At 44.7% G+C, this 225,817-nt stretch overlaps 1 protein-coding gene, 1 long non-coding RNA gene and 1 pseudogene across 3 annotated transcripts; 1 reads left to right on the top strand and 2 right to left on the bottom strand.

Moving 5' to 3' along the window:
- Nucleotides 1-22,861: 22,861 nt before the first annotated feature.
- On the bottom strand, nt 22,862-62,016 carry LOC147108713 (uncharacterized). The gene is made up of 4 exons (XR_015080634.1): nt 61,927-62,016; nt 61,017-61,129; nt 26,024-26,176; nt 22,862-25,678 (listed from the first exon to the last, which is right to left on the bottom strand). It is a non-coding gene; the product is annotated as an uncharacterized LOC147108713 (long non-coding RNA).
- LOC147108714 (uncharacterized) lies at nt 57,478-60,831 on the bottom strand (annotated as a pseudogene).
- A 276-nt stretch (nt 62,017-62,292) lies between the features above and the next one.
- LOC147108715 (zinc finger protein 704-like) lies at nt 62,293-191,205 on the top strand. Of its 2 annotated transcripts, none has more exons than XM_086005461.1 (9): nt 62,293-62,389; nt 63,862-64,103; nt 156,508-156,617; nt 163,926-164,164; nt 168,895-168,995; nt 175,192-175,453; nt 178,425-178,529; nt 186,462-186,577; nt 188,611-191,205. In XM_086005461.1, the coding sequence occupies exons 2-9, from the start codon at nt 63,862-63,864 to the stop codon at nt 188,720-188,722; spliced, it is 1,287 nt and encodes a 428-aa protein (XP_085861587.1). In that variant the 5' UTR covers nt 62,293-62,389; the 3' UTR covers nt 188,723-191,205. The 2 variants fall into 2 exon arrangements, with proteins under 2 accessions (XP_085861587.1, XP_085861586.1); XM_086005460.1 differs by lacking the exon at nt 62,293-62,389 and adding an exon at nt 63,052-63,291.
- The last annotated feature ends 34,612 nt before the right edge of the window (nt 191,206-225,817 follow it).

Here is a 225,817-nt window from a genome sequence, read left to right on the forward strand (position 1 = left end):
CATTTCCAAGACTGTCACTGACCTCATCTCCTCTGGAGATCTTCCATCCACGGCCGCCAACCTCATAGTTTCCCAACCCTCCACAGCCCGCTTCTAACTCCTTCCCAAGATCCACAAACAGGACTGCCCTGGTAGACCCATCGTTTCAGCCTGTTCTTGCCCCATGGAATTTATCTCTTCTTATCCCAACTCCATTTTTTCTCCCCTTGTCCAGTCTCTTCCCACCTACATCGCGAATCTTCCGACGCCCTCTGCCACTTTAACAGTTTCCAGTTTCCTGGCCCCAACCGTCTCCTTTTCACTATGGACATCCAATCCCTCTACACCTCCATCCCCCACCAGGATGGCCTGAGGGCACTCCGCTTCTTCCTTGAACAGAGGCCCAACCAGTCCCCATCCACCACCACCCTCCTCCGCCTGGCTGAACTTGTTCTCACATTGAACAGCTTCTCCTTTGACTCCACTCACTTCCTCCAAATTAAAGGTGTTGCTATGGGAACCCGCATGGGCTCTAGCTATGCCTGCCTTTTCGTGGGATATGTGGAACATTCTTTGTTCCAGTCCTACTCCGGTCCCCTCCCTCACCTCTTTATCCGGTACATTGATGACTGTATCGGTGCCGTTTCCTGCTCTCGCCCTGAACTAGAAAATTTCATTCACTTTGCTTCCAATTTCCACCCTTCCCTCACCTTCATATAGTCCATCTCCGATTCTTCCATTCCCTTCCTCGAATTCTCTGTCTCCATCTCTGGGGATAGGCTATTGACAAACATTCACTACAAGCCCACTGACTCCCACAGCTACCTGGACTACACTTCCTCCCACCCCGCTTCCTGTAAGGATTCTATTCCATTCTCCCAGTTTCTCCATCTCCGCCGCATCTGCTCCGACGATGCCACCTTCCATACTAGTGCTTCCGACATGTCTTCCTTTTTCATCAACCAAGGATTCCCCTCTGCTGTGATTGACACGGCCCTTGATCATGTCCGTTCTATTTCCCGCACTTCTGCTCTCACCCCTTCCCCTCCCTCCCAGAACCACGATAGGGTTCCCCTTGTCCTCACCTTTCACCCCACCAGCCTCCACATTCAACAGGTCATCCTCTGCCATTTCCGCTACCTCCAGTGTGATCCCACCACCAAACACATCTTCCCCTCACCTCCCCTTTCAGCATTCCGAAGGGACCGCTCCCTCCACGACACCCTGGACCGCTCCCTCCACGACACCCTGGTCCACTCCTCTATCACCCACAACACCCCTTCCCCTTCGCCCGGCACCTTCACGTGCAAGCGCAGGAGATGCAACACATGCCCTTTTACCTCCTCCCTTCCCACTGTCCAGGGCCCCAAACACTCCTTCCAGGTGAAACAGCGATTTACTTGTACTTCTTGCAATTTAGTATACTGTATTCGCTGCTCACGATGCGGTCTCCTCTACATTGGGGAGACCAAACGCAGATTGGATGACTGCTTTGCGGAACACCTCCATTCAGTCCATAAGGGTGACCCTGAGCTTCCAGTCGCCTGTCACTTTAATTCTCTGCTCCACTCCCACTGTGACCTCTCCGTCCTCGGCCTATTACACTGTTCCAATAAAGCTCAACGTAAGCTCGAGGAACAGCACCTCCTCTTTCAATTAGCCACTTTACAGCCTTCTGGACTCAACATCGAGTTCAACAATTTCAGACCATAATCTCTGCCCCTATCTTTTTTTTCCATTTTTTTTCTCTCTCACACATGGCAGCTGTCGATCATTCAGCCAGTGCCATTTACATTTCATCTAGAGTCATCTTTTGTTTCTTAACTTGTCCCATTACCATCTCCTTTGGCCTTGCACCATCATCTCTTTTGTCTCTTAATCTCTCCTGCCTTCCATCCTGTCACAGACCTTCGCTTTTGTCCTTTCCTCCCCTCCCCTCCCCCCCCTTTCCCTGCCCCTGCACTTGCTTAAAAACTTGTTACATCTCCAGCTTTTTCCAGTTCTGACGAAGGGTCATCGACCTGAAACTTTAACTCTGTTTCTCTCTCCACAGATGCTGCCTGACCTGCTGAGTATTTCCAGCATTTTCTGTTTTTATTTCAGGTTTCCAGCTTCCGCAGTATTTTGCTTTTGTAATACAGAGATTATGCTGTGTTCTGGTCATAGCACAATGCTGTACATTGTACAATTGCATATCTGCAACAAAATGAAAGCCCTTTTAATGAATGTCAGCCTTAGGTCAGTGGTAGGACTCTTGTCTCTGAGTCAGAAGGTAATGGGTTTAAACCCCACTCTAGAGACTTGAGTACATAATCCAGGCTGACACTTCAGTGCACTAGTGAGGGAGTGCTGCACTGTTGGAGGTGCTGTTTTTCGGATGAGACTTTAAACCGAGGCCCTGTATTCCCCCTCAGGTGGATGTTAAAGATCCCATAGCACTATTTGAAGAAGAGCAGGGGAGTTCTCCTGGTTTCTGGCCAATATTTATCCCTCAACCATCATCACTAAAATACAGATTATCTGGTCATTTATCTCATTGATATTTGTGGGGCCTTGTTGAGCATATATTAGCTGTTTCTTCTTCCTACATTACAACAGTAACTACACTTCAAAAGTACTTAATTGGCTGTAAAGCGCTCTGGGGCGTCCTGAGGTCATGAAAGGTGCTATATAAATGCACAAAACTGGGTGGGCGTGTCACAAAGCTGGGTGGGCGTGTGTGCTGTGAGGAGGATGCCGAGAAACTCCAGTATGATTTGGACAGGTTGAGTGATTGGGCAGATGCATGGCAGATGCAGTATAATGTGGATAAATGCGAGGTTATCCATTTTGGTGGCAAAAACAGGAAGGCAGATTATTATCTGAACGGCAATAGATTGGGAGAAGGGGAAGTGCAACGAGACCTGAGTGTCCTTGTGCAGCAGTCGCTGAAGGTAAGTATCCAAGTGCAGCAGGCGGTTAAGAAGGCAAATGGTATGTTGGCCTTCATAGCGAGAGGATTCGAGTACAGGAGCAAGGATGTCTTGCTGCAGTTGTACAGGGCCTTGGTGAGACCACACCTTGAGTACTGTGTGCAGTTTTGGTCACCTTATTTGAGGAAGGATGTTCTTGCCATGGAGGGATTGCAGCGAAGATTCACCAGACTAATACAGGAAACTCTCTTTTAACCGGCACATGAATAACCGGAAACCTCTGTTAACCGGCAAAATTCAGGAGTAGGTTCAGGTAAGTTTTACTTTATATTAGTGGCAGTTCCTGGACCTGTGGCTGTGTAACTGGGGTTCGTGCACTTGTTGCTATGCAACAGGGACGCTTGGTCTGTGGTCGGAGTTCCTGCACATGTTGCTAAGCAACAGGGAAGCCTGGATTTGTTGCTGTGTACGGAGCTCTTGTACCTTTTAAACTATACCTCTCTGTAATCCGGACTTTTTGATAAACCGGCACCATGGCGGTCCCATTGGTGCCGGATAATAAAGAGTTTCCTGTACCTGGGATGGCAGGAATGACATATGAGGAGAGATTGGGTTGATTGGGCTTATATTCGCTGGAGTTTAGAAGAATGAGAGGGGATCTCATTGAAACTTATAAAATTCTAACAGGACTAGACAGACTAGATGCAGGAAGGATGTTCCCAATGGCGGGGGAGTCCAGAACCAGGGGTCACAGTCTAAAGATAAGGGGTAAGCCACTTAGGACAGAGATGAGGAGGAATTTCTTCACCCAGAGAGTGGTGAACCTGTGGAAATCTCTACCACAGAGGGTGGTGGAGGCCAATTCATTAAATATATTCAAGAAGGAGCTAGATATATTTCTTAAGGCTAAAGGGATCAAGGGATATGGGGAGAAAGCAGGGACAGGTTACTGAATTTGGATGATCAGCCATGATCTCATTAAATGGCGGAGCAGGCTCGAGGGGCCGAATGGCCTACTCCTGCTCCTATCTTCTATGTTTCTATGTAAGTTCTTTCTTTATCAGTGTGTACAATGAAATAGGCACCAGTCCATAAGTTTGTTACTGTTGGAAAATCCTTTATGTAACACATACAACGACTGTACTTAAGGTAATTCATTGTGAGTGCTTAGAGACATTTCTGAGAGAATAAATGCAACTTCTTATAATGCTTCAAATAAATAAAACATAGCACACAGCGTTATGTGGCAGTCAATTTCCCAAGTTATGGTTAAGCATTTTATTTGACAGTAATTATTTAAAAAGCGATGTCATAAAAATATCATCACAATTTTGAAAGTGAACGAGTGCCATATTGCTAAGCTACCACAACTGTGCAATATACAAAGATGGGGGATAAAAACTACAATTCACCCATAATCGTACTAAGCCCTGAAAGTATCCATGGGATACTAGCGTGACGATTCTGAACATAATCGTATGAAATACTTCTCTCCGTTATTTTAGGAGAGGCGGTATTTTAAACAGGAATGCGGATTTTCAGATCACTGCATTAAACCTTTGTACTCTAATATCCCACGGCATAATTTCTGGGCCTGAGTAAATTACTGAATTCATGCAAAGAATTCTAATTAATCTAGAGAGCTTTTATTTTTGGTTTTAAAAATCCTATATGGGCACAGAAAACTGCGAGAAACAAAAGTCAATAAAAGCAATTTAGCATTCACCTCCTCAGGAGTGCATTCTCATTTATTATTGCTTTTATGCTGTGCTGTTAAATATTAAACCATGTGCAATGAGGAAATCAGATTTAACTTTATCATTAACATGTTGACATTTTCAAAGTTCAGTTTAACAATTAATTTTGTGGCTTTCAATTATTTAATGAAACTGTAAACTATAATCAGAATGTTTAAACGTAGCAAAAATATACCAGTACATCAATGCCATTTGTATTTAAAATATATACATTTTATGATTGTATAATAAATATATATACTTTCCATTGGCTATCTACATGGTGCCATGCTGCCTCCTTCAACAAGAATGGCAATGTGGCATTTAAACCTTTTTCATGGTCACTGTCAGTGCTGCTGTATAATAAACAGACAGGAATTGTACTCTGTAGGAAATAACTATTCCTGCTCATTGTATGGTTTTTAAAAACTCCAGGAGAAGCAATGATGCATTACATCGGAGCCCAGGTGGTATTCAATTAGGAACTGATGAATTTAACTAAAAGAGGGCAACCATGTTTCAATGCCACTCAAGGCTGGGGTCTGATGTCCTGCTATTAGGATGAGAGCTTAATGCTGTGCCTTCAAAGGTGCCAGTATGACTGCAATTTAAAATACTGCTGGCTAGGTTATTAAAATTTCATTTTCAGGTGTTTCAATGTTCTTATCTATTTTAGTTTGTCCAGACATCAATGATCTTAATACCTGAAGACCAGAGGATGCTTTCTCACTTAGCTTGTGACTGTAAAATGTTAAGGTTGAGAGTAGCAAGTGCCAAACTTTGCCAATCACATTAACTATGCGTGAGTAAGTCCCCAATTTCATGGGTGCTAATAGGGCTTTTACTGTGCCCAGGACAACTATTGATCTCTGTTTCTAGACAGGTGCCAGTAACATTGGCTGCAACCACTTTCTAAATACATTTAACTCTTTTAAGTGTTATTTTAATGTTTAATTATTGATAATGAAAGGCCATCACAAAAGACCATTTAAATTATTTAAGATTTAGATCACTAGAAACATCCAAAGTAACTTCAAGGAACGATGACACATGTTGTCAACTAATATCACAGGGTCGCATTGACATACCCCCTGGGTTAACGTCTAGACAGTGGGTAGTGAAAGTAAACTTCTGATCATGAGGGAAGCAGGTTGGCTTAAGAGAGAGATCAGTGACACTAACGCAAGAGAATATCTAAGGCAGACCTGAAATTTGTAATAGTGCTCCACGCCAGCAGAATGTATAGAGTTAGGTCAGGGATCTTTTTCTATTCATTCCTGAGTTGTGGGCGTCGCTGGCAAGGCCAGCGTTTATTGCCCATCCATAATTGCCCTTGAGAAGGTGGTGGTGAGCAGCCTTCTTGAACCATTGCAGTCCGTGTGGTGAAGGTACTGCCACAGTGCTGTTAGGGAGGGAGTTCCAGGATTTTGACCCATCGACGATGAAGGAATGGCGATATATTTCCAAGTCAGGATGGTGTGTGACTTGGAGGGGAACTTGCAGGTGATAGCGTTCCCATGCCCTTGTCCTTCTAGGTGGTAGAGGTTGTTGGTTTAGGAGGTGCTGTTGTAGAAGGCGTGGCGAGTTTCTGCAATGCATCTTATAGATGGTACACACTGCAAACTCGGTACGCCAGTGGTGGAGGGAGTGAATGTTTAAGATGGTAGATGGGGTGCCAATCAAGTAGGCTGCTTTGTCCTAAATGGTGTCAAGCTTCTTGAGTGTTGTTGGACAGGCAGGTGGAGAGTATTCCATCACACTCCTTACTTGTGCCTTGTAGATGGTGGAAAGGCTTTGGGGAGTCAGGAGGTGAGTCGCTCGCTGCAGAATACCCAGCTTCTGACTTGCTCTTGTAGCCACAGTATTTATGTGGCTGGTCCAGTTGAGTTTCTGGTCAATGGTGACCCAGGATGTTGATGGTGAGGGATTTAATGATGGTAATGCCATTGAATGTCAAGGGGAGCTGATTAGACTTTCTCATGTTGGGGATGATCATTGCCTGACACTTGTGTGGCGCAAATGTTACTTGCCACTTATCAGCCCAGGCCTGAATGTTGTCCAGATTTTGTTGCATGTGGGCATGGACTGCTTCATTATCTGAGGAGTTGTGAATAGAACTGAACATTGTGCAATCATCAGTGCACATTCCCACTTCTGACTCCTTAACATCCCCACTTCTGACCTCATGATGGAGGGAAGGTCATTGATGAAGCAACTGAAGTTGGTTTGGCCTAGGACACTGCCCTGAGGAACTCCTGCAGAGATGTCCTGGGGATGAGATGACTGACCTCCAACAACCACAACCATCTTTGTGCTTGGTATGGCTCCAGCTAGAGAAGAGTTTTCCCCCACTTCCCATTCACTTCAATTTTACTAGCACTCCTTGATGCCACACTCGGTCAAGTGCTGCCTTGATGTCAAGGGCAGTCACTCTCACCTCACCTCTGGAATTCAGCTCTTTTGTCCATGTTTGGACCAAGGTTGTAATGAGGTCTGGAGCCAAGTGGTCCTGGCGGAACCAAAACTGATTGTGAGAAACGCACAGCACAAATGATGAGGAACAAGTGAGCATGGTAACAGAAGAGCAGAAAAAAATGTTGACCGATAGCCAATGCCTCCAGAGAAGTCCATTACCTATATCTGTAAAATGATCTTTGACCACTTTATAGACTTGCAATGCACCCAGGAGTCTATGATACCTCTAGAGGATCTGCAGGGGTGACCCTTCCCCTTAACTAATCCTGGCTACTCTCAGGAGTGCTATAACTGATGCTGTAGAGACCTTGTGCTCCGATATCTGTCATTTGATTCTGTCTGGGCTGACCATGCTGAGGAATTATATAGACAGGATCCTGATGCAAGTTTCACTGAAACCTTGTGGGCCTGCCCCAACACAGATGGTGGGAAATGCTGAGGGTGTGCAGAGCAGCAGGGGCATTGCAGGAATTGGCACAGATGAGGGAACTTGATCTTGAAACAACTCTCCATCCATGCCACCCAGATAACCCACTGAAATGATCCTTGCAGAACCAGAAAGACTCGGTGATCACCACAGTAGCAGAGATGGCACCTGCAGTGACAGGGAATCTTATAATCCTACAGAAGGAGATAATGAGCCACCCACATCCCAAAAAGTTTTCAGAGATGTCCAGCATCCAGCCATTTTACTTCCTTCTGACACTAGGGTAGAATCTAGAAGGAGCTTTAGAGTAAGAGGAACTCATCATACATCGGGGTAGATTTTGACTTTGTGCGATAATGTAAAGCAGGAGATAATGAATCGGCAGTCCGTTTTCATCTCTCCCGATTTTTATTTCCATTCCTAAATGCATCTATACGACGAGAATGCACACTAGTTGATCCACACACGGGGAGTCAAAACCAAGTATAGTCTTCTGGTGAAGTGGGGTTAGATGAGATAATTGGACCAGGGCATGCAGACATAAAGTCATATATTTGGTCCTTATTATTTTAAATTTTCCCTTCTAAACTCCTATGTCAACATTCATACTAGAAACTGGCTAATGTAAAGTTGTCACGATGCAATTACACCCTCTGTCAATGGTGGCATTACAGATATAAGAATTTATCATGGAAATGTGACAGAAAATGTGTATAGACGCAAGGTATTTAATATATTATTTGATCCCTCATGGCATTGTGTAAGTCAGAGAATATGATCTCTAACATTTTTGAGTTTCTGCTTCTTTCTCTTTCTCTCCTCTTCTGCTTCTGTTTCTTTTCTTCTACCTCTCACCCTTTTACATAATTTTTGTCTGCATTCCTTTCAGGTAGGAGGTGGTGGGTGGTAGAGCAGGGAGAAAAGCCACTAACAGCTACAGGTTGTATTTGGGGTGGGGATTGTGGGAAAAATGTGAATAGCTCCCTTTCCATCTCCACCCCAATCATTTGTATCTCCCCCATCCCCTAACTCCCATTGTGTCCCCTATCCTTTCACCTTCCTACTACTCCTTCCCTTTCCTACCATTCACTCATTACCTCTTCCCTTTTGAGCTATCCCATCAACCCTGAATACTCCGCTCCCCCTTGCTCCATTGTCACCCACCTACCTTTAACTTGATATCCACTCCAACCCACTTGCACTCACCCCAATGGCAGGTGACAAAATTATAGAATCCCCCTCACCCGCAACTAGTTTTTCTCCACTCCTCCCTACCAATCTGTTTTCCTCAGTGGCTTTGTTTGCTTTCAAAATTCAACTTGATTTTTAAAAAATCAAATTAGAATGAGGAAAGAAACTGGCTGTCTTTCTATTTACATGTCTCTATCTCTCTGAACTAAATCTCTCTTTTTGTAATAAAAACACTCAGCAGGTCAGGCAGCATCTTTGGAGAAAGAAACAGAGTTAACATTTCAGGTAAATCACCTTTCATCAGAGCCTCTTTTTTTGTTCTTGATGATGGCAAAGTTTCATTTATTGCCCATCCCTAGCTGCTCTGAGAAAGAAAGACCTTTATATAGCATCTTTCATGACCTGAAATCTCTGGTACATGTCATCAGCACTATGGCCTGAATGTTGTCAGGGCCATAATCTTTGCTCTGCACTATGCACTCAGCTGCTTCCTAATGTCACATGGAGTGAATTGAATTGGCTGGACACTGGCATCTATGATCGTGGGACCTTGGGAGAAGGTCGAGTAGTATCGTCCACTCAGCAGTTTTTGCTGAAGATGCTGCGAACACTTCAGCCTTGTCTCTTGGGCTCACATGTTGGGTCCACCATGGTTGGGGAATAAGGATGTTTATGGAGTCTCCTTCTCCTGTTGCCTGGTTGTCCACCACCATACTCAGCCGTATGTAATAGTGTATAGCGCTTTGCTTTCATCTGTTGTTTGTGGGGCCACTTAGCTCTGTCTATAGCTAGCTGTAAATGCATTTATATAGCACTTCTAACATAGTAACACGTTCCGAGGCGCTTCACAGGAGTGTTATCAAACAAAATTTGACACTGAGTCACATAAGGAGATATTAGGACAGATGACCAAAAGTTTGGTCAAAGAGGTAGGTTTTGAGGAACATCTTAAAGGAGGAAAGAGAGGTATAGAGGCTGAGAGGTTTAGGGAGGGAATTCCAGCGCTTAGGGCCTCAGCAGCTGAAGGCATGGCCGCCAATGGTAGAGCGATTAAAAGAGGCCAGAATTGGATGAGCGAAGATATCTTGGAGGGTTATATGGCTGGAGGAGGTTGCAGAGAGAGGGAGGGGGCGAGGCCGTGGTGGGATTTGAAAACAAGGATGAGAATTTTAAAATCAAGGCGTTGCTTAACCGGGAGCCAATGTAGGTCAGTGAGCACAGGGGTGATGGGTGAACGGGACTTAGTGCGAGTTAGGATCTAGGCAGCAGAGTTTTGGATGAGCTTAAGTTTATGGAGGGTGGAAGATGGGAGGCCGGCAGCAGTGAGTTGGAATAGTCAAGTCTAGAGGTAACTAAGGTATGGATGAGCGTTTCAGCAACGGATGAGCTGAGGCAAGGGCAGAGTTAGGCGATGTTACGGAGGTGGACATAGGTTGCTTGCTCATTTTGGTTCCCTCACCATCTAATGCAGGCCCAGTCCAGCAGCTATGTTCTTCAGGACTCAGCCAGTGGTGGTATGATTGAGTGACACTTGGTGGTGGACATTGAACTCTCCTAACCAGAGTACATTCTGTGCCCTTGTTTCCTTCAGAGCTTCCTCCAAGAGATGTTCAACATGGAGGAGTACTGATTTGTCAGTTGGAGAAAGGGGGAGGGAGCCAGACAGCAGGTGCTGATCAGCAGGCGGATTCTTTGACATTGATTGACCTGCAACCATGAAGTCGAGAGTGGGTGTTGAGGACTCCTGGGGCTACTCCCAACCAACTGCATACCACTGTCACCGGCTGCTAGTGGGCAGGACATACCCAGGGATGGTGATGGAGGAGTCTGGGATGTTGGCTGATGCATGATTCTGTGAGTACAACTATATCAGGCTGTTGCTTGGCTAATCTGTGGGAAAGCTCTCTCGACTTGGCCACCAGTTCCCAGGTGGTAGTGAGGAGGTCTTTGCAGGGCTGAGATTGCTTAAATCTTATCCTGATATGATGCCTTGGGCATTGCCAATAGGTCCATCCAATTTTTTCCTTATTTTGAGATTGGTAGTAATTGCTTACAAATGAGCGGTTTGCTAGGCCACTTCAGAGGGCATTAAGGGTCAGCCATGTAGTGTAGAACTGGAGTCACATATAGACCAGGTCGAGCAGGGGTGGCAGGCCTCCTTTCCTGAAAGACATTAGTGAACCAGGTGGGGTTCATGACAAATTAATGGTAAGAAATTCCAGCTGGTTCCTTTACAGGTATGCGTGCCAGCCCACTCGATTTTCTGATCTTCACTGCACCTAGGAGAGCCAGTGCACCTGGATACAGACCCAGGATAATCAGCCCTTGAATGCAGACATGGGAATTTATAATGGGATAAAGTTGACACTAAAAGCACTAGCTAACGCTTCTTTGGCAGCACCTCCCAAACCTGCAACCTCCGCCACCTAGAAGCACAATGGCAGCAGGTGCTTGGGAACACCATCACCTCCAAGTTCCCTTCCAAGTCACACACCATCCTGATTTGGACATATATCACCATTCCTTCATCGTCGCTGGGTGAAAATCTTCCCTAACAGCATTGTGGGAGTACCTTCACTACATGGACTCCAGCGGTTCAAGAAGAAGGCCCACCACCACCTTCTCAGGGAAACTAGGGATAGGCCATAAATGCGGCCTTGCCAGCGAAGCTAACAACCCCCCCACCCCCAGAAAAAATTTAAAACCAGAAGTAAAGGGGTGCATGAATTTGCTAGTAAACTGAATTTGCACAAAAGGCAAGGGAAGGTTGGACAACACCATATGAGGCATTTTTATGCTTTATTTCATAATCCAATTACAATGGTGTTAATAATAAGCCACAAAATATCTGATAGGATTATGTAAAAGGTTGATTACTCCTCTGTGAGGCACCTTTTGATGTCTTCTACGCTAAAAGTAATATCTTGTTTTTCTTCTACAACAACCTGCCTTAGCCATCATGCAGAATGATTTTAAACAACTCAAAATGATATCCACACTCAGTGTTTGACTTCCAGCCCTGGCTCATAATGAAAGCCATTGAACATAAGTTTAAATAAATTATTAACTGCTGTGAGATTCCCTGACTGGGGTTTTATCACTAACATTGGGAATTAGAACAGATAAGTCACTACACAGTCTGGCCATAGCCCAAAATCATGTAAACAAAATCAAAATCTCAACCTACCTAACTGAACAATGTAATGAGAACAAACCAAAGATAACTTTACTCTTAAAGGTTTGGTTTGGATTCTGTAACAAAATTGCACCAAATTTTTATTTAAAACATGAACATTTTGTACAATTCAAGATGACAGTAATGTTACTAAAATAGTACTTCCAGAAGCAAAATATTGAATTTGTATATAGTTTGAGCATCTGGAGCTTTAACGTTGTACAATACATTGGCAATGTTTTAGAAAATGATTGCCAGGATTTACTATCCATGACAAGTAAGACAACTGAAGGAGCCCAACTCTGATTCATAACCACAATGATCTTTAATCATTTTTTCCCAACAATCTTTAATCACAGCAATTAGCTATGATTATTACAATTAGAGCTGATGTGACATACGTTGGAGCATTAATAAATTATTAGTAAGCTAACTGAAAATACTGTATATTGTTTGAAACATTGGAAACTGCAAATTGATAAACAGATGAATGCAAGAATTTTCATAACCTTATAATCTACAAGAGGGAAGACTGAGGAAATATTACATTTTATGCCATCAAATAAGCAAATATGGATATAAAAATCAGAAAGAAGCGAACTATACACCATTTGTCTAACACTGCATATGGTGGGGGAGGGGGAGACTGACCAATAAAAGGCTATTCAGGAAAATTAAGTATTTTATTTATATAGCACTATGTCTTTCAGAGATGGCTCAAGGTGCTTCACATTCAATGATTTTGATGTGCAATGACTGTTGTTACGTACATAACTTTGACAGCTGCTTTGCACACAATAAAATATAAACAGCAATGGTATGAATGACCAGTTTGCCAGCTTTTTTTAACGGTGTTGGTGAAGGGAGGAATTATTGGCCAAGATACTAAAAAAAACTTCTAAAAGACTGAAAGGCAAGAAAGCTACCGAATGACAATCTAACCAAATCTAGCTACAAATGCATAGCCTATTGATTGGAAATAATGACAACCATTTTTTGGAAAGGTATTCAAGATCTCGAAAGTTTACCAGAGACTAAGAAACAAGACTAAAAAAGAGTGAACACACGAAAGGCTACTGGACCGGATAGCATCCCTGGATGGGTACTCAAGGAATGTGCTGATCAGCTGGCTGATGTCTTCACCGCCATCTTCAACCTGTCATTGGCCCAGGCAGTAGTCCCTACATGCTTCAAGACCGCCACCATCATTCCTGTGCCTAAACAAGCGGCTGTGACGTGTCTGAACGACTATCGACCTGTCGCACTCACACCCATCATAATGAAGTGTTTCGAGAGACTGGTCTTAGCCCACATCAAAGCCAGTGTTCCTGCCTCCCTTGACCAACACCAGTTTGCCTATCGGGCAAACAGATCAACGGAGGATGCAATCACAACTGCTCTACACTCGGCACTGAATCACCTAGATGGTAAGGAGACCTACATCAGAATGTTGTTTATAGACTACAGCTCAGCATTCAACACTATCGTCCCCAACAAGCTGGCCACCAAACTCCAAACTCTTGGCCTGAACACTTCCCTCTGCAACTAGACTCTGGACTTCCTAACAGACCCCAGTCTGTCAAATTAGGTAACCACACCTCCCCCCCCCCCCGACCCTGAACACGGGGGCCCCACAAGGATGTGTGCTGAGCCCCCTCCTCTACTCCCTCTTCACCCACGACTGTGTGGCTGTTAATGGTTCCAACACCATCATCAAGTTTGCAGATGACACCACGGTAGTAGGCCAGATCACCAACAACGATGAGTCAGCCTACAGGGAGGAGGTCCAGCATCTCGTGAAGTGGTGCGCCGACAACAACCTGGCCCTTAACACCAAGAAAACAAAGGAAATAATCGTGGACTTCAGGAAGTCCAAAGGCGGAAGTCACACCCCCATCCACATCAATGGGGCGGAGGTGGAAAGGGTGGCCAGCTTTAAGTTCCTCGGAGTCCACATCACGGAAGACCTCTCCTGGTCCCTCAACACCTCCTCTCTGGTGAAGAAGGCCCAGCAGCGCCTATATTTCTTGAGGAGGCTGAAGGGATGTAATCTGTCACCCCCGATCCTCTCTAACTTCTACCGCTGCACTATAGAGAGCATCCTGACAAACTGTATCACGGTATGGTACGGCAGCTGTAGCTCCCATGACCGGAAAGCCCTGCAGCGGGTAGTCAAAACTGCCCAACGCATTACCGGCACCCGGCTACCGACCATAGAACATATATATCAGAAACGCTGCCTACGGAGGGCACGGTCCATCATCAAAGACCCTACCCACCCCAGCCACAGTCTGTTCGCCCTCCTACCATCTGGAAGACGCTACAGATGCATTCGCACCCGTACGACCAGATTTAGGAACAGCTTCTTTCCCAGGGCTGTCATCCTACTGAACTCCACAAATAAACACTAAAGCCTGCACATCTGCCGATGCACTTTATTATGGTCATATTTATGCTAATATATATGTACAAATGTATGTTGAAATGTTTAAGTGTCCTAATCCAAATTGTACACTCTCGGGAGCCGCAAGCCTACATTTCGTTGTACTGCACTTGTGCACTAACAATGACAATAAAAGTTGATTTGATTTGATTTGATTTGATTTGATCTGTCTGAGGGCCTAAAAAAAGGATACTTTCAACCACAGGGGAAAAAGAGTGAAAATGGAAACACTGGCCAAGTGAGGTGAGAAAATGTAAGGTGTGCTAAGGAAATTGTTATTATGATGATACATGCAAAATACCTGGCTTTAATAAGCTACTGGCAAGCGTATTGGGAAAAAGTAAATTTATTAGTGCTCTTCAAATGTTGAAGTTTCTGCTGTGTAAAAAGCAATGCCACTAAACTAAGATAGGATGTTAAGAGCACTAATGGCTAAAGTGTTCATTGAAATTATAGCTTTCAAAGTTCTAACATGCAGCTCACATCATGCTACAATTCCTACATCAATCACTACTACAACCATCCAACAAATGGATTGAGACATAATTCAGAACACAGGGGTAACTACCGAGGGGGGAATTTTCCTAGCCCTGGGGAGGCGGGACTGCTGGGAAAATGGCAGAATCTGGGAGCGGGTACCCATCCCGCCTCTGTGCCATCTTCCCAGGAGGCGGGTCCCCAACTTGCACAGGGACCCGTCTCCTTGAGGCGGGAAAGGGATTAGTGTCAATTAACTGCCTGTTAACAGGTAGTTAACAGACAGTTTTTTGGCTTTTCCCTATTTTGAGCCCTAAAGTGTGGGCTTCCCGACGGCTCCGAACCTCGTCAGGGTCAGCGAGGCGAGCAGTGGGTCTGCGGGGCCGAAATGTCCGCTGTGGAGGTGAGTGATGGGTGCAAGTGTGGAGAGGTAAGTGTGTGAGGTGAGTGTAAAGTGTGCTAAGAAGTTTACTTACCTTTGCTTCTTCCTCTAGGCTTCAACCCTTTAGTCTGCGGAGCTGCCTCATCTCAACGGCAGAGAATGCAGAATGGCCGCTGCATTTTCAGATGCAGCAGCCTTCTGCTTTCTGCTCAGGAGAGATTTCTAAGTGAGCCTGTGCCCAAGGTCTCACCTTAGAAGACGAATTGTCAGTGTTTGCTTCACAGAGCTGTCAAAAGCTGTCAAAAAATCTCGACAGATGAAACATCATTCGCCGACATCATCTGTCACCGGCTTTCCATTAATTGGCCGGCTAAGCACGCAGGGCAAGCTTAACAAGGCCAATCAATGGAAAATAGCATGAAAATAGCTGGAGGTGGGACTAAAACCCAGCAAGCAGCAGTCCCGCCTCCAACACGTCTCCATTCATAAAATCCAGCCTAGAGTTTCAGTACAAATTACATCAATTAGTTGAAAATATGATGATGTAGTCTCCAATGAGTCTCAGTTGTGAGTATGCTGATGGGGAAAGAGTCTAATCCTGAATGAACATATATATATGAGGGCACATAACGCATTGGAAGCCAGGTGAAGCAAGCAGATGAGTTGCGTTGTGTGCTTGGTGCTTGGCAGCCAGATCTTGCAATCTCAAATTTATTCAAACTGGCCTGGCAGACATGACGCCATCGTGGTCTGTCAGTGGCTGTGTCTTCAAAGGTGCAGGGATTAATATTGCAAGATATTAAGATGGCCTTTAGTTTGTCTTTGAACGTTTCATCTACCCACCTCTGTTGCGGCATCCGGACTGCAGCTTGCTTTAAAAGACAGCTTTGGAAATTCTATTACAGAAGCAAAATCTGGCAGATGCTGGAAAACTGAAATAAAAACAGAAAATGCTGGAAATATTCAGCAAGTTAGGCAGCATCTGTGGAGAGAGAAACAGAGTTAACGTTTCAGGTCAATACCTAAAGGTCATCGACCTGTAACATTGGCCTAGAAATTCGTATTCGCCACAAAATCTGCTGGTTGCCACCCCGGCCAAATGTTAACGGCCGCTGAAAATAGTGGCTCTGGCATGGCTGATAAATTGGCGCTGGGGACTAATTATCATTAGCCCAGTGCGTAACTCACCGTGGAATGCTGCCTTGGTGGCGTTGGTCCTGGCAGCAGGCCCCAATGCAGTGTGGCCGAAGCGTCAGTACAGCTAGAACAGCCTTCTGAAAGTGAGGCTGTGAATTCAGAAAGCATTGTCATTTTCTTAAAGGGGCGATGCCTTCTGAAATGATAAAAATTAAAATGATGTACAAATATGCCCTTACAGCTCAACTGCCTTCTGAAAAAAAATTAACATTAAAAAGAATTCCCAAATGGGAGTCTTCAGCTCTTAAAGCTGAATTCCCTTCTGCACCTAAAAAAATGGAAAAACTCCTTCAGCACTAACACAAAAGACTCAGCAAGCCGGGGAAGGGGCACCCAGCATCTCACACGCTGCACTCCAGCTTTGCACAGGGAGTCAACACTGCAAGAGAGGTCCTCTACTCACAGGGGCCAGGAGGCTCTCCAGAAAGAACAATGTGGGTCCACATCACCGAGGCCATCACTGCCAGCAGTGCCGCCCTCACGACCTGGCTCCAGTTCCCAAAGAAGCTTCATGACCTCAGACCAGTGGTCAAGGTCAGTGAATGCATCTTCAAAAGCCGTCTCCTACCAAATGCACTACCCTCACATACTTCTCAATGTACGACTCACCCACAATCACTCACCTACCAACAATGTGTACCAAACAGGAGGCACACCTCCCATTCCTAGCTTCACCTCACCCCGTTGGATCCCCTCACCACAACTCCTCCCTTGTGTCTTCTTCATTTCGCACACCCAAGAAATGCAGCCTGCCTAGCCAGTGGGGTGGGGGGAGAAGGAGGGAGAGAAAGAGAGGGGGAGGGGGAGGAAGAGAAGGAGAAGGACCACCGTCATTTTATTTCACACTCCCAGCCACCAGCTCCTCAAGGTAGACCAGCAAAGCCATTTGCAGTGCCTCCCACTGAAAGTCAGCAGCCTTCCACCAGCCATGCTGCAGCCACTGGGGTAGCACTGCGTGACATCAGTAGGATAGGCAAAGGCACACACAAAGACAGTCACTAAGGGAATTCAGAAGGGTGATAAGTTGATTTCTGGATGTCATATTAGATGGGTAGATGTATAAAGTTGGATTGGAAAGTTTGCTTTGTGGTGGCTTTTATTTCAGCATTGTGGCTAAGAGGATGCTGTGATGGTCAGTGAAAAGGTATAGGACAAATGTTTAAAGGGGAATTGGGGTTGTGGTCACAGGCTGCAGACAGATAATTCCATCCCGGATATCCTGGCCAGAAAGGGGCTGTGTAGGTTGCATCCTTCCTTCTGCTTCTTCCTCTTCTGCGTCTTTCTCTTCTGCATCCTCTCCTTCCCTCTGCGAGCGGATGCTGTAATTCTGAAATGAAAGCATAAAATGCTGGAAATACTCAGCAGGTCAGGTAGCATCTCGACCTGAGATGTGAACTCTGTTTCTCTCTCCACGGATGTTGCCTGACACGCTGAGTATTTTCAGCATTTTCCATCTTCTCAGATGTCTTCCTTTACCATCCAAGGCCTTGCAAGCACCCAGCAGCACTCCCTACACACTTAAGAAACTTTTAACATGTATTGCACCAAGCCAAAACATCAATAAAATAAAAAGTCCAAAAGCTTAAATGCAAATTTACCTGAAAGATGTGTGCATCCCTTTAAGAGGGGCTGACAGCACCTCTATCAGTCTGCTGAATGCTGGGTTTTCATGGCAAGGTTAGGGCCCAGCGCTAAGTGCTAAGGTCCAAGTTCGCTGAGGTGGTAAGTTGGCTGATGTCACCCTCTCTTAATTTACATTTTCACGGCCAACGCTGCTATGGGCAGCGCTAAGCCCCTCACCAAAATGGCGGCCGCTGAGTCCCGTGCCAGAGAAGGGCGCTAGAGTGGCAGCTGCCATTTTTCAATCTGATCTTGGCAGTAACTCGTGATGGCAAGTGGTCCAATTTCTAGGCCATTAACTCTGTTTCTCTCTCCACAAATGATGCCTGACCTGCTGAGTATTTCGAGCATTTTTTGTTTTTATTTGGGAATTCTATAATCAGGCATGCAAACAACATCTCCAGACTAACGCGACTGGACCTTTTTGATCATTGGCTCAATTCCAGTTATATTGCAGCACTTTAGGGCCTAATTTAGGCACCCTATCCTGCCACTTGATGCCAACATTATGTCGTAGACAGCGTAAGTGGACATACGAACATACGAATTGGAGCAGGAGTAGGCCACTCGGCCCCTTGAGCCTGCTCTGCCATTCAATAAGATCATGGCTGATCTGATTACTCCACATTCCTGCCTACCCTGACATGGTCAAATCACTTGATGTGAAGTTGGTAGCAGATCGATGACTCTCATCCATATAGTAGGATGGTGAGGCCAGCAGCTTGGTATGTAGCAACTTTTGTTAGCAGACTATCCTCTCGTTCCTGTCAGAGTCTTCACTCCAGTTTGTCAAAGGCAGAGCTGGCCCTATCAATCTGGTGAGTGACGTCGTTCTCAATTATGGCAGTCTGCAAGAGAACACTACCGAGGTAGCAGAATGTAACAGCTCTTTCAATAGCCAACATCAACCTGATGCTTTAGAACACATTGAGTAAAATAAACCTGGCACACAAATGGCAAGACTATGGGAAAGGTTTATTTATTTTCCCTGTCAAAATGAAAAGCAACAGGAATAGTTGCATAATGCAGTTGAATCAGTGCTTCAGGGTACAACGCAATGTCTGGTAACTGGATTTACAGCAAAAGTTCAAATGTTACAGACTACAAATATTGACAAAGTTATGGGGAAATGTTGGATTTATCTTTAAATACAGAATTCTTCAGGGCAATGGAGAGAATTGAAGTGAGTGAAGTTTATTATTTTAAATGCCCAAGTTGCTGCGGCAGCTTTAAAGCTTCCGGTTATGGAAAGGTTCGGTGTTTGAAACTTGGATATACATACACCTATTACCGCTGGGCAATGAGAATTAGAGAGTAATTGATAGGGGAGATAAAAGAGGGATAGAAGAGCATCAATAAACAAGAAAAAGGATTATCAAAAGAAGCAGAATAACATGAGAAAAAACAATTTTGGAAATTCAGAGAGAACAATGTAATTTTATGTTTTCTGTGGGTGTGAAAAGACATAACACTCAACATGACAATTAATGCACATAAGAAATAGGAGCAGGAGTAGGCCATTCGGCCCTTCAAGCCTGCTCCGCCATTCAATAAGATCATGGCTGATCTTTTACCTCAACTCCACTTTTCTGCACTGTCACCATATCCCTTGATTCCCTTAATATCCAAAAATCTATCGATCTCTGTCTTGAATATACTCAACGACTGAGCCTCCACAGCACTCTGGGTTAAAGAATTACAAAGATTCACCACCCTCTGAGTGAAAAAATTTCTCCTCATCTCAGTCCTAAATGGCCGACCCCTTATTCTGAGACTGTGACCCCCTGGTTCTAGACTCCCCAGACAGGGGAAACATCCTCCTTGCATCTACCCTGTCAAGCCCTGTAAGAATTTTGTATGTTTCAATGAGATCACCTCTCATTCTTCTAAACTCCAGAGAATATAGGCCTAATCTACTCAATCTCTCCTCATAGGACAATCCCCCCATCCCAGGAATCAGTCTGGTTGCACTCCCTCTATGGCAAGTATATTCTTCCTTAGGTAAGGAGACCAAAACTGTACACTGTACTCCAGATGTGGTCTCACCAAGGCCCTATATAATTGCAGTAAGACGTCTTTACTCTTATACTCAAATCCTTTTGTAATAAAGGCCCGCATACCATTTGCTTTCCTAATTGCTTGCTCTACCTGCATATTAACTTCCAGCGATTCGTGTACAAGGACACCCAGGTCCCTCTGAACACCAACATTTCCCAATCTCTCACCATTTAAAAAATACTCTGATTTTCTATTTTTCCTACCAAAGTGGATAACTTCACATTTCTCCACATTTATATTTCATTTGCCATGTTCTTGCCCACTCACTTAGCCTGTCTATATCCCCTTGAAGCCTCTTTGCATCTCCTCACAACTTACATTCCTACCTAGCTTTGTATCATCAGTAAACTTGGATATATTACATTTGTTTCCATTATCATTGATATAGATTGTAAATAGCTGAGGCCGAAGCGCTGATCCTTGTAGTACCCCACCAGTTACAGCCTGCCAACCCGAAAATGACCCGTTTATTCCTACTCTCTGTTTTCTGTCTGTTAACCAATCCTCAATCCATGTTAGTACATTAGCCCCAATCCCATGAGCCCTAATTTTGTTTAATAACCTGTTGTGTAGCACCTTATCGAATACCTTCTGAAAATCCAAATACACTACATCCACTGGTTCCCCCTTATCTATTCTGCTAGTTACAACCTCAAAAAACCGATTTGTCAAACACAATTTCCCTTTTATAAATCTGTGTTGACTCTGCCTAATCCTATTATTATTTTCTAAGTGCCCTGTTACCACATCCTTAATAATAGATTCTAGCATTTTCCCTACTACTGATGTCAGGCTAACTGGTCTATAGTTCCCCATTTTCGCTCTCCCTCCTTTCTTAAATAGTGGGGTTACATTTGCCGCCTTCCAATCCATGGGAACCGTTCCAGAATCTATGGAATTTTGGAAGATGACAACCAATGCAATCACTATGTCTATCGCCACCTCTTTTAAAACCCTAGGATGTAGGCCATTAGGTCCAGGGGATTTAGCGGCTTTCAGTCCCATTTATTTTTCCAGTACTATTTCCTTACTGATACTAATTTCTTTCAGTTCCTCATTCTCATTAGACCCTTGGTTCTCCACTATTTCCAGAATTTTTTTTGCGTCTTCATCTGTGAAGACAGACACAAAGGGGGTAATTTTTTCAGCCCTGGGGAGATGGGTATGGAGGCGGGACTGCCAGGAAAATGGCAGAAACTGGGAGCCGGTGCTGAACCCGCTCCCAACCTGCCTCTGTGCCATCTTCCAGTTAGTTAACAGGCAGTTTTGAGGCTTATCCCCATTTTACCCCTGCAAGTGCGGGCTTCCCAACGTCGGGGAAAACCCGCCAGGGTCAGCAAGGCGAGCAGTGGGTCTGCAGGGGTGAGAGGGATTGAAAAGTCCCCTGTGGAGGTGAGTGATGGGTGCAAGTGTGGAGAGGTAAGTATGAGAGGTGAGTGTAAAGTGTTAGAAAAAGTTTACTTACCTTTGCTTCTACCTGCAGGCTTCAACACTTGGGGATCCGGAGGTTCCTCATCTCAACAGCAAAGATGACAGAATGGCTGCTGCATTCTCAGATGCAGCAGCCATCTGATTTCTGCTGAGGAAATAGATTTTGGTGTGCCTTAAGTGCAAGGGTTTACTATAGAACAGAGATTGTCAGTGTTTGACAGCATCTCGAAGCTGTTAAACGCTGACAATTCACCTGTCAAAATGTTTTTGACAGATGAAACATCATACTCCGACGTCCTCTGTCACCAGCTTTCCTGACAATCAGTAGTCCCACCCCCAACGCACCCCCATTGACAAAATCCAGCCCAAAGGGACTGCTGGGAAAATCCCCCAAAATGGGAGCAGGTCCCAAACCCGCTCCCAACCCGCCTCCAACCAATCTTTCTGGGATTCGGCTCCCCAATTTGCACAGGGTCCCGACTCCTAGAGGCGGGAAGATGATTACAGCCACTTACCTGCCTGTTAACAGGTAGTTAACAGGCACTTAAGAGGCTTTTTCCAATTTTTCGACTGCTGCTGCGGGCTTCCCGACGTCGGGATCCCCGCCAGGGTAAGTGAGGCGTGATGTGGGTCTACTGTAATTTTTGTTTATAGATGACAGCTGCAGAGGTGGTTTAAAGGATTCAATGGGACACTGGTGAGTATCAGAGGTGAGAAAATGTTGTGAAAGTAATTTTTAATGTGGTTAGATGTTTCTGCAGGTGACAAGCTGTGAAGTGTTTGTGTAGCCTCATCTCATCGGGAAAAGTGACAGATGACTTCTGCAATCTCAGCTGCAGCTGCCATCTGTTTTATCCTAAGGAGAGAGTAATTGGAGAGCCTGAGTTCAAGGGCTCTCCTTTGGACAGTGATTTTCAATGTTTGACAGCCCCTCAATGCTGTCAAACAAGTGTGGTGCATATGCCTTTAAGAAAACCGGCAGAGGAAGCGTCATGACTGCAGGGCGGGCTTAACAAGGCCAATCAGGGGAAAATAGCGTCAGCTCATCAGACGTCGCTGGGGGCGGGACTGGAACCCGAAAACCAACAGTCCCACCTTGAACTCGGCCTTCCAGGTAAGATTCCGCCCACAGACCGCGATTTTGCCTGCGCCCAGAGAGGCGGGTCAGAGGTTAAAGTCCTATTGATTGACGGTGGGTCCCGAACCCGCCATCAACCCGCCTCCAAACAGCCTTCCCAAGTGTCGGGTCCCCAATTTGCGAATGGACCTGACACCTAGCAGCGGGAAATAGATTAAAGGCAATTACCTGCCTATTAACAGGCACTTAGAAAAACAGGCTGAACACTACTTACATTTTCCCACTTCTGGGTCGGGTTTCACGACGTCCAGACAACACGCCGGTTAAGTGTGGCGTGTTGTGAGTCTGGTCTGATGCTTGTGAAAAGATGACAGCTGCAGAAGTGGTGTGAAGGATGCAATGTTGCACATGGTGAGTTTCAGAGCAAAGAAAATGTTGGTTACTGCATTTTTAAAACATATACAGATTTCTTTAGCTTACAAGTTTTAAAATCCAACTATAAGTCCAGTGCCACCTCATTGGGACAACCTCTCTCACCAGTGGCAGATCGCTTCTGTCATCTCACCTGCAGTTGCCATCTATTCCAGCATAAGGAGGGAGTCATTGGAGAGCCTGGGTGTAAGAGTTCACCTTTGTGCAGTGATTGTCAGTGTTTTCAGCACCTCAATGCTGTCAAACACTGAAAAATCAACTGTCAAAATAAAATTGTGCATGGACCCTTTAAGGAAACTGGCAGATGACACGTCCTCAAATTATGTCATCAGACCCGCTTCCTGTTATTTGGCCGTTAACCAGGCCAATCAAGGGAAAATCACGTCTGTGGAGCGGAGGCAGCTGGGGGCGGGACCGGAACCCGGAATCCAGCTGACCCGCACCCATCCCGACACCGAATGCAAAATCGCAGCCAAAGTATTTGTTTAATTTCTCTGCCATTTCCTTATTCCCCATAATAATTTCTCCTGCCTCAGTCTGTAAAGGACCCACATTTACTTTTGCTAATCTTTTCCTTTTTACATAAAGCTTTACAGTCTGTTTTTATGTCTCTCGCTAGTTTACTCTCATTTTATTTTCCGTTTCTTTATCAATTTCTTGGTCCTCCTTTGCTGAATTCTAAAATACTCCCAATCCTCAGGCTTACTACTCTTTTTGGCAACATTACAGGCCTCTTCCTTTAATCTAATACTAACTTTAATTTCTCTTGTTAGCTACGGGTGGACCATTTTTCCCATGGTGTTTTTATTCCTTAAGGGAATGTATATTTGTTGCGAATCATTAATTATTTCTTAAAATGTTTGTCATTGCTTTTCTACTGTCATATCTTTTAATCTAGTTTCCCAATCTACTTTTGCCAACTCACCTCTCATACCTACGTAGTTTACTTTGTTCAGATTTAGGACCCCAGTTTCGTACTTAAATAAATCACTCTCAAACGCAACATAAAATTCTATCATATTATGATCACTGCTCCCCAGAGGCTCCTTAACTACGATTGGAAGGTAGCAAAGTAACCCCACTATTTAAGAAAGGAGGGAGAGAGAAAATGGGTAACTATAGACCAGTTAGCCTGACATCAGTATTAGGGAAAATGCAAGGTTATTAATTAACCCTGTGTCATTGCACAATACTAGATATAAAACAGCCAATTCCCTAGTAGGTTCCTTGACATACTGATATAGAAACCTATCTTGAATGCATTCCATGAACTCTTCCTCTGCACTATTACTGCAAATTTGGTTTGCCCAGTCTATATGAAAGTTAAAATCCCCTGTTACATGCATCTCTAATTTGCTGAGTTGTACTCTGCCTGGCACTACAACTACTGTTAGGGGGCCTATAAACTACTCCCACTAGTGTTTTCTGCCCCTTGTTGTTTCTTAGCTCCACCCAAATTGATTCTACATTTTGTTTTTCCAAGCCAAGATCCTTTCCCCCTATTGTCTTTATCCCCTCCTTTATTATAAGGGCTACCGCACCCCTCCCCCCTCCTTTTCCATACTGCCTGTCTCTTCTAAAAGTTAAATATCCTGGAATATTTAGTTCCCAATCTTGGTCATTCTGCCTAAACCTCTCCGCCTTTAAGACGCTCCTTAAGACCTACCTCTTTGACCAAGCTTTTGGTCACCTGCCCTAATTTCTCCTTATGTGGCTCAGTGTCAATTTTTTTGTCTTTTAATAGTCTTGTGAAGTGGCTTGGGACATTTTACTATGATAAAGGTGCTATATAAATACAAGTTGTTGTTACTGTTATAATGAGCTGACCTTGCATTATAACACCAGATCAATAGGATGCACCACATGCATATTACATCCAAATAACAGCTTTAAATGTTTTCCTTTCATAATTATTACCCATCACTGCAGGTAGATAAATAAGTATCTTCTTGGGCAGTCCCTCGGAACCGAGGATGACTTGCTTCCACATTAAAAATGAGTTCTCAGGTGGCTGATGAGTCCAATGCGGGACCTACAGTCTCTGTCACAGGTGGGGCAGACGGTGGTTGAAGGGGCGGGTGGGTGGGGTGCTTGGGTTGACGTGCGCTCCTTGCGCTTGGCTTCCGTTTACTCCCGGCGAAGAGACTCGAGGTGTTCGGCGCCTTCCCGGATGCTTCTCCTCCACTTTGTGCAGTCTTGGGCCAGAGATTCCCAGGTGTCGGTGGGGATGTTGCACTTTTTCAAGGAGGCTTTGAGGGTGTCCTTGAAGCGTGTCCTCTGCCCACCTGGGCTCTCTTGCCATGTCAGAGCTCCAAGTAGAGCGCTTGTTTTGGGAGTCTCGTATCGGGCATGCGGACGATGTGACCCGTCCATCGGAGCTGATCGAGCGTGGTCAAAGCTTCGATGCTGGGGATGTTGGCCTGAGCGAGAACACTGATGTTGGTGTGCCTATACTGCCAATGGATTTGCAGGATCTTGCGGAGGCAGCGATGGTGGTACCTCTCCAGTACTTTGAAGTGCCTGCTGTACATGGTCCATGTCTCTGAAGCATACAGGAGGGCAGGTATCACTACTGCTCTGTAGACCATGAGCTTGGTGCTGGGTTTGAGGTCCTGGTCTTCAAACACTCTCTTCCACAGGTGACCAAAGGCTGCACTTCTGTCACCTGAGGAAATAAGTATCACAGCTGTGTAAATAAACAAATTGATATGAACAATCATTTTTGAATACACAGTATGAAAAAAAGTCAAATGGAAGGATTCTATCCTGTTGCTCTCTAAATTTCTGCCAGGCTCTCTTTCTCTCCCTGAAGTAAAAATAAGCACTTCTAAATACTTTTCCCACCAGAATTTCTCAAAAAAAGTTCTAATGCTCTTGTTTTAGCTAGTTCAAAAGGCATTTGGATAGATGTGGAAACTTAATTACTGTTATAGCCTGAGAAACCATTGGCCTGTATTTTCCGATCGGAGGTTTCCAGTGTGCGGAGGCTGGAAAAAATCTATGGACTTACCTGAGGGCTCCCGAGGTGCGTATACTTCCGCTCCTGGGCCTCTCCAACTCAAAATGTGCGGTTCTCAAGTGTCCCTGGGATCATGTGGGCCATGGGGAGCCAATAGGAGAAGGGAATCTCCCTTCACAGCCTTGACAGATAGACCCCAAATCACTGTAAAACATTAAATAAATTATTTTTTTAAATCACATTTTTAAAATGATTTGAAATGACAATAAATAAATATTTTAAACAAAAACTTTAATTTTTTGGAAAAAAATTAAAGTTTTTTACCTTTTTTTTAAAAAGTATTTTTAAATGATAAATTAGTGAATTTTTTTTAAAAACTTTTTTTCAACTCTTATGCTGGTAAAAGCAGGCCTTACGTAAGATTTCTAAGGGTTTTCTGCAGGGGGAGGTTCTCCAGAAATCGGAACTATCCGCTCAGAGGTCCTTCTCCAGGGCAGGTGTCCGATCTTAACAGATCGGAGCATTCTTGACAGATTGGAAATGCCGGTTTTCAGCGCATGCGCTTGGCACAGCGCGTACCCACCCGTAGTGTTGCGTCGGTACCTTTCTACCTAGACACAATTTAGGACTCAGAACTCAGAGATTCAAACATGAAGTGCTTTATTGGAAGGAAAGGAAGTTCTGGCAAGTTCCGAACAAAGAGAGCTAAACTTAACCGAGAACACCCAACCATTTATCTCCTGTGACAGCGCCACCACAGGTGGGAGGAGAACACACAATAGAACACACAATACATAACATTTCCTCCCCTCTTAAATGGAAGGTCCACATTATTCCTCAATAGGTAAGTTACTTTCAATACACTCAACTAACCTAGGGTAGAGGTAGACTGCCTCAAACCCTGACTTTATCCTGGGGTTTATTCTGCCCCAGTCTTGTGGGTAAGTCACTGGCCTAGAAATTCAGTTTGGGCCCGCCAGCTGGCTAGCGCCCAAAAGTTAGCGCTGGGCGCGGAGCCAGTTGCGACCGTCAGAAATTCAGTTTTAGCGCCCCAAGTCGGAACCGGGCGCTATTCCAGGGTGTGCCCGCCCCCGCTTGGGGCGCTGAAACTGAATTTCAGCGCTCTAGCTGCCGCTGCGCCACCCGATGCGGTGCGGCAGGCTGCGGTACTGCAGGCCTCCTCCTTCTCTTAAGGAGGAGGTGCCTGCAACGGCCAGAGCCCCGATCGCGAGTGCCGGCAAAAGAGCCCGGCACAACGGAGAAGTGCCGGGCTCCACGGAAACCAGCCGGCAATGCCGTGGGGGGGGGAGTGGAGGAGGCCGGGGAAGGAGGTGCGGGCAGGCGGCCGCCGAAAAAGCGGCCGGCCGCACCTCCACCTTAAAGCGCCCCGCTAAGGCTGCAGTAAGGACCCGGTCTCCCGATGTTGTTAGCGGCCGCCACGGAAGAGGCGGCCGCTACTGAAGATGGGGGTCGGGGCGGAACCGGGGCACTGCGCACACCGATGACGTCATCGGTGCCGACGCAGCGCTACCGGCTACTGCCGCCATTACCGCGGCCCTCAAAATCAGCGCTACCACCCCTACTGGCGCAGAAGCCCTCTTTGAGCTGTAACTGGGCGCAAAGCCCACCGAATTTCTCGGCCACTAAGCCTACAGATCCAACCGTCTTGGAGGCCGCCGCTCTCTGACAGGATACCGGCGGTCATCGCTGGCTTCCACAGCAGTAGGCATTGACACAGGCCTGGATGGAGAAGGTGCCTGTGTCAGTTGAAAGTCAGGAGTTTGCACAGGTGGAACAGTCTCTTTGACTTCCTGTGTTGGAGAAGAGCACTGTGGCAAAGGATGCTGGTTTGCGGTATCATCCGGAAACAGTTCAGGCCAATCAGCCGTTGGAGCCTCTGTGGCTGTCTCTGCTCCTAGCAACAGTTGATCTGTGTGTCTTCTCCAGACGACGTCCTCAGCAGTCTCAACCGTGTAAGACACAGGGCCCGTCTGCGCGATCACCGTAGCAGGAACCCATTTCGGTCCAGTGTTGTAGTTTCGAGCTAGGACGTGCTCTCCCGGATGAAACCGTCTCTCCTTGGCTCTTTTCTCTCTCTTTTCAACTTGAGCTTGTTGTTGACGATGGACAACCTGCTCTGCCCTTGGAGGTTTGAGTAAGTCAAAACTTGTCCGCAACTGCCTCTTCATCATGAGCGAAGCGGGGGAAGTTTTGGTTGTGGCATGCGGCTCGTTCCTGTAGGACAACAGGAAGCTGTTCAGATGTTGGTGGACTGAGCCCTGACCTTGCGATGCCTTCAAGGCGTGCTTCAAAGTTTGCACGAACCTTTCTGCCTGGCCGTTAGTAGAGGGATGATAGGGCGCAGACCTGATGTGTTGGACACCATTCACATGCAGGAAGGTTGCAAACTCCTGTGATACAAATTGTGGACCGTTGTCACTTACGAGTTGTTCCGGTGAGCCATAACGGCTGAACATCTCACCAAGTTTCTCAATTATTTTCTCTGCCGTGGTAGACCTCATCACAGCGACCTCTGGCCACTTGCTACGAGCGTCCACAACCACCATAAACATCTTCCCTTCGAAAGGACCGGCGAAGTCCACATGTACTCGCTGCCACACTTCTGCAGGCCAATCCCAGGGGTGTAGGGTTGCCAGCTGTGGAACATTTGACATGGGGAACATGTTTTGGCTTTCTCCTCAATATTCCCATCGAGACCTGGCCACCAGAAGTAGCTTCTTGCCATTTCCTTCATCCGAACCATCCCACTGTGGCCTGTATGAAGTTTTTGCAGTATAGGTTCCCTCAGAGGTGGCGGAATGATGACACGGCGTCCCCAAAGAAGACAACCTGCCTGGACGGAGAGCTCATTTCTTTTTGAAACGTAATGTTTCAAACTAGGAGAATCTCCTATCGCTCTCCCTCGAATGACATCGTCCATTACCTCAGACAGGACTGGATCGTTGCGGGTGTACCTTCGCACCTGAACTGCAGTGACAGGTGCTCCCTCCACTTGTCTAAAGTAGAAGATGTCTATCTGACGAGGCTCTGGGGGAGTAACAGGCAAGGGTAGCCTCGAGAGACCGTCTGCGTTGCCGTGCAAGTCTGATTTACGATATTTGATGTCGTATGTGTGTCCTGACAACAGTAAAGCCCACCTTTGCATCCTGCTTGCAGCGAGAGACGGAATTCCGGTGTGGGGCCCGAAGATTGAAGTCAATGGACGGTGGTCTGTCAGGAGTGTGAACCTTCTCCCAAACAGGTACTGATGAAATTTTCGAATTCCAAAAATGATTCCCAAGGCCTCGCGCTCGATCTGCGCATAGTCACTCTCGGCCTTGTTCAAGGTGCGTGATGCGAAGGCGATAGGTTTCTCTTCAACCAAAGGCATGATGTGGAATATGACTGCTCCCACACCATATGGTGATGCATCACATGCTAGCTGCACGGGTAGCTTTGGGTCGAAGTGTGTCAGGACCTCCGAATTCAGCAATGCTTTCTTTGCTTGGGCGAAAGCTTCGTTGCACAGTTCAGTCCATTTCCATGTTTTGCCTTGACATAGCAACTGATGTAACGGCTTCAGCAATGTTGCTAAGTCTGGAATAAACTTCCCATAGTAGTTAAGTAGCCCCAGAAATGAACGTAACTGGCTCACATTCTGGGGTGCTGGGGCCTCCACGATCGCCTTGACCTTTGGCGGCGCCTTATGCAGGCCAGTAGCGTCAATCACATGCCCCAGGTACTCAACTGAAGACTGAAAGAATTCACATTTGTCTTTACAAACTCTGAGTCCGTACTCTTTCAGTCGTTGTAGTGTCGCATCCAAGTTCAGAAGATGATCCTCCTCATTTGTCCCAGTGACCAGGATGTCGTCCAGGTAGCACTGGACTCCTGGCAGTCCACTCAAAATCTGATCCATTGCCCTTTGGAATAGAGCAGGGGCCGACGTAATTCCAAACGGAAGGCGGCAGTACCTGTATAGCCCCTTGTGTGTCACAATTGTCAGCAGCTCCTTTGATTTGTCATCGACATGCATTTGTAGATAAGCCTGGCATAAGTCTATTTTGCTGAACTTTTGCCCTCCGGCCAGGCCTGTAAAAAGATCATCAATGAGGGGAAGAGGGTACTGTTCCACAGACAGCACCGGGTTACTAGTCACTTTAAAATCCCCGCAGATTCGAACAGATCCATCCTTTTTCAGGACAGGAACAATGGGTGTGGCCCATTTGCTCACGCTCACAGGCTCCAGGACTCCATTCTCGACTAAGGCCTCCAAGTTAGCCTCAACTTTTGGCCTAATTGCATAGGGTACAGGTCGGGCTTTGTGAAACTTTGGCTTGCTGTCAGGTTTAATGTCCAGTCTCACGCTGATCTTTTTCATGCTCCCAAGTTCCCCATTGAAGAGTTCTGCATGTTTGTTTAACACGGCAGTCAGACCTGACTCCCCTTTTGACATCATGCGGACTGCAGGCCAGTCCAGCGTGATTTTCTCTAGCCACGCACGTCCCAGTAGCGATGGGTAATTTCCCTTTACCACATATAGTGGCAGTTTTGCAGTCTGTCCGTTCAATTTAACTGTCACCTCAATGACGCCTCTCATGGCCACAGGTTCGCCGGTATACGTCTTTAGCACAATGTTTGTTGGCTGAAGGGTAAGATGCTTTAGCATTTTGTTGTAGACAGTGTCTGAAACAAGGGACACAGCCGCGCCTGTGTCCACCTCCATCCGCACTGATTGTCCCTCCAGCTGTGGTGACACCCAGTAGCCATTTGAACCACCTGCAACCATCAGTATATGCACCTCTTCCTCCTCAGAGGTGTCGCTCCCCTCTGTTTTGCTTGTTCCATCATACTGCACTGAATGGACACTTTTTTTCCTCTCTTGTCCAAATACAGACATTTTGCTTCCATGCATCCCAGCTCTGTCCTTTTTTTACCTCTACAGGCGCGTTCAATGTGACCCTTTTTGCCACAATTTCGGCATTCCAGCTCCGTACACCAGCAGTCATTAGCGTGATGGCCCGTTTTCCCACAACGGTAACATGTGCCGTTCCGCGCACCTTTAGGCTCAGACGACACCTTGTGAACTCTCCCTGTTGAACTCAACTGGTGAGCCTCCTTTTCCACCATCTCCATGGAGACACTAACTTCAATGGCCTTTTCAAGAGTAAGGTTGTCCTCAGTAAGAAGGCGCTTCAGTGTGGCTGCATTTTGCAGACCACACACAAGTCTGTCTCTAATGGTGCCATTCAGCACCTCCTTGAACTGGCAGTGTTCTGACAACCTTTTTAAAACAGCAATAAACATTGTCACTGATTCCCCCTCCTCTTGATTCCATTTGTGAAATCTAAATCTCTCAGCAATAACCAGGGGTTTTGGTGAAAAATGTGCTCCAAGAATTTCCACTAGTTGCTTATATGTTTTAGTTCCTGGCTTATCTGGCTGCACGAGGCTGCGAAGTAAATTGAAAGTCTTCGGCCCGATTACACTCAAAAAGGTAGGCACGACCTTTTCATTTGCCACTGCATTCGCCAATACAAAATAGTCAAAACGTTCCGTATATGCGCTCCATTGCTCCACATTTTCATCAAAATCACCGATGTTTCCTAATATAGTAGCCATCTCACGTTTCAAATTAAATTTTCTGTTTACTCACTGCACCCGTAACGTACGCAGATTCATCTGCTCCTCGTTGCCACTTGTTGTGTCGGTACCTTTCTACCTAGACACAATTTAGGACTCAGAACTCAGAGATTCAAACATGAAGTGCTTTATTGGAAGGAAAGGAAGTTCTGGCAAGTTCCGAACAAAGAGAGCTAAACTTAACCGAGAACACCCAACCATTTACCGCCTGTGACAGCGCCACCACAGGTGGGAGGAGAACACACAATAGAACACAATACATAACACGTAGGGATCAGAATATACGGCCCATTATGCTTGGAGTTCTGCACAATTACCTGAGAAAATCATACTGATGCATGCTGGGAATTAGAATAAAGTCTCTTCCAGCTGCAAAATTTAAAGTTGTGGAAAGAATATACTCAAATTCTATACTTTAAATAGGCTGAGGCCTTCAAGTAAAATTGTTAACGTACAAAAAACAACATTATAGGAAAGTTTAATCATATTGTGAAATATGCAATTTTTTATGTCTTCGTCATGTTACAAACTAGATACTTCTTACTGAGAAAACAAAGTTGCAGTCAAAAGGTGTTTCAAAACGTTTTCAGGGTGATTGGATTGGCTCCCTGTCTTTCTCTTATTGGTACATTTTGCTGACTGCTTGTATTGATACGTCCTTATTGGTAGTTTTTCCACTTGCTTTCCTTGCATTTACTTCATATGTTCCCTACCTCCTCAGCTTGAATAAGTTGCACACATGCTATTTCATTTTATTTAAAAAATGGATAGATTGAATCTTGTAATCATAGAATCAATAAGGTGCAGCAGGAGGTAACTGCATCGAGACAGAATCAACACTGGTGGTTTTCGACAGAACAGATAAATCTGGAGAAATGTTACTGGGTGTTACAGAGCAAGCCTGAACATGTGGCAACAATTCTGGTTCAGCAAGTAGATTTTTTTTCTCCCATAGAAGGCACAGAGATTTAGGCAGGAATACAATCTGGAAAAGAGTTCATGAGGTAAGAGAAACTTTGTACCTGATATTCCTTGTGGTCTTTCTGGATTGATACAAAATGTTGAAACATGTCTACTGCTCCTCATTGGCTCCTGGTATACATACCAGTTCTGGGGCTACAGCTAGCAATACAGAGCTACATAACTCAGTTGTGTTGAAAACTGATAGCTCAGACACATTTCTATGCTATTCTACAGGATGGAGTAGGCCAACCAACATGCCGTGTACTATCTTAAGGGACTTTACAGAAACAATGTCATTTCTTTTTGTCCACTGCCTGCCAAGCAGGGATATGATGTTTCAACACTAGGAAGACATACGTAACTCGATGAAGACATATATTTTGTAAAACATTGATGAGTAAGGCCAAGTTGTTCAAGGATTCAACTCATTTAGTTTTCTTCAGCCAACTTTGCCACCTGTTTTCCTCAATGTAGTTTAGACATGATTACCAAGGAGTTCAAGGTTTGTAATTGAAAAGAGTTTGGTAATTTTATAGAGGAGAAGTGGGTGGGCAATGTCACAGTCAATCACAGTCATGAGAGTATTGGCAAGGCCTTCTGAGTACTAAAAACAAACATGTCCAATGCACAATTCTAGCTGTAGGGTGTCAGTAGCTTCAAAATAGGATGGGTAGTTAATATGGCAGATGATGGGGTTAAGCTACAGAGGAACTTAGACTGTTTGGAAGGTGGGCTGACAATTATCAGAAGTAGTTTAATGCTGATAATGTAAATCATGTACATGGGGATTATAAAATAGATTATAAAGTAGCCAGTTAAAGGCAGAGACATGTGTCATTTAACTGTACAAGTTGTCTGAGATCAAGGAAGGTGAGAGTTAAGTAAGCCAGCTCAAATATCGGCACTTGTGCATGAGGTGAATACAGCCGGAACAAAGGATCTGAGTGGAACAGATAACCCCTCCACCGAAGAGGCTCATCAACTAGGAACATAGGAATAGGAGTAGGCCATTGAGCCCCTTGAGCCTGTTCCGCCATTCAATGAGATCATGGCCGATCTGCGACCTAACTCCATATATCCGTCCTTGGCCCAAATCCCTTAATACCTTTGGTTAACAAAAAGCTATCAATCTCAGATTTAAAATTAACAATTGATCTAACATCAATTGCCGTTTGCGGAAGAGAGTTCCAAACTTCTACCATCCTTTGGGCTGAATTTTGCCGGCGCTCAGAGTGCAGGTTTGGAGGCGGGTCTGCTGTCAAAATCACAAAGATTGACAGCGGGCCGGTATCCTGCTGTAAACCCGCCTCCTTGTCAGTTTCCCAAGTGTCAGGTCTGTCATCCCTGAACAGACCCGACACCAAGTGGCGGGTCAGCCAACTTAGATAGTTAAAAGCTTATTAAAAGGTAGTTAAGAACCATTTTCCCATGTACTTAACATTTTACCAGGTTTTCAATGAGGTTCCCGGAGAGCGACTATCACGTCAAGTAAATATGTCGGGTTCTCAATGACTGTGGATTGCAGTGAATAGGTGAAAGCTGCAAAAGTGGTCTAAAACCTACCATTTCACAGTTGTTCACTTCCCAATCTTGGAAGCTGGAGCATTAATGATTTGGAACCCACTTTTGAGCTTTATGCACTTTTGAAGTGTTTGTAGTAATCTCTCTATCCACTGTCACCTCCTTGGAACAACCTATCTCAACACTGACAGATTACTTCTGTCATCTCAACCTCACCTGCCATCTATTCCATCAGTATCGGTTCCCTTGAAGAAATCTTACCTTGGTCCTCAGAATCCCAACACGATCAGCCCCAACACCAGCATCACTGGGCACACCAGCAGCACCAACATCCACACCAACCTTCTCCGCAATCAACTGATGCTGCACTGGACACAGAGCAACATTACCCATCCACATTGCTGCCCAGCATGCCAGCGATGGACTCACCGGGCAGGATTTTCTTTAGGCTGTGGAGGTGGGACTGGAGGCGTGTGAGGGGTTAAAATCCCAAAATCGGGGGTCCCGAACCCATCCCGCCCCCAACTCGCCTCCATGCCAGTTTCAAAGGAGGCGGGTACCCGCCCCGCACTGGGACCCGCCTCCCCGAGGCGGGAAGGGGATTAGTGCCAATTAACTGCCTGTTAACAAGTAGTTAACAGGCAGTTTTTAGCCTAATCCCTGTTTTTAATGTTAAAGTGTGGGATTCCCGACGGCTCCAAACCATGCCAAGTTAGAGGAGGCGGGCCGTCGGGATGAAGGGCTTGGAGGGGTCGAGATGTCCGGTGTTCAGGTGAGTGATGGATGCATGAGTGCAAAGGTAAGTGTGTTTGGTGTGTATAAAGTGTTTAAAGAAGCTTAATTACCTTTACTTACCTTTACAGCCTTTTTTCCTTCAGGTCTCGGGAGTCCCTCATCTCACCGGCACAGAAAGCAGAATGGCTGCGAGCTGTCAAAAATTGCAGCATTCAGCTTTCTGTTCCGGGGAAATCTCTAAATCAGCCTGAGAGGAAGGAATTAACTTAGAATACAGATTGTCAGTGTTTGACAGCTTCAAACAGCAGTGAAACGCTGATATTTCATCTGTCAAAAGGTCTTGACATGAAATGTCAATCTGTGACATCACCTGTTGCCGAGTGGCCCCTAATTGGCCTGCTGAGCCCGCTGGGCGGGCTCAACAAGGTCAATCAAGTCAAAATCACGTGGGTTGGCTAGAGCTCGATGGAGGCGGGACTACAACCCCGAAAGTTGTAGTCCCGCCTCCTACCCGACTCCTCAATGAAAATCCCGCCCACCATGTCCAGATTTGCTTCACTTGATGCTGTACACCCTGGCTGCCACATGATGCACCAGGTTGGCACCACTCCACACCAGCACCATAAAGCATCCCTACAATGTCCAAGCCATTCCTTTCACACTCATCACCATTAGGGGTGGGGGGCAGTGGGGGGGACGTTATGTCTCACCATTCACTGGAACTCACTAACACACTTTCAAAGGTGCACACAAATCTGTCCAAGAAGGCAAAGTGGTGACAATAAGGATTTCAATGCTTGACAACACATTAACAGAAAGTTTACATGAACATTGGCTAAAACACCCAAGTGCCTACACTGTGTGTTGTTAGCTGGTATGATTGGACAAGAATGAGGGTGAGTGTGAGGAGTGGCTAGTGAGATGGGGAAGTGATAATATAGATAGAGAGGGATGGGTGGAGGTGCAAGGTAAGTTGGTGTGAGTAAGGATGTGCAGGAGTAGGGTAGGGAAGGCAGAGTGATGGGGATGTGATGAGTGACACAGCAGGATGAGGTTGAGTGTGGCTTTGCAGTAACGATTTGTGATCTACTGAGATCATTGAAAGGTTTGCACCACTGCAGCCTGGTCCTCCTGACAACATCTCTGCTTGTGTCCTCCTGTGCAATGTGCAACCAGGTTGCGTTGGTATCCTGGGGAGGTGTCTTCTGCCCATTGAAAGGGAAGGGAACCTCCCTGCGTGCTGTGACTCCCTCCATAAGCATATGGAGGGAGTCATGGGAGACCCTGGGTGCAGCTGTGTACCTTTGTGCAGTGCTTGTCGGTGTTTGCAGCAGAACTGTCAAAATCAATTTGCACATGGCCCCTTTAAGGAAACCAGCTAGTGTTGCGTCATCAAATTATGTCATCAGACCCACTTCCTATTAATTGGCCGGGAACCCCGCAGGGCGGGATTAAGAAGCCCAATTAACATAAAATCTTGTTTGAGGCTGGGATCGAGACAGATGTGAGGTCCCCACACACCACGGACATCGCCCGCCATGGACCCGCCGAGGTTGGAAAAATCCAGCCCTATGTGTGTAGAAGTGTTTCCTAATTTCATTCCTGAAAGGTCTGGCTCTAATTTTTAGACAATGCCCCCGAGTCCTAGAATCCCCAACCAGCAGAAATAGTTTCTCTCTATCTACCCTATCTGTTTTCCTTAATATCTTGAAAACTTCGCTCAGATCACCCCTTAACCTTCTAAATTCTAGGGAATACAACCCTAGTTTGTGTAATCTCTCCTCGTAACTTAACCGTTGGAGTCCGGGTATCATTCTGGTAAGCCTACGCTGCACTCCCTCCAAGGCCAATATATCCTTCCTAAGGTGTGGTGCCTAGAACTCAACGTCCCAGAAACTAACACCACCATCCTGGGGAGAAAGATCAATTCAACCATGCCGCTCATAAGGACATGATCGTGTAAGCTCTGCAAAGGGTTAATCCATTCACTCAGCAGCTTGTGGATATACTAATTGAGTGTTGGTAAGGTAAGCTCGAATTCAATCCAAACTGGGTGATGTAAGACCTTTTCAGCAAGCCAAACTTAGGCAGCAGTTACTTCTAGACCTAAGTTGGGTGGTAAACCCCAGACGGTTCCTTAGTGAGGAGCAAAGATGAGGGTTTAATGATTCCTTTGGTGTATTTTATACTTGTGACCATGAAGTAAACATAGAGGGACCTGTAAGCACAATCTAATGACTAACTCTGTGTTTAGAATTTTTTTAAATATTGGATAACACAGGGAGCCATAACTTGGTTGAGTGCTTCAGTTTATGTCATATAGGTCAGGTAAATGTAGATTTTTATATCATGGCATCAGTTTCCTGAGAAAATGCTTTTGTTCCCCAAGACTGTCCATTTGATAACATAACAGGCACTGTTGGTCTGCCCTCAATAAAAGGATATTTGTGGCTGAATAAGAGAAGTTGTTATAACCACGTCCAGCCTGAAAGTGAGAGAATCACCGTGTGCAACAACATAGCGTCAGAAGCACAATGCAGACCATGCACGTGGAAAGCAAAACACCTAGTTATGTAGCAAACAATGGAAATGTCCTCTCTTCCCATGCACAGATTTATTTATTATGTAAATGTGGTATACAAGGACAAATGTTTTTATCCATTTTCAGTAGTTATGTAAAATACTAGTTTATTTTTCCAGGAACCAATAAAAAACACTTAATTTGCTGTCTCAGAGCATATCTCTCACAAATTTATTTTCAAGCCCTTACAGTGGCTATCAGCACTCCGTCACCAATCCCACATGCTGGCAAACCTCACCCCACTCTGTAATGATCAGTAACATGTCATTCTAGAATGGTACACTAGGTGGAGCTGTATGTTTGGTAGTGGGGCTACCCACAAGGCAGTAGTCAAGATGGATGCCTGTACACTAGTCCACATGGCTGAATAAATGACTAGCTCAAGCTAGCTGTTCATAATGAAAACATCTATTTATTTATGAACATAACATGGTACCAGGATTGGTAATATCTGCTGAATATTGTGAAACGCGACATGGGGAATTTGAAGCCACCGGAGGGTTTGAAACTCACGGGGAATGTCAACTGCAATTGGCGGACTTTCAAACAACAATTCGAACTCTACATTGCTGCCATCGGGTTCGGTACGATGCCAGACGCAAGGAAAATAGCGTTACTGCTCATGGTTGCAGGCCTGCAGGCGATAGAGGTATTTAATATGTTTGTATTTGATCAAGAGGAGGACAGAGAAAAAATGGACAATGTGCTAAAGAAGTTTGATACACGTTCTCCAAAAAAGAACGAGACCTACGAGAGGTACGTGTTCCGTTCACGGACGCAGCAGCAAAATAAGACTTTTGATAGCTTTGTGACCGATCTGAAACTGAAAGCACAGACATGTAATTTCTCTGAACTGAAATCATCCATGATTCGTGACCAGATTGTGTTTGGTATTCATGATAAAAAAAGTCAGGGAACGTTTGTTGAGAGAAACCGAACTAACCTTGTAGGATGCTGTGAAAATATGCCATGCCAGTGAGCTAGCTCAACAGCACGCAAAGACTTTCAGTGAAATTAATAATAATGCGACTGTAGTGAATGACTGTGCTGCTGTCGGTGCTGTGTCCTACGAGGGGAAGAAACGTGGGCTGAACAGAAATGCAAAGCAATCGGAGGATGGAATTTTTAATTGTAACCGCTATGGTTACCAGCACCAGTCAAGACAATGCCCAGCGTTTGGAAAAATGTGCACAAAATGTAATGGAAAGAATCACTTTGCCAAACAATGCTTTTCAAAAGTAAAAACAAAGAAAGGGCAACAAGTCAATGTGATTGAGGACACTGATTTAAGTGAGGCATTTTTTGTAGGAATGGTGTCATGTGACAATATCGAAAAGGATACAGAAAATGTGCAGCCCTCAGGAATGGACAATGCTGAACATAAAGTTAATGCAGTAAAAGAGGACAAATGGATAATGCCACTGCAGGTAAATGGAGCATTAGTTACATTGAAACTAGACACTGGGGCAAAAGCAAACTTAATCAGTATGAGTGACATTAAAAATATGAAAGAAAAGCCCAAAATACAGAAAAAGTCAGTACTACTGAAGAACTATAATGGACAGAAAATAGATAGCTTAGGTGTATGCATACTTAAAGTGACAGTCAAAGACAAAGTGCATCATCTCATGTTTTCTGTTGTGGCTGAAGGACTTGATCCACTACTAGGTGACAAAGCTTGTGAGGACTTAGAACTGGTCAAGAGAGTCTACCGTATAAACTGTGCCATAAGCAGACCAGATGACTCGGTGGATTCTGTAGTGAGTAATTTCCAGGATGTGTTCAAAGGATTTGGAGTTCTACCATTCACTTACAAGATCCAGCTAAATGAGGATGCTCAGCCAGTGGTACATGCTCCACGGAGAGTTCCAGCACCCCTGCGTGACCGGCTCAAGAAAGAACTGGACAGAATGACCACACTAGGTGTTGTGTATGTACCTTTAAGGGAATAACTGGTCTCAGACTGCAGTACCGGCAGTGACCACCCCTGTATAAAAGGCCCTAGCAGGCTTCTGTAGTTTCAGTTTCCAGGTTGTCTCCATTCAGTAAAGACTTGTTATAATCAACTCCTGCAGTCCGTGTCTCAATTATACACGGACATAATACTGGCGACGAGTAAGAAACGAACTTACCTGCAACTCGGCAGCACCTCAGACGACGTTATTGAAGGTCGGAGCCAGAAGAAAGAAAAAAATAATAATCCAAAGAAACTCGAGAAACGGGTGTCGACCGTGGGCAACCGCCCTCCAAATCATCGAATTGAAAAGTTGCAGGAGAGACTGTCGAGAGCCAGGCTTGGTTCTCCAGTCTGTGGTTTCCCAGCTAATCGGGCTGGTGGCAGGTAGTGCACTGATCCTTCCTGGGCTGCGGCGGGCTAGAGCTCGATCGGGTGGCTCTGCAACGGGGCCGGGCAGCGAGTCGGGAAGCAAAGAGAGAGAGAGAGGGTGGAGCACACAAGGCGCGGCCGGTGCTTCGAAGCCGGGCAGCGTTCGGACCTAAGAAGAGGGAGGGAAGTGTCCCAGAGGGTCCGCTCCGCGACGGGAATGGTTCTTCAATTAACGGAGCAAATACTGAAGCATGATAGAAAAATAAAAATACCGCGGAGAGCGGCGTTGGCAGCAGCGATCGGGGAGACGCGAAGACCATAGGGCGTCGCCATTACAGGATAGTAAAATAAATATAATCGCCAGCAACAGCGTTGGCAGCAGCGGCGGGAAAGCGCGGGAGACGCCATCTTAACTCGGCGGGGAAGAAGGAAAAGCGCGGGAGGCGCCATCTTAGATTTTCAAGATGCCAAAGACTGGCGATATCACTGCCTTCGATAATGCAATAGAAGACTGGACCACGTATGTGGAAAGAGTCGAGGTATATTGCGAGGCAAACGAAATAGCCGATGAGAAAAAGGCATCGGTATTGCTAAATTTAATGGGCGCAAGAACGTACGGCCTATTGCGGGACCTGATTACTCCAGCCATACCGAAGGTGAAGAGTTTTAACGAAATTGTTGCTATCCTACAGGAACACCTAAATCCTACACCACTGCTGATAGCAGAAAGATTTAAATTCCACAGGAGAAATCAGCATAAAAATGAGAGCAATGCTGATTACCTTACGGAACTACGCAAGCTATCAAAGCACTGCCAGTTCGTAGCAGGACTGTCAGATACCTTACGGGACAAATTTGTCTGTGGACTCCTGAGTGAAGGAACCCAGAAGAGGTTACTCTCAGAGAAAGAGCTGACGCTAGATAAGGCTTTCAGCGTGGCAGTATCATACGAAGCAGCAGCAAGGGGAGCTGCGGAAATACAACAAAAGCCACAGGAATACGGCACCCATGAAATGACACTGGGATTTACAAAATGTTATCGCTGCGGCAGAACAAACCATGACCAGAAGGACTGCTGGTCCAAGGACAAAATATGCAGGCAATGCGGAAAGATGGGACACATTGCACGAGGTTGCAGGTCTGGGAAGAAGACCAACGACAACAAAAAGGCTACTAAGGAACCGTACAGGAAAGTACAAAAGATGACGGACAGTAGTTCCGAAGACCAGATGAGCGATAGTGAATCCGGGAACAAGAGACTAAGCTGTCTCAAACTTCACAACATAATCGCAAAAGAGGATCACCGAACCATTTGGGTCACCCTCACAATAGCAGGGTCCCAAGTCAAAATGGAATTGCATACAGGATCAGCTCTAACCATCATGAATCGACGAGACTACGAGCGGCTATTCTCACACATACACTTGAGAGAGACATCCATTGTCTTGAGGACGTATACGGGGCAAAAAGTATACCCCAGAGGAAAAATAAGGGTGCCTGTCGAATACAACGGCAAGAAAATACAGAAATTGTATTTCTACATTCTGCAAGATGGTAGACCACCGTTATTGGGACGTGAATGGATCAGAAAGATAAGTTTAGACTGGCACTCCATTCAGGCACTGACGGTGGCTGGTAAAAAGGATGACAACGTCACTCCTGGACTATTGTCAACAATCTTAGCTGACGCCAAAGAGGTATTTCAACAAGAACTGGGCACTCTTAAAGGCGTAACCGCCTCGATAAAAATAGAGGAGAATGCAATTCCCAAGTTTTTGAAAGCAAGACCGGTACCATATGCAATTCGCCCAGCCGTCGAGGCAGAGCTGGAGAATCTGGAGAATGCAGGCGTGTTATCTAAGGTAGACTGGAGCGAGTGGGCGACACCCATCGTTCCTGTCATGAAAAAAATGTTAAACAATAAGTCTGAGGAGCCAAGGAAGGTTCGCATCTGTGGGGACTTCAAGGTGACGGTGAACCCAGTCCTTCACACAGTACAATATCCTCTTCTAAGGATAGAAGATATCTTCGCCTCACTATCTGGAGGGAAGCGTTTTACAAAAATTGACCTAGCACAAGCATATTTGCAGATGGAGGTTGAAGAATCCTCCAGGAAGTATCTCACGATAAACACTCACAAAGGTCTTTACCAGTATACTCGACTGGTATTCGGAGTAGCTTCAGCTCCGGCGATATGGCAAAGAGCGATGGAACAAGTCCTGCAAGGGATTCCGGGGACTCAGTGTTACTTGGACGACATCCTAGTGACAGGTGAAGATGACAGTGAACACCTTGCCAACCTAGAGCAGGTGCTCACTAGACTACGTGAACATGGGCTACGAGCCAATCGCCCCAAGTGCGAGTTTTTTAAGAAACAGATATCGTATTGTGGCCACGTGATTGATGAAGAGGGGTTGCATAAGTCCCCTGACAAAATTGAAGTGGTAGTTAAGGCTCCAGCGCCTGAAAATGTGTCGCAACTGCGGTCATTCCTCGGATTGGTGAATTACTACCATAAGTTTTTGCCAAATTTGTCCACAATTCTGCATCCACTGAATGCCCTACTACGAACGGGAGTAGCATGGAAATGGAGCGATGAATGCAAGCGGGCCTTTCAGAAGAGTAAGGACCTAATTCACAGAAATCACAGAAACCCCACAGTGCAGATAGAGGCCATTTCGGCCCATCGAGCCTGCACCGACACATATCCCACCCGATCCCCGTAACCCCTACACCAACACATATCCCACCCTATCCCCGTAACCCCACGTATTTAATCCCCCTAACACTAAGGGTCAATTTATCATAGCCAATCAACCTAACCTGCACATCTTTGGACTGTGGGAGGAAACCGGAGCACCCGGAGGAAACCCACGCAAACACGGGGAGAATGTGCAAACTCCACACAGACAGTCACCCGAGGCCGGATTCGAACCCGGGTCCCTGGCGCTGTGAGGCAACAGTGCTAACCACTATGCCACCGTGCTGCCCTAATTACTTCAAGAGAAGTATTGGCTCACTACAACCCATCACTACCGATAAGACTGGCGTGTGATGCGTCTCCCTACGGCATTGGGGTGGTACTGTCACATAAATTCTTGATGGTTCTGAGAGGCCGATAGCTTTTGCGTCACGCTCGTTAACTTCAGCCGAGCGTAGCTACGCCCAGATTGACAGAGAGGCCCTCAGCCTGGTGTGGGGGGTGAAGAAGTTCAATCACTACCTGCACGGTCAGAAATTTACTCTACTAACTGATCATCAACCTCTCGTCTCCATTTTCAACCCTCAGAAGGGCGTACCGATAATGACGGCACAACGGCTACAGAGGTGGTCCCTTTTCCTAGGGGCTCACCAATATGACATCGAGTACAAAGGAACTAAACAGCATGGGAATGCTGATGGACTGTCGCGCCTACCGTTGCCGACGGTGGAAGAAGAACTGGCAGTGGATCCAGTGGAGTTATTCCACTCGACTATAGTCAAATGTCTCCCTGTGACGAATGCAAACATAGAAAAGGAAACACGAAATGACCCGACACACTCCTGGGTCTATGATTTAACGGTGAAGGGATGGCCAGCACATGGCGAACCACTGCTGCCAGCATTCTCGCCGAGAAGAGAACAGCTGTCAGTGTGCAGAGGAACCTTGATGTGTGGATGAACCTTGATGTGTGGATCCAGAGTAGTAATTCCACCCAAATTGAAGGATAGAGTGCTCAATGAGCTTCATGAGGGTCATCTGGGAGGGGTAAAAATGAAGAACTTAGCCAGAGCGTTTGTGTGGTGGCCGGGAATCGATAGAGAAATCGAAGAGATGACCAAGAGCTGTACAGGATGCCAGAAGGTCCAAAACGCCCCACCACAAGCCCCTCTACATCCATGGGAGTGGCCTTCATCTCCATGGCAAAGGGTGCACATTGATTTTGCTGGTCCCTTTATGGACTCGATGTTTTTAATTGCGGTGGATGCACATTCAAAGTGGCCAGAGGTAATAAAAATGTCCTCAACCACCACAGAAAAAACTATCACAGTCTTACGAACCATATTCGCCAGGAATGGACTGCCTGAACAGATTTGCTCTGACAATGGACCACAGTTTGTGTCTGAAGAGTTCCGGAGGTTCTTAAAGAACAATGGTGTTAAGCATTACACATCCGCCCCATATCGTCCAGCCACTAATGGATTGGCCGAGAGGTTTGTTCAAACATTCAAGAAGGCTATCAAGGCAATGTGTAATGAAGATATACCCCTACAACACAAGGTGGATAACTTCTTGTTTGCCTACCGGAATCCGACACATGCGGTTACCAACCAAATCCAGCCATGATGTTCTTCAATCGAAGACTACGATGCCGCTTGGATTTGGTTAAGCCAAACGTCAGAAGAGATGTGGAAAACAGACAGTTTCAGAATATGAATGAAAGGCCGACCAGGAGTTTTAAGATAGGTCAACCAGTTTTGGCCCGGGACTACCGCACAGAGAAATGGCAGCCAGGAACGATCTGTACACGGCAAGGTCCTCTAATGTATACCGTGGACGTTGGGGAGAGCATTGTAAGACGCCATGCTGACCAGATTCTAGAGTCACTGGAAAACGTCAACTCCCCACCACGATCTGATACACCTGACGATGAAACCGAAGTACCAATTGCATCTACCGCAGAATCGGTGATATTGGAAGCAGACGAACCAAACAACGACATTGATCCCGACTCAACCTTGCCAGAAGAACCTGATATCCCAAAGAGGCGTTATCCAGACAGAATCAGGAAGCCTCCTCAAAGACTGAACTTATAATTGCTTAACTTCAACCAATGTATCTAGCAACCATAATTGTAATTGTAATTAGTTATTATTTAGTTGTTAAATGAATGTTATGTACTGTTTATCAAAAAGGGGAGGAATTGTTGTGTATGTACCTTTAAGGGAATAACTGGTCTCAGACTGCAGTACCGGCAGTGACCACCCCTGTATAAAAGGCCCTAACAGGCTTCTGTAGTTTCAGTTTCCAGGTTGTCTCCATTCAGTAAAGACTTGTTATAATCAACTCCTGCAGTCCGTGTCTCAATTATACACAGACATAATACTAGGAGTCATCAGGAAAGTCAAAGAGCCAACAGACTGGGTTAACTCCATGGTATGTGTAAAGAAAAAGAACAATGATCTAAGAGTATGCATGGATCCAAAGGACTTAAATGCAAACATAAAACGTGAACACTACCAGATTCCCAAGCGAGAAGAAATCACCAGTGAAATGTCAGGTGCCAGATACTTCACACAGCTCGATGCCTCACAAGGATTTTGGCAACTAAAACTGGATGAAGAGAGCACCAAATACTGTACCTTCAACACACCATTTGGCAGGTATTGTTTCCTCAGAATGCCTTTCTGGATAATATCTGCATCTGAAATCTTTCGTAGAGTGATGGAACACATAATTGAAGGTCTGGAAGGAGTTCGGGTCTATGTTGATGACATCATCATCTGGGGCTCCACACTGAAAGAACACAATGAGAGACTGACTAAAGTGCTACAGAGCATACGCCGGAAAGGACTGAAGCTCAACAAAGCCAAGTGTCAGTTTGGCGTCCAGGAAGTCACTTTCCTAGGAGATAATCTATCTGGTAAAGGAATAGAGCCAGATATGGAAAAAGTAAACGCCATACTCAAAATGCCCCGACCCACTGACAAAAAAGGAGTGCTACGCATCATGGGGATGATCAACTTCATTGGAAAGTTCATTCCTAACTTGTCAGCCAAGACAGCCTGTCTGCGAGACCTGCTACATAAAACAAATGAGTTCGCATGGACAGAAAGACATGAACAAGAGTGGATGAACCTCAAAACAGTGCTGACAACCACACCTGTACTCACCTTCTTTGACCCAACAAAGAGAATCAAAGTGTCAACGGATGCATCAAAAGATGGCCTAGGCGCGGTCTTGCTACAAGCAGAGGGTGAAGATTGGAAGCCTGTTGCCTATGCCTCCAGGTCTATGACTGATTCTGAGTGTCGATACGCCCAGATTGAAAAGGAATGTCTAGGCTTGGTAGTTGGACTAGAAAAGTTCCATGGCTACATATATGGACTTCCCACCTTCACAGTTGAGACAGACCACTGCCCACTGGTTGCCATCATTAAAAAAAATCTGAATGAGATGTCTCCAAGGATTCAACGACTCATGATGAAGCTGCAAAGATATGACTTTGAACTGATCTACACACCAGGCAAACACATAGTGTTAGCAGATGCACTATCCCGAGCACCCACAATGAGTCATGTGAGCTCTACTGAGGAAGACGTGGATGTTCATGTGAGTATGTCACTGCTGCGCTGCCCGTGTCAGACACAAAATCAAAGCAAATAGCAGAAGAAACAGTAAAAGATACAGTGTTACAAACAGTAATAGAGAACATTCATCATGGTTGGCCAAAAGGTTCCTGTCCAAAGTACTATCACATCAGGTCAGAGTTAAGTGTCGCAAGTGGACTATTACTAAAACAGAACAGAATAGTCATTCCACAGGCTCTACGTCAAGACATGCTCAAAAGGATTCATGAGGGACACCTCGGAATTGAAAAATGCAAAAGGAGAGCAAGAGACACTGTTTATTGGCCTGGCATAAATAAGGACATTGAGAACATGATAGGCATATGTGAGACATGTCAGAAACACCAAAACAAACAAGCAAAGGAACCAATGATAGTAGCTGACTTACCAACAGCACCATGGCAAAAGGTTGGTATGGACCTTTTTCATTTGAATGGTAAAGACTATCTATTAGTGATTGACTACTATTCTAACTATCCTGAGATGGCGCTGCTCTCAAGCACATCAGCAAGCAGTGTCATAATGCATGTTAAATCCATCTTCGCCAGACATGGGATTCCCAGGATTGCCGTTAGCGACAATGGTCCGTGCTTCAACTGTAAGGAGTGGTAACAGTTTGCAGCACATTATGACTTTCAACACATCACATCCAGTCCTCTGTATGCTCAGTCGAATGGTAAGGCAGAGAAAGGTGTTCAAGTTCTCAAACAGCTACTGAAGAAAGCAACAGAAAGCAAGTCTGATCCTTATCTCGCTCTGCTGAGCTAACGAGCCTCCCCTTTAGGCTGTGGTTCTACACCTGCTGAACTCCTAATGGGTCGCAAGTTGCGCACCACGCTACCCTGCTGTGCAAAAGAAAAGCAGAGTAAGGAACTAAGACAGAGACTTCAACTGTTAAAGCTGAAACAGAAATCACACTATGACAAGTCATCCAAAACTCTGAAACCATTGACAAGGGATGATGTTGTCAGGATTGAGGATCCAAATGCATGGAACAGGAAAGCTACAGTTCTTGAGGAAATAGGACCAAGGTCATACACCGTTAGAACTGAGGAAGGACAGATTCTCAGGAGGAACCGCCGTTCCCTCCTGAAAACACAAGAAACTATCCAAGAGCAAATCGATGACAATGCCGCAACTGAATCTTGTGACTCACCACCAGAACAATCTAACACAAACACACATACAGGCTCTCATGAAAACACATCAGACTTACCTGTGCTGAGAAGATCCACACGTGAAGTAAAAAAGCCTGATAGATTTAATCTTTGAGTACAAAGAAAACTATAATAAAAGAATGAAAAGCTTAGAGTTCATAAAGTAAAGCTTTGAAAATGTGTTGGCTGTTGTGAAGATGATTATGTCGTTATGATTGATTGATACTGATTTTGTTTAACCTCTAAGGAAGGGGGATGTAATGATCAGTAACATGTCATTCTAGAATGGTACACTAGGTGGAGCTGTATGTTTGGTAGTAGGGCTACCCACAAGGCAGTAGTCAAGATGGATGCCTGTACACTAGTCCACATGGCTGAATAAATGACTAGCTCAAGCTAGCTGTTCATAATGAAAACGTCTATTTATTTATGAACATAACACACTCTTTCTGTGACAAAGTAACTTATGATTCATCACTAACAACACCATCTGCCAGTAGAATGGCCCAGATTTTGCTGCCAAAATAATGGTGAGTTTAATGGTGCTCGCCGTTATTAATGTGCAAATCATCCAGCAACTTGTGGTAAGGAAGAGATACCTTGTGAATTGCGAATCGCCGCAAGTTACTGAACAATTTGCACCGTTCCACGGTTAGCCTCGCAAAAACACAGCTCGCCCTCAACCTCCTCATGAGTTTCATGAAGTTGCTGTATTTGCGCATTAATCACCATTAAACTCGCCATAGAATGTTAGTGCTGCTACTTAACAGCCTAAGTAACTTTTTAATGAGGAGATTTATGTTCCTACAATGCCAATCAACCACTCCAGCCCAGAAAGAGAACAACTTAAACTGTGGAGTTTCATTTTGGGCACCACACTTTAGGAAGGATGTCAAGGCCTTGGAGAGGGGACAGAGGAGGTTTACCAGGATGATGTAAGGGATGAGGGACTTCAGTTACGTGGAGAGATTGGAGAAAGTGGGATTGTTCTCCTTAGAGCAGAGAAGGTTAATGGGAGACCTCATAGAGATATTCAGAATTATGAGGGATTTTGATAGAGCAAGTAGGGAGAAAGTATTTCCTCTGGCAAATGGGTCAGTAACCAGAGGTCAGAGATTTAAAATAATTGGCAAAAGAATTAGAGGGGAAATGAGGAGAAATTTTAGATCTGGAACGCACTACCTGAAAGGGTGGTGGAATCAGATTCGATAAGAGATTTTTAAAAGGCAATTGGACATGTATTTGAAGAGAACTTATTTGCAGGGTTATGGGGACAAAGCTGGCGTGTGAGACGAAATTGAAGAGCTCTTTTAAAAAGCCGGCACACGCATGGCAGGCCGAATGGCCCCCTTCTGTGCTGATGCCCTGCTCCAGAAAAATCTAGGCCGTTATAAACAAACACATTAACATTTTAAACAGTCTGAATCTTTAATATATAGGCAAGATTTTAGAGAACATAAAATGGATGATACACATTAGAGGCCAATCATTAATGAAGTACAACTTAAACTACATTGTGTTGGCAATAAAGGAAGTATCTCTTTTGCCCTGATCAAAAAGGTCTTACTTTAGGGCACTTGTATAATAAATGCAATAAAATTTGATTTAAAAAATGCAATAAAGTCTTTTTAAAAGTTCAACAGAGTAGGCACAATCCTTGAAATAGTACTGATAAAAGAGTGAGTACTGGGGAATCCATAACACTCCATTGGTAGTAATCTGCATAATGTCTTCAGCATACCAATGTGACAAAATCATGGGACCATCAGACCATGTAAAAGCACCCATTATACTTCAGGGGAAGTAGGACTTGCCCATCTATTTAGATAGAAAGTGAATTTTGCCCAAAATAAATGTGTCAATCTTTTTTTCCCCCAATGATTTTTGAATTATTATTGAGATAGAATGATTTTAAAATGCTTGAATTTCAGTTGCTCAAAAGCAGGAATTGCAGGATGCAAATTCACCAACTTAAAAGTCAATCTGGTTCCTGCTTAAAGAGCAACCCCCGTGGCAAATGTCTAGCTGCTACCCTCACAGCCAGACAAGGGAAAGAGTCAGCTAACTACCGTTGGACTACACACATCCAGTAGTCATGTTTAATTGGGCATCTCTGTGCATAAACTTCCCTAAAACTCAGCAGCACCTGAAAACACACAAACTGTTTTGAACCATTACCAGGTTATCAAGGGTACCAGCTGCTATTGTTTTCTTTCATTCACGTCTACAATGCTTTATGCACATAAACAGAAAAAGATTACAGTCTGTGAATATGCATGTAGAGTGGCTCCTTCATTCTGCCTCAACTGTTTCTACCCCAAACATTTGAGAAAGATAAAAAGACTAGAGCTGGCCAATGGTTATGACATCAAGACACGGCTAATGTCTTCCAAATATATATGTGAGAAATGAAATTCAGATTGTCGTAGATCTACCTTTGCACAACGAAGATGTAGATCTGACTTCTCAACAGGTCAGTGGGTGGTACTCTTTAGAATGCCTTTGAGAAAGCTGCAAAAATATTTGCAATATCAATGAAGGTGCTTAAAAAGTTGATACTTGAAAAGCAATGGTATTAAGGGATGTTAAAAGAGGTCAAGAAATTGATAAAAAGATGGAACTACCATGGTTAACAAAATGGTGAAGCAGGCTCAATAGGCTAAATGGTCTGCTTTCATTCCTATGGATATAGAATCATTTATTCCTACATTATCTATTCTACAACACTGTCAGTGTGAATTTTCCAGAAGGCAGACTGTACATAGATCATAGCTAGAGAGACTGAGTGACAGCCTAGTAATACAGGTCTAAGCCTATTACAGTCAGGTCAATTTAATCTAGGCATATTTATCCCAGCAATGAAAAAAGCATTGGTCAATTATTCCAGGTGCCCATGTGGCACCAGACCCTTCTGCAAATGCTTACCAGGCAATATTTACATTATGGTCTATTCAATTAACTGAACACACTAGTAGAACCACAGATATCCAGTACATTTGTAGAACTTTATTAACACAGATTTAAGATAATTGGCAAAAAAGCCAGAGGGGAGATGAGATTTTTTTTACACAGCAAATTATGATCTGGAATGCACTGCCTGAAAGGATGGTGGAAATAGATTCAATAGTAACTTTCAAAAGCAAATTGGATATATACTTGAGAAGGAAAAATTTGCAGGGCTATGGGGAAAGAGTGGGACTAATTGGATAGCTCTTTTAAAGAGCTGGCATAGGCACGATGGGCTGAATGGCCTGCTTCTGTGCTGTAAGATTCTATGGGAGAATTTTAACCCCCAAAAATGGGTGGTTTGGAGGCAGGTGGGAAGGTAAAAATGTCAAAATTCTCAAACCCAACTACAACCTGCCTCCAACACACCCACTTTCAGAAATAAAAACAGAAAATGCTGGAGAAACTCAGCAGGTCAGGCAGCATCTGTGAAGAGAGAAACAGAGTTAATGTTTCAGGTCGATGACCCTTCGTCAGAACTGGAAAAAAGCAGGGAATGGAACAGGTTTTTAAGCAAGCGTAGAGGCTGGGAAATGGGGGAGGGGATGAAAGAACAAAAGGGAAGGTCAGGGATAGGAAAGAAGGCGGGAAAGTTTAAGAGACATTGAGAGATATTCAAGGCAAAAGGAGATGGTAATGGGACAGGTTAAGAAACAAAGGATGGCTCTAGATGAAGTGTAAATTGCACTGGCAGAATGAAAGACAGCTGCCATGTGGGGGAGAAGGAAAAAAAGTGTGGATAAAAAAAAAATATATATATATGATAGGGGCCAAGGTTATGATCTGAAATTGCTGAAATCTATATTGAGTCCAGAAGGCTGTAAAGTGCCTGATCGAAAGATGAGGTGCTGTTCCTTCCGCTTCTGCTGAGCTTCAGTGGAACAATGCAAGAGGCCGAGGACGGTGAGGTCTGAGTGGGAGTGGAGCGGAGAATTAAAGTGACAGGCGACTGGAAGCTCGGGGTTCCCCTTACGGACTGAACGGAGGTGTTCCGCAAAGCAGTCATCCAATCTGCGTTTGGTCTCCCCACTTTCAGGTTTAACAAAGATGCGTTTGGGTACATGCGAGTAACTCGCTCGCTGGAGGCAAGTCGCTCATTATCATGCTAATAAGGCTCATTTGAAGAGATTTTACCAGGGATTTAAAATTAACGCCTCCAGGGGCTTGGGAAACTCGTCAGTGAAACAAAGGCAAGAATGAGCGGCGCTTCATCAGGAAGTTTAAACTTCTGATTCCCCGCTATGAATAAAGGCTCAGTTCCCTCTGGCAAACATTTTGCTGAGAGTTCTTGTGGTGATACACGTGTTGCAGAGGTGGATGCTTTTAAATGGACATCATCAGGAAGGTGGGGAGGGAGGCGCAATGGTTGCTTTCGATTTGAATTTGAACAAGGAAGATACTAAACATCAGCAGCAAAGTTGTGCTGTCGAAGAAGCCTTGGTGAGATGCTGCCGTGCATCATGTAAATGGTACACAATACAGCCATGGTGCGCTGGTGGTGGAGAGAGTGAATGTTTAAGGTGGTAGATGGAGTGCCAATCAAGTGAGCTGCTTTGTCCTGGATGTTGTTGAGCTTCTTGAGTGTTGTTGGATCTGCATTGTATGGTGGTTACTCCTGCCAATACTGTCATGGACAGATGCATTTGCGACAGGTAGACACGTTGGCTGAAAGGTGAGTATGACAATGCCAGGCTGTTGCTTGACTAGTCTGTGGAACAGCTCTTCCAATTTTGGAGGGTTACTGGGTGTGCCTTTGCCGTGTCCGAGTCCTGTGCCGAGGTCGATGCCGGGTGGTCCGTCCAGTTTTATTCTTATTGTTTGCTACAACTGAGTGGCTTGCTAGGCCATTTCCCCAAAGGATATTAGTGAACCAGATGGGTTTTTACAACAATCCGGTAGGTACATGGTCACCATTACTGATACTAGCTTTTTATTCCAGATTTATTTAACTGAATTTAAATTCCACAGCTGCCTTGGTGGGATTTGAACTCATGTCTCCGGATCATTAGTCCAGGCCTCTGGATTACTCGCCCAGTAACATAAACACTATGCTACCATTCCCAGTGCAACCATAAGAAAAAGTTCATGCAGGTGTGTGCCAGATTCCCTGGGCTCTTCCATGATGCATTAATACTGTGGCAGTCCAACATCCCAGGCCTTTTTGTACCAGGAAACAAAATTAAGGGCAGCTCATAGGAGACAAAAGATATCCCCCTTCAAACTTGGCTCACGACACCTGTGAGGAACTCCACCAATGAGGCACAAGAGTGCTACAACGAGAGCCACATGACCACCAGATATGTCATCGAGCAAGCCATCGGCATGCTAAAATGTGCTTCAGGTGCCTAGACAGGTCTGTAGGTGCCCTTCAGTACTGAATTATAGTTGTGCACAACATTGCACAGCAGCAAAGATTAGAGGTGGAGGATAACCAAGGCGCTCATCAATCGTCTTCTGATGACGAGACCATCTTCTGATGAGGAGGAGGAGGAGGAGGACAAAGAGCAATGTGAAGATGGGACACCCACCGGAAGACCAGTTGCGTATTTTACTGCTCGGAATGCCAGGGATGCCCTCATAGCCCAAAGGTTCGGTGTGGTGTATGTGCCTTTAAGAGCAATTATGGTGTATGTGCCTTTAAGAGCCCCAGGTGTGCGTAATGCCGGTAATTGCCACTTGGGCTATATAAGCTTGTGTATTGTGTATATCCTTTAGAAACCCCCCCCCAGACTTGCTTAGTAAATACCTATGAACCAACTCCTGTCTTCAGTGTCTTTATCTATACACGGACACTACAGTGGCGACGAGGATGGGATTCGGACTTACCTGCAATTCGGCAGCACCTCAAGGACATCGATTCCTCCAGCGTCCAGAAGACTCAAGGAAGTAAGAGAAACTGTGGTTTCACCAGCTGGCCAAGCTGGTGACAGGTACTGCGCTAATCTTTCCTGGGCGTCAGGCTGGAGCTCCAGCGGCGGGCTCTACAGCTGAGACAGGCAGCGAAATCGGAGGCAAGCAATAACGGACTGGGAGGGTGCACTCGAGAGACGGCCGGCGCGGCAAGCAGGTCAGCGTTTAGACCTCCGTCGGGAACAAGTCTCCAACAGTGAATAAACGGAAACCACAGTAAAACAGCGTTGTTATCGGTAGCAGCGGCGGGAAAGCGCGGGAAGCGCCATATCGTTGCTACAGAGAAAAAAAAAGCGCGGGAAGTGCCATATCTTTTCTGAAATGCCTAAATCTGGTAATATTGAGGCTTTTGATGGCGAAATAGAAGATTGGACCACATACGTGGAAAGAGTAGAGGTTTATTGCACTGCAAATGGAATAACAGATGAAAAAAAAGCTTCAGTACTTCTGAACTTAATGGGCACGAAGACATACGGGCTGTTACGAAATTTAATCACTCCAGCCAAACCAAAGGACAAGACTTTTAAAGAAATTGTTGATACCCTGCAGGAGCATTTAAACCCAACACCGCTGCTGATAGCGGAACGATTCAAGTTCTTCAAGAGAAATCAACACAAGAATGAAAGTAACGCTGATTACCTAACCGAATTAAGAAAGCTATCAAAGTACTGCCAATTCGGAGCAGGACTATCGGATTATCTTCGAGACAAATTTGTTTGCGGTCTCTTAAGTGAAGGAACACAAAAAAGACTGCTTTCTGAAAAAGATTTAACATTGGACAAAGCTTTCAGTATGGCTGTATCATACGAAGCAGCAGCAAAAGGAGCTGCAGAGATACAAGAGACACGGACTTCGGCACCCATAAAATGACACAGGAGTTCGGAAGATGTTATCGCTGCGGCAGATCCACCCATAACCAGAGGGACTGCTGGTTCAAGGGCAAAACATGCAGGCAATGTGGTAAGATTGGACACATTGCACGGGTATGCCAATCTGGACAAAATAAATCCACTGACAGAAAACAAAAAATCAATAAAGAAAAGTACAGGAAGGTACAAATGATGGCGGACAGTAGCTCCGAAGACCAGAATAGCGATAGCGACTCCGGAAACAAGAGACTAAGCTGTCTCAAATTACATAATGTACTTGCCAAAGAGGATTACCAAACCATTTGGGTTACCCTCACAATAGCAGGGTCCCCAGTTAAAATGGAGCTAGATACAGGATCAGCTCTAACCGTAATAAATCGACGAGATTACGAGAGGCTATTTTCGCATATACCTCTAAAAGACACATCCATTATCTTAAAAACATATACGGGGCAGAAAGTCTACCCCAAAGGAAAAATAAGGGTGCCTGTGGTATACAACGGCAAAGAAATACAAAAGTTGTATTTATACATTCTACAAGATGGTGGTCCACCGTTGTTGGGACGTGAATGGATAAGGAAGATACGTTTAGACTGGCACTCCATTCAGGCACTGACGGTGACCAGTAAGGAAAAAAACAATGATGACATCATACCTGAACAATTAAAAGGCATCTTGGCCAACGCCAAAGAAGTGTTTCAAGAGAAACTAGGAACCTTGAAAGGCATCACCGCCTCAATAAAAGTGGAAGATACAGCAATTCCAAAATTTTTTAAGGCAAGACCGGTGCCATACGCAATACGTCCGGCAGTCGAGGCAGAGCTGAAGAATTTGGAAAAGGCAGGCGTATTATCCAAAATAGATTGGAGCGAATGGGCAACACCCATCGTTCCAGTCATGAAAAAAACATTGAAAAATAACTCTGAGGAACAGAAAAATTTTTGCATCTGTGGGGACTTCAAGGTGACTGTAAACCCGGTCCTTCACATGGTACAGTATCCTCTTCCGAGGATAGAAGATATTTTCGCCTCACTATCCGGAGGGAAACGTTTCACAAAAATTGACTTGGCACAGGCATATCTACAGATGGAGGTTGAGGAGACCTCTAAAAAGTATCTCACAATAAACACACACAAAGGCCTGTACCAGTACAATCGACTGGTTTTTGGAATAGCATCAGCTCCAGCTATCTGGCAAAGAGCTATGGAGCAAGTCCTGCAAGGGATTCCGGGGACTCAATGCTACCTAGACGACATCCTTATAACAGGAGAAAACGACAACGAGCACCTTGCCAATTTGGAGCAGGTGCTCACTAGGCTGAAAGAACGGGGCCTACGAGCAAATCGCCCCAAGTGCAAATTTTTCCAAAATCAGATATCATATTGTGGCCACATAATTAATAAGGAAGGGTTGCATAAGTCACCTGAAAAAATTGAAGCAGTTATAAAAGCCCCAGCACCTGAAAATGTTTCACAATTAAGGTCATTCCTGGGATTAATAAATTACTATCATAAATTTTTACCAAACTTATCAACTATTCTACACCCTCTTAATGATCTTCTACAGACAGGAGTGATTTGGAAATGGAACGAAGACTGTAAACGTGCCTTCCATAAATGTAAAGACTTAATCACATCCGAGAAAATGTTGGCTCATTACAACCCATCACTACCAATCAGACTGGCGTGCGATGCATCCCCTTACGGCATAGGAGCGGTATTGTCCCATAGATTCCCTGATGGCTCGGAACGGCCGATAGCTTTTGCGTCACGCTCATTGAACTCAGCTGAGCGTAACTATGCCCAGATAGACAGGGAAGCACTCAGCCTGGTATGGGGAGTGAAGAAATTCAACCATTACCTACACGGACAAAAATTTACCTTGCTGACTGACCATCAACCCCTCATCTCCATATTCAACCCTAAAAAAGGTGTCCCCATTATGACGGCACAAAGACTACAGAGGTGGTCCCTTTTTCTAGGAGCACACCAATACAACATTGAATACAAAGGGTCAAAACAGCATGGGAATGCTGACGGTTTATCACGCCTACCATTGCCAACGATAGAAGAGGCACCTACAGTAGACCCAGTAGAGATATTCCACTCTACCATAGTGGAATGTCTACCGGTGACAAATTCTGCCATTGAAAGGGAGACAAGAAATGACCCTACTCTCTCACGGGTCTACGATTTAACAGTGAAGGGATGGCCAGCACATGGCGAACCACTGTTGCCAGCATTCTCGCAAAGAAGAGAACAGCTGTCAGTGTGCTGAGGAACCTTGATGTGTGGATCCAGAGTGGTGATTCCACCCAAACTCCAGGATAAAGTGCTAAAGGAGCTTCACGAGGGGCATCTGGGTGGAGTGAAAATGAAGAACCTAGCTAGGGCGTTTGTATGGTGGCCAGGTATCGATAGAGACATCGAAGACATGACCAAGAGCTGCCTAGGATGCCAGAAGGTCCAAAATGCTCCGCCACAGGCCCCTCTACATCCATGGGAGTGGCCCTCATCTCCCTGGCAAAGGGTGCACAGCGACTTTGCTGGTCCATTTATGGACTCAATGTTCTTAATCGCAGTTGATGCACACTCCAAGTGGCCGGAGGTAATAAAGATGTCCTCCACCACCACGGGAAAAACCATCACAGTATTAAGGACCATATTTGCCAGGAATGGGCTGCCGGAGCAGATATGTTCTGATAATGGACCGCAATTTGTGTCCGAAGAATTCAGAAAGTTCTTAAAGAACAATGGGGTAAAGCACTACACGTCCGCCCCATACCATCCCGCCACCAATGGATTGGCTGAAAGGTTTGTCCAGACCTTCAAGAAGGCCATCAAGGCCATGGGTAATGAAGACATAAAACTTCAGCACAAGGTGGATAACTTCTTATTTGCATATAGGAATGCAACGCATATGGTTACTAACCAAACTCCCGCCATGATGTTCTACAATAGAAACCTAAGATGCCGGCTGGATTTGGTCAAGCCCAACATCCAAAGGGACGTGGAGAACCGGCAGTTTCAGGGCATGAATGAAAGGCCAACTAGGGTCTTCCAGATAGGCCAACCGGTTTTGGCCCGGGACTACCGTACCGAGAAATGGCAGCCTGGAACTATCTGCACACGATTAGGGCCACTGATGTATACCGTGGACATCGGAGACAGCATAATAAGGCGCCATGCTGACCAAATCATCAAGTCATCCGAAAAGGGACAACCTACACCACCACTCTATACATCTAACGATGAAGTAGAGATACCCATATCTACCTCCGATCTGGTGATACTGGAGCCCGATGAACCCGACACTGGCCTTCAAGCCGAATCAGCTTTGCCAGAAGAACCTACTACACCACCAGAAACTACTACACCCCCGAGGCGTTATCCGGACCGAGTCAGGAAGCCTCCTGAGAGACTAACTTATAATTAATTAATACAGCAATGTATATTATTTTGCATATAACATGTAATTAATAATTACTTAAAATATGATGTACTAGTTAGCTAGAAGGGGAGGAATTGTGGTGTATGTGCCTTTAAGAGCAATTATGGTGTATGTGCCTTTAAGAGCCCCAGGTGTGCGTAATGCCGGTAATTGCCACTTGGGCTATATAAGCCTGTGTATTGTGTATATCCTTTAGAAACCCCCCCCCAGACTTGCTTAGTAAATACCTATGAACCAACTCCTGTCTTCAGTGTCTTTATCTATACACGGACACTACATTCGGTTAGTTAGTCATACTGGGAAAAAAATGAAATCCTCCGCCACCCTCCCCTCATTGCACAAAACAGCCCTTCAATCAAGCATACACCCATTGCACATCCCCCAATGGGCCTTGGCATGTACTGACATTCATCATGAAGCAAGTGAAAGGGCAAGGTGGCACTCGGGACGCAATAATGGGCAAGACGGGGAAATGTTGCAAATCATTACATTTTATGTACCGTTACAAAAAAAGGAAACTTCACACCATAGCATCTTGTCAAACACCCATGTGCATACCCTTGGTGAATTATAATTGCTTTCTCTTACACTTCCTACTGCTTCTACGTGGTGCATCCCCTGTGGTTTCAGCAGAGGTAATGGCAAGTTGTTCAGGTCCTTGCTCTGACTGCCGAGATGCTTTTGGCCTATGGCCCCGCCAAAGACTGCTCCACCTGCACAGGTGCAGAGCCAGAATCAACCATCGGGAGTCGAGGCAGCATGTCAGATACTGGCTGCGGGATGGCAATGGGTGAGAAGTGAGAGCGCTTTGAGTGGAGTTACCAGGTCCATATCCCCTTTCACCATCATCCCTCTCCTGGACCAGCGCCACATCACTCCTACCTCTCTGCTGGGGAGCAGCTTGGTGCAGATCAGTGACGCGTTGTAAGGCCACGGATAAGGTATCTGTCATCCTGTTTAAGGCGGGAGACATCTCCTGCATGGCCGTGGTCATGGTCTGCATAGCCTCATTTGAGAGCCTTGCTTGAAGCTCCATGGAGGCAGCCACTCTCTCCATGGCAGATATTCTTGCAAATACCTGTGACACCAATCCACTAATATTGGAGATGGTCTCCTCCATCCTCTCTGCTATTGTGGATAGTGTGCGTGGCACGTCTGTCAGTACCTCGTAAATTTGCTGCTGTCCCTCTAACATTCTCCTTTGCAACGATGGCCCCCAGGGTTCAACATCTGTGTCCAACTGAGCAGAGCTGTCCCTGTCACCAGTGTATTCTCGTGCTCACTTGTGATTTGTGAACCACTAGGTGAAAACCCAAATATCTGTCTAACTGGACCCACCAAAGTGCGAGTATTTGTGCCGGTGCCTGGCCGCATCTCCCGTGACGGTGCACCCTCAGAAGGAACGAGCTCCTCTGAGGAATCATCGTCAGGCATGTCCACAGACTCTATGCGTGAAGGCCCTGGAAGACAGAAGAAATGGATATGAATTAGGCCTGGCAAAGTAACAATCTTGCCACAGGCTTCTCATAGCTCAGTCATTTATAAAATAAAGTCAACACATGTGTCAGAGATATTTTTAATTCTGTCACCAGGCAACTGCGAGTTCCCAATCTCTCATCTTGGATTATCAGGCATGCAGAGGTGCCACTTATCTCCATGGCCTCCTCTTCTGCATCTGTCAGCTGCACAATTTCTGGCAGGCCAGCTCCAGTCCTAGCCCTCTCTCTTGCCTTTTGCGCTCCCTTCTCCTACAAGGGGCGAAAAAACAGACCTGTAAGTGAGTGAAGGTGAGGTATTCAGCCGATGGATGCAGTGCATTTGGTGAGGGTGAGTATGGGACAGATGTATTACATTGCATAAGGATTGGGGTGAGTGGCAGTGGTGGATGGATAAATGGGGAGGTGAGGAGTTACATAAAATGTGAACCCTATGTGCTCTTGAAACTTAAGTGGGTGTGAGGAGTGATGTGATGGAGTACGTGTGGCAAGACAGAGTGAGAGTGGGGTTGTCGTGCACCACAGGATGTATGTGACTCAGCAACTGTACTCACTTTTCCTGACCTGGTTAGGTCATTAAACCGCTTCCTACACTGTATCCGCGAATGGGATACAACGCTCCTGCTGCTCTCACCTCCTCAGCCACCTCCAACCATGCCTTCTAAGTGAGAGAAACAGGTTTCTTCCTCTCATTGCTGGGGAAAATTATGTCCCTCCTGCTTTCATCAGTAACTCAAGGGAAGCATTGTTAAATCGTGGAGCTGGCCTTTCTTGTCCTGAACCCATCTTGAATAATCAGCATGGACTGGTTGGGCTGAATGGCCTGTTTCTGTGCAGTATATTCTATGTAACTCTCACCGTCTCCTTCCAAAACCTCCTAGCTCCTCCAAATTCCATTTTTGCATTGACCCTTTCAATAGTGGCGTTTAGCTCGTGTCATGCGGGTGCACATCATGCCCACCATCGCAGCTTGGAGACACGAAACCAGGAAGTGCAATAAAAATAGCCAGCCATGTTTAAATCGGAGATTCCAATCCACTAAATTTTCTTCCGGGTTTCGCGCTCGCAATTCCCATGGAGGGATTTGAAAACAAGGATGACAATTTTGCCTTCCTAGCCAATCAAAAGACAGCACCATTGCAATGGAAACCAAGGCCAACTGTATCCCTCTCACTGGTTCAGCACCAGTACATTTACAGCAACAACAATTTGCATTTATATAGCACCTTTAATGTAGTAAAACTTTCCAAGGCACTTCACAGGTGCGTCAGCAAACAAAATTTGGCACCAAGCCACACAAGGAGATATTAGGGCAGATGACCAAAAGATTGGACTAAGAGGTCGTTTTTAAGGAGCATCTTAAAGGAGGAGAGGTAGAGAGACGATGAAGTTTAGGGCGGGAATTACAAATTTGGGGGCTTAGGCAGCTGAAAACACAGCCACCAATGTGAAGCGGTTAAAATAGGGGATGCGAAAGAGGCCAGAATTGGAGCAGCATAGAGCAATGTTTCCTGTCATTTTAGTTTGGGTGCGCGACCCATTCAGCTTCGTACATGCGCGAAATTTAACATTGTAAAAGCCAGTCCCGGGCTGCGAGGGACCGGCAGAGAGCTCTGTGGCTGTGCAGCTTAGAGGGAATGTTGGCGTAGAGATCTCAAGGGTTGTAGGGCTGGAGAAGGTTACAGAGATATGGAGGGATTTGAAAACAAGGATGAGAATTTTAAAATTGAGGTGTTGCCAGGCTGGGAGCCAATGTAGGTCCACGAGCACAGGGGTTATGGGTGAATGGGGGTTGGTGGGAATTCAGTTACAGGCAACAGATTATTATGTACAATTAAGTGTGCCACCAGACTGGCAGTTTTCAGAAAACATTCTCTAATAAGGTATTGATTTTTAGCTTTTAACCAACTTCCTCTACAAGAAATGCAACTACTTGCCACCTAAATTTCAGATTCAAGGCTACAAGTACTTATGGTAACATTTCCAGGCACCTTGTTATTTATGCAAGTGTAAGTGTAAAAGTTAAGTTCTAACACATTTTAATGCTCAGTACTTACAGATTCTCAATATGTAGTGTTTCCAAGGTTAAATCGTTAGAAACCATGAGCGTTGTGATATTGACTGCAACCCCATTAAATTAATGGATTGTTTTAATGAGAAATCATATTTTCTGCACATACAAAGAAAAACAATGGTTGTCAGTAGAACAAATTGATTATAAAAGGTCTGAAAATTAAGCAGAGGTAGCAATACACAACTGAGTTTTGCGTCAGTCTATATTTTTTTCTATCTTCATCCAAGGTATGTGATTGATGGGCAACAACCTACTGGTGTGACCTCAACCAGCCCACTTTCTCCATTTACCTTTATCCTAGCAACCAATTCGAGAATCCCAACATCAATTGTTACATATTCCCTATTAGAAACTTTCAGCGCACATACTTCAGCCCAATCACCTAGTTAATGAGTGTGACAGCATTGTTTTAAAATGTGTAATCACACAAAGAGGTGCAACGTTCCAAACCAAGACTAAGGTGAAATAAAAGCTCCAGATTAAAAGTATGCAGCACTATATGCATAAATTCCCAACATTTAGATGGGATTGTCCAGATTTCTCGCCCAACCCCATAAATGCAATTGCAAGACGACGATTGGGACAAGCCACAGTGATCACAAATATTTAAAGAACAGGTCAGTCTTCTCAATACATTCTAATCACTTATGCTTAAATTTACAATAGAGGCAAAAAAATATTTAGTAGCCGGTGGTGGCAGATGAAATGTTAATTTTTTTATCGGTAGGCCAGTAAAAGTGGAAATTTCGCTTCGCCCTGGTACTAAATATGTCCCAAGTAAAAGGCCCATAGGGCCCAGTACACTTGCGAGAATAGATAAAAATGATATAACTGGTTTGTGCGTCCTAATTATATGCAAAGTGTAAATTATTCGCCTGTCACTTATCAATCACCTTTTAAACCACATTAGGGGTCATGTACACAGTAAAATAGAATTGGTGGCCCTCTGTTTCAGATTCGTTCCCCAAGAAAACCAAGATAGGGAAAAACGTCAGTTAACCTACAAGAGCTGTGTTCATATTGCAAAAGGTTGTAAACTCAATAGATTAATATTTTAAGAAAAGTGGGCAAGACTCAACACGGCTGCCATTTTCCCCTCCGGCCGCTTGCAGATCTATTCGTCTCCGTTTGAGTAGCGACGTGCGCTACGTGCTGTAAACACTGCTGTGTCAAGTCCCTGCCAGCGCTCTTGTCTGATTGATGGGCGGAGAAACCGGCCGGCGCGGCCTGAACCCCGTTCACTTATTCCTGCCGACAGCCCCATCGCACGGGATCAGCGCCGATTATTACATGCAACTTTCTATGAGCAATTCTCAAACCAAATAACAGCACCTCCCAACTGGACAAACCAACTAAGTGAGTAACTAATAATCAGACCGAGAACCAGAGAGCACAGCGAAAAGAGGGAAACGCAACCTACTAAAATAGAAGAGGCGTAACTTCTTAATCCAATCGTATGGAGACTGGATTAAAAATAAATTAAGTAGGCGGGGCCAAGGTTGGAAAATTGGTGATATGCACGTTAATTAAAATGAATTGTCTACTTTTGAGATGTTTTGACCCAACTTTGGTTGCAAAAATAAAAGGGGTGGGCGACGGTGATTATGCAAACTGGCTGCGCTCCCGGGGAACTAGCAGCTCGCTGGCGGTGAGTGACAAGTGGCTACACCAGCCGCACGCCTAGTTACCACTGTCAGCGTTCTTTAATGGAATGTTTATAGTGTCTGACCACCAATCGGTGTGAATGGGAGGCGGGGCCGGGCCGGGCCGCCGCTCAAGTTCGGCTGAGCCGAGCGTGAGAGGGGCGGGGACGGTCGGTTGGTGAGAAGCAAAACAATTGCCATCAGCAGGAACTGCCGGCTGCAGAGTGGAGCCCCGCTTCTTTCTCTGCAAGCCAGCATCATAATCCAACACGAATGTTAAAATTGCATTAGCCTGATTTTTTTATTATTTTTTAAAAAAACACCCTTGTTTCGATTAATTGACCCCGCCCCCTCCTCCCCCCTGCCAAAAAGACTATGAGCTCCAAACGCCTTACCAAAAAATGTAAAGTTGTAGGCACAAAGATTTGCGCGCCAAGTTCAGCCGGCGAAGTCAGAGTTTCTGGAGTGATCCAGGCTTGTAAGAACGACCCTGCGGGCAATAATTTATACACAATCATGTTAGATGATGGCTCACTCAGAGAGTATGCAGAAGATGAAATAATCTGCATCGATGTCAAAGTATCTGGAAAAGGAAAATCCAGATATAATCATAAGGTATTTAAGTATTCTCTGTTCATTTAAAAAAAATGGTTAAATGGCTTCTATCAGTTGCAAACTCGATGCATGCTTTCATTTATGATTTTTTTTGCAATCAGACATATTAGTTTTTATATTTGGAATACATTGCAACTAAGATGGCGCCTGAAGTGCACGTCCAAAGTTTAAAGAGAGTAGAGCAAGGGAAACCGGTATAATTAAATGTCCAGCCCCTCGCGAAACCAAACACCAAGTAAATTTAATGTTTCATGAATATTAATTATTAGCAATGATTCAGTTTTTGGGAAGAAGCAAGCCAATCTAGATACAGTTTGTCCCTTGGAGTGAGACTCTAGCTAACTTTGCCAATCACAATATCTGAACACTTGGTTATGTTCAGTCTTGCTTTGCAACAGGCATTGCCGGCGCTGTTTTTAGTTATCGTTGGAAAACTCTTGTACTTTTAAGTTGATTTGCCCGCGTTGTATGATTCCAGACTTTTTTTTAAATGATCGTTTTCAAATCGGGCTTTCTGTTGCCGCGGTGGGGAAAATGGCATAACTCTGGGGTATTTTGTTAAATTTTTAGATGCTTCTGAACTGCAAAGGCAGTGAATCGATTGCGGTGCTTCAAGACCGAGAGAAAAATGATGTCCCTTTAAGATCGCCAGAGCCACGCGGCCTGACAGCCAAAAAACCAGAAGACCGGTATCTGGAAAACAAATGTAACAGAATTGGCGAGGTGGAGAAGGAGCTTGCGACCCGCCCCCTTGGCTCGGTGTCAGAAGAGAAACGCCTCCTCACTTCGGCAAACATCGACGTTCCTCAGAGGTAGGTTCTTTTTTAGCGAATTCTCCGAGGTGCTTTTCGGACATCTAGGAACGGATGAGGTCAAATTACATCCTCAAATTGAACTAACCATTCCACCTAACATGCTCTGGCTGCATTGAGCAAATGTCCGCTTTTCCCTACTTCGGGAGTGTGCGTTTTTTCCCAGTTTAAATGACGACGTCCTTTTAGACGCAGAGTTGGGTTGTGTTCTAGATCACAAATCATCAGCTACAGTACTAAAACTCGGAGAACGCTGTGCTTACTAGCTACTGAAATCTAAAAAGCATTCGACTCTCCATTTTTAAAGTTCTACCACTATGTACTTTGAGCTTGTCATGTCTTACTGTTAAGGTTCGAATTGCATAATATGTAATATTGTGGTCAAACATTAAGGTAACATTGGTTTGTCAAGTCATTTTTGGACCATTATTTAGATTGTTGGGTGTAAAGGCACTTCAGTCAGTTATGAGCTGTCAGCAGCATTTTGTGCTTGCTACTGTTGCTGTGAATCTGCTGTCTAGTTCTTTGTTTTGCTAATGTTAGTTAAGTCATCCACTTGAATGCTGAAGTTATTGAAATATACTGCAGAAATAAAGCAGTTGACCTATGCAGATCTAGGTGGCTAATAGTACAGTGGCAGAAAATGGTGACTACACAAAAGACACACATTTACTGATACAAATTTGTTTTAGTAAAACAGTGCATCAAAATGATTAATTTCTTGGATGTAAAGCAATAGCAACTACAATGTGTGATGGTTGGAAAGCCTAGATAATCAGCCACTAAGATTCTAGAAATACAGAAAACTCATTAATTATTTAAAATGTTCAAAATAGCAGACAAACCTGGTCAGCGGTGGAGAAACATAGTTATGTGGCCAGATAAATGGTTGATAAAGTATTCTGGGTACAGGAGCAAGTACCGTCGCTTGGGTATTCCAATTGTGGTAAGTGATTTGCAATATTTAAGTTTACATTTCAAAATACTTTTGATAGACTTGCCTATTATATTTAGTAAAGTCTTGCTAATCAACATGTTTAATGTCTGTGCCTGATCATTTACTATGCCTGAAATCTTGTTTTTTGAAAAAATGTGCAGTTCATTGATAGTCCAAATTCAGTTAATGAAAATATTCTTTTGTCTCTTCCACACTGAGATTTGAAGTAACTTGAAGACCTCCTTCACTGTCTCAAGAAAGTGAAGATATGTCTGGGTTTCGAGCTCACCAGAAAGCTTGAAGAACGGGGATCTGTGTCCAGACCTTGCACTGTTGGGGATTTGCACCTGTGACAGGATCCTCCATGTGGCCGACTCCTGCTGGCGTCACCTAAGTTGGAGAACCAACCAAAAATGCAAAGGAGCACTTCTGCATAGTAGATGGGTGCTGGCTCTTCAGCCCTCCCCCTACAACCATCACACCAGAGCACCCATTGGTCAGGTTTGTTAGGCTATTCAAAATGTCAGTGACCAAGTGCCATGAAAATATTGGATGACATGCAGTTATGCAGAACAAGTTGGCTGTATAACTAATCTTATCACACTGGTCAGGAAAACCCTCTTTCCCCCCGCCCCACCCCTCAGCTCTGTGCAGATGCCATTCAGAGCTTTCGTGTTGCTTCCAACTGCTAGTCAGTAGAAATTATGTAGTCAGTGTCTAGTTGCAGCGTCATTCCTGTGCTATTAAATCCAGAATGTGATCTCTGGAGTGAATGGTTTCCAAGTGTTTGTATATTGCACTTCAGAATTCAATTTTTTTAAGAAAAGAAAATTTAAATTAAATTTAATTAAATTACATTAAATAAATTTAAAATGGAGATAGACAGTTTCCTAGCTGATAAGGGAATTAGGGGTTACAGGGAGCGGGCAGGGAAGTGGACGTGAGTCTAGGTTCGGATCAGCCATGATCCTATTGAATGGCGGAGCAGGCCCGAGGGGCCGTATGGCCTACTCCTGCTCCTACTTCTTATGTTCTTATGAAAGGCGGTCATTTCCTGCTGTTTCTTTCTGGATTGATAACCATGCCACTCCCCAAGAGAAAGAGTTGGCGATTTAAAGCAGTTACCAATCTACAGAACTATTTTTCCTTCAGTTAGCCTCACAAATTTAGCTTAGATTGAAGGTAAGATAAGACTTGCATTTATATCGAGCCTTTCACGACCACCGGACGTCCCAAAGCGCTTTACAGCCGATGAAATACTTTTGAAGTGTAGTCACTGTTGTAATGTAGGAAATGCGGCAGCTAATTTGCGCACAGCAAGCTCTCTCAAACAGCAAAGTGATAATGACCAGATAATCTATTTTTGTTATGTTGATTGAAGGATAAATATTGGCCAGACACCGGGGATAACTCCACTGCTCTACTTCGAAACAGTGCCATGGGATCTTTTATATTCATCTGAGAGCAGATGGGGCCTCAGTTTAACGTCTCATTTGAAAGACGGCACCTCTAACAGTGCAGCACTCCCTCAGTACTGCACTGGAGTGTTAGCCTAGTTATGTTCAAGTCTCTGGAGTGGGACTTGAACCCACAACCTTCTGACTCCGAGCAGAGAGTGCTACCCACTAAGACACAGCTGACACCTGTGTCTATTCAGGCATTTTTTCCCCCACAGGCAGTACCTAAGTATAGTTGCTATAAAAGGACAGACAGCCTAAACACAACTTCCTTCTTGGCATATAAATGTCACAACCATGCTCCAGACCCCAGACTAACTGAGCAATGCCACTGGAAATCAACTATAAATAAAATCCAAAACCGTTTCAGAAAATTAAAACTTGTTACATTCTCCAAACATCGCTATATGTGTAGTATTAATGCAGTACACAGAACATCTGAAATGGAGTATTTTATGCATTTTACAAAGTAATGTATTAAATGCATTGGAAAAACAAGGAGGATTTATATTTATTTACCTGTGAAACTTCTATTTTTTTGACTAAACGGTTTCTTCTTATCTTGTATTCCTTCATGCTATTCTTCTTGTCTCTCGAATCTGGTTCCTATTTTAATGACTTATTTCATAGGACAATGCACCTTAGCTTTGAGTTGTTTGTCATTTGAAACATTTTCCTGAGAGAAATGTTGCAATTGAAAACTTTTCTCAGTGTCCATTTAGGGTACTTCACTAATACAATGTAATACAGGTAGTCTCGTGCACATGAGGATAAATAGCAATTTGTTTGGGAAGGAAGAAAGTGGTGTTTTAAAAAATTATCAGCAAAGTTTAAGCACTCCATTTTACCTTGGAAGTTTTGTTATGTATTTCTGTGTTTTAAGTCTTTTCAGTTTAAAATGAAACCCAGCTTGAATTTTATTTCTGCTGGTGAGCAAAGGGGCTTCCAATATTGAAGAGTCACAGATATAATTTAAATTGGATCCAGCCCCAATAATTATTTAAACTGATGGTTTAGTTTTCAGTGGAAATCACTTCACATTGTTAACCTACATCTGAATATATGAAGGATGATAGTTAGGGTGCATATAGGCTTCAAGTTTAGGGCTGGTGCAATGTGGTTTTGGCTAAACTTGTGTAGTGTAAATTGGATGTTAAGACCTAAGATGTCTCCAAAAGAGACTCTTCTCATGGGAGTCCATGGCTCTGTATTCAACCTGCACTTACACTACAACTGCAGCTATAGTGTAATTGCACCCTATAACTGCTAAAAGTACCCTTGCTGCACAAAGTGGAATTTTCAGCTTGGTAGTAATTGTCCAGTGAAAGTAATAGCATCCAAATGTAGGATCACTTTGTTCTTCCAACAGTTATTTGAATTTAACCCAATTGAACTTGATCTAATTCTAGTGGACAAAACCATTTCAAGTATCCTATGAATATGAGGGGTTCATAATTACATTGAATTCGGACGTAGTTCAAAGAAAATAAGACATTCATAACTTTAACATTTTCAAAATAGTTTTAGATGTAGAAATGGGCAACAGGAAACTTTTCTGAAGTCTTAAAATACTCCTTAGAACTTGAAGAAGTAAAGCAAACTTCACATTCCTTCCACACCTTTCTCCCCAGGCTCCCAATGCTACAAAGCCCTGCATTCTCCCTATGCAGTACTGTTCCTAAACTCCATAACCCTTATCCTCACTACTTCCTACCCCATACTTATTTTAATTCTTTCTCTGGACATGGGTGTCTGGCAAGGCTGGCATTTATTGCCCATTCCTAATTGCCCTGAGAAGGTGGTGGGGACCTTCTCTTTGAACTGCTGCAGTCTGTGGTGCGAAGGTGCTCACACAAAGCTGTTAGGTAGGGAGTTCCAGGATTTAGACCCAGCGATGAAGGAATGGCGATATATGTTCAAGTTAGGATAGTGTGTGACTTGAGGGGCACTTTGAGGTGGTGGTGTTCCCATGCACCTGCTGCTCTTGTCCTTCTAGGTGGTAGAGATTGTAGTTTTGAGAGGTGTTGCTGAAGAAACCTTGACAAGTTGCTGCAGTGCATCCTGTAGATAGTATACACTGCATCCATGGTGTGCCACTGGTGGATGGGGTGCTGATCAAGTGGACTGCTTTGTCCTGGATGATGTCAAGTGTCTTGAATATTCTTGCATCTGCACCCATTCTGGATAGTGGAGAGTATTCCATCTAAATCCTGACTTGTGTCTTGTAGCTGATGGAGAGACTTTGGGGAATTGGGAGGCGAGTCACACGCCGCAGAATACCAAGGCTCTGACCTACTCTAGTTGCCACGGAATTTAGGTGGCTGGTCTTAACCATTGAGTTTTTGGTCAATGGTGACGCCCAAGATATTGATGGTGGCGAAGGTAATGCCATTCAAAGTCAAAGTAAGGTAGTTGGGTTCCCTCATGTTGGAGATGGTCATTGCCTGGCACATCTGTGGCACAAATATTACTTTCCCCATATTGGCCGAAGATTGGAAGTCTTGCTGCATATGAGCATGGACTGCTTCATTATCTGAGGAATTGCAAATGGAGCTGAACACTGCAATCATTAGCAAACAGCCCCACTTATGATGGAGGGAAGGAAACTGATGGAAACAACTGAAGATAGTTGGACATAGGACGATGATCTGAGGAACTCCTGCAAGGATGTCCCGGGGCAGAGATATTTGGCCACTTAATGGAAAATAAATTCGGGAGATGTAGAACAGGCTGCCGATTCGCTATCATCCATTTTACACTACAATCCCCACCACTTATACCATCCTTGCTTAGTCTTGATAGTCGGCTATTTCGGGCAAATGGTATTAACTAATCAGCGTAAGTGTCAATTATAAAGGCGCTGCTTTAAACGTATTAAGCACACCAGCTACTTCGTTCAGTTCAGTATTTATTGATTTTTTTAAAGCTGATTTTGTTATGGCTGCATCCAATCAACATCTTACTCTGAAACATAAACAGAACCACAGATACACAAATAGAAGCAAGACATTATAGCAGATCTTGCATTAAACATATCAGTTGTATAAAGTTGCCCAAAGTCTTCACTGCCTCCTGTAGTTTGCTAACAGTGCGAGCAGCTGATGGAGACTTCGGGTAGCTTCAATCAGCTGTTTGCACTGTTGACAACTACCTGAAGCAGCTGGAGAGCTGCCGTCAGTCACCTCGCGCCCCCCCCACCCCCTCGTGGCCTCTAGAACTCCTGCAAGCCCTTGCCAGCTTGTTGAGCCCCATGTCTGTAAAGAACACTTATTTTAAAAAGAATTGATTACATTGGCCACCACATATATTACATAGGATATACGGCACAGAAACAGGCCATTCGGCCCAACCAGTCCATGTCGGTGTTTATGCTCCACTCGAGCCTCCTCCTGTCTTTCCTCATCTAAATCTATCAGTATAACTCTCTATTCCCTTTTCCCTCATATGCTTGTCTAGCCTCCCCTTAAATGCATCCATACTATTCACTTCAACCACTCCCTGTGGTAGTGAGTTTCACATTCTCACCGCTCTTTGGGTAAAGAGGTTTCTTCTGAATTCCCTATTGGGTTTCTTGGTGACTATCTTCTATTGATGGCCTCTAGTTATGCTCTTCCCCACAATTGGAAACATTCTATCCACTCTCAAAATTTTTCATAATTTTAAAGACCTTTATATTAGGTCACCCCTCAGCATTTTTTCAAGAGAAAAGGACCCAGTCTGTTCATGCTTTCCTGATATGTATGCCCTCGAATTTCTGGTATCATCCTTGTAAATCTTCTCTGCATCCCCTCCAGTGCCTCTATATCCTTTTTATAATATGGTGACCAGAACTGTACGCAGTATTCTAAGTGTGGTCTAACCAAGGTTCGATACAGGTTTAGCATAGCTTCCCTACTTCTCAATTCTATACCTCTAGAAATGAACCCCAGTGCTTGGTTTGCTTTTTTTATGGCCTTGCTAACCTGTGTCGCAACTTTTAGTGATTTGTGTATTTGTACTCTTAGATCCCTTTGTTCCTCCACCCCACCTAGACTCGTGACCTCCCTATTCTTCCTACCAAAATGTAATACCTCACATTTATCTGTGTTGAACTTCATTTGCCAACTATATGCCCATTCTGTAAGTTTTTTAATGTCCTCCTGTAACTTGTTGCAGCCCTCCTCAGTATTGACTATCCCGCCCGATTTGGTGTCATCTGCAAATTTAGAAATTGTGTTTTTGATTCCAAAGTCTGAATCATTAATGTAAATTGTGAACAGCAGTGGTCCCAGCACTGATCCTTGTGGAACACCACTACCCACCTTCTGCCACTGTGAATAGCTACCCTTTACTCCTACTCTGCTTTCTGTCCTGAAGCCAGCCAGCAATCCATTCTGCTATTTGTCCCCTGACTCTGCATTCTCTGACCTTGTTCCTCAGTCTATTATGGGGTACCTTATCGAAGGCCTTTTGAAAATCCAGATAAATTACACCTACTGTATTACTATTGGGCAAAACGCGTTGACACCAACGTGCCCGCTACATGCAGTGGGGCTCGTATCACACAAAGTCAAAATCTACCCCAGAGAGTCAAGACTTAAGTTTAGCCTTCAGGTGAAATGGAGTTAGAAGCCAGATGTGCAGATGTAATTCCGTCCCCTTAAATTCATATTTTTCCCAATTTTTATATATTTCCATCATCAATTCCTATGTTCATATTTATAATAGAAAAGGCCTACATAAACTTGTCATGTAGTAATTATGTCCTCCTACCAATAGTGGTGCTGCAGCACCTCCACTGGCAGGAAAATTATTACAGCATAACAAATTTATATTGCTGGTTTTTCCATTTATAAATTGATAATAGAAAAAGTTGAGACAATGTGTGCTGACGTAAAGTATTTGATATATTTCAGATCGGCTGGTTGTATGACCTAGAATTTAAAAATATGATAAATACACCAACCTCACTATCAGATGAGCTGTTAAACCGTCTGCCTTGTCAGGTGGGCATAAAAGGTCCCATGGCTCTACTCGAAGTAGAGCAGGGGAGTTCTCCCTGATGTCCTGGCCAATATTTATTCCTCAACCAACATCATTACAAACAGATTATCTGGTCATTATCACATTGCTGTTAGTGGGACTTTTCTGTGTGCAAGTTGGCAATCATGTTTCCCTATATTACAACAGTGACTACACTTCAATAGTACTTCATTGGCTGTGAAGTGCATTGGGTTGCCCTAAGGTTGTGAAAGGCACTATATAAATGCAAGTTCTTTCTTCTTTATAAACTAACAGTATAAACAACACGAAGACTTCTCAAGTAATGAAAGCTATCTTTGACTGCATTTTGAGTTGCGTAGTGTGACATAGTACTATTCTTAATCATTCGTTTTGACTAATGACATTGTATGCAAGACAATTCCACTTTATTTTAACTATTCTTTGATTACTATTATTATTGGTGTCTGAGACTTATGCCAGCCTTGGATTTGAGAGTTGGGTGCATGCCATGTAGACAAATGGAAGGTTACATGGTTTTTGTATGGACGTGATTGAAAATGTAATTAAAATTTCTCTCAGCTTGAGAGATTGAGAACTGTGGTCATTAACATATGTAATAAAAGTCACAAGTTATAAAAACTAAGCACTTAATACTTTAACCTTTAGCACACAGCACAGGAAGAAAGTCACTTTGCAAACTTCAAATCTTTGAAACTAACATAAATTTATTTGTTTCTGTCCTAGTTAGCTTTTTTTGTTTTAATATGTATATTTCATCAGTGAAAAACTGTCTGGATCCACTTCTAGGTGATTGGGCATTGTTACCAATTCTTATTGTGTATTTTGTTAGTCATAACTTCATTCAGTATTTGTTCATTCATGTTTTATGGTTCTTGTAATGTATATACCTTTTTAAGGGGGGAACTATCTTTTACAGCTCATGTATACTGCAGTACCGGCAGTGACCACACCTGGTATATAGTACTGAGCAGTAATCTGTTCCATTGTGAGCTACGTTGAGTAAACACCTGTTGTACCGTTCTCCTGCAGTCTGTGTCTTATACACAGACACAACATTGGCGACAAGGCAAGTTCGAAACTACCTGCAACTCTGCATCACCTCCCGGGGATTCGTTCCTGGAGATCAGTGGATTGAGGTCAAGGCCAGAGAGTCGGGCGTCGACCACGGGCAACCGCCCAGTCATCCAGCAGAGACTCGAGAATTGCGGGGGAGGCTGTCGAGAGCCAGGCTTGGCTTTCCAGTCGAGGTGGTCCAGCGAAATGGGCTGGCAACAGGTAGTGCGCAGACCCTTCCCGGACAGCGGCGGGATAGAGCCCGACCGAGCGGCACAGCAAAAGGCCGAGCAGCGTCGACGGGGGAAGAGAGAGCGAGAGAGAGAGGGCAAAGCGCACAGGGTGCAGCCGGAGTTCAGGGGCCGAGCAGCGTCGAAGAGAGGGAGAGATGCGCAGAAACCCGCGAGGCGCCGCCATTGCCACGAGGACCGCCGAGCGTGGCGTTGGCAGCAGCGCAGGAGAAGCGCGCGAAACCTACAGGGCGCCGCCATTGCCACGAGAACCGCCGGGAGCGGCATTGGCAGCAGCGGGGGAGGAAGGAAAGCGCGGGAGACGCCATTTTAAGCCATTGGGAGACGCCATTTTAAACCACACCCAAAATGCCGAAGAGTGGCAGTATCACCGCATTTGACAATGAAGTCGAAGATTGGACTACATATGTCGAACGAATAGAGGTATACTGCAAGGCAAATGAGGTGTCAGATGACAAAGCGTCGGTATTGTTAAATTTAATGGGTGCAAAGACGTATGGTTTATTACGAAATCTAGTAACCCCAACGAAGCCAATGGAAAAGAGTTTTGAAGACATAGTAACGATACTACAGGAACATTTAAACCCCACACCGCTGCTGATAGCAGAAAGATTCAAGTTTCACAAACGGAACCAGCATAAGGATGAAAGCAATGCTGATTATTTAACAGAACTGCGCAAACTATCGAAACACTGCCAGTTTGGAGCGGGACTGGCAGATAAGGGACAAGTTTGTATGTGGGCTTCAAAGTGAAGGAACCCAGAAACAGCTTTTATCTGAAAAGGACCTTACGCTTGAAAAGGCTTTCAGCATTGCGGCATCATATGAAGCAGCAGCACGGGGCGCTGCAGAGATACAACAGAGACCGCAAGAATATGGCACAAACAAAATGTCATATAGAACAGAGAAGTGCTATCGCTGCAGCAGAACAACACACGACCAGAATGATTGCTGGTTCAAAGACAAAGTGTGCAGACAGTGTGGAAAAGTAGGACACATAGCACTAGTCTGCAGGTCGGGAAAGAAAACCAGCAATAAGAAACCTACCAAAGAAAAGTACAAGAAGGTACATAAGATGACGGAGAATAGTTCAGACAAACAAAAGAGTGATAACGACTCCGAAAGCAGGGAACTGAGTTGTCTGAAACTACATAATGTGATCACAACGGAGGATCACTGAACCATTTGGGTCACTCTCAAGATAGCAGCAGTCCAGGTAAAGATGGAATTGGACACAGGATCAGCCCTAACAGTCATAAACCGACGGGACTACGAGCGGCTATTCTCACACATACCCTCGAGAGACACAAAAATTATTTTGAAGACGTACACGGGGCAAAAAGTCTACCCCAAAGGAAAAATAAGGGTGACCGTTATATATAACGGTAAGGAAACACCAAAACTAGACCTGTATGTATTGCAAGATGGAGGACCACCATTACTAGGACGTGAATGGATCCGGAAAATACAACTGGATTGGCATTCCATACAGGCGCTGACTGTGGCTGACAAAAAGGATGACGACGTCACACCTGGGCGATTGTCAAAGATCCTAACTGACGCGAAAGAAGCGTTCCAGCAAGGACTCGGAACACTAAAAGGCATGACCGCGACGATTAAAATTGAAGAAAACGCAAGCCCAAAATTTTTTAAGGCCAGACCGGTACCTTATGCGATCCGCCCAGCCGTCAAAGCGGAGCTGGAGAGTCTGGAACGTTCAGGTGTACTGTCCAATGTAGACTGGAGTGAGTGGGCTACACCCATCGTCCCTGTGATGAAAAAGTCGTTGAGCAGCATGCCTGGGGAACCAAGGAAGGTTCGCATCTGTGGGGACTTTAAGGTAACAGTGAACCCGGTCCTTCACACCGTACAATATCCACTTCCGCAGATTGAAGATATTTTCGCCTCGCTATCTGGAAGGAAATGCTTCACTAAGATTGATCTGGCCCAGGCGTATCTGCAAATGGAGGTAGAAGAAGCATCAAAAAAATACCTCACAATCAACACCCATAAAGGTCTCTACCAATACAACCGGCTGGTATTCGGGGTAGCATCAGCTCCGGCTATTTGGCAGAGGGCAATGGAACAAGTCCTGCAAGGGATCCCAGGGACCCAGTGTTATTTGGACGACATCCTGGTCACGGGCAAAAATGGCCGATCACCTTGCCAACCTGGAGCAGGTGCTCACTAGATTGCAGGAATATGGGCTCCGAGCTAACCGCCCCAAATGCGAGTTTTTTAGAAAACAGATCTCGTATTGTGGCCACGTTATTGATAAAGAGGGGTTACATAAGTCCCCAGAGAAGATTGAGGCAGTAGTCAAGGCTCCAGCACTGGAAAATGTGTCACAACTGAGGTCGTTCCTCGGGCTGGTAAACTACCACCATAAGTTCTTGCCAAATTTGTCTACAATACTACACCCACTTAACACCCTACTGCAAACTGGGGTGCCATGGAAGTGGAGTGACGAATGTAGACGAGCTTTCCAGAAGAGCAAAACACTAATCACATCGAAAGAGGTATTGGCCCATTACAACCCGGCATTACCAATTCGGTTGGCATGTGATGCGTCACCCTACGGCATTGGAGCGGTGCTGTCGCACATATTCTCGGACGGCTCAGAGAGGCCAATAGCCTTTGCGTCACGATCACTAACCTCAGCCGAGCGTAACTACGCCCAGATTGACAGGGAGGCCCTCAGCCTAGTGTGGGGAGTGAAAAAGTTCAATCACTATCTGCACGGGCAGAAATTCACCTTGCTGACTGATCACCAGCCTCTTGTCTCCATTTTTAATCCGAAGAAGGGCGTTCCGGTGATGACTGCGCAACGACTACAAAGATGGTCACTTTTCCTAGGGGCGCACCACTATGAGATTGAATATAAGGGCACGAAACAGCATGGAAATGCTGATGGGCTATCACGCCTGCCACTGCCTACTGCGGAGGAAGCACCAGCAGTGGATCCTGTCGCAATATTCCATTCGACTATAGTTGAATACCTACCGGTAACTAACGCTTGTATCGAAAAGGAAACCCGAAATGACCCGACACTGTCTCGGGTATATGATTTGACGGTGAAGGGATGGCCAGCACATGGCGACTCACTGTTGCCAGCATTCTCGACCAGGAGAGAACAGCTGTCAGTGTGCCGGGGGACCTTGATGTGTGGATCCCGAGTGGTAATTCCACCCAAGTTAAGGGAGAGAGTGCTCAATGAGCTTCATGAGGGTCATCTGGGAGGGGTAAAAATGAAAAGCCTAGCCAGGGCTTATGTGTGGTGGCCGGGAATCGATAAACAAATCGACGACCTGACCAAGAGCTGCTCAGGATGCCAGAAAGTCCAAAATGCACCACCACAGGCCCCTCTACACCCATGGAAGTGGCCCTCATCTCCATGGCAACGGGTGCATATTGATTTTGCTGGTCCATTCATGGACTCAATGTTCTTAATAGCCGTGGATGCGCACTCGAAATGGCCTGAGGTCATCAAAATGTCCTCCGCCACCACGGAGAAAACTATTGCAGTCCTACGGACCATTTTTGCCAGGAATGGCTTGCCAGAACAGATTTGCTCTGACAACGGACCACAGTTTGTGTTCGAAGAGCTCCGGAGGTTCTTGAAAAAGAATGGGGTAAGGCATTACACAGCCGGCCCGTATCATCCAGCCACAAATGGATTGGCTGAGAGGTTCGTACAAACCTTTAAGAAGGCAATAAAGGCTATGTACAATGACAACATTCCGCTGCAGCACAAGGTGGACAATTTCCTGTTCGCCTACCGGAATGCGACACATGCAGTCACCAACCAGGCCCCAGCCATGATGTTCTTTAACCGAAGGTTAAGATCTCGCCTGGATTTGCTCAGACCAAACGTACGAAGAGATGTTGAGAGTAAGCGATTCCAGCACATCCATGAGAAGCCAACAAGGAGCTTCAATGTAGGGCAACCAGTCTTGGCCCGCGACTACCGAAGAGAAAAATGGCAGCCAGGAACGATATGCACACGGCAGGGCCCCCTAATGTACACAGTGGACATTGGGGAGAGCATCGTGCGACGCCATGCTGACCAGATTCTAGAGTCACAGGAACAAGTCAACCCCATGCCTCGCCCATACGTACCTGGTGATGAACCCGACGTACAGGTCGCATCTACCCCAGAAACAGTAGCATCGGAAGCTGCTGAACCAACCGACGACAGGGGGCCAGAATCGCCTCCGCACCAAGAGCAAGACGCTCGGGAAAGGCGCTATCCAGAAAGGATCAGGAAGCCTCCCCAAAGACTGAATATATAAATAGACTATTTTCAGCTAATGTTGCATGTTAAAAGTGTTAATTGTAATTAGCTTGATATTTAATTGTTAAATGAGTGTTATGGTACTGTTAATCTAAAAGGGGAGGAATTGTAATGTATATACCTTTTTAAGGGGGGAACTATCTTTTACAGCTCATGTATACTGCAGTACAGGCAGTGACCACACCTGTATATAGTACTGAGTAGTAATCTGTACAGATCCGTTCCATTGTGAGCCACGTTGAGTAAGCACCTGTTGTACCGTTCTCCTGCAGTCTGTGTCTTATTATACACAGACACAACAGTTCTAGTTAGCTCCTCCCCTGCCACATGAGTGCATTTCACCTACTTCACATAAAAGGGCGGGGGGGGGAAATCCCTACTAAGACTAAATCTTAAAGTAGAGGTGAGAATTAACTGGAAAAATGCAAACAAGTGATCATTATTTAACATTTTGATGAACTTCTGAAATTATTAAAGGATAGAATATTGCAGGTGGATTAACATCAGTCCTGTGTGTAGAAGTTTCTGACTGGTGCTGTAGAGGAATAACTTGTCTTTGTAGCTCTTGTGAATTAATTTGACTCTTGTGAATTTTTATGCTCATCAAAGTGATGGATGGATATTTTCACATTTCAAGCACTGGTGTCATCATCCACTCTTCGGTTAGATGCACTGAGACTCGACGTGTTCCAAATGACATACCCAACCTCAGAAGAACATCTACTGTGGCAGTGTGCAACAGGTGACTCACATGCCAAATCCAGCACACAAGCCCCTTTCACCCAGCCCCGCTGCTTCTATTAAATGCACTAAGCCAGTTCCAACTATTGGTTACTTTCACTGGCAGCTGAAACTAATTGTAGTTAAAATCAATTTTGTGTGCCTATTATGAGAAGAACTGGTCCCCATATAATGACTCAGCTGAAGTCCTTTTAAAGTTTAAATGTCGTGAGCCTGGATGACTCCAAAAAGGCTGCTTTCTGATTTGCTGATCCAATTACTGCTCCAGCTTCATGAAGAGGGGAAGGAGTGTTGTGGGGGGTTGTTGGTGATGGGAGGGGTCCTTTGAATTTTTTCTCTGTGGGGTTTTTTTTTTGTTTGTATGGGAGGTCTCCATTTTTTGTGTGTGAATGGTGCTGCTTTTTTGTGTTGTGGGGATGTTTGAAATTTGAATCCGTTTGAAGTTTGAATTAGGACTTGCATTTCTGCAAAATAATGCAACCCACTCGCTGGTTTTACACAAGCATCCAGTTCCCAAAGGTTGAACATTTTCATTTTCCATACCAACCAGACTGTTGCCTCTTTGAGTAAGGATACTAATTGGAAGAAAACACAACCAATGAATTGCTTTTGAAGAGCGATCATTGTTACATAGGCATAGCCAAATTCAGGTTAGTTTTCAGTTGTGGTCTTGTGCTGACTTGGAACTGGATTGAGATTGCCCAAACTAATTTTACATTGAATCCTTAAAACCAAACCAGTGGAGAGAAGAGACTTTCTACCCCATTTATATGGGTGTATTTATATAATCCCAGATGTTTTAGGACAACGTTCTGGTTCATTACATTGTTGATTCTCATAACTTTCCGAAAATGAAATTTAATAAAGTTTATACTTCATATGTGGAGCAAGCACAAAACTATATTTACCTTCCTCTCTTTCCTCCCCCAGCTATTCTGACTATATGTAGTCTGGAAATTTGCAGCATGATCATTCTTTCCTCTCCAAGCATAAATAAAGGCCCTGAATTTAGATCATGAAATACTAGCTAGCAAGCCGGCATTGTGCATTCATTTGAAATTCTCTTTTACTATTTTAGAACTGGTCTTAACCAAGTTAATTTAAGCAAGTTAATGCCCCTGCTGAACTAGCAGAAAGAAGAATTTCAGACTAATGCTAGTATTTCTTGGTGTGATTTTTAGGGCCAACTTCTGAAAGATTCTCCCATGTATTTTTTCTTGGTTACATAATATTATTGACTGCAGTATTAAAGCCTAGTCTAAGTTTTTATAGGTGCTGTAAAGGATTCGTAGTACTGGAATATGCAGTGTTACTTGGGTTGATTGAACTCTTTCCCACTTGCCCCTCCCCAATAATTGGCTGAACTGATGGGTTCAATCCACTGGCGGTAATGTTTCATTAAACACATATTGGAACAAGCAACTTGGTGTTAACAAATACAAAGTCTGTTTAAGCCAGGTTTGGTATTTTCTGATGTTTACAGATGGTAAGTAAGTAGGCCCAATTGATACATTAACTGATATAAGTCAGTTCATTTTACACTAACTCAGTTTTAAAACTACTCGTGCTTTTGTTTGTATATTTGCTGGCTATTCACTGTGGTCACTGTACCAATCAATTCAAGAGCAGTGCTCATGAAATGAATGCTGATGCATACTAAATTATTTAATGTTATATGTTGTAAGTGTTTCAGATTATCAGACCCAAGAGTCTGCAACTGTATTGATAAGTTGTTGACTTACTAATATACTGCTCTAGAACCCATACTAAAAAAGACGACAAAAGCAAAATACAGTGGCTGCTGGCAATCTGAAACAGATGAAGTAGTTCCATGATTCTGTTGTCTAGTAGGATGTGAATGAAGTTGAAATGTTATCGGGCATCATAATACAGCTTTAAAGCAAACTCTTCCTGATTTGGATCTAGGCCAGTTTTTCTTTTTCAAATCATCTTGTCCAGCAATAGAGTGTTGTATTATGCAGTAAAGCTTTTCAAATTGGCTGACTAAAATAGTTTGTGGACAGATAAATTATTTTATTGCAACTGACTCAAAGACTAAGCAACTATCTCAATGTCTGAAGATGGCTACTTTGAAAGAAAATATGATTTAAATGAAATTAAGCAATGGTTTCTATTTGATGCAGAAGTTGTACATCTTGCTAGTGGTCGACAGTTACTAGGTAGAACAAATATAACTTCCTGTTGAAGAGGGTCTTGATGTCCAAATGGGTCATCCAATAAGCACAACCATTTTTGCATAGCCTTGTGGTTATTAAATGCTGTACAGGAAACTTTCTTTTATCCGGCACAGACGGGACCGACGTGGTGCCGGTTCATCAAAAATTCCGGATAACCGAACGCTGTAGTAAAAGATAGGGAGAGCTGACAGCTCCGTATAAAGCAACAAACCCTGTTGCTTAGCAACAACTGTAGAACAATGAACACAAGTTTCAAGTGTCTCTGTAGCTTAGCAACAGCTGCAGCCACACCCTTGCACAGCACAGATGGAAGAAGGCAAATAAATATGAAGTAAAACTTACTCCTGAATTTTGCCAGTTAACCGACATTTCTGGTTATTTAGGTGCCGGTAAATCGAAAGTTTCCTGTATATTGGGGGCTGTAATAAAAATGAAACAGTATTACAGAAGATATTTCCACTCTAGTATTGAAACTTGATATGTTTAAAAAAAAAAAAAAAAAAAAAATGAATACCAGCATTTTTTTGGAATCATTCTCTGGATTGTGTCTTTAGTAAGGCGGGCATTTATTGCCCATCACTAGTTGCCCTGAGTTTGATACAACTGACTGGTTTGCTAGGCCTCTTCAGTGGGCAGTTAAGAGTCAACCATATTGGTGCGGGCCTTGCCTAAAGGACATTTGTGAACCAGTTGGGCTTTTTGCAATAATCCAACAGCTTTATGGTCACTTTAACTGATACCATTTTTAAAACAATTCAAATTCTTAAAGTGCCATGGTGGGATTTGAATTTGTATTCTCTGGATTATTAGACCAGGCCTCTAAATTCCTTGTCCAACTAACCTAACCACTGCACTACTGTACCCATACAGGTACCTGATCATTTGTCTAACTTTATTGGTTGTGAACAAATGAACAGATGATAATGAAATATAGTAGTTTTCATAATGGCAGGACTGGTTTAACCACTCTCTGCATTTTTTCCCCAAAAGAATGTTGCCATATTCTGGGGGGGAAGGATTACAAAATCAACTTGCATTGTCTGACTTGTAATAGGAAGTGGATACTGTAAAATTGCATTCACATGCTGGCACTGTGCAAAAATAACTACAAGGAGTGTAAGATTTATCTATGGTTTTTAAGTTGCCATTGTTTTTGTCTATAGATATTTTGTAAATCAAATATGCAACTTTTTTTAATGAAGGTAATTGCGGAATGTAGTTTTATGATGCACATGCGTGTATATGTCTCTCTTGCTACATTTACTAATATTGCAGTGTATTTAATTGAAAAGCCTGCTTTTATGTGGGAAGCTTGCATTTGGAATGCACCTCCAATAGCAACCCTGCATTGTTTAATGTTGCTGTTGGAGCCAGTGCTTTTTCCAGGGCCGGCAGCTGTGCCACCTCAGTAGCCATGAGCAGCACACTTTAAAAATCTGGATAGAAAAAGATAAGCTTTGTTTGCTTGCTGTGAAATGTGTTCATATGTTGTACAGAAACTTGAAATTTGCCTGCTTTATAGAAAGGATTTTCTGTTCCTGGTCCCAAGTATTTTAATCCCTTGGAGGTTCTGGGAAGAGGGGGTGGATTCGTGAAGAAAGAGAGAAAGGTAAATTCTTCCCTGGGGACTTGATGTGTCATCCTGGCTATTTTCAACCAGCTGTTGATTTGAGTGGCTTTAGCAGTGACCTGGGAATAGATTACCTGCCTGTCGTCTTGCCTATGGAATGCAGCAACATTTTTGGCGGTTGGGGAGGGGAAGCGTGCAAGTTTGTTTAATTTATGAGAGTTAAAATGAATATAACATATGGTGGGAATTCACTAAGTGCGTGAGACAATGATGAAGCACATTTATTGTTTAAAACTGGGAACGCCTGGTGCTGATGCACGCGCAACAAGTAATGAAATAGATGCCACATTTTTTAACTTTGCTGCCAAAAATGTTTTAGAAAAATCACCCTTGTAGATTTGGCGGGTAAATTTCCAAGTGTGTGTTGGCAATGGGCAGTTTCACTTGCCGGCAACGCATACTGCCCACAATTTTCTGTTATGTGCTTGAGGAGGGCAAAGTTCCCTGTCGCTACCGTGTGCTCGAAAAATCAGCCCTTTGATATTAACAGTTTTATTTTCTCAACATTTTGACTGGTTCTTGACTTTCCAGTGTTTTATTGGTCCTTTCTTCATTGGAGGAGTTTTGTGAGCATTTCAATGCTATTCTCTCTTGTTTTTAATATTGGCCCGTATTTTCCAAGCCTACGGGTGTGTACATAGAAACATAGAAGATAGGAGCAGGAGTAGGCCATTTGTCCCCTCGAGCCTCCTCCGCCATTTAATCAGATCATGGCTGATCATCCAAATTCAGTACCCTGTCCCTGCATTCTCCCCATATCCTTAAGAAATATATCTAACTCCTTCTTGAATATTATTTAATAAATTGGCCTCAACAGCCTTCTGTGGTAGAGAATTCCACAGATTCACCACTCTCTGGGTGAAGAAATTCCACCTCATCTCAGTCCTAAATGGCTTACCCCTTATTGTTAGACTGTGACCCCTGGTTCTGGACTCCCCTGCCATCGGGAACATCCTTCCTGCATCTAGTCTGTCTAGACCTGTTAGAATTTTATAAGTTTCAATGAGATCCCCTCTCATTCTTCTAAACTCCAGTGAATATAAGCCCAATTGATCCAATCTCTCCTCATACATCATTCCTGCCATATCAGGTATCAGTCTGGTGAATCTTTGCTGCACTCCCTCCATGGCAAGAACACCCTTCCTCAGATAAGGCGACCAAAACTGCACACACTACTCAAGGTGTGGTCTCACCAAGGCCCTGTACAACTGCAGCAAGACATCCTTGCTCCTGTACTCGAATCCTCTCGCTATGAAGGCCAACATTCCATTTGCCTTCTTAACCGCCTGCTGCACCTGGATGCTTACCTTCAGCGACTGGTGCACAAGGACACCCAGGTCTCGTTGCACTTCCCCTTCTCCCAATCTATTGCCGTTCAGATAATCTGCCTTCTTGTTTTTGCCACCAAAGTGGATAACCTCGCATTTATCCACATTATACTGCATCTGCCCAATCACCCAACCTGTCCAAATCATAATGGAGTTTCTCTGCATCCTCCTCACAGCACACACGCCCACCCAGCTTTGTGTCGTCTGCAAATTTGGAGATATTACATCTAGCTCCCTCGTCTAGATCATTAATATATATTGTGAATAACTGGGGTCCTAGCACCAATCCCTGCGGTACCCCACTAGTCACTGCCTGCCACTCGGAAAAAGACCCGTTTATTCCAACTCTTTGCTTCCTGTCTGCCAACCAGTTCTCTATCCAAGTCAGTACCTTACCCCCAATCCCATGTGCTTTAACTTTGCACGCTAATCTCTTATGCGGGACCTTATCGAAAGCCTTCTGAAAGTCCAAATACACCACATCCACTGGTTCTCCCTTATCTATTATACCAGTTACATCCTCTCAAAATTCCAGTAGATTAGTCAAGCATGATTTACCTTTTGTAAATCCATGTTGACTTTGTCCGATCCTGTCACTGTTTTCCAAGTGCTCTGCTATTACATCTTTTATAATGGACTCTAGCATTTTCCCCACTACCGATGTCAGGCTTACCAGTCTATAATTCCCCGTTTTCTCTCTGCCACCTTTTTTAAATAGTGGGGTTACATTAGCTACCCTCCAATCCATGGGAACTGTGCCAGAGTCCATAGGATTTTGGAAGATGACCAGCAATGCATCTACTATTTCTAGGGCCACTTCCTTAAGTACCCTAGTATGTAGATTATCAGGCCCTGGGGATTTATTGGCCTTCAATCCCGTCAATTTCCCTAACACCATTTCCCTACAAATACTGATTTCATTCAGTTCCTCCCTCATTAGACCCTATGTTCCCCGGCATCTCTGGGAGGTTATTTGTGTCCTCCTTTGTGAAGACAGAACCAAAGTATGTATTTAATTGGTCAGCCATTTCTTTGTTCCCCATTATAAATTCCCCTGATTTCTGACTGCAAGGGACCTACGCTTGACTTCACCAATCTTTTTCTCTTCACATATCTATAGAAGTTTTTACAGTCAGTTTTTATGTTCCCTACAAGCTTACTCTCATACTCTTTTTCCCCTCTTAATTAATCCTTTGTCCTCCTTTGCTGGATCCTAAACTGCTCCCAATCCTCAGGTTTGCTGCTTATTCTGACCAATTTATATGTCCTCTCCTTGGATCTTATACCAATTTTTATGTCCTCTCCTTGGATCTTATGCTATCCCTAATATCCCTTGTTAACCACGGTTGCGCCACCTTTTAAAAATTTTTATGCCAGACAGGGATGAACAAATTCTGTAGTTCATCCATGCGATCTTTAAATGTTTGCCATTGCCTATCCGTCAACCCTTTAAGTAACGTTCCCCAATCCATCCTAGCCAACTCGCGCCTCATACCATCGTAGTTTCCTTTATTTAAATTCAGGACCCTAGGTCAGTCAACTACTTCACTCTTCATTTTAATGAAGAATTCTATCATATTATGATCGCTCCTCCCCAAGGGGCCTCGCACAACAAGATTGCTAATTAATCCTTTCTCATTACATAATACCCAGTCTAAGATGGCCTGATCTCTAGTTGGTTCCTCGACATATTGGTCCAGGAAAGCATCCCGTATACACTCTAGGAATTCCTCCTCCACAGTATTGTTACTAATTTGGTTAGCCCAATCTATATGTAGATTAAAGTCACCCATGATAACTGCTGTGCCCTTACTGCACGCGTCTCTAATTTCCCGTTCAATGCCATCCCCAACCTCAGCATTACTGTTTGGGGGTCTGTATACAACTCCCACTAACGTTTTCTGCCCCATGGTATTTCTCAGCTCTGCCCATACAGATTCCACATCATCAGAGCTAATATCCTTCCTTACAATTGTGTTACTCTCCTCTTTAACCAGCAATGCTACCCCACCTCCTTTTCCTTTTTGCCTGTCTTTCCTGAATATTGAATACCCCTGGATGTTGAATTCCCAGCCTTGGTCACCCTGGAGCCATGTCTCCATAATTCTAATTATGTCTTATTCGTTTACCTCTATTTGCGCAGCCAATTCGTCCACCTTATTACGAGTGCTCCTCGCATTAAGACACAAAGCCTTCAGGCTTGTTTTTTTAACACTCTCTCTTAGTCCTTTTAGAATTATTATTTATTGTGGCCTTGTTTGATTTACACCCTTGATTTCTCTGCCTTCCACTTTTGCTTTTCTCCTTCCTGTCTTTTGCTTCGATCCTTGCATCCCTTCTGTCTCCCTGCACAGGTTCCCAACCCCCTGCCATTTTAGTTTAAACCCTCCCCAACAGCATTAGCAAACCCTGCCCCTAGGACATCGGTCCTGGTCCTGCCCAGGTGCAAACCATCCAGTTTGTACTGGTCCCATCTCCCCAGAACCGGTTCCAATGTCCCAGGAATTTGAATCCCTCCCCCTTGCACCATTCCTCTAGCCACTTATTCATCTGAAATATCCTTCTATTTCTACTCTGACTAGCACATGGCACTGGTAGCAATCCTGAGATTACTACCTTTTGAGGTCCTATTTTTTAATTTACCTCCTAACTCCCTATATTCAGCTTTTAGGACCTCATCCCGTTTTTTACCTATATTGTTGGTACCTATATGCACCACGACAGCTGGCTGTTCCCCCCTCCCCCTCCAGAATGCCCTGCAGCCGCTCCGAGACATCCTTGACCCTTGCACCAGGGAGGCAACATACCATCCTGGAGTCTCGTTTGCGGCCGCAGAAACGCCTATCTGTTCCCCTTACAATAGAATCCCCTATCACTATAGCTCTCCCACTCGTTTTCCTCCCGTCCTGTGCAGCAGAACCACCCATGGTGCCTGGAAGTTGGCTGCTGCTGCCTTCCCCCGATAAGCCACCTCCCCCAACAATATCCAAAGCGGTATATCTGTTTGAGAGGGAGATGGCCACAGGGGACCCTGCGCCTACTACTCTGCCTGGTGGTCACCCATCCCCTTCCTGCCTGTGCAGCCTTTACCTGCGGTGTGACCAACTCCCTAATCGTGCTATCCATGACGTCCTCAGCATCGCGAATGCTCCAGTATGTATCCATTCGCAGCTCCAGCACCGCAAAGCGGTCTGCCAGTAATTGCAGTTGGATACACTTCCCGCACACATGGTCGTCAGGGACACAGGAAGTGTCCCTGATTTCCCACATAGTGTAGGAGGAGCATGCCACGGGGCCGAGCTGTGCTTCCATGAGTTACCCTTTAATTAATTCAAATTAAATCAAATCAATACCACTAATTACACTACAATTAAATGATCTACTCGAGGACCCTTGTTTACTAGCTCTCCCTGCTACACAACAGAGACCTTAGAAACTATAAACCACAAAAATTAAGTTTGGAATTAAGTTTCTACACCCCCGTAGGGACATCAGAAATGCCGGTTTCAGGCATGCGAAGCGCATGCGCTGAAAACCAGCATTTCCAATCTGTCCCTAGAGAAGAGCCTGTGCGGGTGGAGAGTTCCGCTTTCTGCAGAACCTCTTCCCGCTGAAAACCCTTAGAAACCTTAGTAAGGCTTGCTTTTACCAGCATAAGAGTTGAAAAAAGTTTTTTTTTAATTATCTTTCACTCATTTATAATTTTAAAATACTTTTTAAAAAAAGGTAAGTTTATTTTTAGCCCTGTAAAAACTTTAATTATTTTTTATTAACAATTAAATTTTTGTTTAAAATGTTTAAATGAATGTAATTTTCGCTCATTTTAAAAATGGGATGGTTTTTAAAAATTTTTTATTAGTGTCTTTTTGGGGTGATCTCCATTCATATATTTGACAAGTCTATCAAAGTATGAAGGGAGATTCCCTTCTCCTATTGGCTGGCCTGGCCCACGTGATCCCAGGGATGCTTGCGAACTTCGTGGGCCCTGTGTATTTCGACTGTGGAGAGACCCAGGAGCGGAAGTGTCCGGACCTCGGGAGCCCTCAGATAAGTTTGTAGATTTATTTTCCGATAGGAGGGATCCGCACGCAGGAAGCCTCCTATCGGAAATTACGGGCCATTATTTAAAGTGGCAACTCAAGGAGTTTCCTCATCCCAAACCATTGAAAGTGTTTGGCTTTGCATTTACTGCCCTTAATGTAGGCAGAAGGTAACGCAGATGTAAATGTTCTTCCAGATTTACAGGTATTTACTTTTTTTGTATTTTTTTTAGCTATTGATCTTAAATGTGTGTGTTTATACAGCACAGCAAATGCAAGGTTTAAATTAGGTCCATGCATATAGTTGGGGGTTGGAAGGTCTAAATAAGCAAGGGACATGAGGTTAGAAAATGTACTAAAGTGTAACTACAGCAGCAAAGTGGATCCTTGTCACATAATTAGATATTTGCACTCATTGTATCACTGCCAATTCTAACAATGCTTCTGTTCAGTCAGTTCTTTTCTTCACCTTTTTTAACAGGTTTAGTTGGTCAAATAAGATTAAAGAAGTCAAAAGACAATGCAAGCGCCCAAACCTTGGCTTGAGGTTTTGGCTTTTTGTTTTGCTGAATAAAACTGAAATTCTGGCCAAGCTAACGATAGAGTAAAAAGAAAAGAAAGATTTGCATTTATATAGCGCCTGTCACGACCTCGGGATGTCCCAATGCGGTTTACAGCCAAAGAAGTACTTTTGAAGTGTCGTCACTGTTGAAACGCGGCAGCTAATTTGTGCACAGCAAGCTCCCGTAAACAGCAATGAGATAATAACCAGATAATCTGTGATGATGGTTGAGCATAACTATTGGCCAGGACACCGGGGAAGTTTTCCCCGCTCTTCTTCGAAATAGTACCATGGGGTTTTAAAAAAACCTAACTAAAATTTCTGTGCATGTTAGTTTTCAAATTGCCTGGCTCAGTAATAATCATAAAAGTAGATAATTCGGCCCATCATGCCTGTCCTGATGCTTGCTCTTCAAGTGGAGCTATCTACTCTAATCCCATTCTCCTGCCCCTTCCTGGCACACTTTCAAATGCCTATACAATTCCATTTTAAATTATACATTCTGTGCCTCAATTGCCACTTGTAGTAAAGCATTCCAAGTTCTGATTCTTCTAACTCCTTACACCCCGCCCCCACCTCCCCAGCTGTTCCAGTGATAACCCTCAGTCTATACCTCCTTATTAACATTTCACCAACCAGTGGAAATAATCCTTCTCTATTTACTGTACTGAAACCTGTAATTATTTTGTAAACTGTTCGATCCACTTAACTTTCTCTGTTGCAGTGAATATGCTCCAGTTGTTTGAGCCTTCCTCAGAACTATAACCTCTCATTGCTGGCAGTATTTTAGTGAATCTAATATCCTGAACAAGTTCAACATTGCTTTTTTACTTTTATATTCAACGTAGTATAACCCAGAATCGCAATGGGTTGCACTCCCACCTTTTAAAAATCTATCTTGTACCCCTAGATCTCTCCGTTCCTCCACTATTATTAGTGTTTTATCGATTCCTTCTTCACCATGATCAAGACTATCCATGTGGCTGCCTTTGTGGTGTCTTCCCCTTCCTCTTACCCCCAACTGCTACAACCTCATCTATGCTTAAGACCTATCTCTTGTTCCCTCAGTTTCCCCGTCTCCATGCAACTTGTGGTCACCTGACTCTACTTCTTGGCCCCATGCTAAGTGAAAGTGTCAGCAATTTCTTGTCTTCCAGCACTATCCCTCTTGCCTTCAAAACCACCATTATTGCGCATCTCCTCAAAAAACCCATCTTCAACTCTTTTTCATCCATACCAATTGTTGTCCCATATCCAACCTCTGTTTCCTCTCAAGTCCTTAAATGTGTTTTCGCCTCTCAGCTTCTTCTCCATCTCGCCTGTAACTTCTTGTTTGAATTCTTCCAGTCTGGCTTATGCCCTTCTCAGTAACAAAAAAGCCCCAATCAAAATCATAAATGGCATCCTTTGTGATTGCATTATCCATTTTCAAACTCACCAACACATTGACCATGCCATCCTTCTCCTTCTCCAACTATGGGCTGCCTCACATAGTTCCTTTTTCAGAGCTTCTCCAGCAATAGTTTCTCTTCACAACTGGATCTATTCTTGGCCTATTCTGGTTATTACTCTGTCTGTCAATGCCTTGAGTTTAAAGTCCTTGGCCTAGAAATTGGGTTGGGGCGCAAAAGTCGCCTGAGCGCAGGATTTAGCGCAGCGTTCGTGGCTTTAGCGATCGTCAGATATTCAGTTTCATTGCCCCTCGAGGGACACGGGGCGAGGCTCGAGGCGCTCCGCGTCCCTCTTAGGGCGCTGAAACTGAATATCGCAGCACAACGTGCCGCAGCGCCACACGCTGCGGCACGGCACGCTGCGGTACTGCAGGCCTTCCTCCCACTGTTAAGGGGGAGGTGCCTGCAACAGCGCGATCCCCGCTCGCGAGTGCCCACAAACGAGCCCGGCACCAAGGAGCAGTGCCGGGCTCTTGGGAAACAGCCGGCAATGCCGCGGGGGGGGGGGGGCGGTAGGGGGACGGGGGGGCGCGGTAGGAGGCCGGGGACGGAGGTGCTGGCAGGCGGCCGCCGAAAAAGGCAGCCGCCCCGCACCTCCACCTTAACTTGCGCCGCTGCTGACACAGTAAGGCCCCGTGAACCGGGCACGGGTAGCGAACGGCGCAACTGCGGTGTTCACTACCAAATATCGCGAATGGGGCGCTGTGCACACCGATGGCGTCATCGGTGGCGGCGCAGCGCAAATGGCTAACGCCACCATTAGCGCCCCTGCTGAATATCGCGGGAGGCGCAGCCAGTGGCTCTTTAGGCACTAACAGGTGGCGCTACTCACCCAATTTTTCCCCCCTTGTTTTTAAATCCCTCAGTAGCCTTGCCCAATCCTATCTCTGCAACCTCCTCTAGAATCGTAGAATGATACAGTACAGAAGGAGGCCATTCGGCCCATCATGTCTATGCCGGCTCTTTGGTTGAGTCATCCAATTAATCCCACTGCCCTGCTCTTTCCCCATAGCCCTGTAAAATGTTTTCCCTTCATTTATCCAATTCTCTTTGAATGTTACTATGGAATCTGCTTCCACCACCCTTTCAGGCAGTGCATTTTCGATCACAACTCGCTGTGTTTTTTAAAAAAAAAAGTGTTTCCTTATGTCACCTCAGATTCTTTTGCCAATCACCTTAAATATGTATCCTCTGGTTACCGACCTTTCTGCCACTAGAAACAGTGTCTCCTTATTTACTCCATCAAAGCCATTTGTGATTTTTGAATACCTCTGTCAAATCTCATAACTTTCTTTACTCTAAGGAGAACAACACTTAGCATTTGCCACCTGTCTGACCCCTCCTATTTCTGAACTATTCTTTACTCTAGTGCTATTTGCCTCTCCCAGTCCTCTGAACCTTAGTTCTCCTCTGTTTCATCCTGGTGCCCATCCCCCTGCCAAATTAGTTTAAACCCTTTCTTCCCTTCCCCCCCCCCCCCCCCCCCACCATCTAGCCCTATATTTTCCTTTTTTTTGTACTTTGCCTTCCTCACTGCATATTTCTCTAACGTTGGCCTCTTGCCGACCTTTACTCTTCCTCCCTCCCTTACCCCACCATTGGTGGCAGAGCTTTCAGCTACTTGAATATTACTGTCTGGAATTTCCTTTCTTTTTCTTTTCCTTTTTAAAAAAAAAAACCTCTTCAAAATCCATCTATTTTTGACCAATCTTTTGCTAACTCCTCCTAATCTCTCTTGTTTTCGGGAGCATTTCTGTAAATCACCTTGAGGCATTTTTGTACTTACAGTGATATACAGTCGGGAGGGAGTGGCCTTGGGAGTCCTCAACATTGACTCCAGACCCCATGAAGTCTCATGGCTTTAGGTCAATCCTGGGCAAGGAAAACTCCTGCTGATTACCGCCTACTGCCCTCCCTCAGCTGATGAATCAGTACTCCTCCATGTTGAACACCACTTGGAAGAAGCACTCAGGGTAGCAAGGGCACAGAATGGACTCTGGGTGGGGAACTTCAATGTCCGTCACCAAGAGTGGCTCGGTAGCACCACTACTGATCGGGCTGGCTGAGTCCTGAAAGACATAGCTGCCAGACTGGATCTGCGGCAGGTGGTGAGAGAACCAACACTAGGGGAAAAACCCTACTTGACCTCGTCCTCACCAATCTACCTGTCGCAGATGCATCTGTCCGTGACAGCATTGGTAGCAGTGACCACCGCACAGTCGTCGTGGAGATGAAGACCTGTCTTCACACTGAGGACATCTTCCATCGTGTTGTGTGGCACTACCACCATGCTAAATGGGATAGATTCAGAACAGATCTAGCAGCTCAAAACTGAGCATCCATGAGGCGCTGTGGGCCATCAGCAGCATCAGAATTGTACGCCACCATAATCTGTAACCTCGTGGCCTGGCATATCCCTCACTCTACCATTGCCAGTAAGCCAGTGGACCAACCCTGGCTCAATGAGGAGTACAGAAGAGTGTGCCAGGAGCAGCACCAGGCATACCTAATAATGAGGTGCCAACCTGGGAAAGCTGCAACACAGGACTACGTGCATGCTAAAAAGTGAAAGCAGCATGTTATAGACAGAGCTAAGCGATCCCACAATCAACAGATCAGATCAAAGCTCTGCAGTCCTGCCATGTCCAGTCATAAATGTTGGTGGACCATTAAACAACTAACACGAGGAGGAGGCTCCATGAATATACCCATCCTCCGTGATGTCTGAGCCCAGCACGTGAGTGCAAAAGACAAGGCTGAAGTGTTTGCAACCGTCTTCAGCCAGAAGCGCCTGGTGGATGATCCATATCGGCCTCCTCCTGACGTCCCCACCATTGCAGAAGCCAGTCTTCAGCCAATTCAATTCACTCCACGTGATATCAAGAAACAGCTGAGCGCACTGGATGCAGCAAAGGCTCTGGGCCCCGACAACATCCAGGCTGTCGTGCTGAAGACTTGCGCTCCAGAACTAGCCGCACCTCTAGCCAAGCTGTTCCAGTACAGCTACAACACTGGCATCTACCTGACAATGTAGAAAACTGCCCATATATGTTGTGTCCACAAAAAGCAGGACAAATCCAATCCGACTAATTACCACCCCATCAGTCCACTCTCAATCATCAGCAAAGTGATGGAAGGTGTTGTCGACAGTGCTATCAAGCAGCACTTACTCACCAATAACCTGCTCACCGATGCTCCGTTTGGTTTCTGCCAGGACCACTCGGCTCCTATCTCATTATAGCCTTGGTCCAAACATGCACTAAAGAGCTGAATTCCAGAGGTGAGATGAGCGTGACTGCCCTTGATATCAAGGCAGCATTTGACCAAGTGTGGCATCAAGGAACCCTAGTAAAATTGAAGTCAATGTGGATCGGGGGAATCACTCCAGTGGCTGGAGTCATACCTAGCACAAAAGAAGATGGTTGTGGTTGTTGGAGGTCAATCATCTCCGCTCCAGGACATCGCTGCACGAGTTCCTAGGCCCAACCATCTTCAGATGCTTCATCAATGACCTTCCCTCCATCATAAGGTCAGATGTGGGGATGTTTGCTGATGATTGCACATTTTTCAGTTCCATTCGCAACTCCTCAGATAATGAAGCAGTCCATGCCCGCATGCAGCAAGATCTGGACAACATTCAGGCTTGGGCTGATAAGTGGCAAGTAACATTCGCGCCACACAAGTGCCAGGCAATGATTATCTCCAACAAGAGAGGGTCTAACCACTGCCCCTTGACACTCAACAACATTACCATCTTTGAATCCCCCACCATCAACATCCTGGGGCTCACCATTGATCAAAAACTTAACTAGAGCAGCCACATAAATACTGTGGCAATGAGAGCAGGTCAGAGTCTGGGTATTCTGCGGCGAGTGTCTCCCCTCCTGACTCCCCAAAGCCATTCCACCATCTACAAGGCACAAGTAAAGAGTGTGATGGCATACTCTCCACTTGCCTGGATGAGTGCAGTTCCAGCAACACTCGAAGCTCAACACCATCCAGGACAAAGCAGCCCGCTTGATCGGCACCCCATCCACCACCTTAAACATTCACTAGCGCCCCATGGCTGCAGTGTGTACCATCTACAAGATGCACTGCAGCAACTTGCCAAGGCTTTTTCGACAGCACTTCCCAAGCCCACGACCTCTATCACCTAGAAGGACAAGGGCAGCAGGTGCATGGGAACACCATCACCTGCAAGTTCCCTTCGAAGTTACATACCATCCTGACTTGGAAATATATCGCCGTTCCTTCATCATCGCTGGGTCAAAATCTTGGAACTCCCTCCCTAACAGTACTGTGGGAGTACCTTCACCACAAGGACTGCAGCGGTTCAAAAGGCGGCTCACTACCACCTTCTCGAGGGCAATTAGGGATGAGCAATAAATGCTGGCCTTGCCAGCGGCTTCCACATCCCAGGAACGAATAAAAAAAAAACACAAATGCAAGTTGTATTATTGGTTCCTTTTCACTATTTTCTTTCCCAATATGTACTGCTTCACATTTATCTACATAGGTCTGCCACCTATGTTCCTACTCCATTAATCTTTCTTCCTTCCTATAATATCTTGCATTTTTCCTTGTCTAATTTGGTATCAATAGATATGAACATAATTCCTCTTGTCTTTTGTCCAAATCATTTTTATAAATGAAAAACAGAAGATTCCCCATCAGAGATGGTGTATTGCAGAATTGTGTAACACAGTGTGGGATATCATGATCTTTTTTCAACAAAGTAAATTCCTGATCTGAGGTAGAGAAAATTGGAGGGCAAGTTGATTCATGCTGCTTTTGCATAGTTGGCAGCGTGTGGAAGCCTAGCAATGGGTTGCAGCTCTGCCCTTGACGTTGGTGAATGATACACATGCAACAAAGAAATGCTGTTTTAATTAAAGGTGATTGGTTTCAGATTGTCCATGCTGCCTTCCAGGAGCAGAAAGCCTAAATGTAAGCACTAGGCATTTGGTTCACTAATGAGTACTAGCATTATCTGTGTCATTTGTGCATAACATGCCTTCGAAGAACTTTGTGGCCTTAGCTGCGGTTATTCTTGATGCAGGTGTGTCATATATCCATCCACACCCAACGCCTTTTTGTTTCTGCAAATTGGATACATTTGCATTTATTAATGTAACTAACTGGTATATGATTCCCTTATTAAAGATACATCAACATTTTATTGAGGTGCAGTGGTCCAGCATGTTGACACGAGCCAATTTTACCCCCTATATGTTTCAACTAGCTGGGGGAGCCCGGCTTTGCCAGGGCTGTTTTGGGGCGGGCGGTTTAAATCGAGTGCCAGGCTTTGGGGCCCTGTCTGTGATCCCTGAGATGAAAACGATTAGTCCCGCCCACACACACACTTAATACCTTGAAAGATGAAAGTGAAAGTACTTATAAAACGTTTTTGGTAAATCTTATGTTATTTTTAAAAGAGATACTAACTTTCAAAGTAGTTTGAGCTGGAAGCTGAAGGCATGGCACTGAAACAATGGCTGCCAGATCCCCGAGATGAAAACGATTAGTCCCGCCCACACACACACACACACCGATTGGCCAACCATCAGGGGACCGTACTGTAGGATTGGTCAATCGTGACGGCACAGGATTGGTCGAACCTTGACGTCAGTCAATCAATGCTAGCAGATAATGAGTTTAATTTTGAAGGTTTTTTGCATAAGGCGCGAACAATTTTCATCCGACCGAAAAGTAAATACGCTTACCAGCGTCCCGGAAGCGTAAGCTTTCTTCGGAGGTAACGCGCGCGTAGGTACGCCGTATAACTTTCGAGCGCATAGCCGGACAGACGCACACCCGAGGACAGACAGACAGAAGGACAGACAGATAGACAGACAGAACGATTCCTTTATAGATAGATAGATGAGTTCACCTCTCATTCTTCTAAACTCATTTGGCCCAGTCTACTCAATTTCTCCTCCTAGGACAATCTCCCCATCCCAGGAATTCTTCCTCTACTTTACAAAAAAGTTTGTTCTTTTTATGAAGTTTTTGAAATAATGGATTATTTTAATTCCATCTAATAGCGAAAGAATCTACACCCTTTGGGTGACATTATTATACATATAATATACGGCACAGAAACAGGCCATTCGGCCCAGCCAGTCCATGCCGGCATTTATGTTGCACTCGAGCCTCCTCCTATCCTTCCTCATCTAACTCTATCTGCATAATCCTCTATTTCCTTCTCCCTCGTATGCTTATCTAGCTTCCCCTTAAATGCATCTATCCTATTTGCCTCAACCACTCCCATATTATCTGCCATAGTTTGTGTGTTCACATTTGAAAGTTTCACTTTTTGATACCAATTGGATTTTTCCAACACCTACTGGTGCTGCTTATCCCACCATTGTATAATTTTGTAAAAATTCTGTTCTCAAAAGAAAGCTGAATGGGGCCCTGGTTGTTAATGTTGCTGCATTTATAGCACCTATGTTCTGTATCTGGTGAAAAGGTGGGTTTGTGCCTTTGGCCTGCCACTGAAATCTGACAAGGTCCAAAGATATTGGCCAGAATTTTGCCGGCGCTCAGGGTGGGTTTGGAGGTGGGACCTCTGGCAAAATTGCAAAGATTGACCGGGCAGGGAACCTGCTGTCAACCCGCCTCCAATCAATCTTCCCAAGTGCTGGGTCCCCGATTTACACGTGGACCCAAAACCTAGCGGCGGGAAGAGGACTATAGCCACTTAACTGCCTGTTAAAGGTTGTTAAAAGGCAGTTAACAGGCTCTTTTTCAATTTTGATACTTCTACTTCGGGCTTCCCAGCGTCCGGACACCATGCCAGGTAAGTGTGGCGTGTTGCGAGTCTGCTGTAATGTTTCTGCATTGATGATAGCTGCAGAAGTGGTGTGAAGGATCTAGTGGTGCACTGGTGAGTTTCAGAGGTAAGAAAATGTTGAGAAATTCATTTTTAATGCATTTAGACTTTTCTGTAGGTAACAAGTTTTGAATTGTATGTCTAGTCCCACCTCATTGGGAGAACCTCTCACCAGTGACTGATCGCCTCTGTAACCTCACCTGCAGCTGCCATCTGTTCTAGCCTAAGGAGGGAGTCATTGGAGAGCCTGGGTGCAAGAGTTCACCTTTGTACAGTGATTATCTGTGTTTGCAGCACCTCAATGTTGTCAAACACTGAGAAATCAGCTGTCCAAAAAAATTGTGCGTGATCCCTTTAAGAAAACCGGCAGATGACGTGTCTTCAAATGACATCATCGGACCGACTTCGTCTTAATTGACCAGCAAGCCCGCAGGGCGGGCTTAACGAGGTCAATTGTCATAAAATCATGTCTGTGGACCGGATGTAGTTGGGGGCGGGACTGGAACCCGAAAAACACCTGACCCGCTCCCAAGCCGCATCGATCGAGAAAATCGCGGCCCAGTGTTTGTAATAACCGGACTCCTACCTTCGTGCACAAGCTTTGTAAGAAGCCTGTCTTGTCAACGGACTATTTTGTTCTTTGTTGAAAACATACAAATTTCTTAAAGGACAGGACAGGGTAGATGCAGGGAGGATGTTTTCCCCTGGCTGGGGAGCCTAGAACCAGGGGTCACAGTCTCAGAATAAGGGGTTGGCCATTTAGGACTGAGATGAGGAGAAGTTTGTTCACTCAGAAGGTGGTGAATCTTTGGAATTCTCTACCCCAGAGGGCTGTGGATGCTCAGTTGTTGAGTATATTCAAGGCAGAGATCGATGGATTTTTGGATATTAAGGGAATCGAGGGATATGGGGATAGTTCAGGAAAGTGGAGATGAGGTAGAAGATCAGCCATGATCTTCTTGAATGGCGGAGCAGGCTCAAAGGGCCAAATGGCCTACTCCTGCTCCTATTTCTTATGTTCTCCCTTTCCCGTTTTAAACTAGATGATGGGGTACTTAAGGGTCTGTTATGTAATAGAGGACTGTTTTGCATATAAAATCTGCCTTTCAGCTTTGTTGTGTACAACCATGTAACTTCCTATAATGTGTTAATTTTTTTCTATGGAAAATTCAGTCTTGATGTTGCAAAGTAAAATAGGGCTTGGATTTTGGGCAGAACGTTTCGCACAATTGATCCTTGCTTTATGTTCGAGGCTTAGCCTGCAGCATTAACAAACCACAGGTAGTAACACAACTGTGGTTTACTGCTGGCCTCCAGCTAATTCAAGTATGCTCCACAGTGTCTAAACTGTCAGATTGCTTGTTCAACATACAGTTCTGGATGAGCAAATATTTTCTCCAATTAAATATTGGGAAGACCAAAGCCATTGTTTTCGGTCCCCACCACAAACTCCGTTCCCGAGCCACTGACTCCATCCCTCTCCCTAACATCTGTCTGAGGCTGAACCACACTGTTCGCAACCTTGGTGTCATATTTGATCTGGAAATGAGATTCCAACCACACATCCACAGCATAACGAAGATCACCTACTTCCACCTCCGTAACATCGCCCATCTCCACCCTTGCCTCAGCGCATCCACTGCTGAAACCCTCATCCATGCCTTTGTTACCTCTAGACTTGACTATTCCAAAGCATTCCTGGCTGGCCTCCCACATTCCACCCTACGTAAACTTGAGGTCATCCATATTGCACCAAGTCCTGTTTGCCCATCACCCCTGTGCTCGTTGACCTACATTGGCTCCTGGTTAAGCAGTGCCTCGATTTCAAAATTCTCATCCTTGTTTTCAAATCCCTCCATGGCCTCGCCCCTTCCTATCTCTGTAATCTCCTTCAGCCCCACAACCCCCCCACCCCCCCAGATATCTGCGCGCCTCTAATTCTGCCATCTTGAGCATCCCTGATTATAATCGCTCAACCTTTGGTGGCCACACCGTCTGTTGCCTAGGCCCTAAGCTCTGGAATTCCCTGCCTAAACCTGTCCGCCTCGCTACCTCTCTTTCCTCCTTTAAGACGTTCCTTAAAACCTACCTTTTTGACCAAGCTTTTGGTCACCCGCCCTAGTTTATCCTTATGTAGATCGGTGTCAAATACTCCTGTGCAGCGCCTTGAGACGTTTTACTATGTTAAAGGCGCTATATAAATACAAGTTGTTGATGTTGTATGAAGAGTTTGTACCGGCCTCCTCAGAAATATCATGCTCTTAAGTGAGAAAAAATTCTCTTGATAAACATCGAACATAAAGCTGCAGATTTACCCCCCTGCCCCACCCCACTACCAAAATGGCTATGGTTGATTGCATAATTGCATGTTGTAGTGTGGTACTTAGTCATGCAAACCAAGAAAGTTCCAGGTTTGATACCTAGGCTGAGCCCAGCTGAGAGAAAGCAATGGTGGGGCTCTAATTGACCCACGCATTCCTGGTCTGGGGGCGGGAGGAGAAGAGAGGAAAATCAGTCAAGGATTCCTGCTCCCGATCTCTTATATATGTCTGTGGGCGTTAGGCCCAATTCCATCTTCAACTATCAGTAAGCACTGTCTAGGCTTGTACATGAAGAATGATCATTTTGGAAGGTAACAGAGGAATACTAGCACCCATGAATCTAATCTAATATCTGTCACCAACTTTAGGAGACTAAGGGTAAAGGGAAAAACTAACAGTATGAGTGGAGGCAATGAGACTCATTGGCGCTTTGTAGAACAGTCTGTTGAATCATTGACGACTTCATCAGCAGCACTATCTTTAATTTTGTGTTTTTCCATTATTGAGATGTTTCAGCATTTTACTTTTATCTTGATAGTACTTTTATCTTGATATTGTGCTGGATGTTTTGTTCAATCATAATTATTCTTAATATGATGGTTTATAAGCAATAAGGATCTTTTCTTCTGTCAACTGGAATTTTAACTTGCAAGTTTTTAAAAATGACAATGTTGACATCAATTGATCTCCGCTTGCTGGCAGAGATCTACTAACCGTGCAGGGTAGGATACGAGATATAATTTATTTCTGAAAAGGAGTAAACAGCAACAAGCTATGTTCTACTGAATAGTCTGTCCTCAACGGATTTATATAATATTGGCAACTGGTTTTAGTCCCAAATCTCCAGTGCGCAACTCACTCCCCAGACAGATGATCCAAGAACATATCGGGCTTATTTTAGATCGGACCGTTTAAACACTAGCATGTTCATTGTACCTTTTTCATGTAGGGCTGGTTGCTGAACAAACTTGTGCAAAAAAAAAGTCTCATTTATTATTAGAGTAGAATTGATTTAATTTTACTTCATTCTGTTAACTTTTTCCCTCCTGTACCCTTGCTGTCCCAAATGCAGTGATGTTGTGGTGGAGTATGATTCCACGTGTATTGGCAACATTCCCAATACCTTGTTTAAATGGCGACTCTTGTTTGAAATTGGACAGGTGAGGGGGTGATTTTGCCATTGGGGGTGCGTTGGAGGCAGGACTGCTGCTTGTCTGGTTTTAGTCCTGCCTCCATCGACTTGTGGCCAATCCACACTCTTTTCCCTTGATTTACCTTGTTAAGCCCGCCCAGCGTCAGCATATGACGTTTCATCTGTCAAATTTTTGATGGCTGAATTGTCATCGTTTGACAGCTTTGAGAAGCTGTTAAACACTGACACTCTCTGTTGTTTGGTGAGTTCTTGTACTCGAGGCTCACCAAACCTATTTCCTGAGCAGAAAGCAGATGGCTGTTGCATTGAAGAATGAAGCAGCCATTCTGTCATCTCTGCCTGGAGATGCCGGATCCTCCAGATCCCCAACGATTGAAGCCTGCAGGAAGAACCAAAAGCTAAGTAACCTTTTTCTAACACTTTTCACTCTCCTCACATACTTACCTCTCCACACTTGCACCCATCACTCACCTCCACAGCGCACTTTTGGACCCCTCTCACCCCCGCAGACCCACTGCTCGCCTCGCTGGCCCTGGCGGGGTTTCCCGACATCGGAAAGCCCGCACTTCTGTTTGAAAAATGGGGATAATCCTACCTGTTAACAGGCAGTTAAGTGGCTGTAATCCCCTTCCCGCCTCCAGGGGACGCGACCTGGCGCGGGTCGGGTACCCGCCTCCTGGGAAGATGGCACGGCAGCGGGATGGGTACCCGCCCCCAGATTCTGCTTTTTTCCCGGCAGTCCAACCTCCAAACCCGCCTCCCCAGGGCTGGCAAAATCGCCCTGAGTGTCAGCAAGCTGTTCATTTGGGTGGACATTATAACCAAACCCCATTATAACCCAACCCAATCGGTCCTCATCTGGCATCCATTACTTTCTAGTAGGGAAAAAAAAACTTACATTCATATACTTTACATATAATGAATTACTTTGAAATGCAGTGATTGTTGTTATGTGGGTGAGGAGAGAACTAGTGCTGTGTGTTCTTTAATGACCACTAGAACAGACAGACAGTTTAACATTTTATTTGAAGGTTGTAACCTCCAAGCGTGCTGCGCTCTCTCAGTACTGCACTGAAGTATGAGCCTGGTTTGCGCTCCGGATCTGGAGTAGGACTTGTACCTGCAACCTTCTGACTGGTGTAAGTACTACCAACTAAGCCAAATCCCATTGGATAGCAATTGGGAGCAAGATTGAGACCAGTTTTTTTTTTCCTCCCTTGACCACTAAGACCAGTTGAGCAGCCTGACCCCAACATTGGATAACTCCCAACAGATCAAAGTTCAAATCTGGGACCTTTGTGATTTGTATGGCTCAGCACAATCTCTATGCTGCATTTCCTTCCTGAGCCATGGTGGAAGTTCCTCAACTGTAAAGTTTATATATGTAAAATTCTTCAAGTAGTTGGGAATTTGTAGGGGCAGTTCAATGAATGTCTGCTATTCATGTTTAAAAGTGCCAATGTCTCTTGGCAGCTGGCAGGTTCCAAAAGAAAAAGACTTTAATCCAATCTGTCTAAACTGATTTTGCATTGCCTAATTCCATGAATCTTGTTTAAATTTTGTTTCCATTTCGTCACAGGTAGAAATTTCTTTGGCAATCAGACTTGTTCCTGGGACAAAAGATAGAAGACTTAATTTTTGGTAGCTCTCATAATGTGAAATATTGGACTCTCAACTAGAGAGTTTTGGGTTCAAGTGCAAGTCTTAACTAACAACAGAGCTTCACAAGTATTGCCAATTCTTGTCTCCGTCAAGACTGAGCATAGTGTTGGCAAGTTTCATAGGAGGGAAAAAAATGAGTCACTGAAGTGCATCTTTCTTATTGAATATCCCCATATAAAGTGTTGGTCACCAACACATAATGTTCAAGCTCTGATGCAGGTCAGAGAAGAGCCATGAGGCAGATCCCTAGCATAGGGGGCTGAGTAATGTGGAAAGATGGAAGAAACTTGGGCTTTTCAGCATTAAAAGAATTCAACTGAGAAATGACCATATGATGTACATAGGTAGTAAATGGTATCGGAAAAAAATTTGGAGAAAAAGGGGTGGTTAGAGTTGGTGCAGTAGTTTGCCAAGCTAGTGTTCATTGGTGGGCTTTTCAAGGGATGGAGCAATATCTGAAAGAAGAGCTTTTGGATGAGACGTTAAAACAAGGCCCACTTTGCCTACTCAGATGAATGCAACATATCCCATGCCACTATTTGAAGAGAAGTAGGGGAGTTCTTGTTCCCTAGCCAACATTCCTCCCTCATTGCTTCAACATCACCAAAACAGATTGGCTGGTCATTCTTTCATTTGCTGTTTGTGTGTTATGTGCAAATTGGCTGCTGTGTTTTGCTACATTTCCGCTGTAATTGCACTTCAAAAGTAATCCATTGGTCTTAAAACACTTAGCACCTCATCACATCCTCAGAATGTTGCAATGTAAAATCATTTTAGTCTTGCTCCAAACATATAATTTTACCCCTATGCACCAGTGCCAACTGCAGTTGATATTACAGGAATGTAGCCCTACCAAGAGAAAGCTAAATTGGAAACTCATTATTGAAAATGAAAGGACAAGAATGGCTCTCCACCCTCCCCACAAATGTTTTGTGGCAGAGCCCAGATGTGTCTGCCTGCACACCTTTTATGGGAGTTTTTGTCTGTGGTATCAAATGTAATTAAAATAGTTTAGTAGCAGTGGAGGAATGTAATGTGATGAGCCTACAGGGTAAAATTGTTTTGTTATCCTACAGCTGTTGTCATTATACTTAAATATTTAAATTGAGCATGGCTATTTTGAGTGTGTTCTATTGGCAAAATCTTAATTGTTGTTCAGGTTAAAAACTGCTATAAAATCTGGTGACTAGGATATAAGGTAATAATCTCTGGATTACTACCTGAGCCACGAGCAAATTGGCATAGGGTCCATAAAGTTGAATGCATGGCTCAAGGATTGGTGTGGAAGAAATGGGTTTCGATTCATAGGGCACTGGCAGCAGTACTGTGGAAAGAGAGAGCTGTTCCATTGGGACAGCCTTCACTTGAACCATGCTGGGACCAGTGTCCTGGCGAATCTAATAACTAGCGCTGTAGATAGGGCTTTAAACTAAATAGTGGGGGGGATGGTTCAAGCGAGGGGAAATTTAGAAAGTTAAAGAGAAAGGACAGGGCAATAGTGCAGGGTAGCGATATGGGCAATGAAAACCAAAGAGTGACAGGAAGGGACAGAGCGTACAAACGTAAGAGTGCATCAGCAAATAAGGTCAGAGTAGGGAAAAATGGTAAAAAGACAACATTAAAAGCTCTTTATCTGAATGCACTCAGCATTCGTAACAAGATAGATGAATTGATGGCACAAATACAAATAAATGGGTCTGATCTAATAGCCATCACAGAGACGTGGTTGCAATGTGACCAAGGCTGTGAACTGAATATTCAGGGATATTTGACATTTCAGAAGGATAGACAGAAAGGAAAAGGAGGTGGGGTAGCTCTGTTAATAAATTAATAAAGGATGCGATCAGTACAATAGTGAGAAATGATCTTGGCTCGGAAGTTCCAGATATAGAATCAATTTGGGTGGAGGTAAGAAATAGTAAGGGAAAGAAGGCACTGGTGGGAGTAGTCTATGGACCGAGTATAAATCAAGAAATAATGGGGGCTTGTAAGAAAGGTACTGCAATAATCGTGGGCTATTTTATTCTTTCATATAAATTGGGCAAATCAAATTGGCAAAAGCAGCCTTGAGGACGAGTTCATAGAGTGTATTCGGGACAGTTTCTTGGAACAATACGTTGTGGAACCGACCAGGGAACAGGCTATTTTAGATCTGGTAATGTGTAGTGAAACGGGATTAATTAATGATCTCATAGTAAAGGATCCTCTAGGGAAGAGTGATCAAAGCATGATAGAATTCCACATTCAGTTTGAAGGTGAGAAACTTGGGTCTGAAACTAGAGTATTAAACTTAAAATAAAGGCAATTACAAAGGTATAAGGAGAGAGTTGGCTAAAGTGGACTGGGAAAATAGGAAGAAGGTAAGATGGTAAAAAAGCAGAGGCAGACACTTAAAGAGCCATTTCATGACTCTCGACAAAGATATATTTTAGTGAGAAAGAAAGACTCGGAAGAGAAGGATGAACCAACCATGGCTAACCAAGGAAGTTAAGAATGGTATCGGATTGAAAGAAAAGGCATACAATATTGCAAAGATTAGTGGTAGGCCAGACGATTGGGAAAATTTTAGAAACCAGCAAAGGATGACTAAAAATATAATGGAGGGAGAAAATAGCTTATGAGAGTAAACTAGCAAGAAATATAAAAACTGACGGTAAGAGCTTCTACAAGTATATAAAAAGGAAGAGAGTAGCTAAAATAAACGTTGGTCCCTTGGAGGAGACTGGGGAAATAATAATGGGAAACAAGGAAATGGCAGAGGTATTGAACAAATATTTTGTATCTGTCTTCACAGTAGACACTAAAAGCATCCCAGCAATAGTAGAAAATCAAGGGGCAATAGGGAGGGAGGAACTTGTTTTATCACTAGTGAAAAAGTGCTAGGCAAACTTATGGGTCTAAAGGCTGACAAGTCCCCTGGATCTGATGGCCTGCATCCTAGGGTCTTAAAAGAAGTGGATACAGAGATAGTGGATGCATTGGTTGTAATCTTCCAATGTTCCCTTGACTCTGAAAGTCGCTGCGGATTGGAAAACCGCAAATGTAACGCCCTTATTCAAAAAAAGGACGGAGACAGAAAGCGGGAAACTATAGCCAGTTAGCCTAACATCTGTCATTGGCAAAATGCTCAAATCCATTATTAAGGAAGTAGTAGCAGGGCATTTAGAAAATCATAATACAATCAGAGTTAACATGGTTTTATGAAAGGGAAATCGTGTTTGACAAATCTATTACGAGTTCTTTGAGGAGTTATCGAGCAGGGTGGATAAAGGGGAACCAGTAGATGTAGTGTATTTGGATTTCCAAAAGGCATTTGACAAGGTGCCACATAAAAGGTTACTGCATAAGATAAGAGCTCACGGTGTTGGGGGTAATATATTAGATTGGATAGAGGATTGGCTAACTAACAGAAAACAGAGAGTCGGGATAAATGCGTCATTTTCAGGATGGCAATCTGTAACTAGTGGGGTGCCACAGGGATCAGTGCTGGGGCCTCAACTATTTTCAATCTATATTACTGTAATGACTTGGATGAAGGAAGCGAGTGTATTGTCGCCAAATTTGCGGACGATACAAAGATAGATGGGAAAGCAAGTTGTGAGTAGGACATAGAGTCTGCAAAGGGATATACAGGAGACTTTGGTTTAACCGGCAGAAATCAGGAGCCATTCTGTTAGGTTGTTTTTCTTCTCGTGGCTTTTTTTCCAACAGTCAGGCTTTGGAAAGTCTCTCTGAAGCTGTTGCTAAGCTACAGAGACGCTTCCAAGGTACGGGCCGACTGTTTGAAGCTGTTGCTAAGCAACAGTGTTTGTTGTCAGATACGGAGATGAAAATCTCTGTATGCTTCAACATTAACTTTGTATGTCCGGCAGTTTTGATAGATCGGCAACAGGTCGGTACCGGATATAACAAAGTTTCCTGTAGATAGGTTAAGTGAGTAGGCAAGAATTTGGCAGATGGAGTATAATGTGGAAAAATGTGAAGTTATTCACTTTGGTAGGAAGAACAGAAAAGAAAAACATTATTTAAATGGAGAAAGACTACAGAATGCGGCGGTACAGAGGGATTTGAGTGTCCTCGTACATGAAACACAAAAAGTTAACCTGCAGGTGCAGCAAGTAATTAGGAAGGCAAATGGAATGTTGGCCTTTATTTCAAGGGGGATAGGGTATAAAAGTAGGGAAGTCTAGTGAGACCACGCCTAGAGTACTCCGTACAGTTTTGGTCCCTTTATTTAAGGAGGGATATTCTTGCATTGGAGGCAGTTCAGAGAAGGTTCATGAGGTTGATTCCTGGGATGGAAGGATTGTCTTATGAGGAAAGGCTGAGCAGGTTGGGCCTATACTCATTGGAGTTTAGAAGAATGATAGGTGATCTTATTGAAACATATAAGATTCTGATGGGGTTGGACAGGGTAGATGCTGAGAGGATGTTTCCCCTCGTGGGGAAATCTAGAACTAGGGGGCATAGTCTCAGAATAAGGGGTCGCCCATTTAAGATATAGAAACATAGAAGATAGGAGCAGGAGTAGGCCATTTTGCCCCATCGAGCCTGCACCGCCATTTAATGAGATCATGGCTGATCATCCAAATTCAGTACCCTGTCCCTGCTTTCTCCCCATATCCCTTTAGCCGTAAGAAATATATCTAACTCCTTGAATATATTTAATGAATTGGCCTCAACTGCCTTCTGTGGTAGAGAATTCCACAGGTTCACCACTCTCTTGGTGAAGAAGTTCCTCCTCATCTCTGTCCTAAATGGCGTACCCCTTATCTTTAGACTGTGACCCCTGGTTCTGAACTCCCCTGCCATCAGGAACATCCTTCCTGCATCTAGTCGGTCTAGTCCTGTTAGAATTTTATAAGTTTCAATGAGATCCCCTCTCATTCTTCTAAACTCCAGCGAATATAAGCCCAATCAACCCAATCTCTCCTCATACGTCATTCCTGCCATACCAGGTATCAGTCTGGTGAATTTTCGCTGCACTCCCTCCATGGCAAGAACATCCTTCCTCAGATAAAGCGATCAAAACTGCACACAATACTCGGTGTGGTCTCACCAAGGCCCTGTACAACTGCAGCAAGACATTCTTGCTCCTGTACTCGAATCCTCTCGCTATGAAGGCCAACATACCATTTGCCTTCTTAACCGCCTGCTACACCTGCATGCTTACCTTCAGCGACTGGTGCACAAGGACACCCAGGTCTCGTTGCACTTCCCCTTCTCCCAATCTATTGCCGTTCAGATAATTGCCTTCCTGTTTTTACCACCAAAGTGGATAACCTCGCATTTATCCACATTGGGCAGATGCATGGCAGATGCAGTATAATCACCCAACCTGTCCAAATCATACTGGAGTTTCTGTGCATCCTCCTCGCAGCACACACGCCCACCCAGCTTTGTGTCGTCTGCAAACTTGGAGATATTACATCTAGTTCCCTCGTCTAGATCATCATTAATATATATTGTGACTATATTGTGGGGTCCTAGCACTAATCCCTGCGGTACCCCACTAGTCACTGCCTGCCACTCAGAAAAAGACCCATTTATTCCAACTCTTTGCTTCCTGTCTGCCACCCAGTTCTCTATCCAAATCAGTACCTTACCCCCAATCCCATGTGCTTTAACTTTGCATGCTAATCTCTTATGCGGCACCTTATTGAAAGCCTTCTGAAAGTCCAAATACACCACATCCACTGGTTCTCCCTTATCTATTCTACCAGTTACATCCTCAAAAAATTCCAGATTAGTCGAGCACGATTTACCTTTTGTAAATCCATGTTGACTTTGTCCGATCCTATCACTGTTTTCCAAGTGCTCTGCTATACAAGACGAAGATGAGGAGGAATTTCTTCTCTGAGGGTCGTGAACCTTTGGAATTCTTTACCCCAGAGAGCTGTGGAAGCTGAGTCTTTGAATATATTCAAGGCTGAGATAGACAGGTTTTTGAGCAACAGGGGAGTCGAGGGTTATGGGGAATGGGCCAAAATTGGATCAGCATTAAAACCTGATCTTATTAAATGGCAGAGCAGGCTCGAGGGGCCGAATGGCCTGCACCTGCTCCTCTTTCTTATTTTGAAGCATCTCCTCCAAGGCCATGAGCATTATGAACTCCTTTTGTGAACGATATTTTTGAGCGCATCGCAGGTGAAGCTTCCCGCCTGGCCCAGTAGAACAAGCACTCTATCATCAGCACCAGGGAGATGCAGAGCGTGGTGCGACTGCTGCTGCCTGGGGAGCTGGCCAAGCACGCTGGAAGGGACAGAGGCTATGACCAAGCTCAAAGTAAAACTTCACAATGAACAAAAAATCCCACCGGGTCACTGAGCTAAAGTAGGTAGAGAAGGGTGCAAGTGTTATAATGCTGCCAGAGAGATTACGCAGGATTATTTGCAATGTTGTAGAGATACAAATATATTTTGTAGCAACACTGACCAAATGCTCAGTTTTCATCCTGCTACTACCCTGTTAACGAAAATCGCCCCCCCCCCCCCATATGTTTAGGAGCTTAAGTGGTGTGACTCAGATTTTTAGGGTTCACAAGATCATTCCAGATGACAAAAGCCCTTCAGATCTAATCTTTCCAGAATACCAAGCCTACCATTTCCCCATTACAGCATTTATTTCTTAAATGAGCCAAGAATCCTGGCCTCAAATATCCTTTCTGACAATATGTTCTTAACAAGTCTGTGTAAAGAAATGTTTCCTAGTATCTGTTCATCATGCCGCAGATGCGGCCTAACCAGGAACACCGAACAACCTCAGCATGACCTCTGGAGATTTGCACTCAACTAATTTTGGAAATTTACTCTCAACATGATAAGGAGGTCAATCTTGGCTCATTGATCCCAACAAACCTTGCATTCCCTCTATCACATCATCTAACTGTATCTTGAATTAATCTAAGGTTTTGCCTCCTACCCTAGCTGAAAGACTATTCCAAGTCACTGACACCTGACTTAAATTGTTCTTTCACTAGTTTTAGCCCATATCCTTCTTGGATTACCTTGAAACCTTATTTATACCAACATCTTGTGTACTGCTATAAGATTCTCCTCTGTTGCCTTCTTTCACTGCTAAAAGGGCCCCATTTTCTCTAGTCTTTCTTTGTAATTCATTGTTTGACATCAGTAAGTCCAGTGGCTGTTCTCTACACTGTCTCCATGGCTTGCATTTTTTGTCTCCCTTGTGTCTTGCTAACTAAAACTTAATTCGAGATGTGGTCTGATCAGGATATTGTACAGTTTTCACATGACACTTTCTGACTTGTACTGTAGTGATCTAGCAATATATTGAAACTGTATGAGGAATCTGGTGACCCAGATATTGCAGACCACCAGCTTGAATCACTTAATGCTGCTCGTCGAGCCCAATGGGAAGAGTCAACCTCACAGTTGGATTTTAGTCGTTCAAGTCAGAAAAAGAGGAGCCTCATTCATTGCCTAGGTGCTGCTCAACATCCACCAGCACAGACTTGATCATCTGCTATTGTGCTCCCATTTGAGCTCATTCACCATCACCATTCACGAATTTGGGGGATATTCAACTGCGCCTTATGCCAGGCACATTGTGCCCTACTCCCCTTCCATGGTTACCAGTACTCTGCAACATAGCTCTTCCACATCTTCGTCGTTCAGATGCAGTAGCAACAATGGTGAATAGATTTTACCTAAAACCCTTTAAAAGTATTAAAAGAACTTGTAAGCATTACTATATAATAGTCTTTACATGGAAACTAGACCATTACTCTTTTTGGTGGTTTACAGGATTCTTGAATCTTTTGTATGGGAGTTCTTCACAATGAGGTGGGTGATCTGCTGTATACGACCTACTCCCACAGACACCTTGCAAATATTTTATGGCTGTGCAAGTATTGACACACTCCCAGGATCCCGCTGTAAATATTGACAAAGTATTGGGAACCACAGTCCTCATTTGTATTTATTTCACTGCCATTTTTTTGGACATTCATTTCAAATAAGTGTATATTTGTAAGACTGTAACATTTACTAGACCTTGTTGTTTAATTTGGCTGTTGCATAAGAAAGTTTTTTGCACAGCTGTCTTGGCAGCATGGGTTGGAGCTCCTCAAATAGGTTCTCGCTCCTGCTACTACTAATAGTTTTAACGTGGCCCTTGCAGGGCGTGGAGGGATCTGAAGGATAAAAAAACGACTTAACTTTCTGGTAGGGTCTTCATCAGTCTGCAATGTAGAGCATCCTTCAAACACAGTGATCTCTCTCCTCCCAACCATCCCTTTAGGCCCTACTAGGTTTCTTTTGGGGTTGGTTTGGGATATTAAGGTGAAGACCACAGAAATTGGCTTCAGTCAAAAATAAAATGGAAATTGAAAGCAGCATTGCAGAAAGTAGAAATATCCCAAGCTTTCATTTTGGGTTTTCTCAAAGTTTTGACTACAAGGTGAAGTTTTCTTTTTCTGTTCCTCTTGGGAGGAGAAAGAAAATGTCTGTGCACTCTCTCTCTTGTTTTACTTTACAGTAATGTGCTTTTTCATTTAAGGGTTAAAATTCTCAAGCCAGTTAGTTCAAAATACACCTTAACATGTGGTGACTTGTTTTGAAATGTCATGCATCATGGGGATCTATGACTTGATGCAAATAATTTTGTTTTGTTTTCTCGGGTCTCTTTTCAAATGCCTGTATTGCAGTAAGAATTTTTATAATGCCATACATAAATCAAAGCCTGACGGGGATAAGAAAATCTTGTTCTACTCACTTTCTCTTCCATGTCTTACTTTGTTCCAATTTCATCTATTATCCTGTCTGAGTAGCACTGCTAATGAACTATCCTGACCATATATCTGGCTCCTGCCCCATTGTTCCAAGCAGATACATCACATCTGGTTGTTGCCTTCCTAAGTAGTTCTAGCTCACTGTATGGTGCTTCTTGAGTTCAGAATCTTAGTGCTCTCCTAGTGCAGCACATCAGTGACTGACCTGCTCTGCCACTAAATTGTTTTGTGTCATACATCAGCAGTTTGTTAAGGGAGTGAAACAGTACTGGAAACTGTTTTCAAAATTGCATTTTGCTTCATGTATTTGTCAGTATATAAAACATGTTTTGAGCCACAAAAGTGTAATTCTCTCCTTTCTTTTCTCTTCCACCTGCTCTTGGTCACCCTTTCCTCTCCCTCGTGCTTGCTCTCTCTCGTTTTACTTTACAGTAATGTGCTTAATTAGCACCCTTTTGTAAAATGTATAAATGTTCTAGAAGAAAAGCGTGTTGCATAAAAAATCATCATTTTGTGGAGCAGTATTATAGTTTAATCTCGTATGGTTCCTCCTTCACAATTTTATTCTGCTCAGTCGTGGATGTTGATCTCCAGTTTTCAGTGGTAGTGCTTCTTGCTTAGTTGAAGGGGAAGGGACGGGGGCAGCTGAGATCTACATACATTGTTCGGTTTTCTTTAAAGTGAAGGATACACACCTTTTGCAGTATCCCAACTTTGAAATGGCATAAATCTGGGGCTCACAGCTGGCAGATTCACGTGTAGGCCATGAAAGTGACTTGGAACCACCAATCACAATGCTGTAAAATGCAATTTATTGAGGCTGGATTGCTTTCACGAGAGCTGGCCTGTAAATTGCATTGATGATTGTAGTCTGTTGTTGCTGACTTCCCACCCAGATGCAGACAGGTGCATTTAAATTGGGTAGTAAAGTTGGAGTGGTGTAGTAAGTCAAATTTTCTGTCATTCTCAATCCCGTAACCCTGGTCACTATGAATGGCAGGATTCCACAAGCAGCCAGCATTATTGGATAACAAGAAATGGAGTTAACAGTTAAACGGCACTATAAGAATTTGAAAGAAGAAAGGATATCCCATCTAAAACACCTTAGGGGAAAAAATTGAGTCGCTGAATTTCGCAGGAGACGTTGGTGGCACAGCGCCCGGGCGCTAGTTGCTTTGCACCCTAATGGGAGGTGCAAAGCAACCGAATTTATAGGCCCTTTATTAGTTGCATTTTCTTCTGAGTGGAGGCAGGCATTGGAATCCTGCAGTTGCAGCCACTTTCTGCCGCACCACACCCCTGGTGAAGAGCTTCCAAGCACAGGTGGCAGCACCGCTGGGAGTTGCTGACAATATTCAATGAGGCTGACTGGAAAATTTGCTGGGGTCTGCAGCAGATGGGTGGAGGACCTGGCCTGCCACACTTCTGGCGAACACTGCCACCAGAGGGGAAAATTTGGCTTGCATGTTTGTGTTAAGATTACCAACTAACTGATATTGAGACTGGACCAAGCTAGGGATTTACTTTACACAGCCCCAACAGCAAAAAAACTTAGTGAAGTAAAAAAAAATGGATTTCAATAGTTGGATTCAGCATTATGTGGTGCAGCATTGTTTTAGTGTGCAACAATTGTTGACATTCTGTACTTTCATAGACTGTCTGAACCTAATGGGCCCATCAACGTTTCATTGTATGTACCTTCTTTCCTGCTTAACTTAAGGATTTTATAGTCAATTTTGGGCAGGGTTGTATGAAAACATTGCTGTCTAACCATATTTTTTAAAATAAGTTTCCAATGTCCTATTGTCAGATGACTGTGTTTGAGGAAAGATTAGAAATGCCTTAAATTGCTCAATGAAAGAGGATTTTGAAGAGGTATGTAAGATACTAAATGAAATGGAAAGGGTTAATCCTGAATACTGTTTCAAGTTGAACCAAAACTGCAGGGCATGGGGACATGGGTACAAACTGTACTGTGCAAGTTCAGGACTGTCACTTAACACAGTGATTTAAGACTTTGAACGGCTTTCTGAATCATGTATTGGCAAAAGCTCTGGAGTAGTTGAAAAGGGATTTGGATGCTGTGGTAATAATGGGTCCATAGGTTTCTATGGCAGGATGTGCTAGATGGGCTGAATGTCCTCTTTTTCATCTTCATACCTTGTGCATGAGTTTTGTGTTCTTTTAGAGGGATGTAGTCTGTTCATCCTGTTGCTTTTCATCTTTTCAATGCTGCCCTAGATGATCTAGTGCAACCTTCTTTGTCGCAAATCTTGCTTTCATAGAATCTTACTGCACAGGAGGCCATTTGGCCCATTGTGCCTGTGCTGATTCTCTGAAAGAGCTATCCACTGCCCTGCTCTTTCCCATTAGCCCTGCATTAAGTATAGTATTTATTTCTGCCCAGTTCTGGCAGAAGTTCCATTTTGTATTTCTTTTTGTCTAATTTTTCTAGCTAGATTAATGGGTAGCAGCAGACCCATCTGCATTTGAAAAGAGAAATGATAGGTCCACACATTAACCTTTTTTAGAACTGGAAACTCTGTATTTGCAGTATTTTGTTTTTATTTCAGATTTGTAGTTTGTTCTTTTTACCTGAACAAGATTAAAATTAGAAGTTTTATTAGAAAATACAATGCTGGTCACTATTCTCAGAAATGAAGTCTCATTTTAAATCTATATACTTTCAGAGTAGATTTTGGAAGTATCCCAGCAGAGATTAGCATACCTGATTCGCTGTGCTCTGGAAAATCACTCACCTATGTCAATTCTCCGATCTGCACTCCTCCAGTGTGGCAGTGGAGTCTTAAAACTGTAAACTGCCAAACAATTTTACATCTGAAAATGTTGAAATTGATAGACAATGCTGAAAAAAGCCACTGATTTGTAAATCTTCTAATTCTTTAATTCTTTTGTAATCAATCAGAAAAGAGAACAACCATTCAAAATGGCTTGTAAGTAGAGCATTATCTTTTTAACTCAGTCCAGATCTTGACAGGTTGGTATTGCAAGTTCCCACTTGTGGTTGTCTATCAGATCCTGAGCAGACAGTCAGTTGTTCATGGATAGCAGATTGACAGAAATAGCTGTCTAGAGTCTGGAGCAGTGTAATAGAATTTAGGTCAATGGCCTCTACTCTAAATTCAAGTTTACTTTACTGACATGGCCAGGGTTTGCAACTGATGGGCTGCATGTTTCGGGTGAGCAGGGCAGCATTGTGGTACTTTGTTGTGTCTAGGGGCTGGATTTTCTCAATGGAGACGTGCTGGAGGTGGGACTTCTGGTTTCCGGGTTTCAGTCCCGCCCTCAGTGATGTCTGACCAACCCACACTATTTTCTCTTGATTGACTTTGTTAAGCCCGCTACCGGCCAATTAAGGGAAAGCCGGTGACAAATGACGTCAACGTATGATGCTTCATCTGTCGAAAATTGCTTCAGAAACTTCAAAATCTGACAATCTCTGTTCTAAGGTGAGCCCTTGCACACAGGCTCACCAAGACCTCTCCTCAGCAGAAAGCAGATAGCTGCTGCATCTGAGAATGCAGCAGCCATTCTGTCATCTCTGCTGTTGAGATGAGGCACCTCCGGATCCTCAAAGGTTGAAGCCTGCAGGAAGAAGCAACGGTAAGGAAACTTTTTCCAACACTTTACACTCGCCTCTCATACTTACCTGTCCACACTTGCACCCATCTACAGCTGACATTTCGACCCCTCTCACCCCCGCAGACCCACTGCTCACCTCTCTGACCCTGGCGAGGTTTGCAGCCGTCTGGAAGCCTCCAATTGCAGGCGTAAAATGGGGAAAATCCTCAAAACTACCTGTAAACAGGCAGTTAATTGGCTCTAATCCCCTTCCCGCCTCAAAGAGAAGGGTCCCTGCGCGACTTGGGGACCCATCTCCTGGGAAGATGGCACGGAGGCGGGTTGGGAGCGGGGTCGGTACCCGCTCCCAGATTTTGCCATTTTCCCGGCAGTCCCGCCTCCCCAGGGCTGGGAAAATTCCCCCCCTAGTTGTCTGGCCAGTACAAATGAAGTTCTATGAGCTGAATTTAGTCTTTTAGTTTGGGGCTTTGCAGGTAAGGCTTTTGGAAATAATTTTATAATTTTGGAATCGTGTTCCTTTTCTTACAAGTAGAAGTTAATTCCACTGGTACATTTTCACTTTTAATGTAGTTGTATCTTAGTTGGCTTTCAAGATGCAATGTTTACATAAAAGTGCCAGTTGAAGTCATCCAGCCTCGGGCCCGTTCTCATTTATTGTGACCATTATAAACTTTATTTTAATTGAATTTTTCTTCATTCTAAGTAACTTTATAATAAATGACACGTGACCTCACCTAGAGCCACTGTTTCCACAATAGTAGCATAGTATGAAGGTAGTCAGACCTTTAATAATGTAGAAACCGGATCAGATTACAGGAATCCTGTCCTTTCCATTTTCAGTGGAGTTTGCAATAAAAGCAAAGTTATGACTATCATGGAATTCAGTAGCGTGGTTTTCAAACGTTTCTTTGGGAGAGGGGAAATTGCACAATATCGAGACACTGAGGACCGACTTCAAACTTCCATCCTAACTTCTGAAAGATAGTGTCATTTACCCAAAGGGAAACAGTACTATTATAGCAAAAAATATATTTTTATTGGTATACAGCAACAGAAAATTTGGGCTAATATGAGCACAGAATTCTCTCCGAGCCCGCGCTTGAGGCACCCACTTTGAAAGCCTAGGATTTAGAAGTGTATCGCAATTTTTCTTTGGAGGTGGGGGCACCTATTTAGAACTTGGGGCCTTTCAAATAAATTAATAATTGTTTTCAATAGCTACGGTGGAATATTATGGTGCATTTTGATTGGGAATTTTTTTATTACAGCGTAAAAAATATATAATGCATAAGATTAACAAAAATATTCTTGTGCTGGGTATGATAATTTTGATGACTCTCTTCTGTTATCTTGACTGGGCATTAGTAATGAAAAATTTCAGAATTCCAAAGGGGAAATATATGGTTATTTCCTGTTGCCCAATAGTGTTCTGGTTTCAAAAGACAAATCCCTTGATTGGTAGCAGTATTAATCTGTTCGTCAGCATTCTGTCTGTAATCATCGTCACAATCTTGGTTGTATTTTTTTCAGTCATTGTGAAGAGGATTGGGGAAGGGGAGAAACAACTAATGATTGAAAATGTTTGTCTCAAACCTGGCAATGATGTAACCAAATCTTCTAGATGTTCTCATGATTCAGTACTAATAAACTGTTTTTAGTTTTTAGATTCACAAACAAAGTTCATCAGGTAAACATGTATTAAACTGATGAAGTTTGTATGCAAATCTAGTATCCACGTCCCTGCCAAGTTCAAAAACAGCCCAGATTATATTGCCAAAGCTTTCAGAAAAGCAAGGGAAGGAAAATGGCTGCAACTTCCTACCATGGGATTTTCATTTTAACTACCATGGCCACTATGCAAAGATCAGTTCAACAAATCTGCCCCCCCCCCCCCGCCCTCCTCCTCCCCCAAACTGTACAAAGTAGCTATAGGAAAAATCACCATGTGAGAGGCTGAACTGAGTAAGGGAATTGGGACAGGGATGTGGCGGTCATCTGTTCAGGTAGATAGGATTTGTGAGTACAGCTACTTTGATCAGGACTGCAAATTGATCCATGTCTCTAATCAAGACCTGAAAAACTGCCCTGCCAATCCCAATTTCCGGTGCAATTTGGGAGTTCTGAACATTTAGTGTAACAAATATTGGGGTTGACAAAATTGGAACGTGGAAACAACCTTTTACCACACTGGTACAAAATTGCCAACAAATTTTACTTGTGTGTGTGTGTGTATATACACACACACACACACATTACAAAAATGCCTCTGATATGTGTTCTGCATGCATGTAATAGTGAGAAATAATAAACTCGGGTTTGTCAACTAGCTGGAAATCTTAGGGAAAATATTATGGACTAAATTAACTAATCAAAGAATTGAATTCCTTTCTATTCTGTTTTTTAATGCATTGTACCCTTTATTACCAGACAGAGAGCTTGCTTAGCTGAGAGGTAATATAAGTTTTGCATGTCTACTGGTCACATCTCCTCCTGTTGTGGAGGTGGCAGTATGAGAGGATAGAAAGCTAAAATGCTCCTGTTATCCAAAGGTGATCAGGTCAGGAGGACCCACACCTAGCAAAAACAACAAAAAATACTCCTTAGCTTCTCATTGCAGTCAGCATTGCACTCCAAGCTGTATTTAGTTCTACCGTGACAGCTGAATGCAACATTCCAGCAGAGCCTTGAACAGCTGTTGAAAAATGGAATGGTTGGTTTATATATAGATCAGAACTTTAAAGACACCTAACTGAAAGAAAGATTTGTTTACATTCAATAGGCAAGATTTTTGGCTTGGTGGAAGCCAGTGCTGTTTGTCCCAGTTCAAATGGATGTTGGCACTGTTGCTGCAGTGGGTAAAGGCTGTGTATCACAACTGCAGAGCAAGCATCCTCTTCCCCTGCAATGTTTCATTGCCAAAAGAGCTATTGCAGTCGAGTGGTTGTGACAGTGAACAGCTGGATATGTTTCTTTGGAGCTTCTGCTTCCCCTTCATTATTTGTTTTTCTTTTCCTTGTCCATTTTCTCTCCCTAAAAGAGTACACTTACATTGAGGCTGCGTTTTAACTCCAATGTCCTTTTTGGTACGGCCATCAAATTGGCAGAAGTAAATTCTCTGCTTTTGTGTTGTGCATGATGCAAAGCCTGGAAGCGATTGCGTTTCTTCCGCACCCGGCTTGTTTAATTTATTCTACAAATAGCAATAGCAGAGGAGAAAATCTAGCCAAATCTTCCCTCTGTGACTGGATGCTTAGTGCTTCCCTTTCTCCGAGGAACTTGCTTGTTTCACAATTTTGGAGGGGGCTGTGGTTTGCAGGGAACCAAATCTATTTCAGTTTGTCCAAACATCAGTATAAAATGGCTCCTGAAGACCTCTGCAGTACAGTATTTGAACTTCAAATAGTTTAGGTTTTAACTTCCCTATATCTCTTTGTCCTACAGTTTCCAATGTAAGAATTGGATAAAGCTGTGAACTCTGGACTCTCCGTAATCTCTAACGTGCTTTTTAGCTTCTCACTCGCGGAGCAGAAATAAAGCGAGCAATGTTGTGGGGATTTCCCCTTCGGTTGGGGCTCAGGATGATGCTGATAGATAACAGCTTCTTGATGAGCCGGTCTCTGAGTTTTGTTTTGCACTTATTATTTTATTGAATAAATTTGCTGCTTCATTCTTGTGAATACGTTTTGCTGGATATCAATGTCTAAGTGTATAGTATAAAAAGTCTATAAAGGTTTTGTTTAGCACTTAACAAATTTAGCCCAATACCTGAGAGTTCAGCCAACTTCGAAACAGAACTCTGCGGAGGAAGTGTGAGGTTTTAATGCTATGGGGCAGGAAGGTTTTAAGGTTATGAGGAGATGAGGTCACTGAAATCAGCATTTGTTTATAAATAGATTTCTGATATTTAAGTACAAAATGTTGGGGCCAAATTATTGCTTTAGAGCTATGGATTATTTCTGAAATGAATATTTTAAAGATCATCCTGCAAAGTTAGCTCAGCCAATTTAAGGTGTGGGTTTATTTACTTAACTGTGTGAGAGTGCGCATACATACACACACATTGTGGGAGGAATGGACTCCGAGCCCTGTTGGTAGACTTGGGAGAAGTTACGGAAAGCTTGGTTGAAAAGATGGATTTTAAGGTTTTTAAATGAAGTGTGGTTCAGGGAGGGAGTTCCAGACAGCAGGGCTGGTAGATGGATTTATCTTTTTCATGCATTTCATTTTTATCTTTTGTTCCTCCCACAAAACTCCTGCGAAGGAATGAAAAAACAAAGTGCTATCATTGTGTTTAACCCCAGAGTTCTGAAGTTTTGCTTTGTGTTGATTGAAAATTTGTAATAATGGCAGGGAGCTCTAAAATAGTCGGACACATGTTTCCCCTATGATTACCCACATGAGTTTTTCAACAGGCGGTGTGGGGAGATAATGTACCTCCTCCCTCCCTCTCGCTGTATCTATTCCCTGCCCGCAAAGAGGGGAAGAGAGAGGGAGGGGAAAAAAATCAAACGCCTATCCATACTGTTCACAAACTACCTTGCTGTCTACTTTTAGAAGAAGCCAGAACAAATGTTGCTTGCCTCACTCCCTTTGGGGGTGGGGGGGAATTAAAATTAGGCAGAAGCAAATAGCTTTTTTTTAAAGTGGAAGGGGAGGAAAGTGTTTGGCACAGCTTTTTAAAAAAAAAAGCCACTGTGCATTTCTGCCTTGGTAATCCGACTCTGCTAACACAGACTGTTTGCTGAAAAAATTGAGTTCAGGTATGTAAACATAGGCAAGCCAGGATTAGAACTGATTAATGTTGGTTGAGGCTGAAGATTACTTTTACCAGCTCAGATACATATAGCACCAATAACTTTTCCAGTGACTAATCTGTCTTCACAGGGTAAGGAATGCCATTCCTGTGATTTTAAAGTGTTCACTTACCTTGTTCTGATGATTATAGCTGTGCTGAAAAGAAAAGGTTACAACATGTATTTCTGGCTGCTGTTAATGTTTGCCTACTTCACCCGTTGTCATTTTTTAATCAAAGCTAAATTTTCAAATTTTATTTCTGTATTGCCTAAAATCGCTTTCTCTCACTTGGCATATGTTTCAAGCTTGTTAATGAACCAGTGGGCAGCTGGATGTGCTAATTTGGAACTTTGTGTTTATATGAGCAGGACTGCAGGAAATATGATGATTTATATTTTAAAAAATTGGCTGAAATAGGTATGTTGGCAATTTCGACCTTTTGAGCCAACTTCTTTTATTGGATAATTGGTTTCTATAGTTACTGCATTATCATGGAGTGTAATGTATATATTTCTTAAAGCCATAAAAGATGATGATTGCAAATAATAGCTACTTAGAAGTGCATAAATTGAAATATCTAAGTTTACCCTTGGCTAATACAAATGAGTGCAAAACAGAATTTTGAATATATTTAGCTAAAGCGGTTTGAAGTAGATCATTTACTAACTGTTGCAAAACTGCGAGATAGTAAAGTTTGCAGAAAGCATTTCAATGGAGCTCATTGATTTAGAATGCAACATAAACAGCACAAAATAAAGGGTGAGATCTTGAGAACTGTGCCAATGTTAAAACTGAAAAAATTCTGTATATAACGCCAGGCTTGATTGTTGACACAGGGATGCTATAAACACACTTTGCCAATAGTGATCATTATTGTTCAAACTAAAAGCAAATATGTGAGTTCAGTCCCATGGGCGGGCAAAACTGTGCAAAGGCTTGTGCACTGTTCCTCCCTCTCGAGTTGCAGAATCAATGAGCTGAATGGGTTGGTCCTGTTTTTGCGTGCCATAAAGGAACTGCTGATCCTTATTGGGCCAAATTAGTCTCTTCCGTCACATCCCGGCCACCAGTTGGTGTTGAGTTCCGGCACCTCTTTCATTTCCCACCCCTGCAAATTAAAAACTGTCTAGGTATTCTGTAAGTTTCTTCCTCCCCCTCCCCCCCCCCCCCCCCCCCCCCCCCATAAAAATCCATTTGGTTATGTTTACCTAATTCCTCACTATCTCGGCTGACCAATCTCTATAATTAAGTCTTAAATACAGCTAGTATCCACAATCTCGCATCTCAGTGGCTTGGAATTTGCGGTCAGCGACGAAGCAACGGGGCTCGCCGCTGACCTCGAAGAAAGCTGCTCTCAAAGATCGAGCGATCTCTGGCGTGAATTTTACCCCTCCCGATGTTCGTTTTGAATCTGGTGCCAAATCGAGCAAATTTCCAGCGTCCAGCAACAGCGATGTCATCAAGCAGGCTTAGCAGCCGATCACATTGAAGAAATCTCACAGACAGCAAACCAGGCAATAAAATGTACAGATTATAATCAGATTTTTATAAATTTTACAGACAGCAAAATAAAGATTGGGACAAACACATGGGATTAAGGTAGAAGTTGAAATATCATAAACTTAAACAAAACTATGTATTATATTAAACTATGTAATTCTTGTATCAATGGAAAAATTTGACATTCCACAAATATAAAACTAGTTTTTCAGGGCCAGAACGGTTGTTCAGCAGTCACTACGCTGAAAATCCAGTTACACCTCTTTCAACAAGGCTTAACTTTTTTTTTTAAGGGTTTTTTTTTTAATTAGCGATGTTCCAGCGAAATAGGGGAAGTTTTCGTCCGGAACTACATTTCCGTGTTATTTGAATTGATTGCCGGCTCCGGGGAGTTCCACAGCGCAACCTGTGGAGAAGCACTGACAGCAACTTCTGGATTTCCGTGTTTATCTGCACATGCGCTGACTCCAGAAGTTGCCGTCACTTTCAGAGGAGTAATGACCACGAACACTGACAGTTTCACTGTCATTGCCACGGCATTATGTAGCCTCAGGCAGCACACCTCAAAAACTTTGCATGTCCTTGGGTCAAAAATTAGTGGTTGGTTTGCTAATCTGTTAAATTGTGCTGATAGCTCAGATATCCCATCAATTTGGAAGTGAGCAAAAGCCTATTTAATTTACTAGACAGATGGGAAAAGTTTCAACTGGCAACAAGAAAACACCACAAAACCACTCGAAATAAAACTACTCGTTTTTTCCAAAGCCTGAAATCAGTAATGACCATAAAACAAATCAAATTGCTCAAATGGTTCTTCTTTATTCACTCGGTGTATACCTAACAAACACACTTTTTCACCCACTCTTTTTGCTCAGTGGTGTATAGACAACAAACAGGAAAAAATACAGCTTTGAAAACCTTATTATTGAAGTTGCTCATAAAATTGATTATTTGAAATAAATGGCTGCAGCAAGTTTCTCCTGCGTCAGCCTATACTACCAGTGACCCATGGAAGTTAGATGCATCCTGCGAGTTGTAGTTTAGCAATAACCGGCAAGATCTGTGACAGCCTTTGTCACAGGACAACCACATAGAATATTTACAAATAATTGAGGCACAAGCAGCAGGATACGGTTTTCAACATTTGAACCATCAATTAATATATTAAAAACCATGCATCTGCATGCTGCTCCCGTCAACTTTTTCTGTTATTAATTCCTATGTCTACAACTGGAATGGAAACTGTCTATCATTGCACCTTCTCTCCATTTAGAGACACTACAGGACCACTGCTGGCATGAGGGTGCGATTACAGCATGACCAGTTTACATAGACAGTTTCCATTCTAAATGTTGACAGAGGAATTTATAAACTTATCATAAAAACAGAATGTATGTCTTTAAAATGGGTCCTGAATTATGTCTGCATGCCCTGATCCAGTTATTACCAGCCTTTAGTCCTGCGTCACATGAAGACTACACTTGTGCAATACCATGGATTATCACCTATTTTTTTTCAATAATTCAGAGCTGAAGGATGAGTGTTTTTCTTCTAAGTTGACTGATGTTTGCGAAGTCGTTTGATGTTGAACTGCAAAAACATTTTGGGAGGAGGGGAGAAACCTCTTGTGCAAATAACTGAGGAAAAGAAAGACTTTGGGGAGGGAGGACGGAAGAATAAACAAAACTAAATACTTGCATCTTCAGCAAATACTGCAAATCTACTGTAGGAGGTAAAAAAAAATTGTTTTGATGACGAATAAACAAATCTTATTTATAAAACCTTAACTTTTGCTGTTCCAGCAGAAATAGTCTCCATATTTCAAGCCATTTTCTTAATGTCTTATTCCTGGTATAATTCCAGCAAATCTTCACTGCACTCTTTTATTGGCTGAAGAAATATCCTTCCTAAAATGGGGTGCTCAGAATTGCAAGCCTGCTGTGGCCACGCTACTACAATATTGCTGTAGGGTTTTCTGTTCTGGCCCCACAAACAAGGAAACAGAGTTAGGAGATTTTTTTATATTTATTCATTCACAGGATGTGGGTGTCGCTGGCAAGGCCAGCATTTATTGCCCTGGAGAAGGTGGTGGTGAGCCGTCTTCTTGAACCGCTGCAGTCCATGTGGTGAAGGTACTCCCACAGTGCTGTTGGGGAGGGAGTTCCAGGATTTTGACCCAACGACTATGAAGGAATGCTGATATATTTCCAAGCCAGGAAGGTGTGTAACTTAGAGGTGGTGGTGATGGTGTTCCTATGCACCTGCTACCCTTGTCCTTCTAGGTGGTAGAGGTCGCAGGTTTAGGAGGTGCTGTCAAAGAAGAGTTGCTGCAGTGCATCTTGTAGATGGTACACACTGCAGCCACTTTACGCCGGTGGTGGAGGGAGTGCATGTATAAGGTGGTGGATGGGGTGCTAATCAAGTGGACCGCTTTGTCCTGGATGGTGTCCAGCTTCTTGAGTGTTGTTGGAGCTGTACTCATCCAAGCAAGTGAGAGTATCCTAACTTGTGCCTTGTAGGTGATGGAAAGACTTTGGGGAGTTGGGAATGCCAGCCTCTGACATGCTCTTGCAGCCAGAGTATTTATGTGGCTGGTCAGTTAAGCTTCTTGCCAATGGTGGCCCCCAGGGTGTTGATGTGGGGGATTTTGCTAGTAATGTCAAGGGGAGGTGGTTGCACTCTCTTGTTGTAGATGGTCATTGCCTGGCACTTGTGCAGTGCAAGTGTTACTTGCCCCTTATCAGCCCAAGCCTGGATGTTGTCCAGGTCTTTCTGCATGCAGGCACGGACTGCTTCATTATCCGAGGAATTGCGAATGGAACTTGTGCAATCATCAGAAAACATCCCCACTTCTGACCTTATGATGGAGCGAAGGTCATTGATGAAGCAGCTGAAGATGGTTGGGCCTAGGACACTGCCCTGAGGAACTGCTGCAGCAATGTCCTGGGGCTGTAATGATTGGCCTCCAACAACCACATACATTTTCTTTTGTGCTAGGTATGACTCCAGCCAGTGGAGTGATTCCCCCGATCCACATTGACTTCATTTTTACCAGGGCACCTTGGTGCCACACTTGGTCACAAATGCTGCATTAATTTCAAGGGTGGTCATTCTCACCTCACCTCTGGAATTCAGCTCCTTTGTTCATGTTTGGACCAAGGCTGTAATGATGTCTGGAGGTGAGTGGCCCTGGAAGAAACCAAACTGAGCATCGGTGAACAGGTTATTGGTAAGTGCCACTTGCTAGCACTGCTGACGAAACATTCCATCACTTTGCTAATGATTAAGAGTAGGCTGATGGGGCGGCAATTGGCTGGTTTGGATTTGTCCTGCTTTTCGCGGACCAGACATACCTGGGCAATTGTTCACTTTGTTGGGTAGATGCCAGTGTTGTAGCTGTACCAGCTTGGCCAGAGGTGCGGCTAGTTCTGGAGCACAGGTCTTCAGCACTACAGCCGGGATGTTGTCAGGGCCCATAGTCTTTGCTGTATCCAGTGCGATCAGCCATTTCTTGATATCACATGGAGTGAATTGAATTGGCTGAAGGCTGGTATCTGTGATGCTGGGGACCTCAGGAGGAGGTCGATATGGATCATCCACTTGGCACTTCTGGCTGAAGATGGTTACAAATGCTTCATCCTTGTCTTTTGTACTCACGTGCTTGCCTCCGCCATCATTTAGTGTGGGGATGTTCATGGAGCCTCCTCCTCCCGTTAGTTGTTTAATTGTCCACCACCATTTACGATTGGATGTGGCAGGATTGCAGAGCTTTGATCTGATCCGTTGGTTGCGGGATTGCTTAGCTCTTTCTGTAGCATGCTGCTTCCGCTGTTTAGTATGAATGTAGTCCTGTGTTGTAGCTTCATTGGGTTGGCATCTCGTATTCAGGTACTCCTTGTGCTGCTCCTGGCATGCTCTTCTACACTCCTCATTGTGCCAGGGTTGGTCCTCTGGCTTGATGGTAATGGTAGAGTGAGGGATGTACCGGGCCATGAGGTTACAGATTGTGTTGCTGCTGATGGCCCACAGTGCCTCATTGATGACCAGTTTTGAGCTGCTAGATCTGTTCCGAATCTATCCCATTTAACACTGTGTTAGTGCCACATAACACGATGGAGGGTGTCCTCAGTGTGAAGACAGGACTTTGTCTCCACAAGGACTGTGCGCTGGTCACTCTAGCAATACTGTCATGGACGGATGCACCTGCAACAGGTAGATTGGTGAGGACGAGCTCAAGTAGGTTTTTCCCTCTTGTTGGTTCTCGCCACCTGCTGCAAGCCTGGCCTGGCAGCTGTGCCCTTCAGGGCTCAGTCAGTAGTGGTGCTACCGAGCCACACTTGGTAACAGACATTGAAGTCCCACTCCCAGAGTACATTTTGTGCCCTTGCTACCCTCTGTGCTTCTTCCAAATGGTGTTCAACGTGGAGGAGTACTGATTGATCAGCTGAGGGAGGGTGGTAGGTGGTAATCAGCAGAGAGCATGAATAAGGAGGCTGTTTTCTCTTTTTTTAATCCTACCCCCAAATTTTCCAGCTTGGATTATGTTTCCTTTCTTGCTCTGCTGCAAATCCCAGGATTGTCCCTGATGTGTGTCCCTCCCTCTGAGCCCCCTCCCCATAGATCATTATATATGGTTGCACCTCTGGTTAAAGGATGATTTGCATGCAACTAAAGCTGAATTTGCTGCAGTTGAAGGATGGTTTATATATTGATAATTCTACAAGATGTCATCATTTTAAGTGCCTCGACAAATTGATCTAACATTCTTTTACTGTCAATAATGTCAAATATTGTTAAACAATGTAGAAGCGAAGACTTGCTCTTTTGAATGAAATTTGCAGTTATCTAGTTATAGGTTTGTGGTTATGCATTGTAGCACTGACCCAATTAGTGTCTGTCTTTGCAGATTGGAAATGAAGACTTAGTGGTGCAGTTTGTTGGTGCTAATGCCATTTTCTTGGATGTCCTGTTTTCGGCTATGTTTCCACCCTCCTGACACTTCTTTATGAGGAGGAGGGTGAATCATGCTGGGGGACTTTGCAGAGTCTCCAGAGCAGTAGGATATTGGCAAAGGCCACAGGTTGATGACTTGTCCCAATTTTTAAAAAAAACACACTTCTGAACGTTATAAAGGCAGTGGTTGCACTTTTTGGATTAATTTGCAAAAAGATCTTGCAGTTTCAGAAACAATATTGCTCAAAGGTTGAGAGAAAACTTGATGTTGGTTGAGTTTAATTGGAGCATTTGTAATTTGCAATTGTATACTTTTAAAAACATAATCTTGGGTAGGGTGAGATTGAGTCCACAAGGAAGTTTTCTCTCTCCTCACATTTTCCCTTTTTTTAACTGAATTCCTCATCTCGAATACACTGGGGGTGAATTTCCACCTAGGCTTCTTCTGATCTGTTGTAACTTTGGTGAAAATCCCGTTGATGCATGTAAACTGTTATGGCATCGGAATAGAAGAAGCCCTGAGGAAATTCATCCCCACTTAGAGGGGATGCACTCCTTCTCGGGAGTCGTGCAAATTGTGGAGGTGAAAGGAGAGGGAGACATTCCAGCTGTTGTTGTACCCTTCCAGCAGCTGCCTCAAAGCATTGATGGTGGTCACCTGAGAGTTGGTCACCAACCCTGTTAATTGGAGATTGTGTAAGGCCTGGGGGGTACAGTGGGAACTAGGGAAAGTTAAGTTGTCTATTGCAGACAGTTGAACTTGATGGATAACCTGGCTATCTCTTAACAACCATGAAATCCTGTTGGATTCAACCACAGGTAGACAACAGTGCCAGTCTGAATTTGTTGGTTCTAATCACACGGTAATCTGGTTTGAGGAGGATTTAGAAAAACATGTCTCGACTATAAACACTGATTTAAGTAACAACTGCATAAGACTTGTTTGTGGCAAAACTGAGAATAGGCTGGGAAACTAATTCTACAGTCTTGTCTCAGAGTTAGCTATCTTCTGTGTAACAAAACATATATCTATCTTTCATATTTCTCTCTCTCGTTTATCTGTTTCTTGTAGAATTGTAATCCCTTTTTCTGAGCAGTATAATTTTTGTCAGAGAGCGAAGTTCAACAGGGTGGGTTTGGAACGGAGAAGAGAGAAAATGTACATTTATAACAAACACAGCACAGAATGTACTCTGGGTGGGGGACTTCAATTTCCATCACAAAGAGTGGCTCGGTAGCACCACTACTGATCGAGCTGGCAGAGTCCTGAAGGACATAGCTGCCAAACTGGGCCTGCGGCAGGTTCTGAGAGAACCAACACAAGGGAGAAAACTATTTGACCTCGTCCTCACCAATCTACCTGTCGCAGATGCATCTGTCCATGACGGCATTGGTAGCAGTGACCACTGCACTGTCATTGTGAAGATGAAGACCTGTCTTCACACTGAGGACACCCTCCATTGTGTTGTGTGGCACTACCACCTTGCTAAATGGGATAGATTCAGAACAGATCTAGCAGCTCAAAACTGGGCATCTGTGAGGCGCTGTGGGCCATCAGCAGCAGAATTGTACTCCACCACAATCTGTAACCAGCATATCCTTCACTCTACCATTACCATCAAGCCAGGGGACCAACCCTTAATGAAGAGTGTTTATAGCATGCCAGGAGCAGCACCAGGCATACCTAAAAATGAGGTGCCAACCTGGGGAAGCTACAACACCGGACTACATGCATGCTAAACAGCGAAAGCAGATCTAAGCAATCCCACAATCAATGGATCAGATCAAAGCTCTGTGATCCTGCCACATCCAGTCGTGAATGGTGGTGGACAATTAATTAAACAACTAATGGGAGGAGGAGGCTCCATGAATATCGCCATCCTCAATGATAGCCCAGCACATGAGTGCACAAGATCTGGCTGAAGATGGTTGCAAATGCTTCAACCTTAAGTGCCAAGTGGATGATCCATATCAGCCTCCTCCAGAACTAGCCTTGCCTCTAGCCAAGCTGTTCCAGTACAGCTACAACACTGGCATCTACCCAACAATGTGGAAACTGCCCAGGTATGTCCTGTCCACAAAAAGCAGGACAAATCCAATCCATCCAATTACCGGTCCATCAGTCCACTCTCAATCATCAGTAAAGTGATGGAAGGTGTCGTCGACAGTGCTATTAAGCTGCACTTATTCACCAATAACCTGCTCACCAATGCTTAGTTTGAGTTCCACCAGGGCCACTTGGCTCCAGACCTCATTATAGCCTTGGTCCAAACATGGACAAAAGAGCTGAATTCCAGAGGTGAGGTGAGAGTGACTGCCCTTGACATCAAGGCAGCATTTGACTGACTGTGGCATCAAGGAGCCCTAGTAAAATTGAAGTCAATGGAAATTAGGGGGGAAAACTCTCCACTGGCTGGAATCATACCTAGCACAAAGGGAAATGGTTGTGGTTGTTGGAGGTCAATCATCTCAGCCCCAGGACATCGCTGCACGAGTTCCTCCGGGCAGTATCCAGTCCCAACCATCTTCAGCTGCTTCATCAATGACCTTCCCTCCATCATAAGGTCAGAAGTGGGGACAGTGTTCAGTTCCATTCGCAACTCCTCAGATCATGAAGCAGTCCCTGCCATGCCCGCATGCAGCAAGACCTGGACAATATTCAGGATTGGGCTGATAAGTGGCAAGTAACATTCGCGCCAGGCAATGACTATCTCCAACAAGAGAGAGTCCAACTACCGCCCCTTGACATTCAACTGCATCACCATCAACGAGTCCCCCATCATCAACATCCTGGGGGTCACCAATGACCAGAAACTCAACTGGACCAGCCACATAAATACTGTGGCTACAAGAGTAGGTCAGAGGTTGGGTGTTCTACGGCGAGTGTCTCACCTCCTGACTCCCCAAAACCTTTCCACCATCTGCAAGGCACAAGTCAGGAATGTGATGGAATACTCTCCACTTGCCTGGATGAGTGCAGTTCCAGCAACACTCAAGAAGCTCGACACCATCCAGGACAAAGCAGCTCGCTTGATCAGCACCCCATCCACCACCTTAAACATTCACTCCCTCCACCACCAGCGCACCATGGCTGCAGTGTGTACCATCTACAAGATGCACTGCAGCAACTCGCCAAGGCTGCTTCGGCAACACCTCCCAAACCCACGACCTCTGCCACCTAGAAGGATAAGGGCAGAACGTGCATGGGAATACCATCACCTGCAAGTTACACACCATCCTGACTTGGAAATATATCGCCGTTCCTTCATCGTCAAAATCCTGGCACTCCTTCCCAATAGCACTGTGGGAGTAATTTCACCACACTGACTGCAACGGTTCAAGAAGGCGGCTCACCGCCACCTTCTGAAGGGCAATTGGGGATGTGTAATAAATGCCGACCTTGCCAGCGACGCCCACATCCCACGAACGAATTTTTAAAAAAATCCAGTAATTTAGTAGTTTTACAAATCCAGAATTACATTTTAAATAAGCTAAGACTGTGCATTCCTGTAAATCATTACCCATGTCTGTTCCGTTCGCGGAACAGACATGGGTAATGTTGCACAAGTAATATTGCATAAACCTGAGCAATTCACCTCACCCAACCAAAGCAGTCCTGTTAACAACTATTGTTTAGAATTAAGGGAGGACCAGATCATTATGGGTGAAGGCCATTCAGCCTGTCTTAATACATAATACATAATATATAAATGCAAGTTTTTTTTCTTATCCATCCAGAACAACCCTACTATCTCTCCTAACTTCCCCCACTGTTGCTGCATTTATTTGTTAAATGATTCCAGGGTTTTTGCTTCCACCACTCAACTCAGAAGTTCGTTCCAAGTGTTAACTCTTTGTGAAGAAGATCCTCCTGATTATCAGTCTTAAAATTATCTTTTACTACTTTGAATTAGTCTTCTATTCTCGAACTTCAACTTGAAATAGTGTTCCAGATTAACCTTTTCCATACTAGTTACTGTTTTATATGCCTCTATATATAAGATCAATTCTCCCAAATGGCTCTCGGACCACTGGCATTAGGCACTAGCCTTGTGGTTCTATACTGTCTCTGGGCTTGTTTCTCAGCGATCAGAGCTAGAAACTGTACTTAAGGTATGATTTTGACCGGAACACTGTATAGTTTGATTATTAATTTGTCTGACTTGCTGTTTTGGCTATGTCATTCAGCATTCTGTTGGCTTTGTTCTTTGCTGCTCTCCTAGGTCTTTCTACTTCATCATTAGCTATTTCAATACTACTCATGAAGTATGCATTTTGTCCATTTTTCCTCCAATGTGCAGTACTTTACACAAATCAAATCAAATCAACTTTTATTGTCATTGTTAGTGCACAAGTGCAGTACAACGAAATGTAGGCTTGCGGCTCCCGAGAGTGTACATTTGGATTAAGACATTTAAACATTCAACATACATTTGGCTTGTAGTATATTAACATAACTATAACCATAAAAAAGTGCATTGGCAGATGTGCAGGCTTTAGAGTTTATTTGTGGAGTTCAGTAGGATGACAGCCCTGGGAAAGAAGCTGTTCCTAAACCTGGTCGTACGGGTGCGAATGCATCTGTAGCGTCTCCCAGATGGCAGGAGGGTAAACAGACTGTGGCTGGGGTGGGTAGGGTCTTTGATGATGGACCGTGACCTCCATCGACAGCGTTTCTGGTATATGTGCTCTATGGTCGGTAGCCGGGTGCCAGTAATGCGTTGGGCAGTTTTGACTACCCGCTGCAGGGCTTGTTGACGTTAACATTTTCAGCCTTCTCACATATTTTCACAGTTGACTTGGGTTGCCACTTCCTCAAAGAACTAAAGGAGTTTGGTCTGACAGTATATTCCTTGTTTAAAGCCATGTTAATTGCTGTTTACTTGGTTATTGTATAGATAATCCTCAAGGTTACTCCTGATAATCAATTCCATAAATTTACATGCAAAACTCTACTTCCAGTGGTTACATTTTTTTTAATGTTTAGGCAGCGTGGACTGCAGTTGTAGTGAGTGTGCACTGGGGGAGATTTGGCTTGGTGTGCAAGGGAAGCAGTAGAATGCTCTCAATCTGAAGAGACAAAGACGTCCATAAACTCCTTACACTGTTATTGGAGGCGAGGATGAGCCTGGTGTTTGCAGTTTTGATAGAGGAGAGTGCAGCCCAGTAGCACTTGGTGTGATCCAGCCAGATCTAGCGATGGATGGCAGAGCCAGTTGTACGCCAGATACGCTCAAGTTTGCACCCCTTCAACTTGGGAATTTAGAAAAAAAAATTTCAGTTATTGGAACATGGATTGCTTTATCAGAAGTGGCCATTGAGGCAGAGATCAGAACATCATTTAAAAGGGGATTAAATAGGTATTTGAAAAAATAAAAGGTTATGGGAATAGGCCAGGAAAAGGGGTATACAGTAACCTAATGGTTGTAATTCTATACATAATCCAGTGGTCGTGAGTTCAGATCCCACCATTGCAAGTTGTGAAATTTGAATTTGTGGACTAGCACCAGAAAACATGGCTTTGAAAGCTGCCTTTAAAACCCTACTGACTCACTCACAAACCTGCCATCCCTACCACATCTGGCCTATATGTGACTCTGTGGTTGACTCTTAATGTCTTCACGGAAACTAGAGATGGGCAATAATTGCAGCCTTGTTGGTGTTGGACACCTCCCAAGAACAAATATTATTAATAAAAGGCTCAGTTGAAGAGCAAGTGCCAGCACGAGGGACCAAATGACATCCTCTGCTGTAACTTTTAAGATTCCCTGACCGAGAAGCTGACCAGATCTTAGACCTCTGGAAGTGGCACTTGTTAAGTTTTACTGGAGCAGCCCCAACTGGCTCACCTCTTTACAATCAGTTTTACCTTTTTAAATGATATTCTGAATGCCTGCACTAGTGGGATTGGAAAATTAATGCTTGGAGAATCATGGCTAGGTATCTATGACCTTCCACTCTCTGACCTGTCCCATTTTATTCTTGAATGTCAGTATCAGAATCTTTGCAGAAAATAGTTCTTGCAGATATATTGCAGGTCATCTTTCACAATATTTGTATTCTTGAAGGATAGAACGAACTTAATCAGCACTCAAAAGATTAAAGCTACAGTGTCCTGAATTTTCCTTTAGAATTTATCTATACAAGTGTCAAATGTACTTATCTGACTTCATACTAAATGGCCAGATAACACTGGGGCACAGCCAGATAACACTAGGGCAATGAACAGAGGTCACCAAGGGGAATGCACAGATCATGCATCTTAATATCTGTATCTGTTGCAAATTCTTTAACAGCAAAATGGAAAATCAAATCATCAGAACTGGGTATCTGCAGTTTTTTTACCTGTATGGATTATTATATCCTGTGTGCAACGGAATACAACATAGAGGCCATGTTGTGTGGTATGGAAAATAGATGACGCGGGAGATGAGAAGGATTTTGCACTTCTCCCAAGCGATGGGATTAAGGAAGAACCGTACGTCTTAACAGGACATGCAAGATAAGAGACCGAATACAGTATTAACTCTAAGTGCTTTAAATAAATTTAAAACATGTTCCCAAATCAGAAAAGGCCTTTTAATTTTTTTAAAGCTGCTACTTTTGGTTTGTGGAAAGATGCAGTTGGTAATCTACAAAGTGAGGAGGTTGTGACATGGGTAGGTGTAATTGTGGGTGGGACAATGGCGGGGGTGGGTGCGGGAATAGGAAAGACTGTCAGAATTACAGGTAGAGGAATATGAGGTACCCTCACTTACCCTAATCTCGGTCCTCGGCCATCAGACCTTTTGCATGATACATCTTTGTCTTTTGCTGCTTTGCCAGCAGTGAGCTGATGGATCCACACTCACTCTTTCAAAATGCTTATACTGTGCAAATGCAGTTTGTTTTGTTTTTTAAAAACTTTCCCCACCTCCGTGCTTGAGTGCAGGATCTTATTTTATTTAAACTGCAAGTTTGGGGTAGGCGGAAGGTGCATGGGAAACAGAGGATTTGATATGGTGAGAGTCCATAGGCATTCACCGAGGAGACCATAGGCATTGGTGTAGATGGAACGATGGGAGGGATAATCGGAGCGAATGGTACAGATGATGAGGGGGAGGTGGAGTGGGGAGTACAGTGCAATGTGAGATGACATACAGAATAAAGGGCCATCAGTGAGGGGCTAAAAGTAATGGGAAGAAACCTAATGATCATAGTGGCTTAAACAGTTGTATGGATAAAATAATATGGGTGCAAAATTCAGATCCATAGCACCCATTTTTTGGGCGCTACGGTAATCGCGGTGCGCGCACACTTCTGGTGCGAGTCGCGCCAGATGCCATATTGGTGAGGGCATTGGAGTATGCGCAGTGAGTATCTGCCGGCAGTATGCAGAGTGGCAGGGGTGGGAGGAAGAATGCTGTCATCCTGAGAGTGGCTGGGGGGCAGTGGGAAAGCAAGAGGTGCATGCTTACACCATCTGCAGCTTGTAAATCAGAAGAGATTGTGGGATGAGGGAGAAGTGGGATGTGAGAAGGAGGATTAGATATGAGGATACCGTCATCTTCGATGGTTTCAGCCCCGTCGCTGGCCACGGCCTCAGCAGTGGCCGCTCCAATGATGGTGAGCGCCGTCTCCTCCTTGTGGGTAAGGACATGCAGCCGTGCCTGTCCCCCACCGCTTAGCTCCTGCTGCCTCCAGTTGTGTGCCACCTTGTCCTGCAAGAGAGGGAAGTGTGTCGGTGAGTATGGTGCAATGTGTTTGGGTGATGTGGCTGTCATGGTTGCATAGCTGGCAGAGTGTGCAAGCTGTGAGTATGAGGCTTGCAACAGTGCCAAGTGTGAGGGTGAGGTGAAGCAACGAATGTGAGGTATGAGTCCTAATTGATGGTGAGTGATGGGGAAGTGGTGATTCGTGCAGTTGCTGAGGCTAGCTGTGCAGTTGGTGGAATATGGCATTTGAAGATGCATTCACTGACCTTGACCACTCGTCTGAGGTCATTGAACTTTTTGCGGCACTGCATCCAGGTCCTCGGGGTTTGACTCCTGGCATTGACCTCCACGGCTATCTGGTCTCACTGTTTTCACAGTTTGTCTGGAGAACCTCCTTTTTCCCCCTGTAAATAGAGCACATCTCTCCACCTCCTAAACCAAGGCCTCCAGTACAGCGTCGGAAAATCTTGGAGCATGCTCTCTCCTCTGTTGTGCCATTATTACGTCGTCTTCCAGGTTAGTATGTCTTCCACCACGACTTCCAGCACCTGCTCCAGTTACAATGCAACTCCCCTTTAAGAGGTGCAGGCTGGCTTTAAATAGTGCAAGCTAGCTTTAAGTGGTGCTAGCCTCTCTCAATTTTGCGCCCCCTGCTCAGGCATGCAGCCACTCAACAGCATAGTCAGCGCTGGCTGCATGCTGCAGTCATGTAAATTAGCAGGCAACACGAAGTTGGCTTGCTGGCTGCATCAGAATCAGTGGGCGCGGGTTAATCCCGTATTGCAATCGCCACATCCGTTTTAGGGCCCTGTCCAATTTAGTCCCCTATCTCTTACTATGAACAGTAGCAAGAGATCAACTAATAAAAATAGCTATTTTTAGATGAGGATTTTTACCTTCCATTTAAAGGGCAATTTTTTCTCTTTGATAGAACCTTTTATAGTCCATTCACCTCTGTGTAGCTGAGAACACAGAATGAATTATTTGCTCCCAGACCACTTCCTGTACCGTTCTTGGACAGGCCCCCAGGGTGGGGTGGCTACCAGGTGTACATGACTGTTTGCGGCCTTCCTGTTTAACTTAATTCAGACCGGGGACTGAGTGGATTGGAGGTGCATTCTCTCTGTGACGCTACGCACTGGTGCTCCCATGCATTTTGCTACTTTCCTTTTAAAATGGCTGTGGATCACTAGTTTTTAAAAATAAATATGACCATGTTATGTTGTATGTTGAAAATATGCTGACAAAGTAGAAATGTTTTATTTGAAATGAACAATTATCCAAACTGTGACATGTCCCAACTTGTGCTGCTGTGGGATACTTTAGAGTAAGGTGAGAACAGGATGTAATGACAGCTAGTAAATGGAAGAGAAATGCCCAAACCCCCACAAATTGCAGGATTAACAGATTAATTCATGTCTAATTCTCACATAGTACTGTGTTTCAGGAAGGATACATATGTTTATCTTTAGTTGGACTAATCTAAATCCTTTATTGTATTGTTTGCAGCTGCATAAAGCTTGCTTCTGCATTATTGAATAAGAATGTGCAAATATTCACCAGAATGGTTATTCCTTACTGGCAATTAGGCAGAGATTGGTGTTTCAGTTTGTAGGAAGTCCGTTTACTTTATAATTACAATTATACAGATACTTATTCACAAGTTTTTGCTTCAGCGTAATGAGCACTGTTGGCCATTTCTAAGTCGGTTATTAACTTGACATTCTGGTCAAACAAGCAGACACTAATGTGATTAAAATCCTAGGTTTCTAAAATGTATATAGTAATAGGATGTTGAAAACAAATTTTGAAGTGCTATGCTTCTTAAAAGAAAAGGCTTGCATTTTTATAGTGCCTTACCATGTGACATCCCAAAGTGCTTCACAACCAATGAAGTGCAGGCACTTTTCTTGCATAGGTGAACAATGGGTACATTGAAAGGCTCCGCTCAGTTGTGCTGAAGTAAGGGCGTTATTAAGCTGATTATGTGGTTGCCAATGTTCCCGTTGATTTTTTTTTTTGGGTGCTCTGCCCCTGCAGCCCATTCAAAATACCGTGAATGCGCGGGTTTTCCTATTGAAAAGCCGGCGAGGCGGCTGCGCGGAAGGTCCAGAGAGCTGCGCGGACACGCAGCTTAAAGGGAACGTGGTTGCATCTCATTTTTATAACATCTCCTTGATTCTAGTGTGAAATACAATTGAGTGGTTATTATAACCTTAAAGATTTGCTCGCTGGATATGAGCGATGCTGCAAGGCCACACTCACTACCCGTCTGTAGTTGCCCTGAGAAGATGGTGTTGGGTCTTCGCCTTAAAATGCTCTGGTCCCTGTGGTGATTGTGCACTTGTGATGGTGCTGGGTAGGGAAGTCCACGATACTGACTTGGCGACAATGAAGTAGTGGCGATATCTATCCCAGTCAAGATGGTGTGTGATTATCGGTGGTGATGTTCTCTTGATGGTAAAGGTCACAGGGGAGGAAGGTGCTGCCATAGTAATTTGGTGAGTTTCTGCAGTGCATCCTATAGACCATAAATACTGCAGCTACAGTGCGCCAGTGATGGAGGGGATGATCCAGTGACAGGGGCACTGATCTAGTGAACTGCTCTGTCCTGGATGGTGTCTAACTTCTTGCAGCTGCAACAAATTCAGGCAAGTGATAACTATTCCATCATTCTCTTGCTTTGAGTCTTGTAGCAGCTTTGAGGGGTCATCAGAGTGCCCAGCTTCTGCCCTGCTTTTGTCGCCACGCGCTGATGCGGATCGTCTAGTTCAGCTTTTGGTCACTTTCCAAGATATTGATGGTGCGGAACTCCATGATGGTAGGGTTGTTAAAGGTCATGGCGAGGTGGCTGGACTATCTCTTGTTTGAGGTGGTAATTACCTTGGCCTAAAAATTTGGTTGCTTTGCACCTCCTGGGCGCTAACGGAGCGCAAAGCAACTAGCGCCCGGGCGCGGCACCGCCAATGCATCCCACGAAATTCAGCGGGAGGCTAGCAGCGGTGCTAACAGTTAGCACCCCGCGGCGATGCGCCGCTAGCAATGACATCATCACCATGCGCAGCGCCCCGGCCGTGATCTTCGGTAGCGCCCCCTGACTTGCCGCCGGATGCTATGTCCGACGGGGTCACGGGCCTACCTGCGGCCGGGGCGGCGCAAATTAAAGGGGCGGTGCCAGGCGGCCATTTTTGTTGCTGGCCACCTGCCAGCACCTGCCCCCTCTGCCGTCCCCGGCCTCCTATGAAGCCCACCCGCAGAGTGTCGGCTGCGCGCCGTGAGCCCGGCACTTCTCTTGATTGCCGGGCTCTTTTGCCGGCACTCTGATCCCTGGTGGCCCAGCTAGCTGGGCCCCAGGTCGTGCTGCGCTAGGCCCCTTCCCTTTAAGAAGGGGAGGAAGGTCTGCAGTACCAAGGCGCGACATGCCGCAGCGCCGCAATGTTCACTCGCAGTGCCCCAAGAGGGAGGGGGAGCGCTTCCAGTAGCACCCCACTTCCTCCTTGGGGCGCTACCAATGAATTTCGGCCGCGTTGCCCTGGCAAAGTTAGCGCCCCAAAGGGGACGTGACTCAATTTTTCCCCCCTTGTCTTTATGTGCCACCTGTCAGCCCAAGTCTGGATTTTACCCAAGTCCCATTATAGGCTAGCATAGGCTGCTTTATTGTCAGAGCAGTTGTTAATGGAGCTGCACACTGTGGAATCATTGGTACACAGCCCTACTCCTGATCTTATAATGGAGGGAAAGTCATTGATGAAGTAGCTGAAGATTGTGCCAAGGGCACTTTCCTGAGGCAGTGATATCCTGAGCGTGTTATGACTGGCATCTGACAACCACAACCATCTTCCTTTTACATCAGGTATAACTCCAGCGACTGGAGGTTTTTCCCTTCGATCCCCATTGACTTCAGTTTTGCAATGGCTCCTCGGTGTCATACTCTGTCGAATGTTGCCTTGATATTTAGGGCAACTACTCACTCCCGGAGTTCCCTCTAAGCGCACAACAAAGGCAATTTAGAGGGAAGATTGCTTGCACCTCTTCCGACCATGTTTGGATAATGGCTGTGACAAGTTCTGGAGCTGAATGATTCTTGCATTAGTGAGCAGGTTATTTGTGAGTTGGTGTTGTTTAAGGGTTGTTTATTGATGACTCCTTCCATCATTTTCCTGATGATTGAGAAGGGGCTGTTAGGGTGGTAATTGGCTGGGTTAGATTCATCCTTTTTTGTGGATAGGACAGATATAAGGCAATCTTCCACATTGTCAGGCAAATGCCAGTGTCCTAGCTGTACTGGAATAGCTTGGTTAGGGGAGCAGTTCGTTCTGATGTACAGGTCTTCTGCGCTACTGTCAATATTGTCAGGGCCCATAGCCTTTGCTGTGTCCTGTGCACTCAGCCACTACTTAATATCACATGGAGTGAACTGAATTGACTAGATAATGGTGATCTATTTTGTGTAATTTGGAAGAACAGAAGACCTAGGAGCAGTAGTAGGTCATTTGGCCCCTCGAGTCTGCTCTGCCATTCAATAAGATCATGGCTGATCTGATCTTGGCCTCAACTCCACTTCCCTGCCCACTCCCCATAACCCTTGACTCCCTTATCATTCAAAAATCTGTCTCTCTCCACCTTAAATATATTCAATGACCCAGCCTCCACAGCTCTCTGGGGAAGAGAATTCCTAAGATTCACGACCCTCAGAGAAGAAATTCCTCCTCATTTCCAAAGAGGAGCAAGACATTACATAGATGATATTATATATAAAGCTTGTGTATAAAAGGGCATTTGATTTTTTGGATTAATTGAAGTATTTTAATCAAATTATCATTTAATATGGGTGTATAATGCTCTAGTGGGTTTTTTTTTGCTGCCCTCCCTTTCCTTGGGTCAAACTGGGCATATAGCCTATTAAGTTTTCCTTGCAGTTGGCTCTTAAGAGTGACACACAACCATAGTTGTTTGGCTTCCTGCTGTGCTGTATTCAGCTCATTGTGTCTGTGCTAGCTCCAAAACTAATTTCTGCCCTCTTAGCTTTGTGTATTTGTCTGCTTTAAATATTTATCCAGTTATTTTCTCTTAAAAGATGCAATTGTCTCTGCCTCAACCACTCCCTGTAGCAAAGCTTTCTATACTCAACAACATGGGGATTACTGTCTCTCACTGTACTGCTGAGTATCCCTCTCCCTTCCCTCTGTCTATGACAGCCATGATCAGAGCTCAGTAGCATATGGGATTGTATGTACAAACCAACATGGTACCACCTTGTCATAAAGCAACACTGTTGCACAAGAATCCAATTTAATACTGTTTCTCCTGCCAGGCTGTGGCACTGATGCTTTTTCACCACAAGGTTACATCATGTGTATTTAAAACAGTCTCCATCTCTAGTGAAGCAGCTCAAAATGGTTGTACTTCTGCTAGTTTTAACTCTTGATGAATCTAGCTTCCTTAACAATTATCCAGGCAATGGTAGAGAGCAATGAGTTCAGTAGAATCAGTATTTGAAATAAGTACTGTAATGTTAACAATATGTAGACAACATCTGGAAACAAAATTGCTACTGTCTTATTGATCCTAAATTATAGTATAATTTAATTTATAAGCAATATAATGTTGGTGTGCGAAGGAGATGACTGTTTTGGATTGTTACTGTTTATGGTGTTGGATGTTGAAAGCAAGAGTAAATTAAAAAAATATTTCTCCTCTCCACATTACCATCCTCCCAACTGTGGGATGTTGTGCTACATTAAAAATAAATGTTGTTTCTATGGCTGCATCAATAATTTTACAGAAATGGGAGTAAGTGGGTACAGTTTGATACATTGGACAGCTATAAACTTGGTAGATGTAGGCCAACTCTACTGAAATGAACAGAAAAGGGAAAAGCTGCAATTCTCATCACTGTATCTAAACCTAACAAGATATCTAGTTTTAGAAAGCAAGGCCTAGAATTTCAGTATAGCCAGTTTTGGGGCGCTAACCTTAGCGCCCGCCCGTCAGTTGCGCCCCGTTGCCGGAAATTCAGTGGCTTCGCCCTAAGAGGTTGTTGGAGTGCTAAAAGAGGCGTTCCACTACTATCTTTAGGCGCTAAGCCGGCGGTCCAGAGGGATAGCGCCCAGGCGGGGCGCAGCGCGGGTGCGGTCATTTTTTGATTGACAGCAGACGCCGTGGCGCCGACCAGCTCTTAAAGGGGGAAGGGACAAATTGGTCTGCTGCCACGCCCTGCACACTGCAGCCTTGCAAAGAGGCCTCAACACTGCTGCTCAGCCCCAGGGAGTCATGGCAACGCCAGAGAAGGCCCGTGAGCGTGCCCTGCGCTTCTCAGAGGGTGATCTGGAAATAATGGTCACAGCTCTGGAGCAGAGGCGCAGGATCTTGTTCCCAGAGAGTGGGAGGAATCCGACCCACCACGATTACACCAGAGCCTGGAAGCAGATCGCCCACAGGGTGACGTTCACCGGTGATGCCCCCAGGACCCACAAACAATGTCGTAAAAAATACAACGACCTGACCAGGATTGTCAGGGTGAGTACCCTTTCCAGTCTCCTCCTCATTCTTGCATGTACACCTGACATGATGGGCAAAGGGAGCTCAAAGTCCTAATGGCCAGCCCTCAGCCAGCAGCATTGGGACAGGCATGAGCATCAATTGGCCATTCTGCACTCTACACTCTGGCCAAGCTATTCCACCATGGGAGGCAGTGCACACTACATCAGGGCTACACTCTGGCCAAGCTATTCCACCATGGGAGGCAGTGCACACTACATCAGGGCTACACTGCGCACTTACAGCCCGTCCTTTCTCTTGCAGGCTAAAGTTGCCTATAATCGCCAGGCCCGTGCCAGGGCCAGGGGAGGACGCGCCAAGCTGCAGAAGCTCACTCGGCTGGAGGAGCGCGTGTGTGTGCTCATGGGAGCCCGGCTGATCGTCCCCGCAGCGTGCGGAGTAGCCGAGCCTCCACTGCCCGGCAATGGTAAGGACCTCGCCTTTTGGCCCTCTCACGTCGCACTTGCGCATCCGAGCTACCTCCTTTGCCACTGTCCCACCAATGCGCTGAATGCCACCAGTCCTAACTCCCTCGCTGACGCCGTCTCCTCACTCTGAAGCTACTCTTGTGCATTCCTGCTTTCAGCTGGTGACGACCAGGACCCTGAAGCTGCCAGTGACAGCCCCTCCGAGCAGGAGGAGGAGGAGGAGGAGCAACAGCAAGCTGGACCATCGGGGGAACACTCAGGTCCCGCAGGAGAGGACGAAATGCTTGACACGTCCTCACTGGACGAGTGCCTGGACGAGCTGTCGCAGGGGAATGCAGCTTCTGGGACCAGTGGCGTCCAGCCACCCAGGAGCCGTGCGCGTGGCCCGCGGCCTTCCCCCCCCCCCCCCCCCAAAGGGGGGAAGGATCAGAGGGGAGTGCTGTTGATCGGCACACTCGCCGCCACCAACGTGGCAAGGTTCCCCTACTTCGGTCCCCTCCTCCCCAGCGGGAGAGTCGTGAATCCAGTCCGGACACCTTCACCTCGGAGGAGGCGCGGAAGCTGGAGAAGATGGCCGAGGATTCGGACCGGCGCCACACGGAGCTCATGAGCATGGTGGGGCGCATGCCTGAGGCCATCGAGTCGCTGGCGACCAGTGTGCGCGAGTTCGGGGCATCAACTTCCGCGAGTGGCCGCATGCTGGCTGATGCCGTCAAGACCCTGGCGGGTGTGATGCGGGCGCACGCCAGGACAACAGGGGCACTCACTGCTGCCACACGCGCTGTCTCAGGCAGGCATCGCCAGGGCAGCCGCCGCACTGGAGCATCCCAGCGAGCCGCCCCTCGGCTGATTGTTGCGGATCCTGCAGTGCGGGCCCGGCCGAGTGCCAGCACGCCACAGCACCAGCCAGCGCATCCCAGACGCCAGCTGGCCCACATTGCGCCATCCGTCGCCGCCATTCCCCCACTGGGGCGTCAAGGGCAAGCGGCTGGAGCTGATGTTGGCCAGGCTCAGGTGCGCCACTCAGCAGACGGCCCAAAGGCCGTGTAGGCCGCCCCCCAGCGGCATGTGGCGGAAGGACATCTGAGCCTCAGGCGCCTTCCCCCAGCCTCGCCGCAGCCACTGGGCAGAGCTTGCGAAGGAGCAGCAGGCCGGGCAGGGGAGGCAAAAGGCTGGGCAAGGTCTCGCCCTCGCGGGCCACTCAGTAGAGGGTGTGGCCAGCTTTCATTTTATATGGCGGTGGCCATCTTTCTTTTGCCCATGGTTGTTTGGTTCGTGGGCTTATTTTTTGCGTTAGGCCAAGGTTGAGGCCCGGGTTGTTCAAATGTGGAGTGACTCCTCCCCAGTTTGTGGGAGTGAGTCGTTTGTTGGGCTTTTTGTGGGGCCCGATGATTGTTTTTGGGGATTCATGTGGGAAGGGGTTTTCATTTTTGTGTAATAAATAGTTATCTTTATTCATGCAGTCTCCATGGTTGTTCTTCTTAGTGTTTGTTGGCTTCACCGGCTGAGGGCTTGCGGAGCGGCTGCATTCATCTTCCCTCATGGCCCCAAGGCATTCCCTGACAGGGGGCTTAGAAGTACCGTGTAATAAGGTGGCGTCGCGCGGCCCTTGGCCCTGGTCGCTCCCTCCTGGGAACGTACTCCTCATGCTCCTCCTGCTCCTCCTCCTGAGGTACTGCTCCAACGTCAGGTGGCAGTGCCTGAGTCCTGCGGATAGCCAGGTTGTGTAGCATGCAGCAAACTACCACAAATTGGGAGACCCGGTCCGGCGAATACTGGAGAGCTCCTCCGGAGCGATCAAGGCAGCGGAACCGCTGCTTGAGGACCCCAATAGTTTGCTCGATGATGTTGCGGGTGGTTTGATGGCTCTCGTTGTAAGCCTCTTCAGCAGCGGTCCTGGGCGCGCGGAGCGGGGTCATGAGCCAGGTACACAAAGGATAGCCTTTGTCCCCGAGTAGCCATCATCTTGGGGGAGGCTGTGCCTCGAACATGTCATGCACAGTACTCTGCCACAGGATAAAGGCATCGTGGCTGCTGCCTGGGAAGCTGGCATTGACAGCCATGATGCGCTGCTTGTGGTCACAGACCAGCTGCACATTCAGAGAATGGTAGCCCTTCCTGTTGCGATACTGCTCGCCATGCTCCAGAGGGGCCCACAAAGCCACATGCGTACAGTCAATGGCGCCCTGCACCAAGGGGAAGTCCCCGAGTCTGGCAAATCCCAATGCGCGCTGATGCTGGCTCTCCAGGGCCATGGGGAAGGAGATGAATTGGCTTCTCCTTCTGAACAGTGCTTCGGTCACCTGGCGGATGCAGCGATGCGCGCCGTACTGGGAGATGTTTGCTATGTCCCCAGCAGCGGATTGGAAGGAGCCGGTGGCATAGAAGTTCAATGCCACAGTCACCTTCACTTCCACCAACAGAGACGTCCTGCACCTGAGCTTTGGCCGCAGATCTCTGCGAAGCAGGTGGCAGATCTCTGCAATCACCTCCTTTCGGAATCGGAGCCTTCTAACACATCGCAAGGCACTCATGTTTAGGTAGGAGCGCTGCTGGCGGTATAGCCTGACTGGGTAAGGCCTACGTGGCCGACGCCTGTAGCCCCCTCTGCCTCTAGCCAGGGCTGCCCCTCTCACAATGCGTCTGCAAGCCCTACGGACATGGCGCTGCAGCTCCGCGTTGGCACCCCATGCAACCCCCATCAAATCCTGGCAAACATTCAAATTTCCAAAAGGCCACTTGCAGCGCTCTGGCCTGAGTCCAAAAATACCTGAGCTGTTGCTGCTTGAAACCAGTTAGCTATCCTCCTTGTTGTGTGTCCAGAAATGCGTTGCACAAGAGTGTTTGCTGAAAAATGGCTGGCCTTTATACTGGAGGGCACGTCCCCTTTAATTTGCGTCCCCCAGGGCCCGCGCTGGTTGTGTTGCGTTCCTTTTTTCAAACGCTCCGGCCGCCAGCCGCACAATGGGGCGGTCCGACTGAAGTTTGGAATCGGGGCGGCCAAAGGGCGTTGCACGAGGATGTGACGTCATTTTTTGCGCGCGCATCCGGGCGGGCGCTAACGCCCAACTTAATTTGGGGCGAGGCGCAAACTGCGCTGCGCCCGGGCGCTACACGCATAGCGCCCGGAATTCACTTCTCTTAAGGCGCTAACTGCTGGCGCAAGCAACTGAAAATCTAGCCCCAAGCCTTTTAGAATCAGCGGTTCCATCAGGCTGTTGACTGTCCCGTGAGGAAAGATAAACTTTTTTAACTTGCATATTTATATTCTGTTTTGAGGTGTCACTTCTAATTGACCTCAGGCTTTACCTGGTAAAATGGTTCTGGCATTACAAAACTTATCTGACAGAGGAGCAACACCATGGGAGTGCTTTATTAAATATGTTGCATTAAATAGTTGGGATGTTTGCCGTTTCTTTACTGTAGGCCTGTGCCACTTGATTAGAAAATTTGATTTGCAAGAATATTTGTTTAATATATTTGGATATCTACAGACAGATTTTATGAATTTATGCTCCTGGCACACAGCTTGAATTGGTAATGAATAGCAAAAATTTGGGTGAGGAAATCGAGGGCCAACTAACTGCCATATGCACATTCATAAAATTCACTTATTTATCCATAGTAAAAATACTGGTGAAATGGGCAGACACCTGGTAGATTAAATTTAATGCAGAGAAGTGGGAAATGATTCATTTTGGAGGAAGAATGAGGCAAGGCAACATAAATTAAATGGTACAATTTTAAAGTTGGTGCAGGAACAGAGACCTGGAGGTTCACAAGCACAAATCTTTGAAGGTGGCAGGACAAGTTGAGAATGCTGTTTTAAAAATGCATACGGGATCCAGGACTTTATAAATAGAGGCATAGAGTACAAAAGCAAGAAAATTATGCTAAACATTTATAAATCACTGGTTCAGCCTCTGCTGGAGTCTTGTCTTCAATTCTGGGCACCACACTTTAGGAAGGATGTCAAGGCCTGAGAGAGGGTGCAGAGGAGATGTACAAGAATGGTACCAGGGATGAGGGACTTCAGTTATGTGGAGAGATTAGAGGAGCTGGGATTGTTCTTGGAGTAGAGAAAGTTAAGGGGAGATTTAAAAGAGGTGTTCAAAAATATGAAGGGTTTTGATAGAGTAAATAAGGATAAACTGTTTCCAATGGCAGGAGGGTTGGTAACCAGCGGAAACGGATTTAAGGTAAATGCCATTTTAAAAAGAGGGGCGAGGAGAATTTTTTTTTTTTATGCAGCGAGTTGATCTGAAATGCACTGCCTGAAAGGGTGGTGGAAGCAGGCACAATATGAACTTTCAAAAGGGAATTGGATAAATACTTGAAAAGGAAAAATTTGCAGGGGAGTGGGTCTAATTGGATAGCTCTTTCAAAGAGCCAGCACAGGCATGATGGGCCAAATGACCTCCTTCTGTGATTCTCTGATTCTATTCCAGTTCCCCAGTCTTGCTCAGTAGCATAACCCTGAATGAAACTTTTTTTTAATCAAAATGAGACCAGAAATAAAACGGTTATGCTACAGCCATGCCTACTGCTTCCAAAATGACTGGATTCAGTGTACTGTACCTTACTGGTTTGAAAAGGTCAAATTACTGCATGTCATAAAAAGGTGGTGCTGGCTGCTGTATTGAGTTAAACTACAGTTCCAGCACTTAGAGTTAATTGCAAATCGAGTTGTTTTGTAGCAATGTACTGCAGAACGGGTCTAGACACCATTCTCAGCAAAAGATAAAATACTTGCAAATGACAGAACCTCATCCAGTACTCGAGTTATTGCACTGATGTGTGTGATTTGTGTATCTCTAATGCAGTGCATAGTGAATGTTCAAACTGCACTTTTGCAGCTGAAATGTGTACAGCAACAGAAAAGTTGCTTTTAAGCAAGTGAGTTGCAGTGGTTTGGTCCCTGCCAACTGTTTGCTTTTTATACTTCTCCTAAAACCTTCCTTTGACTGCTGGCCAACCAATAGAAACAGTTCCATACAATCAGCCTGTTTCTTCTGAGGCAATGACTGTCAATACTTTGACCTTGTTTGTTTTAAATTGCAGCCAGTCAACATTAGCTGGGGCGGAGCTAATGTGGGAGGCTGCTAAAGCTGCTCTGCGCCTGGTGGAGAGATGTTTCGACGAGATTAGAACTTTACTTTTAATGTTTGCATCATACTTTTAAAGTTTCTTTATTGGAGCTTGGACAAAAAAAACCCAGTTTTTTTGATAGTGTTCCATAGTTTTGTGAACTCCTCTTTGGCCTGTAGATCAACAGATAGACCTAGAATTTTTTTTTTGGCATTTTGAAATGCTGCGCTCAGCATCCTGCCAAGACTTTCGGCTACTTGGCTCAGTTTACAGTCAGAACCAGTTTGCACTGGTTATATTGCATAGAGCATATGGGGGATATCCTGTGGATTTTTAGATTTTTGTCATCTGGCTTGTTTACTATGGACTACTTTTGGCTGCAAGGCCACTTGATAGTTTAGTTTCTTAAAGCACACTCTCTGAATTATCTTTTCAAATCAAGAAATTGTGTATATAACATTTGGGGAATCAACATCCAAGTGTGGTCTTCCGGTGAAGGGGGGTCAGAGGGAAGGATAATGGGTCAGTGCGTGCAGATGTAATTCAGTCACCAATTTTAAGCCCCACATTATGTTCTTGGTTTTTGTATAACTCTTTTGATTTTATATTGCTTATAATAAAATAGCAAAACATGGCAATTTGAGAAGCAGAAAACCTCTTTGGCCAAGCTTTTGGCCACCTGTCGTAATGTCTCCTCCTTTGGCTCGGTGTCCATTTTTGTCTGATTTAAGCTCCTGTTAAGTGCTATGGAATGTTTCACGACTTTCAAGGCACTGTGGCCTAGAAATTCAGTATAGCCACTTTTGGGGCGGTAAAGTCGGGCGGCCGCTAAAGTTTGCGCCCGGCGCAAAGTGGAGGCCACTTCGCCGATATTCAGTAGCTTTGGCCAAGGAGTTTGCTCGAGTGCTAAAACTGGCGATGCACGGCTATCTTTAGGCGCTAAGCCGGCGGTGCAGAGTGATACCGCAGAGGCCGGGCGCAGTGCAGGTGCGGTCATTTCTTGATTGACAGCAGACACCCTGGCGCCGGCCAGCTCTTAAAGGGGGAAGGGTCGACTTGGTCTGCTGCCACGCCCTGGATACTGCAGCCCTCCAGCTAGGCCTAAACACTGCTGCTGGAGAGAAATAGCACCAGGAAGGATGCAGAGGGCCCGTGAGCGAGCGCAGCGCTTCTCTGCCCATGATTTAAAGGTGCTGGTTAGGGCTTTGGAGAGGAGACGCCATATCTTGTTCCCGGACAGTGGCAAGAAGCCTGCCACCAGGGTGTACAGGAAAGCCTGGAGGGATGTCGCCCAGAGGGTCACAGCCACCTGCGATGTCCCCAGGACTGGTGTCCAATGCCGGAAAAAGTTTAACGACCTCACTCGGATTGTCAGGGTGAGTACCCTTTCCAGTGTCCTCCTCATCCTTGCATGTGCACCTCACATTATGGGCAAAGGGACCTCAAAGCCCTAATGGCCAGCCCTCATCCAGCAGCTATGGCACTGGCATGAACATCAGTTGCACTTTCTGCACTTTACACACTGGCCAAGCTATTCCACCATGGGAGGCAGTGCATACAGCAACAGGGCACCACACTGGCCAAGCTATTTGACCATGGGAGGCAGTGCATACAACAACAGGGCACCACACTGGCCAAGCTATTCCACCATGGGAGGCAGTGCATACAGCAACAGGGCACCACACTGGCCAAGCTATTTGACCATGGGAGGCAGTGCATACAACAACAGGGCACCACACTGGCCAAGCTATTCGACCATGGGAGGCAGTGCACACAACAACAGGGCACCACACTATACTTAGAGGCCGTCCTTTCTCTTGCAGGCCAAGCTGGCCCAGAATCTGAGGAGCCGGACTGACACCGGGGGAGGCCGTCCCCAGTTCCAGCAGCTCAGTGACCTGGAGGAGCGCGTGGGTCGACTCATGGGTGGCCGGCTGATTGGCCCCGTTGCATGTGGAGATGCCGACCCTGTGCTGGGGCCCAATGGTAAGGACATCACCTTTTGGACCTCTCTCGTTCCCCTTGCGTTTCAGATCTACATCCTTTGCCACTGTCCGACCAATGCGCTGAATGCCACCACTCATGCCTCCCTCGCTGACGCCCTGTCCTCACACTAAAGCTACTCTTGTGCCTTCCTGTTTTCAGCTGGTGAGGAGGAGGTCCCTGAAGCTGCCAGTGACAGTCCCTCGGAAGAGGAGGACGAGGAGGAGCAAGAGGAAGGCGGCCCATCGGGGGAACCCTCATCCGCGCCAGGGGATGGCAATGGAGGGGACACGTCTTCCCTGGAGGAGAGCCAGGGGGAAGTGTTGCAGGGGAGTGTAGCTCCTGTGCCCAGTGGCGTCCAGCCACGCGGGAAGGGTCGGGCAGCTCGGCGGCCTTCTCCCCAGAGGGGGGGAAGTGTTGCAGGGGAGTGTAGTTGCTGGGCCCAGTGGCGTCCAGCCACGCGGGAAGGGTCGGGCAGCTCGGCGGCCTTCTCCCCAGAGGGGGGAAGTGTTGCAGGGGAGTGTAGTTGCTGGGCCCAGTGGCGTCCAGCCACGCGGGAAGGGTCGGGCAGCTCGGCGGCCTTCTTCCCAGAGGGAGAGTTCGGCCTCCAGTCCGGAGACGGTCCTCGCCCAGGAGGTGCGCCTCCTCGATCAAATGTCCGCGGACTCGGATCGCCGGCACACCGAGTTCATGGGGGTTGTGGCACGGTTGCCTGAGGCCATCGAGTCCCTGGCTCATAGTGTGTCCGATTTCGGGGCCTCACAGGCCAGGGGTTTCGAGCAACTCGGCAGCACAGGCCAGGGGTTTTGAACAATTCGGGGCAGCACAGGACGCGAGTCGGGCCGAATTCAGGGCAGCACAGGCAGCGAGTGGCCAGTTGATCAGTGGTGCCGTGCAGTCACTGGCTGGTCTGATGCGGGCACAGACCAGGGCAGTACGGGCACTCACTGCTGCCACACGCACTGTGTCAGCCAGGCATCGCCAGGGCACCCGCCGCGCTGCAGCAGCACAGCGGTCTGGCCTTCAGCAGATTGCTGCAGTGCCAGCCCGGCCGAGTGCCAGTGTCTCAGGCGAGCAGCGAGCGCCTGGCATCAGCCAGCTTGCCCCCATTGCTGCAGCCGCCACTGCCACTCCCCCAGTGAAGCTGCCATGAGCTGCTGGAGAGACTGATGCTGCCCAACCACAGCTGCAGCAGTCAGCAGCCGGCCCCTCGAGGGCCAGCGCTCGTCTAGGCCGACCCCCAAGGGCATCTGCCGTCACGCCATGTGCCCCTCAGGAGCCTTCCCCCAGCCTTGCAGCACCCACAGGGCCCAGGTTGAGGCGGAGCAGCAGGTCGGCCAGGGGCCGGAAAAGGCTGGACAAGGACTCGCCCTCTCGGCACACAAAGTAGAGGGTGTTGCCAAATGTTTTTTTATATGGGGGTGGTTGTGTTGTCTATGGGGGGGGGTTGTTTTAGTAAGGCCGAGGATGAAGGCCATTTGGATGGAAAAGTTTTGTTATTCCTCCCCAGGTTGTGGGAGTGAGTCATGTGTTTGACTGTTTTTTGGGGGTGTTGTCTGTTTTCGGGTTTCATGTGGGTTTGTTCAATAAAGCTTTTTCTTTATTCAGCTTGTCCATGTTTGATGTTTGAAGTGGTTGTTGCGTTAACCGGCTGAGGGCTTGCAGAGCGGCTGCATTCATGTCCCTTCATTGCCACAAGCCATTCCCTGACAGGGGGCCTAGAAGTGTCGTTCAATAAACCGCCGACGGACGGCCCTTGGACCTTGTGGCTCCCTCCTGGGCTGGTACTCCTCCTCCTCATGGTCCTCCTGCTCCTCCTCCTGAGGTGGTGGTCCAACGTGAGGTGGCAGTGCCTGAGTCCTGCGGATAGCCAGGTTGTGCAGCATGCAGCAAACGACGACGAACTGGGAGACTCTATCCAGCGAATACTGCAGAGATCCGCCGGAGCGATCCAGGCAGCGGAACCGTTGCTTGAGGACGCCAATCGTTTGCTCTATGATGTTCCTTGTGGCTTGATGGCTTTCGTTGTATGCCTCCTCAGCAGGGGTCCTGGGCGCGCGGAGCGGGGTCATGAGCCATGTACACAAAGGATAGCCTTTGTCCCCGATAAGCCATCCTCTTGGGGGAGGCTGTGCCTGGAACATGTCAGCCACAGTAGTCTGGCGCAGGATAAATGCATCGTGGCTGCTGCCTGGAAAGCGGGCATTGACAGCTAGGATGCGCTGCCTGTTGTCACACACCAGCTGTACATTGAGGGAATGGTAGCCCTTCCGGTTGCGGTAATCCTCGGCATTGTCGATAGGTGCCCGCAAAGCCACATGCGTGCAGTCAATGGCGCCCTGCACCATGGGGAAGTCCGCGATCCTCGCAAATCCGACTGCACGCTGCTCCTGCCTCTCCAGGGTCATGGGGAAGGAGATGAATTGGTGTCTCCTTGTGAAAAGGGCATCGGTGACCTGCCGGATGCAGCGATGCACGGCGAACTGGGATATGTTAGCTATGTCCCCAGCAGCGGCTTGGAAGGAGCCGCTTGCATAAAAGTTCAGAGCCACCGTGACCTTCACTTCCACCGACAGAGACGTCCTGCACATCAGCTGTGGATGCAGATCTCTGTGAAGCAGCTGGCAGATCTCTGCGACCACCTCCCTTCTGAAGCACAGCCTCTTAACACACTGCGCGGCAGTCATGGTGAGATAGGACACCTGCTGGCGGTATTCCCTGAGTGGGTAAGGCCTACGTTGCCGACGCCTGATGCCCCCTCTGCATCTAGGCATGGCTGCCCCTCTCACACAGCGTCTGCGAGCCCTTCGCACATAATGCTGGAACTGAGGGTTGGCACCCCATGCAGCCCCCATAATATACTGGCAAACAATGAAATCACAATGAGGCAAATTGCCAAGCTCTGGCCAGAAGCCAAAAATACCTCTCCTATGTTGGGCCAAATCAGTAAGGTCTCTTCCTTGGTCTCTGTCCAGAAATCCGTTGCACAAAAGTCATTGCAGCAAAATGGCTGGCCTTTATAGTTCAGTGTAAGTGCCCTTTAATTAGCGCTCCCCGAGGCCCGCAGGGCCTCTGCTGCGTTCCACTTCACAGTTCTTAGCACCGCCACGCCCACATTGGGCGGGCGCGACTGAAGTTCCGGTTTGGGGCGCACAAAGGACGTTGCATGACGAAATGACATCATAAGCTGCGCGCGCAGCTGAGCGCGCGCAAACACTTTGCGCCGGCGCTAAATGTCTACTGAAGTTGGGCGTAGGCGCAGATCGCGCTGCGCCCGGCCGCTAAGTGCCTAGCGCTCGAAGTCTACTCTTAAGGCGCTAATGGCTGGCGCACGCAACTGAATTTCTAGGCCTATGTAAATGCAAGTTGTTGTTGTAGCAGAGTTGGTTGGAGTTTCTCTGCAGTGTAGGCTGAGGAGTTGGGAGACCCCAACTGCAGGAGGATATCATTACAGTGTGATATGTTTACATAGGTTGATTCCACATGGATAATGAAAACTATCAATCAATCATTTATAATAGAAAGATTTGACAGGAAATGTGTGCAGATGCAAGAGTTTGCAATGCAAATGAAGGCCTTTATCTTTTCCCCCCAATGCCTATCCAACACACTGGCACTTGCATTGTTTCTGTTGCAACTGAGAGAAAAGACATGTATAGAATGCTTTAATTTAACTCGTGGCTTTGTTGTGACTGATTTTTCGTAAATTTTCAAGCCATATTCTAATTTTGATGGCCTTCTCAGCAAGGATTGAAACCGTAATCTTTTCTCAGCTCATTAGCAGATGGTTGCCATTGTACTTGATGACTGTGTGTGCATGGTTTATAAATGTGCAATATTTGGTAGGAAGGAGTCTATGGATGTAAAGGGTCCAAAAGAGATTTTCTAGCAAATTATTATATACAGGAAACTCTCTTTTTTTATCCAGCACCGACGGGACCGGCGTGGTACCAGTTTATCAAAAAGTCCGGATTACAGAGAGGTATAGTTAAAAGGTACGAGAGCTCCGTACACAGCAACAAATCCAGACTTCCCTGTTGCTTAGCAACATGTGCAGGAACCCCGGCCACAGACCAAGCGTACCTGTTGCTTAGCAACATGTGCAGGAACCCCGATTGCACAGCCACAGATTGAGGAACAGCCACTAATATGAAGTAAAACTTACCTGAACCTACTCCTGAATTTTGCCGGTTAACCGAGATTTCTGGTTATTTAGGTGCCAGTAAATCGAGAGTTTAGACTGTACAGTATATCTTTAGAAAGTAATAAGGTTTGTCTTAGTTTTACAATGGTGTAAATTTCATTTCATAGGTTTGCAGATTAAGTTTTGTTCACAATAATTAGATTTATTTGAGCCACGGTAAAATAAACCAATGGAAGATCATAGAATAGTGGAGGCATTATGGGAGATGGTTTTAGCCAAGCATGAAGCACACTTGCTGAACCCTGCTAGATTACATTTTTTGATGTGTAATAATGTAGGTGTATGTGACAAGATTACCTACCAAATACAGAATTATATCCACTGAGAATGATGTACTATTGTTCAGTGAACTTTACGTCTGACGAAGTCCAACACCGCCTTCAGTGTGCCAGTGCAGCCTTCGGTCGCCTGAGGAAGAGAGTGTTTGAAGACCAGGACCTCAAACCCGGTACCAAGCTCATGGTCTACAGGGCAGCAGTGATACCCGCCCTGCTGTATGCCTCAGAGACATGGACCATGTACAACAGGCACCTCAAAGCACTGGAGAGGTACCACCAACGCTGCCTCCGCAAGATCCTGCAAATCCATTGGCAGGATAGGTGCACCAACGTCGGTGTTCTCGCTCAGACCATGCTCGATCAGCTCCGATGGACGGGTCACATTGTCCGCATGCCCAATACGAGACTCCCAAAACAAGCGCTCTACTCAGAGCTCTGACATGGCAAGAGAGCCCAGGTGGGCAGAGGAAACGCTTCAAGGACACCCTCAAAGCCTCCTTGGAAAAAGTGCAACATCCCCACCGACACCTGGGAATCCCTGGCCCAAGCCCGCACAAAGTGGAGGAGAAGCATCCGGGAAGGCGCCGAATGCCAGGAGCAAGCAGAAGCCAAGCGCAAACAGCGTAAGGAGCGCATGTCAACCCAAGCACCCCACCCACCGTCTGTCCCACCTGTGACAGAGACTGTAGGTCCTGCATTGGACTCATCAGTCACTTGCGAACTCATTTTTAATGTGGAAGCAAGTCATCTTTGGTTCTGAGGGACTGCCTAAGAAGAAGAGAAGATTATTGTTCAGTGAACTTTACATTGCATGCAGGATAGAATGCTTTACTCTTTTTTGTCCCCCTGCACCGATGTCACTTCAGACACTCAAATCCATTATAGCCCTGATTAAATGCAGAGTTATGCTTCCCCCTACACCAGGCCAACCTAACTTTTTGTCTTTGTGGTTGTACAGCTGAATACCATGTATCCTCGGGGAGTCAACTATATAAATTTAAATCGGTGTTGCCACAATTTGCATATATCTCGATGTTGATAACAGATCTTGGTCTGATTTAGGATTTATAAACTAATTGGGTAACCGTGTCAAGGACACCCTTTCCAAAGCTGAAGGCCCAAATAAGAGAAATCGGCGAATAAAAAATATTAGCACAAATAGGACTGAGCCATCTGTTCTTTGAGGGCATGGATTGCTAGGGCTCAGTCTGAAATTTGGAGTCCTCTGCCTAACACTGCCCCAAAAAACTATTCCAATGCTCCTGCCAGTCATATTGCTCCATTGTTTCAACCAGAGAAATAGTGAGCCAGCTTAAGAGACGATGGCTGGCTGCTCCTCTGGAGGTAATGGTGCTGACTCCTTAAATTTGGGAACGAGTGTAAAAGTACTGAAAATATAGACCAATATAAATCATTCTAGCACTGCCAAACTATCGGTCAGTGGAGAATTTTGGCAAAAATCAGCAAATATACTGTACACATTTCTTGTACATGTCTCCCCCATTGTAGCCACCTCCTGTGTTCTTTTCTTCATGTACTGTCCTCTGGAAAAATAATGTTGTGGAGCACTGCCAGCAGGATTTGATACTGTGGGAAAGATTTTAATAAATAGCACTTGCTGTGGGCAGTAGTAAATGCTTGAGGTGATTGTGTGAGAATTCTCTATCTGAACTCCTCTAGTGTTCCTCTATTGGTATTGCCAATAGTACCTTCCAGCTTAAATCGGTCAACTCTGTGTATCTGATGGAAAAATTGGCCTTCTGCAGTGGACCGCTTGGTATCTTGATAACAAGTGAGCTGCTATCAATTTCCATACTTTCAACCTATTAAATGGGAATCTGTTTTGGTCTTGTGGCCATCTGGTATGTTCCTCAGAATTTCCAGTGACCTATGGCAACAGTTAGTTTCCCTCCCAATCACATACTTTTTCCGCTGGACTGTAACTGTAACCTTGGCTCGTGGTTCATGTTTTCCTTTCTTGAAAAGATGTACTTCATCAGAGCTTTTGACTACTGTTAGTGTTTGCTATTTTTTTTAAAAAGAACAGATGTTTCATAACACTTTGCGAGATGTATGATTGGGTGAGGGTGCAGTTCCAGATGAAAATCATTTTTCTATTCTGCAGGCGCCAGAGTTTTTTCAATTAGCCAAGAAGAGGGTGATCAATGTCTGTAGCTCAACACAAATGCTGCAGCGTTGCAAGCTTCCTGTTGAGAATTTACAGATTCACTCTACAGTTTAAGCGTTGATGCTTTAGTGTGTGTGAACACATTATGGGGATAATTTTCTAAGTACACCTTGGTGACAGGACCTCGCCCACTGTCGATGCCTATTGGAAAATCATGGGTGCGATGCTTGTGATTTTCTGTTAAGTGCTGCTGGTGGACAAGATTTCCCGCCTTCAGCACTTACTTGGAAAATCAACCCCCTGTAACTGCACTTGTTTGGGTTTTATGTTTCACTGTATAATTTGTGGTTTTGCCTCCATGGGTCTTGCATTACATTCTGCATTCCAGCGATGAATGAAATCCTCTACATTGTCCCTGCTATTTCTAATTTATATATAAATTAGTGGCTTTTTAAAAATTATAGCTTTAGTTGGTAGCATCCAAGTCCAATACCCCACATGTTTTCAGATAGTTTTGGTGGGCATGCATCATATAGGAACAGGAGTCAGCCATTTCAGTCCCTCAAGCCTGTTCCACCAACACAATCAGATCATGACTGATCTGTACCTCAACTCTGTTTACCCGTCTTTAGACCTTGATTAGATCACCCCTCAATCACCTATTCATGAGGGAAAACAAGCCATATTTATGCAACCTGTCCCCGTAATTTAACCCTTTGACCCCCCAGTATCATTCTAGTGAATCACTTGAGTACAGAAGAGCTAAAGGATGAGATGGGATGATTTATGATCTGACTGTCTTCCAGCATGTGATTTCCAATAGATAGTATTGTAATTGGAATAATATTGTCCCAGAGACAGCGGATGGAGTGAGTAATTAACTGTTCACTTTAATCTACCTTTTATTTGCAATCAGCTAAACAGCTCAAGACGAGGTTTCATTCTACCAAATGTAATAGCACGACAGCATGCTAACCACTAGTTTCTCGATAGTTAATACAAGTCAGTGGCAATCCATGCAACCATGTGGTAAGCTAACTGTACCTTTTTTAATCCTGCCTCAACTTCTAACTCATAATGTTAGGATCATGGTTATACCGCAAGAGCTTGGGTGCTGAGCTGAGGGAGGGGAAGTTTGAATAGATGTTCAACAAGTAATTGTACCGGCCAGCCAGCACTCCACATACCTCTCCACTCTTGCACTCATCACTCACCTGCACACCATACATTTCAGCCCCGCAGACCCACGGCCCGCCTCGCTGACGAGGTTCGGAGCCGTCAGGAAGCCCACATTTTAGGGCTCAAAATAGGGATTAGCCAAAATTGGCACTAATCCCCTTCCCTCCTCGAGGAGACGGGACCTGGCACGGGTCGGGTACCTGCCTCCTAGGAAGATGGCACGGGGGCGGGATGGGTACCCACGCCCAGATTCTGTCATTTTCCCGGCAGTCCCGCCTCCCCAGTGCTGGAAAAATCGCGCCCTATGTCTTTAAAAACATATCTTAATGGCCAAGCGAGTCCAGTCCCACCTAGACACCATAGTTGTATTGTAAATGCAGCCTAAATCCAGGTTCAAAGCCCAATCTGACACCACAGCAAAGCATGTTCACTACACTCTGTTGTCAGGTTGGACCTTAAGTCTGAATTTGCACTACACAAGTTTAGTTTGTGAAAAGTGGAAACCACTTCACAATGCTGCTAAACCTGTGTGGTGTAAATGCAACCCGAGAGTTCAGGTTAGACCATGTAAAGCACGTGTCTAGCATAATGCACAGCGCTTCTTTTGGCACGATAGCCCAGAAATATATCTGTAAAGAGTGGTATTAATCTTCAGATGAAATGGAATAACATTGAATGGGGAAATATATATGCTGTTTGAGTCCATGTGGGTTTTATCTGTGATAACTTCATTTTGGGAATCTGTCCAGCAGCTCATGGTGTTTCTTCTACTTGGATGAGTTTTTTTTGCTTAGTATGCAAATGGAAATATTCCAGAAAATGGTCAAGAATTTTTTAACCCTCAGATTGCTGGCAGGCTCTGGGAACTTTTCCTATCTCCCTGGCATAAATATATTATTTTACGTTATCAGCTCATACAGCATGATCCTAACAGTAATAAAGTTACTCGAATGTCACAGTAGCTTTATTACAGTAATAATCCTATACCACAAAATAAACACTTAAAACCATTATAAATGTTTTTAAACTGTCAAATTTAAACCATATTTTTGCTTGCCATGTCTTCCGTTTTCCCTTTTCTCTTGTTCAGTTTTATTTGACCCTTTTGCATCCTTAATGTACCTTGTTCTATCCAATCTAACCCTTTTTTCTTTTTAAAAAGCCCATTTAAACCATTTGCTTGCCTTTTTGCCCGTGCTTTCCCAAGCCTTTCAGTGATTTTGGAGGTTCTTGGTGGGAGCAATGTTTGCAAAAACACAGCCTGAATATTGGGTCCCAAAGAGACACACTTTCAACCAATTAGTTACCCTAAGTCGAAAGATCAAAGTTCTCCTGGCTGGTGTGACCAGGTCAGTCTTTGCCCACTTTTCTTATGGCAGGCCTTTCTGATCTGACACGTTTAAAACTTAGTTTGATGTTCTTGATGATCCAATCCCACCAAAACAAGAGTTCAGCCACTGTGTAATGAGGGTTAATTTTGTTGGCTATTAACTCTCACCGTAGGTGCAGTTTAAGTTTGCATTCATTCTCCAAGAGGAAATGATTGCCTAGTGCTTTATCTCTGTAATCCAAGGTGTAATTGTTATTCCTGTAAAGCTCAGTGTGCCGGTGAATTTGTTTAATGTGTAATTACAGCATAAAAATCAGAACAGCTGAATCTCAGTTTGCCACACAGAGGCCTACTCGAGATAGTAGCCCAAGTGTTGAGAAATGTTTGCTCTGGTAAAATACCTGGCATTGATGATTTACGCCACGACTTGCATTAGCACCACTGCTTTATATCCATCTATCAATGTGACCTCTTAGACTAGAAGACAGTATGAATTATTTGTGGTCAAATTCACACAGGTTGAGCACTTTGGCTTTCTCTGAAACTCAGCATCACTGTCCACGCACTGGTGTATACATAATGCTGCAAGTATGTACGTGCATGTGTGCAGTGATCAAAGTTTTAGAGGATGCATGAGTGCTCAATCTGTGCAGTCCATAGGGTCGGAGTGGGCCAGTGTGTGTGTGTAATGCATTTCAGCTCACTGGATAATGCAGTAAGGGTGTGAGATTAACATAGATACAACAAAGCATCCTGGTGAAGGCAGTGGATTTCAAAAATGTGTACTTGTTCCCAGACCTGCATATAGTCTGTTTAAAGGCCTGCGGATGATATTAAGTGAACGACCATACGTTAAAGACAACAATTTTTTTTTAAATGGCAGAAGAGTTTTAATGCACCTCCTCCCCACAGTGAATAGAATAAGCCCAAAGGAAAAGTGACATTGCTGTTCGCATTGTAAGCAGGCTTGACAAACCCAAATTTGTAATAGTTTTAAACCGTGCCATTCACAGTATAATCCATATTCTTACAGGAAGCCTTCAGAAGAAGCCGACATGGATGAAGTTATGGCAGCTGCAGTTTTGACCAGTCTCTCCACCAGCCCACTGGTGCGCAGTCCACCCTCAGGAACACACATATTGGGTAGGTTTTTAAACCTAGATCGTCTTTATGCTCAGTCAGGGATTGTCTATTGTTGTACAGATTGTAAAATAGTTTCTATAATAAATAGTTCCACTGATATGCTTGTGGTGGTAAGATGCATTCTTGTCCTCACTATTCCTCTCGCAGTGAATTCCTGATTTCAGCTGGACCACAAGGAACAAAGCCTCTGCTGAAGCTAAATGTTTCCCATCGGGAGACAGAGGAGGAGAGTCTGAAGGAAGTTAACCAATGCTCCAAGTCTTCTAGTTGCAGAGCAGCATTAGCAGAAACACAATTCGTTTATTTTTGTTCTCGAAATGTGGGTGACACTAGCATTTCTACTCTAATATAGTGAAATTTGTTTGAAGACAACCAGTATCGGGAGACCAATAGCTTCTGAGCATCAGTCCTAACAATCAATGATGCACTTTATAATGTATATAAGTTAATACTTTTCCAAAAGAGCATCAAATGCATTCTAAAGAAGGAGGTTATACATGTATCTATCTTTGTATCATTGGGGGAGACTTTCAACTGGTGGTCGCCCATTTCTCATCTGAATTGGATCTTGTGCATCCAATTGCCCACTTGAATCAACTTTCAGGCAAACCTTTAAATAGGTGCCCAACACCCCCGCCCAAACCAACTAAGAGATTGTTTTGTTGTGCAAATCAAGATCCTATGCCTATTTTCGACCCCGATTGCAACTTTCAAAGAGAAGTGGGTGGAGCATGCACAGCGCATGCCAGTTATATTTCTCAAGGCATTGAGAGGCCTAGCTGTCGATCATTAAAGTGACCTCTCCAAAAATTAAATTTTGTGGAAGGGGTTTTAAGATTTTTGTGAAGTCTGAAGGAGCCTCGGGAACCTGACAAGTTGCAAGGTGGCATCCATCTGCTGCTCGCAGCTCGCCACATGCCGTGTTGGGCAGGCACTGATGTAAAAAGACTACTGAGCACTTGGTTTGAGTATAAAACAAGGCTTTAATCAACTGTTTTAAAACCATGAGATTTCTAGTTACATCACTAGTTCCTGGTTACAGAAACATCCTGAGCAAGCTGGGCCCACGCCTGAGTATTTATACTCCTTGGACGGCGCCACCAGCTGGCCGCCCAGTGTTACCTCATGAGTCATGATAAGATTCATGACATCCTTCCCGCCTGAAAGTTTTGGAAGTCCGACGACTTCCTTTATAGTGGATTAGGCGGACCATGAATAGGCGCAGTCTTTTAGATCTTCGCTTGTGGCTGGAAGGCACATCTCCTCGGACTGTGTCTTGGTCGCTTGGTCCATACTGGTAGATCGACGGGGCCCGTGTTGCCTTGATCGACCTGCGGAAGACGGGAGATCGTGACTCCGGGTGCGGGTCCCCACAGGCGCAGAGCTGGCGTCATCTTGGTTGGTAGCCGGGGATTGACCGGCATCCTGGCTTCGGGTGGCCATCCCATGGGAAGTGCTTGGCTCCCAGAGTTGATCCTGTGGAGTAGCCGGCAGATCCCTTGATGACCCAGGTAGGGCGTCATCTTCAAAGGAGCACAGAGCGTTGGTATTATTACCATGGGTTCCTCTACCAGTTGAGTCCGTGGGACTGGTTGGACAGGTAGCCAGATCTCTGAGTGAAACGGTGGACTCCCGGCCATCAGGGTACTGCACGTGCACGCAAGTGGGATTAACGTCTATTAGTTCCACCTCGTAGACGTGGGGATCGTTTTTGGAAGATCGGACGAATCTTCGGAGCAGCACAGGGCGGGGAGCGGCCAACCATGACGGTAGGGACGGCCCAGGAGTGGAGCGACGCTGGAACCTGAAGAATCGCTCGTGAGGAGTGACATTGGTGGACGTAGAAAGAAGAGACCTGATGGAATGCAACACGTCAGGGAGCATAGTTTCCCACTGCTGGTCTGGTAGGTTGCGTGACCTCAGTGCAAGACGTACAGCGTTCCAAATGATAGCGTTGTATCTCTCAACCTGTCCGTTACCGATGGGATGATACTGTGTCGTTTTGCTTGTGGCGATTCCCCATTGGGAAAGATAACTTTTGAGTTCGCTTGACATGAAGGAGGCACCCCGATCAGAGTGGATGAAATTGGCCGTACCGCAAAGGGAAAAGACCTGATCGAGGCATGTGATCACTGTGGAAGTAAGCATATTGGGACAGGGGAAAGCAAAGGAAAAGCGTGAATATTCGTCCACCATAGTAAGTAAGTAGGTGTTTCGTGTTGAGGAAGGCAATGGCCCTTTAAAGTCAATGCTGAGTCGCTGCATAGCGTGTATGAGCGAGCCATCCGATGGACGGAAGAATTGCGGTTTTAATTCTGCACAGATTCTACAGGTGGAGCAAGTTCTTTTCACATCTTCCATAGAAAATGGGAGATTTTTTAGATCGCACAAAGTGCAACATATAGGTAACGCCAAGATGGCATAAGTCAGTGTGAAGGTCCGCAAGAGTCGAAGTTGACATAGAAGAGCAGAATGCACGCGTGAGGGTATCCGGGGCCACATTCTCTTTGCCGGGTAGATAATGTATGGTGTAGCCAAAGGCGGCCAACTCCATCCTCCAGAGTTGTATTTTGTTATTCTTAATCTTAGTGCGTTTCCGGTTATCCAGCATAAAGGCCACAGATCGCTGATCGGTTATAAGCGAGAAAATGACTCCATTTACGTACTGCTTCGATGATGGCCGTAGCCTCCTTCTCGACAGGAGGATAATGGAGCTCGCTACCCTGCAAAGTTCTGGACAGAAATGCAACGGGTCGACCACATTGATTCAAGGTAGCAGAGATCGCCACATCCGATGCATCGCACTCGACCACGAAAGGAAGATTTTCATCGATGGAACGAAGCTTGGCTTTTTCCAGTTGTCGCTTGAGGAGGTTGAAAGCTGAAATAGCCATTGCCTCCAACGGAAATGACTTTGCATGAAGCAGGGGCTGGATCTTGTCAGAGAAGTGGGGTATCCACTTCGCATAATAGGCAAACATGCCGAGTGCCCGATGAAGAGAGCCGAGACTCGTAGGGGGAAAGAGCTCCTGAAGCGGACGAAGTCGCTCCAGATCCGGTTTGATGACACCGTTGCCCACCCAGTAGCCAAGGATGTTGACTGATGGTACGGATTTCACAGATTTGGACTCATTTAAGGTTAAGTTGCGACGATGGGGAACGTCAAAAAAATTCTGGAGGTTGGCATCATGCTCCTTCTGGTCATGACCAGCAATGGTGATATTATCCAGATATGGAAAAGTGTCCGTTAAGTTCTCCTGTTTGACTAGGCTATCCATTGCCCGTTGAAAGACGGCCACCCCATTGGTGACCCCAAATGGAAGGCGACAAAACTGATAAAGCCGACCATTTGGCCTCGGCCGTATACTTTTTGTCAGAGTCCTTTAACGGTACTTGATGGTATGCGCTCTTTAAATCAAAAGTTGAAAATACCTTGTAGTTGGCAAGGTTATTGACCATGTCATCGATGCGTGATAGTGGGTAGGCATCCAGGTCGGTATACTGGTTAATAGTTTGCGAGTAATCGATGCAAAGACGTTTCTTGTGTTGCTTCAGAGGATTTTTAACAATGACTACTTGAGCCCGCCAGGAAGATGAACATGGCTCAATGATACTGTCAGCTAGAAGGCGAGAGATCTCTGCCTCGATAAAGGATCGATAATTTTGGCTGAAACGTCATGATTTAGTGGGCTTACATCGGGGGGGGGGGGGGGGGGGGGGAAAGATTGGCAAACAAGGAGGGCTCGTCGAGCGAAGCCGCCAAAAGCGCACAAAACGGTACTTTGGAAATAGTAAGCTCCGGCTTTGACCCTCCAAACTCGAAAGTGAGTCTTTTGTGTTGTGCTCCTGGGACAGGATTTCCAGAAACATCACTGCATAGGTTTTTGAGCACCCCGAGCCGGGAGGAGAAATAAGTGCGGCCATTGAGAATAAGGTCAACAAGACAAAAGCCGGAAGAGTTGGTGGTCAGTGTCGTCGGAGCCATTGCAATTTCCCTGTCCAAGGGGTAAATACGCAGTTTTAACTTACTGACAGCCCGCTCACTAATGAAGCTGTCAGAGCTGCATGAGTCAATTAGTGCACTCAAAATGTGTCCATTTACCGAAACCTTCGTGGCTGCATGGGACAGACTTTGGGGGAAAAACAGCTGTGATGGGAGGAGGGGCAGTTTTACCCCTGACAGCTGTAACCTTAGTCGTGGTTCTTGGGGGAGGAGCAGTTTTATAGATTGCAGCTGTAATCTTAGTAGTGTCTCTTGGGGGAGGAGCAGTTTTATAGATAGCAGCTGCAAAACTAACCGGGGCTCTCGACCGGTATACCTTAGAAAAGTGACCTTTCTTACTGCAATGATTGCAGGTTGCGTTACGAGCAGGACAAAATTTCCTATAGTGGAATGCACCTCCACAGAAGAAACACTTCCTTCCAGATTGCCAAGATGCCGCTAGGGCAGGGTCATCATCAGTGAAGGCTTCTAGGGTAGGGTTGTCATGCGCTAGGTTAGAGCCATCCTCAGTGAGGGCTTCCACCCGAGACCTATCGAAGGAGTCATTAAAAGTGATAGCAGCAGCCCGTGCACGTGGTAAAAGATAGGTATCTGCATTCCTCTTTGCTAAGTCCAGGGAACATGCCTGGTCATAGGCAGCCTGTAACTCAAGGGTTTTATTCTCCAACAGACGCTGGCGTATGAAGGGAGACGTAATTCTGTTAATAAAAGAATCACGAATTAGCTCCTTCTGGTACTGCTCAGCTGTGACTGCTTTAAGATTACAATCCTTGCTGAGCCTGCGAAGTTTTTGAAGGAATTCGTCAAGTGATTCCCCAGGTTGTTGTGTAGTAGCCAGTAGATGCCAAGCAAAAATTTAGTTTGGGACCTTAACATATAGTTGCTGTAATATTAGGATAGCGGAGTCATAGTCTACACAGTCTTCGATTATAGTCAAGCACATGAGAAGATACATAATTGGCAAGTATCTCTAATTTATCAGGAATATTCTCACCACACACCCTGAGGAAGTTGCTGAAGGTACGATACCAGTGTTTCCATACCTTTAGCAGTTGTAGGTGAATTCGGGTCCAGGTCAAGATGGGCGGGTCTGAGTAGTTTGTCCATGATGGATTGATTACTACGTTGGAGTTCCCTTCTACAGTTGAAGTCGTAGCTGGCTGTTCCCGAAATTACTCAGAGCGTGGAGCCGATACACAGTTGATTAAATTGATGTAAAAAGACTACTGAGCACTGAGTATAAAACAAGGCTTTAATCAACTGTTTCAAAACCATGAGATTTCTAGTTACATCACTAGTTCCTGGTTACAGAAACATCCTGAGCAAGCTGGGCTCACGCCCGAGTATTTATACTCCTTGGACGGCGCCACCAGCATTACTTCATGAGTCATGATAAGATTCATGACTGGCACCACGGTCACATTGCCGACTGGTGCCCAAACAGGAAGTTTCCCCAATGTATTTTTTAAATTTCCTTTTTTTTTTAAAAAGGCATCTCATTTTTGAGAAGTGTGCAGTGCAGGAACACCCTTTTATTTGGGATTTTGAAACAAATACCAGCCACAGTATTAGGAATTTTGTTGCTAGCTGAGATTCTTAGACAAAACCTTTGTTGCTGGAAGTTGTTACTGAAGAATCTTGTTTAAAAAGAATGGGGGGAGGGGTGGAGAATGTGTTCAAGAAGAAAAGGCAATCAAAATGTTAAAGCAACTTTGTTTTATAAAGTTTTCCAGAGGTCCAAAAATGTTATTTCAAATTCTTGAATTTGGCCAGAGTTGGCTTTTACTTTTTCTTTCCCTTTCTCTCGCAACACAAACACATTGCTTGTTGCAGTGTTTTAAACAACTGGATGACCTCTCCAGAAGTTTAAGACTGAAAGTTAATTTGACCAGCTGACTGAATTATCTTGTTTTTTTATTTTTTTCATTGTTGTTGAAACATTCATACAGTTTCAGGAGTTTATTTTTATCTAAAAATTCCCCAGTGATGAAAATTTCCATGATGATCTTTAATATGGCATTGCTTTGACCTGTACTGCTCTGTCCAAAATATTTGCTGTTAACTATCTGCAAAACAGTACTAGGCAGTTTGACAACAAACAGTGTAATAAGATTGATAGAATTGTGACAACAAAAGCAGACATTTCAGGATTTTATTACTTAAGTCTTGTCTTAAAATAATCTGTTTGCTAAAATGAAGAAAATTTAAATGCAAAATCCAAGTTTAAGTGGAAGGAAATGGGGTAACGTACTATAGGATATATTTTCTAACCCAAGCTATTCGCTTATGAATAATTTAACGTGCTTCTACTAAATTCTTCTATGCGCCAGTGGTGCTAACCCAATTAAAATAACCAGGTTAAGACTTGTAGTTAAAGTGCACAGAGCAGTTTCAGACAAACATGTTAAAGAGTTCATACAAAGCAGCACCAGTCAGGAAATATACCTCTCCCTTTCTTCCTTTAAAACTTACAGAACAATTTTTCCGATCTACCTTTTTAACTGTGTAAACTACACCTTCCTCCATTCCACAATCTAATACTACATCTTCCCATTCTGGAATCCAGTACTATTCTTCCCTCATTCATTCCATAATCCAGTACTACATCTACCCACCTTTACAGTCCCAGACTGCACGTTCCCTGTTCGTCAATCTAATACTGTACCTCCCATCTACAATCCAGTCAGATTTTAAAAATATCCTGCAAAGTTTATTATTAAATTATTCTTGCAGTTTACTTTCTCAGCAACCATTAGTTTGGTTTAGCAATAATGTCTATTACCAACACCTATTCTAACAGATGATCTGCAGTTGAACCAACTATGGAATAGTCCTTTTAAGTAGACATCATCAATACTAAAAACAAATAACCCCAAGTGGTTTGCTGACCTATTATTGTATGACATTATGGGTAGGGTGACATTCCAATCCCCACCCCACTGAATTTCCAATCCCTGCTGCATGCCTTCTCTGGCGAATTCCTACATGGGGAAGGGGAGATTATAGGAGCATTTATCTTTGATTTGCTGCTGTACAGCTCTCCTAGAGGCCTACTGAAAAGCAGCATTGGAGAGAACTCTGGGAGGAGGTAGTTTGTCCACCTTGGCTGCTATACACCTTATGGGAAGGAAAATAGAGAAATTTCATTTCTTTCAAAGCATTTATTTTCTGATGCCAGCCAGCCTAATCAGTATTGCGTATACATTTTGAAATCACTTACTTATTTATATATATATTATTTGTATATATCGCTATTTATGTTGGTCTCTGTACTTGTTTTAGTAGACTGATTCTTTGCTTTCTAGATAACTGTAAAGTGTCAAAGGAGGGGCCAGCTTTGTCTGCCAGCTATGGCAGCAGCACTACCAGTGGTAATTGGAGTTGGGACATTCCAAGTGACCACTCCAACCCATCCACGCCATCGCCACCATTGCCAGCCGACGGCTCCAAACCGTTCCCATTATCTGGACAATCAGATGATGGCATTGATGAACCAGAGGCATCTCACTTCCTGTTTGAAGAACCAACTCCCAGGAAAAGAAAGGTTAGATTTTATTTCAGGTCCAGACCAGCTCAGTGTTTTTATTTTGTAACAAACTACTTAATTGCTCTATAAATTGCTATACCAATGTAGTGTTTAGCTTTTACCCAACTGACTCATCGTCCATGCTGGTTTTGCTAATTGACGTAGTATGAAAATTTGCAACCACTAAGCTTTGTTTTTTTAAACTTCTTATTTTTCCTTTTTCTCACGCTCTCCTAATAATTGGCCTTGCAACCCTGGATGTGTTTTGTGCCTGCCCTAAAACTACTGGACAGGATTCTTCTTTCACCCAACCGAATTTTTCCCTATCTTCACTAAAATGGTCTCCTTGCTCTTATTCTGATCAGTCTATGAAGTAAGCAACCATGTAAGGCATAAGAGCTCTGATTAGGAGTAATAGACCAATGACATGGGACATATTTTATTGTTGGTGCATGAGCACTAATTTAAACATTTCTTCTGTAGTGGTGCAAGACGTCATTTTGTGGTGCTCAATGTATTTTGTGAAGAATCTGTTGTGATGCAAGAATACAATGCTGCACACAATGCATAAAACGTATTTCCACCTGCGATAAACGGTCATTACAGCTATTTTGAATTTCTTCACACATTTTGTCATTCCTCTGAAGGATTTAGCAATTGGTGTAGTACATAAAATTTGGTAAAATGGACATGGTAGTTTTTGTTATCTCCCTGCAGTTACACTTGAGTAACAGTTTACAATTGTATGGAATCTTAAATATAGCAAAACGCCCCAAGGTGCTTCACGAGAGGGGGGAATAATTGAAAATAGAGGAGCATCTGTGGAAAAAATTGGAATGGGGAGTGACAGAAGGTTGAGGTTAGAGGTAGGTAATGAAGCAAGTCTGAGAGGTTTAGAGAAAGAATTCAATCGTACAGGGCTGTGATAGCTGAAGGCTGTGCCATTGATGGTGGAGCACGATTGGTGGAAAAGGAATGACGGATGCATCGTAGTACAAACACCAAACAGTGGGGTGTGCGTGCTGAGATGTAGTGCTGGGGGAAGTTGCAGAGCTAGGGTGGAGTGAAGCTATGGCGGGATTTGCAGATGAGGTCGGTGAGGTTGGGTTGATCTGGATATTGTGCAGCAACGAGAAGAAGGAGAATATCACCTGAAACTTGCATCATGACATGCTTTTGTGCAAAATTTCTAAATGTTGTCCCCACATCAGCTGTATTTGGGATGAGTAGAGCTGAGGGGATACACCTTTCTTTCAGTGAATCAGAAAGGTAAGAAAGGCTTTAGACAATGATGTTCATTTGGAGATAAGCCACTGATTGATCTCAGATTGAAGTGCTTCAGTTGGTGAAGTCCACAATTATTGCACGCAGTAATACTGTTTTTCTACAAAACTATTTGGCCTAGTGTTGCAATTTGCAATGAAGTTTTTAAAACATTGCATCATTTGTTAATTTTGAAGCTTTAGTTCTTAGATTCACTTTTTAACTACGGTGGTGTGGATTTAGAAACCGAATCGGACTTTATACTAACAAATCGCTTTATTGGACAGAACCATCTGGTAAATTGTCTTGCAAGAAAGTTCATAGAAGAATGAAGTATGTTTGTACATAGTTAGGAAACTGAAAAAATGATAAAATTTATGATACCATAAACAAATAACCACTTAACCCATCTGCAAAGAATATTAAATAACAAACAATTATGCTATCAAAGCGCTTAAGTTTGGGACGTAGCATCAGCTGCAGGCTGTTTGTTCTTGGCACCCTACATGGTGACATTGTTGGAATGTTTTCAGAGTATTCTTCTCCAGAGATGCGGCCTACCTGAAAATTTTCTAGCAAGTGAACACCTTCTGAAAAAATATGCTGGGTGTGTAAATGCAACTACATTGAAATTGCAACATGTTACAGACCAACACATTTAGTCAAACTATTTTTTCCCCCCATTTTTGAACTACAGTGTAGTAGGATGTTACCAAAACTTTCATTCCTCTTTCATACATGTAAGAAAGCCCTGGCTTGCATGATGGTTTGAGTGTCCCATAAATACTGTACACCTACTTTAAAGGAAGCCAGTATACCTAAATGTGTCCATGAAATGCAATTAAAATTAGATTCATTTTTAGCAAGGTATTTAATAGAGAAGTTATTCTATAACCATTTAAGTTTTATTTTGGGGAAATTTAAATGCAGATTAGCAGAAATTCAGCCTTTTTTCTCCCCTACGTAACTGATATTTTCATCTCCCCAAACCATCCACACAATTCTGCAGTGACTGGAAAAATGTGACTGGCAACTGGTTAATAAAAGAAAGCAGAAATTGCAATGTAGTTTTATAGCACAGACTTTTTAACATGCATCATTAAGTCCCTTAATAAAGCTCTCATGCTGGTCTTAATTATCTCTGTGCATATATGTGTTAGTCATTTCTTTTGTGTGTGTTTTTTATATCTTCACTCAAAATCTAATTTGAGGGTTGTGACATGGCTGGTACCCTGAAATTGCCCCAGCAATATAATCTCTGCTTCAACCACAAAAGAGCCTTCTGCTGTTGAACAGGCTTGATCACTTCTGCGTTTGTGTTTTTTTTGCTGTCTTTCATATTCACTAAAACTCCCTGCAGCTATTTTCTTTTGTTGACAATGGGAGGGGACTTCTATTGCTCTTTCCTAGACTAGATTAATACTTCACTGAAGTGGGAAGGTCTAATTGCTCCTCATTTTTGCAATTATTGCTATTTATTTAAGTATGTATTCAGCTCATTTTACATGCATGTGGTTAAAACACTGTAGATCAAGAATCTTAAACATTAGTGTCTCAAGCTTGGAATGTGGTGCATTGGAAGGAAAAAGCTGGGATTGTCAAGACTCAGGTTATACAAGTCTTGCTTTTTATTCAATTAGTGGAAACCACACACGTAGGAGACAAACTGATTATATTAAAATTGCGAAGATGTTCTATAATTTTTGTGAATTTTTATCTTCAAGCAAGATTGGTGTGTTGGGCAGTGGGCACATTTCTGCTCTTTGTGCGCGGTGTTGTCATGCAGTTTTCTTGGGTCCGATGCAGGCTGAGTTAGGAGTAGGGTAACCCTCTCTTTTACACTACTCAAACTGCACCTTTAACTACAGCTTCAGAAGAGTACTTCTTCCCCTGCACATTAATTTTCCATTTTCGCACACTACTTGTCCCTTTGCGAGAGACAGGCAATTAGGAAATTCTGGAGAGCCTTATGCTGTGGACCTGCTCCCAATTAAGAACTAGTTAGAAACTGTCAGCAGGTAAAGTGGTACAAAGTGAAATTCCCCTTTCACAATTTTTGAATAGACAAGTTGTGTTTATTTCCCAAATTTTGATGAATCTAAAGCATAGATTTTAGAAACTCTTTTCAGTTACTTGCATTGGTTTGTGTCCAAGAAGTAATAAACCCTTCAAATGGATCAATTGTTTATATGGAGATGGTGGAGTATCAATCCTTTTCCTGTACTTCTATATATGACCAAACTAGGAATCTTTCCTTGTGTGTACTCAGTAGTTCCCGAGGGCACAAGTAAAGCTATCCTGCACCAGGGCAGAATTATATATGGTTCCCTGAGGGCAACGTCTACTATATCCTAACAAAGCAGTGTTCTTCCTTGCTACTATGCAAATTCATAAAGTTTTGACCTCGTTAGAGGCTGCACCCTCTCCAGGGTATGGTTGTGTTGCAACAAGTTGAACCATGGGATGCTGTAGTGTTAAACCCATGCTCATAATTTCAGTGGAGTGTGGGAATGGTGCTCATCAGGGGAGTAAAAGTTGAGCAGAACAGTGACTTGTTTCCAGCTACAAGAACAAGCCATGTTGTGTTCAACAGCTGATTGCATTTGTTTGGGGAGAGAAGGGATTGAGGAGTGAGGCAGGTTTTTCCTCGAGTTTGATGCTATATTTGAGGCAGAAAATGGGACATTGATCCATACTGGCCAAATTCCCCTCCCTTTTCTCCCAAAACTTGCAGGTGGGCATATTTAAATTAGGTGGTAATGTCATGAGCCCCATTTTTCACCATTACCGCCTCAGCAATGCTGGATATGAGTACCACCTGTATCAAATGGGTGTCCGGACTGCAAATGCAAGTGAGTTTTAACCAGCACAGCAGAGACAAAAGACAAAAATGTTCTTGCAATACCACAGGAATTTCCAAAGATTGGAGACTTCTTGATTTAATTTGAGGATGCTGGCTGGCCCATTGAGATGTAGCAGATGTTGAAAACGTCCAGTGGCAGCCATTTTCTTCTCTTTCTTCCCTCCCCCCCCACCCCATGGTAATTTCTCAAGTGCAGATAATACTGTTGGGAACCCACTGAAAATACTTAAATCAAGCTGATGCTGTATAATACGGATTATCCTGCATTTCTGCCAACAATTACAACAGCGAGGAAAATTCTTGCTATAATGGCAAAGTGGATAGGTGGAATTTGTCTATGAAACAGGGACAGGCCTGATTGGGTTTAATAACCTTTTTCTGTTCTTAAAAGGCCGAACAGTGAGGCTCTACTCCTAGCACAAAGCTATAAAACTATAACCCTGACCACTACTCCTAGCACAAAGCTATAAAACTATAACCCTGATTCTATCTCCAAGCTGCACTTGCTGCTAGTGAGGCTTTGTGCTGGGAGTACAGCCTCACTGAATTTTCCTTTATGGTGTTGACTAGGATTTAGTATATAAAATTTCTTCACTTTGTTCCATCTGTTCCACTCTTGCAGAACTCCATGAAGGTCATGTTTAAATGTTTGTGGAAGAATTGTGGAAAAGTTCTAAGTACATCGTCAGGGATACAGAAACACGTTCGCACACTCCATTTGGGGTAGGTCTGAAACTCAGGCATTTAAATTGAGAGGCTATGTTATCATTAAAACAACTACCTTTTTTTTCCATTTATAAAAATTGAAGTATTAACAAATCGGTAAAATACCACACCATTTTCAATCTTCTGCTCAGCATTTATGTAGAAATATTCTTCTCAAGCAGACTTGACCTGTCATTTGATGCATTCCTGAATCGTTAATTCAATTTCAAATTGAGTGCAGTTTGAGACATATAGGTTTGAATTAGTAAGTTACCTAATGGCTTCCACGTTCAAAGACTGTACAGTAATGGTACACTTCTTTTCACCTTTTAAGGTATTTGATGCAGAGTTCTTCAGTTGAAACTTATCACGTTGTTGGGACCAGTGACATCCTGGGCCGTTAATAGGAGTGCGATCTTATGGTCCTACTCTCCAGTCGTCCAGTTACTGAAAACTGTTTTGCATCCTTGATCAGGGAGCATAACGTTTTTTTGACCAAATAAAGTATCCTCCATTAGTTACAGTACTCTGTATTAATACATAGGTAACAGTGAGTACGGAACCTCAATCCGCTGTTTAGTTATTAAGATTACTTCTTGTAGCTTTTCACATCCATTTTGACAACACCATCAGTTGTGACATGGCAATCTGCACACCCTGTTTTCAGTTAATACTAAGGTTAAATGTAAACTCTGACGTGGAGCTTATTCAGATGGGTCAGGTAAATGGTCTTTTATACTGAAATTTCTGTGATGCTATGAATGTGCCCTCATATTTGAGAATTCTTGTACTTTCCAGAAAAGTAGAAAGTCTGCCACCCATGGAGTAAAGGAAAATTAACAGTCAACTTTAGGCAATTTAAAGTTTACGTACAAGTGAAATCACAATTTACTCGCATTTTTAAATATTACGCAGCTAATTTTCCATTCATATGCTGTTGATAGTATCACATGACCTACTAATACTGAATTTTTTTAAAAATTTACTGTGCTGATCATCCCTACCTCGGATGGAATGAGCATGGTGAATGGCAATAACCTTGAGAGAAGCTGATTGGGCAGTGACCTGGGGCGAGGAGCATTTTGTGTTTAACGGGATTGTGGCAGGATAATGAGTTGGTTTAGAGCCAGAAAGAGAGTGGTGATTTAATGGATGTTTTTTGGATGGAAAATTTAAGCATTGGTATCTCCAGGGCTCCGTGTTCGGTCCATTGCTCTTCTCAAAATATATAATGATCTGGACTTGGGAATAGAGGGTACAATATCAAACTTTGCAGATGACTCAAAAATAGAGAGTATGGTTAACAGGTTGTGATGAGGGAGAGAGATGTCCAGTGAAATTTAATGCAAAGAAATGTTAGGTGATGTATTTTGGGAGGAAAAATGAGAGAATATGTAAACTAAATGGTAAAACTGCAGTAATGCCAACCCCACCGTCTTGTAAATCCTGAGACAAACTCTTAAAAATCATGAGATTTGTTAAGAAATCATGAGTTGCAATTTTTTCCGACCCCTCGCTGACCTTTGCTCCCGGACAGGAAGCGCATCTGGCCGTCGCTAACCAATTACTGACGTGAAGCTCTCCTGCTGCAGCTCAATTTAAAAAAAAAAGGCTTCTAGTAATAGGAACCCAGTATTGCGGAATCATAGCACAACTCAGACCTATCATTTTGCAGTATGCATGAAGACAAACTGGATTGCTCACACCCTCCCCGCCGCCACCCCCCCCCCACACACACCACACCCCCACCCCGCCACACACACATCCCCCACACACCAATACACTCTGATCTCCACCTCCTGCCCAATTCTGTCCCCTTCAGAGACCCCCAGTGACTGACCCAGCCCATCCAAGCTTGACCCGGAATCTGATGTCTCCCCGTCCCAGGGCCCTAGGCGTAAGAGTCTAGGTACTACATCGAGGACTTGCGCATCTGCTCTATCTGGACACATTTCATTCCAAAGGCTTAGATTCACTACACCATAGATGTGCCTGATAATTAAATACAAAAACGCGAGAGCCCAGATCTTTTTTGAAGGGTCACCACAAGAACTAAAGTAGCAACCTAAAGCCACAAAGGTGAATTTAAGATGTACAGTAAGCCAAGAACCTCATTTACTGGTGTAGATAGTGCCAGTCTGGTCCTGTTCGCTGCACTGTGAGGAGTCGGAACAGCCGTCGGCTGCCGCTTGCGAGAAGACCCGGAACCCAAGGCCGCCGATACTGACACTCTCTTCCCCGCCCATCCTCCTGAAGACTGCCGTTCCCGGCGAAAACGAAAACAATCCAGTTGCCATCAATTTCTCCACCACTGATGAACCCCCAACTCTGAATGCGACTCTCCGCAAATTTAGTAACTTTGGACCGGTCTGTCCCCTCCCTCCCAGTTGCCCTCCCCAGAATAGAATAAAATATCCCGATCCCAGGAGGAGACAGATCCCGGTCAGAGGAGCAGATACTAGGGCTTTAAAACAGCCGGGCCCTCAAGCTCTGAAAATGGCACCAGGAACTTGACGGAATGAGTAAAGGGAGACAGTGATTTTCCCACCCGGCCTCAGGTTTCAATGATCATCAAAAAAAACTTGCTGAGATAACCTCCTCGAGCCAGTAAATTCGCCCAACACGCGTTGCAAATGGAGTCCAACAGTGCGCATGCACAGTCTTTGTATCTGAGACTATTCCAATAGTCTCAAATACACAGGGGAGCAGAGGAGACTTATGATGGCAAAACCAACTCGTGGGAGACCACTGACAGAAGAAACCAAACTGGCCGATCCCCCGTTTCAGAACACACGTGTCCCAGCAGCAGCCAATCACAGGAGGCGTGGCAAAGATGAAGACAGCAGAACAAAAATCGTGAGTTTTTGCTGTTGAATCGCGAGTTGGGGTGGATTTTCCTTCAAAATTGCGTGTCTTGCGATTAAATCACGAGAGTTGGCATTACTGAAACTGTAAAAGGAGTAGAGGAGCAGAGAATTAGGGGTTCGGATACACAAATCTTTAAAAGTGAGAGAACAAGTTGATAAAACAGTTACAGGGGTTTGGATAAATTTCAACGGGTGTGGGGAAATGGGGAAGCTCTTTTAGAGAGCCAGCTGAGACATGATGGTCGAAATGGCCTCCTTTTGTGCTGTAAATTTCTGTGATTCTAGAAGATCACCATTATGTAAAAAAAATAGTTGGAAGGAAAGGAAATAATATGGGAGGGGAGGGGAGATTTGCTAAAAATATTGTAATAAATTATCATCAATATAATGCATGACTCGATGGAGAGAGGTGTGTTTACTGTTCCCCACTTCATTGAAGTCTTGGTGCAATTGCACTATTGTGGGGGAAAGGAATGTCTACTGAACGACAGACATTCCTGTTTCTACTTCACTCTCCCTGCATTGAGAGCAAAAAAATTTGGAGGTGAGAGCTGAGGCCAGCTTTGGCTAAAATTTAGATGCAGTTGGTGCAAGATCTGGAGAGACAATTCTGCAGCTTTAACATCCTCAAACAATAATAATTGTAGCCACTGCTGCTTTAATGACTCCTTAACATTATTAGTATTTCTACTGTGTTTCCAAGTACATTGTCAGCAAAGTTTAAAGGTAATGTTGCAGTGTTGGGTTTTATAAAGTATTTAAAAAAAATTTTTTAGACACAACGTAAGTACCTTAATTTCATGTGTATATTAAACATCAGCACCAGGTATAGGTATGTAAAAAGGAAAAGATTAGCAAAAGTAAATGTGGGTCCTTTACAGGTTGAGACAGGAGAAATTATAATGGGGAATAAGGAAATAGCAGAGAAATTAAACAAATACTTTGTGTCTGTCTTCACGGAAGAAGACGCAAAAAAACTTCCCGGAAATAGTGGAGAACCAAGGGTCTAGTGAGAATGAGGAACTGAAAGAAATTAGTTTTAGTAAAAAAAAATAGTACTGGAGAAATTAATGGGACTGAAAGCCGATAAATCCCCTGGACCTGCTGGCCTACATCCTAGAGTTTTGAAAGAGGTGGCTATAGAGATAGTGAATGCATTGGTTGTCAAAATTCCATAGATTCCAGAATGGTTCCCGCGGATTGGAAGGTAGCAAATGTAACCCCACTATTTATGGAAGGAGGGGGAGAGATAACAACGGGGAACTACAGACCAGTTAGCCTGACATCAGTAGTAGGGGAAATGCTAGAATCTATTATTAAGGATGTGGTAACAGGGCACTTAGAAAATAATAATAGGATTGGGCAGAGTCAACACAGATTTATGAAAGGGAAATCATGTTTAACGAATCTGTTAGAGTTTTTTGAGTTTGTAACGAGCAGAATAGATAAGGGGGAACCAGTGGATGTAGTGTATTTGGATTTTCAGAAGGCATTCAATAAGGTGCCACACAAGAGGTTATTAAACAAAATTAGGGCTCATGGGATTGGGGTAATATACTAGCATGGACTGAGGATTGGTTAACAGACAGAAAATAGAGAGTAGGATTAAACAGGTCATTTTCGGGTTGGCAGCCTGTATCTCGTGGGGTACCGCAAGGATCAGTGCTTGGGCCTCAGCTATTCACAATCTATATCAATGATTTGGATGAGGGGACCAAATGTAATATATCCAAGTTTGCTGCTGATACAAAGCTGGGTGGTAATGTAAGTTGTGAGGAGGATGCAAGGAGGCTTCAAGGGTATATAGACAGGCTAAGTGAGTGGGCAAGAACATGGCAAATGGAATATAATGTGGAGAAATGTGAAGTTATCCACTTTGGTAGGAAAAATAGAAAAGCAGAGTATTTTTTAAATAGAGAGAGATTGGGAAATGTTGGTGTTCAGAGGGACCTGGGTGTCCTTGTACACGAATCACTGAAAGTTAACATGCAGGTACAGCAAGCAATTAGGAAAGCAAATGGTATGTTGGCCTTTATTACAAGAGGATTTGAGTAGAAGAGTAAAGACGTCTTACTGCAATTATATAGGGCCCTGGTGAGACCACACCTGGAGTGTTGTGTACAGTTTTGGTCTCCTTACCTAAGGAAGGATATACTTGCCAGGGAAGGTTCACCAGACTGATTCCTGGGACGGGGGAATTGTCCTTTTGAAGAGAGATTGAGTAGACTAGGCCTATATTCTCTAGAATTTAGAAGAATGAGAGTTGATCGCATTAGAAACATACAAAATTCTTACAGGACTTGACAGGGTAGATGCAGGGAGGATGTTTCCCCTGGCTGGGGAGTCTAGAACCAGAGGTCACAGTCTCAGAATAAGGGGTCAGCCATTTAGGACTGAGATGAGGAGAAATTTCTTCACTCAGGGTGGTGAATCTTTGAAATTCTCTACCTCCAGAGGGCTGTGGAGGCTCAGTTATTGAGTATATTCAAGACAGAGATCGATAGAATTTTGGATATTAAGGGAATCGAGGGATATGGGGATAGTGCAGGAAAGTAGAAGATCAGCCATGATCTTATTGAATGGTGGAGCAGGTTCGAAGGGCCAAATAGCCTACTCCTGCTCCTATTTCTTATGTTCTTGGTCACTTCTGAGCCAGTCTACACAAACTAATTTGTAACATGAATGCACTAACCATGCTTATCAGGTAAATAAACCAAAATGAGCAAAGTATTCTGTTACAGCCAACTTTAGCATAAGTAAAAGTTAGTAAATTTGTTTTTTTATTGATAGAACCTTTAATATATCAAAATGTCCCAATGTGCTTTACAAGATGCTAGGTGGGGGGAGGGGAGCTGCTAGGTGGGGGGAGGGGAAATGAGATACCAAACAGAAAAGCTGGGGTGGTGACTAAAGGCAAGGTTTTCAGGAGGTATTTGAAGATGGAGAGACATGAAGCAAGGAAGGAGGGATTTATAGAGAGGAGGCCAGGCTGGGTGAGGGCATTGCCAGAGAAGGTAGAGCAAGTGAGGAGGAACATACAACAATCCAGACTCCGACAAACAGAGTGCAAGCTGAGTGTACGGCTAGAGGTAGGGGTGGAGAAAAGTAATGGAGAAGTAAACTAAAACCCTAGTTTCTCGTAACAGAAAGAATAAACGGGATGGAGAACAGAAACTACAAATCTGTGCAGCAAGGTGGAGTGTTTTTATAAACAATCGTTTGAAACTCGTCAACGGAGCAAGAAACTCAGCAGAAGTGTTTTGAGATAATTGAAAAACTGCATCGGTAGGTGGCAGAAAGCATGCTGCAAAATCTGTAAGTGACCATACATATGTCATATGTTACAGGCATAATGGTGACTCTGATCACCGTGACGGTGAAGAAGACTTCTACTACTCTGAGATTGATGTGGATGTAGATTCATTAACAGACGGTTTGAGTAGCCTTACACCAATGTCTCCAACTACTACAATGCCACCAGTTTTTCCTCCTGTGGATTCTGGATGTTCAGATCCAGCTTCAGTGAAGAGCGAGGAGAAGTTAGTGACCCCTTTGAGCCGGTCTGCACCAACTAATCTGTATCATGTACGCACTGACCATGCTTATCAGGTAAGTTAGCAAATATTTTTACATCCCCATTTGATGTGCCACTCAATTGTCAAAGCTACAGACTCTAAAGCCATTCTTTTAGTACAGGTGGGCTTTGTTTAAAATATCAGACACAATATTGGCTTGGTTTTCAATGGATCATTTCTAATTTACTAAAACCTTTATTTCAACAAACATTATTAAAGCTTAAGAAAGAACAAACTTGCTTTTATATAGCATCTTTTCATGTCCTCAGGACATCCCAAAGCACTTCACATCCATTTTAGAAATGTAGGCCGCAATTTTTTCAATGGAAGCGGGTTGGGTGCAGGTCAGGTGGTTTCCGGCTTCCAGTCTCTCCTCCAACTGCATCCGGACCACAGACGTGATTTTACGTTGATTGACCTTGTTAAGCCTGCCCTGCGGGCTTGCCAGCCAATTGAGAGGAAGCCGATCAGATGACGTCATTTGATGATGCGTCATCTGCCGGTTTTCTTAAAGGAACCACGCACAAATTTTTTTTTTTGACTGCTGATTTCTCAGTGTTTCACAGCATTGAGGTGCTACAAACACTGACAAGCACTGTACAAAGGTGACCTCTTGCACCCAGGCTCTCCAATGACTCCCTCCATAGGCTGGAATAGATGGCAGCTGCAGGTGAGGTGACAGAAGCGATCTGTCACTGGTGAGAGAGGTTCTCCCAATGAGGTGGCACTGGACATGGATTTCAAAACTTGTAACCTAAAGAAATGTGTAAATGTATTAAAAATGCATTTCCCAACATTTTCTTACCTCTGAGACTCACCAGTGCAACATTGGATCCTTCACACCACTTCTGCAGCTGTCATCAATCCAGAAACATTACAGCCGACTCACAACACGCCACACTTACCTGGCATGATGTCCGGACGTCAGGAAACCCAAGCAAATTTCAAAGCGGCAAAATTCAAAAAGAGCCTGTCAACTACTAGCAACTACCTGTTAATAGGCAAGTAATTGCCATTAATCCTCTTCCTGCCGCTAGGTGTCGGGTCCATGTGCAAATCGGGACCCGACACTTGGGAAAATTGTTTGGAGGCAGGTTAACGGCGGAATCGGAACCCGCCGTCAATCAAAACGATTTTAACCTTTGACCCGCCTCCAAACCCGCCCTCTGAGCGCAGGCAAAATCCAGCCCGTAATCTCTGTTATGTAAGCAAGCGTGGCAGCCAATTTGCACACAGTAAAGACCCACAAAGAACAAATGAGAAGTGACTAGATTATCTGTTTTCAGTGGTGAGAGAGGGATATTGTCCATGACACTGGGAGAAGTCCCTGCTCTTCAAATAATGTCATGAGATCTATTGCATCCATTTACTTTCACATCTCATTTAAAAGACGGCACTTGCGACCATACACAGTCCTTCAGTACTATACTGGAGTGTCAGTCTAGGTTATGTGCTCAAATCCTAAAGCAGGGCTTGAACTCACAACTTTGTGACCTTAGAGGTAGGAATGCTACCACTGAGGTAAGCTGATCCTGAAGAATGATTAATATATTTATAGTATGCTTTATTCTGCCTTAAACCTGTTTTTGTAGAAATAATTCTGGGAAAATACTATATAATGAAAAGGTAATTTGTCTGGAGTGCTTCTAGCCACAAGTACCAGTCAGAAAATTAGGGCTACAGTGTTGTAGTCCTATCCCTGCTACCACGCTCACCACTAGTGAGCCTCTGCAGAAAGTGGAACCTGACAAATGACCCCTAAATGTGCACACGGGCAACAAGCTTGTAATTTCCATTCCACACCCCACCTCCCCCAGACAAAAAAATAACACAATAATCATGGACTTTTGGAGCACAGAAACTGGCCATTCGGCCCATCAAGTCTCCATATTAAGATGGGAACAAAAGCAAAATACTGTGAATGCTGGAAATCTGAAATAAAAACAGAAAATGCTGGAAATACTCAACAGGTCAGGCAGCATCTGTGGAGAAAGAAACAGTTAACGTTTCAGGTCGCTGACCTTTCATCGGAACTGGAAAATGTTTATAACGGGATTTAAGCAAGTGTAGAGGGGGGATGGGGAGGAAAGAACAAAAGGGAAGGTCTGTGATAGGATGGAAGGCAGGAGTGATTAAGAGACAAAAGGGATGATGGTGCAAGGCAAGATGGGGACATCCTGGGTTCGGAGAGGGTTCAAGAAGGGCAACTAAACTAATGCCATTGATTAGGCATCTTTGCTATGAGGGGAGACCAATGAAACTAAATAAAGGTGGCTTGAGTGAGATAATATTGTAACTTTCAAGATTCTTAAAGGGCACAGATAAACTGAATCCTAATAAATTGTTTAACATGACCACAATTCGGACCAGGGGCACAATCTTATGCTCTGAATAAGGAAGGTAAACAGATGGTTTAAGATTTAACTACTTCATGCAGGGTGGTGAATATATGGAACAGACTATCCAGAGGTACAATAGAGATAGATAATATCAGCAAATTCAGGAGGGAACTGAATAGGGGCACAGCGCAGCCTGTGGAGGAGCAGTGAATGACAGACCGCAACTTCAGGATTTCCGCTTTAGGCTCTGCATGCGCTAAATCCTGAAGTTGCGGTCAGTTTCAAAGGTGAAATGACGGCAAACGCTGCCAGTTCGCCGTCATCGGGACTGCAAATTCGGGGCCATTGTTTCCAAGATGGACAAACCAACAGCATTGAAGAAAGCAATGCACTAACTAATAGAGAGAAAGATGATAGCTTTATCTTAATTTAGTGATTGGGATTGGTGGGAGGTGGTGTGGAGGGGTAGGGTGCGGTTTGATGTAGCAGATCAGGAATGTAGGGATAAAGCCACCCATACCAGTTACAGAATAGGGAAAAAAACAACTTTCACAGTTGGAATGGTAAGAAGATTTTAAATTCCATCAGCTGACCACCCATGTTACCTTTTTATTTTTATTTGCCCCTCTGTCTCTATAATCTTGCCTTTATTTTCCTATTTTGCAGGCTACAGCCCCTGTGAGCATCCCTGTATCATCAAAGTTCATGCCAAATGGTACTGGGTTCAGCATATCATTGCAGTCTCCGCCTATAATTTTTAAAGGTTCACAGGTGAGCATTGTACAATCTAGTTGTGTTCATTCATTGTTCACATACCTCCAGCGTAACCCAGACTGCCAACCAGGATAATTACAAGGTAGTAGCCCGTTAAGCCATTTTTGACATTGGTATTGGACGTCACTCATACCTGCAAATACCGCCACCTTTGGGCTGTTGCTGCCTCCCTTGTCAAAATGTTTATAGGGCTGATTTTGCAAGGTCCCATGAGCAGCACAAAATCAGCCCTGTAGACTTTTTAATGTTGGAGAAAGAAAAAGATAAACCAGCAACCACGGGCCTCGTATAAAAGGTCCCATGCTGACATTCACATCTTTAGGCACTCCTCTGCCTACAGCACAAGCCTTGCTGATAATTTGGTGCACGGGAGACCCGGACCCTGGCCTGCTGAAACGGGCTTCTTGAAGAGAGGAGGTAGTTTCTTCATTTGTTTATATTTTGGATATTTATGTATCCTTTGCTGCATTTTGCTTCATACATTGTTTAGGTTTGCTGGCTAATCCTCCATATTTGCATTTTTTTCTGCCAATAATTTTCTTCGGGCTTTGACATCACACCATACCAAGAGCTGAGTGGGGTATACTATAGGGGTTCTGAATGCAGGACATCATTATAATTTTTTTTAAGTTGCATTTATATAGTGCCTTTCAGGAAGTCTCACCTTCACAGCCAATGAATTACTTTTAAAGTGCATTCACTATTATGTAGGCAAACACTGCTGCAACTTTGCACACAGCAAATTACCATGAACAGCAAATGAAACTCATGATAGGTTAAGTTATTTTGGTGCTGTTGGTTGATGGATAAATGTTGGCCAGGACACTGGGTGGATTTCCCTACTCTTCCATCAGATCTTTTACTTCCACTTGAACAGGCAGATGGCCTTGGTTTAACGTATCATACGAAAGACTACACCTCTGACAATGCAGCACTCCTTCAGTACTGCACTGAAGTGTCAGGCCAGATTCTGTGCTAAAATTCCAGCATGAGACTTGAACCCAGGACCTAGCTAGAGATGCGATTGCTACTACTCAGCCAAGCTGACATGAGATGATGAAAAAAGAGTTTGAGGAACCAAGAAAGGTTGGTTTCCCATTGGCTATGATCTGCAGTAAAGCAGGGTTAATGGTCAAAAAAGAGGCCAGGGAAGCCGCCTTGTGATGCTTGTCTGAACCCATCCGCAATCCTTCAGATGCCAGAAAGAACAGCTCTCTCAAATCTGGCATCCCAGGCCTCTATGACAGCAGTCTGAGAATCCATGGAAGAAATAACAGGCTGCCTTTAAAGCCTGTCATGGGGACCTGACTGCAGATGTCCCTAGAGTCCCAAGGTGGACTGCAAAGTTGTATGGTAGTCCTCCAACGTCCTTTACATGGACTCCAACACCCAAGCTGCCACCTGAAATATACTTTCTGACATGGCCCCTATTGCTTGATGCTCTGCAAGCATTTAAAAAAAAACACGGACCTGTGAAATCATGATTCGCCAGGCCCTTCAGCCAAGGGGCTAAAGAACCTGACCCTCTGTCTTACTCCTTGTGTACCTCCTCCAACTCCTCTCTCGTGCTCTGTTTGTCTGCCAGCGCTGTCTCATTCGCTTAACTTCCCGAAGTGATGTATCTAAGCTGATGTTTGGGAGGAATAAAACGGGTGTGAGTACAAGCTCCAATATAGTGGCAGGGCCGGACCTCATAGAGTCATAGAGTTTTACAGCACAGAAAGAGGCCCTTCGGCCCATCGTGTCTGCGCCGTCCATCCATCCCTGTCCAGTCGAATCCCATTTTCCAGCATTTGGTCCATAGCCTTGTATGCAATGGCATTTCAAGTGCTCATCCAAATGCTTCTTGAATGTTGTGAGGGTTCCTGCCTCTACCACCCTTTTAGGCATTGAGTTCCACATTCCAACCACCCTCTGGGTGAAAAAGTTCCTCCTCAAATCCCCTCTAAATCTCCTGCCCCTTACCCTGAATCTATGCCCCCTTGTTATTGACCCCCCTACTAAGGGGAAAAGTTCCTCTTTGTCTACCCTATCTATGCCCCTCATCATTTTGTACACCTCAATCAGGTCCCCCCTCAGCCTTCTTTGCTCCAAGGAAAACAACCCCAGCCTGTTTAGTCTTTCTTCATAGCTGAGGCGCTCCATCCCAGGTAACATCCTGGTGAATCTTCTCTGCACCCTCTCCAAAGCAATCACATCCTTCCTATAGTGAGGCGACCAGAACTGCACACAGTACTCCAGCTGTGGCCTCACCAGCGTTTTGTACAGCTCCATCATAACCTCCCTGCTCTTGCCTTCATTAGCCGAGGCATAGAATATAAGTATCCCATATGCCTTTTTAACCACCTTATCTACCTGCTCCGCTGCCTTCAGGGATCTATGTACATGTACACCAAGGTCCCTCTGACCCTCTGTACTTCCTAGGGTCCTACCACTCATTGTGTATTCCCTTGCCTTATTTGTCCGTCCAAAATGCATCACCTCGCACTTTTCAGGGTTAAATTCCATTTGCCACTTCTCCGCCCATCTGACCAACCCGTTTATATCGTCCTGTAGCCGGAGGCTTTCCTCCTCGCAATTTACCACCCCACCAATTTTCGTGTCATCTGCGAACTTACTGATCATACCTTTTACATTTTCATCCAAATCATTTATGTAGATCACAAACAATAAGGGACCCAGCACCGATCCCTGAGGTACCCCACTGGACACAGGCTTCCAGTCACAAAAGCAACCTTCGACCATCACCCTCTGCCTCCTGCCACTCAGCCAGTTTAGGATCCAATGCGCCAAGGCACCCTGGATCCCATGGGCTCTTACCTTCTTGACCAGTCTCCTATGCGGGACTTTGTCAAAAGCTTTACTGAAGTCCATGTAAACCACATCCACAGCATTTCCCTCATCCACCCCACTAGTCACCCCCTCGAAAAATTCGATCAGATTTGTTAGACATGATTTACCCTTGACAAAGCCATGCTGACTATCCCCGATTAATCCTTGCCTCTCCAAGTGGAGATTAATTTTGTCCCTCAGAATTTTTTCCAATAATTTCCCCACCACAGATGTTAGACTCACTGGCCTGTAATTCCCTGGTTTATCCCTGCTACCCTTCTTGAATAATGGTACTACGTTCGCTGTTCTCCAGTCCCCTGGTACATCCCCTGTGGCCAGAGAGGTTCTGAAAATTTGTGTCAGAGCCCCTGCAATCTCCTCCCTTGCCTCCCACAGCAGCCTGGGATACATCTCGTCCGGGCCTGGGGATTTATCCACTTTTTGGCCCTCTAAAACCGCTAGCACCTCCTCCCTCTCGATGCTAATATGTTCAAGTATGTCACAGTCCCCTTGCCCGATTTCTATGTCTGCATCGTCTTTCTCCATAGTGAACACAGATGCAAAAAATTCATTTAAAACCCCGCCTACGTCCTCTGGCTCTACACACAGATTGCCACTTTGGTCCCTAATGGGCCCTACCCTTTCCCTGGTTATCCTCTTGCCCTTAATATACTTATAAAACATCTTAGGATTTTCCTTTATTTTGCTCGCCAGTGTTATTTCATGGCCCCTCCTCGCCCTCCTAATTTCTTTTTTAAGTATGCCCCTGCACTTTTTATACTCCTCTAGGGCTTCTTCTGTCTTTAGTCTTTTGTAACTGCCAAAAGCCCCCCTTTTATTTCTAATGCATTTTTGTATATCCCTTGTCATCCAAGGTTCCCTTTGCTTGTTGGTCCCACCCTTGACCTTTACAGGAACATGTTGGCGTTGTACTCTCTCTATTTCCCTTCTGAAAGTCTCCCACTGTTTTGATGTGGATTTTCCTATAAGCAGCTGCTCCCAGTCCACTTTGGCCAGATCCTGCCTTATCATATTAAAATCGGCCTTCCCCCAATTTAGAACCCTTATTTCCGGGCCGTCTTTGTCTTTTTCCATGACCACCTTAAATCTCACCAAATTATGGTCACTGTCGCCAAAATGCTCTCCTACTGACACTTCCACCACTTGCCCGGCTACATTCCCCAGAATTAGGTCCAGTACCGCCCCCTCTCTTGTAGGACTTTCTACATGTTGGCTCAAAAAGCTCTCCTGGATGCACTTTAAGAATTCTGCACCCTCTAAGCCTTTCACACTCTGACTGTCCCAATTTATATTGGGGAAGTTGAAATCCCCCACTATTATTACCCTATTATTTTCGCACTTCTCTGAGATTTGCCTACATATCTGTTCCTCTATCTCCCCCTGACTGTTTGGGGGCCTATAGTACACTCCCAGCAAAGTGCTTGCCCCCTTTTTGTTTTTAAGTTCTACCCATATGGCCTCATTAGAGGAACCCGCTAATATATCATCCCTCCTTACAGCAGTAATTGACTCCTTAATTAATATTGCAACACCCCCTCCCCTTTTACACCCCCCTCTGTCTCGCCTGAAGATTCTATACCCCGGAATATTGAGCTGCCAGTCCTGACCCTCCCTCAACCATGTCTCCGTGATAGCAACAATATCGTACTCCCATGTGTTCAACAACAACTTCAGTTCATCCACCTTATTTGCAAGACTCCTTGCATTAAAATAAATGCCTTCCAGCCCTGCCATATTCTCTTTTGCCTTCACATATTTGCTCTGCCTTCCCAGCTGACTTGTTTTTCCCTCTGTATTTGGCCGTAAATCACCCCCTACTATAGCTCCACTCTGTACCCCAACCCCCTGCCAAGTTAGTTTAAACCCTCCCCAGCAGTGCTAGCAAACCTCCCCGCAAGGATATTGGTTCCCCCCTGGTTCAGGTGTAAACCGTCCGACTTGTACAAGTCCCACCTTTCCCAGAAGCAGACCCAGTGATCCAGGAAACTAAAGCCCTCCCCCCTGCACCATCCCTTTAGCCACGCATTCATCTGTTCTATCTTCCTATTCCTATACTTACTAGCACGTGGCACCGGGAGTAATCCAGAGATTACAACCTTTGAGGTCCTGCTCCTTAATCCTTCACCTAGCTCCCTAAATTCTTGCTGCAGGACCTCATCCCTCTTTTTACCTATGTCGTTGGTACCAATGTGGACCACGACCACTGGCTGTTCTCCCTCCCCCTCCAGAATGCCCTGCAGCCGCTCAGTGACATCCTTGACCCTGGCACCAGGGAGGCAACAAACCATCCTGGATTCACGTCTACGGCCACAGAAACGCCTATCTGTTCCCCTTACTATAGAATCCCCTACCACTATTGCTCTCCCACTCTTTTTCCCCCCTTCCTGGGCAGCAGGAGCACCCCCAGTGCCAGGAAGTTGGCCGCTGCTGCCTTCCCCTGGTGAGTCATCCCCCTCAACAGTATCCAAAGCGGTATACTTGTTTGAAAGGGGGATGTCCGCAGGGGTTCCCTGCACTACCTGCCTGCCTTTGTTGCTCCGCCTGATGGTCACCCCCTGTGCTGCCCTACCCTGAGGCGTGCACAACTCGCTAAACGTGTTATCCACGAGCCTTTCAGCATCGCGCATGCTCCAAAATTCATCCACCCGCAGCTCGAGCGCCGCAATGCGGTCTACAAGTAGCTGCAGCTGGATGCATTTCCCGCACACATGGTCATCAGGGACACTGGCAGCATCCCTGACTTCCCACATAGAGCAGGAGGAGCAGAGCACGGGTCTGAACTCTCCTGCCATGACTTACCCCTTTAATTACTTAAAAAATTTATTCAATACCCCAGTTACAGGTATGCTCTAGGGCGCTTTATTTACCAGCTATCCCCACTACACCACAGAAATTTAACACCACAGAATTCAAGCTTGTATTGAAAAAAGAGAAATACTCACCAACCAATCACCTACCTGCTCCCTGGTGACGTCACACACTGATTACTTTTTACCTCTCTCCCCGCTGCTGAGTTGGTATGCCTCGCCTCTCTCCGGTTTTTATACCGGTCTCACCACACTGCTCCCGACTGGTCTCGGGCCTCGCTGGTCGCCGGGTTTTCTCCCGAGCTCCTCCTCGCTGCTCCCGCTGGTCCCGGGCCTCGCCTCTCTCCGGTTTTTATACCGGTCTCACCACACTGCTCCCGACTGGTCTCGGGCCTCGCTGGTCGCCGGGTTTTCTCCCGAGCTCCTCCTCGCTGGTCCCGACTGGTCTTGGGCCTCGCCTCTCTCCGGTTTTTATACCGGTCTCACCACACTGCTCCCGACTGGTCTCGGGCCTCGCTGGTCGCCGGGTTTTCTCCCGAGCTGCTCCCGCTGGTCCCGACTGGTCTCGGGCCTCGCCTCTCTCCGGTATTTTATACCGGTCTCACCACACTGCTCCCGACTGGTCTCGGGCCTCGCTGGTCGCTGGGTTTTCTCCCGAGGCTTTTGTGTTATTCTTCAGCGTCTAGAGGAAGAGAGGTTACAATGGTTTCTTCATGAGCAGAGTTCACATATAGAAGGAATGAAATGAGGATTTCATTGTTTGCTGATGGTTAATATAGGCGCAGCACATGTTTATCACAAACTCACAGCTGGCACAAGCCTTTCTACTTGCTCATTTCTGACGTGTCGTCTGGCTTCCTCCTTGAGATTTGCTGCACCCGTCACTCATTGGGGGCAAGTGATTGGACATTTGCGGGACTATCTGTCACAGTTCTGCGGTGCACACATACTCGCCTTTGCTTCGTGCTCATACACTCACCAATAAGAGAGCAGAGAAAGTGAGAATTACCTTTTTGTTCCTGTGATCTGCAGTAAAACCTGGTGTCAGCATGCATAAAGGGGATGGTGACAGATGCAGGCAATTCCATTCCATGTAATTCTTTTGCATGGTGAATACATGGAAGGTTGCCATTTCCAGATGAAGGCTGTGCTCAAGGGCACAGGTCAGCCTCACAGCATTGTTAAGTTATTAAAGCATTTTAATGTAGTGTGACCAATAGATCATTGTAAGTGGCAGAGATGCTTACTACAGTGAATTCTTGCACGGTGTTGGTTATTTCTGTCACTTTGACCTGTAAGTTCTTTAAACTTGAGGTACTACCTGGCCGAGCAGGAATGGTGGAGGTGGCACTGACTGCCCAGTGCAGCTCTCTTTGGCACTGTATGTATTGCCCTCTCTGCCTCACTTCCTGAGGTGTATTTCTGCTGCCCCATCAGTGAATCTGGTGGTCTCTGCCCTCCTGAAGAACTGGCAGCTGTTCTGCAAAGTGAGACCTCCTTTCTCTCAACAGAATGGCAGTGATGTTGCCTGCCCCTTTAAGGCTGGAAGGCTTTTAAATCCTGCAGCACCATATTACTTCCTGCCCCCACTTGGCTGAGATCCCATTTAGAGGCATTTCTGATGCCCGGAGCTCACCCAAAATATTTTAATGAGACGGACCCTAGAATTTACAGACGGGTTGATGCACATCACATCAGGTGGCTGCAAATTGCACTGCACCCTACTGCTAGTCAGGCTTGTGCAATCCAAGCTGATATGTCAAAAGTGAAGAAGAAAATAAAATAAACTTGGATTTGCAGCTGCAATTGTCCAAAGGTGCAGTACCCTTGGAAGAATTTAATGCAGCACTGGCATTTCTGTCAAGTAATTAAGATAACGTCAAACCTAGGGTGAGCTTAGATCCACTAATGGCTTGAAGTAACTTTAGAACATACATTTTTGTATATGAAAACCTGAGAAATGAGTGTCTAATGCAAATGGAATGTTAACTGACACAAATAATTCCAGTTTAAGATTCCTTTGTGGGTTGGAACCACAATATAGATCTTCCATACAACCATCAATATAAAATTGTACTTTTTTTGAAGCAAAAACAGAAAATGCAAGAAATACTCAGCTAGTTAGTCGCCATCTGTAGAGAGAAACAGCAAGTCAACATTTCAGACGCTGCCCTTCCTATTCTGTTTTCCATTTGCAGTGTTTTGCTTTTTATTTGTACTTTTTGATATGGAAACTGGGAACTGATTTTGAATCTCTGATTGCCTTTAGGGTCCTTTAACACAAATTCGTCCAATCAGTATTGTTGAGAAGCGACAGATTTCTCACCCATCCTTAAAGGTACATACTTCTCTCGTGTCATCCCCTAAACCAGGGACAGGAACAAGGTACTATCTTATTTTATGTTCCATACTTTAGTTTGGTGTAATGGATTTGATTTTTATCCCTCTGACTGAAACCAAAAGCAATGTTAACCTACAGTAGCACAAATCATTTTTTTTAATACTTCTGAACTAATAACTTTTAAAAGAAATTTTAAGCTGCAATAATATTTGATTGCATCTGTAAGAAGAAAATTGATATGAATTATTTGAACGTTTATTAATTAGCATTTGCAGTTGACATTAATCACACAACTCCACAGTGCTCTACAAAACAGCTATAGACATGGGGGACGAAATTTCCCTTGTTTGCGCCTCCGGTGGGAGGCGTGAATGGCTTCACATCCCCTTGAGGTTAGCGGCGGCGCCTGGAGATCACGACGTCATCTCCAGGCACAACGCCTTGGAAGAAAAATTTGCAATCGCGCCCCGCAGCAGCGCCGGGCGGTGTTAATCGATTGAGGCTGGTTGCTTGGGGTGGGGGGGGGGGCAACTTAAAGGCGCAGTGGGCGGCCAGCCAAGAAAATCTGCCAGTTTTTAAAAATATTTATTTTCGGCCACCGGTCATGGTGTCCGTGCTGCGATTGGTCAGCCCGGCACTCTGCATGACTGCCGAGCTGACCGCACAGCACTCCCGCTCCCCGGTGGCCCACATATCTAAAAATAAACCTGAAGAGCTCGCAGCGTTGGGCCCTTCCCTTTTAATGCAGGGAATAGCCCCTGCAACGTGGCAGCGCCAAGAATGGCCAATTGTGGCACTGCTGAGCACTTTGCCCTGGATTGGGACGTTCCCCGCCTCTTGCACTCCCAAGAGGCAAGTGAAGCACTTGATTACGCACTCCACCTTCCTCGTGGAAGAAAAAATGGGAATTTAATTAATGTTTCAAAAGGTTAGCGGCTCGCCCTAATTTTCCAAACATTTTTTACTTCGCGTCCCAAATGGCCCTCTAGGGGAATTTCACCCCCATAGAATCGTAGAATAATACAGCAGAGAATGAGGCCATTCAGCCCATCGTGCCTGTGCCAGCTCTTTGAAAGAGCAATCCAATTAGTCCCACTCCCCTGCTCTTTCCCCATAGTCCTGTAAATGTTTTGTGCATACTTGTGTGCTCCTGCCTTCAGTTCCATATTTATAGCATGTGCCTGTATGTTTTTTTAGAGGCAGTTTCTTTCATCTTTTTCAAATATTCCACAGGATTTTTAATAAAAGATAATATGGATAAAATGAAGCTATGTTATTATTTAGGTTAGTGTAAACACTCCCGTGCATCTCAGTAGCTGTCCATGTACTGAGCTTGCTCCTAAAACCCACAATTTAACAAAGCAGCAAATGTATCCACATTCTTCTGCTGCTAGTATTGGATTACAATTGGCCAGCTGCCTGCCCCCTCCCAGACTAAGAACCAGTCAGCTTTCTTCTTAATTAAGTATGGCAGATTTAAACGTCCAGAAGCTATGGAACTTTCCAGACCTCTTCACAAGAGTGATGGGGCTCCTTCATTTGCACAGGTAAATCACATCAAAGCTTAACTTGATCACATTATCAACAAGGTTAGAACAATCTATAGACTATTGGCCTTTGGCTGAATAAGCAACCATTGAGAGCCTGATTTGTTTTAGATTTGGCTCCCATCTTGAAGATGGACAGTGAGAAGTTTGTTTTTGTAGCATATGGTTAATAAGTTACAAAGCTACTGCATACATTTGAGAAGCATTGCTTCTGTAATCATGTTTGTTTAAGCATTCTACTCTTGTGACCTTAAAAGTTTTGAAATAGATGGCTTGGAGTGCCTGAGACTTGCACTGTCCACTAGTCTGAAGCCAGTGAATATATCACAAATTACCAGACATCAAACCATCTGAGTGACATTCATTTAAGTTCTCTGAAGTGTTGCTGGTAGTTAGGAGTTGGCAGGTGTGATTGATGGGAAGGGATATGTGCTGGCCCAGCTTTCTCTCAAAGAAGTTAAGTAGCGGGAGTATGAGTGAAAGCTTTTGAAAGAGCTGTTTTTCACAAATTTACATGCCTCTCCTTTCAGGAAGCCCAGGGGTGAAGGAAAGAAATGCCGAAAAGTTTACGGTATGGAAAACCGGGATATGTGGTGCACTGCCTGTCGCTGGAAGAAGGCCTGTCAGCGGTTTGTTGACTGAAAAATGGCACTTTCTGAATTTTGTACACTCTAAGATCTGACAACGCGTTGTTTCCTGAACAATCAATTATAATAGAAAAAGGCAAAGTACATTAAAAGCAGGGAATGCTTGATGCATGATTCTGTTTGGATGAAGCACTTGTAATTATGTGTGAATGCAATCAAAAAAAAAGTCAAACTTTTTTTTTAGTATGTTGACCGTTTTTGCTTTTGAAGTTTTTCTTTGAACTTGCTGTGTTTTTAATGGCACTTGAACCAGCTGACAATTTTGCTGTTTTTTTAAAAATATCAAATCTTTGCCAATTTGATGAAATTCCTAAGCAGCTGGCTTTTTGACTGCTATCTTTGCACTCTGGTCTCATTTTATTTTGCCCCCTTTAAAAACAAAAAATCTTCAATTTTGGAGAAGAATTGACTCCTCATTCCACTGCTGGACATGGGTTCCTTATGAGACTTGTATTGTTTCAGGAAACATATGCAGATGTTAAAAAAAAAAGTAAGCAAATTGAATTTATTGCTGTAGAGCTTTGCTTTTAATGCATTTTTAAAAAAAAGTAAATTTTACAGTTTTGGTTTTTGATAGTATACAGAGAAAAAAAAATCGTTTAACCAAATTTTAATTGTTTTTACGGTGAAAACACTTGTATATTGCTGTCATAAGTTTTTTTTTAACTCTTTTTTTGTTATTATTGGCTAGTAATTTGGAAGTAAAAGTAGGGTCAGACCTGGCTGAAAACTTCAGGATGTGCCAACGGGAGAACCTCGTTGAATTGCACTAGGCTGTACTGCACAATGAATAATTCTAGAAACACATGGAGGTTGCTAAAGGTGCAACGTCATATAGTTGTGAGGAAGTATGTGAGATGTAAATAATGTCTCTTCACTGTAAAATACGACTTGTAGCATAGCTTTAGTTGAGTTTTTGAGAAAGGAGAAGAAAAACCTGATGAAAATGGTTTTGTATTTATGATCCATTTTCATGAATGTATGACAACCATCCTTTCACAGTGTTTAGTCCGTTCTTCAGTGCTGGTTGCCATTGCATTTTTTTTTCTTTAAGCTGTTGCGTAAGTGTATCTGCGCTCACCACTGCAATTTATTTTTGTTTTCTTGATTGGTTACCATTTAATGACTGTGACCAACAGAGAATGCTGCACCTTCTTTTAGTACCAGGATATTAAGCTAAATCCAATCCAATTTACCACCAGTTATATCTCGGGTCTTCAGGCATAAGTTTCTGCCAAATGTTTAACAGTAAATGGAACTGGCAGCTTAAAACTTTAGCAGTTTGATTAAATGCAGGGTTTAAGATTTCTTTCCATCCAGTTAGTCACTGGCCAGTGATAAAGTCACTTATTGAAGGGTCTAAACATATTGAAGTAGCTGGCAGTTTGAAGACGAATATTGCCAAAAAAAATTGATTGATTGCTGTACAAAGAAAATATTGCTTTGTATATCAAAAAAAATTTAAAATCCTTATAATGCTCAGATGTGAAGTTATTTTAAGTTGTGCTGACATACTGACCCCTCCATAATCCCTGCAAAACCCAGCCCTAATGAACGATTTGTTTCAGTAGTTAGAGAGGAAAATCAGGCATATCTCTTGGGTTTTGATCAGTGTTCATACTGTAGTATTTTAGAGATAACATACCAAAGTAAGTCTCTCCATGAACAGTTTATTATGATATGCTGTATTCTCAGGATTTTAATGTTTATAACTGTAACATGGAAAAGCAGAGACTCTAATATTTTTAATTATATACTGGATTTTTTTTCTTTTTTGATTTAAAAAAAAAAGGGCTTACTTGTAAAATAGATCTTGCATAAACAGCTCTAAACTGGTCTTTGACCACAACTGGTGACATAAGCAAATGAATGTAAACTGTTAACTTTTGCAGCTTTCATTACATTAATTCTTTCTTTGTATGTGGAAAAAAAATGGTCAATGGTTAATTTTTCATGTCATTATGCAAAGGAAACTTCAACCCACAACAAAGCTCGTTTTATTGCCAAACTCATTTGTATTACATAATTGTGGCAGTAAACATTCCAAGAGAGAACTTTATTTCTGCTTTGAAGACAGAATGTGTATTACCAGCAGTTGTACCAGCTTTGGTTTCAGAACTTAATCATTGAACAGGTGAAGAAATCATAATCCTTTTGGGGAAAATGCACTTTTTGTATGAAAAAAAGTTATGGATGATAATATGTATAGTGTGCTTTTTATTAATGTTGGAGAGGTGCAGCATTTGTTTTCCATACTGTGTTTCAGTGGGGATGTAAAATTCTCATGGTTTTACAAAGGAACATAATTACTAAGTTAACCAGAATGGGAAGGACCTCTGTTATTTCTGTACATACACCTGTAATGCTGTGTCATGTCTTACATGATCAGCAATGCCTACTGCTGAGGTTTACGTGCCAATGTAATGCTGGGTTTCATATTTTTTTAAAAAATGCAAGAAATAAAGATCCTCAGAACTGTTTTTGTTTAAATAGTAATGCATTTTTAAAAACATGGGTGTCACCAGATAGTCTTACTAAACACCAACACATTGGACAACTGGGCTTCACACTGTCGCGGTCAGGAAGTGTTTACAGCAACGTTAGCATCACTGCGAGGTGATTTTTGCTTCGAAGTGCCACAAAGCTGGCAATATAGCTCTGAATTTAGTCCTGATCTGACTCCTGTCTCCGAAGCGGAGTGGTGTACGATCCCCTGGAAAATACAGCCTCGTGCTTTGATGCTGTATGGAATTTAACTCCAGTGTGGCGTCAACTCAGCTTAAACAAATCCTAGGAATCACCTGCACACTCAATTCATTTAACATTTAGCAGCTGAGAGTGGAGTTGTGTGTGTGCACATAAGCAAGGATGCACAGTGCTCTCTCCTGGTCAGGACAATTTGCATCAAAGCCAGGCAGCATAAATGAGGTATTGCCTGGCTGGAACCTGTACTGTAGTTACTAGTCTCAGCCCAGCAGCAACAATATAAATACAACCTCAAACCTCAAGTGTGTCTGCCGCAAGCAGACCAGGAACATGGTACTGATCAGAGATTATATTAATGACATTTGATCTCCACATTCTAACTAGTAATAAAAATTTTACAAGAGCCAGGCAAAAGTTCTTAATATTGAAAGTTTAGTTCCAAGGTTTTCTTTCAATAACATTCGCCAAATGTTTAGATGCACAGAATATAGTTAAAGCAGTACAGTAATTGGCTATTCATATTTTATGAGCATCATTTTATCATTAAAGATGAACATCCGTAATGATGAAATTGCAGTGTGTATGAATACTTGTTGGATTCATATGAAATTACTTGGCTATTTTCTGTTTACTTTAAAAACAGATTAACATCTGTTAAGATAGCCGGTAAAGGAGGCATTCATACACTGACATTGTGACTTCGTTTTAATGTGAAAAAAGTTGAAGTTTTAATGGACTTTTAATCTGCTAGATTCTATTTTTATCAGCATGAAGAAATAATGGTATTTTTTTTAAGGAATGGTTTTATGTAAATTGAATTTTCCTCTCACTGAAAAGAGACAAATCTGAATAGTTTAGCGCCTTTTTGTGGCTTATTGCAGTATTACACTTAGCCACATAAGCGGAGGTTAGGAATCACTCATAAATATTTTAAACTAAAAATTGTAATTATAACATTTTTTCTTGATTTAGTATTCATACTATAGATAAAAATTTATTCATGATAAAATGCTATTTGAAAGTAATGGAAATATTTTTTAGATTTGAATATTGGAGTTTACCTTGATCTTATCACTGTGAAAATCAGCCAAAGCCCTTTTTAATTGTCTCTGTATTTGGTGAGTAGCCTTTTGACTCCTTTTTCAGTCTTGACCTTCAGTAAGGGTTTTTCTCTCACACTACTCGGTATCCACTTTTATTAATCACTGAAAATATTCAAGTATACTGACTGTTGAATAGTGTACTTTCAGAACTCTCTCATAACTAAATTATTAAAAGTACTAAAATCGTTCTAATGAAATAGTAACAAATTATACCCAGGAATGGAGTATAAGGAGTTAATAGCCTCCGCTGCAGCGCTACCTATATTTTTGACCGTGATTCTCAAATTTAGTTCGAGTGCAGAAATTTCTGATTCCCCATGCTATGGAGAAGGTTCATTTGGTGATTGAAAACTTGTGGATTTTCAACAGCATCTTGACTGTCTCCAAAATGATGAGGCTTTTGACCCAAGGGTCTTGAGCCACTTCATTTTGAAGAAAAAGATGGCAACATCAATACACAGATGTACAAATTCATTTGTCTGGAACATTGGCTTTTGGTGATGAACCTTAAGCACACCAAATTTTCATTAATTCCACTAGGTCGATTGTTTTAGTGGACTTGGAAACAAGATGGCCCTGGACACTTATGCACTGTTGATTGAAGAATTCCTATAGCAAGTACCTTACTAGTAGAAAGTTCTCCCATTCTTCCAATCAGCAGCCGCAAGAGTTCTTTCAAATTGAGAAACCCAGGTAAAGGACCAAGGCTTAAAGAGCTGGACACCACCAAGATTAAAAAAGATTAGGAGAGAAGATGAAGCAATTCAAGTATTGTTAAATGATTGGTTTTAAAAGTCTGGATTTCAGCAAGAAGGGAACACTGAGGCAGGGAGGTAAAGTGTTCCAGTTTTTGAGGTTCTGGGAAAGACTAGAAAAGGAAATTGTGTGATGAGTGCTGATTTCAACATATGAAAGAGAGAGTGTATAGGGATAGCATATTTGGAACTGGAGATACCAGAGGAAAGTTTGAAAAGCTATGACCATGATTGTATCGATAAAAGTAGGATTAGAAAGGTTGTGGCAGAGACGAGAAAGGTTAGAGGCTAGAGATGAGAAAAATAATTGTTTTGCAAGTCGTCCAACTTTTAAGTCGTCCTGTCCTGGAATCAAGTGAGGTGCAAAAAGATGGTTTGTAGAAATGACTGCAGTATTCAGTTACAGGGTGTTGGCTTCGTGGTATTGAAAATAAATATTTGCCACGAAAGAGGAAACCCAGCTGTTGGCAATAATGAAGTAGATAATTGGGCCTAGAATGTCAATAGATGAAGAACTAAGTGTGGAGCTACCAAAAGTAAAAGGTGGGAACTGCTAGTTGGATTTGTGATAGACCTGAAGAGCTGTCTTTGACAAATTAAGATTTTCATTGTGCCATCAAAGGATTTGCAAACCAAATTTAGTGTTTCAACTATTGTACTGCAAGAGGGATGAAGGTTGGAGGTAGTCACCAATATGAAGATGGAACAAAGCACTGGGGAAGCCCAAAGCAGTGCCTTGTCTGTCAATATCTGGATGATTGCTGATGTGAACCCCCTGTACCAACATTCCACAACAGCAATCCAGCAAGTAGTTGGTAGACTGGGCTCTTGTTGCTCGAGAGAAGTTCTGACTGGATCCAGCACAAGATCTGACTCTCATCCATGTCCACTTCCATGTCTCTTTGGAGACCATCTCCTTGCCATTATACTGCTTCAAGGTCATGCACCTCAAAGACCATTCACCTTTTTATACAAAGTGCAGGATTCTGGCTTGAAGAACAGGGTCGTACACTTGGCTGCAAAAAGGGATGGCAGCAGCTCTATTTGTAGTTCTAAATCCAAATCTCTTCACAAGGTTATTGTAATTAAATGTTCTCACAGTCATCCCACACTCCACTCTTAGGATATCAAGGTGGAGTTCTCAATCAACATACTGATTGTGGTTATAAGGTCCACTGCAGTCTCCAGTTTTAGTAGAGAAGATATTTTTCCCCATAAGGTGAAGAATTTATCTTGAGGCGTTGTTGATCAAGGGGCATAGGCTGAGATATGCATGTATGGCATAAATAGGTGTGAGGTTTGCACAATGTATGACACCTCCATGACCAATGGATGAATCTGGACAAACTCCACTATAGAGAGGCACACAATTATGGAACTCTGCAGTACCCCTCGGGATGCAGTGTAATTGGTGCAGTCACACCATATCATATTTAGTGAGTGATATATAAATGCGCCTCTCACAACCTTGGGACGTCCCAAAGGGCTTGGAAACAAGGTTCAATCACATGAGTGAACTTTAGGCAAATTAGCAGATTGATTGTCCTCATGGTAAAATGTTACAACACAATCGGAGTTGTTTTAAGAGTCAAGACAGTTAAGCTACGGCATTCAACAGTCCTACTCTATTGGGTGAGAAGGTTGCTTTAAGCCTTTCTTATCCATCACCCAGGATAATTCATGACACATGCAGAAGAGCATGAAAGACTGGGCTCTTAGGCTTTTGAACCGGTTAGCTCTGAAGGACCAGATGAGATGTGGCACAAAACACTTCAAAACCTCACCTTGATTTTGGCTCTAACTATGCAACGATTCTTCAGTTGTAGATATCACATTGTCAACAGAAAAAGCTTCTAACCAATACCATACTCAAGGGCTCTTCCTTTTGCACGGCCATAGAAACATAGAAGATAGGAGCAGGAGTCGGCCATTCAGCCCCTCGAGCCTGCTCCGCCATTCAATGAGATCATGGCTGATCATCTAAACTCAGTACCCTGTCCCTGCCTTCTCCCCATATCCCTTTAGCCTTAAGAAATATATCTAACTCCTTCTTGAATATATTTAATGAATTGGCCTCAACTGCCTTCTGTGGTAGAGAATTCCACAGGTTCACCACTCTGGGTGAAGAAATGCCTCCTCATCTCTCTCCTAAATGGCTTACCCCTTATCCTTAGACTGTGACCCCTGGTTCTGGACTCCCCCGCTATCGGGAACATCCTTCCTGCATCTAGTCTGTCTAGTCCTGTTAGAATTTTATAAGTTTCAATGAGATCCCCTCTCATTCTTTTAAACTCCAGCGAGTATAAGCCCAATCGCTCCTCGTACGTCATTCCTGCCATCCCAGGTATCAGTCTGGTGAATCTTCGCTGCACTAATCCTGCTCCTACTCCAGAGTGTCTTGGAGAGTAAGGAAAAACCTGCAATTTTTTTCTCTGACAAAACCCACACCACTTCCACCATCTGCACAGCTGTTTCAAGTACCACGTCTCTTCCAGACTCTGACTACTCCACAGCTCCTCATTCATGCTATCATCCTGATCATTCTGCAGTTTTTTTTCTCCCACCCTCTCATCCCTTCTATAGAACCTGCCTCCTACCCTCTTCTCACCTAATTCCTGACCGCTTAATTTGCCCTAACACCAACAGTGTTAATAGTTCCCTCTGTTCAGGAACCCTCACCACCATCATTACTTCCTCTGCAAAAAGCCCACCCTGTTCTTTCCAGCTACTTCCTTTCCCTTGTTTAAGGTCCTTGAATGTGTCAACAGCTCCCAGAGCTGTACACTCACCTCTCCTACACCTCCCTGGGGGTGATTTTTAACCCTACCCACCCGGTAAAACCATTTAACTCCAGTTTCCACCCTACCCACATGGAAACAGGCAATTCAGTAGAAACAGTCCATGTTAATGTTTATCCTCTACACGAGCAAGAGTCCTAATCCCATATCTCGTTATTTCTCTTTCCTTCAACCACCTATCTAATCTTTTCTTAAATGTTGACATGGGGTCTCTGTTTCAATCACTAATTTCAGTAGTGCATTGCATAAGAACATAAGAAATAGGAGTAGGAGTAGGCCAATCGGCCCCTCGAGCCTGCTCCGCCATTAAATAAGATCATGGCTGATCTGATCCTAACGGCTGATCTGATCCTAACCGCCAATCTACTATCACAGAACCATCTCCTGAATCTAACAGAATTAAACACACGAAATAGGAGCAGGATCAGGCTACACGGCCCCTGGGCTGGGCCCGCTCCGCTACCCACAGGGCCATGTCCAAATTCCTGCCCGTTCCCCGTAACCCTTAATTCCCTTCTAGGAAACTCTATTTCTGTTTTAAATTTATGTAATGATGTAGCTTCTACAGCTTTTTGGGGCAGCATATTCCATGGACCTACCACCCTCAGTGAAGTAGTTCCTCCTTGATGGGCCTTCAATAACCACAAAACTAGAAGTTATAGACTTAAACAAGTTGGCTTTTAATCACTAAGATCAGAGCTAACATCTCAACACGCCGACTGGTTCACAGGAATGAGTCATACAGATCCTGGGATCTTTATGTAAGAGAAGTCAGGGGCGGAGCCAAGAGCCAAGACCTGGAACCTCCCAGGTTAGTCGGGAAAGAGGAAGTGAAACTATACACAGTGGGGGAGGGTAATATACATGAGTGCAAAACGAATACAGGATCAAGACAAACAGATTTCATTACATTCACCCCTTCTATAGATTTAGTCCATCGGGGTGATGTTTCTTAAAAGTTGGTATAAGTGAGTCTGTCAGGAGGTTTTGCAGTTCTCAGTGATCGGCGCAAAGCCGGTTGGGGTGCCTCTAGGGGAGTGGATTCTGGTTCCTCCGCTGTCCGGGCCTCCGCAGTGTCTTCCAGGTTATCTGCAGTATCCTCCAGGTTAAAGTTGGGTATTGATACCTCTGGGCGTCCTGTCTCTTTGTAGTGTAGGTCTTCATCGGGTAGTCTCCCATCGTTCTCTCCGCTCCCCGAGGGAGCGAGGTCTTTTATGGAAACAGTATCCTCTCGCCCGTCAGAGTATTCGATATAGGCGTACTGAGGGTTTGCATGGAGGAGCTGTACCTTTTCCACAAGGGGGTCCGTTTTATGGCCTCTCACGTGCTTCCGCAATAGTACTGTCCCCGGAGACGTCAGCCACGCGGGTAGAGATATGCCCGAGGTGGATTTCCGGGGGAAAACGAACATCTTCTCGTGAGGGGTAGCGTTAGTGGCAGTACATAACAGAGACCTTATGGAGTGGAGCACGTCTGGGAGGACTTCCTGCCAGCGGGAGGTCGGAAGGCCTTTTGACTTTAAGGCTAACGTGACAGCCTTCCAAACAGTAGCATTCTCCCTTTCCACTTGCCCATTACCCCGGGGGTTGTAGCTAGTGGTTCTGCTAGTGGCTATCCCCTTCGAGAGCAAGAACTGGCGCAGCTCGTCACTCATGAATGACGTCCCCCTATTGCTGTGTATGTAGTTCGGCATGCCAAACATGCAGAATAGATTACAGAGACACTTGACCGTGGCACTGGTCATGTCTGGGCAGGGAATGGCGAAGGGGAAGCGGGAATATTCATCAATGATATTGAGGAAGTATACGTTACGGTCGGCAGAGGGAAGGGGTCCCTTGAAGTCCAGACTTAGGCGCTCGAATGGCCGTGTGGCTTTGATAAGGTGTGCACGGTCAGGCCTGTAGAAACGAGGCTTGCATTCCGCACAGATGCGGCAGGCTCTGGTCATTGCCCTGACCTCCTCGATGGAGTGGGGCAGATGGCGGGACTTTATAAAATGGCATAGTCGGGTGACCCCTGGGTGACAGAGGTCGTTGTGGAGACCCTGTAATTTGTCCGTATGAATGCTGGCACACATTCCCCGCGATAGGGCGTCTGGGGGTTCATTCAGGGCTCCCGGCCTGTACATAATATCATAGTCGAACGTGGATAGTTCGATCCTCCACCTGAGTATTTTGTCATTCTTGATTTTCCCCCTTTGTTATTAAACATGAAAGCCACCGACCACTGGTCGGTGAGCAGGGTGAAACGTTTGCCGGCTAGGTAGTGTCTCCAGTGCCGCACTGCCTCCACTATAGCCTCTGCCTCCTTCTCGACAGAAGAGTGCCTGATTTCAGGTCCCTGAAGGGTTCGGGAGAAGAAGGCCACAGGTCTCCCAGCCTGATTGAGGGTCGCAGCTAAGGCAAAGTCTGACGCATCGCTTTCGCCTTGAAAGGGAATGCATTCGTCCACTGCACACACTGCAGCCCTTTCAATGTCCTGTTTAATACTGGTGAAAGCCTCCCGAGCTTCAGCTGATAGTGGGAAGGACGTCGATTTAATGAGGGGTCGGGCCTTATCAGAGTAATTGGGCACCCATTGGGCATAACACAAAAAAAATCCCAGGCACCTTTTTAAAGCTTTGGGATTGTGTGGCAGGGGCAGTTCCTTTAGGGGGCGTAATCGGTCAGGGTCCGGTCCAATTACCCCATCTTCCACCACACAACCGAGGATACAGAGACGGGTTGTGTTGAAGACACATTTGTCTTCGTTGTAGGTTAGATTCAGCTTTAGGGCAGTTTTTAAAAATCTCGCAAGATTTAGATCGTGGTCTTGCTGGTTGTGCCCGCAGATAGTGACATTGTCCAGATAGGGGTAGGTAGCTTGTAGTTTATTCTCGTCAACCATGCGGTCCATCTCACGTTGGAAGACCGAGACCCCATTTGTTACCCCGAAGGGCACTCTGAGGAAATGGTAGAGGCGCCCGTTCGCCTCGAAGGCGGTGTATGGGCGGTCCTCCGTTCTAATGGGGAGCTGGTGATACGCAGATTTGAGGTCGATAGTCGAGAAGACTCGGTATTGCGCAATCTGGTTGACCATTTCTGATATGCGGGGTAAAGGGTAAGCGTCCAGCTGGGTATAAATATTAACAGTGGCTGTAGTCAATTACCATCCGTTTCTTTTCGCTATTTTTAACTATGACTACTTGGGCACGCCACGGGCTGGTACTGCATTCAATAATGCCTTCCCGCAGGAGTCTGTCCACTTCCGCCTTGATAAAGTGTCTGTCTTCCAGACTGTACCGTCTACTTTTGGTCGCTATGGGCCTACAGTTCGGAGCGAGATTAGCGAATAAAGAGGGCGGGCTGATTTTTAAGGTTGATAGGCCACAGACTGAGTGGCGGCTGGGACCCGCCATATGCTAGCGTGACACTTTCGCGGTGGCACTGGAAGTCCAGGCCCAAGATTACATTAACACAGAGTTCTGGCATCACGAGGAGTTTAAAATCCTTGTAGTCCGTGCCTTTTACAGTCAGTGTTACCACACAGTAGTCCAAAATGTCCGAAGTGTGGGGCTTAGCAGCCATAGCAATTCTGCTCCGTGTAGGGGTTACCGTTAATGAGTGCCGCCGTACCAGGCTAGGGTGGATAAAACTCTCGGTACTCCCACAGTCAATTAAACATTTCGTTAAATTCCCGTTTACCTGTATGTCCATCATGGATTTTGTCAACGGGTGTGGCCTGGATTGATCCACCGTGATCGAAGCCACTGTTGGACCCTGGGCGGCCATTGAGTCAGGAAAAGATGGCGGATCCCAAGATGGCAGCCCGCACGAGGCGGTGACGGAGTTGGAAATCGGATTCCCCCTGCAGACTTTGCTAAAATGCCCCTTTTTCTTACATTTGAAGCATGTAGCGTCCTTCGCTGGGCATCGTTGTCTGGGGTGCTTGGTTTGGCCGCAGAAGTAGCATTTCGGGCCTCGAGACATTGCCGCTGTAGTAGGACTCCTGGGTGAACTTCTGTGTGGGGACTCCGGCGGCGTAGAGCTGGTCTGAGACCTGGATGGGGAAGATGGCTGATTCCAAGATGGCGGCCCCCTCGGCACACACGAGGCGGTGAGGGCCGCATGGCCGGAAGAATAAGAGTCAGAGTTTTTCTGGGCCACGTCCAGCGATCGCGCAGTGGCCACTGCCTTTTTTAAGTCCAGGACCACCTCCTCTAGCAGTCTCTGCCGGATATAATTCGATTTGAGGCCCGTGATGAAGGAATCGCGGACCAATTCGTCAGAGTACGCATTGGCCGTCATGGCCTTGCAGTTACAGTCCCGGACCAGGTCCTTTAGGCCCTGTAAGAAATCGTCCATTGATTCCTCTGGTCGCTGCCTGCGTGTAGCCAGCAGAGGTCTGGCGTACACTTCGTTTACTGGCCTCTGGTATTGGGCCTTCAGGATAGTGATGGCCTCCGTGTAAGAGCTGGCGTCCCGGATGAACGAATAAATCCGAAGACTTACGCAAGTAGTCAATAGACTCAGTTTATCTACCTCGCTAGCGGATGAGGCCCCCGCGAAGAGTTCGAAGCATTTGAGCCAGTGTCCAAATTGATTTGATGCTTCAGCAGAATGTGGATCCAAGTCCAGACGCTCTGGTTTTAGGGGTCGATCCATCCTAGTATTCTTTAGTGATTAAAATTGATGGGCCTTCAATAACCACAAAACTAGAAGTTATAGACTTAAACAAGTTGGCTTTTAATCACTAAGATCAGAGCTAACATCTCAACACGCCGACTGGTTCACAGGAATGAGTCATACAGATCCTGGGATCTTTATGTAAGAGAAGTCAGGGGCGGAGCCAAGAGCCAAGACCTGGAACCTCCCAGGTTAGTCGGGAAAGAGGAAGTGAAACTATACACAGTGGGGGAGGGTAATATACATGAGTGCAAAACGAATACAGGATCAAGACAAACAGATTTCATTACACTCCTCATCTCAGTTTTGAAAGAGCAGCCCCTTATTCTAAGACTATGCCCCCTAGTTCTAGTTTCACCCATCATCGGGAACATCCTCCCCGCATCCAGCCGATCCAACCCCTTCACAATCTTATATGTTTCAATAAGATCGCCTCTCATTCTTCTGAACTCCAATGAGTAGAGTCCCAATCTACTCAACCTCTCCTCATATGTCCATCCCCTCATCCCCGGGATTAACCGAGTGAACCTTCTTTGTACTGACTCGAGAGCAAGTATGTCTTTTCTTAAGTATGGACACCAAAACTGTATGCAGTATTCCAGGTGCGGTCTCACCAATACCTTGTACAACTGAAGCAATACCTCCCTATTTTTATATTCTATCCCCCTAGCAATGAAAGCCAACATTCCATTGACCTTCTTAATCACTTGCTGCACCTGCATACTAACCTTTTGAGTTTCGTGCACCAGGACCCCCAGATCCCTTTGTACTTCAGTACTTTCCAGTTTCTTGCCATTAAGATAATAACTTGCTCTACGATTTTTCCTGCCAAAGTGCATAACCTCACACTTTTCAGTATTGTATTCCATCTGCCAAATCTCTGCCCACTTATTAGCCTGTCTATGTCCCCTTGCAGGTTTTTTATGTCCTCCTCACTCACTACTTTCCCTCCCATCTTAGTATCATCTGCAAACTTCAGCACTGACCCCTGCGGAACACCACTAGTTACTGATTGCCAGTCTGAGAATGAACCATTTATCCCAACTCTCTGCCTTGTTAGATAGCCAATCCTCTATCCATGCCAGAATATTACCCCCAATCCCGTGATTTTTTCATCTTAAGCAATAATCTTGTGTGGCACCATGTCAAATGCCTTTTGGAAGTCTAAATACACTACACCCACTGGTTCCCCTTTATCCACCCTAAATGTTACTTCCTCAAAGAACTCCAGCAAATTTGTCAAACATGACTTCCCCTTCATAAAACCATGCTGACTTTGTCCTATTAAATTATGATTATCCAAATGTCCTGTTACTGTCTCCTTAATAATGGACTCCAAAATTTTACCTACCACAGATGTTAGGCTTTTCAAATGCTCATCAACACCATGACCATCCTCCGTGCTCTCAGTTGCCACAACCTCCTTCCTGGTTCTGCCTGGCCCTCGCATCTCCCCTGCAATAATGCTCCTATATCCCATGGCATCAAATGACAGAACCACCCTCCCTCCCCATCTCCCCGAGATCTGCATGCAATTCCTGTAACTTACCTCTTACCTGCCTGGATCTTGCCTGCATGGAGCCTCTTTCCTACCATCTGTAAACTGGATTTTCAAACAAGAATAAAATCAACAACATAATTATACAGACACACACACTGTATTTTATATTATTTTCCACCTTATGATCCACTGGGAAAAATTAAGGTTCAATTCTGCTAATGCCATAACCACAATCTGCAAATGTTTATGATTGTGTAAGCCACATACATGGAATATTTACATCTGTACATGAAGCATCACTGTCTTGACCTGATAATCCAGCCTCACAAGCACTTGCTGTGATGTTCCATGTTGGCTTTAATATTGTCAGAGCCTTGCACCTGTTTTCTATATTACTGAAATAATTGATTTATAAGTGCCAGTGAACAAATGGGGTAAAATGTAATATGTACTTACCATAGATACGATCTTCCCAATTCCCTGAATGTACTGCAGTCTCCAGGTACAAAGCTCCCTACCTACAACCTACCTGTTCTTTCTGGTGTAGCTTCATATTTTTTATGCATTTACTTCCTCGTTGTTTTAGCTTAATAGCTATGCTGGTACCTTCATGAGAAGGGAACTACACTTTCAGAAAGGCACACAGGGGTGGGATAACTCACCTAGTCAATGTGATACTAAACGTTTCAAGGGACCACGGTCCAGTGATCCATTCTTACTGTATGTGAAGATGGACTGAGGAATCCTATTATTGTGGTAGGTCATTTTTATTTTGGTTATGCTTAATGTACTAAAGCAGTAGTGTCCAAGAGATGACCCGCTGGCCAAATGCACCTTTGATTTGTCTTGGAAAGCTCCTGCTGATTCCTGTCATTTTTACAGTTGCCTGCAAACCTGACTCCAGCCCTTTGGGGACTGGAAAAGGCTGTTCTCTGTTTGGTTAAAATCAGAACTGAAGTTTCTACATTTTCAGACTTCAGGGAGGGAAGGAATGTGGTGGGAAAAGGAGGATAGAGAGGTCTTGCTTTGTGTGCATGCGATTCTCATTTTTGGGAGTCTTTATGCATAATAATATCACTATTCGTGTGTATAGGAGTGTTATATTATTGCTTAATCATAGGTGGTCCATTCACTGGTTTGCCATCTGTATCCAGCCCTCAGATTGGACATCCCTGTCCTAAGATGAGCAGTATTACAGCTGGAACTGACATGATCTATTGTTACTGTACCTCCACAGTTTGCAAAAGATCTCTTTCTTCTAGCAAAGTGATTTTGTCTTTATTGTTTTTAAATGGGCAAGTCCCTGCTTCCTGCTTTTAAATTCTGCAGTTGCTGCAGAATGCGGTTTTCAAGTATTCACACTAAATGTCTTTTGCTAATCTACAATGTTGACGCCTTTAAAGGAGCACAAGGAAAAGGCAAAGAATTTGACAAAATATGGCCATAATTTGTGAATATGTAAATATTAATTTGAGATAGTAAAAAAAACTGGATTTTCCACATGGGCATTATGCTAATCCTACAAACCCGTGCACTGTCTTTCACTGCAGGAACAAGTTTAATGGCCTTATAAGATCGGGCAAGATAACAGGAGCCAGCCACACCTTCTAAGAATGCACATCTGCCACATACACTATCTTCCCCACATACTTTGCAGAAGTGGCCACTTCAGAAGTTAAAACAAAGAAGTGAACAGGCTCTGAGAATGACCCGGCAGGGTTCAGACCAAACAGGAGCACTTGTGACTAAGTTCGTGTTCTTACCACCTATATAGAAAATGGAAAACAGGTTGTGTTTCTTGACTTGACAGCATATCACACCATCTGGCACACTGGCCTATTGGCCAAGATGCCAAAGCTGTTACCTCTTAGGGTTGTTATGGCTACAGAGATGATGTTTCGAGACAGACAATGCCAGGTGATGCTCGGCAACAAACTGAGCACATGCAGGATACAGAAGTATCGACTTCTCCAGCTCAGAAGATCAAGTTTAAATGGCCTGCTGAATACGCTTGCAGGCTCAACTTGGGGAGCTAATGCGCAATCATTGCGCAGATCAGCACTAGCTCTCTTGCAATCTAGTATACTGTATTCGCTGCTCACGATGTGGTCTCCTCTACATTGGGGAGACCAAACGTAGATTGGGTGACCGCTTTGCGGAACACCTCTGTTCAGTCCGTAAGGGTGACCCCGAGCTTCCGGTCTCCTGTCATTTCAATTCACCGCTCCATTCCCACTCGGACCTCACCGTCCTTGGCCTCTTGCATTGTTCCACGGAAGCTCAGCATAAGCTCGAGGAACAGCACCTCATCTTCCGATTAGGCACTTTACAGCAATCCGGACTCAATATCGAGTTCAACAATTTCAGATCATAACCTCGGCCCCTATTATATTTTTATATATTTTTTATCCACACCCTTGGTTTGTGCCCTTTTCCTTTTTTTCTCTCCCACATGGCAGCTGTCTCTCATTCTGCCAGCACATTTCACACTTCATCTAGAGCCATCTTTTGTCTCTTTACCTGTCCTATTACCATCTCGTCTCGCCTTGAATACCTCTTAATGTCTCTTCACCTCTCAGACCTTCCCTTTTGTTCTTTCATCCCCTCCCCCATTTCCCAGCCCCCAAACTGGCCTTTCAATCTGTTTCATTTCCTGCTTTTTTCTCAGTTCTGAAGAAGGGGTTCGACCTGAAATATTAACTCTGTTTCTCTCTCCACGGATGTTGCCTGGCCTGCTGAGTTTTTCCAGTGTTTTCTGTTGTTATTTCGGATTTCCAGCATCTGCAGTATTTTGCTATAGCACTAGCTCTCTGCTATTCAGTTGGAGAATATTATGCTCCTGTGTACACACAAAATTAGTTGATGTACAATGAGAATAATAAAAGGGACTATGAGACCAACAAACACCAAATGGCTTTTCAAATATATGGCCTCCTGTCATCAGGTGTCATATTGCAGCAAATAATCTCCTTGAGAAAATCCTAGAGATGCCAAATTCCAAAGATATATGGGATGATCTTTGCCACCAACTCATCAGCAGACCAGTCTGGACTATATTACCAACTATCTTCACGATGGACACAGCCTCAATATAATGAATAGAATGGAGACGAGCAGCTCCCTCTGTATGAAGCTCCTTCCTCATCACTTAGCCTGATGAGACTGCCTAGCATTGAGCTGCCATGCCATCTCTGCTGCCAGCTCAACCAAGAGGCAGCACGGTGCCCTTCACCTGAAGTGTTTCTTCACTCACCGCCTTACGTGCAATCATCAGATGAAAAGACTCACATGGAATCTAATTGCTGTTGTATCCACCTGTCACTTTCGGTGAGTTCGAGAGTGAGGAAGAGGACAGTGCATCGGGTGAGACACAGGGCATGGGCGTGCAGAAGCAGCTGATAGTAGCGCATGAGGAGGAAGTCATTACTGGCTGGAAGGTAAGGAGACATTGCCTCTCAGCTAAAGAACCTGAGGCTCTACAGCTTACAGAACCTCCATTTAAAAGGACAATGCTCACAGAGCATCAAGCATTAGTGCAGAAACTGGGGAATGTTTTAGGCAGTTTGTTGCCGATGGAAGCTTGGCTTGACAAATTAACCAGCAGCATAAGTAGCACTTTGAAGGAACATTTAGCAGTAATGCACTCCATGATGAAATATGTGGTATCACTGGGAACATCCACAGCAAAGACTCCTATAACAGAGCCTCTAAAGGCAGTCTTGGAAACTACTGGATCAGACTGTTGCCATCAAATTCTCAGGTGCCAAATAGGATCAGGTTATCTCTTCCGGTTTGGACAGGCTTGATGACTGGTTGCAGATAAGCATCATACAGAGCTTCACTGATCTATTTTGGAGCATTATTGCAGATCAGTGCCCATGCAGTGCCATTGCCCAGTACTAGTAAGAAGGTACACAGGATAGCAGGGCACATATGCCCTTCCACTATCCCTTTCTGATACCTGCACAGGTGGCTGAAAGTAAAGAGGACCAGGCTGCCATGAGACAAGGTCACCTCAGTCCCAAAAGGCTGTTCCAGCCACCTCAATGACTCCTGCTAATCAGATAGCACCGATAAGCACATGATTAGGATTAAGAGCTCATTGTATACACACTAATCCTCCAAAATGGTGCCATGGAGATCTTGGAATCTCGTAGATATCGCTCTCTTCATTCTATCACCCAGTGCCTAACTGCCACCAGTCAAAGCCTGCACATTGGAATGATGGCATATCTCCAATCCTCTATGTTCACTTTAGGCTGCTCTGCATTGATGAGACGCCCTCTCTGATATTGCCACAAAGGATAGCATTGGACTTGGCTGCCAGCCGTGTCATTTGCTGCACATTTTTGGAGCGGTTTTGAAGTGTCTGCATATGAACTTGATCTGTGAGCAATGGCATTTTTTTCACAGCAGCATCCCAGAGATGATTGTCCAAATGCTCCTCAGCCACGGGCTGACAGTTCCTTAGCCTCTGCTCAGGAACATCCTTCTCCACTTCCACTACCTCTTTCTCTGACTTCTTTGTGTGTTGTGCAGCACCCAGTGTCCACTCTTCATCTATGCTATCTATTGCTCCCTGAGTATCTCTAACTGGGCCGGTGAGCATGACAGAGAGTGGGTGAATTTGTGCTGGCTGCCCCTGCTGTTGAGGGTGTCCATATGGGATTGCTTTCTCTGCTTCCAGCTGCTGTGGAGAAAAATAGACAAAGAAATGCATTGAGTTTCCCGCTATCCACTTTTTCCTTCCGGACCTGCTCATCTAAGGGCAGAAAGCTTTTTTTTTCCATCTTTGAATGTTAGCACATGTTCTGCACAAACCTGTGTGTAGGACCTTCCACATTTCCATCCCCTGTCGCCTCAGCTGAGTGGGATCCCAATATCTCAATTGCCTCCTCCTCCTGCTAGGGTAATGGATGAATGTCTGCTAGTCCTGCCTTTTTAAAAATTATTCATTCACGGGATGTGGGCGTTGCTGGCAAGGCCAGCATTTATTGCCCATCCCTAAATGCCCTTGAGAGATGGTGGTGAGCCACCTTCTTGAACCGCTGCAGTCCGTGTGATGAAGGTACTCCACAGTGCTATTAGGGAGGGAGTTCCAGGATTTTGGCCCAGCGACAGCAAAGGAACGGTGATATATTTCCAAGTCAGGTTGGTGTGTGACTTGGCGGGGAACTTGGAGGAGGTGGTTTTCCCATGAGCCTGCTGCCCTTATCCATCCAGGTGGTAGAGGTCATGGGAAGTGCTGTCGAAGAAGCCTTGATGAGTTGCTGCAGTGCATCTTGTAGATGGTACATACTGCAGCCATGTTGCGCCGGTGGTGGAGGGAATAAATGTTTAAGGTGGTGGATGGGGTGCCAATCAAGTAGGCTGCTTTGTCCTGTATGGTGTCAAGCTTCTTGAATGTTGTTGGAGCTGCACTCATCCAGGCAAGTGGAGAGTATTTCATCAAACTCCTGACTTGTAGGAGGTGGAAAGGATTTTGGGAGTCAGGAGGTGAGTCACTCGCCGCATAATACCCAGCCTCTGACCTGCTCTTGTAGCCTCAGTATTTATGTGGCTAGTCCAGTTAAGTTTCTGGCCAATGGTAACCCCCCAGGATTTTGATGGTGGGGGGATTCAACAATGGTGAAGCCATTGAACGTCAATGGGAGGTGGTTAGACTCTCTGATGTTGGAAATGGTCATGGCCTGGCACTTGTGCAATGAGAATGATACTTGCCAATTATCAGTCCAAGACTGGATGTTGTCCAGGTCTTTCTGCATGTGGGCATGGACTGCTTCATTATCTGAGGAATTGCAAAAGGAACTCAACATTGTGCATTCATCAGCAAACATCCCCACTTCTGACCTTATGATGGAGGGAAGGTCATTGATAAAGCAGCTGAAGATGGTTGGGCCTAGGACATTGCCCTGAGGAACTCATAAAGCGTGTCCTGGGGCGGAGATGATTGGCCTCCAACAACCACAACCAGCCAGTGGAGAGTTTTCCCCCTGATCCCCATTGACTTCAATTTTACTAGGGTCCCTTGATGCCACACTCGGTCAAATGCTGCCTTGATGTCAAGGGCAGTCACTCTCACCTCACCACTGGAATTCAGTTCTTTTGTCCATGTTTGGACCAAGGCTGTAATGAGGTAGGAGCCAAGTGATCCTAGCAGAACCCAATCTGAGCATTGGTGAGTAAGTGCCGCTTGATAGCACTGTTGATGACACCTTCCATCACTTTGCTAATGATTGAGAGTAGGTATTGTTAAGTCTGTGTGTTTTAGTGAGAATTACTACACAGACCACAAGAGTAAATTCAACAGGTCTTTACTGGTTGGAGGTCGGACTATACTGAATACAATATTATTACACTGTGCTTATATACCGGTGTGGTCACCACCGGTATTACGTATACAGCAGCCAAAGAAAGTAGTACCTTTCTTAAGGTGGACCAGGCTTAAGTTCTCTTAAGGTGGAACAGGTTACATACACCACAATCCTCCCTTTTTAGCTTAACAGTCATATCCCCAAATAAACATAACATATATACATATATAACTTCAGGTATAACAGTTCAAAGGTTCAGTCTCTCAGGAGGCTTTCTGATTCGGCTTGGATAACGCCTTTCAGTGGTCTCTGATTCTTGTTGTTGAGGTGCCTCCTCTAGTTGGTTGCCAATGTATTGGGTGTCGTCATCATCAAATACATTCTCGGCCGAGGTAGATGTGGTAAACCACTTGTTGTTGTTGTTGTTGATACACACTGTTGTACCTATGCATGCCTCAACATGTCTCGGCTGGCTCCACCCACACAGGCCCAGGTATAAAGGTGATTGACCTGCAGCCCCCTGCCTTCTTGGAACCCAGTCAACCACGAGAGGCATGCTCTGTTCTTTGCTAATAAAAGCCTTTAGTTACTCTCTTAACTCTCAGTCTTTTATGAGTAATTGATAGCGCATCAGTAGATGCTTCAGGTTCATGAACGTCTTCCACAGCTGTCTCTGTCACAACCATGGGTTCGACCCTTGCTCTTGACTCTACCAGTTGATCCGCATGACGCCTTATCACATTATGACCAATATCTACGGTGTACATCAGAGGTCCTTGTCTGGCCCGGATTGTTCCGGACTGCCATTTGTCGTTTCCATAGCCCCTTGCCATCACTGGTTGTCCTACGTCGAAAGTTCGAGTGGTCTTGCTGTTAATATGCCGAAACTGTTTGTTTTCCACTTCCCTCCGCACATTTGGTTTTAACAAGTCCAACTTGGACCGCAACCTCCTGTTATAAAACATCATAGCAGGACTTTGGTTAGTCACGGCATGATCGGCGTTTCTATATGACATCAGGAACTTATCGACCTTGTGTTGCAGAGGAATCTGATCATCATTCATGGCCTTAATAGCCTTTTTGAATGTCTGGACAAATCTTTCAGCCAACCCGTTTGTCGCCGGATGATATGGGGCAGAGGTATAATGTTTAACTCCATTCTTCTTTAAGAATTGTTGGAATTCTTCCGATACAAACTGTGGTCCGTTGTCCGAACAGATCTGTTCTGGCAATCCGTTCCTTGCGAATATTGTTCTTAACACCGCAATTGTCTTTTCTGAAGTAGTGGTATTCATCTTGATGACTTCTGGCCATTTGGAATGTGCGTCCACTGCGATTAGGAACATGGAGTCCATGAATGGACCAGCAAAGTCAATGTGTACGCGTTGCCATGGGGCTGAAGGCCATTCCCATGGGTGTAGCAGTGCTATCGGAGGTGCATTTTGCACTTTTTGACACCCAGCGCAGCTTTTCGTTAACTCCTCAATCTGTTGGTCAATACCCGGCCACCATACATAAGCCCTAGCAAGACTTTTCATTTTAACTCCCCCCAGATGACCTTCATGTAGTTCTTTTAAAACTCTTTCCCTTAACTTGGGAGGAATAATCACTCTTGTCCCGTACATCAAAGTACCATGGCAGACGGACAGCTGGTCTCGCCTTGCCGAGAATGCCGGTAACAGAGGATCACCCCGTGTTGGCCATCCTTTCACTGTCACCTCGTAGACTCTGGACAGTGTCGGGTCGTTCCTGGTTTCTCTTTCAATACTTGCGTTGGTGACAGGTAAACACTTGATAATGGTCGAATGAAATAACTCAACAGGGTCAACTTCCGTCGTGTCTTCATCTTCAGGTAGTGGCAGGCGCGACAGGCCATCAGCATTGCCATGCTGTTTCGTACCTTTGAATTCTATCTGATATTGATGTGCCCCTAAGAAAAGAGACCATCTCTGGAGACGCTGTGCTGTCATCACCGAAACACCCTTCTTAGGGTTAAAAATGGACACCAACGGTTGATGTTCCGTCAGAAGTGTGAATTTTTGGCCCTGTAGGTAATGATTAAACTTCTTCACTCCCCATACAAGGCTAAGGGCCTCCCTATCGATCTGCGCATAGTTGCGCTCAGCGGAGGTCAATGATCTGGATGCAAACGCGACTGGCCTTTCCGTGCCATTTGGCAATTTATGTGAGAGTACTGCCCCAATACCATATGGAGAAGTATCACAAGCCAACCGAATAAGCAGTGTCGGGTTGAAGTGAGCCAACACTTCCTCTGAGGTGGTCAATTCTTTGCTTTTGCGAAATGCCTTCTTACAGTTTTCGCCCCAGTCCCATGGTACCTCTTTCTGTAAGAGCGTTCAACGGATGCAGCACCGTGGATAGATTTGGCAGAAATTTATGGTAATAGTTAATTAATCCTAGAAACGACCTCAACTGAGAGACATTCTCCGGAGCGGGAGCCTTTACAACTGCCGCTATCTTGTCAGGAGACTTATGAAGCCCCTCCCGGTCAATGACATGACCACAGTATGAGATCCGCTTCTGGAAGAACTCACATTTCTGCCGATTTACTCTAAGTCCATACTCTTTCAGTCTGTTGAGCACCAGTTCCAAGTTAGCGAGATGCTGTTCATCACCATCACCTGTGATCAGAATGTCGTCCAGGTAACATTGTGTGCCTGGAATTCCCTGTAATACCTGCTCCATGGCCCTCTGCCAAATTGCTGGAGCCGATGCCACACCAAAAACCAGCCTATTGTACCGGTACAACCCTCGATGCGTGTTGATCGTGAGGTATTGGCGTGACTCTTCAACCTCCATCTGCAAGTACGCCTGCGCCAGGTCTATCTTGGTGAAGTGTTTCCCGCCAGACAGTGAAGCGAAAATATCCTCAATCCGTGGAAGCGGATACTGCACCATGTGAAGCACTGGATTAACGGTGATCTTGAAATCTCCACAGATGCGAACCTTCCCTGGATCTCCTGGCTTATTGTTCGCAGGACGTTTCATAACGGGAACAATGGGCGTAGCCCACTCACTCCAATCTACTTTAGACAGTACCCCTGAACGTTCTAGTGCTTCCAGCTCCGCTTCAACCACAGGTCGTATTGCATAGGGTACCGGTCTGGCTTTAAAAAATTTTGGTTGTGCATGTTCATCAATCTTGATGTTTGCCGTAATTCCTCTCAGTGTTCCCAGTCCCGGCTGGAACACCTCTTTAGCCTCATCCAATATTCTGGACAATCGTTTAGGTTTGACAGCTGTTTCCCCGGAATCTACCGTTAGTGCTTTCAAGGAGTGCCAGTCCATATTCATTTTCCTAATCCACTCCCGTCCTAGTAGTGGTGGGCCTCCTTCAGGTAGCACATATAAGTCCATTACTTGGCTTCCTTTGCCCTTGTGGACCACTTCTACCTCTATTTTTCCGATGGGGTACACTCTTTGCCCCGTGTACGTTTTCAATATAATCTCCGTATCCTGTAAGGGAATATGTTGGAATAACCTTCTGTAATCTTTCTTATTCATGACTGTCAATGCCGATCCAGTGTCCAATTCCATTTTTACTTGGACTCCTGCTATCTTAAGTGTGACCCAAATTGTCTGGAGGTCTGTATCCTTACCAACGTTGTGTATTCTTAAGCTATCCAGTTCATTACTGCTAGCGTCTGAATCTGACTTCTGTTCGGTCAAACTGTTCTTTGTCACCTTGTGTACCTTTGCATATTTTCCTTGCGGTGACTTTTTATTGCTGGTCTTCTTTCCTGACCGGCATACTTTAGCTATGTGGCTAAGCCTGCCACACGTTCTGCATTCTTGGTTTTTAAACCAACACTGGTTCTGATCGTGCGTTGTCTTTCCACAACGATAACATTTGACAGAACTCAAACCCAATTTGTTTGTACCGAGTTCCGGTGGCCGTAGCTGCATTACTGCCGTGCCTCTCGCTGCGGCCTCGTGTGCTGCTGCCATAGTGACTGCCTTCTCGAGAGACAGCTCATTCTCCTCGAGCAGTCGCCTTTGTGTATCCTGTTTAAATAAACTACACACAAATCTATCTCGAAGTGCCTCTGTCAGTCCCGTTCCAAACTGACAATATTTTGCTAGCTTACGTAATTCCATCAAATATTCAGCATTGCTTTCATTTTGCAGCTGTCTTCTATCGTAAAATTTAAATCGTTCCGCTAGCATCAGCGGCGTGGGGCTAAGATGATTTTTTAGGACAGTAACAATCTGTTCGAACGTCTTATCCGCCAGTTCATCTGGTGATAACAGGTGTTTCAATTGCCCGTATGTCTTCGCACCCATTAAGTTTAGTAATGTTAGTGCTTTATCTGTCTCAGGAATTTTATTTGCCTTACAATAGTTTTGTATGCGTTCTACATACATAGCCCAGTCTTCTATATCACTGTCGAAGGCATTAATGTTCCCATGTTTAGGCATCGTAGCAATTTATCGTATTTTTAATGTTATCTAAGATGGCGGCTTCCCGCTCTTGCCGTCGTCCGCCGCCCACAAAATGGCGGTTTTCCCACGCTTGGCGGTCTTCACCCATCCCCCGACGCTGTCTCCGCTTCACCGCGGCTCTCACGCCTTCAGTTTCCCCAGACGCTGCGCCTTTAGCCCGAATACGGCCCTTATCTCCGGTCGCGATCGATGTCCCGCGCTGCGCCTCTCGCTCGAAAACGGCCCGGCCCTTATCTCTGGTCGCGATCGACCTCACCGCCCTTATTCCTCCGTCTTCCCAGCCCCGTCTGTACAGCCAACGCGGTTGACTTTCTGTCGCGTCGCTGCCCGGCTTACCCACCACGAGGTAGCAGAAGAAGCTGACAGTCGCTGATGGAGGCTTCGAGGTCAGGATGTCTTCTGCACTCCGGTTGCTCGATGCCTGCCGCTCGACGTGTCTTCCCGTAGGTGATGAGGGTGGAAACCTCTCTTCGACGTCCTGTCTGTGGACGAAGTCGCCGTGGAAATTACTGCAGCAGGGTAAGAATCGGACTCGTTGCCACTGTTAAGTCTGTGTGTTATAGTGAGAATTACTACACAGACCACAAGAGTAAATTCAACAGGTCTTTACTGGTTGGAGGTCGGACTATACTGAATACAATATTATCACACTGTGCTTATATACCGGTGTGGTCACCACCGGTATTACGTATACAGCAGCCAAAGAAAGTAGTACCATTCTTAAGGTGGACCAGGCTTAAGTTCTCTTAAGGTGGAACAGGTTACATACACCACAGGTATTGGGCCAGATTGGATTTGCCCTGCTTTTTGTGGACAGGCCATACCTGGGCAATTTTCCAATTTGTCGGATAGATGCCAGTGTTGTAGCTGTACTGGAACAGCTTCGCCAGAGGCACGGCTAGTTCTAGAGCACAAGTCTTCAGTACTACAGCCGGGATGTTGTCGGGGCCCACGGCCTTTGCTGTATCCTGTGTGCTCAGCCGTTTCTTGATATCACATGGAGTGAATCAAATTGGCTGAAGACTGGCATCTGTGATGGTGGGGACCTCAGGAGGAGGCCAAGATGGATCATCACTCGGCATTTCTGGCTGAAAATTTTGAGGATGGGGATGTTCATGGAGTTGGATGGTAAGCAGTTTGGTGGGATTAGGTTTAAGGAAGCAGGAGGTTGGTTTCATGGACAAGATGAGCTCAGAGAGGGCATGAGGGGAGATAGGAGAGAAATTAGAGAAAGATGCGAGTTCAGGGCTAGGGCATGGGGGAACCTTTGGGGAAATTTGGCTTGGTGGGCTAGGGGAAGGGAGGGAAGTGGCAGAGGCAGCTGAACGGAAGATCTCAATCTTAGTGACGAAGAAGTCCATGAGTTCCTTGCACTTGTTGGAGGTGAGGTGTGGAGGGGGCAGAGGCGCTTTGTAGTGAAGAGAAGTCAGGTTATTTTTGCATTCCAGTGCTTTATATGGTCCAGCCAGATCTGGCGATGAATGGGTAAACCAGTTGTCTGCTATGAATGCTCATGTCTGCATCACTTGGACTTAAGGGAGCGGAGATGAGGGCCATACCAGGGGGAACGACCAGGGTGAGAGAGAGTAATGGTTTTAATGGGGACAAGGGCATCAAAAGGCGGAGGTGAGGGTGTGATTGAGTAGATCGATAGCTGCAGAAATGTCATGGTCAATGGAGGGCCAAAGGCTAGACAGTTGGGAATTTGAAAGATCTGTTATAAGTGATTTTGGGGAGAGTTTTTTCCAAGGGTGGACACACAAGGAAGTGGGGTTGGGAGGGGGGAGGGAAATGTGAGTGGAGAGTGATACAAGGAAGTGATCAGAGATGGCCTTATCTGTGATTGACACGATGGGAGTAGAGAGGCCATGTGAGATGGCAAGGTCAGGGGGCTGGCCACGAATGTGGGTAGTGGAGTTTATATGGAGGAAGAGATTAAGCGAGCATAGGAGGGCAGTGAACTCAGAGGAAATCACCAAGGATGAGAAGTCACTCGGTGCAGAGGCTGAGAAGCAATGAAGATATCTCGATGAGAAACTTGGCGTGGTGCTGTAGAGAGCGAGGATTTTAAAGGAGCGGTGAGAGGGGTGGAACAAGATGAGATGCTCAAAGGAGGGGAAGGTGCCAGAGTAGGCAAACAGACCATAGTGTGATCTGGCGATAAGGGCCACACTTCCACCGCGGCAGTCTGGGCGGAGCAAGTGAAGGAAGGTATAGTCTGGCCGGGAGGCTTCATTAAGGTGGAAGGTGTCATCACCTGTCAGCCAAGTGTCTGTCAAGGCCATGATGTTGGTGCAGTCATCCACAATAAGCTCATGGATGGCAAGGGCCGTGTTCACTACAGAACAGACATTCTGGAGGGAGAGGCAGAGAGGGGCGGTGATAGCTGATCCACTGGCAGAGCCCACAGGGTCATTGCTGGTATATAATTGTTGCATGTGAAAGAGTCTATTTAGTTCACAGGGTTGTACCATTAAGTTTGTTACTGCACTTTTAGTGTTAATATCAGTTTGTAGCCTGAAAAGTTGAAAAAAGAGATGAATGGCAGCTTCTTGCCATCACATTTGATTTTGTGAGGTCAATAGACTTCTTCCTGCATTGGCGAGGGATCTTGGGTGTTGGGGAGTTGCAATATATTGCCTAAGCCTCCTCCTTCCATATAGTTCGAGCTGCTGTGTTGGCAGGGCTCTTACAGAAGAAATAGGAGTAGGAGTAGGCCATACGGCCCATTGAACCATTCCATAAGATCATGGCTGAACTTCTACATCAATTCCACTTTCTCGCACTATCCCCATATCCCTTGATTCCCTTAGTGCCCAAAAATCTATCGATCTCTGTCTTGAATATACTCATCGACTGAGCATCCACAGCCCTCTGGGTTAGAGAATTCCAAAGATTCACAATCCTTAGAGTGAAAAAATTCCTCCTCATCTCAAATCTAAATGGCTGACCCCTTATCCTGAGACTATGACCCCTAGTTCTAGATTCTCCAGCCAGGGGAAACAGCGTCTCATCCCAGGAATCAATTTAGTGAACCTTCGTTGCAAGTATATCCTTCCTAAGGTAAGGAGACCAAAACTGTACACAGTACTCCAGGTGTGGTCTCACCAAAGCCCTATATAATTGCAGAAAGACTTCCTTACTCTTGTACTCCAATCCCCTTGCAATAAAGGCCAACATACCATTTGCCTTCCTAATTGCTTGCTGTACCTGCATACTAACTTTCTGTGTTTCCTGTACAGGGACCCCCAAATTCCTCTGAATCCTAACATTTACTAGTCTCTCACCGTCTAAAAAAATTTCTGCTTTTCCATTCTTCCTACCTAAGTGGATTATTTCACATTTCCCCACATTATACTCCATCTGCCACCTTCTTGCCCAATCACTTAACCTGTCTATATCCCTTTGCAGCCTCTCTGCATTGTTCTCACTGCTTACTTTCCCACCTAGCTTTGTATCATCAGCAAACTTGGAGACATTACACTCAGTCCCCTCATCTAAGTCATTGATATAGATTGTAAATAGCTGGGGCCCAAGCACTGATCCTTGCGGGACCTGAAAGGAGTCGGCAGCCCCGGAGAAGGCAGAGGATAATTCAGAGCAGCTGAAGGCAGTTAATTAGGGAAACTAGGCCTATAAAAACAGGCTTCACAGTGCGATCTGCAGAGTGCGGTTTGGACAGAGTGCTGAGAGTTGGGTGAGTGAGGGAGTTAGGAGTGGAAGGAGGAACTCCCTTGCTTTGCCTTTGCTTTCCCTGACTTTTCACTCTGTAGGAATTGGTTCTTACTTTACACCCAGGAAAGAGTCCGAGAGCGGGTGCAGTCAAACAACAACAACAACTGCAAAACCGCTAAAGTGACATCACAACCAGGGAAGGAGCTGATTGGTAAGTAGGAGCTGGTGAGTATTTCTACAGTCCAGTCGCTAAAGTAAAAGTAAGGTGTGTGTAAAGTGAAGTAAGGTCCCTAGTGTATTTAATATTCTTTAATTTAGAGGAAGTAAAGGGAGTAAATTAAGGGTAGGACATGGCAGGGCAGCTCGGCAGCATGGAGTGCTCCTCCTGTGCGATGTGGGAATTCAGGGACACTTGGTGTCCAGGGCGAACACGGGTGCAGGAAGTGTCTCCAGCTGCAGCTACTCGAAATCCGCATTTCGGATCTGGGGCAGTGGCTGGAGCCACTGTGGAGCATCCGCAAGGCTGAGATCTACGTGGTTAGCATGTTTAACGAGGTGGTCACACCGCAGGTAAAGAGTGCACAGACAGAAAAGGAATTGGTGACCGCCAGACAGAGTAAAAGAACTAGGAAGGTAGTGCAGGAGTCCCCTGGGTCCATCTCCCTCTCCAACAGATTTTCTGTTTTGGATACTGCTGGGGGAGATGGTTTCTCAGGGGAATGCAGCAAGAGCCAAGTCCATGGCACTACGAGTGGCTCAGCTGCACAGGAGGGGAGGAAAAAGAATGGGAGAGCAATAGTGATAGGTGATTCTATCGTAAGGGAAACAGATGTGACTCCAGGATGGTATGTTGCCTCCCTGGTGCCAGGGTCAAGGATGTCACTGAGTGGCTGCAGGACATTCTGAAGGGGTAGGGTGAACAGCCAGAGGTCATGGTCCATATCAGTACCAACGACATGGGTAGAAAGAAGGACGAGGTCCTGCAAGCAGAATATAGGGAGCTAGGAAATAAATTAAAAAGCAGGACCTCAATAGTAGCAACCTCAGGATTACTCCCAGTGCCACATGCTAGTGAGAGCAGAAATAGGAGAATAGACCAGATGAATGCACGGCTGGAGAGATTGTGTAGGAGGGAGGGATTTAAATTCCTGAGGCATTCGGACTGATTCTGGGGAAGGTGGGACCTGTACAAGCTGGACGGGTTACACCTCGGCAGAACCGGGACCAATATCCTCGCAGGGGGGTTTGCTAGTGCTGTTGGGAAGGATTTACACTAGTTTGTCAGGGGGCTGGGAACCTAAGTGTGGGCCCAGAACGGAGAGAAACAAAGCTGGAAGTGAAAGTTAGAAAATAAGTCAGCAAAACTAGTAGGGAGCAGGAACAAAGGCCAACAGTAACGAGGGTCAAAGTGCAGAAAAATATTAAACAGGCAAAGTTGAAAGCACTTTATCTAAATGCACGTAGCATTCGCAACAAGGTGGATGAATTAATGGCACAAATAGAAGTAAATGGGTATGATGTAATTGCCATTACAGACATGGTTGCAGGGTAACCAAAGCTGGGAACTGAATGTTCCAGGGTACTCAACATTTAGGAAGGACAGACAAAAAGGAAAAGGAGGTGGCATAGCGCTGTTAATAAGGGATGAGATCAGTACGGTAGAGATAAAAGATCTTGGCTCAGCAGATCGTGATGTAGAACTGGAATCAGTTTGGGTGGAGCTAAGAAACAACAAAGGGCAGAAAACATTGGTGGGAGTTGTGTATAGGCCACCAAACAGTAGTAGTAATGTAGGACACAGCATCAATCAAGAAACAAGGGCAATACAGTAATCGTGGGGACTTTAATCTACATATTGACTGGGCAAATCAAATTACCACTAATGGTGTGGAGGACAAATTCTTGGAATGCATGCGAGATGGTTTCCTGGATCAGTATGTGGAGGAACCAACCAGGGAACAGGCTATTCTGGATCTGGTACTGTGTAATGAGAAAAGGCTAATCAATAATCTTGTGGTAAAGGGGCCTTTGAGAGTGATGTAGCCCAATCTGAAACTAAGGTCTTCAATCTAAACGGAGGAAACTACAAGCGTATGAGGGACAAGTTGGCCATGGTAGATTGGGAGACTACACTAAAAGGTATGAAGGTGGACATACAATGGCTAACATTCAAGGAAATAATGCATAATTTGCAACAAACATATATTCCTCTAGGGCATAAAAACCCAAAAGGAAAAGTGATCCAACCATGGCTAACAGAAGAAATTAAAGCTAGTATTAAGTCAAAGGAGGAAGCTTATAAAGTTGCCAGAAAAAGCAGTCAGCCTGAGGATTGGGATTTTTTAGAAATCAGCAAAGGGGGACCAAGAAATTGATGAAGAAAGGGAAAATGGAATATGAGCACAAACTAGCAAAAAATATAAAAACGGATTGTAAAAGCTTCCATAGGTATGTGAAACGGAAAAGACTGGCGAAGGTAAATGTAGGTCCTTTACAGTCAGAGACGGGAGAATTTATAATTGGGAATGAGGAAATGGCAGAGAAATTAAATAAATACTTTGTTTCTGTCTTCACGGAGGAAGACACAAAAAACCTCCAAGAAATACGAGAAAACCAAGGATGTTGCGAGAATGAGGAACTTAAAGAAATTATTAGTAAAAAAACAGTACTAGCAAAATTAATGGGACTAAAAGTTGATAAATCCCAAGGACTGGATGACCCACATCCTAGGGTTTTGAAATGGTGGCCATTGGGATAGTGGACGCATTAGTTGTCATCTTCCAAAATTCTATAGATTCTGGAACGGTTCCTGCAGATTGGAGAATAGAGAATGTAACCCCGCTATTTAAGAAAGGAGGGAGAGAGAAAACAGGGAACTACAGACCTGTTAGCCTCACATCAGTAGTTGGGAAAATGCTGGAATCTATTATAAAGGATGCAATAACTGGGCACTTAGAAACTAATAGTAAGATTGGGCAGAGTCAACATAGATTTATGAAAGGGAAATCCTGTTTGACAAACCTATTGAAGTTCTTTGAGGATGTAATTAGTGGAGTAGACAAAGGGAAAATGGTAGATGTGGTGTATCTGGATTTTCAGAAGGCCTTCGATTATGTCCCACACAAGAGGTTGGTGAACAAAATTAGGGCACATGGAATTGGGGGTAATACACTAGCATGGATTGAGAATTGGTTAACAGACAGAAAACAAAGAGTAGGGATAAACGGGTCTTTTTCAGGATGGCAGGCTGTGACTAGTGGGGTACCGCAAGGATCAGTACTTGGGCCCCAGCTATTCATAATCTATATCAATGATTTGGATGAGGGGACTAAATGTAACATTTCCAAATTTGCTGATGATACAAAGCTAGCTGGCATTGTCAGTTGTGAAGAGGCTTCAAGGGGATCTCGACAGGTTCAGTGAGTGGGCGAGAACATGTCAGATGGAATATAATGTGGATAAATCTGAAGTTATCCACTTTGGTAGAAAAAACAGAAAGGCAGAGTATTTCCTAAATGGCGAAAGATTGGGGAATGCAGATGCTCAAAGGGACCTGGGTGTCCTTGTACATGAGTCATTGAAAGTGAATGTGCAGGTGCAGCAAACCATTAGGAAGGTAAATGGTATGCTGGCCTTCATTACAAGAGGCTTTGAGTACAGGAGTAAAGAAGTCTTACTCCAATTATATAGGTTAGCAAAATACTGCGGACGCTGGAAATCCGAAATAACAACAGAAAACGCTGGAAAAACTCAGCAGGCCAGGCAACATCCGTGGAGAGAGAAATAGAGTTAACGTTTCAGGTCGATGACCCTTCATCAGAACTGAGAAAAAAGGCAGGAAATGAAACAGATTAAAAGGCCAGTTTGGGGGCTGGGAAATGGGGGAGGGGATGAAAGAACAAAAGGGAAGTGAAGAGACATTAAGAGCTATTCAAGACAAGACGAGATAGTAATAGGACAAGTAAAGAGACAAAAGATGGCTCTAGATGAAGTGTGAAATGCACTGGCAGAATGAGAGACAGCTGCCATGTGGGAGAGAAAAAAAGGGAAAAGGCACAAACCAAAGGTGTGGATAAAAAATATATTAAAATGTAATAGGGGCCGAGGTTATGATCTGAAATTGTTGAACTCGATATTGAGTCCGGAAGGCTGTAAAGTGCCTAATCAGAAGATGAGGTGCTGTTTGTATTGATTTCTTTGTGGGTTCAATGACGAGACATTTATGAAAGAGAATGAGTTTTAATCTAAAGTCTGTTCAACTCTTTATACAGCTTTACGGGAGACACGATGCTAGTGATGCATCTAGAACGAAACTGAAACGAAACCAAACTGCTTGTCTCTCACATGACCTCTGCTGGTCAGGCATAAGTAATCAATACATGCAACTATGCTGGTAAGGCATGATAATCAAACAGGCAAATAACATCACTATTTGCTGATATCATTACATCTCCCTTTCTTAAAACAAAAGTATTTTACTTTTAACTAACAACATGTTTTCTTTGTATTAATCTGCATTTTAACTGTAACACTTAATGAACTTACATTATCATTATCAAGGTTTTTTAACCTTGTTTTGTGTGTTCACATGAAATATGTCAATACACTAGAACTTGAAGAAAGAATAAGATAACATTACTTCCTTCAATAACAATAGTCCTTAAATTTGCTCAATGAGTCTCTCAGGAGGCTTCACGTGTCTTGAGGATTTTCTGATTGATTGTCCTTGAATCTGAGTTGTTGCCTCAGATGATTGGTTCTCAGCTGTGTGATCAGGTTGTTCAACAGTATCAGTCTCTTGACCTGCTGTGGCTGGTCCCATGAGAAGATCTCGACGATTTCTTCTCAGAACAGCACCCTCATCTGTCTGAATGGTGTATGATCTTGGTTGAACTTCACTCAGGACAGTTCCCTTCTGAGTCCATGTGTTTGTTTTGTCTTTCAACCTTACTTGGTCACCAGTGTGGAGTTCAGGTAGGTTTTGTGTTCCTCTGTCATAGTAGTACTTTTGCTTTTCTTTCTGTTGTTCTTTGAACTTCCTCACTTTCTCCCCCTCTTTTGTTTTCAGGAGGTTCTCCGGGATGGGTAGGTTTGACCTTAGCCGACGTCCCATCAGGAGTTGGGCTGGTGACATACCACACTCGAGCGGCGTTGTGCGGTATACAAGCATGCTCTGGTAGAAGTCAGTTCCACTGTCTTTTGCCTTGTACATCAGTCTTTTCACTGTGTTTGCGGGCTCTCCTGGGTCAACAGCTCTGGACAACGTGTCTGCTGTATACATCAGCTTACCCGGTGTGTACGCAACATTCAGTTCATCATAGACTGTCTCTCCTTCGCTTTCCACAACGAGGACTCTCTTTACCAGGTTCAGTCTCTCTCAGGCTTTTAAACCTAGTATGGCTTGCACATCCTTTGGCACCACGATTAATGCTAGCGTGTGCTCTCTGTCCTTGTGTGTTACTTTGACAATGCATCTTCCTTTCACTGGTATATCAGTACCTGAGTATCCTGTCACTTTCACTTTTATTCCATGTATCTTTGGTCTGGGTCTAATTTTCTTAAAATCTGTCTCTATCACATTAACTTGTGCTCCAGTATCCAATTTAAATGGAATGTGTATGTCATTCACTTTTAGTGTCAACATCCAGTCTCTTTCTTCTTTTTTGTTTTCAGACACAACATCTACATTCAACTCCTCTATCTCGCTTTCATCTACTGCATGGACCTTGCTTTGTTGCGCTTGGTTCTTGCAGCAACAGGCATAATGGTTGTTTTTGTTGCATCTATTGCATGTTTTACCATATGCTGGACACTTTCTTGGTGTATGCTGTGTACCGCATCGACTACATGTCTTTCGATTGCCCCTTTCATTTTTGTTCGCTGGCCACGCCTCTTTTTTCACATTGGCGCTCTTTTTGTTAAACGGTTTGTGTCCGTTCTTACTCACTGCATCCACGTTGCAGCTATTGTCACTGAACAGCTCCTTTGCCTGCAACTTCACAGTCTCTGTAGCCCTACACAGTGCTATGGCTTTTCCCAGGTCTAGATCTTGCTCTCTTAGCAGTCTTTCCCTTAGACCATTATCCGGAATACCACACACCAGTCTGTCTTTTATCAGCGAGTCTGCCAGTCCCCCAAATTCACACGATTTGCTTCTGTTTCTCAGTTCAGTCACATACTGATCAATAGTCTCTCCCGTTTTCTGTACACGTGAAAAATCTGTGCCTCTCAAACGTCACGTTACGTTTAGGTATGCAGTAGGCCTCAAACTGTTCCACTATTTTATCTAGCTTCATTTTGTCTCCATCAGCAGCAAATGTGAAGTTATTATACACCTCCAGCGCTTCATCACCCACGACATGTAAGAACAGTGACGATTTATTTTTATTACTTTTCTCGTCAGCTCCGATTGCCGCTAAATACAACCCCACACGTTGTTTGAATCTCCTCCAATTTTCAGCCACATTACCTGTTAACTGAAGCTTCGCCGGTGGGTGTAATCCTTCCATTTTTTCACTTCGTTAGCTATTCTCCGAGGTAAGTAACGATTTTCTCTTTTGGCTTGCTAATATGTGGAGAGCTGATTTAACTTCAGATTTTTTCTCTTCATCTCTTTCAATCACTTCTGACACCATGTATTGATTTCTTTGTGGGTTCAATGACGAGACATTTATGAAAGAGAATGAGTTTTAATCTAAAGTCTGTTCAACTCTTTATACAGCTTTACAGGAGACACGATGCTAGTGATGCATCTAGAACGAAACTGAAACTAAACCAAACTGCTTGTCTCTCACATGACCTCTGCTGGTCAGGCATAAGTAATCAATACATGCAACTATGCTGGTAAGGCATGATAATCAAACAGGCAAATAACATCACTATTTGCTGATATCATTACACTGTTCCTCGAGCTTACGCTGAGCTTCCGTGGAACAATGCAAGAGGCCGCGGACAGTGAGATCTAAGTGGGAATGGGGCGGTGAATTAAAATGACAGGCGACCGGAAGCTCGGGGTCACCCTTACGGACTGAACAGAGGTGTTCTGCAAAGCGGTCACCCAATCTGCGTTTGGTCTCCCCAATTCTATGATTCTATGTAGAGGAGACCACATCGTGAGCAGCGAATACAGTATACTAGATTGCAAGAAGTACAAGTAAATCGCTGCTTCACCTGGAAGGGGTGTTTGGGGCCCTGCACAGTGGGAAGGGGGGAGGTATAAGGGCAGGTGTTGCATCTCCTGCGCTTGCACGGGAAGATGCCGGGCGAAGGGGAAGGGGTGCTGGGTGATAGAGGAGTGGATTAGGGTGTCTCAGAGGGAACGGTCCTTATGGAATGCTGAAAGGGGAGGGGAGGGGAGGATGCATTTGGTGGTGGGATCACGTTGGAGTTGGCGAAAATGGCGGAGGGTGATCCGTTGAATGTGGAGGCTGGTGGGGTGAAAGGTGAGGACGAGGGGAACCCTATCATGGTTCCGGGAGGGAGCGGCTGGGGTGAGGGCAGAAGTGCGGGAGATAGAACGGACACGGTCGAGGGCCGTGTCAACCACGGTACAGGGGAATCCTCGGTTGAGGGAAAAGGAAGACATGTCGGAAGCACTGGTGTGGAAGGTGACATCATCAGAGCAGATGCGGCGGAGACGGAGAAACTGGGAGAATGGAATAGAGTCCTTACAGGAGGCAGGGTGGGAGGAAGTGTAGTCCAGGTAGCTGTGGGAGTCAGTGGGCTTGTAGTGAATGTTGGTCAATAACCTATCCCCAGAGATGGAGACGGAGAAGTCGAGGAAGGGAAGGGAAGAGTCGGAGATGGACCACGTGAAGGTGAGGGATGGGTGGAAATTGGAGGCAAGTGAATGAAATTGTCTAGTTCAGGGTAAGAGCAGGAAACAGCACTAATACAGTCATCAATGTACTGGATAAAGAGGTGAGGGATGGGACCAGAGTAGGACTGGAACAAAGAGTGTTCCACATATCCCACGAAAAGGCAGGCATAGCTAGGACCTATGCGGGTACCCATAGCAACACCTTTAATTTGGAGGAAATGAGTGGAGTCAAAGGAGAAGTTGTTCAATGTGAGAACAAGTTCAGCCAGGCGGAGGAGGGTGGTGGTGGATGGGGACTGGTTGGGCCTCTGTTCAAGGAAGAAGCGAAGTGCCCTCAGGCCATCCTGGTGGGGGATGGAGGTGTAGAGGGATTGTACGTCCATGGTGAAAAGGAGGTGGTTTGGGCCAGAAAACTAGAAACTGTTAAAGTGGCGGAGGGCATCAGAAGAGTCGCGGATGTAGGTGGGAAGAGACTGGACAAGGGAGAAAAAAGAGTCGAGATAGGAAGAGATAAGTTACGTGGGGCAAGAACAGGCGGAAACGATGGGTCTACCAGGGCAGTCTTGTTTGTGGATCTTGGGAAGGAGGTAGAAGCGGGCTGTGCGGGGTTGGGGAACTATGAGGTTGGTGGCCGCAGGGGGAAGATCTCCAGAGAAGATGAGGTCAGTGACAGTCTTGGAAACGGTGGTTTGATGTTCGGTAGTGGGGTCATGGTCCAGGTGGAGGTAGGAGGAGGTGTCGGAGAGTTGGCGTTCAGCTTCCGCTAGGTAGAGGTCGGTTCGCCAAACAACAACAGCACCACCCTTGTCAGCAGGTTTAATGACAATGTCGGGGTTGGATCTGAGAGAATGGAGTGCTTCTGCACTCACCCCTGCCCCTCACTCCCGGAACCACGATAGGGTTCCCCTTGTCCTCACCTTTCACCCCACCAGCCTCCACATTCAACGGATCATCCTCCGCCATTTCCGCCACCTCCAACGGTGATCCCACCACCAAACGCATCTTCCCCTCCCCTCCCAGATTGGGTGACCGCTTTGCGGAACATCTCCGTTCAGTCCATAAGCGTGACCCCGAGCTTCCGGTCGCCTGTCATTTTAATTCACAGCCCCATTCCCACTCAGACCTCACTGTCCTCGGGCTCTTGCTTTGTTCCACGGAAGCTCAGCGTAAGCTCGAGGAACAGCACCTCATCTTCCGATTAGGCACTTTACAGCCTTCCGGACTCAATATCGAGTTCAACAATTTCAGATCATAACCTCGGCCCCTATTACATTTTTACATATTTTTTATC

This window comes from Somniosus microcephalus, chromosome 13 (genome assembly GCF_052327205.1).
Source record: "Somniosus microcephalus isolate GS21.2 chromosome 13, FLI_Smic_1.0, whole genome shotgun sequence".
Classification (NCBI taxonomy): Eukaryota; Metazoa; Chordata; class Chondrichthyes; order Squaliformes; family Somniosidae; genus Somniosus; species Somniosus microcephalus.

Excerpts from the sequence above, each read along its gene's own strand:
- LOC147108715 (XM_086005460.1), top strand. The coding sequence starts at position 63,052 with ATGAGCTCCAAACGCCTTACCAAAAAATGTAAAGTTGTAGGCACAAAG. Across the intron at positions 168,996-175,191 it reads GTTCGCACACTCCATTTGGG|GCATAATGGTGACTCTGATC; the intron begins GTAGGTCTGAAA and ends CATATGTTACAG. Across the intron at positions 186,578-188,610 it reads AAACCAGGGACAGGAACAAG|GAAGCCCAGGGGTGAAGGAA; the intron begins GTACTATCTTAT and ends CTCTCCTTTCAG.